General features: G+C 38.8%; 15 protein-coding genes, 1 long non-coding RNA gene and 1 pseudogene across 20 annotated transcripts; 5 read left to right on the top strand and 12 right to left on the bottom strand.

The window, feature by feature from the left end:
- Nucleotides 1-480: 480 nt before the first annotated feature.
- Nucleotides 481-24,919, top strand: rnf13 (ring finger protein 13). The gene is made up of 10 exons (XM_087783549.1): nucleotides 481-674; nucleotides 2,297-2,506; nucleotides 3,339-3,419; nucleotides 8,112-8,234; nucleotides 16,496-16,583; nucleotides 17,319-17,409; nucleotides 19,691-19,796; nucleotides 19,959-20,052; nucleotides 24,026-24,106; nucleotides 24,169-24,919. Exons 2-10 carry the CDS (start codon nucleotides 2,393-2,395, stop codon nucleotides 24,525-24,527), a joined length of 1,137 nt encoding a protein of 378 aa, XP_087639675.1. The 5' UTR covers nucleotides 481-674; nucleotides 2,297-2,392; the 3' UTR covers nucleotides 24,528-24,919.
- Nucleotides 24,920-25,631: 712 nt separating this feature from the next.
- On the bottom strand, nucleotides 25,632-33,559 carry LOC148085363 (profilin-2). Of its 2 annotated transcripts, none has more exons than XM_087783547.1 (3): nucleotides 33,277-33,552; nucleotides 29,732-29,924; nucleotides 25,632-27,163 (listed from the first exon to the last, which is right to left on the bottom strand). In XM_087783547.1, exons 1-3 carry the CDS (start codon nucleotides 33,403-33,405, stop codon nucleotides 27,066-27,068), a joined length of 420 nt encoding a protein of 139 aa, XP_087639673.1. In that variant the 5' UTR covers nucleotides 33,406-33,552; the 3' UTR covers nucleotides 25,632-27,065. The 2 variants fall into 2 exon arrangements, with proteins under 2 accessions (XP_087639673.1, XP_087639674.1); XM_087783548.1 differs by lacking the exon at nucleotides 25,632-27,163 and adding an exon at nucleotides 27,333-27,481 and having other exon boundaries at nucleotides 33,277-33,559.
- A 26,711-nt stretch (nucleotides 33,560-60,270) lies between these two features.
- On the top strand, nucleotides 60,271-92,848 carry tsc22d2 (TSC22 domain family 2). Its single transcript, XM_087783543.1, has 3 exons — nucleotides 60,271-62,556; nucleotides 88,487-88,538; nucleotides 90,682-92,848. The coding sequence occupies exons 1-3, from the start codon at nucleotides 61,022-61,024 to the stop codon at nucleotides 90,976-90,978; spliced, it is 1,884 nt and encodes a 627-aa protein (XP_087639669.1). The 5' UTR covers nucleotides 60,271-61,021; the 3' UTR covers nucleotides 90,979-92,848.
- A 10,879-nt stretch (nucleotides 92,849-103,727) lies between these two features.
- rubcn (rubicon autophagy regulator) lies at nucleotides 103,728-123,028 on the top strand. 3 transcript variants are annotated; one of them, XM_087783545.1, is made up of 21 exons: nucleotides 103,728-103,933; nucleotides 104,991-105,144; nucleotides 106,575-106,658; nucleotides 106,935-107,094; nucleotides 107,221-107,327; nucleotides 108,280-108,496; nucleotides 110,015-110,434; nucleotides 112,808-112,906; nucleotides 113,109-113,224; nucleotides 113,304-113,502; nucleotides 114,036-114,143; nucleotides 114,618-114,692; nucleotides 115,771-115,831; nucleotides 115,975-116,107; nucleotides 116,182-116,327; nucleotides 116,785-116,849; nucleotides 116,971-117,209; nucleotides 117,729-117,790; nucleotides 117,858-118,011; nucleotides 118,776-118,869; nucleotides 120,842-123,028. In XM_087783545.1, exons 1-21 carry the CDS (start codon nucleotides 103,872-103,874, stop codon nucleotides 120,976-120,978), a joined length of 2,892 nt encoding a protein of 963 aa, XP_087639671.1. In that variant the 5' UTR covers nucleotides 103,728-103,871; the 3' UTR covers nucleotides 120,979-123,028. The 3 variants fall into 3 exon arrangements, with proteins under 3 accessions (XP_087639671.1, XP_087639672.1, XP_087639670.1); XM_087783546.1 differs by lacking the exon at nucleotides 114,618-114,692; XM_087783544.1 differs by lacking the exon at nucleotides 120,842-123,028 and having other exon boundaries at nucleotides 118,776-120,491.
- A 2,106-nt stretch (nucleotides 123,029-125,134) lies between these two features.
- Nucleotides 125,135-136,453, bottom strand: LOC148085360 (5-hydroxytryptamine receptor 3A-like). The gene is made up of 9 exons (XM_087781808.1): nucleotides 136,420-136,453; nucleotides 133,894-134,054; nucleotides 133,787-133,831; nucleotides 133,608-133,714; nucleotides 127,239-127,408; nucleotides 126,314-126,474; nucleotides 126,020-126,230; nucleotides 125,736-125,945; nucleotides 125,135-125,631 (listed from the first exon to the last, which is right to left on the bottom strand). Exons 1-9 carry the CDS (start codon nucleotides 136,451-136,453, stop codon nucleotides 125,318-125,320), a joined length of 1,413 nt encoding a protein of 470 aa, XP_087637934.1. The 3' UTR covers nucleotides 125,135-125,317.
- A 7,155-nt stretch (nucleotides 136,454-143,608) lies between these two features.
- On the bottom strand, nucleotides 143,609-149,549 carry LOC148085359 (5-hydroxytryptamine receptor 3A). The gene is made up of 9 exons (XM_087781796.1): nucleotides 149,495-149,549; nucleotides 149,219-149,382; nucleotides 148,478-148,522; nucleotides 147,707-147,816; nucleotides 146,853-147,022; nucleotides 146,625-146,785; nucleotides 145,206-145,416; nucleotides 143,906-144,160; nucleotides 143,609-143,838 (listed from the first exon to the last, which is right to left on the bottom strand). Exons 1-9 carry the CDS (start codon nucleotides 149,547-149,549, stop codon nucleotides 143,609-143,611), a joined length of 1,401 nt encoding a protein of 466 aa, XP_087637922.1.
- Nucleotides 149,550-150,837: 1,288 nt separating this feature from the next.
- On the bottom strand, nucleotides 150,838-163,308 carry LOC148085358 (5-hydroxytryptamine receptor 3A-like). Of its 2 annotated transcripts, none has more exons than XM_087783540.1 (9): nucleotides 163,031-163,308; nucleotides 161,619-161,782; nucleotides 161,496-161,540; nucleotides 154,709-154,815; nucleotides 154,445-154,614; nucleotides 153,921-154,081; nucleotides 153,093-153,303; nucleotides 152,615-152,824; nucleotides 150,838-151,537 (listed from the first exon to the last, which is right to left on the bottom strand). In XM_087783540.1, exons 1-9 carry the CDS (start codon nucleotides 163,083-163,085, stop codon nucleotides 151,254-151,256), a joined length of 1,407 nt encoding a protein of 468 aa, XP_087639666.1. In that variant the 5' UTR covers nucleotides 163,086-163,308; the 3' UTR covers nucleotides 150,838-151,253. The 2 variants fall into 2 exon arrangements, with proteins under 2 accessions (XP_087639666.1, XP_087639668.1); XM_087783542.1 differs by having other exon boundaries at nucleotides 161,619-161,776.
- Nucleotides 163,309-167,366: 4,058 nt separating this feature from the next.
- On the bottom strand, nucleotides 167,367-174,764 carry LOC148085357 (5-hydroxytryptamine receptor 3A-like). The gene is made up of 9 exons (XM_087783538.1): nucleotides 174,623-174,764; nucleotides 173,704-173,867; nucleotides 173,582-173,626; nucleotides 172,676-172,782; nucleotides 172,409-172,578; nucleotides 171,733-171,893; nucleotides 170,986-171,196; nucleotides 170,180-170,389; nucleotides 167,367-169,603 (listed from the first exon to the last, which is right to left on the bottom strand). Exons 1-9 carry the CDS (start codon nucleotides 174,675-174,677, stop codon nucleotides 169,320-169,322), a joined length of 1,407 nt encoding a protein of 468 aa, XP_087639664.1. The 5' UTR covers nucleotides 174,678-174,764; the 3' UTR covers nucleotides 167,367-169,319.
- Nucleotides 174,765-183,397: 8,633 nt separating this feature from the next.
- Nucleotides 183,398-184,258, top strand: LOC148085356 (uncharacterized; annotated as a pseudogene).
- A 4,914-nt stretch (nucleotides 184,259-189,172) lies between these two features.
- On the bottom strand, nucleotides 189,173-190,674 carry LOC148085355 (uncharacterized). Its single transcript, XR_015710499.1, has 6 exons — nucleotides 190,588-190,674; nucleotides 189,925-190,012; nucleotides 189,750-189,822; nucleotides 189,586-189,670; nucleotides 189,338-189,498; nucleotides 189,173-189,268 (listed from the first exon to the last, which is right to left on the bottom strand). It is a non-coding gene; the product is annotated as an uncharacterized LOC148085355 (long non-coding RNA).
- A 4,584-nt stretch (nucleotides 190,675-195,258) lies between these two features.
- Nucleotides 195,259-206,772, bottom strand: LOC148085354 (5-hydroxytryptamine receptor 3A-like). Its single transcript, XM_087781771.1, has 9 exons — nucleotides 206,718-206,772; nucleotides 206,079-206,242; nucleotides 205,966-206,010; nucleotides 200,807-200,913; nucleotides 200,566-200,735; nucleotides 199,949-200,109; nucleotides 198,515-198,725; nucleotides 196,663-196,872; nucleotides 195,259-195,576 (listed from the first exon to the last, which is right to left on the bottom strand). The coding sequence occupies exons 1-9, from the start codon at nucleotides 206,770-206,772 to the stop codon at nucleotides 195,296-195,298; spliced, it is 1,404 nt and encodes a 467-aa protein (XP_087637897.1). The 3' UTR covers nucleotides 195,259-195,295.
- A 7,314-nt stretch (nucleotides 206,773-214,086) lies between these two features.
- Nucleotides 214,087-220,143, bottom strand: LOC148085353 (5-hydroxytryptamine receptor 3A-like). Its single transcript, XM_087783539.1, has 9 exons — nucleotides 220,086-220,143; nucleotides 219,041-219,204; nucleotides 218,919-218,963; nucleotides 218,010-218,116; nucleotides 217,740-217,909; nucleotides 217,064-217,224; nucleotides 216,319-216,529; nucleotides 215,671-215,880; nucleotides 214,087-215,088 (listed from the first exon to the last, which is right to left on the bottom strand). Exons 1-9 carry the CDS (start codon nucleotides 220,138-220,140, stop codon nucleotides 214,805-214,807), a joined length of 1,407 nt encoding a protein of 468 aa, XP_087639665.1. The 5' UTR covers nucleotides 220,141-220,143; the 3' UTR covers nucleotides 214,087-214,804.
- Nucleotides 220,144-222,787: 2,644 nt separating this feature from the next.
- LOC148085352 (5-hydroxytryptamine receptor 3A-like) lies at nucleotides 222,788-230,763 on the bottom strand. Its single transcript, XM_087781762.1, has 9 exons — nucleotides 230,645-230,763; nucleotides 228,446-228,609; nucleotides 228,340-228,384; nucleotides 227,455-227,561; nucleotides 227,215-227,384; nucleotides 226,314-226,474; nucleotides 224,671-224,881; nucleotides 223,708-223,917; nucleotides 222,788-223,071 (listed from the first exon to the last, which is right to left on the bottom strand). Exons 1-9 carry the CDS (start codon nucleotides 230,712-230,714, stop codon nucleotides 222,788-222,790), a joined length of 1,422 nt encoding a protein of 473 aa, XP_087637888.1. The 5' UTR covers nucleotides 230,715-230,763.
- A 139-nt stretch (nucleotides 230,764-230,902) lies between these two features.
- On the bottom strand, nucleotides 230,903-243,790 carry LOC148085351 (5-hydroxytryptamine receptor 3A-like). Its single transcript, XM_087782529.1, has 9 exons — nucleotides 243,671-243,790; nucleotides 242,926-243,083; nucleotides 242,813-242,857; nucleotides 237,090-237,196; nucleotides 236,849-237,018; nucleotides 236,231-236,391; nucleotides 234,979-235,189; nucleotides 233,129-233,338; nucleotides 230,903-231,995 (listed from the first exon to the last, which is right to left on the bottom strand). Exons 1-9 carry the CDS (start codon nucleotides 243,723-243,725, stop codon nucleotides 231,715-231,717), a joined length of 1,398 nt encoding a protein of 465 aa, XP_087638655.1. The 5' UTR covers nucleotides 243,726-243,790; the 3' UTR covers nucleotides 230,903-231,714.
- A 374-nt stretch (nucleotides 243,791-244,164) lies between these two features.
- On the bottom strand, nucleotides 244,165-258,671 carry LOC148085350 (5-hydroxytryptamine receptor 3E-like). The gene is made up of 17 exons (XM_087781755.1): nucleotides 258,525-258,671; nucleotides 258,250-258,294; nucleotides 258,071-258,177; nucleotides 257,428-257,597; nucleotides 255,392-255,555; nucleotides 255,115-255,325; nucleotides 254,599-254,784; nucleotides 253,661-253,848; nucleotides 251,712-251,775; nucleotides 251,390-251,553; nucleotides 249,993-250,037; nucleotides 249,783-249,889; nucleotides 249,221-249,390; nucleotides 248,989-249,152; nucleotides 247,975-248,185; nucleotides 244,501-244,701; nucleotides 244,165-244,427 (listed from the first exon to the last, which is right to left on the bottom strand). Exons 1-17 carry the CDS (start codon nucleotides 258,669-258,671, stop codon nucleotides 244,168-244,170), a joined length of 2,604 nt encoding a protein of 867 aa, XP_087637881.1. The 3' UTR covers nucleotides 244,165-244,167.
- Nucleotides 258,672-262,667: 3,996 nt separating this feature from the next.
- On the bottom strand, nucleotides 262,668-264,410 carry LOC148085349 (receptor-transporting protein 3-like). The gene is made up of 2 exons (XM_087782528.1): nucleotides 264,198-264,410; nucleotides 262,668-263,245 (listed from the first exon to the last, which is right to left on the bottom strand). The coding sequence occupies exons 1-2, from the start codon at nucleotides 264,344-264,346 to the stop codon at nucleotides 262,918-262,920; spliced, it is 477 nt and encodes a 158-aa protein (XP_087638654.1). The 5' UTR covers nucleotides 264,347-264,410; the 3' UTR covers nucleotides 262,668-262,917.
- A 2,057-nt stretch (nucleotides 264,411-266,467) lies between these two features.
- On the top strand, nucleotides 266,468-271,710 carry dynlt2b (dynein light chain Tctex-type 2B). The gene is made up of 5 exons (XM_087782527.1): nucleotides 266,468-266,614; nucleotides 267,584-267,717; nucleotides 268,877-268,946; nucleotides 271,415-271,478; nucleotides 271,550-271,710. The coding sequence occupies exons 1-5, from the start codon at nucleotides 266,565-266,567 to the stop codon at nucleotides 271,595-271,597; spliced, it is 366 nt and encodes a 121-aa protein (XP_087638653.1). The 5' UTR covers nucleotides 266,468-266,564; the 3' UTR covers nucleotides 271,598-271,710.
- Nucleotides 271,711-288,358: the final 16,648 nt, after the last annotated feature.

The following is a 288,358-nucleotide window of genomic DNA, read 5'->3' as shown; positions in this document are numbered from 1 at the left end:
AAAATATATACTAAAAAGATCAAGATAACACCGAAATGCATTTTTTTTTAATTACATTTTGACACGTTTACATTCCTAACAGTTAACTGACACACCACACGAGAGTCATATAAGTAATTTCACTGTTGACAGACTTTCAGAAACTTCATACATCAGAAAAAATCAAACGATTTTAAAAATATATATGTTTCTAATTCCCGCATGACAGCTTTAACGTGTTATAAAATACAACTGAATTTATTAGTAATAATAATGACATGGTTCGTTGAGTTTATCGGTACAGTCTTGAATCACTGCAACAGTAATCTTGATTTAAAAAAAACAAAAAAAAAAACACGACGTCAGGTCGGCGGTTGTTTTTGTCATCACGTGGCTGTGTTTACGCCTGCTTCCATTTCCGGAATAGAATGATTGACGGGTGATTCATCCAATGGGGAGTTGAGAGCGGGTCCTGGCGAGCAGCGGAAGTTTGTGCTCTCACATGAAAGCAGAAGCTAGCGGAGGATTAACATCGCCAGCTCGCCTGTTTTTTAACCGAAAAAAAACAAAAAACAAACAACGACACAATGTCCGCCGGATTGCATGACGCGTCTGACGACATGCATTGATACACAACGATGTCCTTGAAGTCAGCTTCCAGCGAGGACATCTCCAACAACCGAGAGGAGTTTAAGGTAAAATAGAAAAAAAGAAGCTAGCTCGCAGCGCTAGCATATTTATAGCTCGGTCACTGGGCGCTGTTTGTCTACATAACTTGCAACATATAAACTGATTTAAAAATGTTTTTTAACTTCCGGGGTTTCTGTTCTACCCTGTGTTGTCAGGCGACCTCTAACGGGATTTCTCTTGACGGGAAACGGTGTTTATTGCTTTGTCATTTCTGTTAAAAAATGTAACATAAACGGTCGTTTATTCTATATAACATTGACTGACTAAGATCTTATTTGTTGATAATGTGCTTTATCAATGGTTGCTGAGATGTGGCCTAAAAGTTAAGATCAACGTAGAGACAGATTTGCTTCCCCTTTTTTAAAAAATGTCCAAGATAAAGATCATATGTCATATATATATAGTTGAGAAATAGTTTTAACGCCCTAATAATTTTTTTAAATTGTATTTAGCTTATTGTCTGGAATCGACAAATAGTTTTTTTTGATTATACTTCAAATGATACACATGACCCGAGATGCTCTTTTATAATAAACCATAAAATGTATGTCACAACAATTCTTTGTTTTGAGTTTTTATCACTGTCTGGCTTCTTCCTTTTTTATATAACCAAGAGCCTGGAGACGTAAAAAAAAGAGTTGTTTCTTCTTGTCCAAGTCATTGCAGGAAAAAGATTTAATTTTAGAGATGCAAAAACTAGTTTTTAAAACGAAACCAAACTCTTTTTATCATCTGTCTTTAGCCAATTCAGAAACTTTGCCTTACGATAAATTAATTTGAGATTTTGTGATTCTCTGGCTACCGGAACGAGAGATTCCAACCTCTGTCTTGTACTGCTTTAATATTGTTATTGACAAAGTTTGTAAAATGATTCCCATGATTTTTCTGTTGAGCTCCATGACATTGCTTAACCAACACACTTTTTCCATCATATTGTTGTTTTAACCAGTGTTGTTTTTTCTTTCTTCATGTACAACATAAAAATGACATTACAACAGCATACAGAGAAGAAAACTAAACAATTCCAGGGGATGGTCATTTAAAAGAAGACAAGATAACATCTTGAATACATTTCTTTTTTTGCTGGAAAAAGGGCCGCTCTTAAACTCAACCATGTGTGACTCATGGCTTATTAGTTTTGTTTTGTACTCGTACGTAAGCCTCGCCAAAGACTGAGCTGCTTTTGACCCAGTCACATGCTTTCCCTTCTGCTTTGGCCTCATGAGGTTAGTTTATGTTTGATCTACGGCTTTACTTTTGAGCTGTTGAATTATTAATTGGCCCACAATATTGACCCAAAGAAACAATGCCTCTCCATTATATTTTACACAAGGATGAATCATTGCACAAAGAAATGCACTTGATTCAACTAGAATTGCATTCTCTCACATGTGAATGTGTCTTGACTGTTTAATGTAAAAATAATTTGGATGTATTTTGCAAACCTTGGATGGATCAGATGTTAATAATGCACGAAAACAAACTTTAAAAGTAGCAGTTTAGTGTCTCTGTAAGTGATGTGTCGGAATTCAAACAAAACTTTAATGAGTAATTAGCGTACACTTCCAGAATGCAGCTTAAAATCACACTTTGATTTTTATTTCAATAACATATATTTGTCTTTTAGGTGTGACACCAGGTCGTAGAGCTGCAGGTCCGTGTGCCTCCCTGAGTGTATTCCCGTGACTGGCAGAGCAGCTGCGAGTTGTAACGTGATGCCAAGATGCTCCTGTCTCTGGGAATGTTGATGCTGTCGGCCACTCAGATCTACACCATCTTCACTGTGCAGCTCTTTGCCTTCCTAAACCTGCTGCCAGTGGAGGCGGATATCTCTGCTGTGAGTTGTTCAAAACACAACTGGGATCTTGTAAAATGGACAATAAGAGTCGTGTTGCTGAAGGAAAACGTGTTTAAAGCCTCGGCAAGAAAGAACGGGCACTAAATTACTAAAAGAAAAGGATATTTCAAAGCCACTAAAAATATAGTTTGAGAAAATAAGTTATGACCTAGATGCTCAGATCATTTCTTAATCATGAAAACTTGGAAGAAAAAGAAAACTTTTTAAGTATTAAGATACATTTGGAAAATACTTTCTCTGTGATAAAGTCAGGATGACTTTTCAGATTTTAAGAGGAAGACTATATAAAGTCAAGGTACTACTCGTACATAATGACCAAAGTAGTAGATGGAGTGGAATATTCATGGATAAGAATTAAATTCTACCGGACACACGGATCAGATATAAAAACTTTTACTGAGTAAATGTTAATAATTAATATCCAGGATATAAACAACAAGAATAACAAACTGCTTCAGTGAATTGAGTAAGAAGTTAATGAGTAAATACCTTTCTTTAGAGACGTGATGTATTTGACACTTCAAGAATATACACAGGAAACATAAATTACTTAAAATATTATGAATTTCGACACCCATACATGATTTCATGAAACTCATAATGTGCACATTACACACACAATGTTAACATGTGTGTGTAATGATCTATAACACATGATCTTATGTGTAAAACTGATGAAGAGTGACTGAAAATATCAGAAAAAATAACTTGATGTTTTAGACTAGATAAGAATTAAAAGAATGTATAAATTAATATTTGTAATACAGTAAATGAACTTTGAAAAAAATGTTAATTTTGTTTTTTTCTTTAGTACTCGTATGACAACAGCTCGGAGACGTTTGAAGACCTTCCCGCACGGTTTGGATACAGACTACCAAGTGATGGATTGAAGGTGAGTGAGTTCACTTACAGTATATGTCGCTCACCCACGTACTTTGGTCTAGCGATCAGTCATAGCAATCGTCTTTCCCGACCTGTGTTGGTATCAGTCAATTGAAAGATTCCTCTTACTGATTAAAAAAAGTTGTTAATGCTCACGTTTTTCTTGGCCATAGAGACACATGTGAAGCTGTGCTTAAACCACAGACTAAATATCAAGGGATTATAGCTGGTAAATGCTGCATAGATAATACTGTTTATCATTTTTGTGATCAATCGCTTTAGTTTCTGTAAGTAAATATCATCATCCAAAACAAATGTTTAAAAAAGGGATACACATGTCAAAAGTTGTTGACACTCTAATGTTCCTTCTGGGCTGCTGACCTTTGTTTTCATGAGCCTCTAAACACCGTTATTGCGGGAGTCTTTTTCGCTCCAACGCACTTATGTACAGCGGTTATTCACGTCTGCTGCCTGAGCTGGTCTCGTTGGTGTTTTTCCACTCTTGTCTTTGAAGAGAAAAGATTTGCAGCCACACAAGTTTGCTTATAGTGACTACAGTGTTGTGCAGACATGGTGGTGTCGTATTTAGTCTGGCATAATAAATGACCGCTTATTTTTGTGCCTTTTGATGTCATCGTACGGTTACGGCAAACCTGCTATTACTCTAAATTAAATATTACATCGTGAGTATTTTTAGCATCAAAGCTCCCAGGAGAGAGTAAGAACTTGACGCTGATTCTGTTCGTTCGACTGAGGTTGCAAGAGTCAAATGGTTGATGTATTTTTTCAGTTTACAGCTGTGATTATTTACACTATAAAACTGAACGTTTTTAAATGTTTCCGATGGCTATATAAAACATTTATTACGAGTACAGTTCTTGTTAAAGATCCTTGTGTTTTTTTTTTGTTTTTTTATCTGTAATGTTTTTCATTTTCAGAAAATAAAGACGTTTTCTATCACCTTTTTAAATTTTAATTTATATTAAAATAAATATTATTTTACGTCACAATGGGTTTGATATACTTTATTTTAATATACAAATATATTAAAACATACTTTTATTTTTAGAATCCTTAAATAAATACATATTAAAATTGAATAATATACAGCCAGGTTAACACTGAAGCTTATTTAGGAATTCCCTTTTATTTTTTTTTATTTTTTTGTTGGTTCGTCCTTTTATATATAACGTGGCCCCTGAAGAAAATGTATTTAAGACTGATAAATGCAGCAACAATACAATAAGTTGATCAGCAACAAATACAGCTTCACCTAAGGCTGAGTCACGAGGAGACCTAGGTTGGTTTCTAAGCAACAAGATGGTTCCATTTTTGGTGTTTTTAAAAAAACGTGTCGTGTCAAGATGCACTGGTGAATGTCAGAGAAGTTAATCAATCATTTTTTTTAAAAACGTGGCCTCCAATAAGATGTTATATTTATTATATACATGTTATCTGATCTTTAAATTAATTATAGTTTAAAGTCTTTTTTAACGGCTTAATCATAGACTGCCAAAAAGAAGTACCGCTATCCCTCTGAGGCTCAAAAAAATAAATCATACCCCATTAACGTCTGCAGAAGAAAGATTTATCACTGTTACACCCACAGCTAATAATACCTAATGGCTGCTCTTGGACATTTTTGCTCTTTGAGCATGTTCTCTACGTACCTGTAACGAAACACAACCATCGTTCTTCTCCACATGAGATCAAAGAGAAGCGTCTCCTTCTGTATGTTTATCATCAAGTAAGTCATATTTCTGGAGATGCAACTGTGAGGGCAAAACATCGGGCATCACGTGGGAACTTTTTTTTTTTTCCCTCGACTCGAGAGGATTCTTCAGTGGCACCGAAATGACAGAGAACACAGTGTTTCCACTTACAAAACTGCCTCTGTTAATAAATGCTTCAATAAAAGATGTCGACACGCTCGCGGCTCACCGTCCACAAGGTTCATGTTTGCCTTGTTTTAAATGAGTGAGGATTAAGTTTGTGCAGATGTTTGCGCAAATATTTGAACGTCACATAAGCGTGTTTTTCTGTTGGTGCCGAAGCTTTGGTTCTTTCATCGGTTGTGGGACACAGAAGTGAAGAAGTCTAGTTCATTAATAACTTTACAGTTAAGGTTGAATTAGCAGGAATTTTAAGAGAAATCTTAGATGTCTACAAAAGTTGGAGTTCTTTCTTCACTTCTGTACCAAATACTGTTGTTTCTCTGTAGAGAGAGCACGCTGTAGAATTGATGTGTAAAGACAAATAACGTACTTAATGTATCTTACCGTTGATATAATTGTTGCTTTTCTTTAAGTGTTTTGTTTTGCTAATGGTGTGTATTGGCAAGAACCTGGCCGTACCATATATATCATGATAAGGGAGGCAACTAAATTAACAAGCGCTGTTTATATTTGCATGTTAATTGTAATTAAAAAAGGGAATTACTTAATTTTATACACACTACATTGACATATAAACCATAAAATAATGATAAAATCAAATAAGATATGAGTTGAAAGCCAAAACAATATCATTTAAAAATTAAAAGAAATCCATACAGTGCTGACGGATGGATGGATGGATGGATAGATGGATAGATAAAGATAAACAAACTTTATTGATCCCTCTGGAGATCTCCTTCAGGAAATGTTTGGTCCTACTAAAGGAGCGAGTAAAGAGAATTTAGAGTCAGTTTAATGGACATGAATGTAGTTTGACCCAATTGCACTTAACATTTTGACCTCTTAATGATATTTTAATGAAAGTCCATTAGGCTGTAAAACACACCATGTATAACAAGTAGTCCATTTATGTTGATAGATGGATATATAGATATATAGATGGAAGACATAAAGTGTCCATTGTATCATTCAAAGAATAATATTATGTCATAAATTAGATTCATTAATGATAATTACAATTGAACACCTGGAAGATGTCGAACGATCTTGACAGTATTTTGGCCAAGAATAAACTAACGGAGCAGATTTACCGTCAGTGGTGGTGATGAATATTTAAAGAATGAACTTCCAGAAACGATAGAAGAAGTGATACTTCAGAGCAGAACTGCGTCGCTCCGAAATGGGGAAATGGAAAGGAAGTAAAAGTGCCAGCCAAGACGAAAAATCGATGTCGGTGATTGACGACGAGAGATTGACGGAGACAGACTTTAGTTTGTCGTTTGGAGGTTCAAAAAGTAGTCGATTATTATGTTGATAAAGATGTGTTTGATACAAGTGTCTGCTAATAGATTCGACAGACGCATCGGTCATTTGATCGCCCTATCTGTTCGCCCTTGTCCAAGGTCAAATTCCACTTCTGCTTTGTGTTATTTTCCTCAAGAATGTGACCCAGAATGAGCTTATGAATTAACATTCCTCACCATGTTCGCTGGAATAATGGGATGGACGGCAAACAATCACTTTTGACCTTTTTAATATCGACGCCAGACGCCGGAACATTTTTTTGTGATATGAAAATAGAAAAAGGGATTAATAAAGTAAATGCAATCCGTGACTAGAAGATTATTTGTGATGAAATGAGAGCAGCACATCATGAATAAGCTCTAAAAAAAAAAGTGTTTTTCGTTAAAATATAAAGTGTGTTAGGGCTGAGTTCTTTTTGTCGAGCAGCACAATTCGATGAAAGTGTTTATCGACGTAATATAAGATGAGTCTCATTGATCCTCCCCATGAGCTCTTTCCTGTTTCCACGCGTTTGCAGCGTCGGCAGGTTTGGTTCGCCCAGAAGGGGGCGCTCTTGCACTTCCCCGCAGCAGCGTGAGTCAGTGAGAGGGTGATGTCATGGCCAGAGAGGCCAGGCTTTATTGAAAGGGGGCAGTTCCTCGTGTGTATGATTCACAAACTTATTCCTGTACTTGAACTTTTCACTGCTCACGTGCTATCGAGTTGCAGATCACAAATCAACTGCGGATACTTGCTGTGTCACTTTTTCATTTGGGGTTCAAAGGGTTTTTGAGATTGTTTTTTTTTTTGCTTGTTGAAGTAGATTGTATGACTTCTTAACTGTGTGTTCTTCATTAAAAGTAGAGTTTTTTTTGTGGCTAATAAAGTGCTATGAAAACACATATTGAGATTCCAATCTTTATTTCTATTTAATCTTTAAAGCTAGTGTAAGAGAATTACTAGTGATTGTTTTAGCAATTTTGTTTCAAATGTGAGAAAGTAATTTAGTAATTTATATTTATATAGCACTTTTCCAGACCAGGGTCACAAAGCGCTTAAACAATCAAAACAATACTCAAAAATATATATACTTTAAAGGTCAAGACAACACAGAGAACAACACAGGAGTTCCAGACAATCAACGAAAAAAAAATAATTCTTAAAATCTTATTTTGTGTCTAAAACTGGTAAACATATTTTGTGACGTCATGGTTTTGCCTATAAATACTTTCTTCAAAAGTATATAGAATTTTATCACACGTTAAAAACCGAATTCTTCAGTTATATCATTGTTTTTTATCCATAGGTTATGTGGATACAATAGTTTTTCCTTGGAAATATTTCTCGGAAATGTTCCCCTTCAGATATTTGCACATCATCTTTTAAAACAAAAGTCACATAAAGGTGTAAATGTTCACAATTGTATTCTGTCTTAAATTCTGTTGAGTTGTTCTGTCTTTTGAATGTATTAGAATCTCAAAGCTTGTCACTCATATCTGTTTTTTCTTCCCGACTCATCGCAGGGTTTTATTATCGGCGCGCGGCCAGAGAATGCATGCGTTGCCATCGAACCGGCGCCGAGAGACAACTCCACGGGCGTCTTCATCGTCCTCATCAAGCGCTTCGACTGTAACTTTGACATCAAGGTAAGACACAGCGTGTGCGTGAGTGAGTGTAACATTGACATGTTTGGGGATATTTAGGTTTTCGTGGTCATTCCGAGCTGATCGGAGATCCTGATCTTTTTTTACGTTCACAGTCTCGCTTGACAAAATCTTGCGAGCTTATAGTGCTACTAATGTGTTGGTTGTGTCCTAAATAGATGTTGGACTCTATTGTATCATCAGTTTCTGTTTGTACAAAACTATATTTTCATTGAACTATTCATTTTAGAAAATGATCTCAAGCCCCGCCCCCTGAAAACATCTGTAGAGGAAATCTTGTTTAACATAATCACACTCACTCTGCTGTGATTGGTCAAACATCGAGGTTTGTCACCATGAGTCATCAATCCCAGAAGTCTCCACCTCCTAGGGACTCGTGGTACAAACAAAGCGAGGTGGGATTACAGCTGGCTGGAGGATATTTTCAAATGGGGAAGAACTTTATAAAGTAATAAGTTGAAAACATGGTCATGATGAGGGACTTCAACTTCAACTTTGAAACATGGGAGTGAGTCGGGAGAGTCGGGTTTAATTTCCAAATATTGCCGAGAATGTTTTCTATTTTCCCTCATCTTCAACTTTCGTTTGGTTTTTATAAAAAACTTTAGTAGTTGTGTAAGATTTTCCATCACATTTAGGCTAGTAGTGTCTAGTTTCTTCTTTCATTTGGCTGGACCGCCCCTCAGATTAACGGAATATAATAATACAGGTTATTCAACCCTATTCAACATGTCCAGTGGTGTTAATTCAACGGTGGTTTGAAAACGCACGATGCGATCCTGTCTGGGACTTTCTCTCTCTCCCGTTGTTCGCCAGAGAAAGTGTGAACCACTAAACTGTAGCTCAGCTCACAAGCCAGCAGGATCGAAGCGAGCCAGATGTGCTTGTAGTGGCTTTGACGTTGAAGAATGAAGCGAGGATTAAGGCTGAGTAATGGGGTGAAGGAGAGGAAAGTAGCTGCATTTTTTGAAAAGTTTTTTTTTTTTTTCTTGAGAATTCTCCCTAAGATCCGTCCATCTCTTCTCCGTGCGTGCCTTCCTTTCCTAATCCTCCGTTCATTCAGCATGTTGCATTCCTGATCCTTTTTCTGTTTTGGGGGGTTTAGTCGGCTGTTATTATTCCAGGCAGTCTCCCCTGCTCACCCACTTTCTGCCGTACGCTCGCTTCCAGCGCCGCAGCCTTATAAGGCCGCGGAGAAGATCCCGACGCACACGTACACATGCTTGTTTGTAATTCTGCTCCGGCGAGGACCTTTGGTGAAATAATGCATTCCAGAGCCGCCGCTCTTTAAATATCACGGCTCTCTTGTACATAACGCTCGTCATCACCAATGCAAACTCGTACCTGAGGCCGCGCTTCGATTGAGAGAGTTTTTCAAACGCGTTCTAGTTTAACAACGTGTCGAGCGCGACGAACGAGCAGCGAAAATATCTTCATCTCTTCTTCTTCCGGCGACCTTTGAATAACAAACTGTAACTGTGAAAGTTGTGGAGCGGCTGAGCCTCGGATATCGTTTTTTGAACATTTGGTTCTGCTTCATGAATCATTAAGTGAAGAAGGATATGAGGATTGGAGCTCGCGTGGAAGCTCTGGAGTTTTCTATTTTTATTGTTTATCTCTTTTTAAGAGGTCAGGAATATTATCTTTCTTTTAGTTTTGTTGGTTATGATGCGGCTTCTTGTCGCTTTGATTTGCTGCACATCTACTACTTGGTTGTTTAGAATCCAGTTTCAGGAGACGACTACGTTCATTTTTATTTAATGTATGACATTTTCAAATACGGTTTGGATAAATATTCAACTTTTTATTTAGGACAACTCGTGGAGGAATTCTAATGGCAGAATCAGAAACTTTTATTGCCTTTATTGTGTTATTAACACAACATAAGATTTGTTTGTGGTGGTGTGCAGAATAAAAAAATGAAATTTATTAAAAAACGACAAGCCATTTGTAGTGATGGTCTGACGAAGCTTCATGAAACAGTGTCATTATTTTCAGAGTCAACTAGATGGCGGTCTCTGCACTATTTCCCTTTGTTTTGAACAATTGTTCTAATGAAACATCATTTTTAAACTGATGGCGCCACCTACTGACCTCTAAACATCATGACACTGTTTCATGAAGCTCCATCAGTCTGTCGCCAGCTATTTGTAGATGTAATACAAGAGGTGTATGACCTGCGGAAAATTGTTCCCCCTCGGGCATAAAATACATTAGATTTTATTGCCGCATGATGGAAAAACACTGTTTTATGCATGAAGAATTGTATTCAACAAGATATTCAATGCATTCCTCTAATGAAAATGCACATGAGAATTATGTTTGTAACAAAATTGGAGGCATATTTACATTTTTATTAGGTCATGACATGGACTTGATAAAAATTAACTTTATTTTCTTTTTAAATCTCCAGCTTTTAGAGGATAAAATATATTGAGTAAAGTTGATATGTCTCTCCGGCTGAGATCCAGTATTGTAGACGCACATGGATTGTAAGAAGGGAGAACAAAGATGTAACAGATTCTCTCTTGTGAGCGTCAGAGTGTGTGTCACTGTCTTGTGCTCCCCCCCCCCCACACACACACACCCCCTTTAGCCTCCTCTGGCTCGCCCTCCATTAGCATCAGTGTGCAGGAACCTAATGGATCTCTGGCCGTTAATGGTCGTCCGAACGGACGCTCGAACACTTAACCCCGGGCCGGCGGAGCACCTCCAACCTTGGTGTGGATGTCCCGACTCAACCCCTCGACGTTAAACCGGCCCCATCTCGTCTTATCGTGGAGTGTCAGAGATGCGACGGGGTGAAGTGGATGAAGTGAAGGGGTGTTAATGGGCAGACGGGAGGGAGAGGGAGAGAGAAGGAGGGAGAGAGAGGGTGAGGGAACATTCCTTAGCGTCTCTTTCTTTTGGAAAGTGATTCTCGAGAGACAGTGGGCTCGCACTTCCTGTACTCTGGGATTCTTTTAGATGGCGGGGGGGCCTCGGCGATGACCTCTCGGCAGAAACCCAATACCCTTTTCCTCTTTCTGTCTCCCTTTTAGCAGAGTCTTGAGAGGCTTCTGCGGGGAAACCACAAAGTTTCTTGCTGCTTACTTATGTAAGATCTATATTAAACAAAACGGCCTGAATAGGAACTTCAACACTCAGTGTATACATTACATTTGTTGACAAATTTGCAATTACGATATTTAATATATCAAAAAAGAGATGCTGAAATGAGGCTTTAGTTTTGTAGTTGTTTTTTTTCAAATCTGGATCATGAGGCATTTCGGTGTAGAGAACATGTTGAAAACTCCTCCAAGTGGATTTACGTAGCCCAAAATAGTTTCATTATATGTTGTAGGTATTTTGTTTGTGTAGATGTACAATTTTGGTATGTTTTTTAACTTGATTAGAAGCAGATTTAGCTGCTAATAATAATAAAAAATGAGCACATCTGTTGGAATGTATACATACTTGTCTGTCCGAGACTTTAAAGACAGTTTAAAATGTTGTTTTTGATTTAATTAGAAGATAATTTTGCTGCGGATGATAGAAATAAAAGTTAAAACACTCATTTCTTTTCACTGTTTTAAAGGGTTCAATATGAGTTTAAAATTGTGAGCCCATTACCTCATGTAAGTGAAACACCAGTGTCTATCACTACACTACAGGCGAGAAGAAATGCTAAAATGTTTATAAAAAGAGACTAATAATAGCAAATAAACTGGTTATAAAAAGCTTTTATGTACAATAAATCTGTATGCTTACTGTGAATGGACTTAGTAGTTACCAAATACCCAGAAAAAAGGATGTGTAATTTTAAATATTCAGCTTGTATTAGGACAAACGTCTGATTTTAAAGTGGTATTATAAGAAAAACAAGTGCCTCACAGTCTCGTTGGGAGTGAATCTTGTCAATGTTTGACCAGACAAAAGACTGTGGGAGCGACTGGCACTGCTTTGATTTATTTTAAGCTTTTGTCAACTTGAAGATAAGTCAGCATTTGTTTTTTAAAGGTCCACTTTTTGTCAAGTAATCTTCCTGTATGAGTGTGTGTGTGTGTTCGTGTGTGTGTGTGTGTGTGTGCGTGTGACCTGTTTTTACAATCCACATCCTTCCAGCTTGCACACACACACACCTTGGAGAGCGTCCTGCTCACGCTCTCGGTCTCATGACTCGCGGTGACTATGGATGACTGGACGCATGACTCGCGTGTTCAGCAGCCATGAGACACAATTCTGCACGTTTTCTTTCTTTTTTTCTGCTCATTTTGTTGGTTTTATCTTTTACTAGAATGTTAAATAAAGGTTTATAGACCGATTTAATTTGTAGTAAAAAGTTACATGACAATATTTGTATCCATAATTGTAAGATTATAGATCAAGAAAGGTTGTCAAATTTTTACATATAATCCATTCCATAAGAGGAAACGTGTCCCTCACATGTTGTAACTAAAGGGTGTGTTACTTTTTCCGGTCACACACCAGGTTGTAGATAACGATTCTAATGAGCTTTCAACGCCCTGCAGTTTTATCAAACCCTTTTTCTTTTTTAGCTTATCTCCTCTTGAAGGAAGGGAAACGGAAGGGGCGGGCCAGGGGTTTGTAAATGGGCGAGATGATAGGAGGATCAAAATACAGGCGGGAAAGTGACTGAAAAAAAGAATGCAAGAGATAGAGGAGGACAGTGAAAAATACAGTTGGAAAGATAAAGGACACATTGCTAGAGTACAGTTGATTCATGTGATATTTATGATTTAATATATCGAAGTAAGATAGTGAACCATAACTTGATCATGAAGACGTTTTGTTAGAAGTGCGTCTCATTGAGTTCCCCGTGTTGGAACTGCTGCCTTGCTCATTTACACAAAGGTGACGTACATTCAAATGCAGAGCAACACACGTCAGGATGAACGACACAAACTCAATCCTGCAAACAAGCAGGTCAAGATGAGGGTTTGAGTCGAGTAGTTCACAAACAGAGAATGCGGTCCTAACTGAAGTACTGGAGCAAATACAGCCTTGGACTCAACTCAAGTTAAACAAAAATAATTGGGATTATTATCCTTTCACCAAATCTGATTTTATTTCTTTCTCACGTTTAGTTTTCTTCCACCGTCTCGTGCACCTTCCTGTTGTCACACCTTAGAGGTGTTAGTGTGGGATGGTTGCTTGTCTTTCTTTAATTTATTTTGCATTTTGTTTTATCTTCTGCAGACTTACAATCGTTTTCAATCATGTAATATTGTATTTTGCATATTTTCCTATGAAGCAGTTTGATTCCAACTCTCCTATAATTCTGTGTTAAATGCTTTTTTCTATTAAATGTTTCCTCTAATGATTGTATACATTTTCGTCAGCCATTACTCTAGGTCACATGACACTCAGACTTCCTGGTTGGATCATTCATGAATAGCTACAAACTCTTTTAACCCTTGATATCTCAGGGTCAAGGTGACTCAGAGGCGTCACAAGGGATAAAACTAATACATTTGATTTCAGGCCTTCGGGTCACCTTGACCCTGATATAACACTTTGGTTAAAACAGTGGTTCATTTTTATCTGAGGTACTGAGAGGATTTTCCAAATTACCAGGAAGATAAAATGAGAAACCGACATAACGAGTGCCTTTATCTTTCGTAAACATATGCAGTATTTGGCTACAGAGGTTACGGGACATTGTGTCACACTTCTATTTGAGCAATAAAAATTGTTTTTCAATCCAAATCAATAAAAAGTTGTTAGTTTATTTCTTAGTTGCATCAACATGAAACTTTTGTCTAATGCACATGTCCATTAACACGATCAGATATGCCGTCGCAAATGTCTGTCATGGGCTAAATAAAGACGTACATGACGAACCTGCGATCTAGAAATTACATTCCATACTTCTTTTTTTAGACATATAATCATCATTTAACAATGGCAGAGGTTGTTCCCCCTTTAAACCCAATGACATTTGCACTTTAAACTTGTGACCATTTGAAAGTCACAAAGTTGACTTTTGCAACGACAAAAAAGTACAGACGGGGTTCATGGAGTCACGAGACGAGCATATTGTCCGAGATTTCGAAACGCCGTGTTCAATATCCGTGTCCTTGACGATCCGTTAATTTCCCACACATTCGCTTCGACCCCCCGTTTCTCTCCGTCTCAAGGTTTCATGTATCATTTCGCTTTTTTTTTTTCTTTTTTTATTTCCCCGCCGTCAGCCTGACGCGTCGCCGCTTCCCTCCGGTCTCAGGAATGCACCGAACGCCCTTATCTCTGCTCATGCGAGCACAAAGGTGAGCCGGCAGCCGAGGTCGAATTCCTCTCGCTGATCCCACGGCTACTTGTTTTCCACGATAAAGTACGAGAATACTTGGGGTTTATTGGCGTCGTTTATTCATTCTCCTGGCAGCCGAGCACACGTCGGACAGGCATCACCTGCGTCTACTGGCGCAGCATCAGCTGGTCCACTGCACTGCGTCTGTAGACCGGCGAGCACCTGCACCTTTTTGTCTGGGAAAACTTGTTGCTACTTTTAATAAATCCTCCTTCTTCGCGACAAAGTCCGTCATTAACATGCTAACTAGAATCCCCCTCGCCACACTCGCACCCCTCCCCAAAAAATCTGACCATTTTTTTTTCATCCGCCTGCCTCTGGACACACAGCGGCCATTGAGGTTTCCACACAATACACCCTCACATGCGAACACATGGACTCACAATGCCGCGGCTGCCATACACGCCGCTGCTTCATGTGTGCCTGCGCATAAAATTACAATGACAAGGAGCAGACAATGGACACTTGTGTCCCGCGGCGGCGTCCACGCAGACGTGTAGCACGTCACCAGCGCACTGTCTTGAATTATGCTTGGAAAATAATTCAAGATTCTGCATCGACGGAGAAGTGAACTTGAGACGCCTCGAGGGACGAGGATAGAAGCGGATAGTTGGATGTTTGTCGATCCAAACGAGACTTTTTTTCTTTTTTAAAATAAAAAAGTTGTGAGTCCAGGTCAGACTTGAGGAAAGTATGAACAAGGGGCCACAGATGGCCCTCTGACTGTTAACCATAGGGCCCTCATGACTTTTTTTGTTTTGTTTGTTGTGATATTAAAAACTGCATTTAAATTGTTGTATCTTTTTATTATTGTTACGGGTAATATATTAACGTACCACTTCAAAGTCTTTTTAATTATTTAATCAATTAATTTTTTTTCTTATTATTATTTTTTAAAAGTCCTATGATTTATTTTACCCGGGGATTAATATTGATAATATTCATTTAAATATAAATAGGAAAAAAAAAAAAATATATATATATATATAGTTTACTCACATATTTATTAGTTATATAATCTTATTATAATAATTGTCGTTGTTAAAAATATAATTTCATTCAAATATTTTGATATTTTAATAAAATATCTACAAAACAAAGGTTATTTTTAGAACCGTGTGTAGACCCTTTATTTGAGCTAAGCTTAACTCTTGCGTTATCTCACGGTCAAGGTGACCCAAAGGTCGTACACCTTGACCCAGAGACGACACAAGGGATACCAAAAACACATTTGTTTTTGGGCCTTCGGGTCACCTTGACCCAGAGACAACACATGGGATACCAAAAACACATTTGTCTTCTGGGGTTAAACAACAACTAGGGTACATTCCAGGGTTGGTGGTTAAAACGTGTTAATTTTATTACATTAATAAACTCATATTTGAGGCAAATTTAGAATCAAAAGTAATTTTTTTTTTTTAGAAATACAATCCATTTTTTTTAGTTCGTAGTGTGAGTTCACTTTCACCAACCTGTCAATCAACCTGCTCCTGGATTTGACGGAGCATATTTTTGGCAAAGTCCCCAAGAACGGTGAGAAAAATGTTTTTCCCTGATAGCGGTAACCACGGTAACTGTCGTCGTAATCTCAACGGGTTTTTACGATTTTAAATCTTTGGCATCTTCAGTTTGACAAATTCGTGGCCTGCTCTTGTGGAGGAAACATCAGCCATTATTATCGTCCCGCGTGTGATTCATGCCACGGTTTCATCCTCACGTCCTGTTTCCCTCCCGACATCTGCTGCCACCCGTCAGACACAACAATGGAGGTGCAGGAGAAAAAACCTCTCCGGCGTCCGCTTCCTCTGCAGCTGGAACTATGATAAACCTGAGCTTGTTCTTTAGATCCTTCTCTTGGGAAGCGATTGTTTTCGATGCATCAAGCGATTTATAATTCATCTCACGAGGACGGGGGGTTTGTGTCTTCTTGCAGGTCCTCAATGCCCAGAAAGCCGGGTACAAGGCGGCCATTGTTCACAACGTCGACTCGGACGACTTGATCAGCATGGGGTCCAACGATCGTAAGTGACCGCCGGCGTCCACTTCCCGAATTAGATTAGAAAATGATCTTAAGCCCCGCCCACTAAAAACATGTTGTTTTCTGGAGATTAAATCTTGTTTACTATAACCACACCCACTTTGCCGTGTATTGGTCAAACATAAAAGTTTGTCACTGCACTTCATCAATCCAGGAAGTCTCCACTTCCAAAGGGCTCGTTGTATAAACAAAGTTGGGCGTGATTACAGCTGGCTGGAGGAGTGAAGCCATTATTACGTCATAATGGACTCCGCTCTCGTAACCTCTCGTTCGCCCAGATTTCAGACGATTTTTATAAAGTAATAAGTTGAAACCATGGTCATGAGGAGAGACTTACTGCATCTTGGAGAGAAAATCTTCAACATTTGAAACATGGGAGTGAGTCATGAGTTTTTTCACATGAGTTGCCCTTTTAAAAACGTCTGTTAAAGTTGGAAGATTTGAGAGATCCAGCCTTTTCAAGTTTTTCCCAAAGTAGACCAACTTGAGTGACATTTATTTTATATTTAATATGAACCCACAGAACAAAGTGAACAATTGAGTCTCTGTATTGTCCATTGTTCGCATCACTGCATCACTTTTGACTGAATATGATATTTATTACAACTTCCAAATGACCTTGAGCAGAACATCAGATTCTTTTTTTAGTAGATTTGTGGTCACATAATCCCCAAAACGGTCGTGACTTGATCTAACGCTTTGTTTTTTCCGTCCACAGTGGATGTCATGAAGCAGATCGACATCCCCTCTGTGTTTGTGAGCGAGGAGACGGCCAACTCTCTGAAAGTGGAATTCGCTTTTGACAAGGGGTGAGATGATGATGACACTCTTTTTGACAAGACTTTCACACCAGCAGTTACCCATCATTTTAACTGGTCAAGAGAAAAAAATGTCAGAAGATGGGCGTGTCTTATTCTGTGTTCAACAAACCGTGGAGGGAATTTAGTTCCTCTTATGGCCGCGGTCTGGTTCAGCTCTAGAGGCACCAAGGTTCTGAGAATCCAACAGAACCAGTTTCAGAAACGTACGTTGCATGTGTGAAACGCTTCTTTGGTTTTGCTTGATCGTGATAAATGAGCGTCATTTTTAATTTACATGCAAGTCTAATCTAGCTTTAGCATTAGCATTAGCGCCTCCCTTGTTAATAGTGATGTGTTGAGGAAGCTTCATGAAACAGTGTCATTATTTTCAAAGTCCACTAGATGGCAGTCTCGTTTAAACTGATGTCGCCACCTGACCTGATCTGAGTTTGGGGGCAGGAGTGGAGTGAAAGTATCTTGACATTCTGTTCTATGTTAATCTTTGTATCCTTTGTCTTTGTTATTTGTTTTTGATCTATGTTCTTTATCTTTAGACTTAGAGTGTATCATCTGGTTCTTTCCCCTTATTTCTCTTTGTTATTGTATTTGTTTTTATGAATAATTGCTGTATTACTGTCTCTAATTGGGAAAAAAACAATTTCCTGATAGAGACCTCCTGAGGGATCAATAAAGTTATACCTAACCTAACCTAACCTACTGACCTCTGAACAACATGACACAGTTTCATGAAGCTTCATCAGACCATCACTAAACTTGGTAGTTCTGATGTTGAATTATTTTTCAAAACTTATTTTTCGAATTTAGGGATTAAGATATTTTTTTAAGTAAAAAATACATGTCAGGATCATCAATAAAATGAAGTGAACATACAAGTGTTTTAAACACCTTTAGAAAGTTGTTGAAACCTAGTATTTCTCCGAACATTTTGACCAACTGTACCTTCATTTATCTATTCGGAACTTCCAATAAGGTCCAAGTCGCTCTGGTCCAGTGTTTCAACTCGATGTGTCTCATTCAAAACGTTGTTAAATCTACTCACAGATTTGCACATAAAAAGTCTTTGCTTCTAGAAGAACCTCCTCCAGATTCATGAGCCTCACGGATCACTTGTAAAACCCTGCGTTTGACGATGAATGTCAATCACTGGTAAAGTGAGATCAGCTCATTGCAATGAGTAATTGGGATAAATCTCCGGCCATGAATAGACGATGATCACCATATAAGGAGGTGAAGATGATCCCGTCGGACACGTCGCAAACGGAGAGAAACTTTTCTGAAGCCGAGATGTTCCGTGGAGTTGAGGAAATCAATTTATTTTATTTTCGTTAGTGGTGGAGTCGTGACCGGGGCGTGGAGGTGGCGGATACCATAACTCATCCTAACATTCCTATCCTGTCAGGACGATCCTCTGAAATCCACAACAGACAAACCGCTGTGGCTAAAAAAAGCTTTTGGAAGTTCGACCTGGTTGTGATCGCTGACTAAATCCAACTTTACCTGTTAATCTTACCTCCGTAGAACATATTCCATGTAAAATGTAAATGATTTTACATAAACTGAAAGCAAATAAACGCACAAAGAAACACTTCGAGTCACAGAAAGAGTGATCTCACTTTCCAAAATGTTTCCTTAGTTTAGCCTTAAATTTCGTCGAGTAAGGTAAGGTAAGGTACAACTTTATTGATCCCTCAGGAGGTCTCAATAAAGTGTTACCTTACCTTACCTGAGTAGAAATAATGTTTAATTTATAGAAATCATGAACATAATCTGGATTTTAAACCTTCAAATTCCTTATTTACAAACTAAATCTGCTTTATTTTTAATTGTTTACCTTTAGTTTCCAAAGACATATTCTTCTAATAATAATTGACATTTCCAATTTTTTTTAAAAACATTATTCACGTGCATTCTGCAATTTAAAGAACATATTTAAAAAACGACTTTCCGCTGTTGACGGTTGACACACAAAAATGCTGCGTCACACCTTGTGGATAAAAGACACGGATATAAATCACCAAAGTCTGACCCGATGGCTCTGTGACGTCATCTCCGGCGACGTCTCTCAACTTTAAAGTCTTTTAACATCAAGGATTTGCACAAAAGTTTTTTTAATGCTGACGCGTCCCGGGTTCTGGCGGCAGAAGAGGATTTCCCCCCCGAGAGCGGGTCTCGCAGTCATGCCGCACCACAGTCGAGCCATGAAGAATTTCGTGTCTTACGTCTTCGCCGCCACCATCGTGGAACATTTGTGTTTTCTGTTCCTCTCCAGAGGACACGTGGTGATGATGCCGGACTTCAGCCTGCCGCTGGAGTACTACCTGATCCCCTTCCTCATCATCGTGGGGATCTGCCTCATCCTCATCGTCGTGTTCATGGTAGGAAGTCGTTTCGGTTCTAGAATGTCTTCGTTTCACTGGCAAAATTCAAAGTCGATAAGTTGTTTTCACACAACTAAGGTTTCTGAAGCAAAAATGTCGACCGGTTGTTCTTTGTCACAAACTCGAGGTGGTCCTTTGATTCTGGTTTGTCGTCCACAGATAACAAAGTTTGTCCAGGATCGACGCAGAGCTCGCAGGAATCGTCTACGCAAAGATCAGCTGAAGAAACTTCCCATCCACAAGTACAAAAAAGGTACAGTTTAAGGCTCAAAAGGAAAGCAAAAGATGCTTCATGAAACATCTGTTAAGACCCTGCATCCTGATACAGTGTCTTTATTCAGACCACTAGGTGGCACTCTAGGTTTGAAACCGATGAATTAGTAGATTAGAGACGAAGATTATGAAGCAGAGAATTTTGGCAAGAATCTGGCGATACGATACGTATCACGATACAGTATACGTACGATATATAGTGATACTTGGGAACAAGGATATATTTGTAGTATTGCGTGAGTGTCTAACAATTTACAGACCACATGACACTTGACGAAGTCTTTAATACTTTTATTTGTTTTGAAACCAATATATGTCCAATCATCAGCTTTAAAAACTGGTGAAGTCGACTGTATCCTCTTGTCCTCAGTCATTTTTCCACTTCACAACAACAAATTCCTGTTTTATTCTTAAATCACTGGCAAATAAAGCCGATTCTGATCACCGGGATCTTGCGGGAGTGGACCGTTTTTCAGCTGCGAGGAATGTAATGACTGCCATCTAGTGGCTGGAGGTTTAATTGCAACACAGAAAATCACAAAAGTTGTGGATATTTTCATGTTAATTGTAGATTAAGAAAAAATAAAATCATTTTATTTTAAACACACTTTATTAAACTATAAACCATAAAAGAACTATGATGAAATCAAAATATTATTCAAAAGCTCAGAACATTGATTAATACAATATTCTGTGCAATATATGTGTATATAGATATTTATACGTATCATGATACAGTATCTTCACTACTCGACTGTCTCATGAGGCCTCATCGACACATCACTAGCAAATACTGACACAGCTTTTTGCTTGATTTATTGCCCAAGTTTTCCGCTTCTACTTACAAATTTAAAAAGATACTTCAGTTTTCTCAAGACACTGAGAATGAGTCGAAGGTTTGTTTTTTTAAATCCCTCAAAATTCCCAGAACCTGAAGCTTCGACGCTGCAGTTTGTCACGTGACGCTTGAAGGTGCGATCGGTGCCTTTGACATATCATCGCTCTCGGAGCTGCTATCGGATTAATCCTGGATATTTTCCATAATGTCCCGCCAGAGGGTGGAGTGGGCCGGGGGGTCGGGGAGGGGAGGGGGGCAGATTAGAGTTCCTGTGGCCTGACACTGGGACGCATGACTGACGGTGAAACTCTGAGGTTTGAAAAACCACGAGATCCTCTCGACCAAATGCGTGTCTGAAGTTTTCACCTCGTGCTCTCGTCCGTGCCAGCATGAGTCCGAACGACTCTTTTTTGTTTTGCGATTCAAATCCACGAGGCTCGGTCGGGGAGAAGAGGAGGAGGTGTTTTTTTTTCCAAACCTCCCAACAGTTTTTTTCGGAGGCTGGCGCTGGAGGAGCCGAGGAGCTTCACGGAATATTAAACTCACGGCTGATGCAACGAGCGTGCGGCAGCCTTCGGTGACTCAGGGTTTTCCTCCGATCCCAGGGGGGAGAGACCGCCTGGATGCTCACGAGACGTCCAGGAAGCAGAGAGAGTGACACAGTGACCGCTAATCTCCTCCTGATCACCTTTAATCCCTCAGAGATTAGGTCAGAAATATGATATTCTGCTGGTTTAACTCACCACAGAAAGGTGAAGATCCTGAAGGTTCGGTCCAAGGCTCCGGTGAGAGTGACCCACAAAAGGAGACCTCATTGACGGCGCACAATGGGGAAAAAAAAAAAGCGGCGTGTAATCGGCGCACAATGCCGGCGTGAGCGTGAAACTCCAGATCTGTGTCAACATGTGCGATTACGTAACGGCAGCTGCCGGACTCGGACCCACCGACACATTTTTACTCTTTATTTCTCTTCCCTTTCTTTTCTCTCACTCGGTCAGTGGAGTTCAGTAGGACAGTCGGGATCCTCCGAGAGACGTTGACAGGCTGATGAATGAAAGATGGAACACGAGGAGGGGGGGGGGGGCAGAGGCGTCCTACTAGAACAGTGACTCGAGGGATTCCCACCTCCGGAAAAGTGCCGACACAGCAAAATTCAGAGCAGCGTTTTATGTCACGAAGGAGCACGAGTTTAAAGAGTCTTCTGGCGATGCAGGGCAACAGGACGGACGACCCTTTGATCGACTCCGGGGGTCGTTTCCCGTCTGAACGACACCCATGTGTAGATGTTTAAGGTGGTTTCTCATCAAGATTCATTACAGTCTGGTTGTAGTTGCTGAACTTAACTTCTCACCGGGGACGTCTGATAACTTCAGTCTCTCAGGCGGAATTCCTGCGTTGCTCCGGCAGACATCGTTAACTCCGACCAGGGGGTTATATTTTCACGTGTATTATTAGTTTAAAAAATATCAATACCATAAATATCGCAGTGTTTTTTCATGATACCGTAAAAATATTCGACATCACGGTATCGATTTATTTTTGTCGTCTTTCAAATCATATTTCATTTTTATCGTCGTTAGCATTTGAGATTAAACTTCCGTCCACTAGATGGCAGCAGTCATTACATTCTCCGAATATGTAGAAACGATTAAATCTCGGTGATGACTGAGGACGAGAGGATACAGTCGACTCCAGCTGCTTCTAAAGCTGATATTTGGACATATTTTGGTTTGAAAACTAATTAAATCAGTTATGACTTCGTCAAGTATTTCAATATATCATGATTCGTGTCACCAGATTCTAGAGGATACACACCCCTATAAGTATCTGGTTGTTTTTATTAAAAGAGCATAACTTTGAAAGCTGTCTTTGGAGTTTACTGGTGACAAAATGTTTGGAGGTTTAGTCGTCAGGAAGTGGATACTCTGGAATGCAACTGGTGGTGTAGAGGTCAATAAAAGACACTGTGATACAAGCGTTGTGAGCTCAAGTCCAGGTCAGGGAACTTTGTTTTTTGCCGTAATTGGTTGCTTAAGGAGCTCCTTGGCAGAGGTATTTACTGTATGAGTGCATGAGGGCCCTCGCCCAAGAGATTGGGAAACACTATTCAAACTAAGTGAAGGATGTTATCGTGGCAGTAAGTGCTGTATTGTAGTGATGTGTTGATGAAGCTTCATGAAACAGTGTCATTATTGTCAGAGTCCACTAGATGTCAGTCTCTGCACTAACAACTGTTCTAATGAAACATCATTTTTAAACTGATGGCGCCACCTACTGACCTCTAAACAACATGACACTGTTTCATGAAGCTTCATCGACACATCACTACTGTAATGACTCAAGACAGTTCTCGCAGGACGATCCACACGTGGATACGAAGCAGATGTTCTAGAATCCGTGATCCATGTCGTCGCAGTGAGTCACGTGACCTGGACCTACAGTCATCAACCATGTTCTCGACTCGAAGCTTTTCATTTCCTCCCCAAACGCTGAAGCAGCGAGTTTCCTCTCATACTCGAGGGGGTGGTGGGGGTTTGGGTTGTTTCCTGAGCAACATAATGGAGTCGCCGCCGCCTCCCTGACCCCCGGCCCGTCCGTCCGGGCGACAAGATGGAGGCGGTTCTGGTACCAAAGAGGAATCAAGGAAAAGGAGGGACCGCGAGTGACGCCGCTTTGTTTGTTCACTTGAAATGTGGACGAGGGAAGAAAACAGAAGCGGGAGAGAAGGAATAAAAAAAAAGAGGGGAGGCCGGAGCGACCGCTCGTCCTTATACGGTCACACGCGGGCCTGGCACCGACGGGGAGGAGAAAACATACTCATTTACAGCGAAGATAAACACGGCGAAAAAGGAAGAGGAAGCCAAAGAAAAGAAGCTGCGGAATTCGAAAAAGAGGGGGAGAGTGTGTGGCGAAGAATTCCTGACCTCAGGAACTTTATGTCAGCGCAGTTCTGATGATCAAAGGGCCTTATTTGGGGATGTCAATTCAGCAGTTCGGTGGATTTTTTTTCTGTAGGATTCCGAGGAGTTCCCACGCCAGACGACCGAACGTACTTTGCTGTGCGACTTGTAGTGATTTTGTGGCGCTAACGTTACCCGAACCGGATTTATTTCAGGAGACAGCTACGACGTTTGTGCCATCTGTCTGGACGAGTACGAAGAAGGAGAGAAGCTACGAGTGCTGCCCTGTTCGCATGGTAAGAACTTTAACGTGTGTTACCTGCTCACGGTTCTGGTTCTGACACGTGTCTCTCTGTAGCGTACCACAGCAAGTGCGTGGACCCGTGGCTGACCAAGACCAAGAAGACGTGCCCGGTGTGCAAGCAGAAGGTGGTCCCGTCCCAGGACGACTCGGACTCGGACTCGGAGGACGGCGAGAGCGGGCCGGACGAGAACGAGGAGGTGTCGGAGAGCACGCCGCTGCTGCGCTCGCTGGCCTCCACCAGCGCCAACTCCTTCGGCACCATGTCGGGGGCGCCGCGCTCCTCGGACCAGGACCAGGAGTCGTCCGAGTACGAGGACGAGCTGGACAGCAGCGACAGCGAGGAGGAGGTCACCGTGGAGACGGTGGTGGTCCAGATGCAGCAGCCGTACTCAGACGACTCGCCCAGGGCTTGATCCGGGATCAGCAGCCGCCGCTTCTTAAGCATCCGCCCACGAATGAGTTTTCAGAAGTTTTCTGTGATCGTGACAAAACTCACGCTCACCGTGTGTATATAAAAACTGTAGCCCCCCCCCCCTGTCCCCCCCACACACACAACTTTGATTGGAACCTCTTTGTATATAAACACTTCAATGTAGCGGCTTGTTTTGTACAAATTGGAAGCTTCATGAAGCCCCCCGTCGAGACACTTTAGTTTCTGTTGTCATTTTACCGTCAGCCCCGCGTCTCACTCCAGCAGCTCTAGCCAACCTTTGTTTTTAATGTTTTTTTTATATGTCGATGAATCATGTTGCCTTTTCAGTTGATGCTCACGTCGTCCAACCCAATAAAAGTAACTGGAAATTCATCCGCACTTGGTTTGAGCTTCTTCTCTGATTCACCAGCAGAAACTTCATTAGATTTAATGACCACTTTAGAGATGTTCAGATGTGCCTCCATTTTGACATTCCACTAACTTTAGACCCACCTCCGACATATTGCTTCACTTATTTCAACTTTTCACTGCAATAAGCCAAAAACTAATGACCACTTGTAGCGAGGAAAGATGTTTTGAAGTTATTACTTTATAAAGTCAGAAATGTGGGCGAACGAGGGGTTACAAGAGCGGAGTCCAATGGCTTCACTCCTCCAGCCGGCAGTAATTATGCCCTGCTTTGTTTATACAATGAGTCCCTTGGAGGTGAAGACTTAGAGGATTGATGACACACGGTGACAAACCTTGATGTTTGACCAATCACAGAAGAGTGGGTGTGGTTATGGTAAACAAGATTTTAAACGGTTTATATATTTATGTGCGCAGCAGCCGTTCGAAGCCATACAAGTGAATGATGAATCCTTCAAAAGCTTCCCAAATCCAGATGGAACTCCAGAACACTAACGTTTAATCATATGTACCTTTTCCCCCCCATTATAACATTTTAATTGAAATCCTTAATTTGATTTTAAACCTGATCACATGACCTCCTTGGCAGCTGCAATAAAGCATTAGAATCACTAGTTAAGATCAGCGATCACTAAAATCACTAAAAGACTCGACCAGGAACGACGGCACAAAACAATCTGGTTGGAATAAATTTATTTGATCTGTCTGTAAACAAGGTGATAAATCGTTTTATGGCATTTTTTTTTTGTTTTTTTTTCAATGCATATGAAATCAGACGCGTCGAGAGACCCAAATGTAAGAAAACAAAAAAAGTGGCGAGGAAGGAGGAAAGAAATGAACATAAATCAGCAAACAAGGACAGGGTTTATTTTTTTTTGTTTTGAGTACACAAATCCCACAAGGCCTTGACAGTGGAGCTCAAGCTAAGAAAAGTGCCAATCAACGCTAGTGGACAGTGAGCGACGGCGACAAATCTCTAACATTATGGCACAGGATACACAGGTTCTGTATTACAAGACCAGTTGTTTTTAAATCGGCGTTCCAACCAATCCCGAGCGTCTGCTCTACTTTCGAGGGGTTCGGACGTTACAGGTTTTTGTCGACAGAGTAGAAGGCAATTTATTCCACAGTTTTGTAGTTGTCAACACAGCATGGGTTTTGTACAAATGCAGTGGATCGTTTACGAAACCAAAAAAAAAAAAAAAGTTTACTTCAGACACCTCTCAACCCCCCCCTCCCCCTCCCGCCCCCCCCATGAAACTTCATATCACCGTGGCAACCGGGGCGCCGGTCGCCTCCTTCACATGTACGAACACCCTTTTTTTTGACTACACTTGGTCCTATCGTGAGAGAAAAAAAACTGGACTGATCCAGATGTTCATGCTGGGATAGCTACTGTCCGAAAAATGGCAGCTTTTTTTTTTTCTTTTTTCCAAAAAAATAAACAAAATCAAATATATTACAGGAGCTGGCAAACAAAAACAGTATAAGTGCCTGAGCCGTTGTTACTGTGGAATGTCCTTCAGGAGGGGGCGGGGGGGCGGGGTCCACGAGGCGATGATGGGAGAGAGAGAGAGAAGGGGGGAGTTGTTGGGGGGGTTATCGGCATCTGGACCATATCAAACCAGTCGTTGACGGAGCTGATCTCCAAACACACACACACACGGTGAGACCGACACACACCCGTGAGCGTCACAGGAGTGAGGCCCGATCTACGTGGGGAGGAGGGTTGGATATGTATCGGGGCTCCCTCCCGGGGGGGGTGGATGATGGTGGGACTATTAAGGAAGACTTGCTGAGCCGAGTAACTGCTCGAGTGCTCTTTAGATTTCCACTAGTTTGGGGGGGAGGAGGGCGAGGGGGGGTTGAGCAGGTGTGTGTGTGGCCAGATTTCTGCTGGTTACGTACAGATTCTTCATCAATTACTGCTGACATCTTGATTCTTCATCCACTTTTTAAACAGGGTAAAAGTACACATGGGAGTTGGGGGAGGAGGATGGGGGGGCGACAGAATGGAGAGAAGGCAGGGGGGCGGGGGGGGGGGGGACAAAGAGTGTGAAATGCAACAGGGTGGTAAAGGGTGAGCTGGGGAACGGGGGGGGGGGTCGCTCTAGTATCCGGACTTCCTCAGGTAGTCAGCCATCTGAAATGCTTTATTGTTGAGGCTGCCTCCGTGGACACCTTCCTTCCCCATGACAAAAACCAACGCTGGAGTACACAAAGAAAAAAAAAACATAAGTGAACAAACATTGCGACGAGCTTTGAAACAATTAAGAGGCTTTAAAATGTGAAGAGAAGAAAGAGCTTCATCTTCCAGAGTCCTGCTGCTAGAGATGCTCCTGGGATTTGACAAGAATTAAAGCTTTTTTAATATATATTTTAAATGACTTTTTTTCTCTAAACTACACAAACAGCATCTATTTAACGACTAAAAGCCTGAATCCCTCAAATATTTTGCCATCGAGTAAGCCTTCTTATTCAAGCCGCCGCCATGGACCCCTTCTTTGCCCATTACCAAGACCAAGACTGGAAGAAAAGAGACAGAGAGGACACTTAGAAGGTGCCACAGGTGAGACCAGAGAACAAAGGCAGGCAGACGACACACAAACACACACATAAACGCACACAAACACACAAACATCCATTTGTGCTGCTGATGACGGAGATAACAAGGAGGATGCGGGTGAGGAGAGAAGGATCATCTCTTGCAGAGTCGTCACATTTAGTCCGACAAACGTTCATCTGAAGAATACGTTTCATTTAAGCTCGTGGGTTTGATTTGAGATCTGGGGTCGTCATAGCAACAGAGAAAAAGGGAAAACAATCAGGGATGTGCGGTTTCAGATGCAGAAAAAAAAAACATCTTCGGTCGAGTTGCTGTCACAGACGACCGTCGGGCTTTACGATGGATTTTTAGTGGCTCGTGAAAGGTTTAAGTGATTGCTTCAGTTACGACACACGTTTGAACACCTCATGACAACATGTGTTTAAATAAAATACGCTCCTAAAGTAAACATTTTACTACTAGAGTGTAACAATTTAGTCGCGTGTATAATCGAGGGAACCGTAATAATGGCGACTTTCGTCTTCAATCTATTGGCGAACACTTACATGTTAAACACTTTATAGGTTTATTTAATGTCATTTTGTAGTCTTGTCTAAAAATGTTTATCAAAGGAACTTAGCGCTCAAATACTACAGGATATTATTAAATGTTTAATTCAGTGTAATGTAACTTCATGTTTAGAGAAAGAGAAAGTTGTTGCCAAATGGCTAATTTATCTTATACAAGCTTTTGCGTCGCTGTGGGAAAAACAATGAAAGTTATAAATAAAATAAGTTAATTCAACAAATAAAATTTCAGAATTTGTTGCTAAAAATAACAAACTAAAAAAAATATTTCCTTTCAAGTCGGACAAGTGCATAAATCTGCAAGTGTGATATGGTGCAGACAAAAAGAGGGGGAGCAGCTTCACTGCAGTGAAGAGAAGGTAAAGAAAAACAGGGTTCGGTGACGTCTGGTCATGTGTTATCAGCAGCAGCATGGAGGCGCAGCACAGAAGCAGACATCAGCATGCATGTGGTACCTCTCCTCAATACATGAAAGGGCTCGGACCGCCCAGAAGTTACAGACGCGAAGAAGAGGACGAGAGCAGGAGGACGGATCAGACAGGAAGTGAAAACACAAACGTGCAGGTCAGCAGAGAAAGACACGGATGGAAGTGGTGAAATCAGAGAGTCGTGGGGCGTCACACGACCCCCCGGGGACGACGCTTGGCAAACTCTCCGGCACTAATGATTTTACCTTCCATTAGCTCCTCCTACAAAGAACAGTTACTACAGTAATTCACAACCTTCACTTCTTCAGAAACTAAGCTGTTGTGCAACACTTTGACAAAAACACTCGTTAAGAAATGACATTTAACTGCATAAATTCTAGTGATGTGTTGATGAAGCTTCGTGAAGCAGTGTCATTATTTTCAGAGTCCAGTAGATGGCGGTCTCGTTCTAATGAAACATCATTTTTAAACTGACGGCGCCACCTACTGACCTCTAAACAAAATGACACCGTGTCATGAAGCTTCATCACTGCGTAATCATTTTAAGACCAGTGTCAAGAAAAGTCTAACATTATATTACATCACAGAAAAATGAACTTTGAAACAGAGTTATCTCAAACAAAGGATCATATCAGTGACGACATACGTGTCTGCAAAACACTTTTACTTTATGATGTTACTGCTTTCTGAGGTCAACTACAGCAACAGTCTATACATTTTTTTAGATGAACACTTATTGCTATGTAATAATGGATTATTATTTGAATTATTTAAGAAAACTATATACGGGGGCAGGAGTGGAGCGAAAGTATCATGACATTATATTCTCTGTTAATCTTTGTATCCTTTGTTATTTGTCTTTGATCCATGTTCTTTATCTTAGACTTGGATCGTGTCGTCTTGTTCTTTCTTATTCTTTGTTCTTGTTCTTATTTTTATGAATATCGTCTGTATTGCTGTGTTCTAATCGGAAAAACAATTTCAATAAAGTTCCATCTATCTTGTATCCCCATCTTAAGTCATTGGACTGGACACTGGAGCGTCACATATTGAGGAAAGGTGCGCGTCAGGTTGATCCACATGCACGGACAACACTGACGTTCAGAGCTGAACTGATGTCTCTACAGTAAAGCAGACTACAGTATGAACCGCTAAAGGAAGAGCTAAATGTTCAACAGCCACTCTCGTTCGTAGGGGGGGGGGGGGCGACACGTACCTTTGCCAGCTCTGCCTACGGTGACGTTGTATGTTGGCTCTCCACCTTGACTCTTTGTCCTGATGTCCATCGTCCAGTCAGACTCCACGTTGAGGCTGTCTCTGATTACGGAGCACTTCTTATTGCCTAAAGTCATCCCGCTGGTGAAGAAGCCTTCGCGGTCTTTTCCTATTAGCACGTCGATTTCTTCAGGCTACAATAGAAAGAAAGAAATCACATTTAAATATAAACATGTTGGACTTCTTTTGAATATTCCATAAATACATGTATTAAACATTTTCACAAAAAAACAGACTTCCTTACTTGGCATTTAACACAAATACTTTCAAAATAATGTGTTATTTTACTGAAATGTAATAGACGTGATGAGACAGGGAAGTAAATCATGTACATTATATTCTAGAGTCTTCACTTCTTCACACAGCTAAGAGAAAAAACAGGGGAAGCTAATGAACATTTAACACAATTGAGTTTTAATCAATGTGTGTCATCTGTACCATCAATTATTCACCTTCATTTTTCTGATTAAGGTCAGGATCAAAATACACAACCAGCTGCTGTGCAAGTCAACATTCAGTCAAATTATCTTTGGAAGCAAATATTTAATTACAGTTGTTCACTGAAATATTTGACTGTGTGGAGCAACACTGCTTTGTCGAACCTGAAGCTCTGACCACAGCTTTATTAAATATTGATCTCTACATCTCATACACACAATTACACCCACAACATTGGTTCGAAAACGCATCTTTAGAAATGGAACACCAGCTTAAACAACTTGAATGTCGTCACAAACTACTTTCCCTAGAATCACACGTTGCTCTCGGACATGTTTGTATTGGATTTGTAGTCGTCCAGGTCAGGTTATCATTACGATGTACCATTTAAACGCATAGATTTGCGTTGATAAACGGAATAAAGTGACACAGTGGATGTCAAAGATGAACTCGCCCGCCCCCCCCCTAACCTTACACCCACAAAATAAGTAGGGTGTAGTTTTAGTTTATTTCCAAATTTCCATTTTATGTTGAATTCAAAGGGTGGATTAAAATGTAAGAATATTCATTTTGTTTTTAACTCATACATCCGCGCTGCAGGAAGGAGAGAAACTGTCGCCGTTTATTGTAGTTGATCATACATTCATCAACATTTTATTTATAATTGTGTTACTTTTCTTTTATTATTCTACTATTACCATAATTATTATACATCGCTTTTAGTATTTCATATTTTTAATATAATTTTGTCATTAATTATGTAATATATGACTTCATTTGTATCTTTCTTTAATGTTTTTTAAAGTGCAGCGACTCAAATTCTAAATGTAGGAAGAATAAAGCGATTTCAATCAATTATTGTGGCGTTATTAATATAGTTTTGTCATCTTTAATGTGTAATACAAGACTTCATTTGTAAATTTCTTTAATGTTTTTTTGTAAGGTGCAGCGACTTGAATTCTTAATAGAGCAGGAAGAATAATGCGATTTCAATCCATTATTGTGACATTATGATGTGTATCAAAGGCTCTTTAACTGGTCGCTTTAAAGCCACCAGACACTTAAAAAAACATTCGTTTTGACAAGAAAAACATTTCTCAATTTCACCTTTTGCTCCCTAATGGTCAGAGATATGAAGCTGGAACAATCCCAGACACCTTTGAACCTTCCCATCCGGAATGCTGCAGTTGTTTGTTGCACATACTAATGCTGTCCAGTGGAACATATTTATTTATATTCTCAGGCTAAACTCGTGCTCCTGAATTCATCAATGTGAATCAAAGGTTACGGTGGATTAAAAAAAACTAAAAGTTTTCAAGCTCAATCTGGTGAAAACAGGAGTCAATGGCTCATTGAAAAGCAGCAGCTGTCTCCATGAATCTCAGAGGCCCACTGCAGCAGCTTTGTGCTCAAGACCCCGGGACCACGACGTGGTCGACAATGGCCCAGGAATATTTCCAAGTAAAAAAAAAAAACAGAACATCTCATAAAAAGTAATATGGCGTTATTTAAACTGGGCAGAACAAACATCATCATTGTGCACAGCCTGCGGAACAAAAGGCGTCGCCCCTCACATCCAGAAGTGCACAGTCATAGCACAGACCGGAAGGAGACACTTCCCAAAATGTAACGGAAATATCGGGACAAGAAGGATCTTTTTTTTTTTTTTTTTTAAAAAGCGAGCGACATTTTTAAGATCCCACGTTACAAAAGACGCGTTTAAACGAATATTAAGAAATTATGGGATAGAAGGAGAGAAACGCGATGCTATAAGCTAACGCCTCTTGGCTAAAGCGCTAGTGCTAAAGAGGCTCAAGGCTAATAACGGTCCTGTCGTCCTCAGAATAAAGAATATTTTAAGTAATATTAAGTGTCAAATAGAAATAAATGTAAATAAAAACACTATTACATTTTTAATATCGCTTTTTAAATAAGATTATCTAAATCTGGGCATCGGAGTGAAAGCATGGAAGAATCTAGAATGACATTACACTGCACTTTGTTGTCGGTTTCTAGGGGTTTGAAAATAAAATAGTCAGGAACAGAGATAAAAACTTGTACGTTCATAATCTTTGTTTAAAAAATGTATATTAATTGTTCTTATTAATTATTACTTTTATTTGTGCTTATTTTTCTGTTTTTAAGCGTTTAGTGCGGACGTTTTAAATGTATATGTACGGAGACGTCGAGAGAAATCCGCATTAAAAATGTATTATGTTTATTATAGAAAAGAAAAATACTTTAAACAAAAGAGTTGTCCGAGTAAATAGGGTTTTATTAACATAACACAACATGGGTCAAAAGTTCAATATTTAAAACGTACGTTAGTTCAGTATATGTGTTTTTAATTGTGTACATTTGAATTGATTTAATAAACTGGGAGTGAATCCGACATCTTGGAAAAATAATAGCGGACACACATTCACGAACGACACCTACGTTGAAAAATTCCCCACAGCGCTCTTTTGCACGCGTCACGTACGTCAGCAACTTACGCATTTTACGGAAGAGTGGTCTGGTGGTCTTTCTTTCAATGACCGGCCTGATTTCATTTCAACTTTAGTCAATCCCGCATAGGTTTTTACCACTAGATTGTTAGTTTAAATAAACGCTGGGAGATATTTTTAATAAAATAAATTAAAGTAGGGCTCAAGCGTGATGTCAGAGAGTAGTTTTTTAATAGAAAATGTCGCGACTGATTTATCTTAGGGAGTAAAGCGGCTAGCAATGCTATGCTAACTTCCTTCGCTCAAGTTCGCGGCTTTGATCTGATTTTATTTGGTTTATACTTTAATATAAGATGGTGGTTTTGTATGAGAAGTATTTTATGGCGGATTAATTGTCGCAAATTAATTAAAAAAAAAAATAGTATATATTTATTCCTGGAATGAGTGCGTTGAATTAACGGTATAACCCACCGTGAGACCACCGGATACCATGTGTACCACACATCATTAACCGAAGGCCTAGTGACTCAAGCAAACCGTTATAATTCAACGAGACAAACACCCCCGAAAAAAAAAGCCCCCCCAAAAAAAACACACTCACCGTAATGCTGGCAAAGGTTCCGCCGACAAAAGATGCCCAGACGTACTTGGCGTCCGTGTAGCCAACAATAGCAGCGTCCTGGCAGCAGCCATCAGCCATCAGGTTGTCCACGTAGCTTTGCCAGGACATGGTTGTAAAAATTAAGGTCTAAAGATGGAAGGAAAGCGAAGGAAAGATAACGGAACGTCTCTTGAAGGCGACAATGGAAAGTGAGAGGAATCTGGTTCTACGGGCCTCCGGCTCCGTCAAGTCCCGGCTTTTTCTTCTGCTCTCTCTCGGTGACTGAAAGAAGCCGCTGCACAAGGAAAAAGCGCTTGGGTGTAGTCCTAGCGAGATCCCTGCGCCGGCGGTGGTGGTGGTGGTGCTTCGCCCGCGCAGACTCGTTGGGAAAAAAGACAGGGAGACGCGGAGGGATATTACCCCAATAGGACTGGAGTGAGAAAGGGATCTATTTGCTTTTCAGCGAGAATGTGTATTTTAGTGGGTATTTGTTACTGACCCGCAGAGAGAAAATAAAATAAATGATTTCATTGTTGTTGAGTATGTGTTGTTTTGATTTTCTGACATGTGTTTTAATTAGGAAAAAAAGACTAGATCTTGTCATATAAAGTCAAATAAAAATGCAACTTTTGACATGTTGAGACGCCTTATCATATTTAAATTTATAGACATTTTTTTTATTATTATAACGGGCCGACCTACAGTTAAAAACCTCAGAAAATAAAATGGCACAACCTGCAAATTTTTTTTTATTAAAAGCATAAAAATACATCTTACTGTAACTCGGCAGGAGCCCCAAATACTCCCTGTTTTTTACTCATTTTCACTACTTTTTTTTTTTTTATTGTCAAACAATTTCCCGAAGGAGGCCTCCTGAGATGTTGAGACTCCTGAGGGATCAATAAAGTTTTACCTTACCTTATATAAAGTGAAATAAAAATTTAACTTTTGACATGTTGAGATGCCTTATCAGGCAAGTTTACTTAAAAGATAAGTAGTTAAAATGAGTAGAAAACAGGGAGTATCTTGGGGTTTTTAACTGTAGGTCGGTCCATTATAATAATACAAAAAAATGTCTATAAATAAGGTAAGGTAAAACTTTATTGATCCCTCAGGTATAGATATGATAAACATTTTGTGAAACTAAAACAAGATTTAGTTTAAATCTGAATTATTTATTTATGATGTATAAAAAGCAGGGGCCCTCATCCATGCATTTGTTACTGACCCGCAGAGAGAAAATAAAATAAATAATTTCATTGTTGTTGAGTATGTGTTGTTTTTATGTCTGAAATGTGTTTTAGTTAGGAAAAAAAAGACCAAATCTTGTCATATAAAGTCAAATAAAAATGCAACTTTTGACATGTTGAGACACTATTTCAGGGAAGTTTACTCAAAAAATAAGTAGTGAAAATGAGAATGAAAATAATCAACTCCTGTTGTGTTATCATTTTTGTCTTGCCCTTAAAAGTATATACTTTATTGAATATTGTTTTGATTGTTTAAGCGCTTTGTGACCCTGGTCTGGAAAAGCGCTATATAATTAAAAATTACTTACTTACTTAATTACTTAGATCGGAATATATATATATTTTTTTTGAATTATCAGTGAAGGGTTCCACCAATTAGGATTTGTTTTTTTTTGGGTACAAATAAATATTAAAATATATAAGTAAGTAAAGTAAGTAAGTAATTTGTATTTATAGAGCGCTTTTCCAGACCAGGGTCACAAAGCGCTTAAACAATCAAAACAATATTCAATAAAGAATATACTTAATGGTCAAGATAATCTTAAACATAAATAAAAACAATACAAAGACAAAAAAAAAAGATATATAGATATAACGTTTTCTGATTTTGTTGATTTATTCAATGTATTCCATCAAATACATACCAATCAAATGCCATTTAAAATCCAGTTCAAATCCCATTTCCCAGCTCAACTCATATGTTTTCCCTGTTTCAATTGGACACCATCACATGATATGTTTTCTCTGCTCCTCTCAGGGCACAGAAACACCCACAAATGTCACAGGGTGAGCATTCCGATGTTTGCACACACATGGCTTTCGTTATTGAGGATGATTGAGAGCGATCCCGCGCTCACTCGGGTCACTTTTTTATACATACATGTGAAATTATACGTTGTTTTCAACTGATAAATATGGTTAAATTAAGTTGGAAATTGAAGTTGTCACAAGAAATCATAGCAACGTTTCTTCACCACAATAAACAAGTTAAACTTGTGGCTTTTTTTCTGTGAAAGTAATAAAAAAGTCCTTTAGAACTGTTATTAATTGACCAGGGTGAAGGACCTGAGCGAGGGCGAAATCCTTCTCAACCACACCCATGGACTCCTCTGTCATTGGATGTCGTCAGTTTCCATGGTCACCGTTGTTTTGCCCTTGTGCGTTGACAAAATAGTCTAAACCACTCTGTACATGAGTCACGCTAAGAGAGAGAAGAGGTTGTGTGCTCGTGCTCGGGTCATGAGCGTCCACATCGTAACAGATGACAAGAAATAAACACACTTTTTCTGGAGAGATGTTTAATGTTCGATCACAATTCAATCCATCTTTGTTCAGGGATTCAAGTGAAGGAACAATATGATGAGTAATATGAAGGGATTAAGAGTTTTTATGATGCAATAAAACAAAATAACGTTATCTTTTATTAAAGCAGCAAAGCACTCGACTCATCAGCTTTATCGCTTTAATTCCATTACTTTATCTGTGACTGACACCTCAAATATAGACTAAAAAGGTCAAAGATAAACAATGATAAACGTGGTTTACAAATGTAAAATATTTTGTTTATATTTAAGATACTTTTCATCTTAATTATAGGAAATAGATGAGGAAAAAATAGATAAAAAATATGTTTGAATTACTAATAAAATGTATTTATCTATGTTATTATGGTTTCAGACATGATTTTATTTAACATACAAATATATATATATTTTGTGTTGATATTTGAGATACTTTTAAGGTTAAATATAAGAAAAAGACTAGGAAAGAATAAGATTAAAAATGCATGTTAATTTATAAATAAAATGTATTTATCTAAGTTACTGTTGTGTCAGACATGACTTCTTTCAACATACAAATATATATATATATATATATATATATATATATTGTTGATATTTAAGATACTTTTTAGCTAAAATATAAGAAAAAGACGAGGAAAGATTTAGATTAAAAATGTAAGTTCAATTATTAATACAATGTATTTATCTTAGTTACCCATTGTGTCAGACATGACTTCTTTTAACATCGAAGTATATTATAGATATTTTCAACTTAAATATTAAAAAAAAGATGAATAAAAAGAAATATCTTTAATATAAATATAGTTTATTCATCTAACATGAGTTCTCTTGTTATATATGATATGTTAAGATACGTTACATCTTAAATATAATAAAATAGTTAATTAAATAAGTAAGAATAAAATTAGATTAAAAGATCTATGTTTATTTGCAAATGCATAATGCATTTATCTTAGGTATTATGGTTTAATATAACTTATTATTATATACAAAGATGTATTTTTTGTTGAAATGTTTGATTAATCTTAAATATAAAAAATAGATTAAGAAAAAACTAGATTAAAAAAGGATGTTTTTATACAAATGAATGTATTATTATAGATAGATTGACTTTATTAATCCCTCTGGAGATCGGAAATTGGGTTTCCAGCAAGGGATAACAAAGTGCAAGTATAAAGAACAAGGATACAAAGGAAAAGAATATAAAGATTAACATAAAATAGAATACATCATACTTTTCTTGCCCCCAGATTCAGAATTATAAAGTCTATATATCTTTATGTCATGATGAATGAAAGAGTCTCTGATTCTATTAGTGTTGCATCATAAGAAGAAGGAAATATTATCTAAGCTCTTGTGGTTTCAGACATGACTTCTTTTAACACACAAATATATGTTAGCAACCTCTTGCTGTGTGTGTTGTGTTGATGTGGAATGGCGACAATATTGTGTCACAATCACTGAAACACTTTTTATAACTTGATAACATATCACTTTTGTTTTGCAAGTGCAATAAAACCAAGCCTCGCTCCGGTGTACTTTGCCCTCCGAGACGGTTCATTCACGCAGATCAAACGTCTTCCATCTGCATGTTTGTGACGCAGCAGGACTCACAAAGACTCAGTCTTCTTCGAGGTCCCCCCTCAGAACCCCCCTCATCCTCAAGTCATGGATCAACACCGCTATTGATTATGGCGGCGACACGTGGCTGAAGCCTCCTCACGACATGTACCGAGTGTAGGACACATCATATGAGAGCTATAAACAGATCCACTGTGCTGTCAGCATGTGGTCGGAACAGCCTTCATAATAAAAAATAAACCTTAAAAAAAACCTTCAATTTAAAAAAGGGTGTCATTGTGCCAGTAGGATGGATGGGTCGAAACCTAATTCGACTTTTAGTGGAGTTTACGGCACAAATTGATTTAAGGAAAAGGGATCGAAGACGGAAGAGAAAAAGGACGAGTCAGCAGCTGCATTAAGGATGTAGTTGACATCATTTTTAAGTTGCATTTAAATGGCAGAAAACCTGCGAGAACCAGACTCATAAGACAGTCACTCTAGAACAAAGTGTTATCCATAATTAGTTCAACTCTAAATATATCACTATTCGATTTATTCAATCTATTGCTGTCAAAAATGGAACATTTAAAAAAGGGGCTTTTTTAATCAGATCCATCCATCCATCCATCCATCCATCCATCCATCCATCCATCCATCCATCCATCCATCCATCCATCCATCCATCCATCCATCCATCCATCCATCCATCCATCCATCCATCCATCCATCCATCCATCCATCCATCCATCCATCCATCCATCCAACCATCCGTCCATCCGTCCATCCATCCATCCATCCATCCATCCATCCATCCATCCATCCATCCATCCATCCATCCATCCATCCATCCATCCATCCATCCATCCATCCATCCATCCATCCATCTGTCCATCCATCTGTCCATCCATCCATCCATCCATCCATCCATCCATCCATCATCCATCCATCCATCCATCCATCCATCCATCCATCCATCCATCCATCCATCCATCCATCCATCCATCCATCCATCCATCCATCCATCCATCCATCCATCCATCCATCCATCTGTCCATCCATCCATCCATCTGTCCATCCATCCATCCATCCATCCGTCCGTCCGTCCATCCATCCATCCATCCATCCATCCATCCATCCATCCATCCATCCATCCATCCATCCATCCATCCATCCATCCATCCGTCCATCCGTCCATCCGTCCATCCGTCCATCCATCCGTCCGTCCGTCCGTCCATCCCTCCATCCATTCATCATCCATCATCCATCCATCCATCCATCCATCCATCCATCCATCCATCCATCCATCCATCCATCCATCCATCCATCCATCCATCCATCCATCCATCCATCCATCCATCCATCCACCTATCTATCTATAATATTATATTATATTATATTATATTATATTATATTATATTATATTATATTATATTATATTATATTATATTATATTATATTATATTATATTATATTATATTATATTATATTATATTATATTATATTATATTATATTATTCATTACAAGGTCAACTCTTTAGGGCTCTTTTGAATACTTTTGTCCCTCGATTTTGTCATTTTTGGGACAATTTATTGACGTGGCTCGAACCTAATTCGACTTTTATTGGAGTTTACGACACACATTACAACACATTTTTATCACTAAAGTTGACAGTTTTAATGGTTTAACTTGGGCACGTCCAAACTATGTTTTTTATTTAAAATAATAATTCCAGACCAAAAAATACATCAACCAATTTCCAGGAGCGTAAAAATGTCTTCAACGTTTTCAACTATTTGATTCTGTATTTTGCCTCCACAGGGTTTGTCGACCCCATGTCCTGGTTTGATTTCACATGAATCCGCCCCGCTGTGATTCCCTGTCTGCCTCCTCAGTCTGGTGCTCTCTGGCAGTAAAAATACCTCTGGAATGTTCACCAAACAACACCCACACTGTATAAAAAAGTAAGAAAATAGGCAGCTGTCTTGGATTGTTCTCCGTGTGTAGTGGATCATAAAAGAAACAATCCTGTCTGTCTCGATCGGGTCGACACATTTTTAAAGAAGTCTGTTTGGCTGCTGCTTCATATCCTGTTAACAGGGTTTGATAAAGAACCACGCGGCCTATAAAGACCTTCTGTTCTGTTCCCATGAATAGTCGCAGTGAAGCCGACGCGAGAGACTTTCACCCTGGAAGTCATTTTCACGGTCGTTTCGCTCAGTGTCACATTTTTTTTACACAAGGTCTTGACATGTTTTGGCTTCAATTCGACTGGAAACATTATTAATTCTGTGCGTTTAATGACTTTTATTTGATGATATTCATGTCATGTAGGGTTGAATATAATCCAAACTGTAACTGTGACAGGAAGTACACTCGGAGTCTAATCGCGATGTTGTCTTTTCATTCCTTCTCAACTCAATTATCTTTTGTTTGTTGTCCTTGGCTGAAAATAATTGATGACATTGATAATCCCTTGTTTCTTGGTCTCGCCTTAAACACGTCGGTCACGACAACTTTAATCTACTTCGATTTTGAGCTAAACAATCTTGGCGGGCCACAAAAAAATGTATTATATATAATAATATATACAAAATATACAGTATAAATATATATTTTCTATTTTATATATATATATATATAAAATATATATATATATATATATATTTTTTTTTTACTTTTGGAATTCATTTTTTTAGTGATACAATTTGATTTTAGATGTATTATTTCTCATTTCCCTCAAATTCTTTCTAGTCATATTGATGATTACATTTATAATTAAAGTTCAACTAATGTGTTTATTTAAGTGTGTCCTAAATAGATGTTGGACTCTATTGTATCATCAGTGTCTGTTTGTACAAAACTCTCTTTTCATTGAAATGTTGACACAAGAAAACGATCTTAAGCCCCGCCCACTGAAAACACTTTGTTGTTCTGGAGATTAAATCTTGTTTACCATAAGTACACCCACTCTGCTGTGATTGGTCAAGCATCAAAGGTTTGTCACTGCGCGTCATCAATCTCGGCATCGGATCTCTACCTCCAAGGGACTCGTTGTATAAACAGAGCGGGGGTGTGATTACAGCTGGCTGGAGGAGGAGTGAAGCCATTATTATGTCATAATAGACTTCGCTCTCGTAACCTCTCGTTCGCCCAGATTTCAGACGGGGGAGAACTTTATAAAGTAATAAGTTAAAAACATGGTCTTGATGAGAGACTTACTGCATCTTGGAGAGGAAGACTTCAACATTTGAAACATGTGGATCAGGAAAGTTGGCAGGTCGTGGATAGTTTGCTGTCATTCATTCATAAAGGTTTCATGCTCCACACGTCTCTGCCTGTGCCAGCCGCATGCGTGTAATTGAAAATGTAAACACGCAGTCAAATGTTGGAATGTAAAGTGGCATGTGGTGAGGAATGTTTAAATTCTTCTGGTCTGGTCTTCGTCTCGTGTGGTAGAAAACTCACAGCTTCAGATTTGGCCGCTGGCACTGACAAGAACATTAGATCCTGGCGTAGAGAAAGAATGGAGAGAATATGAACTTCATCAGCAAGCCTTTGACAAGCCAATGAAAAAAACCTTGTGTTTGTGATGACAGACTGCTTCAGATCCTTCAACACCTCCTGCTCAACAAGTTTCTGGACCATATGCTTTAATAGTTGTAGCAGGGAAAGAGCAGAAACCCTTGCAAGAACCAGACTCATAAGATGATCAGTCTAGAACAAACATGGGCAAAGTGTGGCTCTTTGACTGTAAGTATCCAGAAACTAATACATTAATTTAAAATGTATTATATTACTTTTAATATGTATTATTATTTCTATATTATTTATCAGCAGTTCAACTCTAAATAGTGATGGTTTGATGAAGCTTCATGAAGCAGTGTCATGTTGTTAAGGGGTCAGTAGGTGGCGCTGTCAGTTTAAAAACGATGTTTCATTAGTTGTTCAATCAAAGAAAATAGTGCAGAGACGCCATCTAGTGGACTCTGATAATAATGACACTGTTTCATGAAGCTTCATCAGACCATCACTAACTCTAAATATCACTATAAGGATATTGTTTTAGGACTCTTGTATTTCGATTGCGTCATATTTTAGGACAATTTATTGCTTTTAAAAATCGAACAAAAAGTGCTTTTTTAATAATTTAAAAAAAGAAGTAAAAGTTATTTTAAAAACAATAAAACAAACGTCTATTTACCTCGATTTTTAAAATTTGTTTTTGAACTTCAGTGTGGCTCCTGAGGAATTTTAATTATATTATATTATATTATATTATATTATATTATATTATATTATATTATATTATATTATTTTATATTATATTATATTATATTATATTATATTATATTATATTATATTATTAATTACAACTTCATCTCTAAATATCACTAGAGGGCTTTTGTTTTTTGGACTTTTGTCCTTCGATTCTGTCATTTTTGACAATTCTTGACGTCAAAAAGGAACTATTTAAAATAACAATAATTAAAAAGTGCTTATACATCAGATTATAAATGCGTAAAAAAAACTAATAAAAAAATAAACTATTTAGCTTGATTTATCTTAGATCTCTTTTTTTTGTAACTTTGTAAGTTTTTAAAAGCAAAGACACTGTATAAAATGTGGTCTGTAAAAACTAAATTATACACTATAGGATATAGTTGTCAAGAATGGCCAGTAGAGGGCGCAGTGCAGAGGTCAAGGTGGAGTCACGCATGCGGAGAGGCTCTGGTTCCATGTGTTAAAGCAAGAAAAACAAGCTGAACTACGACTTTACTTGATCATTAACTAAGATTCAGCTCGATCTAGAGATCCCCTGAGATCACATGACACACTTCCTCAGTGGTTTTAAAAAAAATAGTGTTTGTTTGTTCTTGAGCTCATTCGATGGCTGTAAACATCCACTGAAAAGCCTCCAGTCAGACTCTTAGAAGCTTCTTGTGATATGTTGTTTTTTTTCAAACCCTCTAATGATGGAGGTGTGAGTCAACATCTTCAAGTCTTTGGCCGCCACACCCACCGGTCAGCAGCACACACGTGCACACATCTTATCACACACACACACACAGATCTCACAGTCGCCATGTTGTCTCCTGAAAAGAGCGTCTCTTATTTGCCAGTGAAATAGGAAATAAATGGGACGTGAAGTTGAGGGAGTCGAGGGACTTCATCAGAGGAGCCTTGTGGCCCCTTTTTTTCCTTCAGCTGAGCAAGTCCCCCCTTTAGCACCAGAACCATTATTTATACAATAAATTAACAAATAATTCAAGTTTATAGAAAAATCAGTAGAAGAGAAAAAAAATGTCGCATCTATTTATGACAATTCTGAAGTTGAAAATCACGACAAGGCGTTAAATGACCCAGGAATAGGTTCCTCACTCACTAACGACACCCTGTGGACAAACGTGTTCACTGCATCTAGAATAAAACCGAGCGGTGATCACTGGGTCAACAGATAGGTGTCGCTAAAGAGTCGAGAAACGAGTCAAGCCATGACAGGAGTCACAAGAACAGAGTTTAAATAAAAATGTGTTTTTAATGTTTGACAAAATGTGATTCATTGAATTATAATTAAAGCTGAATATTATTGAAGTTATGAAAGTTATTCAGCTTTAATTATTACACAATTAATACTCAAACCTGATCACATAACAAAATAAATTAATAATAATAATAAATAGAAATAAAAAAAAAAAACATAAAAAATATCTGAATTATATATACAGAAATACATGATTTAAAACCGTCATTTCAATTTCAATTAAAGAGGAAAACATTTGAATAAAACATAGATTTAAAAAAAAAAAATCTTCAAATATAATATAACTTTTTTTTATTTGTGAAAAATAATGTACCTTTAAGCATTTTTAACTGATTAATATTCTTATTTTAAAAAGATGTGTGACCATGGATCATGACACATTTGTCCCTTCACACTGACACAACAACCAATATACAAATAAGTTCATGTCCTCAGGACAAGAATCTTCTGAATGAAATAAATCTTACTCTCGAACAAACAAGATCAAACCTGTGGCAGTTCAATGGAGATCAAAGTCGTTGTGATGCTGACATGGTTAAAAAAAACAACTTTGATAAACGGTCCTCTGCTGTGAGTCATGGCATCACAAGGACTTTATTACACGCGGATTAGCTGGAAATTAGATCGACTTAATCTGTATTTTTGTGGAAATACAATAGAAGCTGCCCGTGGCAATTTGGGTTTTTAATTACATAAATAATTGTTCCAAACTGACAGATAAGATTGATGATCAAATGATTCCTGAATAGCGACGCTAGATATAAATATCTCTTAATATTATGACCATCTATTGTTTACAGTTGAAGATTTTTTTAATTCCAAGTTACTCCACTAACTGGACTTTAACCTCGAAGCGCCCTCTAGTGGAGATCCACGCTCAAGCCTGTTCATCTGCCATTATAACTACAACCTGCGTGGCCTTTTCCTATTCAACCTGACCCCTGACCCCCTCGACCTGCTCGCTTTGACGTCATAAGAGGTTGACGATCTGATGGCGAAACACTTCTGTCGAGTTTCTCGATGGTTTATGTCAAAATTACAATCGACGATATCGAAGCACAGAGGCCGAACCTCTATTGTAATCGGTAACAATATAACTGTCTGAAAGGTCAAAAGTCACAGGAAGTCAAACATTAGGAGGGAAGGAAGCAGGAAGAGACAGCTGGACAACACAATGAAGATGTCCGGGTTTGTCTTTCGGACTTTAATTGCGGCTTGTGTCTCATGTCTGTCGCTCTCTCAGAGAGGTCGAAATAATCTGGATTTATTTATATTTATTTATTTACAAAAGATACAAATCTACACTCTTAGAATAAATCATCATCAAATGATTATTAATAAAAAAGAAGAAATAAATTAAAAGTAACAAAAGACAATTCAAAAGAAAATGTGAAAAAAGTGAAGCAACAAAAAATAATGCAAAATAAAATGTATAATCAATAATATTTAATCACTTTTATAAATATAAATATTTAAATAAAAATAATTAAATATCTATAAATATTTTAATAAAAGATAAAAATTGAAAAGAATAAATACATGTTCTTTTTAATAAGTGAAATAATTGTAGTGTACCTGGTTGTTTTATGTAGTGATGGTCTGATGAAGCTTCATGAAGCAGTGTCATCGCTTTCAGAGTCCACTAGATGGCGGTCTCCGCACTAAGCATTAAGCCTCTGATTTTCTGTAAACTGATGGCGCCACCTACTGACCTCTAAACAACATGACACTGTTTCACGAAGCTTCACCAGCCCATCACGAGTTTTAAAGTAACTTAAGCTATGATAAGCTATGGCAGTTACCGAATTTCCCCTCGCGGGACTAATAAAGGTTTTCTGATTCTGATTTTCTGATTCTGATAAATATTTTCCTAATCCTTTATCTAACCTCATGAGAGGCGGAACAGTCTAAGGTATTGATGGTCCTTTATGTGTTGATGAAGCTTCATGAAACAGTGTCATTATTTTTCAGAGTCCACTAGATGGCGGTCTCTGCACTATTTTCTGTATTCTCTGCACGTTTCATGAAGCTTCATCAGACCATCACTGGTTATCAGAAATATTTCCTATTTTTCAGTCGTTTTTATTTTTTTCTAGCCTCATGTATGTAAATAATGTCACCTGACTCTCATTTTACCGAATTTTACCCAATAGTTGGTCGTTGGCTCGTTTTAACCTAACGAGAACATCCTGAACATATACGTCTAAAAAAATGTGTTTGTTGTTTTAAAGTCGAGTTCTCGCTCAGGACATCAGGTCATTCAGGTCATGCATTCCAAACAGCTAATTTGCATATTGCCAAAACGTGCTTTCCCAGATCAGACGTTGAGGCGGAGCTTTTACAGTTGAACCGTCATGGTTGAAAACAAGCTAGCCATACGTATGTTCAACGTTTGTTCTGTGTTGGCGAATGTTGGAATTTTAAACTTGCATCATAAGTTAATGCAGCATCGGTTGAACCATAAGAGCTTCTGATAAATGATTTCACCACATTTCAGCAAAATGAAAGACTTCTAAGACGATGGGATCTTCTGTATGTACGGCTAAAGTAAGTAAGTAAGTAAGTAAGACATTTTTATTTATATAGCGCTTTTCCTGACCAGGGTCACAAAGCGCTTAAACAATAAACAATATTCAATAAATTATATATTTTAAAGGTCAAGATAAAACTGATAACACAACAGGAGTTCCAGAAAGTCAAGGAAAAGCCTGAACAAATAAAAAGGTCTTAAGATGTTTCTTAAAGGAGTCAGTAGATCATCAAACACAGAGGGAGAGGAAGATCGTTCCAAAGCTTAGGATCAACAGCCTGGAAGGATTTCTCTCCTCTGGTCCTGAACCGTGTTCAGGAACCATCAGTAGATTCTGATCCACAGACCTCAGAGCCCGAGCTGGGGTGTAAGGCTGGATCAGATCACTGATGGGAGGAGGAGCTTGACCATGAATAGATCTGAAAGTAAGAACCAGAATTTTAAAGTTGATCCTGAAAGAAACTGGCAGCCAGTGAAGAGTTTTAAGGATCGGAGAAATGTGAGTTCTTCTACTAGAGTGAGTCAGAATCCTCGCTGCAGAGGTTTATATTAACTGCAGGCGAGGCAAATCCTTCTTGTTAAGATTCATCATTAAAGACAGCCACACCCCCCAACCGGCGGAGCAAGAAAACTAATTTCGGCAATAAAGAATTCATGTGTTTGAGAAGTCGTCCACCATACGCCCGTGCATGTCTATTTTGTATTTATTTTTGACATGGTTTAACCACACTTGTGAAAACGTGGTTCATTTAACAGTGGACACCTGCAGAAACACATATTCATATATTGTTTTCAACGCACCTGGCAGTCAAATGTAATTTTAGGAAGGATTTTAATGTTTATTTTCATCAATAATGGGACAGCAACTGACAAAGGTGTCAGATAGAGTCTCCTGTATGGAGAGACAGTAGAGACTAGAGACCAGTAAAAGCACGAAACAAGCCACGATTGGACTTGAATAAAGTGAATCGATTGTGTCCGTAAAGTTGTCCATGAAGAGTTTGTCCGCTTCTGACACTCGTTGTTGAGCTGAGGAAACATATTTAGGCAACATTAAAATAAGCAGATCGTCGTGTGCTCGTGTGACACATGATGGTTGAAAAACCGCTGTTACCTTATGTATGACTAGCGTGTTTTGAACCATGTAAGTTCAACTGTAACTGCTCCTTCTCAGCGTCTGATCTGGTGAAACAGAACGAAAACTCGACTTTAAAACAACCAACAGCTGTTTTAGACGTATCAGTTTATTCAACAAATCAAGAGATAAAACGAGCCGACGAGCAACTGTTGGTCCAGTGAATTATTAAATTCAGTAAAAAGAGGGTCACGTGACATAGTTTACATACATGTGACATCACTGGGGAACAAAAATCTGGATTCCAAATTCGGCATAACACCGGTACAGTCCAGGGTAGTGATGTATTGTGATGGTCTGACGAAGCTTCATGAAGCAGTGTCATTATTATCAGAGTCCACTAGATGGCGGTCTCCGCACTAAGCATTAAGCCTCTGATTTAAACCGATGGCGCCACCTACTGACCTCTAAACAACATGACACTGTTTCACGAAGCTTCACCAGCCCATCACGACTTTTAAAATAAACTTAAGCTATCATAAATATTTCCTAATTTTCATTTGTTTTGTTTTTTTAACCTCATGAGAGGCGGAACAGTCCAAGGTATTGATGGTTCATGATGGTCTGATGAAGCTTCATGAAACAGTGTCATTATTTTCAGAGTCCAGTAGATGGCAGTCTCTGCACTATTTTCCTTTGTTTTGAACAACTGTTCTAATGAAACATAATTTTTAAACAGATGGCGCCACCTATTGACCTTTAAACAACATGACACTGTTTCATGAAGCTTCATCAGACCATCATCAGGGTATTGATGTATCGTGATGGTCTGACGAAGCTTCATGAAGCAGTGTCATTATTATCAGAGTCCACTAGATGGCGGTCTCCGCACTAAGCATTAAGCCTCTGATTTAAACCGATGGCGCCACCTACTGACCTCTAAACAACATGACACTGTTTCACGAAGCTTCACCAGCCCATCACGACTTTTAAAATAAACTTAAGCTATCATAAATATTTCCTAATTTTCAGTTGTTTTGTTTTTTCTAACCTCATGAGAGTCCACTAGATGGCAGTCTCTGCACTATTTTCCTTTGTTTTGAACAACTGTTCTAATGAAACATAATTTTAAAACAGATGGCGCCACCTACTGACCTTTAAACAACATGACACTGTTTCATGAAGCTTCATCAGACCATCATCAGGGTATTGATGTATCGTGATGGTCTGACGAAGCTTCATGAAGCAGTGTCATTATTATTAGAGTCCACTAGATGGCGGTCGCCGCACTAAGCATTAATCCTCTGATTTAAACCGATGGCGCCACCTACTGACCTCTAAACAACATGACACTGTTTCATGAAGCTTCATCACTAGTCCACGGCCCAATAGTGGTCCGGGGGCCGTACATTTACCAATTTTTTTAATTTATAGTTCATGGTTACAAGTTGGTAATGAGAGTTTTGGTTAAACTTGAACAAAAAGTAAAAGATGTTTGAAACGAGATCCGGAGATAAAAACATGTCCAGAAAAACCTGCCTGGAGATTCTCACGTTCAGAGGTTATCAAGTCCAGCTGTATCTTCCAAGTGTATCATAAGTTGAAGAATCCATTTCTATGATCACATGATCGGTGAGAAAACACAACGAAGTAAGGAAGAAGTCATAAGGTGTCACTTCACACCCAGGCTGGATGTACTGCAGCAGCAGTAAACATCTTCAGGTCACATTCTTCAGAACATATAGACCAGGGCGGCGTCTTTGTCTCTGCTTCGTGTCATTGACACTTTCACCAGTTATCGATCAAGATAAAACGGACATCGGGTTCCACTCGTTATCAGAAACACAGCAGCTATGCTATGAGGGAAAATAAAACCCTTGCGAAGAAAAGTTTTAAGCCACAAATCAGGATGAATTAGTGGAATAAAAGCTGGTATTTTTCATTACCTAAGAGGGTTACGCAAGTTTGACAAATGCTTGATTCGGAATTAAATTTACATTTAGGACATTGGTGCAAAAAACAACTCTGTGTTCGGGGTTTCAATTATATTATAGTTCAGAGGAAACGTTTGTTTCCTCGGATCAGACTTCATGACTGTTTACTGACCCGCAAACAACAAAGATGGAGACGAACGCTCCGGCGTTTCATCTCGGAATCACTGACCCGGTGGCGACTCGGGCCTCCAGCTGGAGAGAGTCCTTAAAAAAAAAAACAGAATCAAGACAGTTTCATTGTTTGGAAACCGACCTGTTCGACCAGAGAGGAGAAGCATGAGCCGCAAACATGCACACACAGGTGAACGCATCTGTCAACTTATGTAAATAGAAACACTATAAATTAACTTTAAAAAAATTAATAAAACTGTTTATATAAATACGTCATGAAGGCCCTGCTGTGTTACACTGTTGTTGTGTTGATTCAAATCATGACACAATTAAGAAAAAAGTTAACACACAACTTAATTTACAATAAATAAACAGTTAATTGATTTGAATACATTTCATTTAAGTAGTTTTTTTTCTTGCCAATGAAACAATAGTATAACAATAAAAGAGTATTTATCTGAAAAAACCCCAACAGAAACCACTTTTAATTTAAGTCAAGAAAGACAGGTCAGTGTTTGAAAACTGTGCATCCCAGCATGCATTGCAGGGCACTATCTGACTGTTTTCATTCAATTATTTTTTTAAGTTATATTTCATCCAAAATTCAAACGTCACTCAATTTCTGCTCAACCTCATGTCAAGTAAGTGTTTTTTTTTGTAAGATTGTTTTCAAAGTAATCTGTTCCTTTTTAGAGTTATAGTCAAAAATGTTTGTTCATTTTTATGTAGCGACTTGAGCTCAGTTGTCTTCGTCTTCATCCTCGTCCAAAAAGACACTTAAAAACATCCAAATACCTCCATACTGCTCGTCTGTAACGTCCATCTTGTATTCGATACATTAAAATGAACAAACATTTTCGTTCTATAATTCTAAAAAGGAACATATAGCTCTGAAAATAATCCCAACCCTTAGTCGAGATGAGTAGTGTATGAGGGGAAACTTTGGGCGAACTATCACTTTAATAGGGTAGTTTGGGGGCGGGGGGTACTACTACTTGGAGGGACACACAGAAACACATACACCTCACAGACAATTGAGAGTTCCCCATTAACCTTTGTATGTTTTTTGGAATGTGGGAGGAAACCACACAAACACATGCAGAACATACCTGACACAGAAGGGCCACAGGTTGCCTCAAGCTGGAAAACGAACCCATAGCCTTCTTGCTGGTATTTTATTCAAAATGTTTATTTATATGTTTAAAATGACGTTTTTTTTTTAAGAAGTTTAATATTCAAGATCTAAGATGTAACATTTTCCCTTTATCATTCATTTTAACCAATTTTCTTCTACATTTCTTTTGTGTTTCGTCATCTGTTTTTTTGGATTTGCTGTTTATTTTTATTGTGGCCAATATTCATGATGTTCTCACCTGGGAGCTTGGATGGGTTCTCTCGGCCAATAAGAAGTGCCAAAAGATTTACACAGATTTCTGATCGACATTTTAAAGAAATGTTAAAGATCTTTGTGTTTATGGAAAATCTTATAGATCTTTGGAAAATGGGAGCAAAAACCAAACTGTTAAATGGATATTATTGTTCAATTAACCATATAATCTTTAGTGAAATTATTAGAGATGATATTGAATGCTGTGCGGTAGGAAGTCAGATGAAATCCGCTCCTTGGCAGAGGTTTGCCCTGTCTTGGTGCTTTTCTTGGTGTTCCCCCAAAAGTGGGAACAAACTTGGAACAAACTCCTCACAGCAGAATCAGGTGCATTGAATCAGTGTTTCCTGTGAACAGTCCTCTGGTTTCTCTCACACAAGCTTGTTTATTCATCCAGTGCTCGCCGCCATCACCGTCTCCCGGGTTACATCACACGGCCGCTTCCAACAAGTGCAAAAAAATCTGAAAGTGAAAAAACTTTGACTTGAACTGAATAACTTTTGTCTTTGTAACTTTCAACTTGTAGAGCAAAAACAAACAGGATCGCGGGCATGTCGATGAATCGTGTTCCAACCTTCAAAAGTCATCGTCTGGATTTTCACGCATATCTACCCCGATGACTTTCATCACCTTTAACCTTTGCGCGACCTAAACTTAACCTTTACGCAGACTTCACACGAAGTATTGGTCTTGCAACATCATGATTTACGCCGCCTTAAACTCTCCTTTTGTCCTGCGATCGGGAGCCGAGTGCCCGTGATGTGACTGTGTAAACAAACTCATTTAAAGACAACACCACACACAGACTGTTTGACGAGAGATAAAACTGCTCAAGAGCTTTGAATAGAAACCATTTCGGAGGTTTTTTTCATAACAAAAGAATTCTCTTTTACCGTGTGAATCGTTCTATGGTTCAAACTTTTTTGTCCGGATGAATGAACATTGCATAAGAAGTCAAGCTGTTCACGTAGAGTTGAATCCATCTTCTACTGTTTATTAGTTTATTTTCATGTCTTAACAAGAAGGATCTGTCTTGCCTGCAGTTAATACAAAACTCTGCAGCGAGAATTCTGAGCCGCTCTAGTAGAAGAACTCACATTTCTCTGATCCTTAAAACTCTTCACTGGCTTCCAGTTTCTTTCAGGATCAACTTTAAAATTCTGGTTCTTACTTTCAGATCTATTCATGGTCAGGCTCCTCCTTACATTACTGATCTGATCCAGCCTTACACCCCAGCTCGGGCTCTGAGGTCTGTGGATCAGAATCTACTGATGGTTCCTGAACACGCTTCAGGACCAGAGGAGAGAAATCCTTCCAGGCTGTTGCTCCTAAGCTTTGGAACGATCTTCCTCTCTCTTTGCGCTTGATGGAGTCTACTGACTACTTTAAGAAACATCTTGAGAAGTTTTTATTTTTTCAGGCTTTTCCTTGATTTTCTGGAACTCCTGTTATGTTATCAGTTTTATCTTGACCTTTAAAGTATATACTTTATTGAATATTGTTTTGATTGTTTAAGCGCTTTATGACCCTGGTCTGGAAAAGTGCTATACAAATAAAAATGACTTACTTACTTACTGCTGATCTGAGGCAAGGTCGCGGTGGCAGTGGCCTTAGCCAAGAGCCCCAAACTTTCCTCTCCCCGGAAACCTCTTCCAGGCCCTTCTGGCAGAATACTGTAGCGTTCCGAGGAGACGAAACGTCTCTTCAAACGTGTTGTGACTCCTCTCGGTTGAACCTTCTGACCTTTTGACATTTATAATCTTGCTAGAAAACTGTGACCTTTGGTGAGTCGTCCACATGCATTAGAGTGGATCTTGATATCTTGATTGCTGTGCTTTAAATAGCGCCCCCTGGTCCTTGAAGTTGACACATGGAGGGATTATCCTTTTTTGTGTTGTCAAAGGTTTAAAGCCAAGAATTTGTTTTGTGAAAAAATGAAAAAGCTTCTGTCCGTCAAAACTCAAAGTTGACACATGCAATGAGCCGTAGCAACGCATAGTTGGCTTTGTTTGGCTTTTTAGAGGGATGGTTGACTTCCTCAGGTGACAACCTGGGTCTGCTTTTTACACCTTGTTTTTTCTGCTGCTTACTTGAAATGTATGCTTCACTATCATCCCCTCACTTAAGAACAGACACCTTAGATACATACAGTTATAATGTAAATTAAATTAAGTCTAGGATTGACATTATTTTGGTCATATAAAGAAGCAGAAACGTTTAATGGTTTATTAAGCTAAATAATAATTTGTTTTTGATGTTATAGGACAGAGGGTCCTGAATTGTTTTGGCACCTGAGACAAGTTAATTTTCACGGACCTAACTTCAGATGAATACTATATATAATAAAATGTCTGAATCCGCGGGAGCCTCGGGCTTGTTTGTTTTTTTACTTTAATTATTTGTCGAGTAAACGTGACCGAAACTGCGTCTTGAAAATGAAGATATTGAATATTTGAATATGTGCATTTTAATTGAAAAAATAAAATATTATTTGAAAACCAAAGAAAACGATACATTGCTACTAAATATTGATACAGTTTTGTGAAAGAAAAATGCAATATTTTGGTGTTTCAGTATTTTGGTGTATCCTTATTCTTCTACGAGGATAAAATATGATTTTATATTAAATGAAATTATTACATCAATTTATATAACTCTTGTCAAGAGTCACAAGCTAATATTACTCATTAAATGATGACCTTTTAATAATTATTTAGTTTTTTAGCCCATAACACTTACATTTTCTGGCTGTAATGAAAACAATGATTATCCAACAGATGACATCATCCAAACCACTGCAGGAGCCAAAGTCTCAAGCAGGCTAGTTAAGTCTAAGTTAGGTCTCAGTTAAGTCTGTTAAGCTCGACCCCACCACCCCATAATGCATCTGTATTCTAAATAATTATTTCTCAACAATTTTTTTTACAGTGATTGAAATCTAAAACAGATGAGTATAGGTCAAATTAGTAATAGTAGATTGTAGTATAGGTCATATTAACAACTTCAGATGGTAGCATAGGTAAAATTAGTAATAGTAGATTGTAGTATTGGTCAAATTACTAATATTAGATGGTAGTATAGGTCGAATTAGTCATAGTGTAGGTCAAATCAGCCCCCCCGTAACGCTTTGTATTTTTGTAAAATATTAAGGTTAAAATCAAAATGCTCTAAGTCTAAATAAATGTATGCATTATGTTTAAAAAAGAGTGAATATTATCATTTATGGGACGGTAGAATAGAATCATATGATGAGGTAAAATAAGCAGGAAAAGATTTATGCCTGAGGTAAACAAATGGATCATATATGTCTTAAATATGACATTAAAGTAGCTTTTCTATATGATTAACTAAGTAGACAATCCCTTTATTTATTATCTTCTTATATATATATATATATAGTGTCCATCAAACTCCATGTAGAAGCCGCTGACATTCCAATCTTCTCTAGAAACAGTCTGTCTTAATTCATTTTAAATTCCTGTAATCCCATCTGACTTCAACACCATCCACCACACACGCGCTGATGGATGTCGGGCTTAAAAAAGCATCGCTGGCATGTTGGACTTATGTCTGCCAAAGAACAAGATTGAAAGTATGAGACGTGATTTTAAGATAAAACATACCAACTTCATGCAAGACAGCAGGAGGACGATGCTTCCAACCAAAACAGTTTATATTGAAATACGCTCAGAGATAGCATGTCCTCACACCCTTGGACAAGAAGGTCTTTGAATCATTTTTGTAAGAGTGGTTTGTAAAAGTGAACAAAAAAAAGAGTGTTCAGTGTCCCAGACAATATAACTCAAGCTGAATTCTTGGCATGTGAGAAATTCAACATCTTTTGAAATTGTGTTGCGGGATTGTAGAGATGCCATTTGTCTGAAATGTTTTTATTCAACAAATCTAGGAGTATATTTAGAAAAGAACAGCACGGCGAGAACCTTTTGTGGTTGCAGTACTTCAGAACAAAAACATGTGATGCTTTTAAAATGAAACTAACATACATTTTTAGAACATCATATATTTATTTTTTAATTAATTGATTATCTGTGACAATGTTGTGTAATTCAACATTTTTCTGTTCATCTTTAAGAAGTGCCTACTTTATCTGACTACACTTATTAGTTTGTCCGACTTCCAGTTACCATTGCTGAAGTCATTTTTAAAACCTGTGCCCATGTGTTGAGATTTTTCCATAACTACCCACAACTACATGTCAAAATCTATCAAAAAGTCTGTTTTTCACTCTGGTGTTTTTTCATCCAGGTTGATTAATAGTGGAAAAGCTTGACAACTTTTCAGAGAATTTTCCTATATTCATTGGAGCGCTCAATCTCTCCAGTGTATTTCCTATTTCTTTCCGTAATGATGAACAAATTTGTTGATTTAAGTGTGACTTAAATAGATGTTGGACTCTATTGTATCATAAGTGTCTGTTTGTACAAAACTCTCTTTTCATTGAAATATTGACATTAAAGAAAGATCTTAAGCCCCGCCCACTGAAAACTCTTGCTGTGATTGGTCAAGAATCAAGGTTTATCACTGTGCCTGATCAATCCAGGAAGTCTCCACCTCCAAGGGACTCATTCTATAAACAAAGCGGGGTGTGATTACAGCTGGCTTGAAGGGGGAGTGAAACCATTATTACGTCATAATGGACTCTCGTAACCTCTCGTTCGCCCAGATTTCAGACGGAGGAAGAACTTTATAAAGTAATAAGTTCAAAACATGGTCATGATGAGAGACTTACTGCATCTTTGAGAGGAAGACTTCAACTTTTGAAAGATCTCTTTAAATAATTGTCTTCCACTGATGCTATTGATCTTTCCTCAAGGTCATTGACTAAATTAAGCATTTGTGCTGATGCTAGTGCTTCTGTTGAGACTTTCATTTACACACAATTGTTGCCAATGATGGACTATAAAACAACTACTTACAAATTTCAGGGAAATCACATCATAACATGGCCAACAAGATCTCTAAAGTTAACGCAAGAAAAAAATCCATTAACGCTACACATTACGGCATAATGTTCATACATCTTGAAAAAATGTCAGTGCATTTCAGATGTATCTTTATAAAACAACTTAACCCATGAGTAAAAATACATATTGAAGCTCAAAGAAGGATATCTTTAAACAAAAGTTAAGCTATAAAAGGTTCTTGTCATCACTTCTTTTTGAAAATAAACGTTTTACTCTTTGCTTTGACGGATGGTTTCAGTTCTGCCTCCCTTGGACATAATGCAACCATAAGTATCCTTGAGTCCTTCTAAGGTTTCCGTGCCTCGAGCATCATGCAACAAATTAAAGATGATACTGATTGTTTTACCAGGTCAAAGGAGGCGAGGAGGAAAACCATTGGGGTTATAGAGGAGATGAAGAGGTAGGATTTGTAAGATACCTTATGTTCAAGCAAACACATTGTAGCATAACTGATGGGAAATGCCAAAAGAAGATTTCATAATTGTGGTATTAAAAACTCAATCCCTTCCCACATCAATCATCCTGTAAACGAGAACAGTGGATGTGATCAAATCGCAAGCGTTACGATCCAGATAATCCCTGGATATCGGATGCAAATGTTGAGTCTCCCTCGAGGCCAATTCTGAAAAGAATTCACGATGAAAATGTCTGAGGGAAAAGCGCATACCTCGGTGCTTGGAAAGGGAAAAAATATACCCAGCAATCTCCCAAAATACACCAGACTTTAACTGAGCCTGTTCTGTGAATCCAGTGTATTCTGGTCCAACTGGACGCTGGCGCGGACAGAATTGGTCACCTGGAACCAGAAGGTAATTTTATTTTATTATACACTTTAGTGTAGTCAAATGAACGATCCAGGTCAACGCGAAACAAGAAGAGACGTGTTTCTCTGAGCCGTTAAACTCCCAGAATTGCTCAAGATCCACGTGCCTTTTTTCCATTCTTTCAGTTTTTTAGTGCAGGCCAAAAGTTGCCCTGAACCAACCTCTTGTCTCACCTCTCTCCTGGGAAGCCTGTTTTTAGCCGTCGATGACTGATGTTTGGTCAGTGTGTTTGTTGATGATGCACTTTTGGGCCCCGCGCTGCTCTGCGAAGAGGCCAGAGGTCCCTCAGGTCGAGCTGCTGAAAGTGACCGCCGGCCCCCCGAAATACTGCCAGCAACAACGCCGGTCTTGTAACTGCGGTGGTCGAATGAAAGTGGACCCAGCGTGTCGGAGCGTTAAGCGCCACAGCTCAGCCTGGTAGTCTTCAGCCTCAGACCAGAGTCAATAAACACAAACAGCTACACAAACATCTCGGCCATACCAGGAAAGCCCTCGCGCTGCAGCTACCAAAGAAGTGCCACTAAGTTTAGAGATCTTGGGCGGACTTGATGTTGCAACATTGTTTTTCTACAGCATTTCTTTCTTTAAATCCCAGGGTTTGGGGTAATCCTGAAACAATGAATGGCAAGTATTGACGAGGAAAGGTGGATTACGGCGGACGCAGACTCATTAATCTATTCCGCTCGCTTGTTTGTTCGCTTAATGCTCAAATACACGTTAGAATAACTCAGATCTGCTGATCTCCGCCGATGTTTTGACTGTTGGAAACACATCCAGTCAGGCGATCGGAAGATACATTATCTCATAACTGCATTTGATAAACATCTACAAAGCTGCATCTGGAAGTTGCATAAGTGGGATCTGATTGAAGATATTATATAAGCATGTAATTAAATTGGCGGTCGGTCACCTGAGGGTTGAGATTAACCCCTCATGCCAAATAATTGAGAGAAACTGCTGACACAAGATTAAAATATTTGATCTTGTGAGACGGAAAGTATTATTATATTACTATTGATGCAATTATTATGAATGTATTTTTTATTTTAGCTGAGCTCAAATAGGATTTTTCAATGAAATTATAATCTGAGAAAGATTTGATTTTTCAATTCTTTGTCTGTATATGCAAAAGTTTCTAATTCTAATTCTTTTTAAGTGTATTTATCATCTTTTAATTCACATTTAAATGCTAAGCGAACAAATACAAATTGGGTAATTCTCAAAACTGGTGCCCTTTCTTGCATATTATACTCATTTATTTAAGAAATTTAAAATGAGCAAAACCGTGTATTTGAGTAGGTTACATGGTGCATGTTTCAATACCTAGAATATAAATAGATTTAGTTATTTTACATAGAAGATTTCCACTGAAAGTCCCATGTAGAATAATCATGATAATTCAATATTTTCATTTTTACAATTTTTTTATCATGTCATGTCTTACATCAGAGGTCTCAAACTCAACTCACCGGGTGTCATCCAGAGGTCAATTCTTTTGCAGATATTCTTTCTGCAAACCTTTGATCCCAATTTGATTTATTTTTAACGTTTTTTTGTGGTTCAACTTAATTATGTTCATGTTTGTCTAATCTAATATGCTATTTCTTAGAGAACTCTGTTCCATCTTAACACTGACCAGAGGCCGAAAACTAAAATGTTTGTAGTATCCCTTGTGTTGTCTCTGGGTCTCCTCAGGTGAACATGGAGGTCGTTCATCTGTACCCATAGACAACACAAGGGATAACCATATAATTAAATGTTATCAAAATGATAGCATTTGATGGGACGATCTATATTCCTTAACCATTTGACCTCGTCCAGAGATGGAGACCTACACTCATAAAAACTTGCGGGGCCCGCAATGGGACCCCAACCTGCAAGTTGAGATCTCCTATACAGAGAGTATGTTGTCATTTACGAGCCGGTAAAGATGCATTGGTCTGCTCTATTAAAAGATTGGTAACAAAAAACCATATTAGTAGTGATTTATGCCTGTGGTGGGAAAATACTTTTGCAGGTCACATGTGTCCTACATAATGTGAATGTCAGAGTTGATCTTAACACAATGTGGAAATGGTATCAGTTTAATTGAAAGACCCTGGTGACCCTTCCTTAAGTAACAAGTGGTTGAAACAAACCTAAAATATAAGAAAAGAAAAGTATTTTTTACAACTAAAATATTAACATGCCATTGGCCACCAGTTTTTAAACTTTTAAACATTATATAACATTGCAAAATTAAAAAAAAAAAAAGGAATTGAAAAAAATGAATCTACTCAGGATCTAAAACTAATTATGTAACGACTCCGATGGTTACAATTGATTTTTGTTTTTATTTCTCTTAAACAACTTCTAATGAACAAACCTTATATTCTCATTAGCAAAAACATGATATTATAAATTAATTAAGAACCATTCCAGGTATTAACAAGAAATACCTTAAGAAATATACTACTAGATTAGAGGAAAATGTGTTCAAAACATTAGAAAAAATATAAATTATTATTTTATTTTTGTAGTATAAAACATGAGCACTATTATGGTAATGAATTGAAAAAGTAGTATTTAGAATAATAACTTGATCTATAACACATTTAAATTACTTATGCATACATCACTTTTGGAAAATAGCTTGATTTCATTATTTATTATTATTATTTCTTTCAAATACCTTTAAAATAAAGTCTGTTATAGCTTCTAGCAAAACCCTGTGTACATTGGCCATATTCCTTCACATGTGACTGTAGGTGTTGAGTCAAGACTAGATTACACGCTTCACATTTAAAAAGGTGCAACACATCCACTCGTAAAGTGAGATTAAAATCCTGAGTTTTGACACGTTCAGAGAGGTGACATAAGTGCTGAGTTGGCATCTGAATCATGGTCACATGAAGTCTGCACGAGTTGTGAAATCACTTGAGCAACATCTTCAACTGTCAACACAAGGGGATATTTTTCAATTCGTGTCTTATTACACGTCCGTTCATATCTCTCATCGATCCACAAAAGATTAAACAGATTGAGGGACTTTTTTCTTTTTTTTTGAAACCAGGGAGGTCACAGCACATGGAGCATATAAAGAATTTCCTGTTTCCTGGAGAGGGATGGATGTGAAATATCCTACGGAAATATGAGTCAATGACGTTGGCTGGTTTGTGCTAATCAGTGCTGAAAAAATTTCAACAATGTGTTTTAGTATAACTTTCTTGGACTCATTGCAAAGTTAACCTTTCTATCTGAAAGATGCAGCAACTATCAAAATAATCCCTATTATTAAAATATCATTTTAAATGAAAAAAGTGTCCTCAAATGGAATCCATAATTCAAAAACTTCCAACAATGCAGTAACGAAAAAAAAAACCCATTTAGATTAAATGTTAAGACTTCTTGAGCTTGTTAATCTCTGCCGATATTAGGCCACGGCTTCTCCTTCTTAGCTTGCTACAATGAGTTGTTTATGTATCTACAGCTTATACATGAATGTGTATACTTTAAGCTTTTACTGTGTTTAAGGTACACAAAGAAGATGAAACATCATCATCAAAAGAGTCAATCTATCCTTTCTTGTCCCTCCCTATCATTTCTTTTTAACCCATAACAACATCTCAACAGTGATTGAGCATTATTTGCCGGCACACAAATAAAAGTATCTGTGTTATAACTGTGAATCATTCCGATCTCCACACACTTGACATGTAAAAGTTGCCATAATTTCATTCTCACAATATTTTCTTAATATAAAGTAGGATTTTACCATAACAAATATGTCACAAATTTGTCAAGTTCCGAAAGGAACAAGATTACAGTGAACAGGCTTCTGAATAAGAAAGGTTTTCCGAACATATCCAAGATTTTAAAACTGAAATAAAAAAAGGAGAAGTGAATCTGAGAACTTTAGTATTGCAATACCAATCCAGTGAGTCAGATGACATGGCCTATTATAAAGCATTTCATTCATGACTTATGTGTAACACCTCCTGCTGTGACTCAAGGGATGTGAGTCACAAGCAGCTTTTCCCATTTAAATCTCAAATTTTTTTAATTCCGGAAGCTGCATTTGCGAGACAAAGCCACTAGTGTTCGGTTTTTGTCAAAAGTAGTTAGAGAGGATTAACAGGAGCGTTTTTTTTAAATGACAACAATTTAAAAAAAAAGGTATTCCAGATACAAAGGGTGAGGAAAACGGTTTTAAAAGCGTCTAAATTAATTAATACATAAGTAGTTTTTGAGGCTGTTAAAGTTAACCGGAAATGACGACTGCGCTTTGAACGTAAGTTGTTATCTTGCATTGTATTATCTTCTCAAAATAATATATTTTTAAAATACTATATGCGTTAAATAACAATAATGAATAGCGCGATTATTATTAAACGTATTTTTAAAGTAAAATAAAACAAATTAAAACCTGACCTCAATACCCACAATGCAACGCTCTCTTGCCATCTTGTCGGGGTGGGATGTGTTAGCAGAGCGGCAGGCAGTTAGCTGCCCGTTAGCTCGCAGTCGCTGTGGTAAAGTGGTTTCATGTCAGCTAGCCTGCCCAGAAGAGAGCTGTCCCACACACCTCCCCGGAGGCTCGTCCGCAACGACTCCCCGGGCGTTCCTGCCGCCACACTTTTTGGAATTACAAGCTGAATATCGACCGTTTGAGGGATTTGTTTACATCATGAAAACGCGCGTGTGCTGTTACCGAGCCAGGGGAAAGTAGCTAACAGCGGCTAACTCGGCTAGTCCGGGGGAAGAGAAGTGCACAAGAAGTGCGGGGGGGAACAGGCAACCGGGCCCGCCTTTTAGGACCGAAACTACCGGCGGAAACCGCTTGACAAGAACTTTTTCACAAGGGCGCCGAGTAACTTTTTTCTTCAGCCGAGGCGTGAGTCTTGTTCGGGTGGGAGAGTCCGCCCGAGAGTTCGTGTGTGTTCGGGTCTGACGATCTGTCTTCGGGAGTTTTTTTTTTTCATTCTTTTTGGAGGATCCGGCCTCGAGGATTGTGACACTCTCACCGTCAACGGGGGGAGGAAGAGAGAAGGAAACGGTATGGAAATGCCATGTGATCATCTTTCTGATACCCTTTAGCTGTGAAATACACGTTAAAGACATTTTTTTTTTTTTTAGTCTCGAACTTCCTGTCCGTCCGGGGGTTTGTGGGGGGGCGAAGAACTCTTTTTGAACCGCCGACATGTCTAAAATGCCTGCGAAGAAGAAAAGTTGCTTCCAGATCACGAGTGTCACCCAGGCTCAGGTGGCCGCCAGCAGCATCACGGAGGACACCGAGAGCCTGGACGACCCGGACGAGTCCCGGACGGAGGACGTGTCGTCGGAGATCTTTGACGTCTCTCGCGCCGAGCTGCTGGGCGTGTGTGACAGGAGTTCGTCCGAGGAGACGCTCAACAACGTGGGGGAGTCGCAGGAGGTCCCAGGGCATCTGACAGGTCCGGTCAATGGGGGGCCCGCTTACAAGAGCGTGGGCTCCGGTCGTAACATGGGAGGAAACGTGCCCGTGCCGGCTGCGAGTCAACCTTTCGTCACGAGTCCGGTCGGCCACCCTTTGACATCAATCGTGACGACCCCCTCTACTAGTGTGACGCACACGGTGGTCCCCGCGAGCACCAGCTGTACCTCTCGATTCAGGGTCATCAAACTCGACCACAGCAGCGGAGAGCCCTTCCGACGCGGCAGGTGGACGTGCACGGACTTCTACGAGAAAGACTCTGATTCGAATCGGACTATAGACAGCGTAAGGCCACCTTTAATCCCGAACCACAGCCTGGACCGAGACATCGGGCTGGGGACCACCAGTAATTCTGTGATCACGACCAGTGCGTTCTCGTCGCATTCTTTGGAGGGCACTGCGGACAGCGGCTACTCCGTCGCGCATCTCTCGCACCCTCACCCGTCGGAGTCCCTGCACAAAGGTTACAGTTTTCACATCGGGAACGGAGCAAGTGCCTTCCAGACGACGGGGTTCGCCGACGCGTCGCAGCAACAGGTCAGCATGCAGCCCGTGTCTTCTCAAAACTTCCTCTCGAACAGCGTCAACGGCGTGCACCAAGGTGCCATGCAGCAGAAGTCACCCATGATGCCTCCGGTCACGCAGACGCAGCATCCGTTCGCGTACTCCGGTCAGCCGGACTACCGTCAGCAGCACTTTGTTTCAAGCACGCAGAACCTCGTGGTGACGTCCCATTCTGTCGGGCTGTCGTCCTGCCAGGGGGGGCCCGCTTCTATATTCATGCCTTCTGGACTCGTAGCCAAGGGTTCCATGCATCACATGGGCAACATGTCCAGTATGGTTCCTATACACCCAGGAACAAGCCACCAGCAGCCTGTGAACCCTCATCAGCCTTTTTCGGGGGGGTTAAACGTCGCCTCCACGCATTCTGTCGTCACCACCAGCGCCCACAGCGGTATGCTGAACGTGCCTGCCACAGTGCCCAGTACCACCAACAACAACACCGCTCTGGGGGTGCCAAGTCAAGCGCCTGGAAACATCCATCCCCAGGGAGCGCACGGAGGGTCGAACGTGAGCCTCTACGCCGGCTTCAGCATCCACGCCGAAGACGGCCGGCAGAAGTCGGACGCTCTACCTCACTCCAGCATCGTCCCGGGGAGGGATGCTGTGAAGCCTTTCATCACGGAGGGTCTCAACTTGCCCAGCCCCGCTGTCAACAGCCTGTTCAACATCCACATCGCCATGGATGCTGACGAGGACGGGTAAGAGGACGTCCTGTAAAAAGTCATTGTAAATTCAAATTTATTTGTCTGACAGTCAAAATAACTAGTATATTGTACCACGTTTATAGAACCTATCGTGTAACTTTAAGATAAATAAAAGGGCAGATTAAATAGTTGTCATTGGTATCAGGAACTGCCCTTCATATTTATACATTCCTTTTGCATTCTGCAGCCGTGAGGCCATGACTTAAACACCCGTAAGAATTCCCTTCTTTTCACAACTGTTCAGAGAACAAATGTAAGGAGAAATATTTGCATTTACCTAGTACAGACTTGTCCAAAGTCAGGCCCAAGGGCCATGTTCAGCCCCCACTCCAATTTCATGCGGTCCACTGCCTGGGGAATATATGGAATATTTCTCACCAGCAATGTCAAGCTTGTGTGAGACGCACATGTTGGGTTAAATCCTTTTGAGAAGATTGTGTCGGTCAAATGATAATGTCTGCAACATTGTGGCACTAGTGCAGAATTATTTATGAATCAAGAACACTTTTGTGTTTTTTTTGAACTTCTAAATATTTGTTTTAAACTTTTTAAGTTCATCTTTAATAACGCATGTAAATGTCAGTGTTAACGGAGACGCTAGGCTGACAAAATGTCTTTAACTTCCTTTTTATTTTCCCAAACATCTTTTTCCTTCTGCTCTATGATTTTCAGAAAGCTTTGGTAAAGGAATGTTAAACAATGATTACGTTGTAGACATAAACTGTTCAGTTTGTTTGAAATTATTTAATTCTAAAACTATCAACATATCAAGTTTGCCCATAATCATTTTCGAACCTTTTGAAATTTGTATTTAAAATTTTTTTTGTACATCCACAATCTAGTCTATTCAGTAATGTCTCTGCAGCGACCATTCCTACTAGGACACTTGCAGACCACTCCTCCCGCCCTCCGTCCAGTCTGACAGGGTGTTTAACCAGCACTTGGACTCCCAGTAGCTGTGTTTATTCCCCTCACATAGGTGGGGAACTTTCTTGTATTCCCTCTTCTGTCTAGAAGAGACGGTTGATAAACTCGCCCTGGGCAATGGGGCCGGACCTTTCTGCTTTAAAATCTCTAAACCTTGTAAATACTGACTTCTCTCTTTTGCCTTCGGTGCTCCTCTAACATACACACAACAGCTATTTTTAGGGTCTGTTGAACAGCGCTGGCAGAGCTTGAGATGAATCGTTCCTGCTCTCAACCATCCCAGCCAAGTAGAAAAGAGTTAAAGAGGTGATGGCTGAGCCAAGACTGACCTAGTTGAGACTTCCACTGCTTTTATTGTGCTGTACTTAGTGTCTGTTTCTGGCCTATATATTTATAAACTTTAGTGATCAACTGTTGACTTTAATTAAAGAATTAAATTCCTCTCTAAGTGCTTAATTTGGGAGTTGATTTGGCAAAAGTTTTGGTTCCAATTTTCGGTTGCTGTAAGACGGGGGCTCACAGACTTGTTGAGTTCTAATGGTTCTGGACTGGACACGTCAGGCAGGTGGAGAAAACACTCTCCTGCACAAAAAATTCACAGGCAGGATTTTCAATTTTTATTTTGGCTTAAGATGATTTTTTAAAACTTTTTAAAATTAAATTAACTGAATTAAAAGTGTTTTTTTATGTGCTTGATCATTCATTGAGAAGCACTAATGAAATGTAAGAAAAACTAAACAAACGTCAGACAAATTTATACAAATTTTAAGATTTCCCATATCCCTTTCTTTAAAAAAGACAAGATAAAAGTATAAAATAATTGCACCATTAGATCTATTAAAGTTGATTGCTCATGTATTTACACTTTGCCTCATATGTTTAAATTAAAATAAGTGGATAGCACTCTCTTTTCTATCGCTCTATTTTTAAATATGGTGTCAATTTTTTTACGCATAAATGTCGTACGTTGCACACGAGCAGAACATAAGTTCTATTCTGACTCTTTGGCTTCCCTCAAATATCAAGTCGTAAACCGAGACCAAGGGTCTCAGAATTAAATTGGCACTTTCAGATATAATTTGAAGTGTTATCAGCTGTAATTAAAGTGCCTGGTCAAAACCTCTCTTGTGAAGAAATCGGCAGCGGTACAAACAAATTTAACTCCATATTCAACTTTTTTTTCTTTCTTTTGCCGATGTGTGTGTGTGTGTAAAACCAGCCAAAAATGTTCTTATTGCTAAACCATTGGTAATGAATGCTTAATTAAAAAAGAAAAGCTTTTAGAGATTTGCAGGGTTTGGGTTGAGAACTTGGTTTTCCCTCGGCATGAGGTGGTTTGAATCTTTACACGGCATGTGTTGTCTTGGCCAAAGGAAGTGATGGAGGGGGTGCCGCTGAGACTGTTTCATTTATTAGCCTCTTCCTAACTACTACATCTGCCTGGGACCGATCATCCCCTCTTAGTTGCAACTGATTCATCTACTTGTGTTTCATTCTCCCTCTGCAGCTGGACCGTCGAGAAAACATTTTTATTATAAATGAGATGGAGTAATGTAGTAAACTAAGACTTTTGATTTATCCTGAATTTAAAAATTGGCAATATATAATCTTTGGTTAACTGATGTCTTTTTGTTGTTGGTAGCATTTAACATCAACTTTTTTTTCCCACTTTTTAAAATGCACCCCATGTAAAAAAAAAACATGTATTATTTAGTTGTTATTCATGCGGTCCACCTCACGTTGAGCCTTTTATGGCTTTAAAGGTCTGAAAAATTGAAAGATAATTGGTCGCCCTTTGTTCGTTTGCTTTGTTTTGCTGACATTATTCACGGAGTTGACAGAACACAAGTTTGCATGGAAGGTGTTTCCCACAATCCGCACTTGTGTGTCACACAGCTACATGTGACAGTTTGGTGTGTGTGATGGGAGGGGTCAGTAACGAATGTGTCCAATAAAGGTTTTATTATTGAAGGCTTGATAAACTTTTGTTTTTCTCAGAACTCGCCTGTGAATGCTATTCCAAAGCAAAGCCATCACACCCGTCTTTCGGTCTCTCGTTGTGCAGTAGAAACTAAAAGGCAGTTTGTCAACTCCTGCAAGCTCCAGGAAATGGTAGAAAATCCTGTCCTGTAAACCGTACAAAGGAAAGTAAAATAAAAGGTGGGATTGACAAAAGCACTTGTTTAATTGAGTCGTTTTAAATTATTTCTGTCTTTATGTTAATCCTTATTTTAGCTGGTGCGAGTCGGTAACGTTATATAAATCACTGGGACATATCATGTTCTCCCAGCTGAGTGGGAGCTCAGCTGAGGTCTTGATGTATTGTGCTTAATGGCTCTTGGTATGCTTCTTTTTTACACCACATTATTATTTTTCCTTGACACTGCTCCCCAAAGAGGATTAGCTTCGCGAGGCCACTGGATTTTTGCAAGATTTGTGAGCTGTTGAGATCATAAGTTCTGAGTAAACAAATCTCTCGAGGACCCGGTTGGATGTGAACTGAACGGCTTGAAGTGTTTTAATGCTAAACTTCTACTGAAATGTTGTGGACCATCTTTGTTCTTTGTTCACAAGTTCTTAAGCTTAAAAAAAAAAGTCTTATTGGTCAATGTTAAAATATCCTGCTAAACACTGAAACATTTATGTTTGTCAGGTTTTATATTTGTTCGTGTTTATAACAACATCTAAAAAAGGTTTAATTTTTGTTTTCAGAATGAGTTATTAATGATAACAGAATGATAACAATGATAACATAGAAAGATTTTTAAGGTTGAATTGTTCACGGCTTCTAACTACCGTTTCTGTAATACCAGCTCTGTTAAGAAAGAAGGGGATACCTTAACTTACATCGGCTCATGAAAACAAATGCACCCTCATGTGACTGTGCTAACAGAATGGGTTGTTATTATTCATTCAACATTGGTTAGTTGAGATTTAAAGACTTCGTAATACTGAAAAACTAATCAAGTTTTCTTTCTGATTTTTATCCATTAACGACACAGTTCTTGAATCATAGAAGTTGCATTATGAATTGGATAGTATGCAGTGTTATAATAGTCATGTGAAATGAGCTCTATGGTGCAAAACTCCTTCTTGTCTTTTAGCTTTAAATGTCATGCAATGCTTTCAACCATTTGAATTGTACCTGACATGTTCATAACTGCTTAAATAATGCCTTGTGTTATTTCTTTTGTTATTCTGTCAACTCTCACGTCAACAAAGTATCTTGAAAGACGGTGATAATAACCAGTTCTCTGTACGTAAGCTAAAATATTTGAACATTTTAGATGTTTTAAGATGTTGTCGTTTTTATTGTTACTCAAAACAAGTATTTTCCCAAGATGCACCATCATTCACTTGAGGGCAAAGTTAAATTGAAACTGTTTGTTTGTAGAAGTTGACACATAAATGGGATCTTGCAGCCTCATTATAAACACATGTTCGCTCGCTAACATGGCTTCTGGCTCCATTGAAATGTTTGTGTTAATATGCTAAGCAGAGTTATTTTGGTATTAAGGTTTGACTGGAAAACTGTGCCTCTCTACAAACATTGTTATCATGGCGTGATGTATGTGAAGTGTCGTGAGTATCTCTGTCACCAGGAAGACAAGAGGCCATCTGCTTAATAGACATTTTATCTGTTTTGTTTATCTTAACTTGGAATTTTTCTTTTTCTGGATTTAAGTTCCGCATTATTTCATGCTTATGTTCACAAAACTTCCGTAAGTTTCATCCTGCATGACATAACACTTGCAATCACAAACAACCATAGCCATAACATTATAAAAAACGAGTAAGAGTTTAATCGACACTATTCCTGCTTTAATAAACAATTATTCTATTGGGTGTATTGTCAAAGTGGCTATAAAATGAGAAAAGTTGACATTTATAAACAACGCAACCATATGTAAGTAAGTAAGTAACGGTTATTTAGAAATGATCCGGCGTTTTCTAATTCATCTCTGATGTCACTTTAAAGACATTTGTCAACAAATGGAATCATAAAGGATGATGAACATAAAGACAGGCCGTCCTTTGTGATGGAAAGTAGGACATTTAAAAAATGTTTTTCTAGTAATAATCTACATAACCACTAGAGTTTTCATTTTCCATTTAACAACTCCTAATTCCATTACATCAAAGCCCTTCCAGTAGTTATTAGACACAAATTATATATTCTAGTAGATCCACTATAAATCGTCACTAAATTATTGCCAACATAAGAGATGATCACACTACTGTATTTACTGTATTTTTAGGACTATAAAGGGCAGTTAAGATTTTGCCTTATGTTTCATTATATATAAATTGAGTTTTTACCAACTGACCTCGGATCGATGATTATAATTATTTTTATTTTATTCGCTAAACTACATTATATTTCGCAATATTTATTTTTTAATTAATGGACTTTCAAAAATTCTGTATAAGTAAAATAAACATGTATGTATGATTAAAAAATGTTATACTTAATGTAAATTATTGTACACACGTCTCATCGGTCGACACCCACTCCATGTCAGTTGTATATATTATAAAGAGATAAACGCAGAGAAGGAAAGAAAAAAACCTGTCGGCGCTTTGCTAAATGGTTTATTTGATTTCTGTATAACTATTTACACGTGTCAACGCCGACACCCCCCCTAATGGAAAGTCCAAATGCGAATGGAGTCAAAAGGTCAATCCAAATGATCTCGAGTAGATGTTTTAACTCATTTTAAAAGTAAATACTCTTTAAATTAACAGTGGTTGGAAATGCATGAATCAAAACATTTTTTAAACTTTAAAATCTGTTTAATTTAGCAGAAATCGGTTTGTGGATCGTGCAACATTCCCACTGTCCAAACATTGAGCTTGATCCAGCTGCTTCTGAAAATCCTGAAAAAAACCACATGCTGCCAATGCTGACTTAACTAAATTGCAACTTAATGTTCCTGGTGTTTTCAGAACCAAACGACAATGCATAAAAATGGATTCCCGCATATACCGCCTGAAGTTCCAAATTAAAAAAAAGTTTTGGAGTCGAACGCTCCATGAGCCAGTTTCCATTGTTGGCCGAAAATAAGTGTGTTCACTATTTGTAGTTGTTGCGTCTCCAACCCCTCAGTCCATTTTCTTGTGCTGGCAGTTTGACAAGGGGGAGGGTAGCGTTGGATGCGGAGTCAAGTTTGGGCCGGGGTGTGTGTGCGTGTTGGGGGTTGTAGTTGGATTGCTGCGCTGCCTAGAAACGAGGGGCGTGAGCAGCTTATTTTCCACAGCTGACTTGCCTAAACTGCCAGGGGACAAATTCCAGGAGCCCTGAAAGGCCGTGATTGTAGGATGCCCTGGGCTGAGGCATGAGCAACTCCGTTTTTTGGGGCTTGATTGTTTCTTTCCCTGTAAATCCGGCTCTTTCCGTGTCTCATAATGACCCGCTTGCTCTTTTATTGCTGTCAAAACTGCTGATGCTCTTAATCACCCCGTCACTTATCTTTTTTTTTTTACTCACTTATTCCTATTTCAAAGTTTTTATAAGAAGACTAAACTTGCACTTTTGTTTTTATACCCCTTAAGGTTTAAAAAGGGGGGGGAAGTGTGGGTGCTGAGCAATACTCAACAATCATTTACAAGCTAAATAAAACAACTAGAGATTGTTGCTAATGATGCCTCCTGGAGCACATTTAAAAAAAACTCTCTTAAAAATTACTTTTAACTATACGCAAGTCAAACGAGGGCATTATTCAAGCCATAGAAAGTTGAGTATTGTTAAAGGAGAAGTCTTGGTAGGAGCTAATCTCGACTGCGATTTGAGAATAAAAATGTAGAAGCGTATTTAACCGATTATTTGTTTTATAGACACCAGAAGTTTAGAAATGATTGCATTCGTTATTTACGTTTGTGCTCGAGGCTAGTAAAGTAAATCACTACCATCCTCACAACCTTAACAAACTGCATCGCATCTCCAAGCCAACGAATCGACCACAGTCGTGCGTTACTATCTCCTTCAAGAGTGCACGTGGTGCGTAAATTGCTTGTGCATGTTGACTTTTCCTAAAAAACCAAAGGCTCGAGCGTCAAAGCACTCACCGGCTCGTCCAATAAGCTGTTGACAGTTCCTTGCCAGTCTGTACTTGCTACGTAGAAGTCTTGAAAGATGTGACATGTTTATGACTTCTCATTCATTTTAAACAAGTGTCCTAATATGCAAAACTGAACGTGCCGTTAATTATTCAATTCAAATTTTGTTTTATGTTTGTTCTGATAGTTCAGATATGTAGCAATTTATTGAACAATATTAAGTGTTAATTTCCCTTGTAATCACTCTTTCCCAAAATTGTGACATAAATGCACTTGGTTCTTATTTTGTTGCTGTGAATCAGGTTAAACTTTGAATTCCACTTAGCATAGCATTAGGATCCGACATCCAAATATATGTTATTTAAATATCGGTTTTCCTTTTCCCGTCAATTGTGTTTTCTTTAGTTTCCCCTTCAGGTGAGCAGTAAGTGGTCATTATAATCCCTGGTATTTAAAACAATTATCGACATGTTTGGTCAAAGCTTTAAGTGTCACTAAATTGACCTAGTTGTAGGTTTCAGGGCGAGTTGAACGAGTTGATGGTAGTCGTCGAGCCTTAGCGTATTTTATGCCCTTTTTTTTTAATGTTGCAATTTTTACTTTTGGGTATTTTCTTTTTTGGATTGAACTGTTTTAACTCCTGCTTCCTCTTCCTCTGTCTATTGTGTCATATAAAATTAGGGAAGTAGAGAAGTGAAAGGCGCTGCAGTTTTGACCATCTTTATCTATTTGTTTATCTTGTGAACTGCTTTTAAATAACTCTTCTAGAAAACTAGATGGTCCTTGTAAAAAATTGAATGAAGAATGGTAAAATCCAGACCGTAATACAACAGGAAGTCTTCCAAGGAGCCAAAATCCAATCCAGATCAGATTGATATTTGGTTTGAACAGTCAGCGTTTTCAGTACAATGCCTTTCTGTTGTGAAAAGCTTGAGGCCAACCAGATCAGTAGCCATTCTTCTGGAGTTTAAGGAGTGGATTATACTGGAGGTGTGTTCTGAATAAAACATCTAAACGCGTAAAAGCAGAGATGTGTGGACACTTTCTGTAGCCATTCAGCATACGCTATTTGGGGAAACGAGGATTAAACAAGGCGGTTTTCAGTACCGAGGTCGCTCTGGAGCCAGAGACGTCTGAATACTGAGTAATGAGGATGTGTGGAAAGCATGGCAGGCAGCTGCTTTTGAGTCGACCATTCTTCTCTCTCTCTTCTCTTTCTTCCTTTTATTGGGTGTTGTCAACTGATCTGGTTAACCATAGCGTTTTCTTATGCTTTCCAGCTTTATTGGTTTTCATTATTTACAGTGTGCAACTAGTGTTTATTAAACACCTTTAGATGATCGACCTTCACAACTTGCCAATTGGTGAATCGATTAGTAAGTTCACGAGTGTTGATCCGAGACACGAGGGTCCATGGGCCAGCTGAGGTATCTGCTTTGCAAGTCCTGGGCGGAAGTTTTTCCCCTTTGAAGTAATCAACGACCGCCTCTTAGCTTTGAAGACTGCTTTCATATTCTGTCTACCACTTCAACAAAGTCGTCTTCTTTTTGCCCCCATCTCAACTTGGACATCCATGACTCTAGTCTACTCCCTCCTGTTGTATTAGACACTTTCTTTTGCCAAAGAACTCAAGTAATTGTCATTGTAATCATTATGTTGTTATCTTGTAACAGTTACATTTTATTTTGCCTTGTTTAAAAACAAAATATAGTTTTATAATCTACATAAAAAATATTGAAGCGAAAAAAACCTATGAAATTAAATAAACCTTAAAAAAAATGGCAAAACTAGACCCAGACGGTACAAAAATGCACATTGCATTATCACAGCAAATTGTAATTTTATCCACTCGTATCAAACACATTTTTTATTTAATAGTTTTTCTCACTGATCACTGTATATGATCATCAAGAGCAAAATGACAATAGTAAATTTAATTTTATACATTAGGAATTGTTACTACATTAAACAATGGAGAAAGATGCCATATACAATGTTTTTCAGCATTTAACTATATTTTTCATTTTATAATGAACTAAAGGTAATTTTTGTTCGGAAAAAATTCACTTAGTGAATCACTCCTTTTTGGTGATAATATACAACTTATGCTCTGAACAATTTTCAGGTTTAATCTGTTACAGTGTGGAGATAAAAGCTTTTTTGACATACAAGATAATAGATATTAGTGGGAAAGGTTCCTTGATTTTCTGGAACTCCTCTTCTTGGTGTTATCTTGACCTTTAAAGTATATATTTTATTGAGTATTGTTTTGATTGTTTAAGCGCTGTGTGACCCTGGTCTGGAAAAGCGTTCTACAAATATAAATTACTTACTTGCTTACATTTGAAAGTTTTTAATTGTAGCTATGTGGTCATAATATAAAACATGTTGCTATAGTACTCATAATAAAGGGAGGTAAAATAAAGTGCATAATGCACAGTTGGTATTAATTTTGTTTCTATCTTCTCCACCATTATTTGTATTCAACCCTTGTTTATAATTCCGAATGATCAAACACTGTCTTAAGAATAATATGAGCGTATTATTTTTAATATATGATGAATAACAAATAGCCTGATCTTGAATAGAGTTTGGATTTCCAGTCGTTGGCGTTTGACAAGTTACGGGTTGTAACATGGCCACTCAAGCTAATCATATAAATTCTTTGCATACTGTCACACTTGTCACAATCGTGAAAAACGATCGTACCTTAAAGCCGTATCTTATCCTTTAATGCTTTAATTTCCTTTCTTATTTTGCCAACTCTCTGCTCCTTTGTTTGCTTTTTTCGAATGTCTCCATTCTGGGTTCTTTGATGATGCGTTGTTTATCCTTCATTTGGATTTAATAGTCATGTAATTTGATTATTTGTTGATCAGACACTTTACATTAATCTCCTCAGATATTTGTGTTTTTATGTTTATATAATTTGAAATAATAATGATAATGCATTAATAATAATATTAAATTGAATGCATGAAGGATCGCACAGTGTGTACATGTGTGATGTATTGCCACGGACACTATTGGCGTGTACGGTATGTGAGAAGTTGTGACTAGTGACAGGAGTCTGTTAATCTTCATCTGCCCTTAGGTAAGATCTCCCAGGCAACCGAAAAATAGCAAATAAACTGAAATGCACACATTTGAAGCGCTGATCTTTCAAAGCCTTGCTCCAATTATAAAAGAATAACTTTTGATTTAAAGACAATAACTTTTTTTATAAATCACAAGAAGAATTTGTCTCAATGTTGGTCTCACACATTGCTTTAAACAATAATTGTGCTTTTTACAAGTGTAAGAAATCGTCATTAAGTTTTAATGAAGATGTTTTTTTTTAACCGTAAACCTGTTTGAGATGTTATTTTCTCTGCACATATGTTGCTTGACCTCGGGCAGATCCATTGCCGGGTGAGGAGCCAGTAATTAGTTGGCTGTAGACAAGCTTAGACAGAGGAAAGTCCTCTGGGCCAGCAGGCTTCATCAGGTTCACCGGGGCATCCTCCCTCCAGTAAACACTTCTTCACTTTTTATTTAGCAGGCTGAGTCAGAGATTTGAACCCTGCTGAAGTGAAATCGAGCATCTAATGCCGTCTTTGTTGCTCCTGGCAGATGAAGTCAGCTCCCACCCAAATCAATGACCCGCACAGTCTTGCAGATGGTACTGACTCATCCTGACTCGGGTTCTTACGATGTGGCAACCCCAGCCGGGAACGAAATGCCCTCGATGTATGTGAAAGCTCAGGCTGGTGTGACATCACTTGACTCATCTTCACACACATGTTTTTGTAGCCCCTTCTGAGCCGGACACATTCTTAAAAGTTTAAGGGGGAGTAATATTTTTTTTATTTTATTTTTTAAGGTTGTACCACACATGACGTTTTCTTTTACATGCTCGCCTCTTGTAAACTTGGTTTTATGATCCCAAGCAGGCACTAAAACTACTCTTTATATTTTCATAGTTGTAACATTTAGAGTCCTATGTCTCCGGCAATAACAAAATCCCTAGTGTTGGGTGGAAAGGACACACAATTTTATGATGCCATTAGTTGATACTTAAAGTATAGTTTGACTAGTTTTATAATTGGGGCTACGTCATTTTCCTGGAAAAATACAATATCAATTTTTATTGTATTCATTTTTTATCAAGTACCACACAAGCAATACATTAGTGTATTATCGAATTAAACAAATTAATGGCTAAATGCACTTTATTTGTTTTTTGTAAAAAAAACAAGAAAAAACAACCATTAGTTACAGAAAAATATTAACTTCAACCCTTTTAAACTTCTAGTGTAATTATCATTAACTAAATGAGAAACTAAATAAACACTATAGAACGGACCTGATATGCAGAGTGAGATATCAAATAAGAGTGCATAAAGGTATAAAATGAGAACAAATCTTTTGAGTTAAATCTACTAATCAATAGGGCTGTGCAAGAATCCAATAAGTGATACTATGCGTTTCAAGATACAGGGGCAGTGATACGATATATTGCAATGGTGTAGGAACGAAACATTTGTAGTACCGCCCAAGTACTTCCTTTGGTGTTGCAGAATTTACAGACAAAGTCGTTATTCCTTTATTTGTTTTGAAACCAACATATGTCAAGCTCTAAAAGCTGCTGGAGTCCTCTGTATCCTCTTGTCCTCAGTCACCGCCGGGATCTCGGATGATTTCAATGTTCACTTGGCTGCGGCGGACACAATGGATCAAGTGGCCAGAAATGTCATCGCAACAATAAAAGGAACACACGCCATGTATTTTATTATAAACGATTAAAACTTATGTTAACACTGTTACACAAAAAAACAACAAAAAAAACAACAAACTTTAGCATGCATGCTGTCGAGTATCGATACATTATAATGGAAAACAATTTATTGATTGCATAATTGTATAGTGCTTTTCAAAAATATGCTGGTTCTCCTAATTGATTTAAATACTTTGAGCAACCATGTAAAGGAGATTATATTTGTAAATATATTGAATGTATATCTTGACAGTTGAGATTGATGAATGGATTTAAACGGTCCATCTGTTGATGAGTTATATAACAAACGCAATAACTGAAATATCAAGTCAACACTCTTTTGAACCGCCTACTGTAATACCTTCTATCAAGGTATTCATTTCTGTAAAAGCCTGTTGAGGATTAAGAGATATACGGCATTTACAGGCACAATCCCACTTGTCACTGTGCTCTTCAGCACGTCTCCGTCATTATTGTTAACCTGTCAGGCATCTGGATTTTATGGACATAGTTGCTGTTGTGCGTATCTCATACCGGAAAGAAAGCTGGAACGTCTTCAAGACGTTTGGATTACATCACATGCAACATATTTGGATGACCTGCTATAATTAAAAACACTCCGTCATAACCGTCAGTCAATACGATTATGCAACATATAGAGTGTTATTTGTTGGCCTTGACACATACGTTTGTAGTGGTAAAGTTTGCACCAGCCTTTAATTTCTGACAGGGGTTTCAAATATAGTGTAGACTCTCAACGATTCTCCATGAATTGTTGACTAATAATTAGAGTATGTCCAAGAAACATTCAAAGGGAGCTTCCAACGCGGTAGTTTTAAATGGGCGACAACAGGAAACATGTTTTTGTCATTGTTGTCCCCACCCTCGTTGTTGCTTCTATGCTCACAAAAGAAGATGTGACAGCAGAAGTTGTGTTGCTTTTATTACTTATAACCTCACTGCTGAGATCTTATCTCTCAGTTATGCACAAGTGTGTAAATGTATGCATCGTTGCAGGTTTCTTTTACTCAAAATGATGGTTGAAATGTATTAAATCATTTTAATAATTCAACTTAGTACGAATGGCTGCATAATTGCATAAAACTCAACCTGGATTAACATGACAAATTTTTCCCATTTAAAAACATGATTATTATCAGAGACTTTGCAGGCAAGAACTTGAGTTACCCTTGAAGGCAAATGCTTGTTTTTTTTTCTCACCAATTTTCAGAGAAATCTGAAAAGTCGGCAATATTTATTCTTTTCCCAGGATATCTGCCAGTTTGTGATAAGTTATCCTGATTTAAAAAGAAAAAGGGCTAATCATTTTATTTGTTTTGTTTCTACCTCTATTCTACTCTCCGCTCCTAGAACCCGTATCATTCATTTATGGAACACTCATTGCTAGGCCATTGTACGTACTGGTTCTAATTACATACACGCCTCTATGTGTATTTAAGGTGTGCTCAACAACACATACTTGATTTGCAACACATTTCATCTCATGTGACACTTATTTAAGGGTCAAGTTCATAAAGTGTTATGTTTCACCATGGACTTTTTTTTTTCTATAGCTACGGCCCTTTTTTCTGGTGTCTATTATAGACGTTTAGCAGGTAAGGCTTGAACCATAGTTTCATAGTTTTTGCAGTGAGCCAACAAACTTCTTGGAATTTATATTATTGGTTTATTTATATGCTGCTTGCTTATAAAGCCACGTGAAACAAGTTCCTCGGGTGGAGAGTCAGCAAGGAGTGCTGTATTAGAGGAAGTTTGTTATCCTCTCAAGATATATTCTCAATATTTTTAGATTAGATCTGTGAACTTTTGGAATACCCCAAAGTAAATTGGCGTTTTAATTTGCATGACCTCAATTTGGTTGTGCCTTCGTCCCTTTTTAAGAAACTAGCTTTATGGGTGACAAATTTCAGGGTCTTGTGAATGAGAAGAAAAACATAGGTCAGTGAAGCAATTGTGAAGTTTTTGTCAAGTTGTCTGAAGAACCTTTGTTGGAATAAAGCGAGTCACCTGGAGATGACACGCGCATCATGTTTGTCGATGAGCTCCGTGTCATGTGACGAGAGCTAAAACTAAACCATCAGAGCCTTGAAATAGGTCATTTCCATTGAAAAGAGCTGGAAGAGACAGCTTGCTGTGATTCTTGGATAATTCTACATTTGATTGACACACACACACACACACTCACCGTTGTGTCAAGTGCCATCATGTGCAAGTCGGGGAATTGAGAAGAAAAACACTTTCCCAGAAAATTAAATTGATGTTCAAAACATTTTTAAAAAGTGGCTTTGCTTCGGGCTCTAGGACAGTCTGTCCCTAACTCTGCTGATGAACCTGAGACCTGACCAGGAGATGCTCTCTTATTAAAGTCTTTTTGTTGTTAAATTTTGGTTTCAAATTTGTAAACCGGTTCTTCGACTGTCAATATATTGTGTCCTTTCAGAAAGAGATGAGTCACGGACGGCTATGCTGCTTGTAAAACCCTAAAACCTGCAGCATCTAAGAATCTTCCTTGTGCTGGAGATAACTTGAAGGTCTTCATTGTTGGGGTGTGGCGAAGATAAATCTGTCATTGGATCAAATTTGGAATCTTTGTTGTAAATAGCTCTGCCAATCACGCGGATGAAGTGATGATAGTAAACCCGGCTTCTGACGGTTCTTGCAGCCGACTCCGTATCTGCTCACGTCAAGGTTGAAATTTTTCTGCTACTTTTTTGTAGGATTAACATAGTCCAACTGAAGCATGAACCTTGGAAGATCTTGATTTTTATCATGCGGATAAAGGGGAAAACTGATGTGACCCGGAACCCAATGTTTGCTTACTCATATTATTATTTTTATAATCTTTTATGAACTCAAAATAAACTTAATCCCCTCAAAGGTGACAAATTGAGTCACCATCATTGACGTATAACACGTGTAATGATGTTTGAAACAAGATCTTACTTTGGATTGCCACATGTTTAAAACTTTGGCAGACGCTTTTGAAAATTCTACTTTCACTCTGACATCTTGACGCTTTAACCTACTGCTGCACTCTTTTAGTCATGATTCCTCTTTGATCCAAATGAACATGCAGGCATCGAAAGTGTTGAGCCGAAAATGGACGATAAAAGAAGTGTGGGTTGTGTTATGACTCGAGTGGAAAATTTCTCTGGATTTTATAAAAAAATAGTGCCTGAAGTAAATATAGATATAAAATCCACTGAATAAACAGATTTATATGTGCAGTACAGATGTTGGTAATACAATTTTGTAAACGCCTTGATAGCATATTATATAGAATATCATCAATAATGGAATGAGTTGCCTCTGAAAAGGTATGATTGCGATAAAAGCGACTAAAACAAGATTTAAGCTAAAGTAAATGTCAACATAGATTGCATGATACATTGATCATGTTTTTCATGCCCCATTGGAAAAACACTTTTGAAAGATTTCTGGTATTTATTTCATGAAATCCATTAGCTTTTGTGCTTTGAAAATGTTTCCCCAGCCCTTAAGATCTCCCTCCAGTCTCATGTATGTTCTATCTGTGTTTCCGCCCCCGTTGGAATTGCAGGAACCCCTCCACTGCTTTCTACCAGGCTTTCCGGCCTAGCAGATTACAAGGGTCAAAGCCTGTCAATGATAGGTATGAGCACGGGTGTGTTTTACATGTCTGTGATTGCACTTGTGTGTGTGGCCCGGATCAAAACAAGGCTCTGCACGCTTTCAACTCCCCAGTGGGTTGTTGGGTGAATTATTAATGTTTAACTCAAAGTATTTGGCATGATAAGACGATGTTTTTTCTGTAATTAATACAGTTAATTAATTAATAAGTATTAATGTTAATGAAAGGTTTAGAAGAGTGTTGCCTAAAACATTACCTTTGATATTTAGAATGTAATGAATTCTTCTTTTTTTTTTTACCCATTCACTGAGATGTTTATTAACCCCATGGACACATTTTGTGAACATTTTTATGTTAGGTTAGGTAGAACTTTATTGATCCCTCAGGAGGTCTCCTTTGGGAAATTGTTTTTTCCCAATTATCCACAGCAAATACAGCAATTTTTCATAAAAAGAATCAAAATAAAATAAGAACAAGAACAAAGAGAAATAAAGAGAAAGAACAAGATGATACAATCTAAGTCTAAATATAAAGAAAATGGACCAAAGAAAAATAACAAAGACAAAGGATACAAAGAATACTGTAAAAATATAATATATTAATTAATATCTTGATAATGATATTGATTTTATTTGGCTCTTCTAACAGATTTAGCATCACTTTCTGCCACTTTTGCTGCCTTATTGAATATTTTTTCGAAGGCATTTGGATGGATTTCCAACTATTATTTATGGGAACACCAGTCAGTCACAGATCAACAAACCATCTGAACGTCACTGGAGCTAGTTGTTCACACCCTTTTGCTACACAGTCCTTCAGGCATCAGCTGACTAAAATTAGTACTCGGTATACAATTGAATCAATCATATCTGTGTCCTTGTCTGACAGGAATTCAAACATTGGTCATTAATTCAGTTCCTCTTTACACATTTGATGAAGCCGTCGTGACAGGCGTTAAACTGTTTCAGTCAATGTTGCGTAACTTTTTTATGTTTTGTTTGTTATTCAGAAGTAACAATGAATTGCTTAGAAATGTTTTGGCATGTTAGATTCTTGCCTTAACGGACTTTGTTCCGTGTTGATCCAGATCTTTCAAGGAACTTCCTATGAGACGGTATTAAGGATTCCACTGTTGGAGACGAGATTAAAGGGCATGCAAAGTTCATTTTTTAACTTTTTATGTTTTTCTTGGCTCCCTGTTTCGTTTGTCGAATGATTTCATTACTTGTTTTAGCACGGGTCTTCTGTCCTGGCGCCGGTTCAGAGCGCTGACATTTGTGCGAATATGTATATCTGTCACGAGGAAGCAGAGCTCTGGTTTCTCTTTTATAACGACTGGGGTGATGCCAGGACCCTTAATGACCACCACGACTTGAGTTAGCATGAGTATCTTCATACGTGTCTGACTTGCCTTTGATGTTGATCATTCATTTCTGCTTGCTTGTGGTTTTGTGCGTTAAATAGGCATGAAACGACGCCGACACGGTTGCTTTGAAATACCTTGTGGCTGCAACCCATTCTTGAGGTTTTTTCCTGACTGTTATGCAAGCTTTTAAAAAATGCATTTCCTATCGACCCTTGCATCTTAACACAATCAATCTAATTTAACATCAATTTATACATTTTTTTCTTTATACAGCATGAATTTGAAACCAGGTTTTATTTTAAGTTCATTAGCGTGTGACTAGTGAATATGAGTAAAACACAAACTCCAAAAAGCAGAACTTTTTTTGCTGAGTCCTCGTTCCATATAAATAATGTTCGTTCCAACACAAAAATGCTCACAAATTGCCAAAAATTCTTTAAATGCTAGACAACACACAAACAGAACACCATCGTCGGCCTACGATTAAATAAATGGTAGTTTTTTTGCAGGTCATGCTATTATATTTTTCCCTTTTCTTTATCTGAACGTCTGTCCGTGAATATAATCGTGACATTTAATGTTCCACGGAAAAGGTTTGGGACCCCTGACTTTTATGATATATTGTATACATTTCATCATTCATCTCATTATCTGGGAGGAACAACATTTAGGGAAGCCTGAATATTAATTACATATTTTGTTGAATTAATATAAATGACAGCCAACAGCAAAATAAACAAACATCGGAAAAATGTCCATGTTAATTGTAAATAAGAAAATAATGACTGAATAATTGAGTTTAACACACACTTGATAGAAATATAAACCACACATTAACTATTATATATCATATAATATCAATATATATATATATATATAATATATATATAATAATCAAATATTATTTGAATAAAAGATTCAAATACAAATGGTTATAATAATAAAAGTTTTTGTTTACCCCCACCTTTAGAAAAAAGAAAGGTGCTATATCCATTCTATCCAACATTTTATTTAAATTAATTTGTAAAATCAATTTATCTTATTTTATTATAAAATGCAGGCCTTTCCTACAGGAAAATGGATTAGATTGAACATCATATTGATTGATATTGATATTGATTTTGACTGTATATAATATTGTACAATCACAAAAACGTTTTAAAAAGCTCACTCACAATCAATATATTTTTAAAAAGTAAATCTCCAACTCAGCCCTAGTGACCTATAATATATAAATAAAAATATAAATGCCAGTGTTTAAGATGCATGGAACATAAGTGGTTGATGTTGAAAAAAAATACGCAGACGTCCAATAAGTTGAGGGAAGGAAGTTGATGGTCGCCTTGGATGAAGATCAATCACGGAGATCATTAGGATCGATATAGTTTTGAAGTTACTTTAAATAAACATTTTTGTTCCGCCCTTGACGTTAACAGATTTTGGTGTCTCGTGGGATTGAGTTTGGCACCAATGCGCCACCTTAAAATAATGCATTTTTTTGTAGCTATTCACCCAACTGGGATCTGGTTAAGAAGCCCAGATGTTATTTTGATTGGCATAATAAGACCATCATAAAAATGAAAGTCTCTGTAAACCTGTCACCTGTTGATGACTGCTGAATAGAAAACTATGTAATTCATTCCACTTTAATGACGTTAAATGTACGCCGTGAAGCTGTCATTTCTTCTTAACACCGTCTGTAATTGACTGCATAATTTATTGGGCAATATTTGAAATATCTCTCATGATGGAAGGTTTTCGAAATGTCTGCGAACATGAGCTGCAGAAATATTTCGAGTTCCTCTTCAGATGAGATGTTGATGCTTACCTTGCCGTTTCAATTTGTTAATGGATTGGTGTGGCAACTGGCATGAACTCTAACGCTTCTGTTTGTTTCACGTCCAACACTCGATTGCCTCTGGGCTCTGAAGACTTGACAGTGAAGCTCTATTCACAACCGCACCACAAATGAAAGATGCCGCCCTCCCTTTGTCCAAAACGTACTCCCCTGCAAGGTTGGACTTGTACAGGATGAAGTGGAATTACTCACAAACTGTTTGAGGGCAAATTGGAGCATTCCAGGAAATGCTAACCTCAACCTTTAATGACTTGAAATGCTCAGCTTTTGTGCCATTTGTCTTGGCCATGAAAGTTTTGCCATGTTTGTATCCTCTGATGAATTATCGTAGAACTAGCAATTATCATGATTATCATGATTTCCTTCTCATATTGTTACATTTATATCCAATACTGTGTGGTCCTAATGATATCTGTAAAACATGTCGGTTAGTGAAATTAGTTCTGGTGACCTCCTTCTATTCTGCATACTCGATCCTGAATATTTTTTATTTAAAATGCCAATAGTGGATTGTAGCACTATGCAAAAAGAAAAGTCTCATAAAAAGCGAGATACTTTGTTTGATAAGGTTGTGTTAATTTGTCAGGTTTTCAAGCTTTCCTCACGTCTTCTCACACAACCTGTAATGAATTAAGAACAAAAAAAAAGTAATTGTTAAATCAACATTACCGAACGTTTGCTATATAAAATTGCTCGACCGTGACAACTTTGTAATCACTAGACCGTTGGACATGTTGACTCTGTTCTTATTTGGTGTCATGGTCCAGCTACCATTCCATGTCAAGGTATTTCCTTTATTCTGTAAGTAATTTTCATGGTTCATTAACTAGTTTCTGAACAAGTTTATGTAAAGAACTTAATGTTTTGTGCATTCTTGGACACGGATAGTTGGAGCAGAGATTTGTGACCCGAGTGTGGTTTGAATTGACGTAGTTAGAATCTGAATAATACAAAAGGGGCTCGTCTGGAGGATCTGGTTTGAGTTGAGCAACAATTCGGCATTGACTGGTAAAAGGTTCTGGAAACTGTGCTGTAGGACTCCTGCTGAGTTTGTATATATACAACATGTTGGTCCCATTACTGGCAGACGTTTTCGACTCTCATGGAGATCAGGGGGTTCCAGTCACTCAAGGTCCCACATCAGTTCACTAGGTGAAAAAAAAAAAAAAATGGTTTTCATCAATTTAATGGAAATGGATGTGTGGTCTGCTGTTGAATAAATTGAGTTTCTGTATTGAGCCCTCCAGGAGTTTTGAATCTTCCCATGCTCCTTGTTTTCTGCAATAATAGTCCTTTGGGATGTTGGCGGATGAGGTCCGAGCGAGTCACACAGCCTGCCGGAATCGGTTATTTGTCCACAAGTCTGCGGCTTATGTAACAAACGAAAGGGTGTGAGTGGGACAGTTCCTTCAGGTTGTTTTCGAGGAAGTTTGGAGGTGGGGGGGGCGGCAGACGCACCTCCCCTGACGCTGATTCAACTCTGGAAAAATAACTCAATCTCCCAAAAAAGGATTACGCTTGCCTGTCTGACTTTTGTGTTTTCTCTTGCTTCATTGTGTGAGCGAGGACCACCCCGCATTGGAGACGTGTCCGACAATGCAGACTCCGATGAGTCGCCCTCCTTTGAGCCACATTTTAACATACTTCCCGCATCCTGCAATTGTCACTTGCGAAGAGGACAGAAGTGGTTTGTCGAGTAACTTCTCTTCGTAACTAGTTCTGAAAAAGGAAAAAGTTGGCAAGTTATTGGACAATTTGAAGTGATTAGTGGCTTTTTGTGTTTTCATGTCAGCGGCGAAACATCGTGATCAGCTATTTATGAGAGACGACTCTTATCGAGAGACTTCCTGCTTCTCATTACTAAATAAATGTAGGGAAAAATCTGTTTTGCCAGTTATTCAGAGTTTTTCTTAAAGTGCAACTAATGTAAAAACTCAACTCTCCTGACTCGCATGTTTCATGTTGAAGTCTTCCTCTCCAAGATGTAGTCGCTCATCATGACCATGTTTTGAACTTATAACTTTATAAAGTTCTGAAAACTGGGGGAACAAAAGGTTACGATATTTATTTTTAAATATTTTTTGCATGTACTAAATTTCTGCTGAGCGTTTATTTTCGTCTTCCCTCATAAAACGAGCCGTTTTCCTTGAAAGAAAAGCTTGTGGATTCAGGACTCGAACGTGGTTATCACAGTCCAGGGGCCAACAAAATGAAGTCTTTAAAAGTGTTTGCACCAGCCTTTAAAATAAGTTACTATAAGTGACGGCTCAAAACAATACAACACATTAAAAGTTTGGCAGTCCCCGAAAAAGCTTATTGGTCAAACGAACAATGAAGATGTAAGGGTTTCTAAACACTATTACAACTATAGGAAAAAGATTACAATTATTTTAATTTTGCTATGACCGTCATGTTTTGAATATAATGGCAATTTGCTCAAATGTATGATTGAGTTATATACATTGTATATGTAATACATGATATCGGAAACCTTTATTGCCAGTTTTGTAAAGACAACATGGGAATATTTTGTGTCGGTACATCCTTATTTTCATCTTGCTGAAATGTTTTTTCATAACATTTAATCTAATACATTTACTGTGTATTTTCTGGAAAATTACTTTAATGCCGTTAGGATGTTTACATGTAACCCTTAATTAAATGTTTGATTATGAAAGTGACGCCTGAGGTACATAAAAAGTCAGTTCTAACCTTCTAATTTGTAATAACAATAGAAATATTGAAGCTGTTGATGCTATTCTTGTCACAATTTCCATTATTATATCCTAAGAGGAGAAATCAAGGTCTCATACTTGACATGGATCTGGTAGCCGTTAATTAAAGAATAAATATAGAATGATCTTTGCTGACCTCCTCTGGTACAGAAGTGGAACTACAGCAAAGCTCTCAGCAGTGAATCCCTCCCTTCATCTATTGTTTGAAGAAGTCCTCGTTGCAGGGGGGTACATCGGCGAAAGACCGAGGTCTCATTTACTCAGCTGTTCCCCCCCCTGCTGGGATTGTTTGTGTTCTTTTGGGCCGGGACGTGTGCCGATCCATCCGACAGAGAACACGTAGTATTTATTATGTTGCTAACTTAAGGTGATAAACTTAGTGGCCCGAGTTAACTGCTGCCCTGTGACACCAGCAGTGTGGACGCTGTAGTCAAGGCTTACGTGACTACTTTGCTTCAGTGAAGCTTAAAGTTATTCAACCAAGAGCATCTATAGAATTCGAAGCATTTTCTTATTGTATGCAATATCTCTTCAAGAAAATAAGCTTCATAAATACAATAATTGTACAGCGTCTCCGGCACGACGGCGGCTCTGACACAGATGTCCGGGTGAAGAGGTTCTGGCTCCAAGGCCAGAGGTGTCCCGGGATGGAATGTGCCGCCTTGTGGTGCTGAAGTCTTTGTCAGCGAGTGCATGTGTGCTGCCGGGGTCTGCAAGGAAGGCCCACGTCGAGGTGAACGCAGCCAGGGGTCCTTATATAAAGCACCACGTGTCTTTCTTGTTTAAATAAAACACGGTTTGCTTTGCTTTCACTCGTCGACGAGGCACGACAAACGACGAGGACGGGGATTACTGTGCAGCAAGAATGGAGATGTTGTCTTTAAAATGATGGGTTGGAATGAGTCAAAGGTGCTTGTGGGTCCCTTATTGTTCTCTAAACTAGTGAGTTTCACGTCTAATTATGACTAAAAGTTCCATCCAGTAAAACGTCAGCTGTCGCACTTCTCACATGTTTAAAGAATACAAATGATAAAGTATAAGATGTGAAGTAAAGGCCTGTGTGACGTAATTTACTGACTCCTTCAGGAAACATCTTAAGACATTTTTATTTGTGCAGGCTTTTTCTCGACTCCTGTGTTGTTTTCGGTGTTTTCTTGACCTTTTAAGTGTATATTTTATAGAGTATTGTTTTGATTGTTTAAGCGCTTTGTGACCCTGGTCCCAAAGAAGACTCTTTTTAGTTTTGTCGATCGTTTCCTTCCTTGTTTCACAATTAATCAGGACTCGCATGCTCTTTCATAACCCGCAAACAATTCTTCGTATAAGGACATTTTAAACATAATTCTCAAATAAGTAGTTCCTGGAACTGTGTACTTTCATGAGTGAATGTCTGGTATTTAGGGTAGAATATGTTCTGAACGGAACCGGACCTACTGTAACAGGGACCCACTCGACCCCGTTGACGTTCTCTGACTCTTTGTCCCAGGATGTGTAAAGGTGCAGTTAAAGAGCGAGGAATGTTCTCCCCACACACTGTTTATCGTCGCTCAGATCACACAAGCAAGCGAGTCGTTCATTCAGGAATGCAACACATTTACCCGGCTGTCATCACATCGGTGTGGATCTGAACCTCCCTCTTCAAAGAACTGCTAAAACCCATTTTTAGACTTGTGGTAACTCACAGACAAGTCAAATGACCGGAGGAGACCGAAAATAACTCGACATTAGTCCTATTTGGTGCTTTTATTTCCCGGCGCCGCTGGATAAAGGCGAGCTTATGTAATTGAACTTTTGACAATGTAATGAATTCAAGTTGTTTTTTTTCCAGAGATGCTGCTCGGTTGTACCTGGTTTCAGGGGGAAAGTGAGAAGGAAGGGCTGATATAGTTCACTTTTATTGTCGGTTTGAAAATGTGTTACTTTAACCTCCACAATCCTTCAAAAATGACAGAAGTGCAATAATTAACAGGTTTTTCACTCCCCGTGGCATATTGTAAAAAAAAACGTGTTTTTACATGCAGATTTGACGAGTCCTTAAGAGAATGTTTAACTTGTAAAGCTGTGTGTATGTTTATATACAGTGTTGACTCACACTGGTCTAAAGGAGTCAATACAATTAAGAGGATTCAATCGCATTTGAATCGTGTCAGGAGGACGATGGAAGTATTTTCAACATTGCATTAAAAAAAAAGTTGTCAGATGATTTTGTTTTAAAGTTGTAAAGCTAATAAATAATCTATAAATTTGCATTTTGCAGTCTTTAAACATTATACTTTTGTGAAAAATCCCAACATTGTCATTGACGTTTTAACTTGATTCATGTTGTTTTTTGTTTTTAAATAATACATTCATTTTAGACACATTTTCTCATGGTTATTTCGCAATACTTTTATCATTTTCCTGAGAACTTGCACTTGGTTGGTGCGTGAACACAACCCTTTTTTCTTGTAAACTACCCTTGTGTTGTGTTCAGGGTAACAACTTGTGTGTGTGTCAGACTGGCAGGAATAATAAAGTTTTTAAGTGGAGGAAATGAAAAGGGGGCGTGGCGCGTTCGCCCCGCCCCTTGTTTTGTGGCCATGTGATCGGAGCGGGGTTTTAAGATGCACACAAACGCAGAGGAACGAGAGTTTGAGAAACACCGCCAGAGACGGTTTGCTTGTTTTGATTTTTTGGGGTAAAAGACTGAAAACAAAGCGGGACATCATGCGCTGTAAAATGAGCCATAGTCTCCCTTGCTCGCCGGGAACTTCACCCACGTACTCGGGCCGGTTGATGACGTACCGTTCAAGGTGTCTCAGGTAAAAACTAAAACATTGTGGTGATGGAAATATTTTCAAATTGTTGTTGTTGTTTTTTTTAACGGAGCGGCTCGCATGGGGTTAAAGATTGATGGTGCGTTTACTGACGCTCGTGTAATTCAAGCCCAGTTGAGTGTTGTCAGATCAGCTTTTTTTTCTTTTTTTCTGGACTCTTATCTGTGGTGCTGCTGACCCACATGAAGTGTCCGGTTCTTGTATCCAAGTGTGCAGGGTGGTGGAGGAACAAGTACGTGCGCGGCACCATGAACGCACCATACAGATGGGGCGGATGCGCTTTGGGTTCATGCTTTTCCACGCGATTATTTATTTTTAAAAAATTAAAATAATAAAATAAAAAGAAAGAAGGGAAAATGATACGAAAATATTTACGGTAGATTTGACTTTTTAATTTAAATTAAAATAATTTATATCGGTGGAGGACATCGTGTTCAGTCGTACCACAGCACACTCTAGCGGCGAAAACGAGAACAGCCCTGCTTTCGTTCCGCGACTTCCAACTTTGTTTTGGTTCGATTTGTGTTTGTTTGCGACCAAACACATGCTGTCGTAAATTACTAATTCTATAGTGAGTCGAGACCCCCCGTGTGTCCTTCAGTTGGGGGGGGAAGATGATGTCGCGTTCAAAGTGTTCCGATAACAGTGACTAGATAAGCTTTCAAAGTGATGTGGATGTTCGACATTTCACCGCGACACGATAAAATGCGTGAGCAGACAGTGTCGCAGACAAGAGTGACCAGAGGATGCTTATCTGATCGCCTGCAGCGACGTCGCTCCGTCTGAACGCAATAAAAAAAACCCACTGTGGTCCAACTTGTCCCGGGAGTTACCGTCACGTACATGTGCTGCTGTGATCCATGTTGTATGTAAAGCAGTCATTGTTGATGCTGGCTTTGACCAAACATATTTTCATTTCTTATCAGCTATAGAATGATTTATTTAGGCATACACACATTACAATGATCTTATTTTAACTTTATACTTTTTTTTTCAGCAACAATCATAGTCAATTAAATCAATGTTTTGTCCAAACTGAACTGAAATAAGTAGGGTATAAAGTTGAAGTCGACCCTGTTGTCATCTAAATATCATTTCTAATCGAAGTATATTCATTCACGACAGTCTTCCTCGACGTGTTTTAAGGACTGCGACACATACTTTTGACATAAATCACGATTTTAAAGAAGAATTATGTGCAATTATAACTTCTGACTCAGGAAAGTCTAGACATGCTTGAAGGTAATGAAGTCATTTAAATTCCTCTGCAATGACAATTCACCTAACAAAGAAGGTAACGAACCGAGTGACGTAGAAGTGGATCCGATGTTTTTATGTATTTCATCTTCTTCCTCAAGCTGAGCTAATATTTATACTCGTCTCGACCAAAACAAACATGGGGAGGCTGTGCCCGACACGGTCGTAGATCAAACGTGCTGTGATACTTTTTTATTAACGCCTCATAAAAAGTGGCTGAGATTGATGTGAACATTTTTACTACTCCGGAACTGCAAAAAACAAAATAATAAATAAGATTAAAATACATAGAAATATAATCCATAGTTTTACGCTTGTAGAGTTTACTCTTTTAGTTTCTCAAAATTCAAACATGTCCACCTTCACACCCGATGCCTCGTGTGTCTACACATACGGACGTGTTTGCAGAAGGTTTTGACAGTTATTTCAAAATTTTGAATGGCGCACTTCATCGTCATAACCTGTTTATTCAACAAGTATGTTTCAAACCGTCTAACCTGTCGGCCTTTTTTGTCTTGCAGTGCGTCCGGTGCCAGCGTGGTTGCCATTGATAACAAGATCGAGCAGGCAATGGTGAGTCACCTGCACAAAAAGTAGAAACTGTTCCTGAAGCGGCTGCTGTCAGAATTGTATGATCTCTTTTAAGATGGAGTAATCTTGTGGGAACATTTGAACAATCCATGTTTGTCCTTAAATGTGTGTGAGAGATTGTACTAACAAGTACACACTCTTGTTTAGGCTGCTTAGATTTTGATTTTTAATATGGAATTTCTCATGCCAGACATTGTGGCTCAGACTTTTCCTTTCTTAACGTTTACTGCATTATAGAAAAACCATAAGCTTCTCATGTTCCGAGTCAGAATTTTTTAGGATCAAGCCCCAACCTTCTTCAGGCTTATAAATGCGTCATTTATTGTTTATGTTTATGCCTTTTCAATGAAAAAATATAGTTTGTATTCTGCTTACAATCACTGATCTGATCCAGCCTTACACCCCAGCTCGGGCTCTGAGGTCTGTGGATCAGAATCTACTGATGGTTCCACGCACACGGTTCTGGACCAGAGGAGAGAAATCTTTTCAGGCTGTTGCTCCTAAGCTTTGGAACGATCTTCCTCTCTCTTTGCGCTTGATGGATCTACTGACTCCTTTAAGAAACATCTCAAGACGTTTCTATTTGTTCAGGCTTTTCCTTGATTTTCTGGAACTCCTGCTGTGTTTTCAGTTTTATATTGACCTTTAAAGTATATACTTTATTGAGTATTGTTTTGATTGTTTAAGCGCTTTGTGACCCTGGTCTGGAAAAGCGCTATATAAATAAAAATTACTTACTTACTTACTTACTTACAATGTGGCAATTAACCTGTTTAATGTTAGCTCATGAGTTCTGACCAAAACTTGCCATATCTACTCAAACAGATCTTCTTATCCTGGGGCCACGAAATATACGTTGATGCAGTTTATCCTCTTAAATTATGTAACGCACATATTTTAATTGATAAATATTTGAAATATACCATAATGGAACACTTACAATTCATCTTTATGGGTTTATTTTTAGTGGAGTTTAATTATCTTTTATTTCACCAAAATAAGTTGAATATGAGAGTAAAGGGTTGGTCCATTTCTAACGCTCGTTTCTTTAAATTCCCCTCCCTTGAAGCACTGAAATCGCTGCAAATATCTGGCTCTGATATAGATTAGTGCTGTTGTCAGCACAGATCTGCACAATTTGCTGCACAAACAACCCACAGCTTTAACATCTTGACCTCCTAATTGGTCACAAATGGATTTGCTGGCGAGACATAATGCCTCCAATTAGTCGCCCAGATATGTTGACTGGCAAAGATCATATTTGAAATTAAGAGCTTTTTGAAATGTCTCATAAGATTTGGAATCAAGGGCTTAAAATGTCTAGAGAAGACTATCTTGGATACCAATTTGAAAGATTGTATCCGAGCTAAACAAATGCAGGAACCGTGACGTGTTTTGGTATTTTATAGACGCCGTAACATAAACTGACCTTTTAGCCGCTGAAGGAAAAGAATCTAACGGAAAATCCTATTCAATGTGGTCTTAAAAAGAACCTTAAAATACTTTAATTTCAACTTCATTTTTAGATCGATTTAATTGCAACAGTAGGGGTTTGAAAATATCGATGTTATGATGTATTGCGATAATTTATTTTTCACATATTTTGTGTTGAAATTCAATTGCACTGTATCCGTATTTAAAAAAACAAACAATTTATTTACTTTTTTTCCACTGAAATTTTAATTCATAGTTATTTTATGGTTTATATGTCAACAATGTGTGTTTAAAAGACAATCATTCGATTTTAATAATATTTATTAAATTTACAATTAAGTATTTACAGTGTTTACTTATTTGTGTGCAATTAAACCTCTGGCAACATTTGTCATGTTCTCTGTGCAAAGGAAAAAACAATGTTTACTTTGCTATCACGGTTTTTGTGCAATTAAATTCTTTAAAAGGAACAATATATTGCCAGATTTTTGCCAATACACAGCCCAATGCAACATAATTATGAAGATGTAGTGAAAACTGAAGCGTCCACGTCCAACATGTGTATTTGGTTTTTTTTGGGGGGGGGTTGTTTTTCTTTTTACGTAGAGGCTTAAAAAACATATCCTCATTGAGTGGTAAAAGGTCAGATGTGGTTTTGGATCGGCTCTAAAGTGGCTCGCTCTCTTCCCAGGACCTGGTGAAGAGCCACCTGATGTACGCCGTCCGGGAGGAGGTGGAGGTCCTGAAGGAGCAGATCAAGGAGCTTTACGAGAGGAACTCTGTGTTGGAACGCGAGAACGCCGTGCTGAAGTCGCTCTCCAACTCGGAGCAACTCAACCAGCTGTCCAGTCAACTCACCACCGTCAGCGGCACGTCATCCCCTCAGCAGCAGCAGCAGCAGCAGACCACCACCAACAGCGGCGCCCCCGTGGCTCAGCACGACGGGAGTCAGGGCGTCCAGCATCACCCCAACGTGACCTCGGCGTGATCCCACCGCCCCCCCCCACCCACCTCCCTAAAGACACGCAAGTCACAAACACACCTCCCCGCTCGAGGAGACGCCAACTTCTACCGTCCTTATCGATAAAGCGACAGGCTCCGGGTCGTCGGATCAGGAGCACCGGCGCCGCCGCCCGTTCAGCTTTTACTCGGAGAACTTTTGAGAACCCTGGCCCCCGCGGAGCACCGTTTAACCCTAAATGCTGTTGTGTGTAGGAGAAGGGGTCAAAGGTCACAGAGAGCTGTTGGGACCACCCAACCGGGTGACCTGACGGGGCTTTCATAAAAACCAGCATAGAGGCCTTTTAGTTACCCAACGTCGCTGGATCGGATTGCCGTGTGGGGGGGGGGGAGCGAAATAAAGGAGCGACGACCAGAGCGAGCCCCCCTCGCCCCCCCCAGCTTGTCATATGCTGCAGCAAAAAAAATGCTTACATCGTCATTTCCGCAAAATCCGCCATTATTATTTTTTTTTTCGACACGAATCATCCTCCCTTTTTCATTCTGTTTTAGTATTTGCATTTATTTATTTCAGGGCTGCTATTTTCATCATGTCAATGAACAATGTCATGGAGATAAAAATAACGAATAAACGACTTTATTATTATTATTTTTTTCTTTTTGGTATCTTAGAGTCTGTCAGGTATTCACGTCAGTAGTCAACATGTAGATCTTTTTCCGATAAGTAGGCAATAAATTTGAATAGCTAAACACTAAAGCCGAGCTTGCATTAGGCGAAAATCCAGGTTGAATGTATATTTTGTAAAGTGTAAAGTATTAGGCGCGAGGATGTTCAGAGGTGAAATATGTGCTGGGATGTATCCTTTAAGATTTTTTTTTTTTTTTTAAGAATTAAAGAGATGAATTTGAGGGGTTGGTTTGCGGGATGAAAAGCTGTGAAAAAATCGTTGGACCTACTTTATAACCAAAGACGCCAAGCTGTGTAAGTCCCTCATCCCCTGTCCGTTTTTTCTTTCAAATGCACACTATATTTTTTCTACCTTCCTCCCTTTTATTTTTTTTTGTTTCTGTTTTGCATGTCCTGCATGATCTGTAATCAACCCACTTTCTTACCTCATGTTTTAAAATCCAGCACTCTTATTGTTCGGTCGGGGTTCTGCGAATGTGAAAAGGATTTTCCGAGAGCGAAAGGGAACAATGGGGGGGGGGGGGCGGAGGGCGGAGCGATGGAGAGCGAGAGAAGGGGGGGATCTAATGAATGGATTCAAGAGAGAGGAAGCCTTGAGTGTGAAAACATTATTTAGTCCAAGGAGCCATCTTTGTTTGGTTGGTGTCTCTGACGGTCGATGCAGAGAAGAGTTTGTTACATTTGCAGATTTTAATGTATTTAAAACAACAACAAAAACCCCCACTTTAGTTTTTGATTGTAGTGAACCCACACCCGCTTACACAATAACAATAACCATGGAAGCAATTCAAACCATTTCACATCTTCAAGCTGGAACCCAGAAGATTGTCATATTATGGGATGTTGCATTTGTCTTGCATTTTTTTGTGCCTCCTGTGCCGTCGCCTGGTGTGGTCAGGTGATCTGGTCTCTCTCTGTGGCTTAAAACCAAACCAAAACGCTTGGTAATTGTACAATCAATCTTTTTGCCCATAAGAATGGGCCTTTTTTTTTTTTTTTTGGTCTTTTTGTTTTGCAAATGGGCTTTGTTTATCTCTTTTGAGTTCCTTTCCATTTGTATTTCATTTGAAGGAGATGCCGTGTACATGCCAAGTGTACTGTATGGAAGTGATCACTGAGCCTTGGAGAAAATATCTTAACAATGCCCTTGTAATGTGCTGTTCAGACAATTTTAGTTTTTCGGTCAAAAATAAATTACTGTTTTTATGAAGGTGCGGCTTCCATGTCTTTGTCTCCACGGTCTCTGCCTGGAAAAAAATCAATTCATGTTTCGTTAAAGAGAACAAAAATCGCCAAAGGAAATGAATGAGAAAAATACCTCTAGGGTGTTTTTTGTACTATTTAAATGAGTTATTACACATTTACAACTTACAAATGTAAACTTAAATGTGTGTACTTTATATAAGTAAGTAATTTTTATTTATATAGCGCTTTTCCAGACCAGGGTCACAAAGCTCTTAAACAATCAAAACAATATTCAATAAAGTATATACTTTAAAGGTCAAGATAAAGCTGATAACACAACACTTATACATCACATATATGACCTGACTCACTCATGCCTGACACACAACAGTCACTCCTTTGCCAAAAACTAAATTTCTTAATTCACATTACATATGACGCATGCAAAAACTAGTTTCCTGCCTGAGGCGTGACTCTATACTGCAATAAAATCTAATTATCATGATCCAAGATGATTTCATCTTTACTTCCCCATCACGAACAAAATGTACTCAATTCTAGACTCATGAATAATTTTAAAACATTTACTGTTTTCTTTCTACAAATGATCGGTTTTATATTTAGATTTCAATTTTAAACTTGTATAGTTACAAAGACAATGCAGCGAATAAGTTTATCGTATGTCCTTGACTTCACATACATTTTAAAAACAAACAAGCTTTACTTTAAGCAGCTTAATTTAATTTGAGGTCAAGGTACAGTCAAACCTTTTCAACCGAAATAAGCAAATAAATAATATGAAATTGTTTTTAAACTCGCCTGCTTGAGACCTTGACTCCTATAAGGAATTGACTGCTGATTTTTGACTAGGAGATTGTACTTCAATATTAAAAAAAAAATGGAATTTAAATACATATATTTGGTGCTTATTCTATGGCGAGACTATCTGAAGAGTATTAGTTAATATGTCTTGTAGGTTTGGATTTATAATTCAAATGACAAAAAAACGAATGATTTTATTCCAAATGCTTTAATTAAAAATGTTGGCGTTTTAAAAATAAATATTTTACACATTTTTCGAGAGCTGATTACATAAATTGTGTTCATAGAATATGTTTCATAAATAAATCTATATCTATAATTGATAATACATTGATTAAATGTTTCGGAACACAAAACTACTGCTATAAACAAAATACAATGAAATGCAGTATTATAGATGTGTTCTTCCTACATTATTCAATGTAGATAATTCAAACTAGACTTGTTGACTCTCTTACATAATCCGGTCACAACCCTCTCGGAACAAGAACGCCCGACAGCCAAAGACCTTCCCAACGACCTCGTTGACACCATATTTAGGTCCTGCTCGCTCTTCAGTTGTAGAAAATATTTGTTCAGGATCTGGTACGTCGGGTTTTTGTCCTGCTTCTGGACAGTTATGTGAACAGGCCAGAGGGAAGGAAACCAGGCGGGTCTTTTTTTTTTTTACACACGAGTAAATATACTAGTGAGCCATAACATTATGACCACTGTGAGATGTAAGTAAGTAAGTAATTTATATTTATAGAGTGCTTTTCCGGACCGGGGTCACAAAGCGCTTAAACAATCAAAACAATACTCAATAAAATATATACTTAAAAGGTCAAGATAACTCAGAGAACAACAATTAATTTACTGAGTAAATTACTACTTTTTGAATCAGAAGGTTTTTGCCGCAGTGATCAGCACAAGGATTCTCCCAGTGCTTGCACCGGTTTACTACAACAACATGTATGGGTGATCCTATATCTATAAAGGTCACTTGAGTCAGCATGGTTGGTCGGGTGGTACAGGGGTCCTACACAACTCAAAATAACTGCAAGTAAACTGCTCTGGTTCTAGACTAATATAATTGACCCTGTTTGAAAACTCTCATTATTTGTGCTACAATACTGTGATAGAGGAATTTTCTTTGTGTCATTCCAAGGAAGATGTTTAACTAAACTATGGATGTGTAGCTCAAATATTAAGCAAGTTTGAATAGTCACACGTCCTCAAATGTTTTTTTGGCCCTTTTTAATCCCTTAGCAAAGTGGTACCCAAACCCCTGAACAATACAAGAGCATGACTTAAATATAGGATCACCCATTTAGGGTCAATTCATAATAATTATTATAAATTAATAGTGTTATTATTTATTTCCTGACTTTTTTTCTTGTGGTACGTTGTGGCTTTCCAATACATTTTTATGTTTTAGGCAAACCTCGGCCCCCCCATCAGAGACGGGAAATGTTATGTGGCCCCTCAGAGAAAAAGAATTTGGGGACCCCTTCCTTAGCAGTAGTTATTGACTGGTGAAGCTTCACGAAACAGTTTCATGTTGTTTAGAGGTCAGTAGTTGGCGCCATCAGTTTAAAAATTATGTTTCATTAGAACAGTTGTTTAAAACAAAGGAAAATAGTGCAGAGACCGCCATCTAGTGGACTCTGAAAATAATGACACTGTTTCATGAAGCTTCATCAGACAATCACTACTGAGCAGCTTCTGCCTCATTTTTTGTTGACAGATTGCAACAGATTCCAAAACAATTACGGGGAACTTTTCATTTTAAATATTTTTAGTATCAGTATCAGTATCAGTTTTGTAACTTAACAGAAGAAACGCCGGATGCTTCAGCTGGTTGTGAATAGATTGTCCGTGACCTCGATGAGGGGGATAAGCGGTAGAACATGAATGAATGATTGGAAGAACTTCACAGTCGTGACTGAACCACAAAATAGAAGCCGTCAGCAACCGCTGAACATGGAGATGAGCATCAGCCTCAACTACGCCTGGAGCTGCAAGAACACATTTAAAAAAAACAGTCATGAATGCACTCTTTGTCGAATACCGTTGACTTTGTAACCAAAGCGTTGTTTTGTTTGTTCCCATCTGTGGGCCTTGACCTGTCGTCGCAGCTTTACAGCTCAGCATTTAATCACAAGATAAACAAGGAAGTCTTAGTTACTTCTCTCCTTTAAAACACAAGTTTGTTTATGAGCTAATAATAGACGTGCGGATACATATAAAAATGATTTCATCAAAGCGCTAGAGCAGGATGTGATTCATTATATGGCCTCTTGCTCAGATATATGGAGGTCAAAGTTCCTTCACAAAACAGTAAAGATAGGAAGGAGGTTATTGAGTTGAATAAACACACGTGCAGTGAAACACAATTTTTAATACTTATCAGTGCAGTATTAGCAAGAAAGTGTGGCCTAAATGTGGACAAAACTTAAACTCTGGTTCCAGGGTTGAGTCAGTACTTGGGTGACTTAGGTCAGTCTGACAAACTGAGCCTGAGAAACCTGGGTGTTGTATTTGATAAAGACATGTCTCTAGTTCAACACTGCAGAAAACTGACCAGAAACTGTTTCCTTCAACTGAGAAAAATCTCTAAACTTAGGAAAATGGTGTCACAACACGATCTGGAGTTTGTAATCCATGTGTTTGTGTCTTCTCGCCTGGACTACAGTTTGTTTTCATGTCTTAACAAGAAGGAGCTGTCTCGCCTGCAGTTCATACAAAACTCTGCAGCGAGAATTCTGACCCGCTATAGTAGAAGAACTCACATTTCCCCGATCCTTAAAACTCTTCACTGGCTTCCAGTTTCTTTCAGGATCAACTTTAAAAATTCTGGTTCTTACTTTCAGATCTATTCATGGTCAGACTCCTCCTTACATCAGTGATCTGATCCAGCCTTACACCCCAGCTCGGGCTCTGAGGTCTGTGGATCAGAATCTACTTTCTGGAACGCCTGTGTTGTTCTCAGTGTTATCTTGACCTTTAAAGTATATACTTAATGGAATACTGTTTTGATTTTTTTAAGCTCTTTGTGACCCTGATCTGGAAAAGCGTTATATAAATACAAATTACTTACTTACTTACAATCTCATTGCTAGATTACAGAAGAAGTAGATGAACAAATAGTCATGAGAAGTGTGTCCATTTTTTACGACATTTAACGTTAGTCTGACATCAGATATTTTTTATTTTAATGGCTAATGTTTCTTCACAGTTCGTGTCAGAGTTGCGACACAAAATGTCCCCGACACTCACCACAGCTCCGCTCGCAGTAGCCCCGACACATTCACCAACTCCCCCCGGGGGGATCGCTGAGATCATTCGTTGTGGTTCCATAATGCGATTCTCCCTCGACTCGAGGTCAGATGATCGAAGCCTCTGGATCCTATAAAGGGCTGGAATGAAGGCGCTTAAATTGGAGGAAGATGTGTCCAAACAGGGACGACCTAAAGACGAGAGGGTGAGCTCATGGTTGACGGATGATGTAGCGATGAATCTACGATCACGTGTTGTACTTTTATTTAAACAAATATAATATTTAAGATGCAAAATGTTTTTTTTTGTCTCTTTAAACATGACAGAAAAATCACTAATTTTCATTTTGTGAATATACTATTTAGTAAACACAACCAAAAACAAGACTAAATTAAATGATTAATTAATAATTCAAAACAGTTTTTAAATCAATGGTTCAATTGTCCAGTTTTTATGTAATGTCAACAAATTACAGATAGGAACTTTGGACTGTGGGTGGAATTGAGATTAATCAACATAATGAAGTTATTGTGAACGAGAAGAAGATTACATCAACAGAAAATTCAATTTATAAGTCACGGCTGATCTCGGTCTACCTGACTTTAGCCATTAAATAACTAGTATCCGGGCCTAGGGTCGACAACGACATGAGGTTCAAAAGCCAAACTTGTAAAACCTCGAACTCTTTGCAAGTTTACCGTGTCAATAGAAGTATGTTAAAGATGTACGCACTTGTGGAACATTTTCGGAATGTCTCGGTTTTTATGGGTTTTGTGAGGTAATGTTGTGTGTCAGGCATGAGTGAGTCAGGTCATCGTTGAAGATGATGAAGATGATGAAGATGATGCTTGTACTTCTCACTTTTAAAACGCCCTCTGGATCCACTGAGCTCATTGCTGGAGTGACATTCCAAATGCTCAAAAAGGTATTGTCGAAAATAATAAATAAAGGCAACGAAACAGGGTAAAATATTATATATGAGATCTGCAGTAGTTATTTTCTGGTACTATAATTTCTAGTCTAGTAGTATTTCGTATTTAGTAATAATGGTTGGAAAAAGAAGGAATTTGGATAAAAGTAACATTTAAAATCCATCGATTTAACTAGTGATGCTCTGATGAAGCTTCATGAAACAGTGTCATTTTTTTTCGAGTCCACCAGATGGCGGTCTCTGCACTATTTTTCTTTGTTTTGAACAATCCTGTGTCTAATCCTGGGTTTACTCCGGGCGCTCCGTTTTCCTCCCACAGTCCAGAAGCATACAAAGGTTGATTTGTAATTCGGGGAAATTGTCCGTAGGTACCAGTGTGTGTGTGTGTGTGAATGGTTGTGTGTCTTTGTGTGACAGACTGACCTCCTGTCCAGGATGTCCCCCGCCTCTAGCCCGAAGAATCCGGGATAGACTCCACCTCCCCTGTAACTCCCATAAGCGATTAAGCAGTAAAGAAAACAAATGAATCTTCTAATGAAACATCATTTTTAAACTGATGGCGCCACCTACTGATCTCAACATGACACTGTTTCATGAAGCTTCGTCAGCACGTCACTGCAAGTGAAGTATCAACCTCCGACGTCAGCAGAGCAATGACACAACAAGAAACACTCGCCTCGTAAACAAACTATGTTCCATTTCGACTTGGACCTCGTTGCCCTCCTGTCAGTCAAAGCTGGGATTTATTGGCGCTCGACACTGATGTGTGAAACCAGAAGTGACGGCATGCGCGCTCGCTCAACACCTGCCTCTGCCATCGCACATAAATTATCACCTGGAGTGATTTGGAACGCTTGTTATTTTGTTCTGGTGAAGGCGCGTCACGGTGACAGCTCTGATGACGCGCCGCCGATGAGTGATGAGTTCAAGGCTTTATTGTTGTGACTCATGAGCTGGTTCTTGAAGTACGACGACAATGGGAGGTTGTGTCGTGAAGAAAAAGTCACGTCGGCAGGTTTATTTACCTCCAGCTGGAATCAAACCAGGAACCTTTTTCCGCTTAAAACCACATGGAAAGAAAATTTAAACTATAAGAAGAAAAAATCTAGAGAAAAATTTAAAGTCATTATGGTACTACAGAAAGTTTCATGAAAAAAAAGTAAAACCAATTAAACGTTTCTTGTTAAAACCACTATAAGCACTAAGAGCGCGCAGACCTCTGCCAAGCTGCTCATATAAACCAACATTATTCAAGATTCAAGAGTAGCTTTTTCTCGCCAGTACATATAGTTATGCATATGTGGAATTTTTCGTGTTTGTGAACGACTCTGGAATTTGTAACAAAAATTTGAAGGTATAAACAACATGTACAAAATACACAGAAATACAGAAATATTACTAATACTAATAAACACAGTGCAAAAAATGTTTAACCAATAGTCTGTATGTTCTACCCGTGTTGTGTGGGTTTACTCCGGGAACTCCGGTTTCCTCCCACAAAAAAACATACAGAGGTTGATTGATAACCCTGAGGTGTGTGTGAATGGTTGTGTGTCTTTCTGTGACTGGCGTCCTGTCCAGGGTGTCCCCCGCCTCTCGCCCGAAGAATCAGGGATAGACTCCACCACCCCCTAACCCGCATAAGGGATGGCTCTCTGCTGTAGGGAGTTCGGGACGAACAAGTGGGTTGTTTTTTTAAGTAGGTCGGGGGCTGATGTTTTTAAAATTGTACTTTTCAATTGTGAAACACTGATCATGATTTTCAGAAAATATATTTTAAATTACTACCTTTTATTTGAACAGTACACCAAACCAATGCTCCCAACTTGATGTCCCAATCATAGCAGCATCATTTATTAGGACATTATTGACAGAAATGAATCGGAAAACTCTCCCTTTCTTGGATAAAGCCTTTTTCCTTCTGGTATAATAAGGGAATACATTACTTCGAAGACCTATACTGTGATGTTACTTTCAATAGTTATTATAACTTAATGGAAAAACTTAAACTATATTCAAATGATCTTTTCTGATATTTTCAAGTGAGGAATTTTGCTTCAAAAAAGCTTCCCCAATTTCCCCTCATTACCTTCTCAACAACTGACTGACATTCTGGTCACTTTTAAACGCAACAATAAAGGGTATTATTTCTGAAATATACAACAAGATTTTGGTAAACATTAAAGATCTCAAAAGAATGAAAATCGGTGGCAGAGTCGTCGCAAACGTGTGCTCAGCATCTTCATGTACTCGTCCACTTTAAAGCTGTCTATAGGGTCGACTCGAGCGAAGCGAGGCTGTTCAATATTTACCCTGGAGTTGAGAACAGATGTGACGGATGTTCTTAGATCGTCATTTGACACGCGCAGTTCCTGACGATTTCTTTGAAATCTGTTAATCCTTCTTTAAATAGTTTGGCTAACAGATCACAAACTGAAGATCAAATTACCTCCTTAGTAAATGTCATAATGAACAAAACAAGTTAGCATAAGCTGGCTAAGCGATGTCATCATGTTTTCGTTTGATTAAAACTATTAATACGCTTGGTTATATTATCGACGTCGAAAAAGCCTGAGCACATTCTGTTTTCATTCCGGAGCGGCGATGGCCACAAGTCAGGAGCCGTCCTGACACGTCCTCCTGGACAAAACAATCGCTTCCTTTATCAAATCAGCTCTGACACATTTCACCGCCGAGCCGTCATCGTGGAGACGCTGGAGAAAACACCAACTTCCACCGCCATGTGATTCCAATGTTCCCGCTACAGATGTTATTGAGTTACATTTAATCTGATCTAGTTTTTTTTTTTGTGTGCAAAGATGTCGACCTTTTTCGACCGCCCTTTTTTTGGTTTCATCCTAAATTATGTAAGAGAAAAAAAACAACTTGAGTTTATGTAACCCAGTTAATATAACTTTCATGACATTAGTGTAACTGCCAAGATGTTACAATGGCCTCACTTTGAATGACTGAATATTGAATTGAAAACTTCAAAGCGCTCTCTGTGAAAGAACTGTGGAACTGGTTCCACTGGGTGGAGGATCTGCGTTTCCACTCGTCATGTCTGATCATGAACCTCTGTGTGAGGCAATCCCTGAGTTACCGGGAAAATCAGGTTTTTACGACGTGAAGTGTGTGTGGATACACAGCTCAGAGGCCCGGGTGTGATTGACACACTATCCATGTCATGTTCAAGTGTTTATTTTGTGTTGGTAATTCTCAAGTTAAACAGAACCGTGAGGCCCCGTGAGGACGTTTGCCTGATGTGACATCATTTTATTTTTTTTATGACTTTTAAAACACATGTTAAATCCATTACACCTGTACTTTTTTATGTTTCCTATTATAAAAATATTATAAAAATATTTCATTTTTTGTTTTTCCTGTGTTGTTCTCAGTATTATCTTGACCTTTAAAGTATATATTTTATTGAATATTGTTTTGATTGTTTAAGCGCTTTGTGACCCTGGTCTGGAAAAGCACTATATAAATACAAATGACTTACTTACTTTTATTTAAATGTTTCTTTGTGCCCTTTTTCTTGTTTAAAAAACACACACAACTTTAATAAAAGGTTTTGAAAATGTACAACAAACATTTTTTTTTATCAGTATTTGTTCTGTAAATGATTTAAGAATTAAAACTTGGAATATAAATTCATCTTAAAATACTTTTAGAGACATGACTTCCCCCCTCCCTGACCCTCACACCTGCTCACGCTCTTGTGCAATGTCTCTGCTTGTTTGTGCTTGAGTGTTGCGGAAGATATTACTCACCATGTAGTCACACACTCACAAGGGTGACAGGGATCGACTTTCACATTTCCTCCTGACTCTAAGTCACTCACTAGCGCCACCAAGTGAGAGTTAAATATTCCTAAATGTAAAATTAAGGAGGACATTGCCACCGAATTGACTGAAGATTATTGAAATGACTATTTTATGTTTTTGTTTTCAAATCTAAAAGCACAGATTCGTTTTTTTGTTTGCTCACATATTTATGAGGAGCAATACATTCTTACAAAAATATCTAAAGTGGAGGAGAAAAGGTCTAAATCAAAAACCCTACAGTGATATTTAAAAAACTAGTATTATAATGATGCGTTCATGAAACAGTGTCATGTTGTTTAGAGGTCAGTAGGTGGCGCTATCAGTTTAAAGTTGATTTTTCGTTAGAACAGTTGTTCAAAACAAAGGAAAATAGTGCAGAGACCGCCATCTAGTGGACTCTGAAAACAGTGACACTGTTTCATGAAGCTTGATCAGGTCATCACTAGTAATGAATAAGATAAATATAAACAAAATAAGATACTTTCTACATGATCTTTGACCTCATCCTCGAGGGCCACATTAATACAGTTGCCCATATTTCATATTTAGCGTCAGTGAGCAAGTTTTAATCAAAACAATACAACAGCATTGGAAAAACATAAATAAATATATATACTAAAATAAAAATAATAATATACAAATAAAGCACTATATTTTATAAACAAAAAAATCCAAATACAAAAACACAGATTCATAAAATGTTTTTTTTTAACAGCTTGTTTAATTTAAAATATAACATTATTTGTTGGTTTACAAAAAAAGGATGTACATCTGGACATTTTTCTTATTGAAAACATAACCAAACACAAGATTTAAGTATCTTTACAACAGCAACAACAATAATAGTAATAACAATCATAATTGTATGCTCAAATGTTATATTAGAAGGATCAAAATCCCTTCGATATAAGTTTCGCTTTACCGTTAGACTTAATTTCTTTTGTATTTGTTATTTGAGTATTAAAATAACCATTCATTGATAACATGGAATATCATCTGTAAACTGTCTTATAAAACAAGAAAGAAGATGAATGATCACAATAAAGTTCTACCTTACCTTACCTTACAAGATCTACAGAATAAAAATGTATTTTTCTTCTCTGATGAAAGTAGCTCTGATAACAAAAAGAAGAGCGTTCAGATTATTTACAAAATTACCCTTTTGACCTACTTTTAATGGAGGTTTGGCTGTAGGAACTTGTGGTGGGAAATGCCAACAGCAAAAGAACATATCATTAAAAAGAAAATTACAGACATGTCTTCGTAGAGACATGCTTACAGCTAGTGTTCCTTTAGAAATCAGATAATTGATTTCATTTTGGAGTGGCGCCATTCTTGAGGCGCCTCTGCCTGTGAGGACGTATTTTTATTCACATACTTATATAGATTATACTATATAGTAAATTGATGAAAGTCTGTTGAAGGCGCCACAGAATAACTGCCTTGGTGCTTGATTCTGTTTTTATATTGTCTCCTTTTATGTGTTATTACTTATTTAATTATTTTATTCTGTACTGCCACCACAAAGAAAATCCTATGTTGTGTTTAAAAGAGTCTTAAGAAGGACTTCAACTTTTGTCTCTATATAGATATTTTAAAACGTAATGCTTTGATGACTTTAGTGGCTGAAATCACAAAATTATAACAAGTTCACAGATGTTTATTGTGTCAGTGCTTTGTTAGGGAAGAACATTTTTGTCCTGAAAGTTAAACGCGATCAATGGCGATTTATCAAGACACAAAAGATTCAACAAAATCTATATTTTTTAAATATATTTTTTATAAACGTTTAGGATGCGAGCGTTGGCGGAATCTCACCAGCAGGGGGCGTCATTCACCAGAGCTTGTTGTGCAGACCCCCGTCTTTCTAAACGCGCGTTTAATTCAAAATGTTCTTATCGATTACTTATTTTACCGAATGGAAAAGTCGCCATTAAAAAAAACAAAAAAAACAAACAATATGGGATCGAAGGATAAAAACACGATTCGATGTGGTTGAGTTCGGTGGGCGGGGCTAAGCTCCACACCTCCGCCCCGTCACTCAAGAGTCATGCGGCCTCCACTGTTGTGATTCTCGGCTCGGGCGGGCGGAGCAGCCATGGCGGAGAGCTGGAAGTCCGGCTAGTTGCCTTCAGGAACCGCCTTATTCTTGGCATTGTTGTTTCTTCTTTCACCGCGTGGATCGAGAGCTGGCAACGGTGGCGTCTATGTACGGAACGCGGTTCTGTGCGGATGACATGGAGGAGGAGGAAGAGACGGAGGAGCGCAGGTGAGTGACCGGCGAGTGCTGTCAAGAAACCCCCCTCAGAATTCCCCTTAAAAATAACAAAAAAACACTCGGATTCGACGCGATAACACTCGTCAAAAATACGCTTTCCTCCAGAGATGACCGCTTTAAAAGATTAGGTCTTACAGAAGCTAACCCGAGCTAAGCTAGGCTAACGTGTAACGCTCCGTTTTACAATTTAACAAACAAAAAACGTTTTAAAAAGTAACAAAATGTGATAAATGTCTGCCAGGAATCATATAAAGTTGTCGGTACCGATTATAAAACTTCCCAAATGTCGCTGACCTCCTGCTGAGCTTCCTGATGCTAACGGCTAATGCTAGCTGTCAAGTGAAATTATTAACAGGCGAATCAAAACAACGACGATATAAAAAAATGTGTGTCACGTTAATATATAACATTAATATGGTTAATCTATAACAAGACACCTAATGTGTTACTAAGAGCTATGGAGCCATGTGAACAAGTGTGTTAACTACAGAAGAAAATGTGATAACACTATCAATTTAATAGGAAAGTGAGAGTCAATTCCTGCTGATAAGTGAATTTATCTGGTTCAACTAGAATATTGACACTTCTCGGAATACGCCTGTTATTTTCAGCATAGCTGCTTATTTCCTGGAAGTTTATTAATAATAATATTACATTTGATTAAGGGTGCCTTTCTGGAAACTTGAGGAGGATGTATTTCAAACATCAAAATACTTTAAAACGACTTAAGTACATCCCGTTTGTTTTGTAGGTTATTTGTCCCTGTGCTACCGGATAATATTTACGTAAATAACAGATCTTGTGACGCCGTTGCTGCTCAGCAGTTTTACAAAACACACAAGTAAACATGGATCTCATAGCTCCTTGTTACTCAGTACAAATATTTAAAGTATAGGACAATTGTTTCATAAGTTTTACTTCTTAAAAAAAACAATTCTGTTGCATACAATAAAGTGTCACTCGCATACATCAGCACATTTTTAACCTCTTCCTCATTCCTCAAGCTTCTGTCCTAACTATTCCTCTTTGTCTCCCCCCCCCCCCCAAGGCGGGAGCACTGGAAGCTACTGTCCAGTCTGAAGACCACAGTGGAAGGCCTCTTGTCTACCAACAACCCCAACGTGTGGTCGAGGTATGGAGGTCTGCAGCGGCTGCACAAGGACATGAACAACATCCTCAGCCATGGGCTGAAGAACGAGCAGGTCAGGACTCAGACAAGCTGATTATGCTGTGGCTGTGTTTCTCCTTTTGCTGCGACGAGATTACTGATAAGCTTCACTGCAATTTCCTGCCAACTCTGCAGGTCAATGTTTTCGACTCTTGACGGTTGTTTCGTCAAACAACATCATTTACATGTGTTAAAGGTTAAAATGTACAAATGTTTGTTCTTTTCGAGAAGGTGTAAAAGCGACAGGTCATCTAAAATTCTAACTTTTTCTACTCACCCTCATGTCGACTAAGGGTTGGGATTATTTTCAGAGTAATCTTTCATAGACAAAAATGTTTATTCATTTTAATGTAGCGACTGGAGCTCAGTCGTCTTCATCTTCATCCAAAAAGACACTTAAAAACATCCAAATACCTCCATACTGCTCGTCCTTTACGTCCCTCTTGTATTGAAGCCTCAACGAAAGGAATTGTAACGAAAACATTTTTACAAGTCTGTATTTTATATTTGCAGAATTTATAGAATTACAAGAGATACAGACAGAAGGTACTCTGGGTAAATATCGCGCGCGCTTTCAGAGTACACACAGTCTGCTGTCTACACTGGAAACGCTCGTGATATTCGATACAAGTGGGACATTACAGACAACAACAGTATGGAGGTATTTGGATGTTTTTAAGTTTCTTTTTGGACGAAGATGAAGACGAAGAGAGGAACAGATTACTCTGAAAATAAACCCAACCCTTAGTCGACATGAGGGTGAATAGAAAATAAGTGACGTTTGAAATTTGGGCGAACTATCACTTTAAATAAAGCAATTCCTGGTTTTGTTTTCAACATGACGACAACGTTGGACTGAATTTATATTATTCATATTGATCAATAAACCAGAAACTTTGTAGTTACAGTTTTAACTAGATGCATATTGACCTGTTTTTTACTTCCTTTTGTGTTCATGTCCCTATTTCTTTTGCTTCCGGTATTTGAAATAAACATTTTTTTTGTAAAAACATACATTTATTTAATATGTCCACTAAAAAAACCCCCAGAGAACACCCTAACCTCAATCATATGGTATCTACTTTAAATTTACACTAGTGTTACTTCCTCCATGAAGTATACAAATGAATGTAATCCATGTAGTTTAGATAAATATCTGTTTTTCAAATCTAAGTATGATCTGTTGTCCACTAAATCTCCATGTTTGGATATTGGTCTCATTCAGATACTTCAGGAAAGGTCTTCATACATTTTTTTTCTTTTAAATGTATTTGTAAAAGTCAGTGTAATTGTACTACATTACTTTGCTTGTACGAAACAAGTTTAAATGAAACTGTTGGTTTTTGTGGTTACCAGGATAGTTACTCACTATGCAAAGTTTCGGTTGGGATTTTGATAAATAACATTTCCTTCATTTCTAGGATTAACTTGGTAGTTAAACAAAACATTTTAATTGTGTTTCAGGTTTACTACAAGCAGAGAGACTACTGGCCATTCGTCTGGTGTGTCCGTTATATAAGTCCAAATCTTGCTTCACATGTTGAACAGGTGAGTTTCTTCGGGTTTATTTTAGGTTTTTGCATCTGATCATTTCACAAAATGAGTTAACTTTATAAACATAAAATCTTTAAACACAGATTAAACGCTGAAAAATGAAAATAATTATAAAAAATTATAAAATTTTATAAAGAAGGGGAGAACAAGTGTGGACAAAGGGCTAAAAACTTACGTTTAAATTTAAATGATTACAAAGACACATCCTCCACATCATACAGGATGACATTCTACGTCTGACGATGGTCATTTCTTTTGCTCTGTCAACAGTTCAGGCACCTGGAGCCGGTGCTGAGCAGTGGCATGAAGGGTGCCGGCGAAAGCTACAAGGCTGAGCGCTGGTTACTTCAGAGCTTACAAGTTCACATGTTGTCCGCTCAGCTAAAACCGTTACTCAAGCACCTGAGTAATACAAGGAAATACTACAATGGTGAGTCTCTGACCCGTGTAGAGGAGATCTCTACATTTCAGTTCCTTATTTCCTCCCCTAAATATATCTTGGTGTTCTTTCGTTCATATCCTCTGCTCTGACTCATATCTTTGTGTTTGCTTGAAGATGAAGCTTTCCTGCTCAGCGAGCCCCACGTCACTGCCATGTTCCAGTGTCTGGAAGCTGTGGAGCAGAATAATCCAAAACTCTTAGCCCAAGTGGACACTGTAGGGGTGAGTGTTTCCTGTAAAGATGTCCAGTTAAATCACTAAATATACCACCTCATTTAATGAACTACTGAAGACCAAATAGATTAATAAAAAAACATTTTTTTCACTGATTGAGGAAGGAGGGAGAGAAGTGATAAAGTCTATAGTATTTCATGTATTTATTGTTAAAATAAGCACTTTTTTTTGTCTATAAATTGACTAGAGTTGTTGCAAAATGTTGCTCAATATTCGATGCCGCCCATGTGACCTCACAACAACTCAAACTTTTTGTGTAAACATTCCACCTACACCTATTTAAGATTACAACTGACTCAACGGTAACGACAACCGATTTCTGGTTATCTAGCAAAGTCATTTTGATGAGCCTTTTTAAATATACTTAAGGGTAACTATTGCGTTGATTTAAGTGCCTCTTTAATTGATCTTGGACATAATCTTAAGCCCCGCACTCTTTTTTCTGGAGAGGCAATCTTGTTAACATTACCACACTCACTCTGCTGTGATTGGTCAAACATCAAGGTGGGTCAATGCGCGTCAACAACCCCGAAAGTCTTGACGTCCGAGGGACTCGTTTTATAAACAAAGTGGGGTGTGATTATAGCTGGCTGGAGAAGGAGTGAAGCCATTATTACGTCATAATGGACTCCGCTCCTGTAACCTCTTGTTCGCCCAGATTTGAGATTAACTTTATAAAGTAATACGTTTAAAACATGGTCATGATGAGGGACTTACTAAATCTTGGAGAGGAAGACTTCAACAGTTGAAATGTGTGAGTCAAGAGAGTTAGAGTTTCACATTAGTTGATCTTTAAGAAACGTTTGCGTAACTTTGAAAACGACTGATTAAAGTCTGAAATTGAACCTGAATCATGTGATACAGGCTGTTTTCATCTGAAGTGTAAATATTCTTTACCTTATTTAACCTTCTGACCAATTATTTCCTCTTCAATCCTCAGTTGTCACCACTGAAGGGTCCTCCGTGTCTGGGTTTGTTCAAAAGCCAGAGTATGTGTGTGTTGCCAGTGTCCAACACGGCTTTCAGGAATGCCGACACCGCGTTAAAAAAGGAATCTCTGAATCGTAGATTCACTTCGTCCAATACCTCTCTCCGAGAGGCGACGAATTCAAAGTGTGACAAGTCGACCCTTGTTACCTCCCAAAGTGTCGACATAGGTAAGAACAACAAGCTCATGTTTCTTGTAACAGTTTAACACTTCTGAAGATGGCATGTAGAAATAATAAATCTTTGTTTCTTAATGTCGTCAACATAAGATACAAAACATTACACATTAAATCCAATCGTAGGGTTATAATGGTAATCAGTATACTTTTGGTGGGAATTTGAAAATGTAAAATTTGTGTGCTTAATATTTTGTCTGTGGTTTCCAGTGTCTCGAATGGTATAATCGGAGAGACTTTATTCTCTCAGCGGTTATTTATAAGTGATCCGAGGGGGGGTAAAGTCTGTGAATGTGCTACTGTCTGTTCATGAATAGACCGACTGACTAAAAGTGAATAGAATAGAAACTTGCATGACTGGTGAATGACAAACCCGCGGTGCTATCCGCAACAATTTAACCTTTTATTAATGACCTTGTCGCAGCCTACAGGCTGACATGTTTATTTAAAATTACTCCTTGAAGGTTTACCCTGAATTCAAACTGAATCTGTAAGTAGAGATGGTGTTTGCTCTTGGGAAGAACTAGGAGTCCTCAAACACAGACCCAATTCAGAGAGGATTCATTTTAAAAAATGTCTTGAGGGAATAACTGGATAATGTATAATGTATAATATGTAGTGAGAGTGTGGGTGGCGTGATCATGAGTCTCAGTCAAACCATGCTGTGCTCAAACTGAATAGTAAAAGGCAGAAGTTTAGCAGTAAGTTTTATTATTATAATTTTTTTCTTTTTCATATTTAAACGGTTGTTCTTGTTGTTGTTGTCCTTCATAAGAGTCACGATAATGTTCTGCCGCATTTTTAGAATGAAACAAAAAGTAGTTTCTCACAGAACATTTTCTTCATTTTACAACCATAACATTGAAATAAACCCTGATGTCTGGAAGTGTATTAGTGGCATCAGAATATTGACATGGATGAGTATGGCTCTGTGACACCAGCATTTTATATAACATGTTAAAGGCTTTGAATGATAAAGTATTGAATTTAAAAGGCTAGGTTAAAAGTTAAATTTAGAAAATGTATTATTGGTAAATATTCGAAAAAAATGCAAGAAAAACCCAATATTCTTTTTTAACATATAAATTATTGAATACAATAATTAAATAAATATAATCAATATACAAATGATTGAATTAAATAAAAAGGTTAAGCTTTCCATTCACAACTAGTTATACTCTGTTCAATAAAAATAATTAAACCTTTCGATATAGAAACTATTAAATTAAATGATTCAATTAAAAAAGAAATTCAACCTTTCAATATACCAATTATTTAATTAAATAAAAAAATTATTGCTACCAAACCTTTCCAAGTTTAAAGTTTCTAAATTCAACCATTCAATATTGTGATGACACTGATCTACTTCTATACTGGTCACAAACCATTATTGCAACTGCAAGTTTTATTCTAAATTTGATTTAAAAAGGTCTTGTATTTCTAAATGTAATTACTACAATTTTTTTCTTATATGTTGTATTTTGACTTCAACATGAGTTTGTTACGTTACAGTGTCGACTTCACCATCCAGCAGCGATGGCCCCCCATGGGTGTGCATTTCCAACTCCTTGGAGACTAAGCAAGGAGTGACGCCACCTCAGGGGCCCATGACGGTCCCTACTATTTCGCTGCCGGAGGCTTCTCCTAATGCTGCCCCCGACACCGTTGACTGTGGCGAGGGCGAGTACGACGATGGCCCGGAGTACTTGGCCATCGGCAACCTCGGACAGCGTAGCCGCTGTCAATCCCAAAGCTCCACGCTGAGCAGTGACCAGGGTAACCAAAAAGGACGGTTTCTGGATCAGAATTTCCTCGTTGAGCCGCTAGCAAGAAGATCTTCTTGCTCGGAGGTCCAGAACGGTCCCGGTCGGAAACCCAAAGGGCACACCCGGTCCTTCTCTGACACTAATGTCAATCAAAAACTCAGGAGTGGTGAGTAAATAGTAGTTTCTGCATCTGTTTTACTTAAAACTCCATTTATTTTCACGTTATTACCTCCTTCTAGACGTCTTCTGTCTTATTGCTGTTGTAGCAAAGTTGTACTTAAGCCTTTTTAAATTCTGACGTAGGCCTTTAACATGAAATTGCTGAATTAATAGCTGGTATGATCCCCACAAAAGGACAGTCAAACTGTTCAGTCTGTCAGTTACAATGTGAGAATAGCTTCTGCAGGCTGTGACCCCGTCTTGCAGAGACAGGTAGTGGATGAATTATGAAATATTTAGAAATGATTCTCAAAAGAAAGTATGTCGTCCATCCAAAGAGACTTGTACAAACAAGACAAGTACAGCATGTTCCTCAGCGATTCAAAAAAACTAGCTTTCACATTAAGTAATTTACAACCATATTTTGTAACCGACTATGCTGGATATTGGTAGTGCAGTTTCACACTATTTGGTGTGAGATTGCGTTTGCGAACGTCATGCTAGAAAAGCAAACCATATCCTGTTGTCTTCTGTGGTTAACTTGTCTGAAGCTGTTCCACCCTGATAAAACATTTCCTTGTCTATATGAAGAAAAGTAAAACAACTTAAAATCAATTTGCATTGCTTTATGTTATTTGGCTGCTGATGCAAAACTTTTTTTTTTTTTCAATGATCCTGTGTGTCCTAATGTTGTCTCTGTTTTAAGAAATTTAAAGTCAACTTTTGACTGCATATTCTTGCAGTAAATAACTTTTTTTTTTTTTTTTTACTCAAACATTATAGAGACTTTGCTGGGATGCCAAGAGTAGACAAGCAAGTTATTCAGAATAGATGAGTCAAATCATAGCTCTGTATTTAAATTTTGTTACACCCTGTTTTACATGCGAGTGTTGAGTCAGAGTTTCTGGTCCTGAACTTATTACTGTTGCTACCTCATGTCCCTGAGCAATGCTACTACTTGTTTAAAGCATAGTGACTTAACTGTTTGACTTGTTCACAACAAGGCTATGGACTATTAACCCCTCAAACGCACAAATGCTACCTCCATGTTTTCTTTACTGTCTGTGTGAGCGTTTTCAATATTCTCTGAGCGCCAGCCCTCTTGGCTGATGCAGTTGGTGGCTGGAAAAAAAACAATCTTGCATCGAGGGGTAAAGGTCACTTGTTAATCAGTATCTCTCCACACAGATTTGTGTTAAAAGACTTGACACTTTGTCTGTAGTATGCACAAAGGGATAGCTCTCCCAAAATTCAAATTTCACTCATTTTCTACTCGCCCTCATGTCGTCTAAGGGTTGGGATTTTTTTTTCATAGTAATCTGTTCCTTTTTAGAATTTTAGACATTTTCATTTTAATGTAGCGACTGTAGCCGTCTTTGTCTTCGTCCAAAAAGACACTTGAAAACATCCAAATACATCCATTCTTCTCGTCTGCAACGTCCCTCTTCTGTTGAAGCCTCGACATGAGGAATGGTTCTGGAAAAATAATTAAACAAGTCTATATTTTAAACTTGTTTTTAGCAGAAGATCATTGGCCATAAGCCTAAATCTTGAACACTGACATGTGCTACTTGATTTAATGAGTAAACTTTGTAGCTGGAGCTGAGAGACCTGGAGCTTCCACTTAAACAAGATTTAAAATATATATTTATTTTGATTTTGTGTATTTAAGTATGTCGATGCTTCAATACAAGAGGGACGTTACAGAAAAGCAGTATGGAGGTATTTGGATGTTTTTAAGTGTCTTTTTGGACGAAGATGAAGAGAACTGAGCTGCAGTCGCTACATTAAAATGAACAAACATTTTTGGCTATAACTCTTAAAAGGAACAGATTACTCTGAATATAATCATAACCCTTGAGAAGAAAATGAGATTTAAATTTTGGGTGAACTATCACTTTAATTGCTTCTCTCTGATTTATCTGCAAACACCTTCATCGTTTCTTAACTTTCTTTCCCTCTAACCTTTGATCTCTATTCCCACTATTTTCGCAAAAGGAAGCAACCGGCCGAAAATCGCCGTAATAATGGAAGATCCTTTGGCAGGTTGGCAGTGCGGCTCCAACTGTACTCCATCATCTCCTTCCCCCACCACCTTCTTTTGTTACTGCATGCAGACAAACTTCCTCATGCCCTTGTCATCCAAAGATTGAACATAAGCAATCATTTTTCTTCAAATGTCAAAGCGTTTTGCACGTTAAAAAAAAAAAGCATTTCAAGTTATTTTTATCCTCATTTATTTCAATGAACGTGGAACATCACTGTGTTGTGAACTATGTTCATCGTTTGTTCTGTTTGCATCTACAAGATCATGGCATTATTTCTTCTTGTTAGCCTATGCGTGATAAATGCACTCATCCAGGTCTTCTTTTTTGGCTAGAATCGGCCGACAGCGATTGCTGTATGAAGGACTACGGCCCGTTCTCGGCCCATCAGCACAGCGACTCCAGCACTTCTAGCTCCCTGTATATGGAGTCGAGTGAGTAGTGCAGCAGAAACATGGTCACAGAAAAGCTGGTTCATTAGAAGTGTTTGGCTTTTGGCCTGACAATGTTAATTGTAATTAAAAATATATAGATAGTTTTAGCATGAACACACATTTACTTATTAAAAAATGAAATAAATGGGCTGGAAAGATGATTCATATAAAAGTAAAAGTTGCACTGATGTCGTTCCTCCAGGTGGATCACAGTGCAGAAGCCATTCAGATGGAATGTTCAGACGGCCTTCAGAGGGTCAGAGTCTCATCAGTTACTTGTCGGAGCAGGACTTTGGCAGCTGCGCTGACCTGGAGAAGGTGACTCTCCTCGTTCACATCCTTCAGTCGAGCACACTCATCCCTTGCTCATGTACCGTCCACTTCTTGTTTCCCGTAGGAGAACGCACACTTCAGCATCTCGGAGTCCCTCATTGCAGCTATAGAGCTCATGAAGTGCAACCTGCGTAGGCAGCAGGAAGAAGGGGACGACGAAGGAGACAGCGACTGCGAGATTCAACAGCTCAAACAGAAAATACGCATAAGAAGACAGCAGATCCGCCGCAGCCGCGTACCAGCCTGCACGGCAAACCAGCATCGTAAGTGTTGTCCCTTCATGGCCTGTGAAGCTGTGACCAAACTCGGTCAAGGATTGTGTTCTCTATTTGGAAAAGAAAACCTCGGATTTAGGATTCTAGATCAATTCTGAGCATATTGGATTCTGTTCGTCATAGTCCTGGGTTGAAGCAGCGGGTCTTGGTGTCCTTCTCAAACTTACGAACAACTTTCAAAAGCATCAATTAGAACCTGTCGTCACAGGTGGAACTCACTGTTTTCTCACCATAACTGTTGCAAGAGATTGTTAGCCTTATACATAATGGCTCCAATTCTTACACAACCTGTAATAACCAGACCAAAAAGTGTTTCCTATGATTTTTTTAACCAGTTGCTGGAAGTGAGTATAGAGCGGTATTTAAGAACCAGTGATGTGTTGTTGCCTCTATTGTTGAATATCAATTAAAAAACATTTTTTTTTATAAACTTCTCATGTTTAACATATTTTAAATTAAATCACCAATTAAATATTGTGTGTCACTTGTTTAATTAAATTTTTTTTTCTCCTTGATTGCAGTTTACCACTCCACTGACAGCGGTGGGTCCAGGAGAAGCTCCCAGGACTCGTACCAGGGACTGTCCGATTCTGGCTCGGCTGAGGAAGTGGAAGAGTGTGAACTGCAAGGTAGAAGTTGGAGGGAAAAAAGAAGTTCAACTATTTTCTTTAATTCTTTTATCATCTTCTCTGTTTTGAGTTCTGCCTTCATCTGACCAATCATGTCTGCTGCATTTCACAATCCAACATTTCTGAGTTTATGGGCTTTAGTTTATTAACACTGTTTATTAAAAGTTTGGTTATTACACCTTAAAATGTATCTAATTTACAACATAAAATATGGCCTGGTTTTGGTGAATAACTTCGATCTTCTGTCCGATTACTCCACACGTTGGTTTGGGGCTTGGTGTGTCTTATTGTGAATCGCTACCTTTTCTAAATTCAAATCTTAATAATCCATCTGCATGCTCTGTTCGTCAATGGCACACTTAAGTATTTTGATGACTGCTTGTATTTCACTGTTGTGGCTGAGGTAAATGGTACGTTTGAAATGTTTCTCCTCGTGGTGACGGTGGTGCTGAGTGTTCAGTTTCTATCTCTCAGATGGCTGCGGGGCTGCGTCCCTGCTGGCGGTGTCTCGGAATGGTCTCTCCCTGTCACTCGCCTCCCTGTTCTCAGGTATATGTGGGCGAGGTTTCAACTGGCGTGTGTGTGTGTGTGGAAGTTTGGACCGAGAAAAGCCTGATTGCTCAACTCCAAACTGAACATAACTGCCTGCCAAATTGAAAAAGTTGAACTCTAGTTGAAAGCTGCAAATGCTCTACTCTAATAAAGATTCAAACGCATAATAAAATGCATTTCTCTACCCTGACTTTATATCGCATTGAACAGTATTAGATCTTAGTTTACATAACCAAATTCTCCTTCTTCAAATCTCATTAAGCTACTTGTTCAAAGTATTCTGTAGGGTTTTTACTAAGCTTTAGACAAATACTGGTAACTTTCATTTCAAATACCAGGCGGGTGTGTTTCATTTTGGAGTCGAGCCGGTTGCTTCCTCTCCGTGTTGATCCGTACATGTTTGTCCTTGTTGCTCAACTCTTCAGCGTCTGTTTGATTCAATGATTTTGATTCTGTTTGAAATCTGTGGAACCTCTTACCGACATTATTTAACAACTTCAACGATCAAGTTGTCATCCATCCTCCCATTATTATGTTTGCTTTCATCATGACATACAGCTTCTTTTTTTTATCCAGTGTCGTCCTGTGAACTTAAATTAATTGCTATGACAATGAACATCACTCCGTTCAGTGTCATTTGCAAAGTTACTGTATATCTTTAAAGCCAAAAATGTCACATTTGTTAGAAGCTTTTGTACATTTGCTTCAATCTAAATGGAGTTTGGGCAATTAGATTTATCAAGAGTTCACACTATGTACTGTTGTGACCAGCTGTCAAACATAGAAAAAAAAGGACAAAAAGTACAAATTGCACTTTTATTTCTTATATAATTTATTTCCCAATTAATTAAAGTATTATATAAAAACTATTCAAAAAAACATTTAAACATCTTTTAAAATATCTTTTAATATTAAAAAATATAACTTTGAGGGTTAAAACTAATACATGAATAATATGTGATATGTCATGGGCCACATAAACACAGTCAAAGGTTTAATAATAATTTTTAAAAAGTACAGTGCATGACTTGATCGGGTCCCATTTGAACTCACACTTCTGCTTTTTGTCGACCAGATGCAGACATTAAACGTAGCGTTGGCTCCAGCAGCAGATCCTTCCTCAGCTCAGAGTCCATGTGAGTAGCTTTGAAACACGTTCATTATAAAAAGAACATGTTTTATGTATTTGACACCTGAAATTAGAAGTATTCAAAGATAATACATTGAAATAAAAATTAAGCCAGGTCAAATCATTAAAGATATTGTTTCACGTTTTCAGAACTCCCTCGTTTCTTCAGTCCAACTCTGCCGAGTCGGTAGCCATGGGTTTGCTGCGGCAGTTCGAGGGGATGCAGCTTCCTGCAGCCTCCGAGCTCGACTGGCTGGTCCCAGAACATGACGCTCCACAGAAGGTGTTTGTTTTTAGCTGCGTCACTCAAACGATGTTCGTCATGACTAACTCTTTTCCGTGTCTGTAATTTCGTAGTTGTTACCAATTCCGGATTCTCTGCCAATCTCACCCGACGACGGCGAGAACGCCGACATCTACAGACTCAGGATTCGGGTCAGAGGGAACCTAGAGTGGGCTCCACCGCGCCCGCAAATCATCTTCAACATACATTCCCCACCCAAGTATGCACTTTTGTATTCATTAACACTGACCTGTGAGAGCTATAATGAAGGGTTTTGGAAATAACTGCTAGTTGCCCTCAAAAGTTTACATTACGCTCAACAGCTTAGTTCATATATTTGCTTTATTAGCTCATCAGCTACGCAAGAACAAAGGCAAATAGTGACACATTTTATAAATAACAACTCTCTATACGCTTAGTAATGACAAGACAAAATACTAAAATGTTTCAACCGTCGTTAACAAGGTTGTTAAAAACATTCAATTATATAAAGGATGTACGACAAAAACATTTCTGCTCATTCTACCTTAGACGTTTTAAAGTACACACATTTGTTTGGTGTAGCCAAAAATAGAACATTTTAATTTATTAAACCTTAGTCTGTATTATTTAAGGTTAAAGATTATTAAAATTATTTTGTTTTTGCTCCAATAATCACATTTACATTTTTGTTGTAGAAGGAAAATGGTTGTGGCTAAACAGAACTACCGCTGTGCCGGCTGTGGGACTCGTGTAGATCCAGGTATTGGTTTCAATATTTACAAACTAAACTCAATATTTAATGTTCACATTGACATTTATGTAGTCCCGGCTAATGCACTTTTAAAAACGTTGTCGTATTCTTCATTATTTCCTTTCGACAGACTACATTAAGAGGCTTCGGTACTGCGAGTATATCGGCCGCTACTTCTGCCAGTGCTGCCACGAAAACTCCCAGGTTGTTGTTCCCGCTCGAGTCCTGATGAAGTGGGACTTTAGCAAGTACTATGTCAGCAACTTTGCCCGCGACCTGCTGAGCAAGATAGCCGGTGACCCGCTGTTCAACCCCAACGACATCAACAGCAGCCTCTACAAGAAGATCAAGAATTTGGAGTCCGTACGGGTGAGGGATAAAAAGCTCATTTTATATTTTTATTGATAAGTTAGACCTTCCAAAAAAAATGTAATTTAAAGAAACGTGAAATCTGTTTATTATTCATTAACTTGGAAGTCCCTGGTCTGGAAAAGCGCTCTACAAATATATATAAATGACTTACTTACTAACAGTAATAGGAAGTAAATCTGCTTTAAAACCTTTTTAACAACACTTTTATTACATTGTAAAGCTTTTAACTACTTGTTCCCTGCCCACCAATTTCTTAAAATACATTAAATGCTACTTTATACTCCCACCGTCTTCTATGAACTCTTTTTTGTGTTGCCAAATAGGTGTTTTCTTATTCTAAATTAAAAGTCATAGAGCGTAGTTATAAAGAAATGATTTTGCAAGTAACTGTAGTTTTAAATGAGGAACTATAAGTTTTTCACTCAAAAGATGTTGTTTTGTTCTTTGCTACGGAAATGAGTCAGTCTGTCTAGTAAAGGCAGTTCCTTTTAATATAGTTTCTATTTTCTCATCAAGGTTCTAAGAAGGCAGCTGTTCCACATGAAGAATCTCTTCAAGACCTGTCGCTTTGCAAAAGAGTAAGCTGTTTTATTTCCCATAAGCTCATTTTGAAGGTGTCACTCATTTTTGTGATCATGCCTGAAGGGTTTTGGACCAGTTCGACACTCTACCGGGTCACCTGACAGACGACCTTCACCTGTTCTCCCTCAACGACCTCACAGCCGTACGCAACGGTGACCTGGCCCCCCGGATGAAAGAGCTGCTCAAATGTGGTACCGTGCACGTAGCAGGTTGTGTGGTAAGACGTCCAGACTTATAACTATAATCTATACCCTCAGATGCGCTAGATGACCTCAGATTGACCTTTTATAGAACAAAAAAACTATTGGGGGCTAAGATAACACTTGGATTTAATATTTAGTGTCTCACTGTAACATGCAAGAGTTTAAGGAGGGTAAGGGTTGCGACAGGAAAGGAAACGGCGTGATTTTTGACCGACGCCGTTGTGTAGGACAATCTCAACACTTCCTAAAATTCCAAAAACGACTAAAATACATCCAAATACTATCTGCCAATTTTGACTATTGTTATAGTTGTATGTTTAAAGTGAGAATTTACACAAACACAATGAAGAATTTGGATCATAAAAACACCTTTTCCTGATTTTCTTAAAAGCTATATGTGGTTTTCTACCTACACTTGTTCTACTTTGTGATAGTCACATATGCTACACACCTTTCTGTGATAAGTAATTAAAATGAACCCAAAGAAATAAATGTATTGTATTTATTAACCTTTAATAATATGCTTCCAAAAAGCTCAAAGTCCTTCTCAATCTTAAATACCAGGAGCTAGATAAGGGGACAAATGTTGGCTCGATGTGTCCCTGGTTAGGGGGTCACAGATGGAAAAACTTGCCTTAAAATTGCCTTTAAAGTAACTCTCGAGTCCTATTTAAGCTTTTTTTTTTCACAAGTTGGTATGTTTTCAACATGAAACTGGCTTTTAGTAAACAAACTAACATTTTCCATTTCATCCAACGTGTCTTCTTGTCGCCCGCAGCTGTGCCAGGCGAAGGGTTTTGTGTGCGAGTTCTGCGGAAACGACAAAGACATAATCTTCCCCTTTCAACTCAGCAAGTGCCAGCGCTGTGAAGGTGAGCCTTCTCTGCTCATGGCGGGCCTGGCCGGCCCCCGAAACCCCTCTCGCAGACCCTCCGTCACGATCGGCTGGAAAGACTGGAAGATCCCCAGAACGCGTAACTTGGCCAGGGCGCTCTCTCAGGACAGGCGGGCGGGCGAGGGAGGGGAGGACGTGGGGCTAATATGGAGGCAGGAGGAGGAGGAGGACGAGGCCATCCGGGAGGACAGGTCGTCGCTACGTTTAAGGGCTTACTGCAGGTGGGCGGGGCAAGAGGAAGGCGAGGCGGCGAACACAGAGAAAGAGGTCGAGAAGGTCGAGGACCAGAGTGCTGAGGAGTTGAGCAACAGCAACAGCAGCAGTGAGGGGAGGGAGAGCAGCAACGCAGGAAAGGAAAAGTTAGATCTACTGAAGGTTCTTCACATCGACCGACTGAAGAACATCCTGAAAAAAGAGCGCAACAGCGAGAGCGAGACCTGCAGCAGCAGGGAGAGTCCGGAGGAGACGGACGAGGCGGCGCAGGGCAGGAAGGGAAGGAGGATGTCGGCGTTTGCAAGTCTGGGGAAAGGTTTTCTCAAGAGACATCAGGCCGAGTGGGTTAAAGCTGAGGCGAAACCAGATGAAACCAGGGATGAGTGCAAAACGCCGCTGCTGGAGGAGGAGGAGGGCGAAAGGGCTCCGAAACAGGAATCTGACGAAGAAAGATTCCCGGGAATGAAAGTGCTGAAGCAAAAGCTGTCAGCGGTTTCTATCGGAAGAGAGTGCGGCCAGGGTGACGGGCCGGGGGGGGAGGAGGAGGAGGAGGATGAGGATGAGGAGGAGGAGGAGGAGGAGGAGGGAGGGAGCAGTGGGAACAGTGAAGAGGAAGAGCAGGAGAGTAAATCCAGAATCAACTGGAGGGCTCGGAAAACTCGGAAAGCCTTGAGGCTGAGCAGAGGCAGGCAGAAGAAAGAGCGGAAGAAAGACGAAGCGGAGGCGACAAAGTAGATCCAACGTTTTGATTTGAATCAAATTACTTGAACGTCCAAACCCCTGCTGTTTTTATTTATTTAAATATTATGACTTTTGTGTTGAATATGACTTATTTATGCATCACATTTCTTATTAGTTTTTAATCTTTCCTTCCTCTACACTATTTAGTCAAATTCAAATGATGAAGTTTGACTCTTAGGGTTGATTAGTTTAAGTTGTGTAAAAAAAAATCAAAACTATGCATAATATTTAATTTAATTAATTTTAATTTATATTGACAAGACACTAAAAATAAAACAACGATTTTTACAAACGTTTTAATTTTATTTGTAATTTTCACCTGGACATAAGCGAACAATCTTTACAAAGCAGGTTAATAATTGCCGACGTATCTCGATAAACTTTGATCCAGTCGCAACATTTCCATTTAACTTCCTCCATCGTGTTTTTACTTTAATTCATTTTCTCCCCTCGAGTCTTCTCGCCGTTTCTCAGTTTCTCATCCCGTCTCCAGCTTCTCTCTCTACTAACCCCGAGGGCATCTTACTTTTGTTTTAACGTCTGGACTTTTTACGGCGCCGTTCATTTCAATGTCGACCGCTGAATGTTTTGTTGTGTTATTTAAGTTCCATTTCATGTTCTCATGAAATAAAACATTGTTTTAAATTTAAGTTTCCTGTCATTTTCATCCAATCATTTTTATTATTTTAAAACCCAGACGTGAGACCGGCCTCGCCTCGGCAGGATGAGTCTGAACTGGTTTTTTTTTTTAAGGTGTGGTTTTTTGTTTCCCCCCCGGGTTCCTTCTCACCTGCTCCCTCCTCCCACCTGCTCCGCTGCCTCCGACTGCGACTCCTTATATACGCTCCTGCTCCTCCGGCCTTCCCTCTTGACGCGCTCTGATTGGCCGACGACCGGTCGGACCGGTTTCCCCCTTTTTTTTTTGTTTGTCTTGGTTTAAGGGAATCCTCTTTTGTTGTCTGACGTTCACTCTCCTTTCTCTCTTTTCTCGCCAGAGTGTCACGCCTGTTACCACCGCAACTGCTTCCGGGCCGGGAAAGAGTGTCCGCGGTGTCAGCGGCTGGCCGAGCGCCGGGAGAGGATGGCCAGGAGGAACATGGAGGAGCAAGAGGACGAGGGAGGTGGGAACTGAACAACAACAACAACAAAAAACACATTGCGACCACCTTTTCCTTTTTTCTTCCAAAAAACTCCTCTCGTTCGGAATATACCTTTTTGTCGTCCGACCGCGAACCCGATGCTTCAGGGTCACATGATCATAATGTCATCATTGACTCGAGCACAGAGATGAGCCCTTTAACACACACACTCACACTTTATCTTTTGTTCACACGCGATTTTTTTTAGATGACGACGATTTGACGGTCGTAACGGCTTGAATTTCCGCATGTTTTTTTTTTTATTTTTTACTTATCACTGACCTTCAGTCTTCACGTGAGATAACGACAATCTACCCCCGGGTCGATTTATCGCTTCAATGATCTCAGATTAATGTTTTATTCACCCGCACTTCTCGTTTTAGGATTTTTTTTTTTATTGCCGCAAATGTGCCTGTTGACCGATGACATGTAGAGGTTGAATGTGTTTGAGCGCCCGAGTTAAAAACCGAGGAAAACTGTTTTAAAGAGCTTTATGTGTGCGTGTGAGTTTGTGTGTGTGTGTGCGTGTCCAAACTGCTGTACATGCACAATTGTTTGCACCAGCCTAATGAGCACTTGCCTCTTTTTTTTTTTTCTAATGTTGAGTTTGTTGCACAGATTCATTAGGTCGATGGAGGAGGAGGGTCGTGATGTCACTTGTTGCGAAACATTGTTTGTTCACTGTTGGAAATAAAGCGCACTGAGATTGCACAACTGGATGAAAGATTTCAGTCCAAGACTCACTTACACTTGGGTTGAAATGTTTTTAATCCTTTTCCTTCCGTTTTCATTTTCAAAGATTTTTTTGTTTTTTTTACTCATTTTGATTTCAGCATTTAACAGCAAATCAGACAGCGCCCCCGTGTGGTAGGACGGCATGCTTCGATGCAGTGGGTCTGATTTTTGAAGGTATCATTTTCAAGCAAACCTTCGAGACCGAGACTCAAAAACTAAATTCTTATTTTGTTATTTTGCACTTTCAATATTCTGGCTTAAATTAGAAAGTTTAATGTCATAAAGTCACAATTTTGATGTAAAAAAACTCAAACTTTCTAGTCAGAGGTCAAGAGTTTCCTCAAAATTGCATGATCTGAGCCTTAAAAAACAGATTTTCTAGTCAGAGATTTGGACATTTTAAGGCCAGGAAGTTTAATTTATAACTGTGACAGTCTTGAGTTTAGACGCCTGCAAGTCTCTGAAACAAGAAGCAGTCAGAATCTTCAAGAAGTCAGGTAAAGTGTTACTAGATTACAGAAAATACTTTTCTTTACACAAAAAAGAAAACTCATTTTATTTTTGAATTAGAAATGTAATGACTTCAACTTTCTAGATGTATATTTTATGTCTATTTAGACACTTATCATACAAGGTTTCTAGAAATTGTACTTTTTTCCTTGAAAACAATCAATAATTATGATTAAATGTGACTCGTCTATTGTACCTTTAACTATTGAATAATCATTCCTGAGATCATAACTTTTGAAGTTTTCTTCTGCTTGTTCTCACTGAAGTTTTGTTTTATATAGATAAGTTAATTCATAGATAATATAGAGAGATTGTGTTTAACTGATCTAATCTAAGCTTGTAAGAATTTTAGTGTTAAAAATGATTACATGAAAATGAAACTCGTTCAGAAGGAAAATGTCTTTGACCTCAATGTCCACCTCAGACTGAATCAGCTGCAACATGAAATATCTCCAATGTCAGAGTTTTGTCTCGTCCTAAGAACAGAAACGGTCGAAACAATATTTGTCTCGACGACAGACTCACGGACGACTCACCTTGAGCAATAACTGTTAACCGTTTTCAACCTCAAGACGAAGGAGTCGAGTATTTGCTCTAACAATCGGCTGCTTTTGAAACGTTCCCTGCAAGGGCAGCTCGCACGTCCGTCCCTGTGTTGCCTTCAACGAGGAGTTTGAAAAAGCACTATAACGTTTGTTTTTAAGACGTGTACAGATGTAAAATGATGATTCTAATGATTGTTATTTGTGTTGTTTTGATTTATGACGATAACAATAAAAGACTGCCCAGACTGTTGAATGTTGCCTTTGTGTGTGTGTTTGAATGTGTTATTTGTCAATGCTGTTTTAAAAAAAAACTTTCGACAGGAGATTGGAAAATCAAAATCAGACGCCTTTCCAAGATACACAAATCAATTAGAACAAAATCAATTTCTCTTATTTTGAGCCACTGATGGATGCTGAATCCTTAATTTGTAGATTTGTAGATTGTATCATCTTGTTCTTTCTCTTTATTTCTCTTTGTCCTTATTTTATTTTTATATATTTTTATGTATAATTGCTGTATTGCTGTGGCTAATTGGAAAAAAACAATTTAAGATCAATAAAGTTCTACCTACCTAATTATAACGCTTTAAAACCCACAGTTGACATTAGTATGTTTATTTTCAACCATTGTTGTCACAATATTAAAACGTCAGTAGATTAGATAGACTATTAATCACTAGAATCTCCCTCGGAAATTGGGTTTTCCAGTTCACAGCAGACGATAGTTTCATTAAAAACAAGAACAAAGAGCAAATAAAAGAACACCGTGCAAGTACAAAGAACATGGATCATAGGAAACGGCGCAAAAAAAGGGATAAAAAGATGAACAAAGAAATACATCATCCTCTGACTCCACTCATTCCCCTAAAGTAGTCTATACTAATACCACATTTTTTTCCGATTCTTCGTCACCTTTTGAAATGAAGTTAAGTAACTTTATTGAGTAACAAAAAGGAACAAAAAATATTTTTACTTCTCCAGGGAGTAATGTTGTGCGAGTAAACAAAACCAACAGGTACTATTTACTGAAAGTAAGTAACTAAGTAATATATATTTGTAGAGCGCTTTTCCAGACCAGGGTTACAAAGCGCTGATTAGCAGCCTTTAAGTGTTGACTGCAGTCTGTGATGTGTTTTTGGTTTGTCTCATCCAACTGATACTGGAAGGAAAAATGAGGAATTAAGTTTTATTTCCAATAGCATGAGTTTAGCGAGCCTCAGGAATCATCTATTAATGTAATATAATTGTATTGTTACGTTAACCATCAACGTTATGGATCAGAAGAAAGTTCTGTAGTGGGTGTAGCTTTAGTAAAGAAAGGTCCGGATAACGGATCGTGTGTCCGGTTTAGGTTTACCGTGAAGTTATAACAAATCGAAATGTACTCACCTTGAACTCCTAACAAGTCAGATGTCTCTTAAGTGTTTCCTCCTTTTTGTTTTGAAACTTCAGAGACACTGTTTTCCCTCGAAATTGCACCCGAGTATACTGTTCTGAGGGTTCCTTTAAAAGCTTGTGTATTCAATACTTGCGGCACCGAAACAAGCTGGTGTTGTGGTATTTTCTTTCATGTTGGTGCTGAATTGGTACCAAAGTATAGGTACTTGCTAAAAACATCTCTTGCTGAGATGCTGCTTGGCTGCCTCTTCCACATTATCCACTAGTGAAATTACTCAATTTTAAAGTAGGCCTTGATAGGAACTACATGGGAAACTGGGTGTAATTACACCTGGCGTTCCATGAACGTCCCTCTTCTAAATGGATGTCTCTTAGCTCAACTCTTGAGCTTGAGGACGAGGATGAGGAAGAATTCTTCATCTCTAGTGAAACACGTTTTTGAAAAAGTGGGCCGAGGAAAGATAAATAGTCCATAATGTGCGTTCTGTCACTTTTTCAGCATGCTCCTGACATGGTAAACACTGACATCTAGTGGCCTCATTGTAACCTTTCTGTAACACGATTTTTGCTAAACATTTTGGATTGAACATTTTAATAATAATTTGGATCTCGATCAAACTTAACGATATGAATAAGTACAGTTTTTAAATAGGGTTTGTGCAAGGTTCTCTGATATAGATCCGTTATCCAAAGAAGGAATTTCAACAGGAAGCATGATTCACTACAGAGGATCAGTTTGGAAGTTTTTCACATGCAAGGAGTACTTCAAACGCTCCTTAGCTGTGAGACCTTGAACTACCTGGAATTATAAATCTGGTAATTGAGATAGGAAAATAATTTTGACTAAGTAAACACAGAGCCAAGAGGTAATCTCACATGCAAATTGCACGCAATCTAAGCAATAAAATATGGAATTATGATTTTATTTTTCATTAATTAAATTATTTAACTTTTTCTTTTTTTAAAGGAGCTGGAGCGGTAAGAAGTAGTGAGTTTTTACTTTTTTTTCCATATCTATTGGTCGAGAAAAACCTCTGATTCATGGCTCTTTGTGTAATGTTAGTTCTTAAAAAAAAAAGAAAAAAGCCCCCTATTAAAAAAAACCCCAATACTCATCAAGACTGTACTTCCACGCGCGTGGTCTTCAGGGCTCAGCTATGTTGCTAAAGATCCAGATGCCGATGATGGTGATGAAGCTGGAGGAGATGAAGGTGATGTACACGCCGAAAAACAGCCGGTCCATCACAATCCCGATCTTGTGCCACTCGTGCGACGCGCTCGTTCCCTTGAAGTGTTTGTCCACATGCATGCGGATGGTGAGCAGATCTTTGCTCAGCCTCTTCAGCTCCATCAGCATCATATGCTGAGGGTCTTCAGAAGGCTTCTCTGGTATAAGACCCGGAGAAGAGTTGGAGTCCGGCGTGGACGCGCCTCCGTTCCCGGTGTTAATCCTCATATCTGTCAGGAATACCGATTTAAGAGGGAGTTTTTTTTAGGCCAACAATAATACTTCTCAGAAGAATTAATTCTGAAGATATCATTAGCTCTGTCTCCAAACTGACCTCTACGATTCTGATGGAGGGTCACAGTGACCCTGTTGCTCTTCTTTTCTGGAGGCAAGCAGACCAACACGGCCAGATATTCCAACACTAAGATTTTGAGCCAAATGGGAACCTCGCTGTACCCGGTGGCGCTGAACTGGATGTTTGTGATCAAGATGGTCTCCAGCAGGCTTATGATCATCAGGGCCAGACTGATGGAGAAGAAAACATCTGCGGAAAACAACAAGACGTCACCAAACATCCCTGGAAAGCCCCCCCCCCCTCCCACGATGACCGTGGCTGACTTATGAGAGGAGTGGTCTCGCCGGTGATGGGCAGCAGGTCGTTCATGATGAGCAGGAAGACGGTGTAGCCCAGGATGAGGGTCATCTTGAAGGAGGAGCGGTCAACGCTCTGAGGCGGCAGCAGGAACCCGAAGAGGTCCACCGTGATGAGGAAGCAGCTCGGGATCAGCAGGTTGACCACGTAGAGCAACGGACTTCGCTTTATCAGGAGCTTGGAATGCGAAAGGAGAGTCGAAGGTCAGAGGTGAGTCGATGCCTTCGAAGCTTCTCACTCCTAGCCCTGTTTTCACTTACATGATAGGTTAACACAGAGTAGTTTCCCACAGGGATGACCAGAGTACTTTGCTTCGAGTAAAGGTGGACCAGCCTCCACTCCCCACTGGTCTTGATCATTCGCAAGGAGTACCCCAAGCTCTCCTCGGCTGTGAGACCTTGAATTAACCGGATTTCTGAATCTGGAGTCACAGATAGGAAAACAATTTTTGACTAAGAAAACACAAAGACGGAGGTTAGCCAAGAGGTAATCTCACATGACTGCACGCGATAAAACGTTTTTAAGTTTTTTGTTTATTTCTTTTTTTGCTTGTTTTGAAAGGAGCAGTAGTAGTGGTTTGTGAAGCACTCAAATGATACAAACAGTATTTTAGTGATGGTCTGATGAAGCTTCATTAGGCAGTGTCATTAGAGTCCACTAGATGGCGGTCTCTGCACTATTTGTTTTTATTACTATCACCTTTGTTTTTAAAAATTGTTCTGATGAAACATTGCATCATTTTTAAACTGATGGCGCCACCTACTGACCTCTAAACAACATGACACTGTTTCATGAAGCTTCACATACATATAATTTAGGTTAAACTTTATGGTGTGAATCAAATTTAACGACAATTTAATTTATTTTATGTGCACATTTATTTCTGTATCTGGGTTTTCCTTCTCCTTGGAGATATAATGTTAAAAAAAACCCCAAAAGTCCTTGGTTTAAGTTGTTATTTTACACTTTTTTTGTAGAGAAATCTAGTCGTAACATAAAGTTTAAGAAGAAAAATTTGGAGCCAACAATACCACTAATGATATACATGGTAATGATTTTTGCACATGTACTTTTGACCTTATAGCATAATCCCGATCATCCTACTTCTGACACCACAGACCGATCCCTTGACCTTTTGCATGCCGACTACACAATGAAATAAAATGTCTTTCTGTGCTTCCTTACCGACGTAAATGGAGGATCTGAAGGTCAGGCTGCAGTTTTGATAGTCGAAGGGAAACGTGTAGATCGTTAACTGGCAGGAACTGACGACTCGTAACACGTTGGTGACGCTCACTCGTCCAGTGTTGGACACGTGGACGCGAAGACTCTGGGGAGAGAGATCCTCGTCCATGCTGCAACAAGCCAAGAGTTTTGTTGTTTCATACGTCCAGGTATCAAGTCGTTGCTAGTTTTATAAGGGAATTCAGATGCAGACTGGTGGTGGAGTTGGTGACGCTTCAGTTTTCACTTGCAATTACACTCCTATACCACTGGGAAACAAATGACACCTTCCGACGACTACTATTAATTACTGAAGGGATATATTTATGTAAGACCCCACAGCTCACGGTGCATGGCAGAGCAAAAACCAAGCCATTAAGTCCACTTGTAGACAGGGTTGTGTCACGGCACAGAGCTGGGGAAGGTTACAAAAGATGTTGGGTTCATGACTCTTCCTAGAACTGCCGCCCCTCAAAACTGAGCCACATGGGGGAGAAAGTCTTTTTTCAGTGAGGTGACCAAGGAACCCAAGGACAGAGCTCCAGCATCACTGTGAGGAACTGGAAGAACCATGCAGAAGGACAACTATCTCTGCAGCAATTTACGGAAGAGTTGCAAGAAAGAAGCCTCTCCTCTGTAAAATGAACATGATAGCTTGCTTGGTGTTTGCCATATTGCACCTAAAAGACTCAATCCATGATGAACAAGATCCTCTGGTCAAGGGTTGGCAATTCTGTTCCCCCAAGGGCCACAGTGGGTGCAGGTTTTTGTTTCAACCACTCAAGCTAAACCTAGGATTGTCATCAGTTGATTGTTGGTCTGGTGTTCCTCATTTCAGCTGAAATCTCATTGGTTAAACTGTGCATGCTAAAAAGAACCTGCACCCACTGCGGCCCCTGAGGACCCGGAATTGCCCACCCCTGCTTTGGTCTGATTTTTTTAATTTTTTTTTAGAATCCCTTATTAGTCCCGCGAGGGGAAATTCAACTGAAACTAAAGTAGAACTCTTTGGCGTCACGTCTGGAGGCAACCAGGGATCATCACCAGGCTAATACCGACACCTGCGGTGTAGCATAGTAGAGGGAGCATCATGTTGTCGGGATGTGTTTCAGCAGCAGAAACTGGAAGATTGTCAGGAAAGAGGGAAGGATGGATGGAACAGAGTAGAGAAGCATAGTGGCAAGAATTCTTCATTTCTAGTGAAACACCTTTTTGAAAAAAAGTGGTCCCAGGAAGGAAAAATATTCTATAATGCACGTTCTCTTTGCACTTTTCCACACGCTCCTAAACACTGACATCTAGTGGCCTCATTGTAACTTTTCTGTAAAAAGATTTTTGCTAAACGTTTTGGATTGAACATTTTAATAATAATAGTTTGATAATAGATTAAACTTGATCATATAAATAAGTACAGTTTTTAATACTTGACACTAAGAGTAATCTGATTCAAAATATGAACTTTTTATTTTTACATTGATCAACAGAAAAATTGGGAAACTCTTATTTTTAAGTCAAAATAATTATCATTTTGCCAAAAACTTCCTTTTATTACAGCTGTCATTCTAAAAGAAACTCTATAAAAGTGATAGTTCACTCAAAATTAAAATTCCTTTTTAGAGTTATAGACAAAAATGTTTATTTATTTTAATGTAGCGACTGGAGCTCAGTTGTCTTCATCTTCATCCTCGTCCAAAAAGACACTTAAAAACATCCAAATAAATTGTCACCCCACAACACGCTCGCTACACTTTACCAATAGCTACAGACTTCTCCCCTTAGGACTAAAAACCCTCACACTTGGAGACCGAGCCTTCTGCTCCTCGACTGTGGAACACCCTCACAGAACCTGAGGGCCCAACAGTCAACTGACCGTTTTAAAAGTGGTCTAAAAACCTACCCTTTTGAAACCCCTTGCTTCTGTTGCACTTTAAGATTATTTATTATAATATGGAGTGCACTACAAACGAAATATTATTTTTAATAAAATTAAGACTTATTTTCGTAACAATTCCTCATGTCGAGGCTTCACTACCGGAGGGATGTTGCAGACGATCAGTATGGAGGCTTTTTCCATTTGCAAGGGGTACTTCAAACTCTCCTCAGCTGTGAGACCTTGAAGGTCCTTGATTTCTGAATCTGGTAATTGAGATATATGATAATAATTTTGACTAAGAAAACACAGAGACGGAGGTTAGCCAAGAGGTAATCTCACATGACTGCAGGAGGTAAAAATGCTGACCTTGAAAGGAGCTGCAGTGGTAAGAAGTAGTGAGTCTTTAAGGTTCAACATTTATACTATACATATATATGTATATACATAGATGGATCAGATGTGCTTCAGCAGCAGGAACTGGAAGAGGAAAGAGGGAAGGCTGGATGGAACAGAGTAGAGAAGCATACTGGATGAAAACATGCTCCAGAGCTCACAGGATCTATGACTCGGTCAAAGTTTCAACACGACAACGACTCCGAGCACACGGCGAATACATCAAAGCAATAGATACATATATTTATATTTGTGAACTTCAAACTTGGAAATCACAAAAGTGACTCACTTTTGAGAAACTCGTATTTGACTTCGTTAGAAACGTGTGACCTGAGAGTCAAAACATCCCTGATGTAACGGATCGAATTCGCATTTTAATATTTCATTTTAATTTTTAACTTTTGTCAACCAAAGAGCCATAAAACCAATATTAGTAGTTATGGTTTAGAGAAAAAGCGCTTTAAGTCCTATTTAAATAATTTTTTTATAGATAAATAAATATTATTAAAATATCGCTGTAGGGTAGGAAAAAATACCTATGGTAAGGTGAGTGGGTGAGAAAAATTGCAATAAAAACAATAAATTCATATTTAATATAAATATTATATTATATTATATTATATTATATTATATTATAGTATAGTATAGTATAGTATAGTATAGTATATTATATTATATTATTATTATTATTATTATTATTATATTATATTTAATATAAATAAATCATGCTTGAACGTGAGCTCCTGCAATAATTGCCCAAAACAGTCGTTTTAACGACTACTTGTCCGGATATTATGCTCATATCACTAAAGATATGTCTCAAGCATCTCGAATCTATGATCGTGATGCTCTTTTCAACATCAGAGAGTCGATGGAGGATTATAACCGCGACCGTTACAAACGTCCGGTGAACGTGTTTCCGGCTCCGCTTCTCATCAACTCGGACTCTGTGGAATATCGTTTGATCTCTCGGGTACCGGGCGATTTCCACAAGCGATCGCGTCGGTCTGGAGTTCAGGTCAGGATGAGACGCGCAGTCGCGATCGCTCGGAACAACTGTCATTGGACGTCATCGATGTTTGATCGACGTTCCTCTCGCTGAAGAGCTTGACGACACATCAGCGCTGCCGTCTGTCCAGACCTCAACGAAAGGTGGTAAGATTTTTTCATTTCCTCTCTTTAATTCGACTTTTACTACCGAGTTGAACTTCAGTGACAGCTGGTACCCACGTGACCGCTGTTCGCTTCAAAAGATCCCGCTCTGCGCGCCTGTCAGTGACGCGGCGTCGTCAGTGACGTCATCGGTGCTGAATGTGGGACTTCTTAATGTTCGCTCCATTACTAATAAATCCTTTATTCTTAATGATCTTTTCACAAGAGTTAATTTGGATTTATTATGTCTTTCTGAGACTTGGCAGAGAGAGGAAGAGTTTATTCATCTGAACGAACTCTGTCCAGTAGGGAGCACTGTTTACATGATGTCCATCTGAGTGATCATTCTCTTGTATTGTTTAACCTGGACTTCATCCCTGAACCTAAGCCTTTGAAAGTTAGGTCTCAGAGGCGTGTCATCTCAGCCGATACTGCAGACAGTTTTTCTGCTATGTTTGGCCGTCTTTCCTTTGATGACTGCCCAGACGTGGACAGTTTGATTCACTGTTTCACTGGTCATTGTGTTGAAATACTGGATCAAGTGGCACCTGTTAAATCGAACTTGAAAATTCAGAAAAAAAGATGCCCTTGGACAAATGAAGATCTCCTGAGTCTGAAGAGACTTTGTCGAAAGACTGAGTGTCTCTGGAAGTCCACTAAACTTGAGGTGCATAGACTTCACCTCAGGGATCTGATGACTTCTTACAATGAGATGGTAGAAACTGCTAGATCTGATTACATCAGAAAACTGGTAGCAGCAAATAGGAAAAACCCCAAAGTTTTGTTTGACACGATTAATTCTCTCGTGTCTCCTGCTCCTCAAATCACGCCTGTCTTCTGTGAAGCTGACAGCAATGCATTGTTGAGATTTTTCATTGACAAAATTAAATTGATCAAAGAGAAAATCTCTCCCCCTTTGTTTGGAACCCCTACTGTCTCTGAGCCCCTCTCCTCCTCTTGGTCCTCCTTCACTGCTGTATCTTTGGGTGATATTTCGGCACTAGTGAACAAGATGACACCCTCCTCTTGCTCAGATGACGTCCTTCCTTGTAGGCTTTTTATCAAAGTATTTGATGTAATTGGCCCCTGGGTTACCAATATGGTGAACCTCTCCCTTTCCACAGGGGTTTTTCCCAATGCATTTAAACATGATATTGTGGAGCCTCTGCTCAAAAAACCAGGCTTAGACCCAACTGACCTCAGTAATTTCAGGCCTATTTCTAAGCTCCCTTTCTTGTCCAAGATCTTGGAGAAGGTGGTGTCTGAGCAGCTGTCTTTGTTCCTGGATCAGAGCGACATCCATGAGAAGTTTCAGTCTGGCTTCCGTAAACATCACTCTACGGAGACAGCTTTATTGAAAGTGTCCAGTGACATCATGATGTCGGCTGACTCTGGTAAATTCACTGTTCTGGTTCTTTTGGATCTGTCCTCAGCCTTTGACACAGTTGATCACCAGATCCTGCTGAGAAGACTGAGGGATGAAGTGGGACTGTCTGGTTCTGTGTTAGAATGGTTCCCATCTTACCTTTCTGGGCGCAGTTTTAGTGTATCTGCCAAACAAATAAGGTCTGAATTGGCAGATCTGTTGTGTGGAGTCCCTCAAGGTTCTGTTCTGGGTCCTTTATTGTTTTTGCTGTACTTGATTCCCCTCGGTAAAATCATTCAGACATTTCCAGATGTTTCTTATCACATTTTTGCTGATGCCATCCAGCTCTACAGCTCTTTTGATCCAACTGAGCCCCATAGGCTGAACAGCTTAGTCAATTGTTTGCTAGAAATCAAACAATGGCTGAGTGAAAACACTCTACAGCTAAATGTGTAAACACTGGTGATTGCTCCTGATGAGCAGGGTTGAGTCAGTACTTGGGTGACTTAGGTCAGTCTGTCAAACTGAGCCTGAGAAACCTGGGTGTTGTATTTGATAAAGACATGTCTCTTATTCAACACTGCAGAAAACTGACCAGAAACTGTTTCCTTCAAATGAGAAAAATCTCTAAACTTAGGAAAATGTTGTCGATGATTTGGAGCTTGTAATCCATGCGTTTGTTTCTTCTCGTCTGGACTATTGTAACAGTTTGTTTTCATGTCTTAACAAGAAGGAGTTGTCTCGCCTGCAGTTGATTCAGAACTCTGCAACGAGAATTCTAACCCGCTCTAGTAGAAGAACTCACATTTCTCCGATCCTTAAAACTCTTCACTGGCTTCCAGTTTCTTTCAGGATCAACTTTAAAATTCTGGTTCTTACTTTCAGAGCTATTCATTGTCAGGCTCCTCCTTACATCACTGATCTGATCCAGCCTTACACCCCAGCTCGGGCTCTGAGATCTGTGGATCAGAATCTACTTATGGTTCCACGCACACGACTCAGGACCAGAGGAGAGAAATCTTTTCAGGCTGTTGCTCCTAAGCTTTGGAACAATCTTCCTCTCTCTTTGCGCTTGATGGAGACTACTGACTCCTTTAAGAAACATCTTAAGACGTTTCTATTTGTTCAGGCTTTTCCTTGATTTTCTGGAACTCCTGTGTTGTTCTCAGTATTATCTTGATCTTTAAAGTGTATACACTTTTTTGAGTATTGTTTTGTTTGTTTAAGCGCTTTGTGACCCTGGTCTGGAAAAGCGCTATATAAATAAATATTACTTACTTACTTACTTACTTACTTATTATAAATAAAAATCCTAAAATAAAAATATTAATGAAAAAATAAGGAATCGATGCAAAGATACACATAATGCTAGAGGTTAGAAAACACACAAATTGAATGATTAAAAAGGAAAAAAAAAACTTGTAAAAAATCTAAAAATGTAAATGATTTATTTTTTTTTAATGAAGTTTAAAAAAAGGTACAGAAATACAAATAACTCGAGGGGTCTGGGTAAGAAAAAAGGTAATAATTCAGAGACATTACTCACAACTCTTCGATGTAAATATCAGGAACCCAAACATGTTCTTGTGGAACAGCCACTGCTGCGGTTCCACACTCGCTCTTGTTCCAGCTGAGCCCCTCGATGTTCCACGACTGCAAGCGAGACACTCGTTTTATCCAGCAGAAAGTGGTGCTTTCTTTTTGTCTTCAGTAGATTTCACTCACCAGCCTTTGTGCAAGAAAAGTCGTCATCGCTTGCACCTTGTCATTCTGTGACACACAAACGCCTCTTCAGAAACACAAGCGCGTTAAGGACGGTCACTTGAACTCACCACTCCTAAGATCTCCAGCACTACCATGGTCATGGTGACATTTGACGTTTGCCAGAAGAATTCCACTGGTCGCAGGATCTTCTTTGGAAACAACTCCTTCTCAAGTTCGGTGATCATGGATGCAGGAGTGGGACTCGCACACTTGAGCGCCGACACTAAACCTTAAGGTACACTTGTGTGAACTTTCTCAGAACTTTGACATTTTGCAGACGTTTAGCCATTTTTTACTGATTATATTTGAGTTTTATTGGGCTTCCTTGGTAAGAACGACACCTCCGCACTCTTCCTACGACTCTTAAACTTGTAAAATATAAATGTTTTAATCGTTTTTTTGAAAAGAGCGATAGAAGTTTGAGACAACTTCATCATTGACATATTATTTGAAGGAAATTAGAGCAACGATCGACAGAAAAATACGAATATATGCTGCTCTCACCGTAAAGCATGATGAAAACAACGTAAAGCTCCGTCAACCTCATCCTCCAGCAGGACTCAGGAAAATGAACAAAACAACTCAAGGGGAGATTCTGGCTGTACCGCCTTGTGGGGGGGGTGGGGGGGGGGGTCCGTAGACACATGCCATAAGTAAATAAAACATTCCGTCCATATGTCTTCTAGGAAATTCTTTATAAACCTCACCTGAAACAGGTCGTCTTGATCTCTAAATGCTACGCTTTTTGTCACGCTATCATACTTATAGACGCTAAAGACATGTTTAAATGTTTAACCAATTGATGTCAATATGATGTAGATTAGTGTATTTCCCCTCTGGGATGAATAAGCGTTTTCTATTCTATTCAAACAAACCAGGAGCTTTAAAGATACTTCTATTTACTTCAGGGATTTTCAAACTGGTCCTGAAAGGCCAGGGGTGGTGCAGGTTATTGTTCCAACCGATTAAGGATGTACAGTTTAAACAAAGAGGTTTCAGCTTAAACTCTGAAGACAAAACTCTCAAGAAAACACACAAATTGAATAATTAAAAAGGAAAAAAAAAAAAAATGGAGGAGTGGGTCTCGCACACTTGAGCACTGACAACAAACCTTAAAGTACACTTGTGTGAACTTTCTCAAAGCTGTGACATTCTGCAGACCTTTATTCCAAAATGTAATCAAGACACATAGATTATTAATTAATTAATTAACAGTTTAAAATCACAGCTCAACACAATTTAAAAATCTTTCATAAAATTATAATAATACATTTACTGCCGGCTGCCTCATGATCAGTAAAAGTGCTACACTGATGGTGCTTATATTTATTTCCATCATGGCTGATGTACAAAGAGTACAATCTCTCTCTCTCTTGATTTTTAAAGTTCAGCTAATGTGTGGATTTAAGTGTGTCTTAAATAGATGTTGGACTATATTGTACTCATCAGTATATGTCTGTTTGTTTACCATAACCGCTCCCACTCTGCTGTGATTGGTCAAACATCAAGGTTGGTCACCACGCGTCATAGAGTCTTCACCTGAAGGGACTCATTGTATAAACAAATTACAGTTTACAAATAAACAGATTACAGCTGGCTGGAGGAGGAGTCAAGCCTTTATTACATCCTAATAGGCTCCGCTCTCGTAACATTTCATTCGCCCAGATTACAGACAAGGTATTTTTTCCACAAAGCAATAGGTTTAAAACATGGTCATGATGAGGGACTTACTGCTAGTAAAGGTCTGATGAGGCTTCATGAAACAGTGTCATTATGGTCAGACTCCAATAGATGGTGTCTCTGCAATATTTTCCTTTGTTATAAACAACTGTTCTAATGAAACATCACATCATTTTTAAACTGATGGCGCCACCTACTGACCTCTAAACCAAGGGTTCCCAAACTTTTCAACCCAAGACCCCCAAAATAACGGTGCCAGAGACTGGCGACCCCCCACAATCCCCGGATGCCGACAGATGACTTTGGGTTGGTCTACACTGGATGGTGATCTTACCAAGTCGTATAGTTCCGGAGCCGTTTACTCAGGGAGACACTTGTCAAAGTGTTCCAGGAGGGCTTGATGGTGGGCAGTGATGAACAGCTCTTTAAGCATGTCAATCTTGCCCATTTGAAGTTGTGCAGGCCAGCGATCCACTTTCTTCTTTCGAATGCGCAGATTTTATCACTTGATATAATGCTTTAACCTTGCAATGACAGGTCCATTCAGTCCGTAGAACTAAGCATCTCGTACTCAAAAGGCTGGCTGAGAACATTTCCCCGCGAAAGCCATCCGACTTCTGTGTGGAACAGCAGCCACCTTATAAACCAACACGTCCTCACACCAGAGGCCTCATACCGTCCGACGCCGTGCAATGCCCCCAGACGTCACTAGGGTGACGCTATAGGGAGGACAAAAACGTTGGTTTTAGCCGCCCCGCGTCACCCATTAATATACAGAGAACTCCCCGACGTCGGATTCAGGCGGCCCGGGAAACATTTGACGCGTTGCCCAACTCGTAATACTAAAACTATGAAGCGCACTTGAAATGTTTAATGTCGACAGTGCAATTCTACCCCCGATTGTGCTCACCGACCCCGAACCACTTTGAGGTGGTACACGGCGACCATAAATCGGTAAAAAATGCTTCATTTGTATTTTTTGATGCTTGGATTGTTCACGCATCGCGGAAGTCAAGAGGCTCTCGCAGAGTAATTCATGCTTAAAAGGTCCTGTAAAAGTGACTATATTGTATATTTTTAGGTGTTAAAACTCCACAATGTTGAAATTGTTTTATGAATGAGTAAAATAAAGTCTGGATGTGCTATTTCACTTGATCCTCTTTATAATCCGGTGCGCTTGTGTATGAAAATAGACCCTTACATTGAGATTGCGTTTATGTACACGTTTTTTTTTTTATTTAGATGCGATTATGAGCGATCTGCGTGACGTTTGTCAACAGTAATCGCGATACTGCAGAGGTGACGTCACACACGCTAATAAACGGGAGTTTAATATTACACACAACTTCCTCCAAATATGACGTCCCATTTGTTGAAGCGTTTCGTCAAGTCAGGTCAAATTGAGTCAGATTTTGTGCTCGCGCTCCTGCAGTAACTTGATGGAACAAGGTGCTATGTGGTGTGTCTGGATCAACTTGTTTGTTTCTGGCGCCCCATGCTGATAGAACAGTGTAACTGCAACAGCATAGACCATAGGGAAGACTTCCAATAGCCATTGCATTTGCTCGTTTGTGGAAAAAACTAAAAAACTCTTTCTAAATAAATAAACCCGTAACATAAGGTAGGGGGCGCCGAATGTTAAAATGAAACAGACATTGGAATTAAATATGAAAACAGAACCATGATGATGAGTTAAGTCAAAATCTTAATTTTAGAAAATCTTATTATGACAAAAAAATTAAAAATAGAATCTGTAGAAGTTTGAAATAGTAAATAATGACTTCATTTTTAATTAAGACTTTAACTGAGGGAACAAAATGAAAAACCCAGGTTTCTATTAAACTGTGGTTCTACGAATCTGAGCGACGCCTGCTACAGGGTGTTTTGCGATGGGTTACCTCGAGGCAATGCCTTGTCACTGAGAAAGATTGTGTCTGGTCATAGCTCTGCTCATAATTTATATGTGGTGGGTCTGGATCAGCAGTGTGAAGTAGCAGTGGGCAAGATTCAATTAATTTGTTTCTTGCTCCCCCTACAGATAGAACAGTGTAATTGTAACAGTGTAGAATCGTGAATCCTGACTTGCTATAGTCAGGATTCAGGATTCTTTTCTAGGTGAGATGGAGTGCTGCATATCAGACAGGTGCTCGACTAACCATCGGAGGTGGAAGGGGTCAATTCCTTCCTCTCTGGAATAGCAGTGACCACCAAAAACATCTCAAAAGCAGGTGAGATGGTTACATCAATTCAATTCAATTCAATTTTATTTAAAGTGTCTTATCATAACAAAGTTACCTCAAGACACTATACAGTTGAAATAAGACTACAGTTGATTAAGGAAAAATTGATCCCAGCAATTCAACAAAGAGCAAGAAACAAAACACTGTACAGTGAGCTGTACAGTGAGCAATGGCGAGGAAAAACTTCCTTTTAGAAGGCAGAAACCTCGAGCGGAACCAGACTCATTGTTGACGGCCTGCCGCTTTGACCGGCTGGGAGGAAGGATGGGGGGGTAGACAGATGGATAAGGAGAGGAGTGAGGGAGGATATAGTGAGAGAAAAGAGGAGATTGTAGGAGGGTCCATCGGGGTGATGGAGAGAACTCGGGATCTGATGACGTGGTGAAGATCCTGGATCAGCAGCAGCTCTGGAGGTGGATCCCTGGATCAGCAGCAGCTCTGGAGGTGGATCCATGGGGCTCCGGGAGAGAAATAAAAAGGTGTGGGTTTGGGACAAATGTATACAATACACAGGTATACAGACTCCGGTGACGGGTGAAGATATATAGAGGGGAGAGGGGGGGGGGAGGTTGAAATAGCCAGGCCAGAGGGCACATACCTAGCAGAGCAGATCCAGACACAGGGGCCCAAGCCGCGGCAGGAACCCGCGGGAGACCAGGACCCGGCAGGCGAGATAACCACCAGAGCCGACCCCAAACACCAGCGAGAAGGCGGACCACCACCGGGGGCGCGAGAGGGCAAGCACAGGCGAGGACGACCGAGGAAGCAGAGAGGGGGAGGCACCAGGCGCAGGCACCGGGGCAGAGGGGCAGCCAGAAGAACCAGTCAGGGGTTAGGGCCCCGGGGCCAGGCCGGGCGACGGAGGACCCCCAGACCGTCAGGCTGCCACCAAGTCCATAGCAGGGGACCGAGTCTAGGCGATAGGGATCCACCACAGCAGTGGCGGCGGAGCCCCCCCCAATACCCTGCGGACACGGCCAGTAGCCGGGTCGAGTGCCACCGCATGAGCCCGGGGAGCAATGGCCAGGCACCGGCCCAGTCCCCCGGGTCACAGGGGGGCCACGGTTGTGCGGGCAGGGCGGGGGCAATGGGGCTGCAGCCGTCCGGGAACGGCCCCCAATCTTTGAACTGTAGACCGTCCGCAACAGCCGCAGCCCACCTCCCCCATGAGGGAAGTTTGGGGGGCCAGCAGTATTCCATGGGCGGTCCACGGTCTCTAAGGTGCAGAGGCCCTGCCCATCACACGTACTGACCCCCAGCCCCCGCCCCCACCCACCATGCAGCACCCAGGGGGACAGCAGCACTTGCATGGGCGGTACATGGTCACTACGGTAACATGGGTCCGCCCAATGCCTCCGCCGCCCCCCCAATGTGGCCCCCCCCACCCGGGAAGCCCCCGAAAGACCGATCAACCCGGCCAGGAACCCCCAGGACCAAGGGCGACAAACTCCCCGACCACGGCACATGCCACACAGGGCGGGTAGAGGACCACAGCCACCGCTGCAGCAGACACACACCCCAAGACAGGCCCCCCACCACAGACCAGGCGAAGCCATCGGGGCCGGAAGGTCATCCAGAACACCCGGCCAGCCCCAGCCCCACCCCTAACGGTTCACCCGCCAACCCCGTCAGCGGGACCAGCAACCCCCCAGCCCCAGCACCGCCCCCAGCGCAACCCCCCATCCACCACCCCAACCACCCCCGCCAGCACCAGCCCCCACGCACCATCAAAAACCCCCCGGAAGCGGGCCACCCCCCCGCCGGCACACTTTGGTCATTAAAATAGTCATGTTTGGTAATAATGATAAATACATTTCTGTGGCAGGACGCACTGACATGCTGACCCTTATGGCCAAGGTTTTCTGGGTTCTGTTGCTGGAAAACACTTGGTCGTGCCCAGGTACCAGACTGAAGAATCTTTTTCAGTAGATTTTACACCTCAAATGATCAGAATCATACGACTTCATTAATACAATGTTTTCCAGGTTCCAAAGAGGATTCGATGTTGTTATGGCAGTAAGGAGACGGCAGGAAGAGAAAAATTGAGAAAGAGATGAACCAACACTGGAAGTACCTGTCAAGTTGTTGTGATTCCCTGAAAGAGTTGTCTCTCATGGCAGCGTCACAGCAAGGTAAGCGTTCATTTAGCAAGTGAAGAACAGAAGTACAGCTCCTCTTTCTTATTGTCTTATTCTTTTAAGATACACCATGGGCTTGACTGGTGTGGCTTTGAAGGGTCTTCAGAGCATTTTAGGAGCAGGAGCAAGTCAGCATGATAACAGTTCATATCTTTTAGTGCAGGTAATGTGTTGTGAAAATGACTATTGGTGATTTAGAAATTGTAACAAAGTCTCTGTTTACCCTAGTTTGAGATCGACATAGAGTTCAACATGAACAATATTCAGGCAAAGCAGACATCATATGTTAATGAATCATGAATGAATGAATGCTTTGTTTCGAACATGTTACATAAGAAAGTAAACTTAAGACAAACAAACAAAACCAATGACATTAGTCAAACAACAATTATAGTCAAAACAATAATAATATTTACCCAACAACGAAAAAGTAAGAAGGATAAAGAATAAGCTCGTCTATACCTACCCCTTCTCCACTACTTAATTATTAACCATCAACACCCAAAGTACATCAACAAAATACAAACATAAACAAACAAACATTCAGCAAAACGCAGTGGAGATATTTAAGATATAAATAGAGACCACCACACTTGCAATCACTTTCATCATTTCATAATTTTGCCATTCCATGTGATATGGGTAAGCAGTAAAAATTGATTTAATTCATCAGTAATCATCATTGTTTAAAATAACTGTAGAGCTATTTGTAAATTAGACTCAAACTATGAAATTGAAGACAGCACGTCTAAAAGCTTTGTGAGACCCACAGTACATGTTTGAACTTTAAAATATACATATTTACGTAATTGATAGGTGACTCAAGACTGCTGTTATACTATCAGAAAACTACACAAACCAACAACAACAAATACTGAACGACTAACAGGGTTCATGAAATGATTTCTTTGTTTGTAGTGGCCTGTGCTACATTAAAGGATTAATTCTCTAACTTCAAGAGGCTGGCATGAATTCCCTTGTAAAGCTGATATTTATATGATACATTCAGATGGTCTCCTACTATCCTGTGAGAAGTTTGGTGTCAATGAGTCCAAAAATGAGTGGAAGGTTGTCATTCTTCTGTCAAGATGGTCTCTGAGTGTAACAGAATATTTAGACTTGATCTTCCAGAAATGGACTTGGGCAATTTTTATATTGGACCTCAGAGATGTCATTTTATACTTGGATCAATTATAGGTATCTCTGAAGTTGAACTGCATTGATCATGTTGGGATAAATACTATGGGAGCATTATTCAAAATGACATCAAATTGTCCTTTATTACAGGTTTCATATCAAACAATTCACAGAGTTCACAGATCATCACAAATGTCACGAGTAACCATCAGAGTGAATCTGCACGACGTTGATGGTCTCATCCTCAGCGAAGAATTAAGTGTAGTAGTTTCTGCTCCGAGTCATGGTTCGAGTTACGTCATGCTGACTTGCTCCTACTCCTAAAATGCTCTGAAGACCCTTCAAAGCCTCACCAGTCAAACCAATGGTGTATCTTAATGAATAAGACAATAAGAAAGAGGAGCTGTACATGGACTAGTTCTGTTCTTCACTTGCTAAATAAACTCTTACCTTGCTGTGACGATGCCATGTGAGAAAACTCTTTCAGGGAATCACAACGACTTGACAGAGACTTCCAGTGTTGGTTCATCTCTTTCACAACAATCTTTCTCTTCCTGCCGTCTCCTTACTGCCAAAACAACGTCGAATCCTCTTTGTCTGAAAGTCAACAGAACCTGGAAAACATTGTATTAATGAAGTCTTATGATTCTGATCATTTGAATTGTAAAATCTACTGAAAAAGACTCTTCAGTCTGGTACCTACCAGCTTGACAGGCACGAGTGTTTCCAACAACAGAACCCAGAAAACCTTGGCCATAAGGGTCAGCATGTCAGTGTGTCCTGCCACAGAAATGTGTTTATCATTATTACCAAACATTATGATGTAACCATCCCACCTGCTTTTGATGTGTTTGGTGGCCACTGCTATTCCAGAGAGGAAGGAATTGTCCCCTTCCACCTCCGATGGTTAGTCGAGCACCTGTCTGATATGCAGCACTCACCTAAAAAAGAACATAGAATTGCATTTTAGATTTTTTCCATGATGGGATGTGCTGTAGGTTTACAAGTTTGTGTTCATTATGCTTACAAATATTACTTACTTACTCACTTCACATTTGAAATCATTTGGCAGGAACCACAGAGAGGAAGGTTTCATGTCAAGCAGGTCTGGAGTTCTGGGCAGTTCTTGCAGGTCACTTATATACTAATATATATAACTTATACACAAAAAACAAAAACTTATACTTATATACTTAAATACGTTAAATATGTTATCTGTATTAATATGCGGAAGTGATAAATGAAATCAAAATCTTGAATATTAATAAAATAAATTGCCTACGATGACCTACCAATATAGCAAAGTTTTATTTGGAATATAAATATATGTTCATCCTATTAAAATAACAAACAAAATATGTGTGTGAGTTGCATTATAATTTAAAAAGCTATTCAGTGTTTTAGCGAACTACCTCTCGTGTTAACGCACCACAGAAAGTTACATTACAGGCAATGAAACATTATTTCTGAGTCGACTTAAAGCAATAATTATATCTTACCTCAATAGACGAGTGACCCACACCTTGTTCCATCAAGGTACTGCAGGAGCGCGAGCACAAAATCTGACTCAATTTGACTTGACTTGACGAAACACTTATCTGCGTGTCAACAAATGGGACGTCATATCCGGGGGGTTGGAGGAAGTTGCGTGTAATATTAAACTCCTGTTTATTAGTGTGTGTGACGTCACCTCTGCAGGATCGCGATTACTGTTGACAAACGTCACGTAGAACGCTCATAATCGCATCTAAATACAAAGAAAACATATTTCCATAAACGCAATCTCAATGTAAGGGTCTATTTTCATACAAAAGCGCACCGGATTATAAAGAGGATCAAGCAAAATAGCACATCCAGACTTTATTTTACTCATTCATAAAACAATCTCAACATTGTGGAGTTGTAACACCTAAAAATATACAATATAGTCACATTTACAGGACCCTTCAAGCATGTATTACTCTGTGAGAGCCTCTTGACTTCCGCGATGCATGAACAATCCAAGCATCAAAAAATACAAATTAAGCATTTTTTACAGATTTATAGTCGCTGTGTACCACTCAAAGTTCGAGGTCGGTAAGCACAATCGGGGGTAGAATCGCACTGTTGACATTAAACATTTCAAGTGCGCTTTATAGTTTTAGAATTACGGTAGCCAAATGACAACAACGACACGTCACGTTACCATGGCAACGAAGAGTTGGGCGACGCGTCAAATGTTACCCGGGCCGTCTGAATCCGACGTCTGGGAGTTCTCTGTATATTAATGGGTGACTCAGGACGAGTCTTTATTCACTATTTCAAACTTCTACAGATTCTATTTTAACTTTTTGGTTATAATATGAACTCATAATGGTTTTGTTTTCATATTTAATTCCAATGTCTGTGTCATTTAACATTTGGCGCCCCCTAATTTATGTTACGGGTTTATTTATTTAGAAAGGGTTTTGTAGTTTTTAGTAATAGTAAGTCCACAAACGTGCAAATGCAATGGCTATTGGAAGTCTTCCCTACGGTCTATGCTGTTTCAGTTACACTGTTCTATCAGCAAGGGGCGCCAGAAACAAACAAGTTGAATCTTCGACACTTCAAGTCTGGCTGATCCAGACGCACCACATCGAGATAATGACCAGAGCGTAGCAGGAAATGAGAAGCAGGTAAATGCGGAAAAGCAAGAAGTCCAAGATGTAGCCCACATGGCACCACTGCTCCTGCAGCTCGCTCTCCTTCTTCAGTGAGATGAGGTGGCCTCGAAGGTCTCCCAGGTACTGACAGATCTGCTGTAGTTCTCTCGGTACTGAAGCAGGGGAGCTGCTTTCTGGAAAATACACACCAAAAAACGAATTCATTTTCTGCTTCCTATATGCATCCTTTTTTTTCAGTACCTGGCTGCTGGGTCGGCGTCGCTGGAGGAACTGAGACTTTTATTTCTTCCGATTGGTCCTTCTGAGGCACAGCAGGGGGTGGGACATCTGGCCAGCGGTAACAGATGAGGCTCGCAATGTGTTTGAGGACGACCACTCGCACCCACTGAGGCACCTCCTGGTACTTCATGGAGCTGTGGTGGAGGACGTTTGTGATGATGACGGTCTCCAGAAGACTGATCACCATCAGAGCCAGACACACGGAGAAGTAGATTCCTGAAGGTAAGGTCAATAGATCAATGTGTGTCTCAACCCGTGACTTATCTCTGGGTCAAGAAAGGCCTGAAAACAAATGTCTTTGTGGTATCCCTTGTGTTGCCTCAAGGTCAAGGTGAAGAAAAAAATGGATACATCAAACACATTCTTAAATTGGTCTCTCTGTAGATGAAATCTTTTTTGACCACGCCCACTCTGCTGTGATTGGTCAGTCATCAAGGTTTGTCACCGCGTTTTTCAGTCCTGGAAGTCTCCACCTCCAAGGGACGTGTTGTGTAAACAAAGCGGGATCTGATTACAGCTGGCTGGAGCAGGAGTGAAGCTATTATTATGTCATAATGGACTCCGCTCTAACCTCTTGTTCGCTCAGATTTCAGATGGGGGAGAACTTTATAAAGTAATAAGTTCAAAACATGGTCATGATGAGGGACTTACTGCATCTTATAGAGAGAAACTGCAACATTTGGAACATGGGAGTGAGTCAGGAGAGATGGACTTTTATATTAATTGCCCTTGAAATAATTAATCACATATTTTTGTGTAATGTTGTTCACAAACAAACAAACAAACAAACAAACAACAAACAAGAAAGATGAAAACAAAACCTCTTTGGCATGGGTATTAAATTATTTTCTTCTGGTGTGTTTCTGTAAAATGGTTTATAAATGGCTCATGCATATTAAAACTTAGATTGAAATAGGCGTTGCCGAAAACAACTTCCTGAACTAATCCCTAGAGGGCAGCAGATACATCTCGATAGATGCCTAGATTCAAGGAATTAAAACCAGCCAAAACGGCGCATTTTAAGTGGGCGGGGCTTAAGCGTATTTTATAATGTAAATATCGTTATTAAATGAGAGTTTTGTGCAAAAAGAAACATACTGATGACTACAATAGAGGTCCTAGAACTATTGAAGACACAATTCAATCGCACTTTAAAGACGGTCAAGCATATGTTAAAGACTCATGGCAGACCTTCAATAATTGTGACAAGGAAAAAGCTTGAACTATTAACGTAAGATAGTGGACGTCAACTTCCTCTGACCGATAATGGGCGTGCCGTTGGCGGTGCTGGGCAGCAGGTCGTTCATGATGAGCAGGAAGACGGTGTAGCCCAGGATGAGGGTCATCTTGAAGGAGGCTCGGTCCACGCTGTGCGGCGGCAGGTAGAAGGACAAGATGTCGATGAGCATGAGGAAGGAACTCGGGATCAGCAGGTTGACCACGTAGAGGACCGGGCGTCGCTTTATGACAACCTAACCACGCACGAGACAGATTTGATATCATGTTACAGATGAATATAAATATATAAATCAGTCAAAAACTTTAGGATAAATGTAAATTCTAAGATTTTCATTTATTTTTAACGATAAATTGAATTGAATAATTTATTGAAAATAAACTGATCTGATCCACTTTGTTTCTGCTTGAATCCAGAAACAACAGGTTGTATGTGAGATTTAATATAGAATTTTTAAGTGAAAGTAGAAAATATTGATATTGCTTCTATGTTGTCACATGAGTGTTCGTTGCATTTTTGGTAGTCTCTTTGAAACGACTTTATAAAAATGAATATATATATAAAACATTGAATATATTATTGGAATTAGAATATCAAACTCTGAATTATTAGGTAAGTAAATTATATTTGTTCAATTATTCAAACAAAATTATCAGATTATAAAACAAAGAAGAAATGTTAAATTGCGACTATTCAATATTCCGATGCCACTGTTATTCTTCCATAAAGCTGCCCTACAAGTAAATAATCTACAGGTTTGTAGGTTATGGCTCTGGCTTACCAAGGGTCTGCCTCGTTGCTAAGAAAGAGATGCTATTTAAGAAACATCTTAAGACGTTTCTATTTGTTCAGGCTTTTCCTTGATTTTCTGGAACTCCTGTGTTGTTCTCAGTATTATCTTGATCTTTAAAGTATATACTTTTTTGAGTATTGTTTTGATTGTTTAAGCGCTTTGTGACCCTGGTCTAGAAAAGCGCTATATAAATAAATATTACTTACTTACTTACTTACTATTTCCTACCAGTAGGGGGTAGTAGGCCCGCCCCATATAACTTCTCTCAAAATGGCCGTATTACTTTACTCTTTTACAAAAGGTTGCATCAATCTTTCTCGTGAACGTGACAGAGCTTCTCGGTAACCTATAGCAGCGGCCTGTCGATGGCGTTGCTGAAATTCGTAGAACCACGGTTATATAGATAACCGGGGGTTTAGTTCTAGTTCTCTTTTTTTTAATCTCTTCAATTAATGTTCTTGTAAATAATTCCGTTACTTAATCTTTCAAGCTTCTGCTCATTCCACTTCAACTATCGATAGCGTTAGAAAGTGCTCTTATTTTGAAGGCTTTGGTGTCCATAAAAAAGGAGTCTAAATTTAAGATTTTCATTTAAATCATAATCATGATTTGGTTTTCATATTTAATTGTGTGTCTCAGGCGCCTCTCACCCAAAAAGTAATGATGTCCCATTCGTCAATCCCGAACCGAAGGATGGACGTCTCCCCCAGTATGTCCACGAGCTCCCACTCCCCACTGGCTTCCAAGTAACGCTTGGAGTTTCCTGACATTTCCTCGAAGGTCAGGGCGGGACTCACCCTCACGTCGCGAACTGACGGGTAAACACAGGAGGAAAGTTCAGCGGCCGGCAAGCGGTCGGAGGTCAGCCGGCGCCTCACTGGTGTGCATGTAGGAGCCGAAGGTGAACGTGCAGTTCTGGACGTCGAAGGGGAAGCTGAAGATCTTTAGGTTGCAGGCGGACACGAGCCGCAGCATTCGGTCCCAACGGATGTGTCCGGTGTGGTTGACATAGACGTACGGACAAGCTTGGGAGACGTCGTCGTCCACGCTGGAGGACCAATGAGGTTCCAGGGATTACTTAAGGGGGTTATGGTTTAGATAAAGGTTCAATAATAATAATAATAATAATAACTGACTCAGAAACCAGCCAGTGGCGTTAGCTTGTTATTAGCATTACAAAGGCTTTGATACTAGCTTGTATGTAAGGCTAATACGATACTTTTGTTTTTACCAGCTTAATCATTTATCGAAACTACTTCTGATACAGCTACGAAGACCTGTTTGACCTGGATTTGATATGTAAGGCTAATACAATACTTTTGTTTTTACTAGCTTAATCCTTCATCGAAACTACTTCTGATACAGCTACGCAGACCTGTTTGATCTGGATTTTAATCCTAATATAATTAATTATTTAATCAAAGAGAATTATGTTGGATTAGATTATTTAATTTGGCAACTATTATTTTTTACTTTTTTGCCAATGTGTGTGTTTTAATAACTGTCATTTAAATACTTTGATCCTTATCGACTTCATCTTAGAAGGCAAAACTAACACATACATTACAAAACAAGCTGCAGTTTGAGAAGAAATGACCAATTTTCCAGACCTGATCGTCACTAATGTTACTCGGGTCAGCTGTAGCTTGTGATCACATGACCGTACTGGTCCAATAACGCGGCTCTTGAAATGCTCCCGGCTTTGCGTCTGAGACTGACCGGTGGTACTTACAACTCATACACAATAATATCCGGCGACCAAAGCTGCTTGACTGGGAGAGAAATCCTGGTGACTCCGTCGCATTCCTCCGGATCCCAAACCAAGAACTCATGATGCCAGTACTGAAAGAACACAGTATGGACTATAAGTAAGTAAGTAATTAAAGGTTATTTGTAAAGTGCCTTTCTAGTAAAGGGTCGCAAAGGACTTTTACTATCAAAAACAATACACAGTTAAAATATATACTTTCAAAGGCCAAGACACATAAGACAAACACAGAAAATCAAGGATACGTCTTCACAAATAAAAGTGTCTTAAGACGTTCTTGAAGGAGTCAGTAGATCATCAAACACAGAGGGAGAGGAAGATCGTTCCAAAGCTAAGGAGCAACAGTCTGGAAGGATTTCTCTCCTCTGGTCCTGAAGTGTGTTCAGGAACCATCAGTAGATTCTGTTCCACATACCTCAGAGCACTAGCTGGGGTGTAAGGCTGGATCAGATCACTGATGGAAGGTCTGACCATGAATAGATCTGAGAGTAAGAACCAGAATTTTAAAATGATCCTGAAAGAAACTGGCAGCCAGTGAAGAGTTTTAAGGATCGGAGAAATGTGAGTTCTTCTACTAGAGCGGCTCAGAATTCTTGCTGCAGAGTTGTGTGTTGACACACAACTTCAGGGGAGACAGCTCCTTCTTGTTTAGACATGAAAATAAACTGTTACAATAGTCTGAACAAGAAGACACAAACGCAGTTTACAGGTCAAATATTTCTGAATTCTTCTTACCAAGCGCAGCCACAGGAACGTAGTGAGTATTTGTGTCTTTTCATTCTGGAATAGTCAGAAAGATTGACTTTAATATGCTTCAAATATTGGCAGCAACAATAAGAACTGTTTTATTTAACAATATCTATTGATCCTTATTCTCAGTTACACAAGAAATGTATGTAGATAACTTGTTTCTTTCCAAATTACATAATTATAAAATGATCCCTCTGATGTCAGAACATTGTAACTGTCATGAAATCGAATATGCGTACATTAGTTGTGTCATTTGTTCTTTTTTGAAAATCCTGACAAGTGGACAAAGTCTCTCAGTAAGTATACTTATGACTAGTGATGGTCTGATGAAGCTTCATGAAACAGTGTCATTATTTTCAGAGTCCACTAGATGGCGGTCGCTGCACTAATTCCTTGTTCTAATGAAACATCAAATCATTTTTAAACTGATGGCGCCACCTACTGACCTCTAAACAACACAAACTGTTTCATGAAGCTTCACCAGCACATCACTACTTGTCGTCCAGATTACATAGAAATATGAGAAAAAAAAGGAAAAATGTTACATATTGCTGCTTAAATTCCACATTTTAATCAAAGAGTTTTCAGAAACATTGCTCAATAACGTCATTGTATTTGTAGCATTAATTCATGTAAACAATTTAAAAAACGATAAAAGAATCACTGACGTAACAAAACATGGAAACCATTAACATTGCATTATAAAAAATACAATTTTGCACTCACAACCCCGAGAACGGCGTAGAGCGTGAAGGAGATGTTGGTGACTGTGGGATTGCTGAGGTTGACCACTGGTCTGAAAGGTTGAAGGTCAAAAACCGCCTGTATGGACTCGTAGGTGGGACCACTGTGACCCTCCTTACATGTCAGCCGACCGTCACAGACGGATACTTACAACAAAAAAACACTATTGTCACAAATACTTACAATCATCGCAACATTAATCATAAACCATGATTGATGTCAAAATACTTCATATCAATGAACAAATGTCATAAATACCTGATAATAAGATGGCAGCCGAAATCAGTCGGACATTAATCTGGACTGAACTCATCTTTCTTGTCCGTAAAGTATCCGAAGAACCACGAAAAAATGGCTTTGCAGGTTGATGATCACGCAGCTGGTTTTGTACCTCTACGTTCAATCTCCAGAGACGAAGGGAGGTAACACAATTGAAGACACAGAACCAGGTGAAAACTTCACAATATTCTAAGGTGATCTTATTGGTCACGTTATCGTCTCCCTAACGACCATCAGTCCCGGTGGACCCGGGAGTAAGTGTGAGTTGATTCTCAAGGTCAAGGCGGCAACAAAAGGACTAGTGTTGTTCAACACCTCCAGTTATCGCTCGAGCATTCTATTTTTCCAACCCCTTCACCTCGAGGGATTAATGATATTAGTTTTACTGCAAAGAAAAATATATTGGTGGAATCAACATTTTAATAAAATAAGTAAAACATATATTTAGCAATAAATTAAAGTTATACACAAAAACATCCATAACCGTTGTTACCTTCCCGTCTTTTCTTGGTAATTTACGGTGCAGTGGTCAGTATAATTTATGTGAGTATTAACAACTATTAAAATACTAGTGAAGTTTCATGAAACAGTGTCATGTTGTTCAAAGGTTAGTAGGTGGCGCCATCAGTTTAAAAATAATGTGATGTTTCATTAGAACCATTGTTCAAAGTAAAGGAAAATAGTTTAAAGACTGCCATCTAGTGGACTCTGAATATAATGACACTGTTTCATGAAGCTGCATCAGACCAACACTACTTGACACTACTTTTAAAAGGGTAGATGAAAGAGAAGATGTAGGAGTAGAATGGGGACACAGTTTAACTCAATATAGTTCATACAGGTCTGAAAGTCAAATCATAATTCATCTTGTCAGGAAACAAGAACAAAAAAAAAGGTTTTTTGAAACAAAAGACACATGGCGGTCAAAACACACACTTTGAACCAACAAGCCAGATATAAGAAAATAGAAAAAAAAAACATACAAAACACTAACTTGAAGGGAGGTATATTTTTTGCGACCTGGTCGATGCAACAACGTGTTTCAGACTACAATGTCTGTAATATTAGGTGCAAATATTTGTACTTCAGCAACAAGTTGTGTGGTATTTACCAACCACAGCCTGGTTTTACAGTCATCCTTTTTTGTGCGCTTTTTTTTTGACTCTCCACTGACATACAACCCTCCCTTCAGCAAACTACTATATTTTTTATACTAATTCATTATTTTTATTATAGAATTCCTCCTATCGAAAGAACCATGGATAACTAAAAATCAGGAACCAGATCTGGTCTTTAAAACATTTTAAAATAATTAAACTAAATCTTAGTCAATCTTCTTGTTTATACCACACGTTTCAAACAAATCTAGGTATTTCTCACATAAAACAGCGATAATATGATTTAAAATCCACATGGACATAGTCACAACCTTGATTTTAGTGCATTCTTGAATTAACACGAAATATGCTCAGGAGCGGGTGTAGACTTTGTGAGTAGCTGCGTAAACATTGGAGCTACGTAGTGATAAACGCCCAAATCCTGTACATTTGCTCAGGTTTTACACACAAATTCGTTCTGCTCACGTTCATGAATGAGACTCAAGGGGTTGTGCAATTAGCAAAAACATTTCTGGCTATTATCAAATTGGAACAGGTTGCAATATGAGCTATTCCTGCGCTAACCCTCGTAGCATCCTGTCGTTACGCTATGTTTTCCAAATAAGGTGGAATTCTACCCGTTACTGCCTTGTAACCCAGATAGCTAGGATTGTAACAGCTGTGATTGTCATGAAAATGATGTAGATGCCGAAAAGCAGGCGGTCGATGACAAGTCCGATCATTTGCCACTCCTTTGAACTGTTGCTGCCCTCGAAGTGTTGGTCCATTTGTTGGCGGATCGCTCCCAGGTTCCCGCTGATTTTCTTCAGCTCGTGTAGCCTTACGTCCTGAGAGGGCTTCACGTTTATCATTTCCGTATTGAGGGTTGAGACAAAGTTTGCCGTTGTCTGGTGGTTGTTTATTCCTTGGGGATATAAGCACAACGATGGTTATTTCGATACGGTCATGTCGTAAACCTCAATAATAAACCTTTAAACCATCATCACTGCTTTAGCATCAAGCTAACTCTTGCCCAAAGCGTTGCTTTTGCTCAGTGTCATCAAAGTGTTTTAAAGTTCTCTTCAAGTAAAATGAATTTCATTCAAGATGTTATAGTCATGTAATTACCCACCAAAACTTTAAAAAAAAGAAGTTTTGAATGCTACTCAGTGGAGCTACTGATATTAAACAGTTTCTTTTCGGGCATTTTTATAGACACATTCGTTGTGTAATCCATTAAAATATAATATCTTTTAATGTATACCATTTTCATAAGAGCAGATGGATCAATCCTACCACCCGGTAACGGACAGGATTTACGTCTTTTGAAACGTAATGCATTCATTTATTTTTAAGGATGGTCAGTGTTTACTTGTCATAATTTTCTGGGAGATTAAAACTATTTGATTTCATAAATTATTTTTATTATTTAATTGTAAATCTACAAATGTACCTTAATCATACCTTTAATTTATTGATAGTGTTCATAATGTCTTCCTAATCTTTGTTTGATCTCAGGGTCAAGGTGACCCAAAGGCCAGGAAACCAATGTGTTTGTAGTATCCCTTGTGTTGTCTTTGGGTCAAGGTGAACAACCTCCACCACTGCATATGTATTTCTGGAAGTCAGGGAGGTCAAACACACACATTTATTTTAAATTAAATTGAACTTATACTATATAAATAATACATGTTAATACATTATTATTATTACCTTTTATTTGTGGTTAATTTTATTTTTTTTTAACATTTTAAATGCGAACATTAATGTCCTAATTTAATTTGATTACTTTAGATATTATAATACATCAACACTACACAATTCCTGTGTTGTTTTTCACAATACTGGCAACTGAAGTTTTCAGATTCAGATATTTAATGAACTCTTCAATAACTGTTTCTATCCTTTAATTGTTATTATGCAACAAAGGGTTCTGGTTTATTAGAATGATCCTGGAATTGTCGCACAAAGTAAATGATTAAATTCGTTCCCTCACGGTTACCATGAGAAGGTGCGTGTATGGACACGGTGTAGCGGTCGACGTTCTGTCTCGGGGGAATGCAAACCACGACGGCGAGATATCGCAGCACGAAGATGCTCAACCAACGAGGCACCTTGCTGTACTGGTGCGAGCTGAACTGGATGTTGGTGATGAACACAGTCTCCAACAGGCTGGCCACCATCAAGGCCAGACTGATGGAGAACAAAACATCTGGAAAAAACACAAAGCACGGAAAAGTTTTGTTCAATAAAAAAATGTAAAGAGCCAAAGAGATTGATTACAAATCCATATAAACCTTCCACAGTCACACTTTTAAACTTGTTACCACTTTAAGGTTATCTAATTACTAATGCAAAGATACATCTTGTGAGTTAGTTGAGCAAAGACAAACAAGCGAAGACGAAAACATGATTTTCAGGAACTGCAACTACCCAGGGGAGATATTTAACTATCAGTTTCCAGTAAAGCAGTTACTCACTGATTAGAGGTGTTGTATCGCCAGTTTCTGGCAGCAGGTCGTTCATGAGGAGGAGGAAGACGGTGTAGCCCAGGATCAGGGTCATCTTAAAGGCCCCACGGTCCACGCTATGAGGAGGCAGCAGGAAGCTGAAGAGGTCCAGCGAGCTGAGAAAGCAGCTCGGAATCAGCAGGTTTACCACGTACAGTAATGGGTTCCGTTTTAAAATGAGCTGTTGGTGAAACAAGAAAATTGACATAGGATAAAGCTATTCAAATTTGGGGCTAGACACAAAAATGAGGTTACTTGCATAAACGTTTACATTTGCATAAACGTTGACTTTTAACTTTTTCTTTTCTTTGGAAGTTAAGACAAAAACGAATTTCACTTGAAACCACAAGTGATCATTTTCATTATGACACTAAATAAGTTGCATTTGATGCTAAAAGTGATGATGAAAGTCTGTAACGTCTCTCTTGTGTTGAAGCCTCGACACAAGGAATTGTTCAGAAAAACAGCCAACATCCTACACTGACAGGCAGTGTTCCGGGTATATATCGCCAGCGTTTCTAATCTACTGTGTACATGGAAAGTTGTTACAGACGAGCAGTTTGGAGGTATTTGGATGTTTTTAAGTGTCTTTTTGGACGAAGGTGAAGTGAGCTCCAGTCGCTACATTAAAATGAACAAACATTTTTATCTAACTCTAAAAAGAAACCGGTTACTTAATCCCAACCCATAGTCGACATGAGGGTGAGTAGAAAATGAGTGACATTTTAATTTTGAGTGAACCATCACATTAAAACAACACAAACATTGACAGTGCAGTTTGACAGGATAATGACTCACATGGTATTTGATGGAGGAGTAGTTTCCATCGTCCAACACCAGAGTAGATTGACTAACTTCAATGTCCAGCAGCTGCCACTCACCACTAGTCTCGATCACATCTATGGACTCTGCCAAGACAACTTCACCTGATGCAGCTTGAATCATTGTAATATCAGAGGCTGAAATGACAGTAGAATATACGTGTTTAAAATCAGCAACTTGGAACATTTATGTGGGTACCACACCCTAACCCACGCAAACACCCCCCACCCCCCCCCCACATAGTCCAGTTTCTGACTGGTGTTGCACAGGGTCTGGTATTAGGGGCTATCTTTCAACATGGAAGATAACTTACTGGATTTTTGCTAAAAGTAAACTTTGTATCACTCATTTCATTTACACATGGAAACCCGCATATCAACCATCCAAATTCCTTCTTAGGACCTGATACAAGACAATTCCCGTCAGACACATTCGTAGAAACGTTTTGTTATCTTTGTTGTTTATCTGATCTGAAAAAAAATAAAGAAATTGGGTCTTACCAAAGTGGATATAAGGTTCGAAGGTCAGGGTGCAGTTCTGGATATCGAAGGGGAATGTGTAAATGTCTAAAGGACAGGTACTGATTATCGTCAACGGCTTGTCATCGAACACCATTCCATCGTTGTTTAAATACACATATGGCGTCTTTTTCGACTTGTCCTCCTCCATGCTGCCACAGAGTGAAAGAAAAGATGTATTTTTTTAACTACCAACCATTTTACCTTTCAAATGACAAACCGTCTATTTCATGTTTTTGAACTTACAACTCTGAGATTTGTACGTCTGGAATCCAGAGTTTTTCTCGAGGAACAGAGATTCTGTTTGTTCCACATTGTTCCTCATCCCAGCTGAACCCGGCGATTTTCCAAGTCTGCAAACAAAAGCATTAATACAGTTTAAAACATACAACACAACCGAGAGCAACTTTCTAAGGAACCAGGCTGTGTACAAAGGGTGTGTCTTCTATGTAATGATTAGAAACAGAATCATCACACCCTTGATCCAAATACACGTTTCAGTCCTTCAACAAAACTGGTTCTTCTGTGTTTTCTGAGGTCCAATGTCTCACTATAATCTATAATTTTAAAGACTGTTTGAAAGTAAACGTGTGCCAACAGATATTGAATATGATTTTCAAACACTTTATTTCTAAATCATCAAAATCTGACTACGAATTAAAAAAACATTACATTTCAAACATTTGAAAATGTCAGTGATCAGAAATTAACCAGTGTAAATGAATAAATGTTAATGAAAATCAATGTTAAAAATTCTATGCAAATATAATTTTATGGAAAATAACAGATTAAAGAAATGGAATATAAAAGATTCATGGCAGTAAATGTCTTTGAATATGAATTTCCAACTGAAGATATATCCTCAGATTGATCCACATATATGTACTCAATTGTTAACATTGATAATGTTTTCTTCTATTCAGAGTTAAAACATATTCTTGTATTTTATCTTCTAACAAATGTGTTATTCCCAAAAAAGCAGGGTTCTAAAGTTTAAAGCTTTAAGCATCTGTGCTTAACTTTGTGTGAACCTTTGTATGTGTGTCAGATATCATTGACAGAGACCTCTGTGTGTCAATAGTTTAAACTGTGAAAGCTATATGTGTTGGGAAAGTAGGTTGTAGCCATGTGGACATGCTCTTCTTGTTGAGATAAGAAACGTGTATGATTCTAAAAATGTCAAGACCTAGAATTTATGTTCTACAGACCTGGTTTGAGATAACAAGTGTGAAGGAAGACTGAAGATTCTTTGTTTAGGTCAGTGTTTAGGTCAAAGCATGAATACAACATCTGTTGTTCATGAAGGAGTCAGATTTTGCAAAACATCCCGTACCCCGAGTTTATAATTGTATACCCAACTTACTTCACGTGTTCAGGGAGGGTCTCGAGGTCTTTAAAAGAAGGGACAGGCTAAAAGTTTTTGAGCCACTCTCTGGAAGGATCTGGTGGGTGAACCAGGATTTCGGACAGAGACTGGACCGAGCGCTCGAACTTCTGGTATTTCTGAATAATTTGCATTTTGTTAACTGTTTTATTTAAGGTCTTGTATGCCCTGCTTTTGTAATCATTATTTACTTTTAATAAATTGACTGTTTTAATTCGAAAAGTTACTTTTCCTTGGATCAAACGAAAGCGCAGAACTCATTAGACAAGAGTTTCTGAGTTCGCTTTAATTTGGTGACCCCGACGTGATCCAAGGAGGAAAAGACGATTCTGGTTGAGGTGACGGGGCCTGGATTCTTGGACTTAAAAATGACAGACTGCGCAGCATAAAACGGTAAGAAGACACCCCTTTATTGATTATAAGTCTTTTTTTGAGTCCAAGTCCCGGTTCCGTGGCTGAGACCAAGATAAATTTAGATTTAAATAAGTATAGATCGAAGTGTGTTCGATTGTTCAGAAATGCCGAAGTTCATTGGCAAACTTTGTTGTTGTTGTTAAATATAAGGGTCTTATTTATTTAATGAACCAAGTTGTACAAACATGAGTGTGTCAACATAAACAACTTGTTCATTGAATTAAAAATATCATCATAAATTGTTAAGATTAAATCAATAAGGGTCGGGGATTTCTTTCACGATCATAAAAAAGCAGACACATCTGAAAGAAAAAAAAAAAAAAATAATAATAATAATAATAAAATATATAAATATAAAACAAAAAAAATTATATTGAAATACAACGTATAACATCTGTGAATGTTGCGTTTTCTTTTCATATTTTTTTTTATATTTTCTTTTCATATTTTCTTGAAAAAACGTATAGCTTCTGTGAATTTTACGTTCTCCTTTATATTTCCTTGATATCAAACTCACAGCGTCTGTAAACGTTGCAATTTTCTCGTTTTACTCTCCTTAAATTACAGCCGCTGTGCTGTGGACGTTTTCATCTCTTAAGGGCCTTCTTGGATTTAAGGCTGCTGTGATAAGAAATGGTGATTGTTATTGTATTACAGTGACTGATACAGGAAAGTTTATTAGGCTACAATAACTACATACCCGATAAGTAATAATGATGCAGCTAAGGTTAAACTAACTGTTAAAGATGAAAATGAATTTGAACATATTAAAGTAAAACCAGTTCCCTTATTGGACAGGCTCATTGTTGGACAGAGTTGTGTCATGGTATAACACAGGGGGGATGGTAAGGTCAAAAAGACACTGTGCAGCAACAGGAAATCCCTCTATACTGTGAATTTATTATGTTTACTTTTTGTAAATCTTAGTTTAAAAGCTTAAAAACACAACCCACATTGTATCATGAGGTAAAATCTTAGGAAACCAATTTTTCATTTTTAAACAAGTGTGATAGACTTTATTGAGGTTAATTCCATGTAAAAGAAGAAATTGTTGTTTGGGTTGATGAGTTTTAAATTGAAATTAATTTGTCTGTGTTGGAATAATGATACTGTATTGGTCGAATAATTTCTAACTACTAATTTTTAAATCTAGTTGGTTTTATAGTTGTTCTGTGAATTTATGTTGCTTGACTATATTTTTGGACTATTGAAGCATTTGTCTTGGCTGATAAGAGTTTCAACTCTGACTGAGATTGTTTTCTGTGGCTTGTTTGTTAACTCTGAGACTGTGTCAGCTGTTTTAACATCTTGGATTGTTTAAATTAAGTATTTGTTAGGTTTTCAAAGTCATTTTGATAGTTCAAAGCAAGTTCTGCTCCACTCGTGTGTGTTTTCTTGTCCATTACATGAATAAGACTGAAACTCTAGCGGGAGGAGTTCTATCTGTGGGGTTGTTCACTACTTGGGGTTGGTCTCTGAGATCTGTTCCTGCCTTACTAACGCACTGCTTCCACTCTGTGACTTTTCACACAATTTTGAGCATTTGAATACTAATAGATAGTGATTGAGATTAAGATCTACATAGTGTATATCTAATTACACTTTTTAGAAGAGCTTTTCTTTTATGGAGATTACATTTTCTATCAAACAATCAAAGTACTATGGGTCACAATGAAACATCAGAAAATGACCAGTATTTTGACGAACAATTTTCTGGGGTCCAACAGTCATAACAACAAATGTTTGGTTTAAGAAAAAGGCAGAGTCGCTTCTCTCCCCTCTACTGTTATCACTCTCGCCCTCTGAGCAGCCTGATCCAGGAGAATATGGAAGGCTGGATCGCTGATGACGGCAAGATCCTGACTCAAACCCTGGGACAACCTAAGACAGGCACAGTCACGATTACTTGTCCTAAGTCCCTGTGAGAAGAGTCTCACTGAACAAGCTCATCTAAGCTTGGATGGGACCATGCAGGTGATGCTGGTGGGCCGAGGTGGAAGAAAAAGTTTGTCAGCAACCTTGTCTGATGACACGACAAAGCCACTCATGGGTCATGTTTTGCGAACGAGGCCAAATCCAATACATTGACTGATCCCATGAGGATATTTGCAAACTGAAGAAAATCCTCCTTTTCTTGCATGATATTGTTTTCTTGTCATTTTCTTGTCCGTTAATTGAAAGCATTGAAACCTTTGATTTCAAAAAATATTCTCTGTAGACCTAAGATTTTGAGATGTTTTAGTTGATTGGGAAATATAATTCCTTAGTAGAAGAGATTCTGAACAGTCATAACTGTGAGACGGTGTAATGTAGGGAGTGAGGAAGTTTAAGTGAAATTGAATAGTATAAAAAACGGGAATTAACTAACCTTTTATCTGCTACTTTTGAAAAGGAAAAATGGAGAAAAGGAGAGGAAGAAAATATATGGTTGAAAATGTAGTACCATTGAATAGGGATAATTGTTAGGATAAGTATTTCCACATCATATTTTAAATGTAAATGACTTGATACGCTGACTGGTTTGGAGTAACACGCTTGACAACAGATCTACTTTGAAGATAAAAAATGAAACTTGCTAATTTGTGTTTTCTAGGAATGTTGAGACTTTTCTAACCAGAAGTGAATGAATAGTCGAAGTGATAAAGAAGTTAATGGAGAAGTTGATTCCTAATTCAGTCTGTTGAGGTCTGTAAGTAAAAATAATTTTCTAACTTGGATTTGAAAAGCAACGACGAGGCTTGAGACATTGTCATTAAGATTTATTCTAAAAGGTTCCAGGAATGCTGCACCTCCAAAGACGTGAGGTGGAGAAGATACTTTGTAAATCTCTTCCTTCCCTAATCCTGTGTGTTTGAGAGTGAGAGGGAACCTTCACCCACAAAAGTTTTCTTTGCAGGATCAGGTCAGAACCTGAAGGCTCCATTTCACAAGCCAATGATAAAATGTGTTTTAATAATAACAGTGTTTGTTTCTAATGATGACTTAAATTCTCCAGGAACAGAAGCAACACATCTGCTCACAAACGACATTGGAAGCTCGCTCGAGTACTCTTTCAATGATAACAATTGTAGTGCTGCCTTTCTGACACACACTTGGGAATTCACTATTGAGGTTTCTTGTTTTAAGATTCACACCGGATGTGATAAACTCTTGGTTGGTTTTGAATTAACAGATTTAAAAATGTTATTAAGGTTTCACTGTAACAATTGGTATTGTTCAGTGAAAGGAGGGTGTATGATCCATATCATATTCATCGGTTAAATAGTTTATGACACACAGGGTGTCCGTAAGAATTGAAAGAGTATATGAGACTAGGTTCTTGGGAGTAATTTGTGATCATGAATGTAGTCGGAAGTCACATATAAAAAAAAAAAACTTTTTAAAAGTATAAAAAAAAAAAAAAGAAATTAGAAAAATCTAATTGCATTATCTACAGAGAAGGGGATTTGTAAAACAATAATTGTCTTTGCATATTATACTTCTCACTTATGAGGCCATATATCATATTGTGTTGAGGTTTGGGGAAATAAATGTAGGACATACATAGACCCTATAATTAAACTCCAGAAAATAGTTATTAGAATAATTAACAAAGCTTCCTATTAGCAAAACTACTAACAAATAACTTATAAAGTCTGGCATTTAAAAAACTTGTTGTGATCTGCGGGTGCTGTGTATTCCTTGTATCCGCTCATTACGTAACCATATTATCATATCTGTAATTGAAGAGAAGTCTGCGCTTCCCCTTATCAGATGGCATTGTTGGCATATCATGATGAGTTCTGATAGGTGGGGAAGAATTATTAATCTCATATTTTATTTGATTATTTACCATGTACCTAGAGATTTTGTGATAATAGGTTTGTTTTAAATTTCAAATTTTAAGGTTGACCTGGTTTCAGAGGTCAAAGGAGGGATTGAAGATATATCCTCAGACTGAGGACCAGAATTTCGGACAGACTGGACCGAGCGCTCTAAACTTCCAACTTACTTTTGTAATCATTCTTTACTATTGGTAAATCCACTGTTTTAATCCAAATTTCACTCTTCCTTAGAGTCGCTTCCGTCGCTCAACAATGCAGAGTGTGTAACGGGTCGTTTATTCGCCGCTTCGAGTCAAAGACAAGCTTTCAATTATGATCGACCGGACCCACGATCTCCCGGCGACTGTACAGATCAATTGCCCCAGGCAGAAAGGTCCCGAGATGTAGAAACATCGCTATATTTAAGGCAAATTTCCTGCCCAGGGGGTCGTCCGTTCCGGCCAAATGGTCCTTTCAAGTTCCCCATTGAGAGACATAATTTGTTTTCCTGTCATCTAATAATTCAAATGTTTTCGGGCGGGGGTCTTTTGCTCCCCCTTCTTGCTTTGTTCTTTGATCTTCAATTGAAGGTGTGATTGGCAGATAAACAGATATTTGAATTCACTGGTGTCGTATCTCTAATTCTGTTTCAAGCTTGACTTGAAACAGTGTGAATGAGTCTGAGTGGAATGTTGATTGTAAATGTGTAATCAAAGGTTCCCGCTCTTAGATCAAGCTAGTAATTTAAACTTTATATTTTGATTATCTTTGAGCATTCATTTTAGTATGGCGTATACGTATATAATCATTTAAATCTAACAGTATGACTTTAAACATGTGCGCAAGGTATCCAAAGAGTAAGGTGGAGAAGAGTAGGCAGAACGGTAAGACTGATGTTTAACAAAATCCGCCAAAAGGATTTCTTAGCATATAGAACAACTCCACTTGTGAGTGCCATCTCTCCTGTAGATCTGCTCATGGAAAGGAAGTTGACGGTTCCAGTCCCATGAAAGACACTAGTAGCCAAAGTGGATGGATCTTCAGGCATTCAGACCAAATGTTTGAAGGAGGAACAAAGAAAGCATATGAAGCAAGATGAAAGAACTGCTTACACAGAAACCAGGACAAAGAGTTTGGATCAGGATGACGAAGACCGTAAGTAAAGTCTTTTGTTTAAAGACAATGTTAATGGAAGTTAAATGGAGAGTCACACCTAAAAGAGTGGGATGTATTGGAACATTTAGACCGGTTTGAGCTTTGCTATCTATGGTGATTGATGTCTATTAAAGATGGAGAAGGGTAAAGTTTTATGTGTTTCTATGAAACCTGACTGGTTGTTAACATTCTAGAGTGCCTCCTAGGAAAACAATAAACGATTACAACTAAAACATCGTACCGATTCTGTCAGCAAAACCTCATTTTAAGAACTCACCAAAACTTGCCAAATGTAGGTCTTCAACGTTTGCTCTTTCTGATCCTGGAGACATTCAGACAGACATTACTATCACTTATTAGTATTAGTTATTCAGTCATTTTGAATTCATGTCTGACTCACCACTCCTAGAATCCCCACCACAGTAATGCTGATATTCACGTATAGAGGTTCCTTGGGTCCTTCTGACGGGCGTATCAAGTTTCTAGTAAACAGACCTGTCTCGAGGGCGTTGATCAAGCCTTCTGCGGTCGGGCTTGAGCAGATCAAGGCTGCAGCGTCTGTGACTGAACATATTTATTCTTACATGAAAGTGTCATCACAAGTCTTTTTTATTCTTTACTTGCCAAAATGTGTAAATCCCGAACCAATATATTTGATCTACTGCAATTCCCTTACACGTATTAGCTCAACCGATTGTTGTGTTTTCAGCATTGATGTGTCTGTCAGCAAAATAATTCAGAATTATTAGGCTTGTGTATGTTAACTATCTGGATCCATACATATTTGAACATTCGTCACTCTCTGTGGTACAGAATTCGCTGAAACACAAGTTTCTTGCTTTCGAATGCGAAGTCTGTAATCAGTTCTGTAATGCAACTGGAACATGTGACATTATTTGATATTTCAAGTATCACGATCTGGGTCCTTTTCAAGGCAAACAAGAGACTCTGGAGAAATTGTGAACAGCTCTCAACTCTCGACCCTAGACCCTCCTCTTCTCTGCTTGAAGATGTTTTTTTCTTCTTCGCCCCAAAGTCCCTTTGCCAGTGCATTGATTTTCTGGGTCTGATGAATTAACAGTGAGAAATAATGAACCTCTTCCTCTGATCAGAACCTCTAAATACTGCCACAGTTTTCTAAAAACTAGACTTGCACAAAGCTTACCATCTAGTATGCATTCTAGAGTAGGCAATTGGAAGCTACTTTCAAAACTTTGCTTGAGACTGTCATTAACCACTCCTACCGGGTTGGACAGGAGGCTCCTGTGATTCCGCCAGAACACTTTACCACACACATGTTGATGTGGTTTTCTTTTCTTTCTTTATTTCAACTTGAATAGTTGAATTTTGATCCAATTGTATATCGTCTCTAACTTTAGTTAGTTCTATACATGCTACATTTACGTTCCTGATCTAGCAAAAACCTTTAACAATGTAAAAAAAACAAACACATTTTGGCTCCTAACTCAAATGGAAGTATTTTAATTTATTAAATATGAATTAATCCTTTACACTCTTCCTGGATCAGAATGGTAATCCTAAAATTGTATTAAAATGCCTTCATGCAAGTTATTAAAATGACAGACATAAATATTAAGCTGAAAATCACACAACCTCCATGGCGAGGAAAAACAAATGTGTTGACAAGTGTCTACAAGTGTGGTAGTTGTGTAATGTTATTTTTATATTTTCAATAACATTCATTGTAGAGGTTTCCGTCATTAAAAAAGATAATTTATATTAAACAGAATAATTATCTGGCGACACCGGTTGTTTTGATCCATCTCTTAAACTGTATATTTGTATTCTTACCGTGAAGAAGCACAGCACAGGTGAAGACAAACCCAAAGCTCTTGTACTCCGTCATGCTGTCAACAGTCTGTCGAGTTTCTTGACATGCGTGGGAACTGCATTGAACGACTTTAACTAGTCAAACAACAGTTGCTTCAATTTGCATTTTGTCATAGCACAATTTGAATCTAATAACCATTGTTGTCTAAAATGTCAGTCATATTGTTCAAAATGACATTTCTGTGTATTATTCATAAGAGATCAAATATATTTAAATGATTTATATTCCAGCTGCTCTGTTAAATGTTTCCTGTGAAGTGAACGCCCTCCTATTCTCGTCAGGTGTATACAGCGTTTGTCTATATTTGTGTAAGATAAGTATTGCTAAACCAACCAGCTTATGATCCAGACTGTTCAGTGGGCGGAGTGCTGAAAATACAATTTGAAATTCCAATTATTTTGACATCAGAATAAAAGGAACTTCTTGACATTAAGTTTCTGTATCCATTTATTTTAAATAAAAATGTGACTGTCGTGCGACTCTTTGATAGGCGACATAAGATCTCTATGCAACAAAAGATGATTCAACAAATATTCTGCGAGGTCGCCCAGAGAACCACAAATGCTGTCAGGCTGATGACCAGGATAAACCAAGATCAGATGCTGAACTCACTTGGATCCTCTCCTCTGCTGGCTCTGCCACGCCTATTGGTCCACCTGCTGGCGTGTTACTGACTCTGCAGGAAACTTGCACTTCAAGGTAATGGTAAATGTGGCAGATGAAGAGCATTTAGTGTTTAAAATAAGAAACAAAACTTCTCATTAAACCCTCATTGTATGCTTATATTTGTATTTTATGTATATAAAAATCTATGAGCTTCTTTGAACTTTGAGTTTTCTTAAATCTCAGTCCAAGTTTATCTTCCTAGACCACTCTTGATTTGGTTTCTTCTTGAAAACCCAGGTATTGTATTGCATTTTCAATTTTTGTCATTGTTTTTTTTTTGTCCAGGTTAAATTAAAAACATTATATATATAGCCAACTAAAATTTGCAGCAGTGCACAGTGTCTTAACCGAAAATGACTCGAGAGGTGAGAGAAAGAAAGCTGTATCTTAGCAGACACATCTGTGAAGGTGTGGAAAAGGCCACCTTAAAATCGATTTTTAAAAGACCCAATTCCCTTGACCGCCCAGACTGAAAATCTGGAGTCAGTCAATGCAGGTTAAAAAAGGTGAAGAGGCGTCGATGTCGTGTACAAAATTGAAATGTGTTCCAAATTGGATCCGACTTTTTAGTGTTGCTATAACCACTGTTTTTCTGTAAAGGAAGATGAGTTGTATGGACTTGTTAGCAGAAACAAAAGAGACAAGGATTACATGATTTTGGCCTCAGGTAGCTCCACCACTACCAGACCTCCAGCCTTGAAACTCAAGCTTAAGTAAACAATGGCTGAGTGAAAACACGCAGCTTAACAAAGGTGATGAAGTGTTAATTGTGTCTGATGATAAAGCTCCAGGTTTGAGACAATACTTTACTTTAAGCCAAGACTTGTCTGTCAAACTGAGAAACCTGGGTGTTGTTTTTTTTGACAAAGACATGTCTCTAGTTCAACACCGCAGAAACCGACCAGACACTGTTTCCTTCAACTGAGAAAAATCTCAAAATTTAGGAAAATGTTATCACAACACAATCTGGAGCTTATAATCCATGTGTTTGTGTCTTCTCGTTTGGACTATTGTAACAGTTTATTTTTGGTGTCAATACAAGAAGGAGCTGTCTCGCCTGGAGTTAATGCAAACTAGAATTCTGTCCAGCTCTAGTAGGAGAACTCACATTTTTCCGATCCTTAACACTCTGCATTGCCTGCCAGTTTCTTTCAGGATCAATTTTAAAGTTCTGCTTCTTACTTTCAGATCTATTCATGGTCAGACTCCTCCTTATATCACTGTTTTGACCCAGACTTACACTCCAGCTCGGGCTTTGAGGTCAGTGGATCAGAATCTACTGATGGTTCCTGAACACGCTTCCCGACCAGAGGAGAGAAATCCTTCCAGGCTGTTGCTCCTAAACTTTGGAACGATTTTCCTCTCCCTCTGTTGTAGTGAAGTCCTTCATTTTGCTGTTAACTAAAAGACCAAAGTTCTGGAATGCCGCCCTTCCTCCCCCATTTCTCTCTGGCATCCAAAGGCCGGCCATTTTACACATGGTCAGAAGACCAGCATTGCCAGAAGAGGAGAGAATGACCAGATGACCTTTCAGAATACTAAATGTCCTTTTCTTGTTGAACAAAATATTTTTAGGTAAAGAGACGACAAAGAAGGAAGTCACATGAAATATATATCCAAATATAAAAGCGTTTTGATGTTTATATGTTGTTTGAACATACATATCAATACTGTGATTTCCTAACATGTAATGTTTGATATCATACTGATCCTTAGAAAGAGCTTGGAAAGTTAAGATAAGTTAGCATTTTATTTGAGCCTCAGATCTTTCAATTACGTCAAATAAAAGAAGTTTAAAAGTCAATTCGAAGGAGGAGAGAGACATAAGGACAGAGGGTCGGAAAATCTCAAGCCAATGAGGCGGTGAGGAATCAGATGTCACCCACCAATCAGGAACACGAGTGGATGGCTTTAAAAAGAGCTGCGCGAAATGGCTCTCTCTCTCACTCTCTCTCTTGACTCTTTCTCTTGTCCCTTGACAATTCACGATGGACTCTTGGGGTCTCATCCCCTTCCCTCTTCACCCCCGTTCCTGACTCCTGCCCCCCTCCCTTTCTGCAACAAGGCGCGGCACGTCTCCCCAGTCGTAGTACTTTCTCAAGACGCAAGCAAGCTGCACGCAACGCAGCAGCCAGCATAGCAAGCCTGAACTTCTGGCTCCTACGAGCAACCAAACTGCTCTCCCAGAAAAGACTTGTGACCCTTGCACCGAGTAAAGATACGTCTCTGGTTGGTTACGCCAACACAGTCAAGGACAGCCTGCAACACAGAACCAGGACCGGACCCAAGAAGACCGTCAGCGCTTTCCGCCGCCAAGCCTTCTTCACCGTGGTCCCTGCGAAGTCACGCTCGATATCGCTGAATCCAGGGCCTTCAGTCGTGCTCCTCCTGCTACAGCTCATCCTCCTCACCACAACCTCCTCGTCATCATCACTCCTTCCTCTCTCCTCTCGATGACGTAAGAAACTGTAACATTGTCACTCTTGCATTGATTGATGTTGGGATTTTTCTAATTGATTAGAGGTAGCAAGATTAGCTTAAGATAAATTGTAAATCTTTCCCAGAAGCTGACAATTATCAATTATCTGAGTAATTAATATTGTTCCTTCCATGATATCAAAGCAAGCATCATCATTCCATTGCATTGTTCATAACTGTTCTCCATTTTCTCTTTATTTCTTTCAATAAATCCTATAAAACAATTATTTCATTTCAATTACAATTTTTCATATTTTTGCATAATCAATTTAAGAGCCTCTTACTCAGTAAAGAACAGATAATCACGACAACAAGTAGTAACTTCAGTAAATGAGATTGATTAAAACTAGTGTTTCATCGTTAATCAATACGGCCAATTAATTAATTATTATAAAACAAAGGGTGGTGCTCCAACTTCAGGTTAATTTTACCTAGAGGCAATTTTAAAGTTAAATCGACCAGAACTTAGATGTTCGGAAAATAAACCTTTTTGTAAGGCATATATAATTACTACTCTGTGTTTGATGATCTACTGACTCTTTCAAGACACATCTTAAGTTGTCTTGACCTTTTAAAGTATATGTTTTAACTGTGCATTGTTTTTTATGTCTAAGCGCTTTGTGACCCTGGTCTTAGAAAGGTGCTTTACAAATAATAATTACTTACTTACTTCAGTAAAAACCCCTGAGACCCAGGGACACCTGAGATGGTCCCTAATCTTCATGTGGGTTCCTTGTAGAAATTATGTGACAAATCTAAGTCACTTTGAATGAGAAATTATTTTTGAAATCTTTAAGGGGCTCCCAAGATCTTTTATATTACAACCGACAAATCTCAGAGCTGATCCAATGTCAGGAGACCCTGGTGTTGTAGTATTGTTTCCCTTTACCTAATGTAAAGCTGCCATCTCCAAACATCCAAACAGCAGATAAAAGATCAAGATCAATTACAATGATCCACTCCAAACAATCGAAAAACCAGTGTAAACTCCACAAAAACAAAGTTCTTAATAACAATTTGTTTAAATTGTCTTCCTAGTCTAGCTCCTGCAGACCAACAACCATTATGACGTATAAAGGCACACACATTAACCAGACTAGTGTATTTGGACTGTTATGAACCAGTCCCAATTATAATAAAAAATATGTTTTATTAAAGCATATAAATGCTGCACACACTACTTGAATAACGTTTTGATGAATCCGCGAGCCTCCCCAGGAATCTGGAAAAGTCTCTGCATTCTTCGTAGTCCTCTGGAACAATGATCCCGATGTTGTTGCAAAGCTGTGTGATGTCATCAGATGAGGTGGAGAGAGAAAACTCCATCTCCTTGACAGTGTTTTTCAGGGCCCAAGTTCGACTGGATCCTGGAAGCAACTGACGAAAGTTCCGCTTTCACCGATTGTAGTATGGACTTGATGGAAGTGGGGTTTTCATTCAACGCATTCTGGAGTTCAGTTTTAAACATTGCTGTCGTTTAATAAATCTGAATTCGGCTCCGTTCCCTCGTCTCGAGAAGAACTGCCTCTCATAATATGGGGGAGGTGGGCTGTGGCTGTTGGGGACGGTCTACAGTTTGAAGATTGGGGGCCGTTCCCAGACGGCTGCAGCCCCATTACCCCCGCCCTGCCCGCAAAACCGTGGCCCCCCTGTGACCCGGGGGACTCTCACTGGAGGACCTGAGCCGGTGCCTGGCCATTGTTCCCCTGGGCTCATGCGGTGGCACTCGACCCGGCTACTGGCCGTGTCCGCAGGGTATTGGGGGGGGGCTCCGCTGCCGCTGCTGTGGTGGATCCCTATCTCCTTGGCTTGGACCCCTGCTATGGACTTGCGGCCTGGCGGTCTGGGGGTCTTCCGTGGCCCGGCCTGGCCCCGGGGCTCTATCCCCTGACTGGTTTTTCTGGCTGTCCCTCTGCCTCCGTGCCTGCGCCTGGTGCCTCCCCCTCTTTGCTTCCTCGGTCGTCCTCGCCTGTGCTTGCCCTCTCGCGCCCCCGGTGGTGGTCCGCCTTCTCGCTGGTGTTTGGGGTCGGGCTTGGCTCTGGTGGTTATCTCGCCTGCCGGGTCCTGGTCTCCCGCGGCTTCCTGCCGCTGCTTGGGCCCCTGTGTCTGGATCCAGCTGTGCTAGGCATGTGCCCTCTGGCCTGGCTATTTCAACCCCCCCCCCTCTCCCCTCTATATATCTTCACCCGTCACCGGAGTCTGTATACCTGTGTTTGTCCCAAACCCACACCTTTTTATTTCTCTCCCGGAGCCCCAGGGATCCACCTCCAGAGCTGCTGCTGATCCAGGGATCCACCTCCAGAGCTGCTGCTGATCCAGGATCTTCACCACATCATCAGATCCCTAGTTCTCTCCAGCACCCCCATGGACTCTCCTACACTCTCCTCTTTTCTCTCACTATATCCTCCCTCACTCCTCTCCTTATCCATCTGTCTACCCCCCCATCCTTCCTCCCAGCCGGTCAAAGCGGCAGGCCGTCAACAATGAGTCTGGTTCCACTCGAGGTTTCTGCCTTCTAAAAGGAAGTTTTTCCTCGCCATTGCTCACTGTACAGTGTTTTGTTTCTTGCTCTTTGTTGAATTGGTGGGATCTATTTTTCCTTAATCAACTGTAGTCTTATTTCAACTGTATAGTGTCTTGAGATAACTTTGTTATGATAAGACACTTTAAATAAAATTGAATTGAATTGAATTGAATTGAACTGTTACAGCGCAGTACCGTCCGAGATCTTGTCGGCGTGTGAAGCTTCCAAATGTTGTTTTGAGTGCGTAGGAGAAACTCCTAGTAAACGGTTTGTTTTTCGCAACAGTTGCAGGATCTTACGGGAGTGCGACCTACTCCATGCGAGGGTGAACCGGAAGACTCGTAGAAAGCTTTCCGTCAGTCAAGTCACCTGCAAAAGTGGAGTTAGTGCTGTTGCACTTGAAGACTCCATTGACACGTATAGTGTTTGAAGCTCACGCAGACAAACATAGAATAAAACAAAACAAAAGAACAGGGCGGTGGCAAGTTGTGGACCGGACCAATCGCCTGAAGAACAACTGAATATGTACTGTGCTTGGTCTGTTGTCCGCCATTAGGCCCAAATATAGTGGAACGTTCCTGTCACCGGCTTGAAACCCAGATAGCTAGGATTGTAACACATGTGATCAACATGAAAATGATGTAGATGCCAAAAAGCAGGCGGTCGATGACAAGTCCGATCATTTGCCAATCCTTTGAACTGTTGTTGCCCTCGAAGTGTTGGTCCATTTGGTGGCGGATCACCGCCAGGTTTACGCTGATTTTCTTCAGCTCCTGTAGCATTCTGTCCGGGACGGGCTTATTGTTTAGCATTTCTGCGTCGATGGTTGAGACGAAATTTGTCGACATCTGGTGGTTATTTATCCCTGGGAAATATAAAATCAAAAATTATTTTTGTGACTTTGTTCATAATGTGACAACTTCAGTAATATAAGCTAAACCATAAAACGAATCACTAGCATCAAGCTAACTCTAGCACAGGGTGTTCCTAGCTCTTAGGTCTTTTTTTAAACACCATTTTTTCTTAAAGTTTGTTGACTTATAGTAAATTCTATTAATAATATTAGTAGATAGATTTGTATGGATTACAAATGTCTAAAAATATGAATCAATGGGTTATGTAAGTCGCTTAAAAAAAATCTTAGAACAATACTAGAGACCTTGACCTCCTTCAAAGGTTTTAAAAGGGCCATCATTTGTCTCTGATGTAATGTAAATGTTATGCATGTCCGATGTTATTATTACAATGATATTCAAATGTGCGACATGTAACTGCCCAACACTAAATTCATTTCTTCACAATTTAACACTTTCAAACGCTCATTAAATTGATTGAAAGGTTCTGATTTCATAGACGGCTTTGTTAACCTGCCACAGAAAGTCAAAGACCACATCAAGTTTACATTATTGTTGTTGTTCTCTAATCATTATTGTAACATTACCTTCAGAAGGTGCATTTATAGACACGGTGAAGCGGTCGACGTTCTGTTTCGGGGGAAGGCAAACCAAGATGGCAAGATACCGCAGCACGAAGGTGCTCAACCACTGAGGCACCTTGTTGTAACGGCCCGAGCAGAACTGGAGGTTGGTGATGAACACAGTCTCCAACAGGCTGGCCACCATCAAGGCCAGACTGATGGAGAACAAAACATCTGGAAAAAACACAATGCAGAGACAAATGTACTTACATAAAAACAACAACACTTCACAGCTGCATTTAGAACCTTTACTTTGCAAATGAAGACCAAGAAAGTTGATCACAAATTAATTTAAACCTTCCTTCAGTCAACCGATGAATTCAACCGATGATCAAGAAAATGTATCAAATATATAGGATACGTATTGTATTTGTAATTTAAATATCTTCGAAGATAGCCCATTTAGAAAAGGCAGGGTTTGGGAAAATGACAGAGTCAAGTCAAACTTTTTTAAAGTAATAAGTTCAAAACATAGTTATTATAAGGGACTTACTGCATCTTGGAGAGGAAGACTTTGACATAAACAAGCCTAAAAATATAGACTTTCCAAACTATTTCTCATGTCAGGGTGTGATTACAAGAGGGGAAGAGTGAGCAGAATTGAGGTATTTAGATGTTTTTAAATGTGTCTCTCTGGACAAGGAGAGCGAAGAATATTTTTGTCTATAGCTCTAAAAAGAAACAAATGACTTAATGAAACAATATTGAAACAACAAATTGTGTAGCTTCTGTGTCCACCGAGGAACTATTAACTTAAAAGAGTCACTCACTGATCAGAGGGGTTGAATCGCCAGTTTCTGGCAGCAGGTCGTTCATGAGGAGCAGGAAGACGGTGTAGCCCAGGATCAGGGTCATCTTGAAGGCACCACGGTCTACACTTTGGGGGGGCAACAGGAAGCTGAAGAGGTCCAGCGAGATGAGAAAGCAGCTCGGAATCAGCAGGTTCACCACGTACAGTAATGGGTTCCGTTTTAAAATGAGCTGTTGGTGAAACAAGAAAACCATGATAGGATAAAGGATCATACCTTTTAAACCAAGATTTATTAAAAAAACAGATTAAATAAAGAAGGCATTTTCAACATTCACCATCACTCATTTTATTGTTAAAACGTTTGGACCAAATATCTCACTTCAGAAAGTCTGAACCAAATGTTTTCATTATCATACTGATCAAAGTGAAATATGTTTTTGTGGGACTTGATCTGACTCTGAGAGCAAATTATGAAATATGTTTCATGTGAACCTAGAGCCCAATATTTCCATTCGACATAGATTTAGGGTTGCCAAAGAAGATCGCTAACTCAGTAACTCAAATGATGCTACTCGAGGAAATGAGCTGCTTGGCAGAGGTCTGTACTCTCGAAGTGCTTTTTTTTTTTTTACCTGATCCTAAAACACAATTTGTTAATTTGTTTATATTGAGATTCATTTTATTAGCAACTCATATACAAATGGAAAAAAGGGTTTGACCAAATGTGTAATCATATAACAAACAATTCAAGTGCAGTATGACTCACATGGTATTTGATGGAGGAGTAGTTTCCCTCGTACAAAACCAGAGTGTATGGAGAAATTTCAACGTCCACCAGCTGCCACTCGCCATTCGTCTCGATCACCTCTTTAGACTCTTCCATGATATCTTCACCCGAGTTATTATAAAGCATCCTGACATCGGAGTCTGAAATTAAATGTAATAAATTAAAACTTTTTAAAATCAGTTGCTTTTAACATACAGTATATGTGGGCACCACAAACAATCATAGTAGCAAAATGAGTCCTGTTTTTGACTACGATGTCCCACAGGATGTGGTATTAGTTAGTGATGGGCGGATGAAGCTTCATGAAGCAGTGTCATTATTTCCTGAGTCCACTAGATGTCACCCTTGGCTCTATAATCCTTTGCTTTGGAAAGTTATTCTATTGAAACCTAATATTTTTTTTAAGCTGAGGGCGCCCCCTGCTGTCATCTGAAAAATATGACACTGCTTCTCAAAGCTTCAATAGTAATTGGGGATATGTTCCCGCAGCATTATATCCAACATATGATTTATTTTTTAAATTGTAGATAACTCACTAGGTGTTTTTACTAAAACAAACTTTCTATGATTTATTTTCCTTTTTCCTTATTTTTTAAACACATTGAAAACACATTGTTTATCTGATCAACTTTGATTTTAAAAAATTGGGTCTTACCAAAGTGAAGATAAGGTTCAAAGGTCAGGGTGCAGTTCTGGATATCGAAGGGGAATGTGTAAATGTCTAAAGGACAGGTACTGATGACCGTCATAGGCTTGTCATCGAACACCTCTCCGTCGTTGTATAAATACACATATGGCGTCTTTTTCGACTTGTCCTCCTCCATGCTGCAACATCGTGAAAAACAAAACAAACATTTGTCTTCATACCTACAAAGAATGTTTACCTACTAAATGACTTGTTATAATCTATTTTTGGACTTACAACTCTGAGATTTGTACGTCTGGAATCCAGAGTTTTTCTCGAGGAACAGAGATTCTGTCGGTTCCACATTGTTCCTCATCCCAGCTTAACCCAGCGATTTTCCATGCCTGCCAACAACAGCGTTAATAAAGTTATTAGAAGGTGTCGCGACACAACACAGACGTCAGAACCAAGAGCAACTTCCCTGGTTCTTCTGTGTGTCCCGTTCATTTTTTTGACGTTTGGTGTCACTACAATTCTTTTTTCTTATTGAACATTTAAAAAATTCCCACAAAGAATTAGCGGCTAACGTTTCATTCAAAAGGTTTTTCTTCTTTTAAACCAATTTTTTTTATTTGTGTTATCATTAAAATGAAGCCCCTCACACTGTACCAACCCATTATGCAAATGTGTACCGGCTTTCACAAACAACAAAACAGACAACAGAAAAATAATAGTTTCTTTAAACTACAATACAAATAGCCTCAAACTTAAACTGGCAAGTCCCCCCATTATTTGGTCGTAAGATAGTCGGTTACAACCAACCTAACCAACACAGAACATATAAACAAAGAGTTATAAGTGTTTCTTATTTTAGCTCTTACGTAGAGAGAAGTTTTTTTTAAACTGAACTTGGTGAAATTAACAACACTCTGTATTTTTGCAGCATAAATTACAACTTGAATTAATCGTGAATCTCCAATTAAGTAACAATTTATTAAAAAAAACAATAAATTACTAACTTCAATCTAGGGCTTTTTAATGACAGTAAAAATATGAATGTTTTCAAGTTAAAGTATCTACAGGGTGTGTAACATGTATCCATTTCTAGTACCTTTCTGAAAAAAAAAGGCTTGCTGGGAAATAGAAATGTGTGTTTTTTTTACCCCTTCGACATCATTGAACACTCTCAAGTTATGAACTCACCAGAACTAACCAAATGTAGGTCTTCAATGTTTGCTCTTTCTGATCCTGGAGACATTCAGGCAGACAATATTATCACTCGTTATCCAGTCTTTGTTAACTTAAGTGAAGTGAAGTTGACTCACCACTCCTAGAATGCCAACCACCGTGATCCCGACAGTCACATCCACAGGTTCAGTGAATCGTTCTGCCGGTCTTACCATGTTTTTATTAAACAAACTTGCCTCGAGGGCGTTGATCAAGCCTTCTCCGGTCGGGCTGGAGCAGTTCAGGACGGCTGCGTCTGCGACTGAAAGTATTTTTTCTTTTATGAAAGTGTAATCACAAGTCTTGTTTAATATTTCTTTCCTTTGAGATTTGTTCAAATTAATCAAAATCTATTAGAGGAAGAATTCAGAATTTACAGGTTGTAACAGTTAACCTTCTTGCTGTGATATTTATTAAACCACTATTAATTTTGTTTGAAACTTAAATGGTCAAATAAATGCGTAATTACAATATATCACAGTGCAAGCTTTTTTAACTGCTTTGTCCAACCTGGGTGTTGTATTTGATAAAGACATGTCTCTTGTTCGACATTGCAGAAAACTGACCAGAAACTGTTTCCTTCAACTAAGAAAAATCTCTAAACTTAGGAAAATGTTGTCGGAACATGATCTGGAGCTTGTAATCCATGTGTTTGTTTCTTCTCGTCTGGACTATTGTAACAGTTTGTTTTCATGTCTTAACAAGAAGGAGCTGTCTCGCCTGCAGTTGATTCAGAACTCTGACCCGCTCATGTAGAAGAACTCACATCTCTGTTAAAACACATTTATTCAGAAGTTTTACAATTATTAAACTGACGTACATAAGTATAAAGGTGAAAATCACACAACCTACTTGGTAAAAACAAATGTTGTTATCTGGATGTGTGCTAGTAGTATAGTGTTATTTTTGGATTTTCAAATTTACTGAGGTGTTTCTCAGTAAAAAAAAACAACAAAAAAACCCACAAAAGATACTTTGATCTCTATTTGAAGCTTGATATAATATTTTAATACTTACCGTGAAGCAGAACAGCACACGTGAAGACAAATCCAAAGCGATTGCACTCTGTCATGTTGTCAAGAGTCTGTTACGTTTCAAAGCATTGGAACTGCCTTTAGCCACATTAACTAGACAAACATTGGCTTCAGTCTGTTCTGTGTCATCGCAGGATTTGAATCTAATTACCATTTTTGTCCTACGTTTCATTTGTCATCAGATGATCCGTATTGGTTTAAGGTAAGTACTGCTTAGCCAACCTTTGGATCGTGACTGCTCAGCAGGCGGGGTCAAGTATAAAGTTTTCAAAATAGAATATGAAATTCTATGTATTTTGGATTCAAATTTTTTTTGTGGACATAAAGGTTGCCCCCTTATGTTTTTTGTTCATTTTTCATTTTTAAATTAAAGACGAAATTGTTGTGAAGCTCCTTTATAGCCAACTTAAAATGTCTATATGTAACCAAATGGTTAGTGTTTTCAATTTGTTTTTCACTTTTCCCAGTAGTCACACCCCTTCTGGGCATCTACGGTGTTCTAGCGTCACCTGCTGATGTCGACGGAGTATTCAAAGACCAGGGTTATTCAGTCTGTCTCTCTCCAATCAAGTGAAACATATCATCTTCAGTGCAGAAGGTTGTCGGATGAAGTTGACGGGCCAGACGTGTGATTCAGTGTGTGGTCAAGGTATGACACGATTGCGATTATAGATTATTTTACCGTGTATTTTGACAGTCCAGTGTGCTCTTAGTTCAGTAAGCTTAATTAGTTTGATTATTAGCTTAGTTTTCTGTTTAGTTTAGTTTGACGATAAGTTTATTTAGGTTAGTTAGTTTTGTCTGCTCTTCTCCACTGTCAGCTTGAGCAACATTTTTTTAAATTCATTCTTGTTATTTAATTTGTTATTTTCCGATCATTTCGTGCTCTGTGTTTAAGTTTGTGCAGTCAGTTTATTTTCTACACATTTTTGTTTCCGGTGGAAGTGGTGCCTTTTTATTTTCATCCACGCATATGTAGTTATTATATATGCCTTATAAAAAGGTTTATTTTCAGAACATCTAAGTTCTGGTCGATTTAACTTTAAAATTGCCTCTAGGTAAAATTTACCTGAAGTTGGAGCACCACCCTTTGTTTTATAGTACTAAGGGAAACTATTACATTTACGTGGATAATAATTAATTAATTGGCCTAATTAATTAACTATAAAACACTGGTTTTAATCAATCTCATTTACTGAAGTTACTACTTGTTGTCGTGATTATCTGTTCTTTACTGAGTAAGAGGCTCTTAAGTTAACTTGTATGGCAACTGACATACTTTTTATAGGATTTAATGAAAGAAACAGAAGAGGAAGAACAGTTAAGAACAATGGAATGGAATGATGATGCTTTGATATCATGGAAGGAACAATATTAATTACTCAGGAAGTAACGGACTTGAAGGCTTTGATAATTGTCAACTTCTGGGAAAGCTTTACAACTTATCTTAAGCTAATCTTGCTACCTCTGATCAATTAGAAAAATCCCAACACATCAATCAATGCAAGAGTGACAATGTTACAGTTTCTTACGTCGTCGAGAAGAGAGAGGAAGGAGTGATGATGACGAGGAGGTTGAGGTGAGGAGGATGAGGAGGTAAGCAGCAGGAGGAGCACGACTGAAGGCCCTGGATCCAGAGATGTCGGGTGTGACTTCGCAGGGACCACGGTGAAGAAGGCTTGGCTGTGGAAAGCGCTGACGGTCTTCTTGGGTCCGGTCCTGGTTCTGTGTTGCAGGCTGTTCTTGACCGTGTTGGCGTAACCAACCAGAGACGTATCTTTACTCGGTGCAAGGGTCACAAGTCTTTTCTGGGAGAGCAGTTTGGTTGCTCGTAGGAGCCAGAGTTTCAGGCTTGCTTGGCTGGCTGCTGGGTTTGCATGCAGCTTGCTTGCATCTTGAGAAAGTACTGCGGCTGGGGAGACGTGCCGCGCCTTGTTGCAGGAAGAGAGGGGGCAGGAGTCAGGAACGGGGGTGAAGAGGGAAGGGGATGAGACCCCAAGAGTCCAGCGTCCAGTGTCAAGAGACAAGATGAAGAGTCAAGAGGCTGAGCCATTTCGCGCGGCTCTTTTTAAAGCCATCCACTCGTGCTCCTGATTGGTGGGTGACATCTGATTCCTCACCCCCTCATTGGCTGGAGATGTTCCGACCCTCTGTCCTTATGTTTCTCTCCTCCTTCGAATTTACTTTGAAACTTCTTTTATTTGACGTTATTGAAAGATCTGAGGCTCAAATAAAATGCTAACTTATCATAACTTTCCCAGCTCTTTCTAAGGATCAGTATGATATCAAACATTACATGTTAGGAAACCACAGTATTGATATGTACGTTCAAACAGCAAATAAACATCAAAACACTTTTATATTCGGATATATATTTCATGTGACTTCCTTCTTTGGCGTCTCTTTACCTGAAAATATTTTATTGAACAAGAGAAGACACTTAGTATTCTTAAACGTCATCTGGTCATTCTCTCCTCTTCTGGCCATGTGTAAAATGGCCAGCCTTTGGATGCCAGAGAGAGATGGGGGAGGAAGGTCGGCATTCCAAAGACGTCGTAAACCAGAACTTTGGTATTTTAGTTAACAGCAAAAACAACATGAAGGATTTCACTACACATAGTTGCATGTTTTGTGTGGAGTAAGTAAGTTATTATTCTTTTTAAAGTGCCTTTTACTAGTGCTGGTCTGATGTAGCTTCATGAAGCTGTGTCATTGTCGTCAGAGTCCACTAGATGGCGGTCTCTGCACTATTTTCCTTTGTTTTCAAGAACTTTTCTAATTAAACATCACATCATTTTTAAACTGATGGCGCCACCTACTGACCTCTAAACAACATGACAGTGTGTCATGAAGCCTCGTCAAACCATCAATACCTTTCACAGACCAGGGTCACAAGGCGCTTAAACAACAAAACTATACACAGTTAAAAATATATAGAAATTTAGAAACTTTGAAAGGCCAAAACAACACAATGACAAGTACTTATCTTTTTTTGTTTTATTTTAAACTTTTACAACATTGTTTTTCTTTGTATTGAGTAGTTTATTTGTGTGAAACCCTTGTTTTTTTTATTCAGTTATTATTTTTTCCAGCCTATTTCTGCTATAAATCACTCACCATCTTACTTTACTGTAAATGTAAAATGTATAATTGATGAAGAAAAGGGTATATGCCTCGTCTCTGAGAAAGCTCTGATGCTTTAATTGAATGTCTCTACTGTCAGATGAATGCCCAGATTAAGGTAAGGTAAGGTAAGGTAAAACTTTATTGATCCCTCAGGAGGTCTCCTTTGGGAAATTGTTTTTTACCAATAGCCAGCAATTTTTCATAAACAATAAAAAATAATACATAAAAAATAAAGTAAGAAGAACATAAAGAGGAAGAACAAGATGACACAATCTAAGTCTAAAGACAAAGACAAAGAACATAGGTCAAGGAAAAAAAAACAAAAAAAAACAACAAAGACAAAGATACAAAGACTAACATGGAACAGAACATCCAGATACTTTCACTCCACTCCTGCCCCCGAACTCAGAATTGTACAATTTAATAGCCCGAGGGATGAATGAGTCCCTGAGTCTATTTGTTTTGCACCTGGGTAGGAGCATTCGTGCACTCATTCTGCTTCTCTGCTCACTGATGACAGTGTTCAGAGGATGACTGTCATCATCCATGATGGACAGCAGTTTGTTCAACGACATCCTCTCAGCAACTGTCACCAGTGAGTCCAGCTTCATTCCAACCACAGAACCAGCCCTCCTGATCAACCTGTCCAACCTGTTGACACTCCTCTTGGACACATTTCCACCCCAACACACCACAGCATAGAACAGGACACTGGCCACCACAGACTGGTAGAACATGCAGAGGAGCTTCTTGCAGATGTTAAATGATCGAAGCCTCCTCAGAAAGTACAGTCTACTCTGAACCTTCTTATACACATGGTCTGTGTTGCAGGACCAGTCCAGTTTACTGTCCATCCACACACCGAGGTACTTATAGTTGTCCACTATCTCCACCTCGTCGCCTCTGATGGACACTGGACGTGGCTTTGTCCTGGACCTCCCGAAATCCAAGACCAGCTCCTTGGTTTTTGAGGTGTTCAGCTGCAAGTGGTTCCTCTCACTCCAGTCCACAAAGTCACGGATCAGACTCCTGTACTCGTCTTCGCTGTTGTCCCTGATGCATCCAACAATGGCAGTGTCGTCAGCATACTTCTGGACGAGACTCAGCTCTGAGTTGTAGCAGAAGTCTGAAGTGTAGATGGTGAAGAGGAGAGGGGCCAGTACTGTCCCCTGAGGTGCTCCTGTACTGCACACCATAGTGTCAGACTTGATGTCCTTCAGCCTGACATACTGTGGTCGATCAGTAAGGTAGTCCGTAATCCAGGAGACCAGACCAGGGTCCACATGCATCTTAGTCAGTTTGTCCTGCAGCAGAGTGGGTTGGATAGTGTTGAAGGCACTAGAAAAGTCCAGGAACAGGATTCTCACTGAACCGCTTCCTTTATCCAAGTGGGAGTAGGTCCGATGCAGGAGGTGAAGGATGGCATCTTCCACACCAACTGCTGGCTGGTAGGCAAACTGCAGGGGGTCTTGCGCGTGCTGGACTTGTGGCGTGAGATGTTTGAGGACCAGCCGCTCCAGTGTCTTCATCAGCTGCGAAGTCAGTGCCACCGGTCTGTAATCGTTCAGCACACTCGGTCGGATCTTTTTAGGGACTGGAACGATACAGGAAGTCTTCCACAGAGTTGGTACTTTCCCCAGCCGTAGACTGAGGTTGAAGACATGCTGGAGTGGCTCAGCTAGTTCAGCAGCGCAGGTCTTTAGCAGTCGAGCAGACACCTTATCAGGACCAGCAGCCTTCCCTGGACGAATCCTCCGAAGTACATCCTGTACCTGGAGTGAGGTGAAGCTGGGAAGTGGTTCTGTGGAGCTGGGGGGGGCACAAGAAGGTGGGGCAGGTCCTGAGGCGGGCAGCAGTGAGGGTGAGGTGACCTGCTCAAACCTGTTGAAAAAGTTGTTCAGTCCATTTGCCTCATCCACCGTGTCCACTGCAGTCAGAGAGGCCTTGGTCTTGTGTCCAGTGATGGTTTTAACACCATCCCAGACCTCTCTTATTTCTTCTCGGCTCAGCTTCTCCTCCAACCTCCTCCTGTAGGTGTCCTTTGCCTCCTTCAAGCATCGCTTCACCTCCTGCTGAGCTGACCTCATGGCGTCCCTGTCTCTGCTCCTGAATGCCACTTTCTTCCTGTTAAGGACATCCTTGACCTCCTTTGTTACCCACGGTTTATTATTAGGGTAACAGCGGACAGTCTTAGTAGGGGCGACAACGTCCAAGCAGAAATTTAAATAATCTGTTAGACAGTGTGTCTGTCCCTCGATGTCCTCACCATGAGACCTCAGCAGCACATCCCAGTCTGTTGTTTCAAAGCAGTCTCTGATGGCGTCCTCCACAGCTGGTGTCCACTTTCTGATTGTCTTAGTGGTCACAGTCTGTCTCTGCACCAGAGGAGTGTACTGTGACTGAAGGTGGACCAGGTTAAGACGCTGCACCTTCTTTCCCTCCAATAAAGGGAAGATATACTAGATTGTTATAGATGTATATTTTCCATGTATTCCTTTATGTAACTTATTTTCAAATACCTTTCTTAAAAAGGATACACTGTTTTGGATACGTAAATGCTTTTTTTAATTTTTCCTGTGGGCCAATAAAGTAGTTTTATTCACGTATTTATTTGGTGTGTTTTTATGAATAAACTTAAGGTGGCAGAGTTTTGTTTCTTCTATATATTGATTATGTGCATGTCTGTTTCTCTTCTTGTTTTATCTTTTCAGTGTAATCATTTTACAAAGTTGCTTTTTTATTGAATAAAAAAAAAATAGTTCGATTACAGCAAGAAAACTTTTAAGACATAATGCAAAACAGGATTTGGTTAGAGAATAGACCTGGGTATCATGGCCGGTTTCCTTAATCCATTAATTTCAGAAACTGCTTTTGAAAAATAAAAACTGTGAACCAATTTATATTATGTTTTCTCCTCATCTTAATCAACAGGTTGTCATAATGGGTTACCTACCAAGGCAATAAAATAAAACAACAAAAGTCTCAAGTGTTCTTGTAGAACCATGGTTGTATAGATAACTCTGGTTTCTACTTCATGCATGCTTCCACCCTCTACAGGCTAAGATATGAAAAAGTAGTGGGTTAAATGCACTCCTAGAGTCCGTGGTCAACGCCCCACAAGTTGACCAGCATTTGAATAGACACAAGTGAGCCGGTGCTTCAGCAATGCATGACCTGACGTGTTGTAAACCGCTGGTAATGTGAGTGAACAAAAGTGACATCGTCAAGTGCTTGGCCCGACAACTACTGCTCCTATCCACCATTTGACTCTGCACTGACATAAGAAGAACCCCAAGAGCTGCGACCCGTGAGTCATTCAGTCAACAGAAACCAACGACCAGTTGCATTTGTGGCCTCCATCAACACATACAGTAGGTCAAAACCTATGAAAAAAAAAGGCGAGGTGGAAAAAGCATGCTTGACACCTGAATTGAGAATCCATTGTCTTCTGTCAGGTCAAAAACATTTGAATGAATTAAGTCCAATATCCACAGTAGTACTTTCTAGGTGCAAATGCTCTCCTAAAGCATTTGTGGTTTACATCAAATGTACAAGTTTAAAGATACATTGACATCCATCTTGTCATATCTCGTACAAATATTGCGGAATTCTCCCATCAGCTTTTTGAAACCCAAATAGCTAGGATTGTAACAGCTGTGATCGACATGAAAATGATGTAGATGCCAAAAAGCAGGCGGTCAATGACGATCCCAATCATCTGCCACTCCTTGGAACTTTTGCTTCCCTCGAAGTGTTGGTCCATTCCATGACGGACAGCTGCCAGGTTCCCGCTGATTTTCTTCAGCTCGTGTAGCATCACATCCTGAGTGGGCTTCTGGTTTAGCATTTTTGCATTGATGGTTGAGACAAAGTTGGCTGTCGTCCGGTTTTTATCGATTCCTTGGGAAAATAAAAACAACAATAATTAATGTGACAGTGAAGTTGTCAACCTTACTCATAACTTCATACCATGATAACAAATTGAGCGTCAGGCTAACTCTAGTGCAGAGAGTTTCTATTTCTTATGCCTTTTACATTTTTTATTCTAATTATTCCTCATGTTTGTTGACTTTTAATGGAATTTTTTTTTTAATATTGGGGGAAAACTAAGTCTTTAAAATAAAGTATTTTAGATGCTGATCTCGCTACAGGAAATACCTACTGTTTGTAGCTTGTGATTACAATGGCAACTGGTTTCACTTAACATTCTAAAATCATGGAGGACATTCACATTCTGTGAGACAGTTTCCTCCCACTAGTGATGGTCTGATGAAGCTTCATGAAGCATTGTCATTATTTTCAGAGTCCACTAGCTGGCACCTCTGCACTATTTTCCTTTGTTTTGTTCTAATGAAACATCATTTTTAAACTGATGGCGCCACCTACTGACCTCTAAATAACATGACACTGTTTCATGAAGCTTCATCAGACCATCACTGCCTCCCACAACTCGATTTGAAACATTCCTTTTTTTTTTAACATTTTTCTGTTCTGTAAAAATAAATTAAAGTTTCTATACAATTGGGGATGTCAGGTTAGGAGCTATGAAAGCTTAGGGCATGGACTTTAATGAAGCCTTCAACTGTGTGTGATGTCACTTAAAGAAAAGAGCTATAAGTGTAGGTCTGGAAAATTACAGGACAGGCATAAATCATGATTTTGTATGAGAAATGATACTTGAAAAAAAACAAAACAATAATAAATATAATGCAGTAATATAGAAACATTTAAATATTACAATTTAAATATAAGTACATTTTATATTTAAATAAATGTTTTAGATATGAGTAAATATATCAATATTTATATAGTAAAATTATATATAAATTATATGTAATTTTGACTCAAGCGCTAATTAAATGGATCAAAAGGTTCTGGTTCAATAGAATGACCCGACATTGTTAATGTGCCTTTGTCAAAGACCACCTCAAAATGAAGTTAGTGTTGGAGTTCTCTACTATTCATTATTGCAACATTACCATGAGAAGGTGGATGTATGGACACGGTGTAGCGGTCGACGTTCTGTAGCCGGGGAATGCAAACCAAGATGGCGAGATATTGCAGCACGAAGGTGCTCAACCAACGAGGAACCTTGCTGTACTGGTGCGAGCTGAACTGGATGTTGGTGATGAACACAGTCTCCAACAGGCTGGCTACTATCATGGCCAGACTGATGGAGAACAAAACATCTGTAAAAAAAAACGCAGAACATGTACTTTCATCAATAAACACTTCACATTTGTTTTCATTTGAAATTCATCATGTATACTATTTTTAACCCTTGAGTTATCTTTGGGTCAAGATGACCCAAAGGCCCGAAATATTTTTTTGTGTATCCCTAGTGTTGTCTCTAGGTCAAGGTGAACTACTGCCCTGGCTTCCATAAATAAATATACAGGGGTGGAGGTCGTTAGCGCCTGTCGTATCAGCTGTCGTATCGTAGTGCAGCACCGTGCAGCGTCTCTCTCGCTCCAAGCAGAACAATCTTTTTTTATTTTTGTTCGCCTTATTCCTGGAGCATCCGTGAACATCTACATTTATTTTTGGACCAACATCCTCCGAAGTCGAATCGGGCCGAGGACAAGTCTGAAAAACTTCACGGTGAGCGCATTCGTCAAACTTTCCCCTCACTATGTCTCCCTCTCCCTCTCCCTCCTCTGTTCTTTCCTGCTCGGTGTGTCAGATGTTTAGTTACGCTTCGACCTCCTTTAGAGATAGCATTAGTTGTGTAAAGTGTAGCCTGTTAGCTAGACTGGAGGTGAAGCTCGTTGAACTAGAGAGCCGGTTGTGCGCTGTCGAAGCTAAACCGCTAGCTAGCCAGTGTCAGGTAGACAGTGCACAGCCACATAGCCTAGCAGGTAGTCCTCCAGCAATTCCCGAGCAGCCGTGAAACCAGGGTCGGTGGGTGACTGTTCATGGGAGGAATAGTTCCCAGCCAAAGTCAACGGAGCACCACCAACCCCTTAGCGTTTCGAACAGATTTTCTCCACTCGACAAGTCACCGGTCGAGGAACCTGCTCTGTTCATAGGCGATTCCATTCTTCGGAACGTTAAACTAGCGAGGCCAGCGAGAGTAGTCTGCATTCCTGGGGCCAGAGCGGGCGACATTGAATCAAATTTAAAGCTGCTGGCTAAAGCTAAACATAAATACAGTAAGATAATTATTCATGTCGGCAGCAACGACATCCGATTACGTCGCTTGGAGGTCACCAAGGTAAACGTTCAGTCGGTGTGTGCATTTGCACGAACAATGTCGGACTCCGTAGTGTTCTCTGGACCCCTTCCCAATATGGCCAATGATGATATGTTTACTCGCTATTCATCATTTAATCGCTGGTTGTCGGAGTGGTGCCCCGCAAACGGGGTTGGCTTTGTTAACAACTGGAAAACCTTCTTTGGAAAACCTGGTCTGCTTAGGAGAGACTGCATCCATCCCACGTTGGAAGGAGCATCTCTCTTGTCTAGCAGTGTTGAGAGTTTTAGTGTAACGTGACACCAGGTGCGCGTCACTCGTCTATTGAGGTAAGATATCATTATTGCTTTAAGTCGACTCAGAAATAAGGTTTCATTGCGTGTAATGTAACTTTCTGTGGTGCGTTAACACGAGAGCTAGTTCGCTAACACTTAGCTTTTTAAATTATAATGCAACTCACACACGTATTTTGTTTGTTATTTTGAAAGGACGAAAATATATTCAATATTCCAATAAAAAGTTTGCTATATTGGCAGGTCATGGTAGGCGATTTATTTTATTAATATTCAAGATATTGATTTCATTTATCACTTCCGCATATTAATACAGATAACATATTTATCGTATTAAAGTATATAAGTATACGTTTATTTTAACCCTTTTGGATGAGGGATTTGATCTGTTGTTGTTTTCTTTAAATGAAAGAATATATATAAAATGATAATGAAACGTATTTTAAATTCCAGCATAAATAGGTAAACCAGATGGAAACACAATCAAACAATGGATGAAGGAAACATGGAGAGCTTATCTCTGAATGATCAAGTATACTTGCTTGTATTTATTGATTTATTATATTTAAAAGGGAGCACTAGTATGTTTTTGTTTTGTTTTTGCATGGAAGTGACCTGCAAGAACTTCCCAGAACTCCAGACCTGCTTGACATGAAACCTTTCTCTCTGTGGTTCCTGACAAATGATTTCAAATGTGAAGTAAGTGAATAATATTTGTAACATAGTGAACACAAACTTGTAAACCTACAGCTCATCCCATCATGGAAATAATCTAAAATGCAATTCTATGTTCTTTTCTAGGTGAGATGGAGTGCTGCATATCAGGTGCTGGACTAACCATTGGAGGTGGAAGGGGTCAACATGTCAAAAGCAGGTGAGATGTTACATCATACACACTTTGGTCATTAAAATAGTCATGTTTGGTAATAATGATCAATACATTTCTGTGGCAGGACGCACTGACATGCTGACGCTTATGGTCAAGGTTTTCTGGCTTCTTTTGTTGGAAACACTTGGTTGTGCCCGTCAAGGTGGAAGGTACACTAGACTGAAGAGTCTTTTTCAATAGATTTTACACTTCAAATGATCAGAATCAAACGACTTCATTAATACAATGTTTTCCAGGTTCTGTTGACTTTCGGACAAAGAGGATTCGACACTGTTAGGGCAGTAAGGAGACGGCAGGAAGTGAAAGATTCTTGAGAAGGAGATGAACCACCTCTGGTCTCTGTCAAGTCGTTGTGATTCCCTGAAAGAGTTGTCTCACATGGCAGCGTCACAGCAAGGTAAGAGTTTATTTAGCAAGTGAAGAACAGAAGTACAGCTGATCATTCTTATTGTCTTATTCTTTTAAGATGCACCATGGGCTTGACTGGTGAGGCTTTGAAGGATCTTCAGAGCCTTTGAGGAGCAGCAGCAAGTCAGCATGACGTCACTTGAACCATGACTCGGACCAGAAACTACTACACACAAGTCTTCGATGAGGACGAGACCATCAACGTCGTGCAGATTCACTCTGATGGTTACTCGTGACATTTGTGACGATCTGTGAACATTTGTTTGATATGAAACCTGTAATAAAGCACAATTTGACTTCATTTTGAATAACATCCCATAGTATTCATCCCAACATGATCAATGCAGTTGTAACTTCAGAGATGCCTATAATTGATACCAATGAATGCTTAAAAAAAAGTTTTTATGATAACAGTTCATATCTTTTATTACGCTCATGTACAATATTCATATTGGAGTTAATAGCTTATCCAAAAGTTAAAAGTTTACTACTATTGGAATAATTACATCTATAATCACACTTAATCAATAATATGTATTGCATAAGTACAAACATAATCATACATTAGTAATCAATAACATGTACATTAATTAACAGAGGCTTGATATTGAGGCTAGTGTGAACTATCATGCTCATTTTCAGACCCCCAGGGGCAGCTGGGAATGAACCGGGGCCAAAAACGTGTTTTTCATGACTGTTGCTCTTTTGCTCTTATGTGACCTCCGTGACCCTCAGACATATGAAACTTGGTCTGCGTGACCTTTGACACCTCTTAAATCATATGCTTGTGGAACCATAATGATAACTCCTCCCAAACCGGAAGTAGCTTCAGGAAGCACCTAGAGAAACACCCTTGAACATACTGTATATGTGTACAAATGGAACATGAAGAACCTCTAAAAGTTTCAGATCATTTAAATCAACAATGGTCGATTTATAGAGCTTCAAAGTCCAGATTTCTCCAAGTTTCCCATGATACCATGGGGCACAGGAAGTTCATAGCAACATCAAACCACCACAGTTCAACTCAGAATGGAGTCTAGAAAAACATATCCAAATATCAGCTCTGAGGTCCAAGTAAAAAAAAAGTTCCCAAATCCATTCCTGGAAAATCAGGTGTCGTCATTTAGTAACACTCAGAGACCATCTTCACAGAAGAATGACAAGCTCTCCCTCATTTTTGCACCGATGGACACCAGACTTCACATGGGCCCACGTGACAGTCTCTTGAAGTTATAGAATTAACCCTTTCATGTCCAACAGGCCACAATAGCCAAAATAGTAAGTAAGTAAGTAATATTTATTTATATAGCACTTTTCGAGACCAGGGTCACAAAGCGCTTAGACAATCAAAAACAATACTCAAAAAAGTACATACTTTAAAGATCAAGATAATACTGAGAACAACACATGAGTTCGAGAAATTCAAGGAAAAGCCTGAACAAATAGAAACGTCTTAAGGTGTTTCTTAAAGGAGTCAGTAGACTCTCTCCTCTGGTCCTGAGCCGTGTGCGGGGAACCATAAGTAGATTCTGATCCACAGACCTCAGAGCCCGAGCTGGGCTGTAAGGCTGGATCAGATCAGTGATGTAAGGAAGAGCCTGATCATGAATAGCTCTGAAAGTAAGAACCAGAATTTTAAAGTTGATCCTGAAAGAAACTGGAAGCCAGTGAAGAGTTTTAAGGATCGGAGAAATGTGAGTTCTTCTACTTGAGCGGGTCAGAATTCTCGCTGCAGATTTCTGAATCAACTGCAGACGAGACAACTCCTTCTTGTTAAGACATGAAAACAAACTGTTACAATAGTCCAGACGAGAAGAAACAAACGCATGGATTACAAGCTCCAGATCATGTTCCGACAACATTTTCCTAAGTTTAGAGATTTTTCTCAGTTGAAGGAAACAGTTTCTGGTCAGTTTTCTGCAGTGTCGAACAAGAGACATGTCTTTATCAAATACAACACCCAGGTTTCTCAGGCTCAGTTTGACAGACTGACCTAAGTCACCCAAGTACTGACTCAACCCTCGAATCTTATCATCAGGAGCAATCACCAGAGGTGATAATATCACAGCACGTTGATTGACCTATTTTGGGTCTATCAAAACTGATAGGCCCAAAATAGGTCAATAGGTCAGACCTCCAGGGGCCTCAGACCAGAAACAGGAGCCAAAAAGCACATTTTTTCATAACAGTTGCTATTTTGCTCTAATTTGACCTCTGTGACCCTCAGACATATGAAACTTGGTCTGTGTGACCTCTGACACCTGTAAAATCATATGCTGGTAGAACCATAATGATAATCCCTTCCAAACCGGAAGTGGCTTCAGGAAGCACCTAGAGAAACACCCTTGAACATACTGTATATGTGTACAAATGGAACATGAAGAACCTCTAAAAGTTTCAGATCATTTAAATTAACAATGGTCGATTTATAGAGCTTCAAAGTCCAGATTTCTCAAAGTTTCTGAGGTCTGATTAGAAAAAAAGTTGCCTAAGTCCATTCCTGAAGGATCAGGTCTGCATATTCTGTTACACTCAGAGACCATCTTGACAGAAGAATGACAACCTCTCCCTCATTTTTGGACTCATTGAACCACACTTCTCACAGGATAGTAGGAGACCATCTGAATGTGTCATATAAATATCAGCTTTACAAGGGCCTTCATGCCTCTTGAAGTCAGAGAATTAACCATTTGATGTAGCACAGGCCACTACAAACAAATACATCATGTTGGTGTGTGTAGTTTTCTGATAGTATAACAGCAGTCCTGAGTCACCTATCAATAACATAAATATGTATATTTTTAAGTTCAAACATGTACTGTGGGTCAAACAAAGCTTTAAGACGTGCTGTCTTCTATTTCATAGTTTGGGTGTAATTTACAAATAGCTCTTCAGTTGCTATTTTAAACGATGATGATTACTGATGATTTAAATCAATTTTTACTGTTACCCAGATCACATGGAATGACAACATTATAAAAGTTATTGCAAGTGTGGTGATTTCAAGAAAGCAGTGGTTTATCTCTATTTATATCTTAAATATCTCCACTGTGTTTTGCTGCATGTTTGTTTGTTTATGTTTGTATTTTGTTGATGTACTTTGGGTGTTGATGGTAAATAATTGAGTAGTGAAGGGTTAGGTATAGACAAGCTTATGCTTCATCCTTCTTAATTTGGACATGTTGGGTAAATATTATTCTTTTGACTATAATTATTGTTTGACTAATGTCATTGGTTTTGTTTGTTTGTCTTAAGTTTACTTTCTTATGTAACATGTTTGAAATAAAGCATTCATTCATTCATGATTCATTAACATATGATGTCTGCTTTGCCTGAATATTGTTCATGTTGAACTCTATGTCGATCTCAAACTAGGGTAAACAGAGACTTTGTTTCAACTTCTAAATCACCAATAGTCATTTTCACAACACATTACCTGCACTGATGATGAATACTATGGGATGTTATTCAAAATGAAATCAAATTGTGCTTTATTACAGGTTTCATATCAAACAAATGTTCACAGATCGTCACAAATGTCACGAGTAACCATCAGAGTGAATCTGCACGACGTTGATGGTCTCGTCCTCATCGAAGGCTTGTTTATAGTAGTTTCTGGTACGAGTCATGGTTCGAGTGACGTCATGCTGACTTGCTGCTGCTCCTCAAAGGCTCTGAAGATCCTTCAAAGCCTCACCAGTCAAGCCCATGGTGCATCTTAAAAGAATAAGACAATAAGAATGATCAGCTGTACTTCTGTTCTTCACTTGCTAAATAAACTCTTACCTTGCTGTGACGCTGCCATGCGAGACAACTCTTCCAGGGAATCACAACGACTTGACAGAGACCAGAGGTGGTTCATCTCCTTCTCAAGAATCTTTCACTTCCTGCCGTCTCCTTACTGCCCTAACAGCGTCGAATCCTCTTTGTCCGAAAGTCAACAGAACCTGGAAAACATTGTATTAATGAAGTCGTTTGATTCTGATCATTTGAAGTGTAAAATCTATTGAAAAAGACTCTTCAGTCTAGTGTACCTTCCACCTTGACGGGCACAACCAAGTGTTTCCAACAACAGAAGCCAGAAAACCTTGACCATAAGCGTCAGCATGTCAGTGCGTCCTGCCACAGAAATGTATTGATCATTATTACCAAACATGACTATTTTAATGACCAAAGTGTGTATGATGTAACTTCTCACCTGCTTTTGACATGTTGACCCCTTCCACCTCCGATGGTTAGTCCAGCACCTGATATGCAGCACTCCATCTCACCTAGAAAAGAACATATAATTGCATTTTAGATTATTTCCATGATGGGATGTGCTGTAGGTTTACAAGTTTGTGTTCACTATGTTACAAATATTACTCACTTACTTCACATTTGAAATCATTTGTCAGGAACCACAGAGAGAAAGGTTTCATGTCAAGCAGGTCTGGAGTTCTGGGCAGTTCTTGCAGGTCACTTCCATGCAAAAACAAAACAAAAACATACTAGTGCTCCCTTTTAAATATAATAAATCAATAAATATAAGCAAGTATACTTGATCATTCAGAGATAAGCTCTCCAAGTTTCCTTCATCCATTGTTTGATTGTGTTTCCATCTGGTTTACCTATTTATGCTGGAATTTAAAATACGTTTCATTATAATTTTATATATATTCTTTAGTTTAAAGAAAACAACAAAAGATCAAATCCCTCATCCAAAAGGGTTAAAATAAACGTATACTTGTATACTTAAATACGATAAATATGTTATCTGTATTAATATGCGGAAGTGATAAATGAAATCAATATCTTGAATATTAATAAAATAAATCGCCTACCATGACCTGCCAATATAGCAAACTTTTTATTGGAATATTGAATATATTTTCGTCCTTTCAAAATAACAAACAAAATACGTGTGTGAGTTGCATTATAATTTAAAAAGCTAAGTGTTAGCGAACTAGCTCTCGTGTTAACGCACCACAGAAAGTTACATTACACGCAATGAAACCTTATTTCTGAGTCGACTTAAAGCAATAATGATATCTTACCTCAATAGACGAGTGACGCGCACCTGGTTCCGTCAAGTTAATGAACAAACGTGTGGACAAAATGCTATCGATCTTTGTCAACAAGCGTGATCATCCGGCGTTTGGACGCGTGTGTGACGTCACCTCTGGTTTTAGGGAACACCACAGCACAGAGACCACCCTGGTAAAAGTAAGTAACGACATACTGATGGCCTCTGATCAGGGCCATGTTTCAGTTCTTGTTCTTCTAGATCTCAGTGCTGCATTTGACACTGTCGACCACCAAATCCTTCTACAGAGGCTAGAAAACCATATAGGCATTCGTGGAACTGCTCTTAACTGGTTTAAATCTTACCTGTCGGATAGAACGCACTATGTACATGTCAACCACCTCTCATCGACACACACTAAGGTCAGCTATGGTGTCCCACAAGGTTCTGTTCTTGGTCCAATACTATTCACAAGCTATAAGCTCCCACTAGGGGACTTGATTAGAAGACACTCTATAAACTTTCACTGTTATGCTGATGACACCCAACTTTACTTGTCCATGAAGCCAGATGAAAGAAATCAGCTAACACAACTACAGTCCTGTATTACAGATATCAAGTCATGGATGACCAAAAACTTCCTCCTACTGAACTCGGAAAAGACTGAGGTTTTACTAGTTGGTCCGCAACATCTCAGACAATCATTAACTAATGATCTAGCTTTACAAAATGGACTTGCTCCTGCTACTAGCACCACTGTAAAGAATCTGGGTGTATGCTTTGACGAGGACTTATCATTGAACTCACACATAAAACAAATCTCACGGACTGCTTACTTCCACCTTCGTAACATTTAAAAAATCAGGCACTTCCTTCCTTTAGATGCTGCTGAGAAGCTCATCCATGCTTTTGTAACCTCTAGGCTGGACTATTGTAACTCTCTTCTCTCAGGATGTTCTAAAAAATCTCTCAGAACTCTTCAGCTCATTCAGAACTCTGCAGCTCGTGTCCTGACTAAGAGGCGCGAACACATTTCCCTTGTACTGTCTTCCCTACATTGGCTTCCTGTAGAATTTAGAATACAATTTAAAATCCTTCTCCTAACCTATAAAGCCTTACATGGTCTAGCACCAACATACATTAAAGATTTAATCCAAACTTACCAACCCTCAAGGACCTTACGATCCTTAAACTCTGATCTATTAGTTATACCACAAATCTCTAAATGTAGATTCGGAGCCAGGGCCTCCAGTTTTCAAGCCCCTCTGCTGTGGAACAAACTACCGGCTTCAGTCCGGAGGGCAGACACCCTCTCTATGTTTAAAAACAATCTTAAAACCTTACTTTTCGATAAAGCCTATAACTAACTTGACTGTTTATCTTTAGCTGTTATAACTAACAAAATTGTTTATCTTAGCTGCTATAGGCTGAGAATGCTGGAGGAGTTTTAGACACCGAGCTCTGTATATCCTTCTTTTCTCGCCGGGGCCGTTCTGGCTTGGCCGATTCGGGTGTGAGGGGCCCGGCAGGTGGGGCCTGTGGGGCCGTGGGCTTGGTGGTGGTGACCGCTGGTGCCGCGATGGCCCCGTGTGCCGGCGGGGGGGTGGCCCGCTTCCGGGGGGTCTTTGGTGGTGTGTGGGGGTTGGTGCTGGCGGGGGTGGATGGGGGGTTGCGTTGGGGGCGGTGCTGGGGCTGGGGGGTTGCTGGTCCGGCTGACGGGGTTGGCGGGTGAACCGTTAGGGGTGGGGCTGGGGCTGGCCGGGTGTTCTGGATGGCCATCCGGGGTTCGTGGCCGGGTTGGTCGGTCTTTCGGGGCTTCCCGGGTGGGGGGGGCCACACTGGGCGGGGCCATGTTGGGGGGATGGCGGAGGCATTGGGCGGACCCATGTTACCGTAGAGACCATGTACCGCCCATGGGTGCTGCATGGTGGGTGGGGGCGGGGGCTGGGGGTCAGTACGTGTGATGGGCGGGGCCTCTGCACCTTAGAGACCGTGGACCGCCCATGAAATACTGCTGGCCCCCCAAACTTCCCTCATGACATGGGGGAGGTGGGCTGTGGCTGTTGGGGACGGTCTACAGTTTGAAGATTGGGGGCCGTTCCCGGACGGCTGCAGCCCCATTACCCCCGCCCTGCCCGCACAACCATGGCCCCCCGGTGACCCGGGGGACTCTCACCGGAGGACCTGAGCCGGTGCCTGGCCATTGTTCCTCTGGGCTCATGCGGTGGCACTCGACCCGGCTACTGGCCGTGTCCGCAGGGTATTGGGGGGGGGCTCCGCTGCCGCTGCTGTGGTGGATCCCTATCTCCTTGGCTCGGTCCCCTGCTATGGACTTGGTGGCGGCCTGATGGTCTGGGGGTCTTCCGTGGCCCGGCCTGGCCCCGGGGCTCTATCCACTGACTGGTTTTTCTGGCTGTCCCTCTGCCTCCGTGCCTGCGCCTGGTGCCTCCCCCTCTTTGCTTCCTCGGTCGTCCTCGCCTGTGCTTGCCCTCTCGCGCCCCCGGTGGCGGTCCGCCTTCTCGCTGGTGTTTCGGGCCGGGCTTGGCTCTGGTGGTTATCTTGCCTGCCGGGTCCTGGTCTCCCACGGGTTCCTGCCGCGGCTTGGGCCCCCATGTCTGGATCCTGCTGTGCTAGGTATGTGACCTCTGGCCTGGCTATTTCAACCCCCCCCCCCCCTCTATATATCTTCACCCGTCACCGGAGTCTGTATACCTGTGTATTGTATACATTTGTCCCAAACCCACACCTTTTTATTTCTCTCCCGGAGCCCCAGGGATCCACCTCCAGAGCTGCTGCTGATCCAGGGATCCACCTCCAGAGCTGCTGCTGATCCAGGATCTTCACCACGTCATCAGATCCCGAGTTCTCTCCAGCACCCCAATGGACTCTCCTACACTCTCCTCTTTTCTCTCACTATATCCTCCCTCACTCCTCTCCTTATCCATCTGTCTACCCCCCCATCCTTCCTCCCAGCCGGTCAAAGCGGCAGGCCGTCAACAATGAGTCTGGTTCCGCTCGAGGTTTCTGCCTTCTAAAAGGAAGTTTTTCCTCGCCATTGCACTGTACAGTGTTTTGTTTCTTGCTCTTTGTTGAATTGCTGGGATCTATTTTTCCTTAATCAACTGTAGTCTTATTTCAACTGTATAGTGTCTTGAGATAACTTTGTTATGATAAATAAAATTGAATTGATGAATTGAACACAAAGAATACCACAAACATCGTTTCAGGCCTTTAGGTCACCTTGACCCCGAGATAACACAAGGGTCTACTGAGCTATGTGTAAGTATGTAAGGGGCACCATCCTAATGGAAATTGATACCTTCGAGCAAGCATGAAACCTAAATCTATTCTCTTATTGGTTGTTTCAGAATATATCCCCTTATTGGTTTCCATCTAATCACAGCAGATGGACCTTTGCTAACACAGAGCCTCCAATTGCCCTTAGGACTATGGATTACAAATTAGTAGTTGGTGGCTACAAAAATAAATAATATTGAATACCGAGGCCATGAATCAAGTACCATGTCATGTCCAGGGCTCTGTACTTCTTTTCCCATTTAAGTTGTCCATCCTATCTTTGTTGTTCCTTTCTTTATCAAGCAATACATTTGACACAACAGCTGAGCTACTTTAGCAAAAACTAAAAAGGAACTGCTGCTACCAAGAAAATATCAAATCAGGTCTGTCTTTCATCAGAAGCCGGGCTCCTCCAGCCACCAGGGGGCGATCTTCTCCATCAGTGGCGAAGCATTGCTCTTTCTCTTAAAAGTAATATTTTAATTCTTACCGTGAAGCACAAGTTAAGATAAATCCAAAGCTCTTGTTCTCTGTCATGTTGCAGAGTCGCATTCAGCCGCATTAACTACTTAAACTATAATTAAAATATGTTTTGCTTCCGGTTAAAGAATTTGCTTCCAGACAAATATTTCTTTTGACAGGATTAAAGACCCTTTGTGGACATGAAGCTGCTTTTTTTTTTTTTAATTAATCTATTACAATGAAAGATGAGACTGTTGTGAAGCTCTTTATTATGCAAATGAAACATTCTATACAACAAATATCCTGCAAGGTCACCCAGAGAACCACAAAGTATAGTATTCAGGCTTATGAACAGGAAAAGGATGTAGAGGGTGAAGAGCAGGTGGTCCGAGATGAGGGTCTGTGTCACCTGCTGGCGGATTACATGATGTTCTCTGCAAAGACTTCACTGTCTTGTTAATCTTGTTAACCCTCTTCACTGGTCACTTCATCTTCATTTTCGCGCTCAAAGGAGACTTTTATTTCTTCTTATAAAAGTGGCGGATGAAAACAGTTTTGTGTCCGGTGGCGTTCAATCTCAAATCGATTCAGATTGACCTACATTTTGAGCAGCTGTTCATTCTTTAAATAGAAACCACTTTGGTCTCTGAGGAAGTCAATGTTTGCTTTGTTGACTTTATCAACACATTTGAAGCTCAAACAGGAAGCAAAACAGTAAAACAATAGCAGAGAAAGACAAGCCCCAGAGGTGAGTCGTAAAATTGAATTATTGCCTGAATACAGAAACAAATATAGGATATACTTCTTCCATTGTCCTCAGGTCTTAAATCCATATATTCCCAAAGTTTTTTTTTCTGTATAATAAAACACATACACAGGTTTAGTATCTTAGTTAAAAGCTTCATTAATACAGGTTGCAGTATCACCTGTTCCTGTGCTAATCTTAACATCCTTTCTTGTAGTAAAAGTATGTTTTCCTGTCAGTAGCTTGAAATCCAGATAGATATTATTGTAATCAAGGTGAACGACAAGAAAATGATGTAGAAGCCAAAAAGCAGGCGGTCAAAGACGAGTCCAATCATTTGCCACTCCTTGGAGGTTTTGCTTCCCTCAAAGTGTTGGTCCATTTGCAGGCGCATAGCCGCCAGGTTCCCGCTTATTTTTTTGAGTTCGTACAGCGTCCTGTCCTGGATAGGTTTCACGTCTAGCATTTCTCCATTGATGGTTGGGATGTTTGCTGTTGTCCGGTGGTTACTTATTCCTTGTGAAGAAAACGACACCAAAGAATTTTGATACATGTCACGTTGTGAACAGATTAGCATCGAGTTAACTCTGTCGCCGAGAGTTGATTAATAAGTATTATTAAATTTTAAACTTTAAACACATTTTATTCTAAATATTAGATTTATTTACCTTCCCTTTTACCCGACCACAATCTCTAAAACAATTGTTTGAAAGGCTAATCTTGCTACAAGAAATCTCTACTTTATCTAGCTAGTGATTATACTAGCAACAGGTTTTTACTGGTTTCAATTGGAGTTTAAGATTCTGAGATATGGTTTTGTTTACAAATCCATCTAAACATGTTGTTTTTTTTACTGTGTTTGTACTGTATCTCGTCTTAAAGGGGCAACTAATGTGTGTATTTAAGTGTTTCTTAAATAGATGTTGAACTCTATTGTATCATCAGTATCTGTTTGTACAAAACTCTATTTTCATTGAAATATTAACATTAGAAAATTATCTTAAGCCCCGCCCACTGAAAACACTTTGTTTTCTGGATATTAAATCTTGTTTACCAAAACCACACACACTCTGCTGCGATTAGTCAAACATATAGGTTTGTCAGAACGCATCATCAAACCTGGTTTTCTCCACCTCCAAGGGACTCGCTGTATAAAGGAGGCGAGGCGTGATAACAACTGGCTGGAGGAGGAGTGAAGACAGTCTAACGTCATAATGGACTTTGATCTCGTAACCTCTAGTTTGCCCAGATTTCAGACGAGGGAGAACTTCATAAAGTAATAAGTTGAAAACTTGGTCATGATGAGGGACTTACTGCATCTTGGCCAGGAAGACTTCAACATTTATTCAGTATAATAATAATAATAGTAATAATAATAATAATAATACATTTGTTTAATAGGATATTTATTAAATCATCCTCATCATCATCGTATAAGAAATCTTTGCCCAACTCTTAAATGTACTAAATGCATTTTGACACAATTTTACACTTTCAAGCGCTAAATAAAAGGGGACTTTTTAAAAAAAATAGAATACTTTGGTTAACCTGCTACACAAAGTCAAAGAGCACTTAAAGATTAGATTATTATTGTAACATTACCTTCAGAAGGTGCATGTATGGACACAGTGTAGCGGTTGATGTTCTGTAGCGGGGGAAGGCAAACCAAGACGGCGAGATATCGCAGCACAAAAGTGCACAACCAATGAGGCACTTTGCTGTACTGATCGGCGCTGAACTGGATGTTAGTGATTAACACAGTCTCCAACAGGCTGGCTACCATCAAGGCCAGACTGATGGAGAACAAAACATCTGTAAAAGTAAAAAGCACAGGAATATTTCTTTAATTTAACAAAAATGTGCCAATAGAGACCAAGAAATAATTTAAAACTTCCATCTGGAAATCTATTTTAACCAATGACCACCAGCATTATTAGCGTGTACTATTCATACTGCATTTGTAATTGAAATATATTTAAAGTAGAACACACTCGTCACTCGTTCTCTTATTAGTTCCTTAGAATATTTCCCCTGATAGTTGCCACAATGGCCTCTGTGAAAGAAGGATTTCTGGGAAAAACATTGAAAAAAAAGTATTGTAGCTGATTTACGTGCTTGGATAAGGAACCATGAATAAAAAGTGGTCCAAGGAGGTCATGCCTTACCTGCCATCACGATAATAAGAGGGAAATACACAAATGAAATAAATAAATATTTTACTCTGATCTGTGTTAAAGATCCATATTTAGTATGAATCTACACATTTTTTACTTTTCATTAAGAAAAAAAAAGGCTAAATTTTAGTATATATTGGTAATTTCATCATCAAATTCAGACTGATGTGTGCTGAGTTGGCACTGGGTGAGCAACAGAGACTAAACATTAGCATCCACAATGTTGAAGAGAAAGACACCAATAGATTTTAATAGACCTGATAAATGTTTCCAAACCAAACGGCTGGTAAAAGAAGGAGATGTCGCTTTATTTGTGGCAGTAGAAGTAGATGAGACTATTAATGTAAAAAAATAAATAAAAGCAACACCCAGACTTCTGTCATTTGGCTCTGCTTCAATAAGTGATGCCTGTGAAGTAAAATATTTCACTGACAACACAAGGGCCTCTTCAATAGAAATGGGCTGATGATGCTTCATGAAACATGTCATGTTGTTTACAGGTCAGTAGGTGGCGGCATCAGTTTCAAAATGATGCGCAGATACCGCCATCGAGTGGTCTCTGAAAATAATGACACTGTTTCATGAAGCTTCGTCGGACCATTACTACTTGCTTTGGTCAGAGTGTATGGGGATATAGATTCTGTTGCAAAAAAATTGGCAAAAAAGTATTTTGGAAAAGCCTTTTCTACATCACCCTATATGAGGGGACATTTCTTGCAGCTGCAGAAAGTGATATTGATTCCCTCCTGTTGTTGTTGTGCATCCTTTGTTCCATAATATATACAAACTGTTAAAACCATACACAAAGATGTTCTTTTTGGTAGAATGAATGTTATTTTTCTGTGTGAACTAAGGCAAGCCAGGAATAACTTTTGTCTGTCAGATAATCAATGACTTACAGTGGAGTATAAAGATGCAGCAGAAACAGTTCTTGCTTCAAAGTGAAATCTAACATTCTATGAGAAGGTTCCGTGTTAATCTCTCCTTGCTGCAAGTAAAACTGTTGAGACTTTAAACTTTGATTCCTAATGTCTATTCTTTAAGTTCACCGCTTTAATTCAGATTCCGACTCCAAAATATCCTATAATAATCAAAAGAAACATATATAGATGATGTAGAACACAAAGAGCTGCAAGGGAGGCGGACTCGTCTCAATGCTGGAAGTAGATGAGTCAGTGCCAGAATCATACTTAAGCAAAAAACAAACAAGGGAAGAGGAAAACAAGATTTTCAGGAACTACTACTACCTTATTTTTAAAATAAGAGTGAGATTTACTCACTGATTAGTGGGGTTGCATCGCCAGTTTCCGGCAGCAGGTCGTTCATGAGAAGCAGGAAAACGGTGTAGCCCAGGATCAGGGTCATCTTGAAAGCGCCGCGATCCACACTTTGAGGAGGCAACAGGAAGCTGAAGAGGTCCAGCGAGCTGAGAAAGCAGCTCGGAATCAGCAGGTTCACCACGTACATTAATGGACTTCGCTTTAAAATGAGCTGTGGGTAAATCAAAAAAGGGGGAAAGTATGAAAAGATATTTAAAATTGAGGTTAGTTGAAACTAGACACATAAATGAGGTATTTGGAGAAACCTTTACATTAAATATTGCTCATTTAATTGTGTGTTATTTTCCGTTCATGTGGCTTTATTTGTCTGAAAGAGTTTCGACCGAAAATCTATGCATGCTTAGCCCTCTCGCACTAACCTGCTTTCCTAAGTCTTAATTTTTGTAAGGCCACTAGATGGAATTCCAAGATTGAAAATGATTCTGTATTTTATTGTGTTAGTAGATTAGATTTTATCAATAAAGATTACAGTATATAGCAAAGAATCTAATCTGGTGTTTATCAAGTGGACGCCCGTCGCTGCATCTTTTTCTTCGCCTCACTCAGACTCTGAGGTCCAGAACATCAGTGTCGGGTTGACCCTTTAATGTCCTGTCCCTGACATACTGTCCTTCAGCATTCTCTCATGTTAAAGGCTGAGCAATGTCGACTTTTGGATTCTTCTTTGCAATAGCACCATATCATGCAGGATCTCTGCTACGAGCCATTCACTGATGACCCGCTTCCTGCAGGGGGCTGCAAGGATTCTGTTACCTTTGGAAGTTTTCTCTCTTATTATCTCTGACTTCGGCCAAGGTAGCATTTGATCTCTCTCTGAGAGAGAGAGAGAGAGTGAGAGAGAGAGAGAGAGAGAGAGAGAGAGAGCGAGAGAGAGAGAGAGGTCAGGTTAGCCATTCATTTAGCTTATGTGGGGTTTGGTCTCGAATCACCTTTGGGCCTTTTTTACTGTCACACCAAAGGCCTCCACCTTTACTTCAGTCAAGGCCTATCTCCTCAACTTCTCTTCTCTCTGCTACTGCTTTAGCTTCTTGAATCTACGTTAAACAAAAAAGTACTTGCTGGCCTTCAGTTCTCACTGTTGCCTTATTGGTGGACTGGGAGTGCATTAATCCTAGTGTCTTCACTGCAAAGTTCTACCAAAGGGCTGAGAAGGCAACCTGGGACACCTTTGTAATGAATGCGAGGCCCTCTGGCCACGGCACCGAGTTGATGTGACTCTTGGCTGAGGTCTATTCAGTGGCTGCTACGGTGTTATTAATTTGCGTGTATTGAGATGCATGTATGATATATTTGTTTTAAAAAATGTGAGTGTAATGACAGAATTTGCATACATACAAAATAATGTAAATAATGTATGACGCAAAAATGACTCACATGGTATTTGATGGACGAGTAGTTTCCTGCGCTCAACATCAGAGTATATGGAGTAATTTCAATGGACACCAGCTTCCACTCACCACTAGTCTCAATCACCGATTTGGAACTGAACATAGCACTTTCAGCCGTGTCACCTTGATACATTTTAATATCAGAGGCTGAAATTTAAATAAAACAAAATTATATACATTAAAATATGCATTTTTAAAAATCAGCATTACAATTATTACACACAAAATTAAATAAATAATTATCTTTAATATAAGTCCTCTTTCTGACTAATGGTGTCCCACAGGGTCTAGTATTTGGCATTATGTTCAAAAACATCATGCACGTTGATATTATTTAAAACATTATAGATAATTTTATGCAAGCTCACGTTTTTTTCTTATTTTCATTCACATCAAATCTCACCTATGCAACTAATTTTCTTGGTCCTCCAACATTACAACCAGAATTCTTTATTATGGGAGTGCAAAATTGTTCTATTACTTTACAATGAGATTTAGTTTAGCGGTTCTATGTTCTGATGAAATGCAAAATCCCTTTTCAAATATTTTGAGTAACTAAGTTGTATAGCTGATACATTTTTAATTTTAAAAACTGGTTCTTACCCATGTGCAGAAAAGGTTCAAAGGTCAGGGTGCAGTTCTGGACATCGAACGGGAATGTGTAAACGTCTAAAGGACAGGTACTGATGACCGTCAACGGCTTGTCATCGACAACCACTCCGTCGTTGTATAAATACACATATGGTGTCTTTTTAGAATTGTCCTCCTCCATGCTGCCACAAAGTGAACAGAACAAAAAATGAATGACAGTAGGGTTAAATTCATTATTATGTTTTGAACTTACAACTCTGAGATTTGTACATCTGGAAGCCAGAGATTATCACGAGGAACAGAGATTCTGTCTGTTCCACATTGGTCCGCATCCCAGCTTAACCCGGCAATGTTCCAAATCTTAAAAGAACAAACAGCATTAATAAACGTTTTAGGAAACTTTACCTACTCGCAGCATCAGTGATAGTTGGCGATGTTAAAAGTGCAATAGTTGAGTTTGTAAAACTCTTGCAATAGATCCAAAAGGAACCAGCTCTACAGTAGCAGGCTCATACGGAGGGGCTGTCCTGTTGGAACTAAAGTATGTAAGACACCAGGCCCGTTTGTCATAGTTCCGTTCGTCACACCGTTTGGGCTAAGACAGTATCAAAAACCCACTTTTGACTGCTAGTGTAATGACTTGAAAGTACTGAAGGAGCAACCTTAGTGGTAGACAGTGGATCCTAAAAAAAGAAAACTCAGTCTTTGATGATGGGGTCCTTGCCTTCGTACAAACCTCTGGTCTAGTCTGTTAGGTTGGTTTTCTCTGTTGTGGTCAATTTCATGATTGAAAATAACTGAGAATCTGTAACCACTGACAAGAATAAAAAAACATTAACATGCTCCCATTGTGTTCCAGGGATGTAGAGTGGTAGAGGTGTTCCGTTTGACTTGAAGGACATGTTCTGGTTGTTCCTGCAATTTTACCATTACGTCCTGGCTACTAGCATGCTCTTCCATTCTCACATTGAGATATTGAGATGCGTGCAGCTTCTGCGGAAGTATTTTCCTCAGCTGTCATTAAATAATTACTCAGACATCCTGCCTGCAAAGAGAGCTCAATCTGCACTAACATCTGAGAGGTACTAGGACACTGAATGCCACTTTTGTCGTTTTGACCCTTGATTAATTACCCCCTTGGTAAGGAGGACCTTTGTCACCTATAATTGACTACACCTGACAAAGTAAGTGACCTTTGACCTCAGATTTATAACCCAAAGAGAAAGGAGAGTTGACTTTTGACCTGAGCCTTCCCAATAAATCAGGGGTCAAAAGGACAAAGGTTGCTTTTGGTGTCCAAGTACAACTCTCTAACATCTCCTCCATGCAACTCCTATTTCCTGCACTTTATTTCAGTTGTGTGAGCAGACAACAGAGCCCAACGTTGTATGCTGCTTGTGGTTACGGGTGGAATGCCCATGGAGGTGAACACACAAAGGTATCTCCTCAAAGTCAGAGTCAAGACTCCAAAAGGAACGGAGAGGGCTTATTAATGGTCGGCTACGGCTTGGATGAAATCGCCAGAGTATATCAAGTAATTGAACCTGAGAGGTTGAAAAAATTCTTCCCAGAAGTCAAACTGGAAAGGCCAGAAGAGGTTTAACTTCTCATTAGCCACAGAGAGGGAAGACTCGCACCCCAGAGGGTAAAAATCATCGGAAACCTCGTCTTGTGGGAGGGTCCATTAGGGAAGACAGTGGGTTGAGCAGTAAGTTCCTTGAGTGGTGGCACTGGGACAGCATCGGCGCTGCATGTGGAGGATGTCGATGTGGAAACTGTCCACAAGGGGGAAAAGATATGACTTTGGCAGATGAGGGGGTGCTTGAAATAATTAAAGGAGGACTCACCTACAAAAAGGGGGATGCTCACACACCAGCTCCACATTGGGATGCAAAGTATCCCTGGATGGTAGATACAGCCTCTCTCACAAACAACAAAAGTGCAGTCCAGGCTATTTTCTTAAGGATAGGAAAGCCATACTTGAAAGTCTGCTACCCAGATCCATGAAATGGTCGAACGAGGCGCAGCCACAAAACTCACCAACAAAATCATGAACGAGTGGAACGGACCAGTGTGGTACGTAAGGGACCTGGTGGCGCAAAACCCTCATTCAGTGACAACCCCAGTTCGTATTGTATGGAATAGTAGCCAGAAATACAAAGGCGTGAGCATGAATGATCTTCTTCTGAAGGGACCAGATGTTACTCCTATCAGACATGTCTTGCTGATGTTTAGGGAAGGGATGTGTGCATCTCCAGGAGACATAAAAAAAGATGTACAACTCAGTATGGCTGGAGGAGCGTGAGATGCATCTTCACAGGTTCCTCTGGAGAGATAGCCCAGATGAAGAGATAAGTGAATATGCAATTACCAGAGTCAACATTGGGGACAGACCTGCTGGTTGTATTGCTCAGTTGGCTATGAGGGAAACAGCACGCCTTTATTCTTATTTAACTTTATTCACTTGGAAGATGAGCGCAGAGTCATTGAAGACAGGGTTCATTTAAATTTCTTAAGTTCATTTGTTTAATTGTTTGAATGAATTCAATGTTTAAATGTTTAAGTTAATTTTTAAATGAATTTAGAATGTTTAAATTCAGTTAAATTCATTAAAAATGTTTAATTTAAATTGATAATTAAAATGTATTTGTTTATCTGTCTTTAAAGGTTTACAACCTAAATACTGAGAAAGTAATTGAGCGGAACATTTTAGTTGTCCTTATGTTCTTTGGAACCTGAACAAGAGGTGGACTTGACAGACAACCTATGGAGTTTTGCACTTGGGTTTAGCTGCGGCGATTCTCTGGAAGCTAACTCCATTGACCTAATGAAATCAATTAGTTTCTACAAAGCAGGTGCAGTTTCTGTTAGCAACCTTTTTGTGTTGCTGTACTCCTCAGCCCACACATGCATCCGTCTATGATCGTGTCGATCGTGGAAAATTAAATGTTTTCACTCCCACCACACCCACTTCCACAAGGTTATCATTTCCAATACCATTTGCCTTCGTAAAACTCTCTGTACAGAGCTCAGATCTGAGTGATCATTCTCTTGTTTTGTTAAACCTGGACTTCATCCTTTAACCTAAGCCCTTGAAAGTTAGGTCTCAGAGGCGTGTTATCGTTGCACTAATCATTGTGTTGAAATTCTTGATCAAGTGGGAGCTGTTAAATAGAAACTTAAAATTCAGAAAAAACGTTGCCCTTGGACATATTGTAGATCTCCTGAGTCACAGGCTTCACGTCAGGGATCTGATGTCCTCATACAATGAGATGATGGAAACTGCCAGATCTGATTACATTCAGAAACTATACTATACAACTAATAAGAAAAACCCCAAAGTGTTGTTTGACAGGATAAGTTATCTCGTGTGTCCTGCTGCTCCAATCACGCCTGTCTTCTGTGAAGCTGACAGCAAAGCTTTGTTTCGATTTTTCACTGACAAAATTAAATTGATCAAAGAGAAAATCGCTCTCCTTTTGTGTGAAAACCCTGCTGTTACTGAGACTGTATCCAAATTGTGGTCCTCCTAAATGTTGTAACTCTGACTGATATTTCGGCACTAGTGAACAAGATGAAACCCTCCTTTTGTCGTCAGACGTCCTTCCATGTAGGCTCTTTATTAAATTGTCTGATGCAATTGGCATTTGACAATGAGAGATTTCCTGATGTTTCTATTTTTGCTTATGACATCCAGCTCTAATGCTTATTTGATCCAACTGAGCCTCAGAGGTTGAACAGCTTAGTCTTAATTATGTGTTAGAAATCAAACAATGGCTGAGTGAAAACACTTAACAGCTAAATGTGGACAAAACTGAAACTCTTTTTATTGCTCCTGATAAGGTTCCAGGGTTGAGTCAGTACTTGGGTGACTTGGGTCAGTCTGTCAAACTGAGCCTGAGAAATCTCGGTGTCGTATTTGAAAAAGACATGTCTCTAGTTCAACACTGCAGAAAACTGACCAGAAACCGTTTCTTTCATCTGAGAAAAATCTCTAAATTTAGGAAGATTATGACACAACATGATTTAGAGCTTGTAATCGGTGAATTTGTGTCTTCTTGTTTTGACTATTAACAGTTTATTTTTGTGTCCGAACAAGAAGGAGCTGTCTCGCTTGCAGTTTATACAAAACTCTGCAGCAAAAACCGGCTCCAGTAGAAGAACTCACATTTCTCCAATCCTTAAAACTCTTCACTGGTTCCCAGTGTCTCTCAGGAGCAATTTTAAAATTCAGGTTCTTACTTTCAGATCTATTCATGGTCAGGCTCCTCCTTACATCAGAGATCTGATCCAGCCTCAGGTCTGTGGATCAGAATCTACTGATGGTTCCTGAACACTCTTCCGGACCAGAGGAGAGAAATCCTTCCAGACTGTTGCTCCTAAGCTTTGGAACGATCTTCCTCTGTGTTTGATGATCTACTGAATCCTTCAAGAAACATCTTAAGACATTTTTATTTGTGCTTTTTCCTGATTTTCTGGGACTCCTATGTTTGTCTTATGTGTCTTGGCCTTTAAAGTATATATTTTAACTGTGTATTGTTCCGGAATTGCTCACTCTATTGACACTTTTGACTCTTCCTCTTGCTTCTTGACTCTCTGGACACTTCACGCTGGATTCTTGGGGTCTCATCCCCTTCCCTCTTCTACCCCGTTCAAATTTTCAAATTGCTCAGAGGTAGCAAGATTAGCTTAAGATAAGTCGTAAAGCTTTCCCAGAAGTTGACAATTATCAGGGCCTTCAAGTCTGTTAATTCCTGAGTAATAAATATTGTTCCTTTCATGATATCAAAGCAAGCATCCATTACATTGTTCTTAACAGTTCTCCCTTTACTCTTTGTTTCTTTCAATAAATCCTATAAAAAGTATGTCAGTTGCCTTTACAATTTTTTCATATTTTTGTGTAATCAATTTAAGAGCCTCTAACTCAGTAAAGAACATTAATCACGACAAAAAGTAACTTCAGTTGATGAGATTGATTCAAATAGTGTTTCATAATTAATAAGGCCAATTAATTGTTATCCACGTACATTTAATAGTTTCCTTTGGACTAGAAAACAAGGGTGGGGCTCCTTTCTTCAGGTAATTTTACCTAGAGACAATTTTAAAGTTAAACCGACCAGAACTTAGATGTTCTGAAAATAAACCTTTTTATAAGGCTTATAACATTACTACACACATGCTTCAAATTCTCATCAAAGGAACCAATATTTCTACTCATTTGAGCTCTATGTATCCGTCACTGTCCGTAGAACAGTTCCATTTTATGTACTCACGCTTCAGCGTGTTAGATTCCAGAATTTGAAGTGTTAATAAAATAAAAATGATCAAATTAGTACCTTTATTCTATAACTACCTGGGGAAAGGGAGGTATCGGTATATTCTTTCAACAAACCTTTCAAGTTAAGAACTCACCAGACTTTGCCAAATATAGGTCTTCAACGTTTGCTCTTTCTGATCCTGGAGACATTCAGACAAACATTACTATCAGGTGCCATTCAGTAATTGAGAATTTCTGTATGACTCACCATTCCTAAAATCCCCACCACTACGATGCTGACAGTCACATCCACAGGTATCCCGAAATGTTCTGCCGGTCGTATCAGCTTTTTATTAAACAAATTTGCCTCGAGGGCGTTCATCAAGCCTTCTCCGGTCGGGCTGGAGCAATTCAAAGCTGCTGCGTCTGCGGCTAAAGGTATTTTTATTTTATGAAAGTGTGATCACAAGTCTTTCTGATATTAATTTCCGCCTGAAATTCGTTGAAATGAATCATAATTCAATTAACATCTTTAACTTGTAATTTTTAGCAAAAGAGGTGAATTAATTTAACTTCCATAATTATTAATTATACTTGTATTTGACCAGAAAGGATTGGTAGTGTTAGCATTTATCCTTGTGTCTGTTAACTACATTTTTCTAATTTTAGGGTATTTGTTCCAGTTTAACAGTCTGGATCCATACATTTTTTTAAATTTAAATGTGTAACTATGTGTGGTAGGTTTGTAATGTTATTTTATTATTTTCAAATTCATAAATTGTCGATGTAACAGAGGTTTGCCTCACTAAATGACATCGACCGAATGTATAGAATAGTGAAAAAAGATGGTGATGCGGGTTGCTTTGATCAATCACTAAAATCATAGATATATTATTTTAATTCTTACCATGAAGCAGCACAGCACAGGTGAAGAGAAATCCAAAGATCCTGTCCACCGTCATGTTGCCGAGAGTCTGTTGAGTTTCTAAGCTTTCGATGAACTACATTTAACCTAATTAACTACTTAAACAATACTTGTTTGAGTTAGCCTTTTGTCATAGCTGGATTTGAATGGAATTACCATTGTTTTTCTCCAAAGGTTTGGGAAAGTTTTTTCTAAAAAACAGTTTGAGCTACATGAATATTATTCAAACGACTTCGCCTCCAGTCGCTTTGCATGTTAAACCAACACGTCCTCACACCCGAGGCGTCATACCGTCCTACGCCGTGCAATTTCCCCCTGGTGTCCCTAAGGTAACTTTACAGGGGGGACAAAAATGTCGGTTTTACCCGGTTCACCCAGTAATATACAGAGCACTCCCCGACGTCGGATTCAAACGACCTGGGTTACATTTGAGGCGTCGCCTAACTCGTCGTTGCCATGGTAACGTGACGTGACGTGTCGCTGTTGTCATTTGGCTACCGTAATTCTAAAACTATGAAGTGCACTTGAAATGTTTAATGTCAACAGTGCGATTCTACCCCCGATTGTGCTTAACTACCTCGATCCACTTTAAGGAGATGAACATAAATCGGTAAAAAATGCTTAATTTTTATTTTTTGAAGCTTGGATTGTTCACGCATCGCGGAAGTCAAGAGGCTCTCGCGGATTAATACATGCTTAAAAGATCCTGTAAAAGTGACTATATTGTATATTTTTAGGTGTTTCAACTCCATAATGTTGACATTTTTTTATGAATGAGTAAAATAAAGTCTGTGCTATTTCGCTTGATTCTCTTTATAATAGCGTCCGCTAAAGCTAAAAAGTTTTCAAACTTGCGCACACGCAACTTCCGCCAAACCTCCAGATGTTGACGTCACACTTGTTTACAAAGATCGATAGCATTTTGTCCTCACGTTTGTGCAGTAACTTGACGGAACCAGGTGCGCGTCACTCGTCTATTGAGGTAAGATATAACTATTGCTTTAAGAGTCAGAAATAAGGTTTCATTGCGTGTAATGTAACTTTAACACGAGAGCTAGTTCGCTAAAACTTAGCCTTTTAAATTATAATGTAACTCACACACGTATTTTGTTTGTTATTTTGAAAGGACGAAAATATATTTATATTCCAATAAAAAGTTTGCTATATTGGTAGGTCATGGTAGGCGATTTATTTTATTAATATTCAAGATATTGATTTCATTTATCACTTCCGCATATTAATACAGATAACATATTTATCGTATTTAAGTATATAAGTATACGTTTATTTTAACCCTTTTGGATGAGGGATTTGATCTTTTGTTGTTTTCTTTAAATGAAAGAATATATATATAATAATAATGAAAAGTAATTTAAATTCCAGCATAAAGAGGTAAACCAGATGGAAACACCATCAAACAATGGATGAAGGAAACATGGAGAGCTTATCTCTGAATGATCAAGTATACTTGCTTGTATTTATTGATTTATTATATTTAAAAGGGAGCACTAGTATGTTTTTGTTTTGTGTTTGCATGGAAGTGACCTGCAAGAACTGCCCAGAACTCCAGACCTGCTTGACATGAAACCTTTCTCTCTGTGGTTCCTGCCAAATGATTTCAAATGTGAAGTAAGTGAGTAAGTAATATTTGTACGCATAGTGAACACAAACTTGTAAACCTAAAGCACATCCCATCATGGAAATAATCTAAAATGCAATTCTATGTTCTTTTCTAGGTGAGATGGAGTGCTGCATATCAGGTGCTGGACTAACCATCGGAGGTGGAAGGGGTCAACACATGTCAGGTGAGGTGGTTACATCATACACACTTTGGTCATTAAAATAGTCATGTTTGGTAATAATGATGAATATATTTCTGCGGCAGGACGCACTGACATGCTGACCCTTATGGCCAAGGTTTTCTGGCTTCTTTTGTTGGAAACACTTGGTCGTGCCTGTCTAGGTCGAAGGTACCAACTGAAGAGTCTTTTTCAATAGATTTTACACTTCAAATGATCAGAATCATACGACTTCATTAATACAATGTTTTCCAGGTTCTGTTGAATTTCAGACAAAGAGGATTCAATGTTGTTATGGCAGTAAGGAGACGGCAGGAAGTGAAAGATTCTTGAGAAAGAGATGAACCACCTCTGGAAGTCTCTGTCAAGTCGTTGTGATTCCCTGAAAGAGTTGTCTCGCATGGCAGCGTCACAGCAAGGTAAGAGTTTATTTAGCAAGTGAAGAACAGAAGTACAGCTGCTCATTCTTATTGTCTTATTCTTTTAAGATGCAACATGGGCTTGAATGGTGAAGCTTTGAAGGATCTTCAGAGCCTTTGAGGAGCAGGAGCAAGTCAGCATGACGTCACTCGAACCATGACTCGGAGCAGAAACTACTACACACAAGTCTTCGATGAGGACGAGACCATCAACGTCGTGCAGATTGACTCTGATGGTTACTCGTGACATTTGTGACGATCTGTGAACATTTGTTTGATATGAAACCTGTAATAAAGCACAATTTGATATCATTTTGAATAATGCTCCCATAGTATTCATCCCAACATGATCAATGCAGTTGTAACGTCAGAGATGCCTATAATTGATACCAATGAATGCTTAAAAAATTAGAATAAAGTTTTTACGATAACAGTATCTTTTATTATGACAGGTTGATAAAAAGCAGCTCATGTACAATATTCACATTGGAGTTAATAGATTATCCAGTGTCAAAAGTTAAACGTTTACTACTATTGGAATAATTACATCTATAATCACACGTAATCAATAATATGTATTGCATAAGTACAAACATAATCATACATTAGTAATCATAAACATGTACATTAATTAACAGAGGCTTGATATTGAGGCTAGTGTGAACTATCATGCTCATTTTCAGACCCCCAGGGGCCGCTCGGAATGAACCGGGGCCAAAAACGTGTTTTTCATGACTGTTGCTCTTTTGCTCTTATTTGACCTCTGTGACCCTCAGACATATGAAACTTGGTCTGCGTGACCTCTTACACCTCTAAAATCATATGCTGGTAGAACCATAATGATAGCCCCTCCCAAACCGGAAGTAGCTTCAGGAAGCACCTAGAAAAACACCCTTGAAAAAATATGTGTACAAATGGAACATGAAAAACCTCTAAAAGTTTCAGATCATTTTAATTAACAATGGTCGATTTATAGAGCTTCAAAGACCAGATTTCTCCAAGTTTACCATGATACCATGGGGCACAGGAAGTTCATAGCAACATCAAACCACCACAGTTCAATTCAGAGTGGAGTCTAGAATAACATATCCAAATATCAGCTCTGAGGTCTGAGTAGAAAAAAAGTTCCCAAATCCATTCCTGGAAAATCAGGTCTCGTCATTTTCTTACACTCAGACCATCTTGACAGAAGAATGACAACCTCCCGCTCATTTTTGCACCGATGGACACCAAATTACATCTTAATTATCTTACATAGATACTAGAGGACCGTCAGACTCTGTGAATTAAATGTTATCTTTCTAGCTTTACATGGGCCCACGTGACAGTCTCTTGAAGTTATAGAATTAACCCTTTCATGTCCAACAGGCCACAATAGCCAAAATAGGTAAATAGGTCAGAGATTCCTAAAGCTACTTAAACCAAAATGTTGATATTTAGTTCATTGTGAACACACACACACATTTTCAGACCTCCAGGGGCCTCAGAGCAGAAACAGGAGCCAAAAAGCAATTTTTTTCATAATAGTTGCTCTTTTGCTCTAATTTGACCTCTGTGACCCTCAGCCGTATGAAACTTGGTCTGTGTGACCTCTGACACCTGTAAAATCATATGCTGGTTAACAGCCGTTCTGTTAAATGTTTCCAGTGAAGTGAACGCCCTCCTATTCTCGTCAGGTGTATACAGCGTTTGTCTATATTTGTGTAAGATAAGTATTGCTAAACCAACCAGCTATTGATCCAGACTGTTCAGTGGGCGGAGTGCTCAAAATACAATTTGAAATTCCAAATATTTTGACATCAGAATAAAAGGAACTTCTTGACATTAAGTTTCTGTATCCATTTATTTTAAATAAAAATGTGACTGCTGTGCGACTCTTTGATAGGCGACTTAAGATGTCTATGCAACAAAAGATAATTCAACAAATATTCTGCGAGGTCGCCCAGAGAACCACAAATGCTGTCAGGCTGATGACCAGGATAAACCAAGATCAGATGCTGATAGATGAAACTCACTTGGATCCTCTCCTCTGCTGGCTCTGCCTCGCCTATTGGTCCACCTGCTGGCGGGTGACTGACTCTGCAGGAAACTTGCATTTCAAGGTAATGGTAAATGTGGCAGATGAAGAGCATTTAGTGTTTAAAATAAGAAACAAAACTTCTCATTAAACCCTCATTGTATGCTTATCTTTGTGTTTTATTAAAAAAAAAACGTATCTACGAGCTTCTTTGAACTTTGAGGTTTCTTAAATCTCAGTCCAAGTTCATCTTCCTAGACCACTCTTGATTTGGTTTCTTCTTGAAAATCCAGGTATTGTATTGCATTTTCAATTTTTGTCATTGTTTTTTTTTTGTCCAGGTTAAATTAAAAAATATATATATATAGCCAACTATAATACTCTTGTGACAGAAAATAAATTTTGCAGCAGTGCACAGTGTCTTAACCGAAAATGACTCGAGCGGTGAGAGAAAGAAAGCTGTATCTCAGCAGACACATCTGTGAAGGTGTGGAAAAGGCCACCTTAAAATCGATTTTTAAAAGACCCAATTCCCTTGACCGCCCAGACTGAAAATCTGGAGTCGGTCAATGCAGGTTAAAAAAGGTGAAGAGGCGTCGATGTCGTGTAAAAAATTGAAATGTGTTCCAAATCGGATCAGACTTTTAGTGTTGCTATAACCACTGTTTTTCTGTAAAAGAAGATGAGTTGTATGGACTTGTTAGCAGAAACAAAAGAGATGAGGATTACATGATTTTGACCTCAGATAGCTCCACCACTACCAGACCTCCAGCCTTAAAACTCTAGCTTAAGTAAACAATGGCTGAGTGAAAACACGCAGCTTAACAAAGGTGATGAAGTGGTTATTGTGTCTGATGATAAAGCTCCAGGTTTGAGTCAATACTTGCGTGATTTAAGCCAGGTCAAACTGAGAAACCTGGGTATTGTATTTGACAAAGACATGTCTCTAGTTCAACACTGCAGAAACCGACCAGACACTGTTTCCTTCAACTGAGACAAATCTCAAAATTTAGGAAAATGTTATCAGAACACGATCTGGAGCTTATAATCGATGTGTTTGTGTCTTCTCGTTTGGACTATTGTAACAGTTTATTTTTGGTGTCCATACAAGAAGGAGCTGTCTCGCCTGGAGTTAATACAAACTAGAATTCTGTCCAGCTCTAGTAGGAGAACTCACATTTCTCCGATCCTTAAAACTCTGCATTGGCTGCCAGTTTCTTTCAGGATCAATTTTAAAATTCTGGTTCTTACATTCAGATCTATTCATGGTCAGACTTCTCCTTACATCACTGTTTTGATCCAGACTTACACTCCAGCTCGGGCTCTGAGGTCTGAGGATCAGAATCTACTGATGTTTCCTGAACACGCTTCCAGACCAGAGGAGAGAAATCCTTCCAGGCGGTTGCTCCTAAACTTTGGAACGATTTTCCTCTCCCTCTGTTGTAGTGAAGTCCTTCATTTTGTTTTTGCTGTTCACTAAAAGACCAAAGTTCTGGTTTACGACGTCTTTGGAATGCCGACCTTCCTCCCCCATCTCTCTCTGGCATCCAAAGGCTGGCCATTTTACACATGGTCAGAAGACCAGCATGGCCAGAAGAGGAGAGAATGACAATGCACGCAACCCAGCAGCCAGCATAGCAAGCCTGAACCTCTGGCTCCTATGAGCAACCAAACTGCTCTCCCAGAAAAGACTTGTGACCCTTGCACCGAGTAAAGATACGTCTTTGGTTGGTTACGCCAACACGGTCAAGGACAGCCTGCAACACAGAACCAGGACCGGACCCAAGAAGACCGTCAGCGCTTTCCGCCGCCAAGCCTTCTTCACCGTGGTCCCTGCGAAGTCACACCCGACATCGCTGGATCCAGGGCCTTCAGTCGTGCTCCTCCTGCTACTGCTCATCCTCCTCACCACAACCTCCTTGTCATCATCACTCCTTCCTCTCTCCTCTCGACGATGTAAGAAACTGTAACATTGTCACTCTTGCATTGATTGATGTGTTGGGATTTTTCTAATTGATTAGAGGTAGCAAGATAAGCTTAAGATAAATTGTAAATCTTTCCCAGAAGCTGAAAATGATCAATTATCTGAGTAATTAATATTGTTCCTTCCATGATATCAAAGCAAGCATCATCATTCCATTGCATTGTTCATAACTGTTCTCCATTTTCTCTTTATTTCTTTCAATAAATCCTATAAAAAGTACGTCAGTTGCCTTTACAATTTTTCATATTTTTGTATAATCAATTTAAGAACCTCTTACTCAGTAAAGAACAGATAATCACGACAACAAGTAGTAACTTCAGTAAATGAGATTGATTAAAACTAGTGTTTCATAGTTAATTAATACGGCCAATTAATTAATTATTATCCACGTAAATTGAATAGTTTTCCTTGTACTATAAAACAAAGGGTGGTGCTCCAACTTCAGGTAAAATTTACCTAGAGGCAATTTTAAAGTTAAATCGACCAGAACTTAGATGTTCGGAAAATAAACCTTTTTGTAAGGTATATATAATTACTACACTGTGTTTGATGATCTACTGACTCTTTCAAGAAACATCTTAAGTTGTCTTGACCTTTTAAAGTATATGTTTTAACTGTGCATTGTTTTTTATGTCCAAGCGCTTTGTGACCCTGGTCTGAGAAAGGGGCTTTACAAATAATAATTACTTACTTACTTCAGTAAAAACCCCTGAGACCCAGGGACACCTGAGATGGGCCATAACCTTTATGTGGGTTCCTTGTAGAAATTCTGTGACAAATCTAAATCACTTTAAATGAGTTTTTTTTGACATCTTTAAGGGGCTCCCAAGATCTTTTATATTACAACCGACAAATCTCACAGCTGATCCAATGTCAGGAGACCCTGGTGTTGTAGTATTGTTTGCCTTTACCTAATGTACATCTGCCATCTCCACACATCAAAACAGCAGAAAAAAAAACAGATCAATTACAATGATCCCATCTCCTGGTCTAGTCTAGCTCCTGCAGACCAACAACCATTATGACGTATAAGGGCACACACATTAACCAGACTAGTGTATTTGGACTGTTATGAACCAGTCCCAATTATAATAAAAATTATGTTTTATTAAAGCATATAAATGCTGCACACACTACTTGAATAACGTTTTGATGAATCCGCGAGTCTCCCCAGGAATCTGGAAAAGTCTCTGCATTCTTCGTAGTCCTCTGGAACAATGATCCCGATGTTGTTGCGAAGCTGTGTGATGTCATCAGATGAGGTGGAGAGAGAAAACTCCATCTCCTTGACAGTGTTTTTCAGGGCCCAAGTTCGACTGGATCCTGGAAGCAACTGATGAAAGTTCCGTCTTCACCGATTGTCATTCATTCAACGCATTCTGGAGTTCAGTTTTAAACATTGCTGTCGTTTAAAAAATGTGAATTCGGCTCCGTTCCCTCGTCTCAAGAAGAACTGTTACAGCGCAGTACGGTCCGAGATCTTGTCGGTGAAGCTTCCAAATGTTGTTTTGAGTAGGTAGGAGAAACTCCTAGTAAACGGCTTGTTTTTCGCAACAGCTGCAGGATCTTACGGGAGTGCGACCTACTCCATGCGAGGGTGAACCGGAAGACTCGTAGAAAGCTTTCCGTCAGTCAAGTCACCTGCAAAAGTGGAGTTAGTGCTGTTGCACTTGAAGACTCCATTGACACGTATAGTGTTTGAAGCTCACGCAGACAAACATAGAATAAAACAAAACAAAACAGGGAGGTGGCAAGTTGTGGACCGGACCAATCGCCTGAAGAACAACTGAATATGTACTGTGCTTGGTCTGTTGTCCTCCATTAGGCCCAAATATAGTGGAACGTTCCTGTCACCGGCTTGAAACCCAGATAGCTAGGATTGTAAAACATGTGATCAACATGAAAATGATGTAGATGCCAAAAAGCAGGCGGTCGATGACAAGTCCGATCATTTGCCAATCCTTTGAACTGTTGCTGCCCTCGAAGTGTTGGTCCATTTGGTGGCGGATCACCGCCAGGTTCACGCTGATTTTCTTCAGCTCCTGTAGCGTTCTGTCCGGGACGGGCTTCTTGTTTAGCATTTCTGCGTCGATGGTTGAGACGAAATTTGTCGACATCTGGTGGTTATTTATCCCTGGGAAATATAAAATCAAAAATTATTTTTGTGACTTTGTTCATAATGTGACAACTTCAGTAATATAAGCTAAACCATAAAACGAATCACTAGCATCAAGCTAACTCTAGCACAGGGTGTTCCTAGCTCTTAGGTCTTTTTTTAAACACCATTTTTTCTTAAAGTTTGTTGACTTATAGTAAATTCTATTAATAATATTAGTAGATAGATTTGTATGGATTACAAATGTCTAAAAATATGAATCAATGGGTTATGTAAGTCGCTTAAAAAAAATCTTAGAACAATACTAGAGACCTTGACCTCCTTCAAAGGTTTTAAAAGGGCCATCATTTGTCTCTGATGTCATGTAAATGTTATGCATGTCCGATGTTATTATTACAATGATATTCAAATGTGCGACATACACGTAATTGCCCAACACTAAATACATTTCTTCACAATTTAACACTTTCAAGCGCTCATTAAATTGATTGAAAGGTTCTGATTTCATAGACGGCATTGTTAACCTGCCACAGAAAGTCAAAGACCACATCAAGTTTATTCATTATTGTTGTTGTTCTCTAATCATTATTGTAACATTACCTTCAGAAGGTGCATTTATAGACACGGTGAAGCGGTCGACGTTCTGTTTCGGGGGAAGGCAAACCAAGATGGCAAGATACCGCAGCACGAAGGTGCTCAACCACTGAGGCACCTTATTGTACCGGCCCGAGCAGAACTGGAGGTTGGTGATGAACACAGTCTCCAACAGGCTGGCCACCATCAAGGCCAGACTGATGGAGAACAAAACATCTGGAAAAAACACAATGCAGAGACAAATGTACTTACATAAAAAACAACACTTCACAGCTGCATTTAGAACCTTTACTTTGCAAATGAAGACCAAGAAAGTTGATCACAAATTAATTTAAACCTTCCTTCAGTCAACCGATGAATTATTATAAGGGACTTACTGCATCTTGGAGAGGAAGACTTTGACATAACAAGCCTAAAAATATAGACTTTCCAAACTATTTCTCTTGTCAGGGTGTGATTACAAGAGGGGAAGAGTGAGCAGAATTGAGGTATTTAGATGTTTTTTAAATGTGTCTCTCTGGACAAGGAGAGCGAAGAATATTTTTGTCTATAGCTCTAAAAAGAAACAAATGACTTAATGAAACAATATTGAAACAACAAATTGTGTAGCTTCTGTGTCCACCGAGGAACTATTAACTTAAAAGAGTCACTCACTGATCAGAGGGGTTGAATCGCCAGTTTCTGGCAGCAGGTCGTTCATGAGGAGCAGGAAGACGGTGTAGCCCAGGATCAGGGTCATCTTGAAGGCACCACGGTCTACACTTTGGGGGGGTAACAGGAAGCTGAAGAGGTCCAGCGAGATGAGAAAGCAGCTCGGAATCAGCAGGTTCACCACGTACAGTAATGGGTTCCGTTTTAAAATAAGCTGTTGGTGAAACAAGAAAACCATGATAGGATAAAGGATCATACCTTTTAAACCAAGATTTATTAAAAACCAGATTAAATAAAGAAGGCATTTTCAACATTCACCATCACTCATTTTATTGTTAAAACGTTTGGACCAAATATCTCACTTCAGAAAGTCTGAACCAAATGTTTTCATTATCATACTGATCAAAGTGAAATATGTTTTTGTGGGACTTGATCTGACTCTGAGAGCAAATTATGAAATATGTTTCATGTGAACCTAGAGCCCAATATTTTCATTCGACATAGATTTAGGGTTGCCAAAGAAGATCGCTAACTCAGTAACTCAAATGATGCTACTCGAGGAAATGAGCTGCTTGGCAGAGGTCTGTACTCTCGAAGTGCTTTTTTTTTTTTACCTGATCCTAAAACACAATTTGTTAATTTGTTTATATTGAGATTCATTTTATTAGCAACTCATATACAAATGGAAAAAAGGGTTTGACCAAATGTGTAATCATATAACAAACAATTCAAGTCCAGTATGACTCACATGGTATTTGATGGAGGAGTAGTTTCCCTCGTACAACACCAGAGTGTATGGAGAAATTTCAACGTCCACCAGCTGCCACTCGCCATTCGTCTCGATCACCTCTTTAGACTCTTCCATGATATCTTCACCCGAGTCAACATAAAGCATCCTGACATCGGAGTCTGAAATTAAATGTAATAAATTAAAACATTTTTAAATCAGTTACTTTTAACACATATGTGGGCAGCACAAACAATCATAGTAACAAAATGAGTCCAATTTTTTTGACTACGATGTCCCACAGGATCTGGTATTAGTTAGTGATGGGCGGATGAAGCTTCATGAAGCAGTGTCATTATTTCCTGAATCCACTAGATGTCACCCTTGGCTCTATAATCCTTTGCTTTGGAAAGTTATTCTATTGAAACATCACATTATTTTTAAGCTGAGGGCGCCGCCTGCTGTCATCTGAAAAATATGACATTGCTTCTCAAAGCTTCAATAGTAATTGGGGATATGTTCCCGTAGAATTATATCCAACATATGATTTATTTTTTAAATGATAGATAACTCACTAGGTGTTTTTACTAAAACAAACTTTCTATGATTCATTTTCCTTTTTCCTTATTTTTTAAACACATTAAAAACATGTTGTTTATCAACTGATCAACTTTGATTTTAAAAAATTGGGTCTTACCAAAGTGAAGATAAGGTTCAAAGGTCAGGGTGCATCTCTGGATATCGAAGGGGAATTTGTAAATGTCTAAAGGACAGGTACTGATGACCGTCATAGGCTTGTCATCGAACACCTCTCCGTCGTTGTATAAATACACATATGGCGTCTTTTTCGACTTGTCCTCCTCCATGCTGCAACATCGTGAAAAACAAAACAAACATTTGTCTTCATACCTACAAAGAATGTTTACCTACCAAATGACAAACAGTCATAATCTATTTTTGGACTTACAACTCTGAGATTTGTACGTCTGGAATCCAGAGTTTTTCTCGAGGAACAGAGATTCTGTCGGTTCCACATTGTTCCTCATCCCAGCTTAACCCAGCGATTTTCCATGCCTGCCAACAACAGCGTTAATAAAGTTATTAGAAGGTGTCGCGACACAACACAGACGTCAGAACTAAGAGCAACTTCCCTGGTTCTTCTGTGTGTCCCGTTAATTTTTTTGACGTTTGGTGTCTCTACAATTATTTTTTCTTATTGGACATTTAAAAAATTCCCACAAATAATTAGCGGCTAACGTTTCATTCAAAAGGTTTTTCTTCTTTTAAACCAATTTTTTTTATTTGTGTTATCATTAAAATGAAGCCCCTCACACTGTACCAACCCATTATGCAAATGTGTACCGGCTTTCACAAACAACAAAACAGACAACAGAAAAATAACAGTTTCTTTAAACTACAATACAAATAGCCTCAAACTTAAACTGGCAAGTCCCCCCATTATTTGGTCGTAAGATAGTCGGTTACAACCAACCTAACCAACACAGAACATATAAACAAAGAGTTATAAGTGTTTCTTATTTTAGCTCTTACGTAGAGAGAAGTTTTTTTTAAACTGAACTTGGTGAAATTAACAACACTCTGTATTTTTGCAGCATAAATTACAACTTGAATTAATCGTGAATCTCCAATTAAGTAACAATTTATTAAAAAAAACAAAAAATTACTAACTTCAATCTAGGGCTTTTTAATGACAGTAAAAATATGAATGTTTTCAAGTTAAAGTATTTTACAGGGTGGTGAAGTTAATGTATCCATTTCTAGTACCTTTCTGAAAAAAAAGGCTTGCTGGGAAATAGAAATGTATGTTTTTTTTACCCCTTCGACATCATTGAACACTCTCAAGTTATGAACTCACCAGAACTAACCAAATGTAGGTCTTCAATGTTTGCTCTTTCTGATCCTGGAGACATTCAGGCAGACAATACTATCACTTGTTATCCAGTCTTTGTTGACTTAAGTGAAGTGAAGTTGACTCACCACTCCTAGAATGCCAACCACCGTGATCCCGACAGTCACATCCACAGGTTCAGTGAATCGTTCTGCCGGTCTTACCAGGTTTTTATTAAACAAACTTGCCTCGAGGGCGTTGATCAAGCCTTCTCCGGTCGGGCTGGAGCAGTTCAGGACGCCTGCGTCTGCGACTGAAAGTATTTTTTCTTTTATGAAAGTGTAATCACAAGTCTTGTTTAATATTTCTTTCCTTTGAGATTTGTCCAAATTAATCAAAATCTATTAGAGGAAGAATTCAGAATTTTAGAGGTTGTAACAGTTAACCTTCTTGCTGTGATATTTATTAAACCACTATTAATTTTGTTTGAAATTTAAATGGTCAAATAAATGCATAATTACAATATATCACAGTGCAAGCTTTTTTAACTGCTTTGTCGAGTTGTTGCTTCTGATAGAAAACCATACATCTTATCCATAGTCATTTGTAATTATATTGTAACTATACTTTGTTAAGGGGATGCAAACCCATGATTCAAGAGTCTTTATATCTAGTAGTAGTTTTTTTCATAATCAAATCAAGAACAAGTGGTTTGATTGGAATCCAAACCACTTAAACACAAGCCATGTCAAAAATACAATACATCTGATACAACAACCATAGAAAATCTGAACAAAAATGCACTTTTGCACCAAAATCATATGGAAGTAATACATATTTTATTTATTTTTTAAATATTCACTAATCCTTCATCCTTCAGATGGTGATCTTGAACGCCACACACCAGAATTCTAATCACCTATTCTTGTTTTCAACGAATAAATTAAATGTTAAAACACATTTATTCAGAAGTTTTACAATTATTAAACTGACGTACATAAGTATAAAGGTGAAAATCACACAACCTACTTGGCAAAAACAAATGTTGTTATCTGGATGTGTGGTAGTAGTATAGTGTTATTTTTGGATTTTCAAATTTACTGAGGTGTTTCTCAGTAAAAAAAAACAACAAAAAAACCCACAAAAGATACTTTGATCTCTATTCGAAGCTTGATATAATATTTTAATACTTACCGTGAAGCAGAACAGCACACGTGAAGACAAATCCAAAGCGATTGCACTCTGTCATGTTGTCAAGAGTCCGTTACATTTTAAAGCATTGGAACTGCCTTTAACCACATTAACTAGACAAACATTGGCTTCAGTTTGTTCTGTGTCATCGCAGGATTTGAATCTAATTACTACTTTTGTCCTACGTTTCATTTGTCATCAGATGATCCGTTTTGGTTTAAGATAAGTACTGCTTAGCCAACCTTTGGATCGTGACTGCTCAGCAGGCGGGGTCAAGTATAAACTTTTCAAAATAGAATATGAAATTCTATGTATTTTGGATTAAAAAAAAATTTGTGGACATAAAGCTGCCCCCTTATTTTTTTTTTTCATTTTTCATTTTTAAATTAAAGACGAAATTGTTGTGAATCTCCTTTATAGCCAACTTAAAATGTCTATATGTAACCAAATTAGTGTTAGTGTTAGTGTTAGTATTAGGGTTAGTGTTTTCAATTTGTTTTTCACTTTTCCACGTAGTCACACCCCTTCTCGGCATCTACGGTGTTCTAGCGTCACCTGCTGATGTCGACGGAGTATTCAAAGACCAGGGTTATTCAGTCTGTCTCTCTCCAATCAAGTGAAACATATCATCTTCAGTGCAGAAGGTTGTCGGATGAAGTTGACGGGCCAGACGTGTGATTCGGTGTGTGGTCAAGGTATGACACGATTGGGATTATAGATTATTTTACCGTGTATTTTGACAGTCCAGTGTGCTCTTAGTTCAGTAAGCTTAATTAGTTTGATTATTAGCTTAGTTTTCTGTTTAGTTTAGTTTGACGATAAGTTTATTTATGTTAGTTCGTTTTGTTTGCTCTTCTCCACTGTCAGCTTGAGCAACATTTTTTTAAATTCATTCTTGTTATTTAATTTGTTATTTTCTGGTCATTTCGAGCTCCGTGTTTAAGTTTGTGCATTCAGTTTATTTTCTACACATTTTTGTTTCCGGTGGAAGTGGTGCCCTTTCACTAGTGATTTTCTGATGAATCTTCATGAAGTAGTGTCATTATCTTCAGAGACCACTAGATGGCTGCACTATTTTCCTTTGTTTTGAACAACTGTTCTATTGAAACATCACAACATTTTTAAACTGATGGCGCCACCTACTGACCTCTAAACAACATGACAGTGTGTCATGAAGCCTCGTCAAACCATCAATACCTTTCACAGACCAGGGTCACAAGGCGCTTAAACAACAAAACTATACACAGTTAAAAATATATAGAAATTTAGAAACTTTAAAAGGCCAAGACAACACAATGACAAGTACTTATCTTTTTTTGTTTTATTTTAAACTTTTACAACAATGTTTTTCTTTGTATTGAGTAGTTTATTTGTGTGAAACCCTTGTTTTTTTTATTCAGTTATTATTTTTTCCAGCCTATTTCTGCCGTAATTCACTCACCATCTTACTTTACTGTAAATGTAAAATGTATAATTGATGAAGAAAAGGGTATACGCCTCGTCTCTGAGAAAGCTCTGATGCTTTAATTGAATGTCTCTACTGTCAGATGAATGCCCAGATTAAGACGCTGCACCTTCTTTCCCTCCAATAAAGGGAAGATATACTAGATTGTAATAGATGTATATTTTCCATGTATTCCTTTATGTAACTTATTTTCAAATACCTTTCTTAAAAAGGATACACTGTTTTGGATACGTAAATGCTTTTTTAATTTTTTTCTGTGGGCCAATAAAGTCGTTTTATTCACGTATTTATTTGGTGTGTTTTTATGAATAAACTTAAGGTGGCAGAGTTTTGTTTCTTCTATATATCAATTATGTGCATGTCTGTTTCTCTTCTTGTTTTATCTTTTCAGTGTAATCATTTTACAAAGTTGCTTTTTTATTGAATTAAAAAAAAATAGTTCGATTACAGCAAGAAAACTTTTAATGCAATAATAATAATAATCACGGACATAATGCAAAACAGGGTTTGGTTAGAGAATAGACCTGGGTATCATGGCCGGTTTCCTTAATCCAATAATTTCAGAAACTGCTCTTGAAAAATAATAACTGTGAACCAATTTATATTATGTTTTCTCCTCATCTTAATCAACAGGTTGTCATAATGGGTTACCTACCAAGGCAATAAAATAAAACAACAAAAGTCTCAAGTGTTCTTGTAGAACCATGGTTGTATAGATAACTCTGGTTTCTACTTCATGCATGCTTCCACCCTCTACAGGCTACGATATGAAAAAGTAGTGGGTTAAATGCACTCCTAGACGTGTCGTAAACCGCTGGTAATGTGAGTGAACAAAAGTGACATCGTCAAGTGCTTGGCCCGACAACTACTGCTCCTATCCACCATTTGACTCTGCACTGACATAAGAAGAACCCCAAGAGCTGCGACCCGTGAGTCATTCAGTCAACAGAAACCAACGACCAGTTGCATTTGTGGCCTCCATCAACACATACAGTAGGTCAAACCTATGAAAAAAAAAACAGTATGAAAAGGCGAGGTGGAAAAAGCACCTGAATTGAGAATCCATTGTCTTCTGTCAGGTCAAAAACATTTGAATGAAATAAGTCCAATATCCACAGTAGTACTTTCTTGGTGCAAATGCTCTCCTAAAGCATTTGTGGTTTACATCAAATGTACAAGTTTAAAGATACATTGACATCCATCTTGTCATATCTCGTACAAATATTGCGGAATTTTCCCATCAGCTTTTTGAAACCCAAATAGCTAGAATTGTAACAGCTGTGATCGACATGAAAATGATGTAGATGCCAAAAAGCAGGCGGTCAATGACGATCCCAATCATCTGCCACTCCTTGGAACTTTTGCTTCCCTCGAAGTGTTGGTCCATTCCATGACGGATAGCCGTCAGGTTCCCGCTGATTTTCTTCAGCTCGCGTAGCATCACATCCTGAGTGGGCTTCTGGTTTAGCATTTTTGCATTGATGGTTGAGACAAAGTTGGCTGTCGTCCTGTTTTTATCGATTCCTTGGGAAAATAAAAACAACAATAATTAATGTGACAGTGAAGTTGTCAACCTTACTCAAAACTTCATACCATGATCACAAATTGAGCGTCAGGCTAACTCTAGTGCAGAGAGTTTCTATTTCTTATGCCTTTGACATTTTGTATTCTAATTATTCCTCATGCTTGTTGACTTTTAATGGAATTTTGTTTTTAATATTAGGGGAAAACTAAGTCTTTAAAATAAAGTATTTTAGATACTGATCTCGCTACAGGAAATACTAATAATAGTATGTGATGTCACTTAAAGAAAAGAGCTATAAGGGTAGGTCTGGAAAATTACAGGACAGGCTTAAATCATGATTTTGTATGAGAAATGATACTTGAAAAAAAACAAACCAATAATAAATATAATGCAGTAATATAGAAACATTTAAATATTAAAATTTAAATATAAGTACATTTTATATAGTAAAATTATATATAAATTATATAATATATATAATGTTGACACAATTTAACATTTTCAAGCGCTAATTAAATGGATGAAAAGGTTCTGGTTCAATAGAATGACCCGACATTGTTAATGTGCCATGTCAAAGACCACCTCAAAATGAAGTTAGTGTTGGAGTTCTCTACTATTCATTATTGCAACATTACCATGAGAAGGTGGATGTATGGACACAGTGTAGCGGTCGACGTTCTGTAGCCGGGGAATGCAAACCAAGATGGCGAGATATTGCAGCACGAAGGTGCTCAACCAACGAGGCACCTTGCTGTACTGGTGCGAGCTGAACTGGATGTTGGTGATGAACACAGTCTCCAACAGGCTGGCTACCATCATGGCCAGACTGATGGAGAACAAAACATCTGTAAAAAAAAAAGCAAAACATGTACTTTCATCAATAAACACTTCACATTTGTTTTCATTTGAAATTCATCATGTATACTATTTTTAACCCTTGAGTTATCTTTGTGTCAAGATGACCCAAAGGCCCGAAATATTTTTTTGTGTATCCCTAGTGTTATCTCTGGGTCAAGGTGAACTACTGCCCTGGCTTCCATAAATAAAAAAACAGGGGTGGAGGTTGTTCACCTTGACCTAGAGACAACACAAAGAATACCACAAACATGTTTGTTTCAGGCCTTTAGGTCACCTTGACCCCGAGATAACACAAGGGTCTACTGAGCTATGTGTAAGTATGTAAGGGGCACCATCCTAATGGAAATTGATACCTTCGAGCAAGCATGAACCCTAAATCTATTCTCTTATTGGTTGTTTTAGAATATATCCCCTTATTGGTTTCCATCTAATCACAGCAGATGGACCTTTGCTAACACAGAGCCTCCAATTGCCCTTAGGACTATGGATTACAAATTAGTAGTTGGTGGCTACAAAAATAAATAATATTGAATACCGAGGCCATGAATCAAGTACCATGTCATGTCCAGGGCTCTGTACTTCTTTTCCCATTTAAGTTGTCCATCCTATCTTTGTTGTTCCTTTCTTTATCAAGCAATACATTTGACACAACAGCTGAGCTACTTTAGCAAAAACTAAAAAGGAACTGCTGCTACCAAGAAAATATCAACTTAAATTGCCAGTAAAAAAAAGTCACTCACTGATTAGAGGTGTTGTATTGCCAGTTTCTGGCAGCAGGTCGTTCATGAGGAGGAGGAAGACGGTGTATCCCAGGATCAGGGTCATCTTGAAGGCACCACGGTCCACACTTTGGGGGGGCAACAGGAAGCTAAAGAGGTCCAGCGAGCTGAGAAAGCAGCTCGGAAGCAGCAGGTTCACCACGTACAGTAACGAGCGGCGCTTTAAAAAGAGCTGTTGGCAAAACAAGAAAACCATCATACGATGAAGGATCATAGCTATTTAAACCAAAGATTTGCTATGAACTAGAATCTCATGTAAATGTGTTTTTGATAAGGTGGCCTAATCAATCTAATTATTCTGGTGTCGTAACACTGTGTCAGGTTGTCTTTGCCCAGGGGGTTTCCAGAAAACCTGTCAAAAACAAAAGCAGCTCTTAATATAAAGCGGAAAAACACCTCTAACTGAGCATAGCTATTGGTTAATTCTCGAGTCCCTGCCTAGTCTCCAAGAAATCTCAATCAACTCGCCACCCTTGCCAGCTGGGGGCAGCCCTCTTGCCTGTATAGAGAAGGGAATGTCAGCCACACTTCCTCCTTCTCATCTCAGCAGAAAGCTCCTGATACTGTGTGAAAAGACAAGTGATCGGAAATGTCAAGTGAAAGCATTGATTTTTACATCTGAAGATGCATTCTTTTTATGCGTTGTGTTTTCAGGTTGTGTGCCTGCTGACCAACTGCCAGACTGTCAGAGCGTTGAAGTTATCAAGGCCTGGAAATTAAGCCCCATTGTCCTTCAGTTGAGGGTGAACTACGGTGAGGAGGACGCAGCTTCATTACCGCAGCTCGCTTCATGGAGATCGAAACAGTAGCTATGTTGTTAGACAAGACGGGTGCAACCCAGGTGAGTATCTCTTTCCTTTGTGCTGTTCACTCGAATGGCTTACTTCCCAGCTGGGCTACTGATGAACTGGAGAAGATCCACTGTTGCTGCCCTCCTTTGGATGACATTTATTCTACTGAAGGAGGATTCCAGCATGTTGCTCACATGGGACTACGACATCTGTGAGTGTTTCCATCTTGCTTGAGGCAGATCATGAGATCTTGCTTAGAGGTGAGGTCCTGTTTTTCGTTACCGGAGTGCCAATGAAAGGGATGCGTCATGGTACGCATTATACGCTCAGTTTTCTTTCCATCCTGGGACCTGACCGGTTCGCGTAACGACCGCCCCTGCTAATGGGACATAAGGGGACTCATGTCGAGGTCTGGTCTCGAGATCTCAAGCGGAATCTGAAGATGTGTTAATGTGGTGCTTTATGCGCGCCCAGTTTTTTTGTCTTCCACAGAGGTCATGTCGCACTGCCTTGACATGGGGGCGGGGTCTTGCAATAAAGACCCCAAAGCTTGCACCCTCAGTTGACTTCTCTGCTGGACTCAAGGCTCCATGTCATGTTATTTATTTCAGCTGGGGGTACATGTATCTCCTCGGTTTTTGCCTTAGTGTAAACCAATGACAACGCTTGGTGAGGGAATGTAGCACTGTGAAATAGAATCCCCGCATAATCTAACATAATCTAGGGACTAAGAATGTTGGGAAAGACACATGTTTAAAAAAATGTTATACAACATTAACAATGTAAGTAGAGTATGTCACGATAATGACTCACATGGTATTTGATGGTGGAGTAGCTTCCTTCGGGCAACGCCAGAGTGAAATTAGTAATTTCAATGTCCAGCAGCTGCCACTCACCACTTGTCTCGATGAGTTCTTTGGACTCGGCCAAAATATATTCAGCTGAGACACCTTGAACCATTCTAACATCACTGTCTGAAATGACATCAAAAGTTATATATTTTTTCAAATCTTTAGGTCCTAAACACAATAAAAAAAAATCTTCCCATTTTAAATATTCAGCCAACGGTGTAATCTGTCTGTAATATGAAATCTGTAATCAATATGTTCTCTTCAAATCCATCACAGACATTCATATTATTTATTATTTATATATTATATATTATGATTTGTCTTCATTTTACTCATTCTACCTATGCAACCATCTAACTTATTGGACTTCCAACATGAGAATCTGAATTATTTAATGGGCAACTAATGTGAAAACTCCAAACTTCAAATGTTGAAGTCTTCCTCTCCAAGATGCAGTTAGTCCCTCATCATGACCATGTTTTTAACTTATTACTTTATAAAGTTATACAGCGTCTGAAATCTTGGCGAACGTGAGGTTACGAGAGCAGAGTGCATTACAGCCATCTGCAATCATGCCCCATTTTGTTTATACAATGAGTCCTTCAGAGTTGGAGACTTCAAGGAAGAATGGCAGTTTTTTCAGTGGGCGGGGCTTTAGCACATTTCCGAATGTAGATATTTCAATGAAAAAGAGGCTTTTGTACAAACAGACACTGATGATACAATAGAGTCCAACATCTTAAGAGAAACTTGAATCAACATATTAGTCGCCCTTTAATATCCAGCACAAACTTGTTTTACATTTCTGTACAATGAAATTCAGTTCAGCAGCTAACATTATTTTAATTTTAAAAAGTTCTTACCAAAGTGCAAAAAAGGTTCAAAGGTCAGTGTGCACTTCTGGATATCGAAGGGGAATGTGTAAATGTCTAAAGGACAGGCACTGATGACCGTCAACGGCTGGTCATCGACAACTCTTCCGTTGTTGTATAAATACACATATGGCGTATTTTTAGACGTGTTCTCATCGATGCTGCAACAAAGTGAAAAACAAAACAACATTTTTGTAAACCAGATGACAATTATCATGTTTTTGAACTTACAACTCTGAGATTTGTACGTCTGGAATCCAGAGTTTTTCTCTAGGAACAGAGATTCTGTTTGTTCCACATTGTTCCACATCCCAGCTTAACTGGGCGATTTTCCACTCCTGCAAACAAAAACCCTTATAAAGCTTCACGAAGCCGAGCAGAACAATGAGCAGCTGCTTTAAGGAACCCGGTTGTCTACAAAGGGTGCGTCTTCTATGTGGTGATCAGAGGATCTAATTGAAGAATGGAGGCTTTCGATTATTACACCTAAATAAAAACATAGTGATCACGCCATTGCTCCCATCACAAATCGGGTCAATAACAAGACTGCTTCTTCTGTGTGCCCGGTCCCTAATTCCCATATACAATAAAAGTCTAACATTTGATTCAAATGTTCCGTTTAAAAAAACAAAACAAACAACCCTCCCGCCAAAGAAAAAACGCAAACATTTTTTTTAAGCTACAACACAAATAGCCTCAAACTCATACAGGCAGGTTCTCACACTATTTCATCTATTTTCTCGGTTGGTTACAACTAACTTTACTACTGTCTAACTCAAAAAGCTTAGCTAGTCGATCAAAGCGCTAGCTGCATTTGTTCTAAGATTTATATTTATTAGCCCTCAACACTAGATCCTTGAATTTAATTCATGTGAATTTCTAAATAAATAACAAACATCATTTTACAAACATTATCTCTCATGTAGAATTGAGACAATTGTATGACATGAAAACTAAATGTTTTGAAGAAAATGTACAAATTATGACTCATTTGTCTCAGTGTATCTTGTCTGTTAGGGGTTGGTAAAGATACATTGATCTGCCTTATTAAAAATGTATCCATTTCTAGTCCCTTTCTGGCTGGGGGAAGAGAAGTGTCTGATTCTATCAACTCACCAGAGTTTGCCAAATGTAGGTCTTCAACGTTTGCTCTTTCTGATCCTGTTGACATTCAGACAGACATTACTATCACTCAGTCATTGTGAACTCATGTCCTACTCACCACTCCTAAAACCCCCACCACTGAGATGGTCACGGTCACATCCAGAGGTACCGAGAATCCTTTTGCTGGGCGTACAAGTTTTTTTGGAAACAGAGTGGTTTCGAGGGCGTCTATCAAGCCTTCTATGGTCGGGCTGGAGCAGTTCAAGGCTGCTGCATCTGCGACTGAAAGCATTTATTTTTGTATTTAAGTGTAATCACAAGTCTTGTTTGATATTTATTTCCTTTAAGATTTGTTGAATTTATCTAAATGTATTAGCAAAAACAAATTCCAAAAACTAAAATCCTTTGATCTATGTTTAAATTTGCACATTGTCATCCCTTGATCTTTGTTTTTATTTTATTTGACAAGAAATGCTGAATTTTGGGGCTGGTTCTGGATTGCCCTCTGGTTCCATGGATTTTTTAAGACGTGTCACTTTCTGTGTTCAAGAACTGGCAAAAACAGAAATTGGTTTTTGGATGCAGTTTGTTCTGCAATTCCATTCTTGGCCACAAATGACACCTGCTGTGACATTGAGTGAACCCTCGTCCACATTAATATATACTTTATTTGTTTAATGTAAATCTGGCAATCATTATTTTCTTATTTGACATCAATAAAGCAGCTACCTTCATCTTGACCATGTTTTGAACTTATAACTTTATAAAGTTCTCCCCCGTCTGAAATCGCGGCAGAGTCGGTGTGGTTATGGTAAACAAGATTTAATCTCCAGAAAAACAAATTGTTTTTAGTGGGCGGGGCCTAAGATTATTTTCTAATGTAAATATTTAGATAAAAAGAGAGTTTTGTACAAACAGACACTGAAGAAACAAAAGAGTCCAACATCTATTTAAGACACTTAAATACACACATTAGTTGAACTTTAACCAACATATAAGTAAGTAAGTAAGTAAGTAAGTAATTTTTATTTGTATAGCGCTTTTCTAGACCAGGGTCACAAAGCGCTTAAACAATCAAAACAATATTCAATAAAGTATATACTTTAAAGGGCAAGATAAAACTGATAACACAACAGTAGTTGGAAAATCAAGGAAAAGCCTGAACAAATAAAAACGTCTTAAGATGTTTCTTGAAAGAGTCAGTAGATCATCAAACACAGAGAGAGGAAGATCGTTCCAAAGCTTAGGAGCAACAGCCTGGAAGGATTTCTCTCCTCTGGTCCTGAACCGTGTGCGTGGAACCATAAGTAGATTCTGATCCACAGACCTCAGATCCCGAGCTGGGGTGTAAGTCTGGATCAGATCAGTGATGTAAGGAGAAGCCTGAACATGAATAGATCTGAAAGTAAGAACCAGAATTTTAAAGTTGATCCTGAAAGAAATTGGAAGCCAGTGAAGAGTTTTAAGGATCACAGAAATGTGAGTTCTTCTAGTAGAGCGGGTCAGAATTCTCGCTGCAGAGTTCTGAATCAACTGCAGGCGAGACAGATCCTTCTTTTCAAGACATGAAAATAAACTGTTGCAGTAGTCCAGGCGAGAAGACACAAACGCATGGATTACAAGCTCCAGATCATGTTCCGACAACATTTTCCTAAATTTAGAGATAGAGAAACAGTTTCTGGTCCGTTTTCTGCAGTGTTGAATAAGAGACATGTCTTTATCAAATACAACTACCAGGTTTCTCAGGCTCAGTTTGACAGACTGACCTAAGTCACCCAGGTACTGACTCAACCCTGGAACCTTATCATCAGGAGCAATAACCAGAGTTTCAGTTTTGTCCACATTTAACTGTAGAGTGTTTTCACTCAGCCATTGTTTGATTTCTAGCAAACAATTGACTAAGCTGTTCAGCCTCAGGGGCTCAGTTGGATCAAAAGAGCAGTAGAGCTGGATGTCATCAGCAAAAATGTGATAAGAAATATCAATATGGAAGTAATTGGAGCAACACAAATAAAATATTTATTTTAACAAAACGTCTATCTTTTTAAATTGTATAATTGAATTCAATCCATTTCACTTTTTAATTTTAATTAACATACGAGTGACAAAGTGACAGAAAAAACGAATCTAGGGTATATTAGTATTGTGTTCATCCTGTGGTGAGGTAATCATTTTCCAAAAACAGACTTTCATCAATAGCAGGTTTAAGCCTTGTTTTAATTGTTGTAGTACATTAAATGTTGGAACGTTTTCAGAACAGATAATGAAGATGGCGAAGCATTGCTCTTTCTCTTAAAAGTGATATTTTAATTCTTACCGTGAAGCAGTGAAGCACAAGTTAAGATAAATCCAAAGCTCTTGTTCTCTGTCATGTTGCAGAGTCGCATTCAGCCGCATTCACTACTTAAACAATAATTAAAATATGTTTCACTTCCGGTTAAAGAATTTGCTTGCAGACACATGTAAAGTGAACGCTCTCCTAAGGTGATCTATATTTGCGTTGTTAAAAACAGCTTAACCAACCAGCTTTGGATCCCGACTGGGCGGGGCCAAGCAGAAGTGCTGAAATTTTTTTTTTTTTTTTCTTGACAGGATTAAAGACCCTTTTGGACATGAAGCTGCTTTTTTTGAAATTAATCTATTAAAATGAAAGATGAGACTGTTGTGAAGCTCTTTATTATGCAAATGAAACATTCTATACAACGAATATCCTGCAAGGTCACCCAGAGAACCACAAAGTATAGTATTCAGGCTTATGAACAGGAAAAGGATGTAGAGGGTGAAGAGCACGTGGTCCGAGATGAGGGTCTGCGTCACCTGCTGGCGGATTACATGATGTTCTCTGCAAAGACTTCACTGTCTTGTTAATCTTTTGACCCTCTTCACTAGTCACTTCATCTTCATTTTCGCGCTCAAAGTAGACTTTTATTTCTTCTTCTAAAAGTGGCAGATGAAAACAGTTTTGTGTCCGGTGGCGTTCAATCTCAAATCGATTCAGATTGACCTACATTTTGAGCAGCTGTTCATTCTTTAAATAGAAACCACTTTGGTCTCTGAGGTAGTCAATGTTTGCTTTGTTGACTTTATCAACACATTTGAAGCTCAAACAGGAAGCAAAACAGTAAAACAAAAGAAGAGAAAGACAAGCCCCAGAGGTGAGTCGTAAAATTGAATTATTGCCTGAATACAGAAACAAATATAGGATATACTTCTTCCATTGTCCTCAGGTCTTAAATCCATATATTCCCAAAGTTTTTTTTTCTGTATATTAAAACACATACACAGGTTTAGTATCTTAGTTAAACGCTTCATTAATACAGGTTGCAGTATCACCTGTTCCTGTGCTAATCTTAACATCCTTTCTTGTAGTAAAAGTATGTTTTCCTGTCAGTAGCTTGAAATCCAGATAGATATTATTGTAATCAAGGTGAACGACAAGAAAATGATGTAGAAGCCAAAAAGCAGGCGGTCAAAGACGAGTCCAATCATTTGCCACTCCTTGGAAGTTTTGCTTCCCTCAAAGTGTTGGTCCATTTGCAGGCGCATAGCCGCCAGGTTCCCGCTTATTTTTTTGAGTTCGTACAGCGTCCTGTCCTGGATAGGTTTCACGTCTAGCATTTCTCCATTGATGGTTGGGATGTTTGCTGTTGTCCGGTGGTTACTTATTCCTTGTGAAGAAAACGACACCAAAGAATTTTGATACATGTCATGTTGTGAACAGATTAGCATCAGGCTAACTCTGTCGCCGAGAGTTGATAAATAAGTATTATTAAAGTTTAAACTTTAAACACATTTTATTCTAAATATTAGATTTATTTACCTTCCCCTTTTCAGGACCACAATCTCTAAAACAATTGTTTGAAAGGCTAATCTTGCTACAAGAAATCTCTACTTTATCTAGCTAGTGATTATACTAGCAACAGGTTTTTACTGGTTTCAATTGGAGTTTAAGATTCTGCGATATGGTTTTGTTTAAAAATCCATCTAAACTTGTTTGTTTTTTTACTGTGTTTGTACTGTATCTCGTCTTAAAGGGGCAACTTATGTGTGTATTTAAGTGTTTCTTAAATAGATATTGAACTCTATTGTATCATCAGTATCTGTTTGTACAAAACTCTCTTTTCATTGAAATATTAACATTAGAAAATGATCTTAAGCCCCGCCCACTAAAAACACTTTGTTTTCTGGATATTAAATCTTGTTTACCAAAACCACACGCACTCTGCTGCGATTAGTCAAACATATAGGTTTGTCAGAACGCATCATCAAACCTGGTTTTCTCCACCTCCAAGGGACTCGCTGTATAAAGGAGGCGAGGCGTGATAACAACTTGCTGGAGGAGGAGTGAAGACAGTCTAACGTCATAATGGAATTTGATCTTGTAACCTATCGTTTGCCCAGATTTCAGACAAGGAAGAACTTCATAAAGTAATAAGTTGAAAACTTGGTCATTATGAGGGACTTACTGCATCTTGGCCAGGAAGACTTCAACATTTATTCAGTATAATAATAATAATAATAGTAATAATAATAATAATAATAATAATAATAATAATAATAATAATAATAATAATAATAATAATAATACATTTGTTTAATAGGAGGTTTATTAAATCATCTTCATCATCATCGTATAAGAAATCTTTGCCCAACTCTTAAATGTACTAAATGCATTTTGACACAATTTTACACTTTCAAGCGCTAAACAAAAGGGGACTTTTTAAAAAAATCGAATACTTTGGTTAACCTGCTACACAAAGTCAAAGAGCACTTAAAGATTAGATTATTATTGTAACATTACCTTCAGAAGGTGCATGTATGGACACAGTGTAGCGGTTGATGTTCTGTAGCGGGGGAAGGCAAACCAAGACGGCGAGATATCGCAGCACAAAAGTGCACAACCAATGAGGCACTTTGCTGTACTGATCGGCGCTGAACTGGATGTTAGTGATTAACACAGTCTCCAACAGGCTGGCTACCATCAAGGCCAGACTGATGGAGAACAAAACATCTGTAAAAGTAAAAAGCACAGGAATATTTCTTTAATTTAACAAAAATGTGCGAATAGAGACCAAGAAATAATTTAAAACTTCCATCTGGAAATCTATTTTAACCAATGACCACCAGCATTATCAGCGTGTACTATTCATACTGCATTTGTAATTGAAATATATTTAAAGTAGAACACACTCGTCACTCGTTCTCTTATTAGTTCCTTAGAATATTTCCCCTGATAGTTGCCACAATGGCCTCTGTGAAAAGAAGGATTTCTGGGAAAAACATTGAAAAAAAGTATTGTAGCTGATTTATGTGCTTGGATAAGGAACCATGAATAAAAAGTGGTCCAAGGAGGTCATGCCTTACCTGCCATCATGATAATAAGAGGGAAATACACAAATGAAATAAATAAATATTTTACTCTGATCTGTGTTAAAGATCCATATTTAGTATGAATCTACACATTTTTTACTTTTCATTAAGAAAAAAAGGCTAAATTTTAGTATTTATTGGTAATTTCATCATGAAATTCAGACTGATGTGTGCTGAGTTGGCACTGGGTGAGCAACAGAGACTAAACATTAGCATCCACAGTGCTGAAGAGAAAGACACCAATAGATTTTAATAGACCTGATTAATGTTTCCAAACCAAATGGCTGGTAAAAGAAGGAGATGTCGCTTTATTTGTGGCAGTAGAAGTAGATGAGACTATTAATGTAAAAAAAAAAAATAGCAACCCCCAGACTTCTGTCATTTGGCGCTGCTTCAATAAGTGATGCCTGTGAAGTAAAATATTTCACTGACAACACGAGGGCCTCTTCAATAGAAATGGGCTGATGATGCTTCATGAAACAGTGTCATGTTGTTTACAGGTCAGTAGGTAGCGGCATCAGTTTCAAAATGATGTGCAGATACCGCCATCGAGTGGTCTCTGAAAATAATGACACTGTTTCATGAAGCTTCATCGGACCATTACTACTTGCTTTGGTCAGAGTGTATGGGGATATAGATTCTGTTGCAAAAAAAATGGCAAAGTATTTTGGAAAAGCCTTTTCTACATCACCCTCTATGAGGGGACATTTCTTGCAGCTGCAGAAAGTGATATTGATTCCCTCCTGTTGTTGTTGTGCATCCTTTGTTCCATAATATATACAAACTGTTAAAACCATACACAAAGATGTTCTTTTTGATAGAATGAATGTTATTTTTCTGTGTGAAGTAAGGCAAGCCAGGAATAACTTTTGTCTGTCAGATAATCAATGACTTACAGTGGAGTATAAAGATGCAGCAGAAACAGTTCTTGCTTCAAAGTGAAATCTAACATTCTATGAGAAGGTTCTGTGTTAATCTCTCCTTGCTGCAAGTAAAACTGTTGAGACTTTAAACCCATTTTGATTCCTGATGTCTATTCTTTAAGTTCACCGCTTTAATTCAGATTCCGACTCCGAAATATCCTATAATAATCAAAAGAAACATATATAGATGATGTAAAACACAAAGAGCTGCAAGGGAGGCGGACTCGCCTCAATGCTGGAAGTAGATGAGTCAGTGCCAGAATCATACTTAAGTAAAAAACAAACAAGGGAAGACGAAAACAAGATTTTCAGGAACTACTACTACCTTATTTTTAAAATAAGAGTGAGATTTACTCACTGATTAGTGGGGTTGCATCGCCAGTTTCCGGCAGCAGGTCGTTCATGAGAAGCAGGAAAACGGTGTAGCCCAGGATCAGGGTCATCTTGAAAGCGCCGCGATCCACACTTTGAGGAGGCAACAGGAAGCTGAAGAGGTCCAGCGAGCTGAGAAAGCAGCTCGGAATCAGCAGGTTCACCACGTACATTAATGGACTTCGCTTTAAAATGAGCTGTGGGTAAATCAAAAAAGGGGGAAAGTATGAAAAGATATTTAAAATTGAGGTTAGTTGAAACTAGACACATAAATGAGGTATTTGGAGAAACCTTTACATTAAACATTGCTCATTTAATTGTGTGTTATTTTCCGTTCATGTGGCTTTATTTGTCTGAAAGAGTTTAGACCGAAAATCTATGCATGCTTAGCCCTCTCGCACTAACCTGCTTTCCTAAGTCTAAGGCCACTAGATGGAATTCCAAGATTGAAAATGATTCTGTATTTTATTGTGTTAGTAGATTCGATTTTATCAATAAAGATTACAGTATATAGCAAAGAATCTAATCTGGTGTTTATCAAGTGGACGCCCGTCGCTGCATCTTTTTCTTCGCCTCACTCAGACTCTGAGGTCCAGAACATCAGTGTCGGGTTGACCCTTTAATGTCCTGTCTCTGACATACTGTCCTTCAGCATTCTCTCATGTTAAAGGCTGAGCAATGTCGACTTTTGGATTCTTCTTTGCAATAGCACCATATCATGCAGGATCTCTGCTACGAGCCATTCACTGATGACCCGCTTCCTGCAGGCGGCTGCAAGGATTCTGTTACCTTTGGAAGTTTTCTCTCTTATTATCTCTGACTTCAGCCAAGGTAGCATTTGATCTCCTCAACATCTCTTCTCTCTGCTACTGCTTTAGCTTCTTGAATCTACGTTAAACAAAAAAGTACTTGCTGGCCTTCAGTTCTCACTGTTGCCTTATTGGTGGACTGGGAGTGCATTAATCCCAGTGTCTTCACTGCAAAGCTCTACCAAAGGGCTGAGAAGGCATGAAGTAGAAACCTGGGACACCTTTGTAATGAATAAGAGGCCCTCTGGCCACGGCACCGAGTTGATGTGACTCTTGGCTGAGGTCTATTCAGTGGCTGCTACGGTGTTATTCATTTGCGTGTATTGAGATGCATGTATGATATATTCGTTTTAAAAAATGTGAGTGTAATGACAGAATTTTCATACATACAAAATAATGTAAATAATGTATGACGCAAAAATGACTCACATGGTATTTGATGGACGAGTAGTTTCCTGTGCTCAACATCAGAGTATATGGAGTAATTTCAATGGACACCAGCTTCCACTCACCACTAGTCTCAATCACCGATTTGGAACTGAACATAACACTTTCAGCCGTGTCACCTTGATACATTTTAATATCAGAGGCTGAAATTTAAATAAAACAAAATTATATACATTAAAATATGCATTTTTAAAAATCAGCATTACAATTATTATACATAAAATTAAAAAATAATTATCTTTAATAATAAGTTCTCTTTCTGACTAATGGTGTCCCACAGGGTCTAGTATTTGGCATTATGTTCAAAAACATCATGCACGTTGATATTATTTAACACATGATAGATCATTTTATGCAAGCTCACGTTTTTTTTCTTATTTTCATTCACATCAAATCTCACTTATGCAACTATTTTTCTTGGTCCTCCAACATTACAACCAGAATTCTTTATTATGGAAGTGCAAAATTGTTCTATTACTTTACGATGAGATTTAATTTAGCGGTTCTATGTTCTGATGAAATGCAAAATCCCTCTTCAAATATTTTGAGTAACTAAGTTGTATAGCTGATACATTTTTAATTTTAAAAACTGGTTCTTACCCTGGTGCAGAAAAGGTTCAAAGGTCAGGGTGCAGTTCTGGACATCAAATGGGAATGTGTAAACGTCTAAAGGACAGGTACTGATGACCGTCAACGGCTTGTCATCGACAACCACTCCGTCGTTGTATATATACACATATGGTGTCTTTTTAGAATTGTCCTCCTCCATGCTGCCACAAAGTGAACAGAAACAAAAATGAATGACAGTAGGGTTAAATTCATTATTATGCTTTGAATTTACAACTCTGAGATTTGTACATCTGGAACCCAGAGATTATCACGAGGAACAGAGATTCTGTTTGTTCCACATTGGTCCTCATCCCAGCTTAACCCGGCAATGTTCCAAATCTTAAAAGAACAAACAGCATTAATAAACGTTTCAGGAAACTTTACCTACTGGCAGCATCAGTGATAGTTGGCGATGTTAAATATGCAATAGTTGAGTTTGTAGAACTCTTGCAATAGATCCAAAAGGAACCAGCTCTACAGTAGCAGACTCATACGGAGGGGCTGTCCTGTTGGAACTACCGTATGTAAGACACCAGGCCCGTTTGTCATAGTTCTGTTATTGTTTTCTTATTTTTGCCTTATTTTGAGTGTTGTTCTCCAGGTTTCTGTTTTCTGAGTGACAGGCGAGGGGTTGTAGCAGCTGAGGACAAAATCTGGTCTTTTCAGGTGATCAAATGCATGAAGGTTCCCTGAAGATCGCCAGTGGATCCCGTCAAATGACCTGACTGCCTCACGTATATTGATCGAGTTGGAAAACTCCCAATTGCTACCTGGACTATATTCTGACGTTGTCAGCGCTTTATTTTTATGAAAGAACTCTGAGTCTTTAGCTTTTGGCTTCTGCGTTCGTCACACCATTTGGGCTAAGACAGTATCAAAAACCCACTTTTGACTGCTAGTGTCATGACTTGAAAGTACCGAAGGAGCAAACTTAGTGGTTGACAGTCGGGGATGTTCCTGAAAAAAGAAAACTCAGTATTTGATGATGGGGTCCTTGCCTTCGTACAAACCTCTGGTCTAGTCTGTTAGGTGAGGATTTTTTTTTTGGTTTTCTCTGTTGTGGTCAATTTCATGATTGAAAATGACGGCAACAGCTGAGAATCTGTAACCACTGACAAGAATAAAAAAACATTAACATGCTCCCATTGTGTTCCAGGGATGTAGAGTGGTAGAGGTAGAGGTGTTCCGTTTGACTTGAAGGACATGTTCTGGTGTTTCCTGTAATTTTACCATTACGTCCTGGCTACTAGCAGGCTCTTCCATTCTCACAGTGAGATGCATGCAGCTTCTGCGGAAGTATTTTCCTCAGCTGTCACTAAATAATTACTCAGACATCCTGCCTGCAAAGAGAGCTCGATCTGCACTAACATCTGAGAGGTACTAGGACACTGAATGCCACTTTTTTCGTTTTGACCCTTGATTAATTACCCCCTTTGTAAGGAGATGACCTTTGTCACCTATAATATACTACCCCTGACAAAGTAAGTGACCTTTGACCTGAGATTTATAACCCCAAGAGAAAGGAGAGTTGACTTTTGACCTGTTGTATTTGATCCAGATGATGGGGGTGTTTAACCTGTGATCTGTGACCTCTAGAAGGAGGGGTAGATTTTAACCTAGATCTTTGACACAAGATTAATGTAATACGGTTTTGAAAGAAAGTTTCAGTCAATATTTACAACCCCATAATGTAAAGATGTACATTGGTTCATTGAAAGGGTTTAAAAAAAAAAAAAAAAAAGTCAAATGTCTTGACTTTACAACTGCAAAATATTTATCCTTGTTGTACACACAAGTCTCTATTGACAGTGAGGGTTGAATCAAGTATGTATTGTCATATTGTCATAACATTGAATACTTTCTTCAACTTTGTTATTCTCACTAACAGCTTGAACTTAAATAATCAGGACATAATAGTAATGTATTCCTTTTTTATAGAAACGAGAAGAAAAATAAGTTGGGGCCGTAGGGTCCCCTTGATTCAACCATCACTTTAGGGTGACTTGGTGACGGTTGTGTGTACAACAAGTATACATGTTTTCCAGTTAAAGATAAATGGATGGATGGATGGATGGACGGGCGGGCAGGCGGGCGGGCAGACGGAAAAGAAGTTTGACTGGATAAGGTGAATTGTTTTTGTATTTTTTTTGTCAGAACTTTTTTGATGACCATCGTCAATGTACATCTTTACGCTTTCTTAAGTTATAATTAAAAACCTCATTACATCAACCTTGTGTCAAAGATCGGATCACGGTTTAAAATAAATGGGTAATAAATAAAATAAAGTCACAGCCTTCCCAATAAATCAGGGGTCAAAAGGACTAAGGTGGCTTTTGGTGTCCAAGTACAACTCTCTAACATCTCCTCCATGCAACTCCTACTTCCTGCACTTTATTTCAGTTGTGTGAGCAGACAACAGAGCCCAACGTTGTATGCTGCTTGTGGTTACGGGTGGAATGCCTGTTTGGCATCCAAAGATTGTTGTCAGAGGCCAAAAGAATAAACTTCCTTTGTAAGTGATTCTGATGAGACTTTTGGCCTCCAAATACCATTATGAGCGTTTATTTTTCATTTTCCGTGTATCTGGTCTATGCTGAGTAAGTTAATTTTAAAATAAATTTAGAATGTTTAAATTCAGTTAAAATTCCTTAAAAATGTTTAATTTAAATGGATAATTAAAATGTTTTTTAACCAGCCAAGAAAGCTCATTGACCTCATACAGTAGAGAAGGCCCTAGCAGATCTTACAAAGTTAGGAAACCCTCAAGCCATAAAGAACCCACTGGTAATTAAATCCATTGAAAGCAAGTTGCCTGACTTTATTAAAATAGACTGGTTGATGTTCATGTTTTAGCCCAGAAACAAGGTCACATCAGACAACCACTTTGAAATGCTCTTGTAGTTCCTCAAAAGTCAAGAAGAAATACTGGAGAGACTCGAACAGCTCTGAATTATGGAGAAGTCAGATCGTTCAGACGAAAATTGTGACAAAAAGATTGCTTCAACAAAAACCACAAAGAAAGAAGAGCTTGATGAGGTATGTGGTGTCTGTGGTGACAGTGGGCACAACAACAAAATCTTCTGTAGGAAGTTCAAAAGACTTAAGCTACCTGAGAAGAGAGCTGTACTGAGAAAGCTGGGAGCATGTTTCGGATACCATGATGGAGATGGATACTGCAGAGACACTTTCCTATGCAGATATAAAGACTGTAAAAGGGAAGGCGGTGCCCAAGACCACCAGTTTTTTCTTCTGCACAAAAGGAGAAGTCAAAAGAGGGGAAGAGAGAGAGTGGAAAAGACAGCAAAGGTGAAAGCAAACTAACAGAGGAACAAGAGGAGATCCTGTCAGAGCTCTCCCCAGAAATGCAGAAAGGCTTTCACCAACACTAACAAAACAACAGTGACACTCAATGCTTCAGGCCAGTCTGAGCTACTGCAGAGAAATGGGCTCTCTGAACTTCCTGTCATCATGATGCTGATGCAAGTCTCTGCAAATGCAGGGCAGAAAATTGGGACTTTGATCGACATCGCTTCAGATACAAATTATATTATCCATAAGGTTGCTGAAAGACTGAGGTAAAGAAATGAGAAGATACCTTTAGTTTTACACAGGGTTGGTCAAAGTCAGAGTCAAGACTACAAAAGGAACGGAGAGGGCTCATGAAATGGTTGGCTACGGCTTGGATGAAAGCCAGAGTGCATCAAGTAATTGAACCTGAGAAGTTGAAAAAATTCTTCCCAGAAGTCAAACTGGAGAGGCCAGAAGAGGTTGAACTTCTCATTAGCCACAGAGAGGGAAGACTCGCACCCCAGAGGGTAAAAATAATCGGAGACCTTTAGGTCCATTAGGGAAGACAGTGGGTGGAGCACATCCCGACTTATTTGAAGAGGTGGAGGTTGGAGCATATGAGTCCAAAACACACTTTGCTCACTCCATGAGGACACCAGCTGTCAAATATCAAGAAATCACAAGCCCAGCACCTGACACAGTCCAGCTACAGCAGGAGGATGTGACTCAGACCAAAGTTTAAGGTGCTACTAACGGTGAGTGGTGGCACTGGGACAGCATCGGAGCTGCATGTGGAGGATGTCGATGTGGAAACTGTCCACAAGGGGAAAAAGCATTTACCTTGGCAGATGAGGGAGAGCTTAAAATAATTAAAGAAGGACTCACCTACAAAAGGGGATGCTCACACACAAGCTCCACATTGGGATGCAAAGTACCCCTGGACGGTAGATACAGCCTCTCTCCCAAACAACAAAAGTGTAGTCCAGGCTAGTTTTTTAAGGATGGAAAAGCTACTAAGCAGAGAGCCAGACTGGAAAGTCGCATATGCTCCCCAGATCCATGAAATAATCGAATGAGGCTCAGCTATAAAACTCACTAACAAAATCATGAAAGAGTGGAACGGACCAGTGTGGTACATAAGCGACCTGGTGGCGCCAAACCCTCATTCAGTGACAAACCCAGTTCGTATTGTATGGAATAGTAGCCAGAAATACAAATGCGTGAGAATGAATGATCTTCTTCTGAAGGGACCAGATGTTCTAAACCCTATCAGACATGTCTTGCTGAGGTTCAGGGAAGGGATGTATGCATCTCCAGGAGACATCAAAAAAGATGTACAACTCAGTATGGCTGGAGGAGCGTGAGATGCATCTTCACAGGTTCCTCTGGAGAAATAGCCCAGATGAAGAGATAAGTGAATATGCAATTACCAGAGTCAACATTGGGGACAGACCTGCTGGTTGTATTGCTCAGTTGGCTATGAGGGAAACAGCACGCCTGCCCAACTTTATTCACTTGGAAGATGAGCGCAGAGTCATTGAAGACAGGGTTCATTTAAATTTCTTAAGTAAATTAAAAATGTTTAATTGTTTGAATGAATTCAAAATGTTTGAATGTTTAAGTTATTTTTTAAATAATTTAGAATGTTTAAATTCAGTTAAAATTCATTAAAAAAATTAATTTAAATGGATAATTAAAATGTTTTTTTTGTATCTGTCTTTAAAGGTTTACAACCTAAATACATGGAAGCAGAAAGAAAAAAAAAAGTAATTGAGCGGAACATTTGAGTTGCCCTTGTGTCCTTTGGAACCTGAACAAGAGGTGGACTTGACAGACACCTTATGGAGTTTTGCAGTTGGGTTTAGCTGCGGCGATTCTCTGGAAGCTAACTCCATTGTACTCCTCAGCCCACACATGCATCTGTCTGTCTGTCTGCCTGTCTGTCTGTCTGTCTGTCTGTCTGTCTGTCTGTCTGTCTGTCTGTCTGTCTGTCTGTCTGTCTGTCTGTCTGTCTGTCTGTCTGTCTGTCTGTCTGTCTGTCTGGCAAGCATCCATTACATTGTTCTTAACTGTTCTCCCTTTACTCTTTGTTTCTTTCAATAAATCATATAAAAAGTATGTCAGTTGCCTTTACAATTTTTCATATTTTTGTATAATCAATTTAAGAGCCTCTAACTCAGTAAAGAACATTAATCACGACAAAAAGTAACTTCAGTTAATGAGATTGATTCAAATATTGTTTCATAATTAATAAGGTAAATTAATTGTTATCCACGTACATTTAATAGTTTTCTTTGAACTAGAAAACAAGGGTGGGGCTCCTTTCTTCAGACAATTTTAAAGTTAAATCGACCAGAACTTTGATGTTCTGAAAATAAACCTTTTTATAAGGCTTATAACATTACTACACACATGCTTCAAATTCTTATCAAAGGAACCAATATTTCTACTCATTTGAGCTCTATGTATCCGTCACTGTCCGTAGAACAGTTCCATTTTATGTACTCACGCTTCAGCGTGTTAGATTCCAGAATTTGAAGTGATAATAAAATAAAAATGATCAAATTAGTATTCTATTGTATTGTATTGTATGGTATTCTATAACTACCTGGGGAAAGGGAGGTATCGGTATATTCTTTCAACAAACCTTTCAAGTTAAGAACTCACCAGACTTTGCCAAATATAGGTCTTCAACGTTTGCTCTTTCTGATCCTGGAGACATTCAGACAAACATTACCATCAGGTGCTTTTCAGTCATTGAGAATTTTTGTCTGACTCACCATTCCTAAAATCCCCACCACTATGATGCTGACAGTCACATCCACAGGTACCCCGAAATGTTCTGCCGGTCGTATCAGCTTTTTATTAAACAAATTTGCCTCGAGGGCGTTCATCAAGCCTTCTCCGGTCGGGCTGGAGCAATTCAAAGCTGCTCCGTCTGCGGCCAAAGATATTTTTATTTTATGAAAGTGTGATCACAAGTCTTTCTGATATTAATTTCCGCCTGAGATTCGTTGAAATTAATCATAATTCATTGGCAAAAATAGATCCTTCAATTAACATCTTTAACTTGTAATTTTTAGCAAAAGAGGTGAATTAATTTAACTTCCATAATTATTAATTATACTTGTATTTGACCAGTAAGGATTGGTAGTGTTAGCATTTATCCGTGTTTCTGTTAACAACATTTTTCTAATTTTGGGGTATTTGTTCCAGTTTAACAGTCTGGATCAATACATTTAAAAAAATGTGTCACTTTGAAGAAAACAGCAAATTAGCTTACAGATTGTTATTAAGATAATAATCACACAATCTGCTTAGCCTGTGAAAACAAAAATGTTTTATCTATGTGTGGTAGGTTTGTAATGTTATTTTAGTATTTTAAAATTGATAAATTGTCGATGTAACAAAGGTTTTGCCTCACTAAATGACATCGACCAAATGTATAGAATAGTGAAAAAAGATGGTGACGCGGGTTGCTTTGATCAATCACTAAAATCATAGATATATTATTTAAATTCTTACCGTGAAGCACCACAGCACAGGTGAAGAGAAATCCAAAGATCCTGTCCACCGTCATGTTGCCAAGAGTCTGTTGAGTTTCTAAGCTTTCGATGAACTACATTTAACCTAAGTAACTACTTAAACAATACTTGTTCGAGTTAGCCTTTGGGAAAGTTTTTTTCTAAAAAAACAGTTTGAGCTACATGAATGTTATTCAAACGACTTAGCCTCCAGTCGCTTTGCATGTTAAACAGATTCAGTGAAGTAAACACTCTTCTAAACTCATCAGGTGATCAATGTGTGTAAAGGTTAAGAAATGCTAAACCAACCAGCTTTGGATTCAGACTGTTCAGTGGGTGGGGTCAAAATAGAACATGAAATGTTATTTTGAGGTCAGAAGTTTCTTGAGGAAGTGAAGCTGGTTCATGATGGGTTTCTTCTGTTTTAATTAAAGATGAGAATGTTGTGAAGGTCTTTAATAGGCAAATTAAAATGTCTATACAACAAAAGCTGAGGCATCAAATATTCTGCGAGGTCGCCCAGAGAACCACAAATGTGGTCAGACTGAAGACCAGGAAGAAGATGTAGAGAACGAAGAGCAGGCGGTCCGCGATGAGACTCACTTGGATCCACTCCTCTGCGGTCTGGCTCCGCCCCAAGTGTTGGTCCACCTGCTGGCGGATGACGTGAAGTTCTCTGCTCAGACTGTGCAGGCGCTTCACCATCGTTTGACCCTCTTCACTGGGCCCTTCTTCTTCATTTTTCTGTTCCATTTCTTCTTGAAAAGTGGCAGACGAAAGTGTTAAGTGTCAATGATGGTGTTAAATCTCAAATACAAACCAAAATCTAACCCAGTCCAGCAGGATTCTCTTTGATTAAATCTTTGGGTTTCTTTGGGAGTCCCACCAGACAGCCCAGAACTCTAATGAACAACACTTTGATCCACCGTGGAAGCGGAGGAAGTCGAGATGCTCCATGAAGTATGTTGGTGATGACGATGGTTTCTAGAAGGCTGCCCATCATCAGGGTCAGGCACAGAGACAGGAACACATCTGAAGGAGATTCACATTTAAAAAACTCAATATGTTATCCCTGGGAATCTTTCTTTTTACTAATGTTGCAGCATAATTTATAGGTGGTTCTGATAATACATAATAAGAGACATCATTTTCAGGAATAACTAAACATGAAAAAAAAGCCACTTCTTGTTTTTCCTATTTTTATTTGGACGCTATATATATATTCTCACGTGTCTGTGTGTATGCTAGTAAGTAAGTAGCAAGGAACAGATCTAGATGCCTCTAGTCCAGTATATCTGGTCTTGTGATTAACACACACCTGGAACAACATCTCCGTAGGCCTTATTTATTCTAAAGCAATGTTGACAAAAAGGCTTTGGAGAGAGAGAGTAGGGATAATAAGAACGTACTAGCATGTGTATTTTGTCCCAAAATGTTAAACACAGTCTAAGTCTTGGTACAAATATGTAGGATAGAAATAAGTCCAAACTAATTGCTTTTTTAATTTTCTTTGTGAGCCACAATGTTGACAAACGCTTTAGGCGACCTTTGAATTTTAAAGCTCTGGCCACATCACATTCTGAGTAGTTTGGATTTGGCTCAGACTATAACTACTGCACCAAGAAGATCATTGAAATGGTTGTTTTCTTGTTAGGATGAACCCCCATCATGAGGTGTTCCAGGCATGTCCGACAGAGAAATAGGGAAAAGGTCCATTTTCTTTAATGACCGTCTGCCTTTAAGAGTTATAGACAAAAATGTTTGTTCATTTTGATGTAGCGACTTTGTCTTCAGCTTGGTCCAAAAAGACCCTTCAAAACATCTAAATACCTCCATACTGCTCATCTGTAACATCTCTCTTGTCTTTAAGCCTTGACTATAATAATTGTTCCGGAAAAACTGAAACATAACTATATTTAAAGATTGTTTTTAGCGGAGGTTGCTAGGCCATCAGTCTAAAGCTTGTGCATATACAGTGACGCTTGTAATGTCTCTGAATGATTGAATGACCTGTTGCTTCAGCTGCTGATTAATTGTGAACAAAACACATTTTGTGTCAAACCCAATCAACCCAAGTGTTGGTCAGTATTTTTGTAGTTTCTCTTTCAATGAGGCGCCAATCAACATCCAATCAATGCGCATCTTCAGTTCATATTTGTGTTTCCTCGTTTCTTTGTGGATATATTCCCATGGTCTGCTTTGTATGGGTTTAATAGAGATTGACCCATTCTGAGCACGGCCTCTCGTTCCCCCTATTGATCGTCCGCCTGTTGTTTGTGTGGTCACTGAATCTGTCAGTCAACAGGCTTCTTTCAGAGTATTGACTTTAGTACGTGAATATGTCTTTATATTCAGCTGTATGACATGAAAAAGGATATTAGAATCAGATCTTTCTCTGGGGCTGAATGCTGAGACTGTGGTGTGGATAACGATCATGGGAGTCATAGTTGTAAATCAATAATATATTTTCAGTAAGAGAGAGTGCTTCACAAATAACTTATTTTCTCCTTTATTCTCCTTCTCTTCGCAAATGCGATGGAGGTATGTAAATGACTGATTCACAAGTAATGTGTCACATGTTTAGGCTCTTTATATTGTGATATATAGCTTTTTTTCTTTTCATTTTCCATTGATATAGTTGAGTCTTTCTGATCCACTATTTTTTACTTTTCACAAACTCTCTATTAGCAGATTGACTTCACATGGTATTCGAGAGAAAGCAAGACGTTTCTTTGTTGCTGGAAACCAAGAACAAACTAACTAGGTTCTGGTTAAAGTGTGGGGAAGAAGCTAAGAAAATCCGGAAGAGACTCAAACTAATGCTTCTGTGTTGAGTTGCGCCAACTAAGGGGAACCTTTCTTGTGAGGGGAAGTTCAGAATCTTGTGTCGACTCAGAAAACCGTGGAAAGAATACGTGCCAGACTTCTCCCAAAATAGTAAGAGGAAGTTTTTAAGGAGACCGCTTCACTTTTGCTACCCATTTATCGTTTGAAAACAACTAGACACGCTAATAGCAAAAGTCGATACTTATGTGAGGAATGGTTTTCCCAGCGACCAGTAAAAGGGAGTTCATGTTCTGCAGGAACACGGTGTAGCCAAGGATGAGGGTCATCTTGAATAGTGAGCTGTCAACAATTTTTTCCGTTCATATTTTTCCTGCTTATGTAATTCAGAATGGTCCAAATATGTTGTTGTTCTCTCACAGTAGTTAGCAGCATCAAAGGAAATACAAATAAAACGATTATATCTTCTGTTGCTTCAGCTGCTGATTAATTGTAAACAAAACACATTTTGGCTCATTGTGACCATTAAAGACCTTTCGATGATGTCAACCCAAGTGTTGGTCAGTATTGTTGTAGTTTCTCTTTCAATGAGGCGCCAATCAAAATCCAATCAATACGCAGCTTCAGTTCATATTTGTGTTTCCTCGTGGATATATTCCCATGGTCTGCTTTCTGTGGGTTTAATAGAGATTGACCTATTCTGAGCACGGCCTCTCATTCCCCCTATTGATCGACCGCCTGTTGTTTGTGTGGTCACTAAATCTGTCAGTCAACAGGCTTCTTTCAGAGTATTGACTTTAGTATGTGATGATGTCATTACATTCAGCTGTATGACATGAAAAAGGATATTAGAATCAGATCTTTCTCGGGTGCTGAATGCTGAGACTGTGGTGTGGATAATGATCATGGGAGTCATAGTTGTAAATCAATAATATATTTTCAGTAAGAGAGAGTGCTTCACAAATAACCACAGGCTTTTTGTAGCCACTAAAAAACCAAGAGATATGGTCGGATGAGTTTTTCTACTCAAATGCGATGGAGGTATGAAAATGACTGATTCACATGTAAACTCAATGTTTAGGCTCTTTATATTGTGATATATAGCTTTTTTTTCTTTGCATTTTTCAATGATATAGTTAAGTCTTTCTGATCCACTATTTTTACTTTTTACTAACTCTCTATTAGCAGATTGACTTCACATAGTATTTGAGAGAAAGCAAGACCTTTCTTTGTTGCTGGAAACCAAAAACAAACCAACTAGATTCTGGTTAAAGTGTGGGGAAGAAAATAGGAAAATCCGGAAGAGACTAAAACTAATGCTTCTGTGTTGAGTTTCGCCAATTCAATGGGTACTTTTCTGGTGAGGGGAAGTTCAGAACCTTGTGTCGACTCAGAACAGCGTGGAAAGAATACGTGCCAGACTTCTCCCAAAAGAAGGAAGTTTTTAAGGAGACCTCTTCAATTTTTCAACCCATTTATCGTTTCAAAACGACTAGACACGCTTATAGCAAAAGTAGATACTTATGAGTGGAATGGTTTTCCCAGTGGCCGGTAAGAGGGAGTTCATGTTCAGCAGGAAGACGGTATAGCCAAGGATGAGGGTCATCTTGAATAGTGAGCGGTCAAAACTCTGAGGTGGCAGCAGGAAACTGAAGAGGTCGACGGTGATGAGGAAGCAGGTCGGAATCAGCAGGTTGACCACATACATGGTTGACCTGCGTCTGATGGACACCTGCGTGAGCACATTAAGATTAAACAGAAAAGAAGTTCAAGGTATGTATTAGACCAGGGATCAATCCGGTCCTCAAGGGGGCGAGGCGATGAAGATTCTTGGTTCACCAGAGTTTAAAGTGATAGTTCACCCACCTCAGTTTCTACTTACTCTCATCCTGAGTAAGGATTCCTTTTTAGAGTTATAGACAAACATGTTTGTTCATTTTAATGTAGCGACTGGAGCTCAGTTGTCTTCGTCTTCATCTTCGTCCAAAAAGACCCTTAAAAACATCCAAATACCTCCAAACTGCTCGTCTATAATCTTGTAATAAAGCCTTGAAATGAGTAATTGTCCCGGAAAAAGTCTACACTTTAAGCTTACCTGCTTTCTGTGTAGCAGGTAAGCCTTTAAGCTTCTGCGCAAACAAGTTTAATATATAGACTTTTTCCAAAACAATGTCTCATGTTGAGGCTTCAATCCAAGAGGGACGTTACAGACGAGCAGTATGGAGGTATTTGGATGTTTTGAATACAAAGACAACTGAGCTCCAGTCGTTACATTAAAATGAACACACATTTTTGTCTATAACTCTAAAAGGAGCAGACTACTCTGAAAATAATCCACTAGTCAACATGAGGTTGAGTAGAAAATTACATAACTTCACCAATCAGATCATACTGATACAACCAACACTCCATCTATTGGCCTTTGAAAAGGAAGCCAACGTATCATGATACAGCATCAGCTGTCTCACGAGGCCTCAACAAACCACCACTAGTAAAGCACCGGTTGCCACCACTAGAAAAGATGTTCAAACTCACGTAGAAGCGAAGCTCCTCGTAAAATCCTCCAAATGAAGTTGGAAGCCGATGTAAGGAATGTTCGAGTCCCACCAGTTCCCACTCTCCTGAAGTCCTCATGATGTCTTTGGACAATTTAAAAAGGACTTTTGCTGATGTTTTGCAGCCTAGCTGTATTGAGGAGGCTGAGAAAAAGTCTGTGATGACAACTCTGTGCTGCCAAGGTTGATTCTGGTGCAGGATTTGAACTCACTTAGGCTTGTGTAGGAGTTGAAGGTCAATGTGCAGTTCTGGATGTCGAAAGGAAACTTGTAGATGTCCAGTCTGCAGGAGCTGATCACCTTCAATGGTTGATAGTCATCGATGGAGCCGTCGTGATAAAGATAGGTGTATGGGACGAATGGAGCAGTGTTCTTTTCCATGCTGAAGGAGGAGGAAGATGTTTGGTCGTCACTCCACTTTTTTGAGGGTGTTAAGTAGTGATGGTCTGATGAAGCTTCATGAAGCAGTGTCATTATTTTCAGAGCCCACTAGATGGCGGTCTTTGCACTATTTTGCTTTGTTTTGAACAACTTCTCATTAAACATCACATCATTTTTAAACTGATGGCGCCACCTACTGACCTTTAAACAACATGACACTGTTTCATGAAGCTTCATCAGACCATCACAAGTGTTAAGAGAACTATTATTGATTATGAATAGTTCATATTCATGTGATTAACTGTACGATGTCCTGAACTGCATCCTCATAATTATACACGAAAAACCTGGCGACTGTTTTTACTTAGTTTTCATCAGCCAAAACCCACTCACAATTCATTGATGACTATATCGGGAACCCACAGCAGCTTTCTTCTCAGAGTGATCCATTTGGAGCCACACTTTTCTGGATCCCACCGTGCAAACTCGTTCTTCCATTGCTGACAAACATAACATCACAACAGTGGGAGTCAGCATCAAAAATGTTATTCTGAAAACTGGCAGTGCGATAAATTATAACAAAAATAGTTGGTGGCTCCTTACCAAATTCTGGTACAAGTACGTTTTAAACAGCTGAGCTTTTTCGTCCTGAAAATGAAAGAGAGAATTTGGTTCCACTGATTAAGAAAAATCACATTTTAATGTTTTTGTTTTTTCTTCAAACAAATATTTCCCCAGGAGTAGCCATATTTTAGTATCATGGCATTCTATTCAATTCTGTTTAAAGAGTCAGAAAAATGTGTCTGAAGAAACTTAAAAGTTTAAGTAGGACTTATAGAATATAGATAAAATATACAATGAATTAACCAATAAAGAATAAACTGAACATTCCACAGAGTACAATCTAACCTGGTAAGAAATCGAACCTGAATTTAACCCAGAGTGCATGGAAAGTACCAGGCCACGATGTAAGTGTGAAGTAAGAATTAAAAGTGTGAAATGCTGACGAGTGAAAGAACAGGAACCATCAGTGCTGTGAAGAGGAACCGAACGCGCCATTCTCCAACCGCAGAATTGGTCTGATGACGGTCCATGTCTGGGTCAAAGGTTCACGTCTGGGGACACTGCTACAACACCCTAATCTGCCCGGCAACCTGACGTGTACCAACCCAAAACATGGTCCGGGTCCATGGAGCCAATCCGAAGCGTCCTCGCCCAAGCTCGACTGTATAAGAAATGACTGTTTCTGTGCTTCTGTTGTCAGTTGGTAGGCTGTATCTGAGAGTTCCTCAGGTAACAGTCGCTGACCCAGAATTCTGTGCCTTAATCTCCTTCTGTTGTTAGAATAAACAGAAGTTCGGTGTTTAAATAAACGGTTTGCCTTCTGGTTCTCTTTGAGGTCTAAACAACGAACGCGCGGGAGATACATTGGGAAACTGTACTTCCAATAGACTATATTGGGGAAAAGTAAAACAGATCCGACCAAATCAGCAATTAGTGTGAAAGTGGCGAGGAAGAAATTTCTTTTAACTGGCAGAAACCTCAAGCAGAACCAGACTCGGTCAAGGACCTTTAAACTCAAACATGAAATGCTCATAAAAGGAAACTTTGTAGAAAGTAAGTTGGTAGCTTTTACAGCCTAAAGGGGTGTCTGAGCTTTTTTCAGAGAGGGCCAGACTTCATGATATGAAAAAGAGTAAAGGCCTAAGGCGAACAGCGGCATCATGCCATGAGTCGTCTGATTTATAAGTTTAAAATATCTTATACTAGTCCAGCTTAAATTGAAAGGAAACACTATTTTTTTTAGGGGTTAGTAATAAGATGATTAGTATAAGACCGTATACGATTTACTGAAACAGCACGCATAAACTAAAGCAATTAATAATAAATCTGATTTCACGTTTTGTCTCGATGACAAGGCATAAATAGCTTTGGCACCAGACGGAGAATGGAGCTTGTAAACAACAGAAAAAAAAATAGAAGCACGCTCAGTAACTCACCACTCCCATAATGCTGGCCACGATGATTCTAATGTTGACGAAGGTGGGCGTCGAAGAGTTGACCACAGGTCTGATGGGGCTCAGGTTAAAAACGGGTTTGAGGGCCTCCAGCAGAGCGGGTGGATCGGGTCGAGAGCAGTTCAGTACGTTACAGCTACATGAACCTGTGGGAAGGGAAAACAAAACCTTTATTATCACAAACTCTAAATTTAAGTAAGACTGTTAAAGTGTCATTTATGAAGATATTCTGGAAGGAATATTTAGTATGTCAACTGTAATAATCAATATAATAGTGTTTGGATAGGAGAAGAGCTGCACTCACCATGCAGGAGTAGAGAGATGAAGACGAATAGACACTTTGACGACTTGACTCTCGGCATGCAGCGCTAAAATTGGGTCAGAAGCTGTTGTCAGAATGATTGATGTGTCGCGATGGTCCCATTGAAGGCTCAAGACTTTCAGGGACTTATTAAAGGGATAATAGATTACACTCTTTTTATATATATATTCTGTTTATTTTTGCATTCCGGTCAGTCAAAACAAATTGAACAAGTTACTTTAACTATGGCAGCTGTACAGTCAAGACACCTTGAACATGTTTAGGTAAGGTAAGGTAGAACTTTATTGATCCCTCAGGAGGTCTCCTTCGGGAAATTGTTTTTTTTTCAATTAGCCACAGCAAATACAGCAATTTTTTTCATAAAAAACAAATCAAAATAAAATAAGAACGAAAACAAAGAGAAAGAACAAGATGATACAATCTAAGTCTAAAGATAAAGATAAAGAAAAGAACATAGATCAAAGAAAAATAACAAAGACAAAGGATACAAAGACTAACATGGAATAGAACATCATGATACTTTTTACTTTTACCACTCCTGCCCCCGGACTCAGAATTGTACAATTGAATAGCCCGAGGAATTAATGACACCTTGAGTCTATTTGTTTTGCACCTGGGAAGGTGCATTCTTGCACTTATTCTGCTCACTGATGACAGTGTTCAGAGGATGAAATGTTGCTGATTTCTTTGTGATCGTAATACTAATCGTTCCTTCAATAAATCTCTTTGCGGAATACTTTTAGTTCCTCCTGTTTAATAGTGGATGGTCTGTCTTTAATTTTGCTTAAATTTCTAAACTTGCAAAAATGCGTGATTGTATACAACGTTCGAGTCTTTCTATTAAGAGCATGTGAACTCCTTACTTCTAAAACCTAATCACTTGTAACATTCAGGCCACCTGGCTATTACTGTGTCAGATGAGTCATCATGAAACAGATGTGTAGTGTCACTAGATGCCACTCTAAATTTGAAAAGGATGCCAGGTCTCATTTAATTAAGAGATTACAGTAAAGGATTATAGAGCAGACAGTGACATTTATTGTCCTTTGAGTGTCTTCACTAGAAAGGTGTTTCATGAGGCCTCATCAACACATCACCCACTGTGTGCTTGACATTTTTCCAATGTCTTATGATCCAAACGTAGCTGGGATGTCAATAATGAGTTAACACATTTACCATTACAGGTGGTAGTATAAATAGTAACGTTCGTGTTTATTTGCTCATTGTTAGTGAGTCATAACCACCCAGACTGGTCTGAATTTACATCAGCCTTTTTTTTTTCTTGCAGCAACCTTTATACTTTATACCTCTACCACAAACATTTCCTTTTAAACAGTTTTTTTTATCTGTCTGTACTTCAGCTAAATTGTTTAAAAAGTAAACCAAGCAAATGCAAGGAACAGAAATGTTTCAATAAAATGAATTATCAATACTCTACACGTGCATTTTGGAAGAAAGTTTACCAACAACTGAGTCACAACCATAATGCACAACCTCTCTTTAGAAACCCAAATAAAAAAAGTGGTTGTAATGTTATGGATTGCTCACTTCTGTGTTTTTTTAATCACTAACCTCACTAACTGGTCTAACAAAAAAATTCAGCTGATAGAATCGAAATCGAAATAAATGCCAATCAAAACCGTGTGTAGTATTTTATAATGCTTTTTATTTAGTATACAATATACAGGTTTTCAATCCCAGACATCGACAGAACAGCAGATTAATGCAGTAGAATTGATGTCTCGGAAAATATATGTTGAATCTACTGCCACAGATAAGCTGGCTGGAGTCTACAAATCTTGTTTATATATGTTTAAACTAGCAATTCACTGAGCGTACGAGTTCACCCAGATGATGATGATGGTGATAAAGCTGACTGATATGAAGAGGATGTAGAGGCCGAACAGCAGGCGGTCTATGATGAAACCCACCTTGGTCCAGTCCTCCGAGATTTTGGTCCCATTGATTTGCCGGTCCACCATGGCTCGGATTGCTCCGAGGTCTTGGCTGAGGTTCTTCAGCTCCTCCAAGGCCTTGTCCTCCTGCTGTGTTTCCTGCTTCTTCTCAGGGAAACGGTTTTCCAACATGTGCTTGTCGGTGAACTTATTGGGAAGATTGTCTGTTAAAATGAAAATAGTTTAATTCTTCAGCATGGATTTTTTCAATTTTCAATTCTTTGATCACATTCATTAACTTTGATTTGTTTTACTAATATTATTAGAATCTCGGTGGGACAAAAGGCTCTTCTTATTTATTGTATTTCATATAATATTTCATTAAATAATACTAATTAAAGACTTAAGAAAAAAATATGTATATTTATATTTTTAAAAAACTGTTGTTTCATTTGTTTTTGATGTACAAGAAAAAAGAAAGAGAATGCATTCCTAAAACAAAGCTCTTTAACATAGACGTATGAATATAAATTAAATATTTTTCAGTAGATTTACTCAAACCTCACGAGGGCTGCATCATTGTTAAGTTTAACATCCTATACCGGTAACAAACTGTTAGTGTTAAAGGGGTGCTAGTGCTTAAATGGTAAAAAAAAAATGAAGGCATAATTTGTCAAAAAACGTTTTTAAATAAAAATAAACGAGTTTCTATTACAACCCGAAGACCTGAAACAAATGTGTTTGTGGTATCCCTTTTGTTGTCTCTGATTCGAGGTGAACTGGTCCCTGGCTTCCATGAATACATAAACAGTGGTGTAGGTTGTTCACCTTGACCCAGAGACAACACAAGGGATACCACTAACACATTTGTTTTCGGGCCTTCGGGGCAACTTGACCCTGAGATAGAAGTGGTGCCATTATGGTACCCAATATCAGTACCCAGCCGTAGTCCTAAGAGAGCCCAAGATACATACCTGCTTTTTTTCTGCCCTTGTCTTTCGGAGGCAAGAAGACGAGGTAGCCAAAAATCTGAAGAACCAGAATTTCAACCCAACGCGGAACCGGGGAGAAGTCCGTTGAACCGAGCAGCAGGTTGGTAATGAAGATGGTCTCCAGCAGACTGGTCACCATCAGAGCCAGACACAGAGAGAAGAACACATCTGTGCAGGAGAAAGAAAACAAATTAAGAAAAGTTTTGGAAAAGAATTGGGAAAATGCAAACAAACCAAATTGACACAAAACCATTGTGCTGGTTTGATACCTAAATCAGATACAAATCTGAAAATGCTTGTGGCTGTAGCAATGCAAATATGGGGAGCTGCTGTATTTCAAGGCGTACCACAGCATTTGCTTGTAAAAGGAGTGATAAAATCATGCAGGTTTTCCATGTATTCCACCAAAGCTGAAGAAGTTTGAGTTAAAAGAGCAACACAATCTGATTGACAGGGATCTCTGCAGGAAGTCAAGATGATTAAGGACGTGATGCTCACTGATGAGAGGAATGTCATTTCCAGTGATGGGCAGCAGGTCGTTCATGATGAGCAGGAAGACGGTGTAGCCCAGGATGAGGGTCATCTTGAAGGAGGAGCGGTCAACGTTCTGAGGCGGCAGGAGGAAGCTGAAGAGGTCGACCGTGATTAAAAAGCAGCTCGGAATAAGCAGGTTGACCACGTAGAGCATCGCCCTGCGTCTGACTCGGATCTGAGGAGAGGACACCACACGTGCTTAGACATGCTGGGTTCGGTTTTTGAAGACAAGACAACGTACATGAAAAATGAGCGCGTCGATGGATGAGTTGTCAGTGTCTATAAAGTAACCGTCTTCCGTTTTAATGTCCAGCAGCTCCCACTCGCCCATCGTCGTCATCACGTTTTTGGAACGTCGTGTGATTTCCTCCGCCGATCGTCCAAGCAAGATCTTTATGTCCATGGCTTGTATAAAAGACATCATTAGAATCTCTTAGACAATCTTAGTCATGAATAAATGAACAATGATGAATCCTAAAAATCGTTATGTAGATCTGGTTGTAATTCAGTCATTGATTTAAAGAGATAGTTCACCAAAAATTCAAACTTCGCTTATTTTCTACTCACCCTCATGTCATCTAAGGGTTGGGATTATTTTCAGAGTAATCTGTTCTTTTTTAGAGTTATAAACAAAAATGTTTGTTCATTTTAATGTTGCGACAGGAGCTCAGTCGTATTCGTCTTCGTCCAAAAAGACACTTAAAAACATCCAAATACCTCCATACTGCTTGCCTGTAATGTCCCTCTTGTATTGAAGCCTCGACATTAGAAATTGTTGTTTGTAACTGAAGTTATCTGTCTCTTAGCTGCTGCCTTAATTATTTCCTTAATCAAACAAATTACAAGCGTCACGGTACATATACAAGCTTTAGGCTGATAGACTAGCAACGTCTGCTGAAAACAATCATAAAATATAGACTTGTTTTCTAGAACAAGTTCCAAGTTTTAATACAAGAGGGACGTTACAGACAACACTATGGAGGTATTTGAATGTTTTTAAGTGTCTTTTTGGATGAAGATAAAGACAACTGAGATTGAGTCGCTACATTAAAATGAACAAACTCTAAAAAGGAACAGATTACTCTGAGAATAATCTCAGCCTTTAGTCGACACGAAGGTGAGTAGAAAATAAGTGAAGGTTGGATTTTTTGTTAACTAAGGCTTTAACTAATCAAAAGGAGTTAAATGTTTTATGAAATTGTCGCAAATTTTACTTTGCTTTAAACCAATCAAAATACATTCACGGACACATTTGACCTGCGATAAGCATATATGACTTTATCTTGCCCTTTAAAGTATATACTTAATTGAGTATTGTTTTGATTGTTTAAGCGCTTTGTGACCCTGGTCTGGAAAAGCGCTATACAAATAAAAATTACTTATTTACTTACTTATTTTTTCTCAGAATATTTCATGTGATGAAATGTCATCAAGTAAATATTTGAAATTATAGTTTTTTCTGTCTTGTTAAAACTGAGATCTACAGAAATATTATCCAACCCTTATACAGAGTGTAAGGGGTCGGTAAAGTTAACATCACAATGACTGAGGCTAGTGCTGTTAGCATTTCATTTAGTTAAATGGGAACAACTCTTACTTATATAACACTTTTTTTCGGTTCTTCAGCATCCAATGCTCTATACACTCAGTTACGAATTCACCCATTCACACACCGATGGGAGTAGGCTGCGATGCAGCGCGCCAGCTCAACCATCAGGATTAATCAGGCGCTGTGTCTCACATCGTGCACTTCTCTAAGTGCACTGCTTTACAGTATACTGTAAGACAGTTCAAATAATAGCGCTGTACGTACATTTCGACAGGGTAGCACTGTCTCAAATCAACCACTATTAAGTTGTGTTTGATTGTGTTATTGTTGTTGTTTTGTTTTGTGGTAAAATTAGTGTTTTCTCAAGACATTTACACCGGTATCTGCTCCGAAGATGTGTCGTCAGTGACATATCAGGCCACAAGACGTGCTCGAGGCCTTGGCTTCTGTAGAGTTTGAATGATGTCATCTTCTGTCTGTGATTACATTTAAGATACAGTGTCTTTATTAGCCTGGATATGTAAGCGTTACGGGGTTAATCAATATATGTAATTGTAATATTGTAATATATAAAAATAACAACAATAATTGCCGAATTACAATTTTAAATGACACTTTAAATCAACATTTTAAAGAGCTGTTTAGGAAAACATTTTAATTTGTTTTTACATTTTCAATTCTCAGGAAAGGAACTGGCTTATTAGAAAGAACTGTGTCAAGTCTCTTACAAACGTGGATGTAGGAGTTGAAGGTGAGCGTGCATTTCTGGACGTCGAAGGGAAACGTGTAGATGATGAGGTTACAGGAGCTCACAACGCGGACTGGTTGAGAGTCGTGCACTTTGCCACCGCTGTGTAGGTACAGATACGGGACTTCAGGAGCCTTATTTTCATCCATGCTGCAGGAGAAATTCACGGGATTTAGTGAGGGATCAAAACGTCTCGGACACCTCACTAGACTTATGGAAAAAGAGCAGTTTCGCAACATAGTATTGAAATATTTGCTCTCTATATCACTTAATAAGATTTTTTTATTCAACACTAGTCTGGTTCGTTGACACACTCTCTATAACAGCCCGAACAAATATTTTATTAATTGATAAGTCTATAACAGGAAGAACACATCAGACATTGTCAGGCTTCCAGATTATTTGTTGACAATTATAATCTGTATTTTCTAGAGAATGCAGGTTAAACAAGGATATATTTGTGTGTTATGATGCAAACGGCAGTTTTGAATGATCTCAAATGTTATTGAAAACATAAGAATTACTTTTATAAGAACTTGGGTTGATGCAGATCCAAAGTGTCAATAGTGCAGAATAAGAATGAAACTATTTTGCAGGTTACAAATGAATTTATCTTGACTTACAATTCATTAATCACAATATCCGGGACCCAGAACTTGTTCTTGGGAAGAGAGATCTTCCTGGCGCCGCAGTCTTCCGGATCCCAGCTGACAAACTCGTTTTTCCACCACTGGAGAACCAAAGTTTTTGGTGTCACGAAGCAAGCGATTGAGAAGTGAAGATAAATAATCAGAGAACTCACATAATGAAGCCAGATATACGTCTTCAGAAGCTGCGCTTTTTCATCCTGTGATTGTAGGACAGAAGTTCATATTTATTGTCAGAGTGAACAGAAATTAGAGAAGTTACGGCTCAATCTGGGCTGCTCTCTAGGGTTTAAGTACTGACAGACATCAATCTACCTCCTTCAAATGTGCTCCGCTGGTCAACCACCAGCAGTGGGGTGCCCCAGAGGTCGATACTTGGACCTTTGCAGTTCACTTTATACATCAGCTAATTCACACACTCAGTACTCACCACTCCCAAAATTCCATACAAAGTGAAGTAAACGCTGACGTTGGTGCAGGTGGTCATGTTCATGACTGGTCGGATGGCACTCAGGTTGAACACTGGATTCAGAGCCTTCAGCAGAGCCGGTTGGTCCGGGACAGAACAGTTGATCATGGCCGCATTACTACACTGAGCTGATAACCAAAAACATGTCCAGGTTAGCGTCAACTGATGGCATAAAACAAAACCTTAATATGGATTCAAGAAAACATGTAATGATACCTAAGAAAGCAGCTGTGACAACCAACGCTGCCCAACTTGACAGCGGAAGCCACTGAAAACAAAAATAAATATGATAATATTGATGCGTATCTACTGAAAAATACCTTTACCTTATCAGTCATGTTGTGTTCGTAGCAACATATATTTCCTCTTTGTCAGTGATGGATAGTAACTTTTAAGTCGATAGCTCAATAGTCTGGATATCAGATGGAAGCAGCCAGTTCCCCCGGCTCGGCAACAACTGCGGATTCACCGAAGGGAGACAAACATATACGCAGAGGGCGAGCGAGCCATGCGTGCCGTGGCAAATGATGTGGGAAATGGAAAACAGTCGGCGGTTTGAAACGAAAATAAAAGTGTAAACCGCCGCTTGTTTTTTTTGGTTGAGAAAGTGTGACTTGAACATGGTCTCGCTTTGGTCATAAACAAATAAAGGGTTAGAGTCCTGGGAGAGCAGGTGCTTTCTCAGGTTACCTAAAACACTTTCCATAGCAGGACAATGAAACGCTTTGAGAAGGTTATATAACCCTACAATTTTGTATCTATAAATATATATATATATATATATATATATATATATATATATATATATATAAATCACAACTATAGTAAAAAAAATTAAAGTTTAATGTTGCTTGTTTTTTTCCATTACTTATATGGCACCACACATTAGAGTGTATGATTTTGTCACTGCACTATTTTCCTTTGTTTTGAACAACTGTTCTAATGAAACATCACATCATTTTTAAACTGATGGCGCCACCTACTGACCACTAAACAACATGACACTGTTTCATGAAGCTTCAGCTACACAAAACTTATTATTAGAGTCTAAAGGGTGTTTTCTCAAGACAAGAAAAAGCTTCCCATAAAAACCAATATGCATTTATTGAGTGAACAAACGACTTTCTTGAAATGAAAAATGAATGAAATGAAAGATACTTTATCTCTATAGAGAAACTCGCAGATAAATTCATAATTAACGGGCAGAAACCTCAGGCAAAACCAGACTCACTGTGGACGGCCTCCTGCTGTGACTAGGAGAGAAAAACAGACTGAAAGGAAAAACAGCTACATTAGGGAAAACAGTGAGAATAAGGGTCCAGGATCCAGGATAAAAACCAGAAGAGAGTTCAAGATTTGGTGGTATCTTGAGGCAAAATGTAGGAGATGTGTTAGAGTCTTCCAGAAATGTAAACCTGCATGAATAAAAGCTTGTCCAACCAGATCCTTAGTGTTTATCATAACGATTAACCTTAAATATACAGTGTCTTGCCCTCCGCACTGAAGCCAGTACTTGGTTAACTGTTGGCCCTGTCCACATTTGGAGATTCAACGTATATACCAAGACAAACACAAACTAGCTTAAATATCTAAGAAAAAACAAACGGGAATGGGAAAATCTTGTTGTGGACAAACAAGCCCATGGCTTCCACTAATTCATCATAATTGTCAGTTGTATCTTTTATCCAACACGGGTCTAGACAGGCATGTATGAGGGGGCAGCCACAAATCTTGAGGGGGCATTGTGCTGTTACTTACTTACTTACATGTAAGTTTGAGGGGGCACAACATTTATTTGAGGGGGCCAGGCCCCCTCTTGCCCCTGCCTAGACCCGGCCCTGATCCAACAAAAGGTTATTTTTGCTATATTTGTCCGCTTAAACACTAGTCCTGCCAGTTCTCACCAGTGGGTACAATGAGCCTGGTGCAGTTCCAGGAGAAAAATACCTAATTATGATTCTAATTCTGCCTTTTCTGCACCTCAGGAAGATCTGCCTGCCACCACCGCCATTGTCGACTAGACCTGTCCCCAATCTTATTTGCACCGTGGACCGGTTTAAGTTAAGTTAAAGTGTTGGGGATTATATTCAAGGACTGACCCTCATAAAAAGAAATTTTTACAGTAGTTTACAGGTTTTTGTTTTTTTGTTTTTTTTTAAACATTACCAAAACAAACATCTTGATGTGTTAACAGTCACAGGCTAATTTTAAGAGAAAATACCATTTAAAAAAAAAAAAACTTTTAGGATAGTAATCATCAATAGATAATAAATTATATGATTTAATTTTTTACGGCGACCCAGTAACAAATGCCACACATACCCTAACCCTAACCCGAACCCTAACACTCACCCTAACACTAACACTCGCCATAAAACTAACCTTAACCCTAAAACTAACCGTACAACAAACCTTGTATTGAGCAATACAATTCAGGAAGCAGTGAATTTCCGCCAGGATGAAGTGTATAGCTATATCTATGGAGCCGTATTTGTCTAAGTATATTTGTAACCTGTAAGAGGCTGATCTGTAAATATTCAATGGTTGCGTGCATGTTGTGATATCTTCAAATGTTAAATTCGTATTCGTAACTTTTATAAAAAAAACATTTGTATTCGTAAATATATCATTTTAATTTACATAAGAAACACAAAACACGTGTAAAACTTAAAATTCTGCGAGTGTGACTAATTTTTACATGTGGATCAGCAATGGCAAGTTTCTTAATCTACAAGTCTTGCAATGATTACACAGATTCGCCACTTAAAAGTCTCGTTTATTTCCAGACAATCGTTGCACAAAATCTGCAAAAATCTGACTTGTAAGTCTTGCAACTGATATAACAGCCACTAGATGGCGCGATCACAGTCAAGCCATCAGACGCTTTTATTCAGGTTTCTACAAATGTATTTCTTGTTTACGAATCCCCCAACAGACGGGGAAGTCTTGTCAAGTAAATAAAAGAAAAAACAACAGCATCTCGCCCTGATTCGACCTTTACACGTGACCTGTACTTTTCCACTCGCACTTTCTCATTCGTGTTCTTTTCATACTTAAGGCTCAGTCGGACTTAATGTGTTTAATATGGTCACAAGCAATACATATTATTGATGTTCTTAATTCTTACTAATATATGATTATATATGTACTTATTTCAAAAGCTTACAATAATAAAACAGGACAATCTCATATCTTGAAAATTGTGATTAATAATGACCATTTCCTTGTTTTAATGAAATGGAAATAAAAGGTGAAATAAATGTGTTGTTTATTATTTGAGACACTCCCTTGACATCATCATTCTGACAAAAAGAAAGTTAAAACTCCTTCAAGCTTGAAAAACCCGATTGGGATCATTTCCATTTTCCACATCTTAATTCATTTATAAATATTTTTATATGTAAATATAAGCATTTTAGACAAAAAACTTTCAGATGTTTTTGAAAATTCACTCAAAATCCATGTGAAATCATTGTACTCATCAGATGGTATTCATATATTTATTTAATTTTTTTGTTGATGCCATTATTGGTGTAAACAGAATTTAAAAGCAGCTGCAAGAAGCACCTACTTTTCTTTTAATCTTTGTTTTGTATTTTTAACAGGGCCTGTTGCTCTCTTATCTTGTATTGCACAGGCAATGAGCAGCCTACATAGATTTACTTTCGTTTTCTTTTTGTTTATCATGGTTATACACACATATTATGGTTCCATCCTGGAATTAACAACCCAGAACGTCTCCACATCCCAGTGTTGAGACATTCAAACAGTTTTTAAGATCCTTATTTTCAAATTCTTAAGCCAAAAAAACTTTTACAGACCTCACTAAAGTCTGTATTGACCTCATTGTTTGAATGTAATCATTTCTTTCTTATTTTGACAGTTTTCCAAAGCCCATATAATATTAATTAATAAATGTTTACCCAAAACCAAATGTGTTATAAAATGTAAAATATAAGTGTCAGAAAACGGGATTATTTTCTACCAATATTGAGGAATTTCCTCTCTAAAGTGTGTAAAATATATTAGTTTTTACCTGTTAAAACACTGACAATTCATCATTATTCAATGCTAGTGTTGACAAACAGTGAGACAACAAAGAAATCAAATTTCTTCCCTTTTATTACTTGACAACTTCATGGGTATGGTCAAACAATGTTTCCATTTCAGTGGGAATACATAGCATTACTACTTGCTTGAGCGGAGATAAATCAAAAGCATGATCTGATGTGGTGATTAATTCAAAAGTTTAAATCATTAGCGTTAAATCATTGGATTTTTTCCGTGAGAGTTAAACATATTTTCTGTCCTCTTCCCATGATTTTCAAAATAAAGCCATGACGCTTTTGTTCCTCTATTGGATACAAATGCCATTCCTGCATCCTTCACAGTTGGAAGGCTCGTGAGGATTGTTCACTTCATAATTGTTAAAGAATCGGGGTTGCTCTCCGAGATCTTCTTTGTAGATCTTAATTCTTATCTTTTCGATAAGTTTATCCAGAACAACATCAATTGTTTCTCCCTCCATCTCCGGGGTCACCATGGGAGCATCAGTGCACCGGTTGCAACTCTGACGGAAGCGTCTCACTTTCACGATTCCATTCCCGTATTCCAGGCGCATGTTAAAGAGGACCATCACCCTGTTGGATGGCCACCGTCTCCTACAGCTGGTGCAGGCAAACCTGAAATCATCAGAGGGAAGTTCAACAAAATATGTTTTAAACTTATAAAATCAAACCTTGCATTGAGCAATACCATTCAGGAAGCAGTGAATTTTCCCGCCAGAATGTTCTGTGTCACATGAGCTTCCGGCTGAACTCTGGCAGTGCCAAGAGGTGAAGAACTGAATTTGAACGTATGAAAAATACTGTTTGAATGAGAGAGGATTACATTTATATTTCCGATCATCCCGGAGGGGAACACTATGACAGGTTAAAGTTAAGGTATGACTTTCTTTTCTCTCATTTAGCCCTTGTGTTATCTCAGAGTCAAGGGGATTCAAAGGCCCGAAAACAAATGTGTTTGAGGTATCCCTTGTGTTGCCTCCGAGTCAAGGTTAACAACCTCTGCCAATGCATTTCTGGAAGCCAGGGAGGTCGGTTGCAACACAAAGGATAAAACAAACACATTTGTGTTTTGGCCTTCACGCCACCTTGACCCTGAGACAACACAAGGGTTAAACACTTTTTTGATATAGTTTGTGTAGCTCTTTGATACAGTGGTTGGAAGGAGCAAGTTGCAAAACAAATTTAAAACTGTTTCTCTAAATTTGTTTCAGGAGTTGGTCATTTGGTTCCTGAAGTTGGAACTTGACATTTTATAAGCAAAGTAAATGCTCTGGTGCAAAAAAAAAGTTCCGCTTTGGCAGAAGTGAAACATACATTAAAACTATATAAAAAAAAAAACAGTATTCAATCATTTAAAACTCATGGGTGGTGATCTTTTCCATCAAACCCATTTTCCCTCTATGGCATAGCAACGAGTAGATCATGAGATCACCGACCACACCTATAAGGTTTAACCAGACTGGCATTTGTTGGCAACACATAAGAAAAGCAGCATCCTGATCAGTTCAATCGCTGTTCTGGTTCTAAAATCCTTTTTTTTTTTTTTTTTAAGTAAAGTCTTACAAACCTTGCGTTTGCTTTCTTCATGTACTGTTGCCAGCCGCCACTTGGGGAATTCGGGACAATGTTGTCATCAAATTCCAGATTCCAATTATCTGCCTGAGGGAGTTCAATTGTCTTTCCCTTAAATTTGCTGTTCCATTGCTCCTGGCTCATGGTGGCGAGTAGAGAGACGACCTGACCTGAGGAAAACTGAATAGCAATGCCAAGAGGGAGTGTCTGTTTGACCCAATATAAATACTCTGTCAGCAGAGTTCTGGTGAAATGAAACTTAACTGCAGCTCTCCTTGTGTCTCCCTTTTCTTTGCTCTGCACTTACAATAATAAAACACGACAATCTCATATCTGGAAAATTGTGATTAATAATGACCATTTCCCTGTTTTAATGAAATGGAAATAAAAGGTGAAATGAATGTGTTGCCAGTTAGGTTTTGTTTCTCTGGAAGAACTGCAGTTAATATTATTTGAGACACTCCCTTGACATCATCATTCTGACAAAAGGAAAGTTAAAATTCCGTCAAGCTTGAAAAATCCGATAGGGATCATTTCCATTTTCCACATCTTAATTCATTTTTAAATATTTTTATATGTAAATATGAGAATTATGTAAATAGCCAAATAGATTTCAGGTGTTTTCGAAACTTCACTCAAAATCCATGGGAAATCATTGTACTCCATCAGTTTTGTATTCATATATTTATTTTATTTTGTGCCATTATTGGTGTAAACAGGATTTAAAAGAAGCTGCAAGAAGCATCTACTTTGAGGAGGGTCCATCTGCAGTCGGTAATTTCAGACGGAACGTCAATCCAGACAGGAAGTTGTTTCAGACGAGTGAATTTTAAACAGCGCCATATTTTAATACCTGTTAGCGAGCATGTTTTTTTTTTTAACTAATCTGTAACACATTCAAATGATAAACATGATTTTCATACAAACAACTACAAAGCGTGATTAAATTGAATTAAACGGGGAGTTAGTTGAACGTTCAACACGCATTTAGTTTATTTATAATTAGAAAAAACACATTTACTTATCAAACAGCGGTTCTTGCGGATAAGGGATGATCTAATGATACCTGCTACGTATGTAATTATGTAACTTAAATAAAAATAATGTTTTTATAACTGTATGGCGCATTTCAGGCACGTATACATGGGTGATAACCAGTTAATGTCAAGTAGTGAGAAACGGGACGATATTTGTCTTTATTATCTCCAGAAGAATTAGATTGTTATGAGCTGAAAACGCCCTAATGCCAATACATTTTTTTTTATAACATTCTGTCTTTCAGTGCCTAAATATTATTGCATTCCATTTGTTTTTTTTCGTTGTTTATATCCTGCAGCAAAGCAAAGGGTTGCCATAATCAAGTACTTGTATGAAACTTAACTGTAGCTCTCCTTGTGTCTCCCTTTTCTTTGCTCTGCACTTACAATAATTAAACACGACAATCTCGTATCTGGAAAATTGTGATTAATAATGACCATTTCCCTGTTTTAATGAAATTGAAATAAAAGGTGAAATTAATGTGTTGCTAGTAAGGTTTTGTTTGTCAGGAAGAACTGCAGTTAATATTATTTGAGACACTCCCTTGACAACAACATTCTGACAAAAAGAAAGTTAAAACTCCGTCAAGCTTGAAAAACCAGATTGGGATTATTTCCATTTTTCACATCTATTCATTTATAAATATTTTATTATATTTTATTATATTTGAAATATGAGCATTTTAGACAAAAAGCTTTCAGATGTTTTTGAAAATTCACTCAAAATCCGTGTGAAATCATTTTACTCAACAGTTTTGTATTCATATATATTTTTTTGTTGATGCCATTATTGGTGTAAACAGGATTTAAAAGCAGCTCCTAGAAGCATATTCTTTCTTGTAATCTTTGTTTTGGATTTTTAACAGGGCCTGTAGCTCTCGTATCTTGTATTGCACAGGCAATGAGCAGCCTACATAGTAATACTTTTGTTTTCTTTTTGTTTATTATGGTTATATACACATATATTATGGTTCCATCCTGGAATGAACATCCCAGAAGGTCTCCACATCCCAGTGTTGAGACATTCAAACAGTTTTAAGATTAAATCCTTATTTTCAAATACTTTTTTTTCCACTATATTAACAAGGGCTTCTTAAGCGAAATAAAACTTTTACAGACCTCACTAGACCCTGGTCTAGAAAGGCGCTATATAAATAGAGATGATATTATTATTATTGGCCTCATTGATTTGACGTCATCAATGCGCTCTTATTTTGAAACAGGAAACCGGTATTGTCTGTCACTATGGCAACGGAAATAGCGTTTAGCTAGCACTATTGTTTCGTCTTGGAATTATTGTCGCGTTTCTGTCTTTCTTTTCGGCGATGGTGGGTTCCGAGGCTGCGTACGTCATTCGACCGAACCACCAGAACAAGTGAGTCTGTCCGAACTTAAGTCGTGTCCTCGCTGAATGGTCAGTTTGACAAGGTTAGCTTTAGCTTTAGCTTTAGCTTGTTGCTCTGGTTTGACAAACAAAGCTGATTCAAGTCTGTGTCGGTATTTATCTCTTACAAACGTTTATTTTAACACAGCTTTGCTTTATACATTTCTATTTTAGCTGTTTAGTGGCGTTCAATTTTAAAATGATAGACAAGTTAAGCTAAAAATGTTAACCCTCTTCAATATAAATGTATATATATTTATTTAAAGCTGATTCAAGTGATTTATGTCAAGCAAACGCACAATGCTTATATTGTATAAATTAATATAAATAAATGATATACTGTATCAATTAATCTTCAAATAACTTGTAAATTATAGCATTTTGTGTCAATAGCTTCTAGAAGTTTCACACAAAACCAGTCATTGTACTCAATAAAAAGCATAAGATACTCATTTTGTCTTTATTTCTCACATCGTTGTAAAAATATTTCGACATGAAAATATTAGATTTCTTTCATAAATCGATTCCAGTTCTTTTGGGAAATTCACTCAAAACCAGTGTTGGATCATTGTACTACATCAGATGCATAAGATACACCTTTTGTTTTTTAATTTTTCACATTTCAATTCATTTAAAAATAAATCAGATTTATATGTAAACTTTCTTAAGAATTATAATTGGTTTACAATCCCTAGCAGACAATCCGCTGGAGCTGAAACTTGATCTGTGAGCTCTGTATGTAGGAACGAAGACTTGCCTGGTTCTCGAGCAATATACATTGAACATCCTGTAACAAACTTACCTCAACGTGGTTAAATCCACACAAATAAAATTGTCACATATTCACAGCTTTACATGAATGTTTTTGTCTTTCAATTCACTTATTTGATGCACTTTTTTTATTTCAGAATATACATTTCTTGTGTCACATCATTTTACTCTTGTATTTTGACTTCACAGATTCAAACCAGCAATTGTGAAGGAGTGTATTCGTGAGACAATACGGGAGCATTTGTCCGGCGTTCAGTACGATTCAGAGGCTGTACCCGAACTCTCACGAACACTGGCAGACCAAATAAAGGACAAAGTAAAAAGTGAGTAATTCTGTGTGTTAGAAACGCAACGTCAGCAAATTATAGCCACTTATATATAAATCAAAAGATGGCAGACAGATCCACCTGAAGCTACAATAGTAAAAAAGCAGATGATGCAGATGACCTGAAGGCTGCTATCAAAGCAACCTTCCATTTCACCTGAGCAGTGCCACACGCTGATCGCTTCCAATGCCACGCCGAATTGATGCAGTAATTCATGCAAAAGGAGGCCCAACGCATGAGCGCATGGAAATGAACGTACTTTTCAGAAGCCTGACTGTGTAAAATATCCTTTTTTTCATTTGTGTTATGTCATATTCTAATTTTCTGAGACACTGAAATTGGGGTTTTCATTATCTTCAAGCCACCATCATCAAATTTTCAAGGAATACATTTTTGAAATGTTTCACTCTATGTGGAATGAATCTATATAATATTTCGGTTTCACATTCTGAAATGAGAGACAAAAAATATTTACTTTCATTCATCCATTCATTGACAACCGCTTTATCCCGGGGTCGCGGGGAGACCGGAGCCTGTCCCAGAATCATAGGGCGAGAGGCAGGGGACACTCTGGACAGGACGCCAGTCTGTCAAAGGGCACACAAAGACAGACAACCATTCACACACGCTCTCATACCTTTTTCCCAAAGTTCTCAATTAACCTCTGTATGTTTTTGGACTGTGGGAGGAAACCTGTATATTTAAAACAATAAGGGAAAAAGTATTGCACATTAAAGCAAATTAAAGCAAAAATTATGTCATAAGTAAAATAGGATAGAATATAAAAATAAACAAACCGAGGAAAAGTATATATTTTTTAATTGTGGGATAATAATATGAGAATAAATGTATCACATTTTATGTTTGTTCGGTTCTGTTTTCACTTCAAATAATATTGTAATGCTTTAAACAGATGGATTGGATGTTATGTAAGCAGAATTCAAATGTTAATGTTTTACTTCTCATCCATAAAAATATGATGATTAGCTTCAATATCGTGATGCTTGGGCAATATATTAATTTATGAATGCCCACCTGCTCGGTGAGACCTTCTTTGAGATTTATTGACATCACTGTGTTAAATGAAGCAGGTGACCACCTGAACCAACATGACAATTACTGATGTACACTGTTGCGCATCATTTACTCTCCCCAGATGCCGGCTTTGACAGATACAAGCTCGTCGTGCAGGTCCTGATCGGAGAACAGCGTGGGCAAGGAGTCAAGTGAGTCATTCGTTAGTCATAGAAGTAACCAGTATATCTTATCGTTCTAGCTCTACTGCCACATGTACAGTCAGAAGGAGGACAAACCCAAGGATAGTTAAAGTGATAGTTAACCCAAAATTCAAACTTTACTCATTTTCTACTCACCTTCATGTCGACTAAAAATTGTAATTATTTCACTGTAATTTGTTCCTTTTTTAGAGTTATAACCAAAATGTTTGTTCATTTTAATGTAGCAACTGGAGCTCAGTTGTCTTCGTCTTAATCTTTGTCCAAAAAGACACTTAAAAACTTCCAAATACCTCCATACTGCTCCTCTGTATCGTCCCTCTTTTATTGAAGCCTCGACATAAATAATTGTTTAGAAAAAAAACTAAATCAAGTCTATACATCATAATTTGTTTTAAGATTAAATTTAAAGAATAAAAAGCGATACAGACAGGAAGTACTCTAGATAAATAACGCTTCCAGTGTAGACAATAGACTGTGTGTGCTCTGATGAAGATGAAGACAACTGAGCTCCAGTACACTAAAATGAACAAACGTTTTTGTATATAACTTTAAAAAGGACCGGATTACTCTGATAAAGAATCTCAACTCTTCCTCGATATGAGAGTGAGTAGAAAATCAGTTTAAATTTTGGGCGTAACGTCCATCTTGTATTAAAGCCCAGATGAGAAATTTCTGTCTGGAATTAAACAAGGCTATTTTTTACGCTTGTTTGTGGCAGACTTTTAAACACTAGCACGCAATATAAAACGAAAGTATCAGGCAAGTTTCCAAACACCTCAGTCAAAAGTTGCAATTTTCATAAAAAGAAACAAGCTGTGTCTCAAATCGCATACTTCTCATACATCAGGATAGTGTACGTACTAACTAGTAACAAATTCTCGACAGATAGTATGTCTCAAATCAAACACTGACAGCTTCTTCTTCTATTAATATATAACGATGATTTCAACCAGCTGTAGGAACACTATCAGCGACACCTGCTGGCAGCACGTTTTGTTTGGATCAAGAAATGAGAAATTAAATATTCGCAAGATATTTACGCCGGTATCAGTCCCGTCATATATATATATATATATATATATATATATATATATATATATATATATATTATGATTAACTTACGTTTACAACATCAACTTCACTAAGATAGCGGCGTTTATGGTAGAAAGTGACCATCGATCCATACTCAGTTTTGTGGGCGCTTTAGTACGCCAATTTAGTGTGCATGGAGCACTACATTTCGCATACTAAGAATTGAGACGCACTTATGAACTAAAAATACTAAGTTTAAGTACGCAAGTATAAGATTTGAGACACAGCTCCGGTCTCAAGAAACTGTTTTTGAAGGAGGTTTTTCGGTAAATCTCAGCCTCCTGTCTGAGGCGGGAGGTTAAACCATATGAGAGTTCAGACTCGGACGTACAGCCAATGGAAGGAAGGAAGAGGTAATGAACTTCTCAGCTTCACGCTGCAACACACCGAGGGATTCGGAATTGACTTACTGCTGTAGGAAGCACATCCGTGCTGAGCTGGTGCTCATCTCCCACTTCAGGTCTCAGACAAAGACTAGAGTGGAGCCTCTCGGAGTCTTGGAGTGGCCAATGTTCCACGTGTTGAGCTCACAGTTGTCCTCCTGTCATGGTTGACTCATCTGCAGACTTGAGAAGGTGGTGATGGCCAGAGGTGCATCCTTGTTGGTGTCAAGAATAACTCTACCTGGGGGCAAAATGATTTTACTTTGAAACTCTCACCGAAGTGCTATATGCATTTCCTCTCAAAAACCCAAGTGTCGGGGGTAATTTACCAAAGGTGACCCAAGGCCCGAAAACAAATGTATTTGTGGTATCCCCTTGACCCAGAGTCAACACAAAACAACAAGAAGAAAATGAAATGTTAACTTTTAAATTCAAGCATTACACACACACACACTCGCATGATGGTTAACACTTGGAGAAATGTATATGATACAGCTTTTAAGTTAGAGGTTTCGATCTGGTTGTTGAAGAAGGAAATAGAGATGGTGTACGTGAGTTTGGCATCAATATATTGGTGGTGAGACATTTGAGACGGCAGCGTAAAGAACAAACTCCCTGGCCCTGTTTTGAACTTATTACTTTATAAAGTTCGCCCTCGTCTGAAATCTGGGCAGACGAGAGGTTACGAGAGCAGAGTCCATTATGATGTAATAATGGCTTCACTCCTCCTCCAGCCAGCTGTAATAACGACCCGCTTTGTTTATACAATGAGTCCCTTGGAGGTAGAGACTTCCGGGATTTTGTGACGTGCTGTGACAGACCACTGTGTTTGACCAATCACAGCAGAGTGAGTGTGGTTATGGTTTCATCTCCACAGAACAAATCGGCCTGCTGGCCTTTGTCTCTGGGTTGCCTTCTTTCAATTTAGAATCCGAGCTTCCAACAAGTCTCCTGCATCATTTTTTCTTTCTCTTCTCCCAGGATGACGTCACGATGTTTGTGGGACGCAGACACCGACAACTATGCTGAAGACACGTTCATGAACGTAAGGACGTCTTTGATTGTATCTCTCATGTTCTAAATATCCTCTAATGACTCTCGTGTTTTACCTTGCAGGAAAGTTTGTTCTGTGTCGCGGCTGTTTTTGGAAGCTATTTTTACTGAGAAGTTCCGGCTGAAGATTGTCGAGACCTTTGGGATCTCTAGCAATGATTCATGAAAAACATGTACATACCCTATTTGATAAGAAGTTGTTTGAATAAACGTTCTTTTTCTGAGAGTAGAATATTTATTTGTGCCTGAGATTGTGGGGACGGCCTAATATGTGGGGAACTAATGTGTAGATTTAAGTGTGTCTTAAATAGATCTCGATTGTCCTCATCAGTGTTTGTCTGTTCAGGAGAGCTTGGTTTTGACATTAGTCCAAAATCTTCAGGAATAGCTGCTTTACAGTCATAAACTGAACAGAAAAAGCGACTCCCATTTGGTCCTCTATCGGTATTTGGGTCAAATATGCCAAATTCTTGTTCCATATTTTTGGAATTAAGACACTATCTATCTATAAGTCACACCTGTAGAGAAGACACATTGGACTTCAGATCTTTTTTGGCTCAGCTCAAATGAGATCTAGAAATTTATTTTCCTGTCTGGCTGGACAAAAAAGATAAAGAGAAAGGACCCAGATTATCTGTAATAACTGCAGCAAAGAGCTGGTTATCAGAAATGTCACACCTTGTTCACCATGTTCTCTTGTCGACTGCCAACATGTGATGTACGAAAACAGTTTTTCACTACCTTGTTCTACCTGTTAGTCCATTTAGTCGTTTTTTTCCACCTTGCGTTTCTATTGTTGAGGTACTTGTGTTTGTTTTGTCTTTAAAAAAAAAGGAAAAAGTGAAAACGTCATTACGCTTTTATGTGTCAGTGTTTCTCAATAAAGTAGCTTGGAATAAATGGTATCTTTAACAGAGAATACATAAGTAAATATAGTGATTAGAGCATGTTAACAAATACTTAGCTGCCACTGTAAAGATCACAAAATCTAGTTAAGGTTTTTTAAATTGTGTCTATCGTCATTACCTAACTCACTTTAATTTTTTTAAATTAATACAGTGTTTTTATTTTGAGTCCACCTTGCAGGAAAGTTTGTTCTGTGTAGCGGCTGTTTTTGGAAGCTATTTTTACTGAGAGGTACCGGCTGAAGATTGTCGAGACCTTTTTGATCTCTAGCAATGATTCAAGAAACACATGTACATACCTTATTTGATAAGAAGTTGTTTGAATAAACATTCTTTTTCTGAGAGTACAATCTTTATTTGTGTCCCATTGGGTCCTTTGTATTTGGGTCAAATATGCCAAATTAAGGCACAATCTATCTATAAGTCACACCTGTAGAGAAGTCACAATGGACTCGAGATCATTTTAGCTCAGCTCAAATGAGATCTAGAAATGGCTTTTCCTGTCTGGCTGGGCTAAAGAGATAAGGAGAAAGGACCCAGATTATCTGTAATAACTGCAACAAAGAGCCCATTATCAGAAATGTCACACCATGTTCACCATGTTCTCTTGTCGACTGCCAACATGTGATGTACGAAAACAGTTTTTCACTACCTTGTTCTACCTGTTAGTCCATTTAGTCGTTTTTTTCCACCTTGCGTTTCTATTGTTGAGGTACTTGTGTTTGTTTTGTCTTTAAAAAAAGGAAAAAGGGAAGACGACATTACGCTTTTATGTGTCAGTGTTTCTCAATAAAGTATCTTGGAATAAATGGTACAGTATCTTTAACAGAGAATACATAAGTAAATATAGTGATTAGAGCATGTTAACAAATACTTAGCTGCCACTGTAAAGATCACAAAATCTAGTTAAGGTTTTTTAAATTGTGTCTATCGTCATTACCTAACTCACTTTTTTTTTTTAAGGAATTCAGTGTTTTTATTTTGAGTCCACTAGAGGGAGCTCCCCTAGTTTTATATTTTTTGGCTATAATCGACTAATTCAATGAAACCTGGCATCTTTTTTTTTTTAATTTAGAGTTCCATCTAGTTTCTTTTCAAAAGAAAAACTCTGTATCATGATACAGTGGGTCTCACTCATGACGCCAGGCAGACTTAAAGTCATAGTGAGAAATCATTAGCATGGACGTGATCCCAATAACTTTGGGTAAAGTGGAGTTTAGAATATTTTCTACTGTTAGTAGTGGAGTTAAAAGATATATTTTATTCTTTTTTGTTTGTTGTGGAGCGAAGGGATGTGACCGGTGATGTTAATCGTCTTGCGTAACTGTTATACCAGACGATAAATATTAAAAAAAATTCAATGAAATCCCTAACAGAAGATCGACTGTAGCTAAACGGGAATAAACAGGATTTGGGAAATTCGACCGACCGTGATCACAGATAAAACGTAAATTAAATTAAATTATTTAATTATTAAAATTAATTATTTTTAGCCTATTAATAGCTTATATTTGTTTGGGTTTTTATTGTGTCTATTTCTTTTAAAAACAACCCTCACTATCAGCAGATTCTGATCCACAGACCTAAGAGCCCGAGCTGGGGTGTAAGGCTGGATCAGATCACTGATGGAAGGTCTGACCATGAATAGCTCTGAAAGTAAGAACCAGAATTTTAAAATGGATCCTGGAAGGTACAGCCAGTACTGTAAAAACTCTAAAACAGTAGAGTTTTAAGGATCGGAGAAATGCGAGTTCTTCTACTAGAGCGGCTCAGAATTCCTCGCTGCAGAGTTTTGTATTAACTGCAGGCGAGACAGCTCCTTCTTGTTAAGACACCAAAATAAACTGTTAAAATAGTCCAAACTAGAAGACACAAACGCATGGATTTTAAGTTTTTTAATACCAGATACATCTGGCTCCAGCCGCTCCTCGACCCCATTAAAAAATACGAGTGGTAAAGAAAAAGAAATTAATAGAAAATAATGACAGAATAATCTTTCAATTATAAATTTGTGAATTAAACATCACAACCTGCCTCTGTTTATAATCATTTACCGGTAGAAATGGTCTGATGAACTTTCATGAAACAGTGTCATGTCTTTAGAGGTCAGTAGGTGGCGCCATCAGTTGAAAAATGATGTTTCATTAGAACGGTTGTTCAAAACAAAGGATAATAGTGCAGAGATCCCCATCTAGTGGACTCTGACAATAATAATACTAATAATAATTATAATAATAAGGATATAATCACATTATTATGCCGAACACTTGTAGAAAACATCGGTTAAACATATTCATTGAAACCCCCCTGGGGTTAAAAAATGGCACTACATCAATCTCATTTTTGATGCAGCTGTGAACGCTTGATGCTGAACATGTCGTCGTGGTTGAACAAGAAGGTGATTTATTTTTTTTAATGAATTTGTTTAATGAACATAAACGTGGCCGTTACTAATTCATGCAATCATTATAACGCCACATTTCCAGCTGCTTGGCAAAGATAAAACTAACAAATTTATTAAGAAGCGCCGTGTTACACAGGTAGATGGAACCAACGTATTTATTCCTTTAAAATAATAATACATTTTTTCCTAAGATTACTTATATTTACAATAATTGGATTTCTTTATAGTGTTGCACAGCCATTGTTGGTTAACATTAATAACCTTTCAATATTTGTAAAATCAAATAATACTGATATAAATAAATGAAATACATTTACTTTATTTCTTTTTTTTCTGTCACTGTTAGAATAATAAAAAATAACAAACACTTTTTTCCCCAAATTATTTTACTTTCCCTTTATTATACATTTCTTATATAAGTCTGGCAATTTGATAGACCACCCTTAGTCTTGTTAAGTAGTTGGTTTTTGGTAGTGATGGTCTGATGAAGCTTCATGAAATGGTGTCATTATTTTCAGAGTCCACTAGATGGCGGTCTCTGCACTATTTTCCTTTGTTTTGAACAACTATTGTAATAAAACATTACATTATTTTTATACTGATGGCGCCACCTACTGACCTCTCAACAGCATGACATTTCATAAAGCTTCATCAGACAATAGTCTAGCCCACTTCCAATCGTTTTTGGACGTTTCCTGATGATCCAATTGTGCATATTCAAGTTAAATCAAGTCAAATCGAGAAATTACAATAATCCAGCTGCGAGGTGATAAAAACATGGATTAGCCTCTCCAGATCTGTTGGGGGCGAGGTAGCACCAAGATTTTTAACAGATGAGTGGACGTTGGGAAGAGAACACTAAAGATTCAGAGGGACAGTCAGGGGCATTGTGTCCAAAGAAGGTGACTTCATTATCTTCATTGAGATCTAAGAAGTTCCTGTTCATCCAGGAGTCAAGCAGAGTTTGAACAGAGACATTGGATTTCAATTCAAAAAGAAGGTAGATCTGGAAATCAGCAGTGAAAAGCAATATATTGTTTCTTAAAAATAGACCCCAGAGGCAGTATGTATAAAAAAAAAGAGAATAGGACCCAGGATGGAACCTTGGGGTACCCCAGAAGTGAGAGGAAGTTAGGTCCAGGAGCACTAAAACAGCAGAGTTTCCTGAGTCGACGGTTAGCAATAGATAACTAGTAACTCTCAAGAGAACTTTTTCCATGCTGTGGTGTGGTTTGAAACAGGACTGCAATTTTTCATGAATCTCGTTTATGGCAAGTAAAGATTGCAACTGATTAAAAACCACTTCACAGCACTGTTGGCCTAAAAAATATATCCTAAATGGATAAAATCTCATGACATGTCTTTAACACACAAAATTAAATATTGATCATTATTATATAATATGTTTTATGTTGTAGCGAAAGACAAAGGTACAAAGCAAAGATGTGCAAACTTTCGTAGATCGCTTTGTTATTGCAGTGATGTTGGAGCTGATGGGGAATTATATGTTGGCAATATGTCGTCAAGAGCAATAGACTGAGCTCTGCTGAGAGGAAGCATCCTTGGGGAGCTACTGGAGTGAGTCTTAACATCTGACGCCGTGGAAGGGGAAGCAGAAAGACAGATTTACATAATCAGGAAGAGAACACGCAGAGGTAAAGTTCAGCTTACCAGGGTGGTCTGATAATGGGATTTTTCTATGTATCTAATTTGCGGTCGGAGGATACACTTCCGGGAAACTTGTGTGACAGTTTACAACAATGAATAACTTTTTACGTAAACGTAAAATGACACAATCTGAGCAAACATTTTTTTGAGGTTTGAATCCATGCATTACCTTTTCTTTTTAAACTCCATTTTACAAATTCATACGGTTACCCTGATACAAATCTAGTGTTATCACATTTCTTTTCGGGCCTCCGGGTCACCTTGACCCAGAGATAACAAGATATACCGCAAACACATTTGTTTTCAGGCTTTCGGGTCACCTCGACCCAGAGACGACACAAGAGATACCACAAACACATTTGTTTCCCGGCTTTCGTGTCACCTTGACCCAGAGACAACACAAGGGATACCACAAACACATTTGTTTTTCAGGCCTTTCGGGATAACACAAGGGTTAATTATTGCATATCTGCGTATTAACTACAGCAGTATAGGTTCATAAATTGTCCTTCTAGAAGTTTGTTGTTCAGTCTCTGCATTGTACTTTTGTGAGTCCACATTTACAATACTTTATTCTTACACTTGTTATTCTGGTCACTACTGCCGTTTCCTCTCTCTACCCCATATTCTTTCACACATCCTTTTGAAAGGTGGCTTATGCAAAAATGATTGTTCTCCAATGGAATCCTTGCTGTGCTGAAAGGTTGAACTTTTCTAGCTCTTTCCGTCTGTCAATCTTTGGTACAGCAGGTGTAGGTGATGCACAACACCGCCCCCGAAAAGGTCAGAAAGAAGTCCTGGACAACACAGTATGATGGACTCAATCTGCTGCTGGGAAAGCTTTTAAGAAAAATAAAACAACCTTGGTTTATAATTTTCTGATATCTCTTGTCCCACCTTTTTCTAACTTACCATCTTAACTTAGTAAGTAAGTATCCAAACTTTACTTAAGGGTATTTGTAGGGTCAACTATCATTAACAAGATACACTTACAATTTCCTGTAAAATATTAAATGTCCACTAATGTGTAGATTTAAGTGTGACTTAAACAGATGTTGAACTCTATTGTGTCATCAGTGTCTGTTTGTAAAATACTCACTTTCCATTTAAATATTGACATTAAAAAATGATCTTAAGCCCCGCCCACTGAAAACACTGTTTTTCTCAAGATGAAATATTGTTTACAGTAACCACACCTACTCTGCTGTGATTGGCCAAACAACGAGGTTTGTCACCGTTTGTCATCAATCCCGGAAGTCTCCACCTCCAAGGGACTCGTTGTATAAACAAAGCGGGCGTGATTACAGCTGGCTCGAGGAGGAGTAAAGCCATTATTACGTCACAATTGACTCCACTCCCGTAACCTCTTGTTCGCCCAGATTTCAGAGCAACTTTATAAAGTAATAAGTTCATGATGAGGGACTCACTGCATCTTGGAGAGGAAAACGTCAACATCTGAAACATGCGAGTTAGTCAGGAGAGCTGGAGTTTCACATTAGTTGCCCTCTAAGGACCCTCTTCGTCATGCTCATCAACTTTGTTGACCTTCTTCAATGACTGAGGTTAATCTGATGGGACTTTTCAGTTTCAGTCCAAGCGAATAAATTATCGTCACCAACATGGAGCGTCAGCATCTGCTTCTTCAAGCCAGCCAAAGAGTTCTTGAGGAGCCCAAGGATGCGTTTGTCTGACAAGGATCATTGAGGTTGCCTCGCAACCTCATCTCATCTGTACATCTGTAAGTGGTGTGAGTTGTTGAAGAATAGCATGAGAATCGAGATGTTTTCTTACACGTTTGATATACAAGTGAATTTCTGAGGTGATAGAACCACCAGTTTTGTCATCTTTGGTTTTGAACAGAGGAGAAAAACATTAACTCGTCATTTAAGGTTTTATTCTTTAAGTAAATGATAAGAAAATTTGATTCCGATCCACAGCCAATACCAGTAGGTGGTGGAAATGTAACTGTAAGTTTGCTTTCACCTGCCATTAAACAAGAAGTAGAATAAGAAGATGGAGAACGAGAAGGAGGAAGAGGAGGAGAAGCAAAAAGGAGGAGGGAAAGAAGGAGGAAAAGAAAGAAGAGGAACAGAAGGAAGAGGAGAAAGATGAACAAGGAGAAGAAAGAGGAGAAGGGGGTGGAAGAGGAAGAAGGCGCAGAAGAAGAAGTAGGAAGCGGAGGAGAAAGAGGAAGAAGGAGGAGGAAGAGGAGGACGAGAAGAAGAAGACTTTGACTTTTAAAAATACTTTATTACAAATGGGTTTTTTTACATTTATACATTTCCATATAAAGTGACAAATACAATACTTCAATCAAGCCAGTGTGCAAATTGTAGTATGTTTTCTGACATTGTGCAAATTTGTCCCTTTTCTCCCCATTTTCTAAAAAACATCTTGGTGTTATTGGTGACTCTGTGGAAGTAGAACTCCAGAGTCACCACATCCAGTGAGTGTCCATTCTGCAGCTCGTCCCTGCGAGTCAGATACACCGCCATCTTTGCCTCACCAGGTAGTTTAAGATCTGGCTTCTCTCTTTGCGCTTCTTGGTGTATCCGACTGCGCCTATAAAAACAGGGACAGAGAACACAAGTCCATGTGTTGGTTTGTCATAAAAGAGACTTCTAGTTTAAAATCTTGAAGGCAGTTAACCTAAAAACTCCTTGTGGCCTCGTGCACGGTTAAAACGTCTCGGTCCGTGGTGGTCAGGAGTGGGCTGTTGTTGTTGTCCTCAGGGCTCAGGTGCAGGTTCCGGGAAGATGTCCGCTCGGTCCGGCTCCATCCCGCCGTCCATGTATTGGTGGAGTAAAGCATTTTCTGGAGCCGTTATTTATTTTGTTCCACTCGTTCAGTGATCTCCCCAGCGAACCTCACAGAGCGCATCCCCAGTAATGTCCCAGATCGTTGACACGCTTTAAAATACAGCTGCTCACATCCCTCCACACCAAGCCCGAGGGACTGGTCAAGTACTTCTGGACAAACTGAAGTCTAAAAGTGGCAGTTCTACTGTCCAGGTGGATTAGGCCCTGGCCCCCTTCTTCATGAGGTAAAAACAAGACTGACTGTGGCACCCAATGTAACCCTCCCCAGAAGAAATGTATCTTGTTGAGCAGGCCGGGGGGAGGGTTTAAAACGGCGAGTTGGTGCCACAGCAGTGACGCCACAAGGTTGTTTAAAACAAGTGTTTTTCCTCTAAAAGACATTTCTTTTGTATCCATTTCAATATTTTTTATTTTTTCTTCCATCTTTTCTAAAACACAATTCCAGTTCTTTCTTTCATAATCTTTGTTTCCTAAAAACACACCAAGATACTTAAAACCATAAATTTTCCACATTCAATATCAGCACACTCTCAATGTCACTGTAGAGTACCTGAATCTTGGCGACGAGACCCTTGCTGAACCTAAACTTACCCATGACTTCCCACAGGTAGCCGTGCTCAACGCGGTCGAACGCCTTTTCTTGATCTAGTGCGATCAAGCCCAGGTCGGTGTCTAATGAACTGGAGACCTCCAAAACATCCCGAATGAGGCAGACGTTGTCTACCATCGACCTGCCGGGAACACAGTATGTTTGGTCCGGGTGGATGACCTCCTCCAGGACCTCTCTCAGCCGGATGGCGTAGGCTTTTGAGAGGATCTTGTAGACCATGCAGAGGAGGGAGACTGGACACCAGTTCTTTAGGTCCTTTCTTTGGCAGGAGGGTGATGGCGGCCCTCCTGCAGGACAGAGGAAGCGAGCCGGAATCCAGGCTCTTGTTAAAAACGTGAGATCAGGAGCAACAATGTCCCCGAAAAGAAGGCTTCTTAAAACTCCACACTGAGGCCGTCGATGCCGGGTGTTCTCATGGTGGGCATGCTGGCTAGTGCGGCGTAGAGTTCTTGCTGGAGTGAGTGGCCGCACCAGCCACTCATTGGCCTCAGCGGAGATCTTGGGCAGTCCTTCACAATAGTCATTGAAAAGTTTATGCTGCTCCTGATACTCACTCGCGTAGAGGTGTCGATAAAAGTCCACTGCTCTCTGCCGGATCTGTAGGTGTTCTGTCAGTTCTTGACCATCTTCTGACAGTAGGCAGTGGATGAGCTTCCTCTGTTCTCTTTTCTTCAAGGCCGAAGAAGAAGGCAGTCGGGGCGTCCATCTCTTGGATGTTCTTCATCCTAGCCTGGACCGTGGCACCCTGGACCCTGTGTCATGAGTCTACATGTTCCTCCTTGTGTTTCCGGTTTTATTGTCAAATCCGCTCCCTTCTGTGTCTGTGCTAGTCTTACTTCCCCCTGTCTGAGTAGTAATCATTACCAGCCGTGTCTAGTTAGTCCCGCCCCCAGGTGCTGCTGATTGCTCCCCTGTGTTCTTAAGCCCCACTCTCAGTCACGTCCTTCTTCTTGTTGTCACCATTTCCCCGTAACCAGAGCCCTGCCGTTGAGTATTCCTGTATCCATACCCTGTCTCCTTACCTTGTCCCGACCAAGACAACACTCCCGCCATCTGTTTTTGCCCCTTGACGCCGAGTTTGCTAAACCCCTGCTATTGCCTTTTGTTGCCGATTCCTGGAGTGTCTGACTACGTGTCTGCCTTCCCCACTAAATAAAACCAAGTTTCTGCAATTTACCTCTGCGCCTGGGTTTATCCGTTCCCCGTCGGGACACCCTGGTGTCCAGCAGGTTGGCTAAATCCAGCCTTTTACTTTTGAGGGTTTCGATGTACACTCGATTTGCTGTGGCTAGCCCTTCTAGCTCCACAATCTGAGTCTCCGGATCTCTGATGGATCCAGATATGTGTCGTGTGACATTTAGAGTGTGCTGCTGACATAAAAGCTTAATCTGGACTTTACCATGGTCCCACCACTGTCGAGAAGTAAAATCATTTTTTGTTCATCTAAAATCCTTCTGAAAATAACTAAGAACATCATAAAAAACTCTGGTCGGTGGTTAAAATGCCAATATGCGCTTTTGGGTAAAATGTTTCTTAAAACTAAACAGTGATCACTAAAAGCAATTGGCACAATTTGACTTGTTTTAAAAACACTAAATTGGTATTTAAAACTATAAAAGCGGTCAAGCAGTGCCAAAGATACCCTATGTTCAGTTAGATCATCAGTATTGTCTGCAGCCAGCGTGCATCCTCCTCCAAATGTCCACCAGGCTATGGGGTGTGAGAAGCTGTTTCAGATGAGTCATGATTAAATCATTTTAAAGTCCCATAGTTTGAGCAGTACATTGCTTGTTGGCTCCATCAGAACTCATTCAGTTCCTTGATGTCTCTGATGACTAAGACCTTGGCCTCTTCTGGGGATACCTTTAGTTTAATGAACATTTTGCAGTTTTGTGTTATGTGTGTTTTGGATCATCCCCTGCTTCCTCAGTAGTCTTGCCTTTCTTGCAATGTCAGCCTTTTTTTTCGTTAAGTGCTCATTCATAAACACATCCGTTCCTTCTTCGCTTCTTCTATTGATTTAATAATTGCATTTTATGGTTTCTGTTGGCAAATCTTATTATAAGCAAGTAAGTAAGCAAGCAAGTTAGTAAGTAAAGATTATTTGTAAAGTGCCTTTGTAGACGAGGGCCACAAAGCGCTTTAACAATTAAATACATTAAATTCTTGATCAGATCACCGATGTAAGGAGGAGCCTGATCATGTAACATGAAAACATGAAAGTAAGAACCAGAATGTCTAATGGATCCTGAAAGAAACTGACAGCCAGTTAAAGGTTTTGAGAATCGTCAAAATGTGAGTTCTTCTATTAGAGCGGGTCAGAATTCTCGCTGCAGAGTTTTGTATTAACTGCAGGCGAGACAGCTCCTCGTTGTTTGGACACGAAATGAACTGTTACAATAGTCTAAATGAGAAGAAACAAATACATGGATTATAAACTCTAGATCCTGTTGCGACATCATTTTCTTAAGTTTAGAGATTTTTCTCAAAATGTTTCTCAGCAATATATCTCAAGCTGAAACAAATGAATGTTGCAACCCTTGGGTACAGAAGCAAATACATATTTAAAAATATTCTTCTACACGAAAAAATGGTTTGCAAGTCAAAGTGAACGAGAGATGGTGAGATTTAATTGCAATGTCAATATTTTGACGGATTGTTTTTTGTTTCAGACTGAACTGTATGGACGAAGCCTTCCTCTGGTCGATACTTTTGTTATTATCGGGCGCGTGTGTCATAGAAACAATAAAAATCTCTTCAAAATACATGATTGAAAAGATTTGTCGATACTTTATTGTTTTTTTGTTTTATTACATTTGAGTTCAATCATCTTGCTCAAAGTAATTCTTAAGTTGAAATACTCTGTTCATGACTGGTACGTATGCAACACATGGGTCTGAGTGACAGCTGTGCGTCTGCATTCACCATCGAGCATCAGCCCGATGGCGATTGTGAGCGTGCATTTATTGCAGCAGATTGCAATCTTGACCTCGTCCCTTGAGAAGAGCTAGCAATTATACAATAACTGTCTGTTGCATGAAGAGTCTCAGCGACGTCCTAAATGATGTCGCCCCACACCGACACATGGCTGAAAGGATTGATGAATTTCTCGCTGTCGCGGTTATAACGCACATTCTGAACACCTGACATTCGATTATATATTATAATTCATGCACACAAGGGGAGGGCTTTTAGGTGGTTAAATGTTTCTATCATCTCAATTTCTCTAAGGAGATTTTCTCCAAGGAGATGAATAAAGTATCTGTCTAATTTTATTCTCATTTTTATTTTCCAATCTGTTTTTCTTGACTGTTTATAACATGTTTAAGGACCGAAGTCAACATTCCAAGTCTCTTGTCGTCAATGCTCCAAAATTGTTCTAATGTGTTGTGGGCATCCATTACAGAATGAGCAAATACACAAAAAAAATGAATGTTTATCAGCTTGGAACATGGTGACTTCCAGGATCGATGACACATGGTGACAAAACTTTGATGCTTCACCAATCACAACAAAGTGAGTGTGGTTATTGTAAACTTGATTTAATCTCCAGAAAATTAAGGACTTTCAGTGGGCGGGGCTTAACCCTTGCGTTATCTCCGGGTCACACATTTATTTTCGTACCTCTGGGTCACCTTGACCCAGAGACAACACAAGGATTAAGCACATTTTCTAATGTTAAAAGAGAGTTTTGTACAAACAAACACATACTGATGAGTACAATAGAGGTCCAAGATAAATAAATTAGTTGGCTCCAACTGTTTGTGAAAGATTTAAATGAGAGCTATACTTTTTGGCTTAAACCTTACTAATAACTATGTATAAAGCTCAACTTGTTAGTTTCAGGAACTTGTTCAACCGCCTGGATATTGCAAACACACAAAACAAGTTTGTATTCATAGTGTTCAATAGTTCAAATCTATCATCTCTGTAGGCCTATTCATGTAATGAAGTCTTTACTATGTTATCAGTAAGTTGAAAAATGAATTTCTCTTCATGAAGTTGTTATTACACATAATTACTCACACTCTCTCCTAGAAAACGTCCCTTGTATGGAATACCTAGAGTGCCATAATTAGTTAATAATTAAGAGTTTGGAAATAGGGACATCCAAGGTAGAAGACACTCCTCTAAAGTGCGATTGTGAAATAAATACATAAAGAGATGTGTATATCAATAACGAATTAAGGGTATTCTGTGTTTCATAAAAGCTAATTACCTAAAACTGTTTTACCAAATGGTTTATTTGCTCATCTTGTTTTACCTCAGTGGTTTCAATTAGGTTATACAATGTGTTTGGAAACAGAGACATAAAAGTAACAAAATATATTGAATTACTTTTTTAAATAGGTACAAATAAAATCCTTTTAAGGCTGTTTCTGATGTGTTATCTGTCTTTAGGTTAACGTGTATTTCCTCATGCTGTATTCCAGAAAGGTATTTTCCAGGATGGTTCATACTCTGGGACTAGATTCTGTTATAAAAAAAAAAAAATTCCCAAAGTAATGTTGTTGTTTTTATGATGCTTCTTACCAGCTCCTTATTTTTTTTGAAGGAAGCTGAGATTTTCTTTAATTCAGGATGGTATATATAATGGTTGATCCTCACATATGTTCATCAATTTTGACACCTGAAACGTAGCCAAGAGTCTTGGCAAGCTTTCAGAGTAATTGCAGTACTCAGGTGCACTCATTACTCCTCTGATCCAGACGGCTAATGCCCTGAAGATGGACATATGGATCATGCAAATGTTCTGTGCGTCTCTTCTCACTTCCCATTCTTTAAGGATTCAGCATCTGCCACCGTTCCCGATGTTAAATATTTATGAGAAAGCTTGCATTACCGTCTAGCTGCCAGCGTAGTTTACGGATAATCCTATAACTTCAAATTCGATTTTCAAATGACCAGACGAAGGAAACAATCACGGGAAAGCTTGACATTTAGACTTTTATTTACATAATGCCACCGGGAACGATTTTCTGACATTGTTTTGCAAATGTTTCTTTGGCTATTAGTTGAATCATTGTTTGTCTATTCATGCTACCATATATGTCTTGAAGCAGCACTAAGTTATATTTTGACCTTTTTTTTCTCCACATTTTCTGAGATTAGTGGTTTTACTTTACAACAACAGCTACACAACTTTTTCTAGGCAACTCAACAAGTCGTGTTGTGGCCAATGAACAGGTTTACATAAGAGGTTGATTTATTAAAATGACTTTAATCAACCAGATATAAAACAAATGACACAAAAGCCTTTCTTGTTTTGTTAACAAAAACATATTTTATAAGTAGAGAGGGGACCTAAGAAACCAATTGATTCTTTCTTAGTGTAGCTTTAAAAGCCAAATTAAAAGTTTTTAATATAGTGTTTCTGGCTCCCCCCAGTGCCTGAATATGCAACTGCAATATCATACATTTTCTGATTCCTTGTGGTCAATTTTCTGCCTGTATATTTGTTGATAAAAAATGAGAAACGCTCTTGTTTTTTTTTTTTATCTTTCTTGTGACTTTTTAAAGTCTGTCAGTGTTTCATTAGAAACACCGTCTCTGACCTGTAAAGCACCCCCCGATTGTGGATGAATATTGATTAATAGCTTCATAAACCTGTCATCTTTGACTTTGACATAAGAGTCATTGCTGAAATATTATATCTTAATCATCAAATTATTTAATATTCTATATTCTAGATCTTTAATGATCCGAGACCTTTCAATTGGCTGTAAATCTAATCTACATTTTTTTTAAACAATCAATACTGTATAAATAGAAAAAAAAGGAATGAACTAATAAATAATTTATAAAAATATTAGCAAAAATGGATTCAAACAGTATAGAATACAACCGTGATATTAAAGGATTACAAGGAAGACGCTGATTCAATGCTCTTAATATGAAAGTCGGACGTTTACTTCCTCCTAACGAGGGGAAGTTAAGTTAAGCAGGAACTCTCTAGATTTAAGGCTCAAGAGTGAAGAATCCTGAGCAACAGTTAGCTTAAAAGCATTATGATGTCAGCGCTGTATTTGTATTAAAATGTTAAGTTAAGGCAACTCGGGCAAGAACCGCTTTATGTTACTTCTGATTGGTTAATATTGTGTGGTTTCTTCTGTGATAGACCCGCCCTTCGTTGATTTGGGTTGGTTAATATGTCGTGGGGCCTTCTGTGATAGGCTAGATTTACTCAAAAATTACTAGTTTATTATCATGAAAAGATAAAAATTAAGTATGAAATGGGTCAATATAAGCATGAGAAAAACAAATAATATTTTATTTAAGGCCAAAATGTAGTTTTTAAATATTTCATCGTATTTTTTTTAGTCTTATCACTTTTTTATATGATTGAAATTAAAACCGTTTCTGTTCTTACCTTTATCTTTAGATAAAGTCCAAGCGTCTTTCCTTTGCCACACAAACCTCTGTTACTTTATGGTAAAAGTCCACCTTATTTCCTTTAGTTTTAAAAGTCTCTCCGCCTCAAAAGAGATGTCACGTAGTGTAACGTAGTTTTTGGAGGCTCATTAGCATGTGCCTCAAGCTTTGCCTTTTCACTGCGGTTGTATTACCCGATCAGCAAAACTAAATAAGACCCTTAAAAACATTAAACTTTAATAATAGAATATGTTCTTTATCTTTAGATTGTGTAATCTTGTTCTTTCTCTTTATTTCTCTTTGTTCTTATTTTTAGTTCTACCTAACTACCTACCTAGTCAAAGGCATCAGCCAGACTGTGGAAAACCAAGGCAAATAAATGCATCTGTTAGCATCATATTGGAGACATTCAGAGATACGGCAACCGGCGCACGTCAATTGCATGCAGCAACGCAGCTTGTGATGGATTGCGCATTGAGACCTCCCCTGACCACACGTTCCTGGTTAAAAGGGTTCAGGGAAATGACTCGACACCACGATGTAGATCTTTAAGTTTAAGCACAGTCAATTATACAGGAGCGACACACGCTTATTGCCCCTGAACAAACATGCGAGTCAGATTCAAGAGCTTGATCGACTGCATCCTTTAGTTAATTTCCTTCTAATTCGCCCCCTGAGTAGGCGTGTGAAAATAACAGGATGGAAGGTTTACAATTAAAAGTCTCAACCCAAGGTGATACCTGTTCATTTCCTGCTTCACTGGGCTGTGCTTTTTTCAGACGTCTATTTTAAAACCTGTGCCTTAGTTTAATTCCCCTGCATTTTCAAAGTCGTTTACGCGTGTAAATGTATTGTCTTAATGGCTTTTTTTTTAATTTGCCAACCATTTACAAGACTAACCCTAACAATTTGTTTCTTTATTCATCTGTATTCCATCTTCAATCCTCACTGAAATTAAGACGTGACATCGAGCAATCTCCTGACGCGAGACACAGAAAAGAGAATCTCCTTTGTGTGGTGGTCCGAGGCTGATTACACTCGTTCAGTCCGTTGGATGAGAAACGAAGAACAATCGATGACCCAGATTTGACGCTCCTCTTTTATAAGAATAGAAATCGTATTATCATCATCGCTTAATGATGAAGGAATTCATTCTTGTGAATTCATGCAGATTATAGAATATGATATGTATCTAAATATTTAAATTGAGCTGGTAAACTATTATTTATATCATGAATGTGAAGAATCTACTGAGGTGGAAAAGTCATATAACTGTCTGAAATTAAAAAAGTCAGCCAGCGACTTATCCCATCAAAACACGTGTTTCAGTCAAGGTTTCGCTGAACGTCCGTCTGTGAATATAATGCCAACATTAAACCTGTCCACGGTAGTAATGGTTTGATGAAGCAGTGTCATTATTTTCCAGTACACTAGATGGCGGTCTGTGCACTATTTTCCATTGTTTTGAACAACTGTCCAATGAAACATCACATCATTTTTAAACTGATGGCGCCACCTACTGACCTCTAAACAACTGAACACTGTTTCATGAAGCTTCATCAGCTCATCAAAAGTCCATGGTACAAGAAATGTCGGGAACCCCTGAACTATAAGGCACATTCACCCAGATCAGGGCTCTCCAAACCGGTCCTCAAAGGGCCAGGGTGGTGAAGGTTTTTGTTCCAACCGATCATGTGCATGAGCATGTGCAGTTTAACCAATTATCTTTCGGCTGAAACAAGCAACAGCAGACTGACAACTGTCTACTGATTACACTCCAAAGACACAAAACACAAAACAACATAATCACACTACATTCACACATATATACTAAAAGGGATGGTAAAGAGGTTTTCATGCTTTCAAATGCTGCTCATTTTTGTATTATCGTACAAAAAACATTGCTTGTGTTTTTTGAGGCTAATGGCTACAACAGAATTTGCCTCCAGAGTCAAATGTTTTGTGTAGAAAATGTTACTTGTGTGAAGGTCATGTATTTGTTCAACAGCCCTAATGTTATTTAATCTTGCATTAGAATGTGTTAAAGCTGTATCATGAATGTATAACGAGTATATCACTGTACCTGCTGGGATG

This window comes from Callionymus lyra, chromosome 2, assembly GCF_982586985.1.
Source record: "Callionymus lyra chromosome 2, fCalLyr1.hap1.1, whole genome shotgun sequence".
Lineage (NCBI taxonomy): Eukaryota > Metazoa > Chordata > Actinopteri > Syngnathiformes > Callionymidae > Callionymus > Callionymus lyra.
Note: the sequence above shows the minus strand (reverse complement) of the source record. Positions and strands in the feature narration are given on the sequence as shown.

Coding starts and splice junctions, on each gene's coding strand:
- rnf13 (XM_087783549.1), top strand. CDS start 2,393: ATGCTCCTGTCTCTGGGAATGTTGATGCTGTCGGCCACTCAGATCTAC. Junction 19,797..19,958: donor TCCTCATCGTCGTGTTCATG/GTAGGAAGTCGT, acceptor TGTCGTCCACAG/ATAACAAAGTTTGTCCAGGA. Junction 24,107..24,168: donor AGTGCTGCCCTGTTCGCATG/GTAAGAACTTTA, acceptor GTCTCTCTGTAG/CGTACCACAGCAAGTGCGTG.
- LOC148085363 (XM_087783548.1), bottom strand. CDS start 33,405: ATGTCCTGGCAAAGCTACGTGGACAACCTGATGGCTGATGGCTGCTGC. Junction 29,925..33,276: donor GAACCTTTGCCAGCATTACG/GTGAGTGTGTTT, acceptor TTTCTATTGTAG/CCTGAAGAAATCGACGTGCT. Junction 27,482..29,731: donor CGTAGGCAGAGCTGGCAAAG/GTACGTGTCGCC, acceptor CTTTTCTTCCAG/TCTTGGTCTTGGTAATGGGC.
- tsc22d2 (XM_087783543.1), top strand. CDS start 61,022: ATGTCTAAAATGCCTGCGAAGAAGAAAAGTTGCTTCCAGATCACGAGT. Junction 62,557..88,486: donor ATGGATGCTGACGAGGACGG/GTAAGAGGACGT, acceptor TTTGTCTTGCAG/TGCGTCCGGTGCCAGCGTGG. Junction 88,539..90,681: donor ACAAGATCGAGCAGGCAATG/GTGAGTCACCTG, acceptor CTCTCTTCCCAG/GACCTGGTGAAGAGCCACCT.
- rubcn (XM_087783544.1), top strand. CDS start 103,872: ATGTACGGAACGCGGTTCTGTGCGGATGACATGGAGGAGGAGGAAGAG. Junction 108,497..110,014: donor CTCCCAAAGTGTCGACATAG/GTAAGAACAACA, acceptor GTTACGTTACAG/TGTCGACTTCACCATCCAGC. Junction 116,328..116,784: donor AACATACATTCCCCACCCAA/GTATGCACTTTT, acceptor TTTTTGTTGTAG/AAGGAAAATGGTTGTGGCTA.
- LOC148085360 (XM_087781808.1), bottom strand. CDS start 136,453: ATGGTCGCCGTGTACCACCTCAAAGTGGTTCGGG. Junction 126,231..126,313: donor ACTCTGTGTTAACCTATCAT/GTAAGTGAAAAC, acceptor TCGCATTCCAAG/CTCCTGATAAAGCGAAGTCC. Junction 125,632..125,735: donor CCTCCATCAGAATCGTAGAG/GTCAGTTTGGAG, acceptor TATTCCTGACAG/ATATGAGGATTAACACCGGG.
- LOC148085359 (XM_087781796.1), bottom strand. CDS start 149,549: ATGAGTTCAGTCCAGATTAATGTCCGACTGATTTCGGCTGCCATCTTA. Junction 149,383..149,494: donor GGCTGCCATCTTATTATCAG/GTATTTATGACA, acceptor TTTTGTTGTAAG/TATCCGTCTGTGACGGTCGG. Junction 147,817..148,477: donor CGTTCCTGTGGCTGCGCTTG/GTAAGAAGAATT, acceptor GTGTTCTTTCAG/TACTGGCATCATGAGTTCTT.
- LOC148085358 (XM_087783540.1), bottom strand. CDS start 163,085: ATGACGGAGTACAAGAGCTTTGGGTTTGTCTTCACCTGTGCTGTGCTT. Junction 154,082..154,444: donor CGAACCTTATATCCACTTTG/GTAAGACCCAAT, acceptor CTGTCATTTCAG/CCTCTGATATTACAATGATT. Junction 151,538..152,614: donor CATACACGCACCTTCTCATG/GTAACCGTGAGG, acceptor TATATCCCCAAG/GAATAAACAACCACCAGACA.
- LOC148085357 (XM_087783538.1), bottom strand. CDS start 174,677: ATGACAGAGTGCAATCGCTTTGGATTTGTCTTCACGTGTGCTGTTCTG. Junction 171,894..172,408: donor TGAACCTTATCTTCACTTTG/GTAAGACCCAAT, acceptor ATTTAATTTCAG/ACTCCGATGTCAGGATGCTT. Junction 171,197..171,732: donor ACTCCTCCATCAAATACCAT/GTGAGTCATACT, acceptor TTTCACCAACAG/CTCATTTTAAAACGGAACCC.
- LOC148085354 (XM_087781771.1), bottom strand. CDS start 206,772: ATGACGGTGGACAGGATCTTTGGATTTCTCTTCACCTGTGCTGTGCTG. Junction 206,011..206,078: donor TGGTGGGGATTTTAGGAATG/GTGAGTCATACA, acceptor GAATGTCTCCAG/GATCAGAAAGAGCAAACGTT. Junction 195,577..196,662: donor CATACATGCACCTTCTGAAG/GTAATGTTACAA, acceptor TTTCTTCACAAG/GAATAAGTAACCACCGGACA.
- LOC148085353 (XM_087783539.1), bottom strand. CDS start 220,140: ATGACAGAGTGCAATCGCTTTGGATTTGTCTTCACGTGTGCTGTTCTG. Junction 217,910..218,009: donor GACGTACAAATCTCAGAGTT/GTAAGTCCAAAA, acceptor ACGATGTTGCAG/CATGGAGGAGGACAAGTCGA. Junction 217,225..217,739: donor TGAACCTTATCTTCACTTTG/GTAAGACCCAAT, acceptor ATTTAATTTCAG/ACTCCGATGTCAGGATGCTT.
- LOC148085352 (XM_087781762.1), bottom strand. CDS start 230,714: ATGCGACTCTGCAACATGACAGAGAACAAGAGCTTTGGATTTATCTTA. Junction 227,562..228,339: donor CCTACATTTGGCAAACTCTG/GTGAGTTGATAG, acceptor TTTTGTTTGCAG/GAGTGGAAAATCGCCCAGTT. Junction 223,918..224,670: donor CAATACAACACCTCTAATCA/GTGAGTGACTTT, acceptor TTTTTTTTACAG/ATGTTTTGTTCTCCATCAGT.
- LOC148085351 (XM_087782529.1), bottom strand. CDS start 243,725: ATGACGGTGGACAGGATCTTTGGATTTCTCTTCACCTGTGCTGTGGTG. Junction 237,019..237,089: donor GATGTACAAATCTCAGAGTT/GTAAATTCAAAG, acceptor ACTTTGTGGCAG/CATGGAGGAGGACAATTCTA. Junction 235,190..236,230: donor ACTCGTCCATCAAATACCAT/GTGAGTCATTTT, acceptor ATTTACCCACAG/CTCATTTTAAAGCGAAGTCC.
- LOC148085350 (XM_087781755.1), bottom strand. CDS start 258,671: ATGATCAACTGTTCTGTCCCGGACCAACCGGCTCTGCTGAAGGCTCTG. Junction 258,295..258,524: donor TGTATGGAATTTTGGGAGTG/GTGAGTACTGAG, acceptor CTACAATCACAG/GATGAAAAAGCGCAGCTTCT. Junction 251,554..251,711: donor CATCTCTCTACTCCTGCATG/GTGAGTGCAGCT, acceptor CCCTTCCCACAG/GTTCATGTAGCTGTAACGTA.
- LOC148085349 (XM_087782528.1), bottom strand. CDS start 264,346: ATGAGCCAGGAGCAATGGAACAGCAAATTTAAGGGAAAGACAATTGAA. Junction 263,246..264,197: donor ATGAAGAAAGCAAACGCAAG/GTTTGTAAGACT, acceptor TGATGATTTCAG/GTTTGCCTGCACCAGCTGTA.
- dynlt2b (XM_087782527.1), top strand. CDS start 266,565: ATGGTGGGTTCCGAGGCTGCGTACGTCATTCGACCGAACCACCAGAAC. Junction 268,947..271,414: donor CAGCGTGGGCAAGGAGTCAA/GTGAGTCATTCG, acceptor CTCTTCTCCCAG/GATGACGTCACGATGTTTGT. Junction 271,479..271,549: donor CTGAAGACACGTTCATGAAC/GTAAGGACGTCT, acceptor TTTACCTTGCAG/GAAAGTTTGTTCTGTGTCGC.